The sequence below is a fragment of the Nesoenas mayeri genome (assembly GCF_963082525.1).
Source record: "Nesoenas mayeri genome assembly, chromosome: 4".
NCBI classification, from domain to species: domain Eukaryota; kingdom Metazoa; phylum Chordata; class Aves; order Columbiformes; family Columbidae; genus Nesoenas; species Nesoenas mayeri.
Window position 1 is genome coordinate 21,020,447 of NC_137540.1, and position 259,178 is coordinate 21,279,624.

At 39.6% G+C, this 259,178-nt stretch overlaps 3 protein-coding genes across 3 annotated transcripts; 2 read left to right on the forward strand and 1 right to left on the reverse strand.

The window, feature by feature from the left end:
• The first annotated feature begins 58,540 nt into the window (after positions 1–58,540).
• Positions 58,541–64,435, forward strand: LSM6 (LSM6 homolog, U6 small nuclear RNA and mRNA degradation associated). The gene is made up of 4 exons (XM_080344007.1): positions 58,541–58,607; positions 59,642–59,754; positions 63,209–63,322; positions 64,272–64,435. Exons 2-4 carry the CDS (start codon positions 59,661–59,663, stop codon positions 64,304–64,306), a joined length of 243 nt encoding a protein of 80 aa, XP_080200133.1. The 5' UTR covers positions 58,541–58,607; positions 59,642–59,660; the 3' UTR covers positions 64,307–64,435.
• Positions 64,436–72,917: 8,482 nt separating this feature from the next.
• On the forward strand, positions 72,918–79,613 carry REELD1 (reeler domain containing 1; the record flags this gene model as incomplete). Its single annotated transcript, XM_080343824.1, has 6 exons — positions 72,918–73,137; positions 73,682–73,904; positions 75,509–75,666; positions 76,302–76,590; positions 77,306–77,369; positions 79,020–79,613. The coding sequence occupies 6 exons, from the start codon at positions 72,918–72,920 to the stop codon at positions 79,611–79,613; spliced, it is 1,548 nt and encodes a 515-aa protein (XP_080199950.1).
• A 13,234-nt stretch (positions 79,614–92,847) lies between these two features.
• Positions 92,848–239,453, reverse strand: SLC10A7 (solute carrier family 10 member 7). The gene is made up of 12 exons (XM_080344320.1): positions 239,294–239,453; positions 235,598–235,680; positions 229,966–230,102; positions 225,833–225,908; positions 188,229–188,267; positions 140,826–140,861; positions 128,237–128,320; positions 117,265–117,430; positions 114,312–114,363; positions 112,685–112,758; positions 96,068–96,213; positions 92,848–92,943 (listed from the first exon to the last, which is right to left on the reverse strand). The coding sequence occupies exons 1-12, from the start codon at positions 239,391–239,393 to the stop codon at positions 92,899–92,901; spliced, it is 1,038 nt and encodes a 345-aa protein (XP_080200446.1). The 5' UTR covers positions 239,394–239,453; the 3' UTR covers positions 92,848–92,898.
• Between the last annotated feature and the right edge of the window lie 19,725 nt (positions 239,454–259,178).

The following is a 259,178-nucleotide window of genomic DNA, read 5'->3' on the forward strand; positions in this document are numbered from 1 at the left end:
GCGGGCGCCGGGTGCCGTGGCGGGGCGAGGGCTGGCGCGGCGGTGCCGAGGGCTGCGCCTTGCGCGTCTCCCGGCCCCTAACTAACACTAACGCCGGGATCAAAGGGCAGCGGCGGCGGCGGCGCTCACGGCTCGCCCGCGGGCGGGCAGGCAGCGAGAGGCAGGCAGGGACACACACACACACACACACACACACACACACACACACACCCCGGCGGGCGGGCACACGCACGCACACACACACACACGCCCGGGCAGAGCAAAGGGGAAGGTGCCCCCGCTGCGCTCCGGGCGCGGCGCGGCGCTGCGCGCCAGCGGGGCTCAGGGAGAGGATGCGCTGCCCCAGACCCGTATCCGCTCCCAATTCGCTCTTAAAAAAGAAAAAAAAAAAAAAGGGCGAGGGGTGTGTGTGTGTAAATTTGTGGGTCTCGACCATTCGCACTGTAATTCCCTCATTTCTGGGGAGAAAAAAAATAACAACCGTAAAAAAAATTAAGACGTTTTGTCTTCCTGTGTTAGTAAAGAAAAAGCATACGAGCGCAAAGCTAACCTCATAGGTGTGTTCAGCTATTGCTGCACAGGGGCTGGAGGGGCTTGTTTGAACTCAACTTCAGTATGGGGGGGGGAGGGGGAGAGGGTGACTAGATACAGCTTCCTTCATGCCCTGTCAAAAGTACAAAATAAACATGAAAGGGAGGTGGGCAAGTTAGCATGTGGCTACACTGTTCTAGCACCAGGTTCTGACAATCTCCAGTACAGGTTTCAAAAAGTGGGAAGAATGCAAGCAGCATGAAAAATCACAACTCCTTGAGAAGTTTGTGTATATGGGGAGGGGGGAAGAAATCAAGATTAGGTCACCCCTAATGGTTCATTTAACTGCTACATGATACTCCTACAGTGCACACAGCAATCTGAGCTTCTGAAATTTACTTTTTTTTCCCTGCTATAATGCAGGTATATGAAGCTTTATCCTGAAGCAATTCCAGCATGTGTTATGAAGTCAGGATAGCAGTTTTCATTAACTGATACATACATTCATTACTTCACAAATCATACATCTCTCTCCAAAGACAGACATGAAGGTGGGGGGAAAAATAAAACAGGGGATTGGGTCTCACTAAAGCACAAAAGGTACTTCATGAAAGAGAAGTGCTTTCTTTATGACTTGCAGTCATTTGGATAAAAGTTCATACAGAGGTTGTTAATGATTTAAACTCTAAAACCTGTTACTGCAATTGAAGTGAAATTGTTTGAAGCATGCTTGTTTCATATAGCTCTCAGTGTAAGGAAACTTTGAACTTATCAGAATACATAATAAAAATAATGAATCAGATGTTGCAATTTTTTTTTTAAATGTATTGTGGCATGTGTACCTGTTAGTATTTTTTTTTTCCACTTTTGACAACCTGACTCATCATTTTATCATTTTTTTTATCCTAACTTCAAAATACTTTATTAGAAAACACTGTCTAGGGAAAAAAAAAAAAACCCACAAAAAACATTTGCAACCTAAATCTTTAAACAGCCAACTTATACTCTTAATGATCTCACATTACAATAGTTTCAAATAATATTACACTCATTTTACAGCCACAATTACCTTTTCTACAGGAAAAAAAAAAAACCACAACAACAACAACTAACCAAAATTTAAAAGATTATGAGATGCTCAGGATCACCAGCATGTATGTGCAATTCTGATGTTTAAACACACATGTACAGAGTACACTTTTACTGAGACAAAACAGACCCCTTCTGACTTCAGCTGGTTTATCATCTCACAATACAGCTAAAATACTTTATTTTCATGGAGAGATTTACTTATTTTTAATCCAAAAGTAAAAAACAAAGTGTATAACTGACAGAGACAGAGCTGGAGATGAATCCGAACCTTACACTTATTCATGATCAAGAGTACCAGAGTCAGAAATCCCTCAGAATATTTAGGTCTCGTCTTTGCTCTCAGGTCTCCAGATTATCCTGGCTTTGGAAATCTGTACAGCATTAGTAATGATGACCAAAATTATGAGAGGCATTCCTTGCTTATTGCTCACAAACCTCAATTTTGACATGCACCCTCCTTAATTAATTTTTAAAATACACTCTAATGGCAATTATATTGAGATCAGCCACCTTTGCTAGCAGCAGCTTTCCACCTGTCCGAATGCTCCATTTGTGTAGGAGGCCACAAAGTAGCCATTTCAGAAAGGGCAAGTGTACTGGCTCTGTGCTCTGATCCACCACTGCTGTGGCAGCCCTTCTTCAGGTGCTCTAGGAGAATGGGATATAGGAAAGACTGTATTCCATGTCATTACTCTTTCCACCCTCTATTCCTCATGCATTTCTGGCATTAATTAATGTTGACATTGTCAGCATTAATTTACAATATGCTGTTGTGTTGGTGAGCTTTTTGTGTTTGTTTTTGGTTTTTCCCCTCCATCACTTGAAACCTCCTTTAGGGGAGCTGAGGTGGCTGCAGCAGACACATCACAGGAACACAGCTCTTTGAAAGGGCCATGGAGACTGGCAAGCAATGGAGCAGTACCAAATCTCTCTGAGGGTGACCTTGGCTTCGACAGACATCCCAACAGTTTGCCTAAGAGTTTAGTGGGCCAAGCCTTAAGCCGGTTCTGCAGTGTAAGAAATCCCAATGGTTGAATAAATTATCAGGGAGAAACTTTATATACTCTAGCTTTAAAGAATTTCTAATTCCATGCCTGGAAATACTCTATATGGGAACAACTTGGTTCTTCATATCTATCCTGGCTAATTGCATTACTCTACATATTGCCCTGGTCAAGACAAAGTATCCAGCCATCATACTGAAATCAAAGACGCATCAGTCCTAACTTTGCATTCCTTTATACATTGGTTAAAGGAAGATGACTAAGGGCATAACGCCATTTAAAAAATAATCTTCCATTATATGTTTGGTGGTATAGTAGGAAAAAGAATGAAGTAAGCTGACCATACTTTTGAACATTTCTAGTCCAAACATAAGAAAATAGTTGCAAGTCCTCCACAGATAACATAATATAAATAATGCATTGCTTCTGCAGGTCCTGCTATTAATAAGTAATGATTGTATGGCACCTTCCAAACACCAAACCTAGTTACACATATGAATTAAGTTCAGCCTCAGAAACTACTTTTGAACAAAGTAAATATTTTCTTGACTTACACACAAGAAAAATGAAACAAATAGAGCAAATAAGATTTTACACAGTAATAAATGATGTAACAGTCTTAAAACCTTTGCAGATGTCTAGCATCCAAACTATCTTTATGTAATGTAACAAATACTCAAAAATGTTACTAAATAGAAATCTAACAATCAGCTGACATCCTTGCTTTATTCTTCAAAACTTTTAAGAGTTCTGTTCCCAGGCTCAGATTTCTTTTGAAAATGTACTGAATGGAAAAATTGAACCATTTTAACCAGTTCTTGGGCCTCGAACCAAGCTATGGTATTAGGCCACCTCTGCTTAAAGTACAGCCTAATAAGATGACAGCTGGGTCAGCTGTGTGTCCCCAAGCAGTCAGAGGAGAGCTATTCAGGCTCCACGAGCTCTTTAATGGTACTCCTATCTTTAGATTAATTTCATATTGAATACAGAAGGTATTTGTCTATAGTTTCTCTACCTTCAATGTCCAATATGAGGCACGCTGGTTTTCATTGAAATTATGCTCTCTCCCACACCACTTTTAGGGATACCCTCCGTGGCCTAAACTCTTCCTCTTTTCTATTTTAATTGTTGTCAATGTTTCTACACTCAGCAATAATTATGAATTAATCTGGCACACAAGATTTGATTACAAACTTCTTTGGTCTAAAGCATTTAAAAGGCAAACACAGGGGATGAATAAATCCACAGGATAACAGCTCATGGATGCCACCATCCGTGTTGCAAGTTCTCCATAAACAAATAACATTAAGTAACAGATTTGTAATAATAATAATAATAATAATAATAATAATGACAAGTTACCAACTGGCAAGGACACCAACCAGTTTCACAAAGGTCAGTAAACAAAGATCAGAAGTCATTACTATCTGATGATTATTACCTTGGGACAGATAACCAAGTGGGAGGTGGAGCTGCATAACCAGTGGATCCTAAACAACAGTCAGTTTTTTGCTTTTGTAAAAGACAACCAAGATCTCCTTCCCCAAAGTTTTTAACCTCTTCTTAAAGTGAAAGGAAAATTGAAGTGTCACAATCAGTGAACCATCACAGCAACCTAGACAAGAATTCTTTTTGCAACTCTAAATCACTGGCAGTGCTCTCTCAGCTCTTCAGCTGCCCATGCCATGCTTGTGAACAGCAAGTAGACTGAATCAGGGACATTCTTCAAGACCAAGATTCTCATTAACTCCACTACAATCTTGCAGCCTCAGAGCAGAGAGGCATCAAGAAAAAGGAGTGCAATATATCCTGCATCTCTCAGCTAAACCACAGCTGGCTTCCTCAGAGTATTGTCAAACACAAGATGCTCCTAGCTGCAATGCAAATTCAACATGTTAATACTTCTTCAGAACCACAGTGTTTGTTTTTCGGCTATTAGTATAGCCCACTACCTAGGAAAGGTGATGTAGCTCCTAATTAACAAACAAAAAAACCCACACAACACAAGAAAAAAAAAAAAAAAAAAGAAACTCCAAACAAACAAAAAACCACACCACCAACAATACTTTAAGCTGCTAGCCTTAAACCCATGCTGATAAATAAACCTACATTTTGGAGGCCAGAAATGCTTTGTCTATAGGCCTGGAGAGCGATAACATTAGTGTCCACATCTTTCTGTTGCTGCTCAAATACTACACAATGTTTCTTCAGATTTAACAAGGAGGTCTCATGATTCTTATTTTACCCTAAGTGCAGCTGGATTTTCACTACCATAATTCACTAGTAATACCTCTTCACACCCCTTTTCTGTAAGGATATTTTGCAAAATTCACTTGAGTCTATTTTGAGACTATTAGGCTTAAGACTACAGATGCTTGAAATGCAGAATTTCTCCCCCAAATCTGAACCAGCAACATCTTACCCGGTACAGATTAAATATAGAAAAAACAAATTAATATTTTACAACATAAAATACTACACAACTTCTGAACTGATGAAAAGAATTGGTTTAGTCAACTAGAGACTGGAACACTTAGCTCAGGGCTATTAGGGTTACAAATGTAGAAACAAAAAAGGATAAATACCAGCTCTAATAATGATCTTTTTGCACAGCTTTCCATTCTCCATTACATGCATTCAAACCAATAGCTTCACCCCATCCCAAGAACAGTTTAAGTTAAATCAGAGTGAGACCCAGAGTACTCCCTCTGTCATTTTGCTTCCACTCAACATTTTGTTAGCCACTGGTTAATCAAAGGTTTAGGCACGCACTTACTTGCCAACACCTGCCATGGTTTAAGACGTTACTACCTTCCTGGAGAAGCTTTACTGATTCCACCCCCAAACTGGCAAAACAGAATGTATTTGGCATCCTCATCCGCTTCAGTGTGAAGCCTTGCAGCTTAGTTATGCAGCAAGGCAATAGCATTTCAAGCCACAGCTGTTTGCTAAATGAAAGTGTGTCTAAGTTCCTAAACACCTTGTTACATATATGTTGAAAGGCAGAGTCTCTCCTGCACCAGCAAGGTGGCAATTTCCTCAGGGAAATCAGTTCTGGTTTCTCAACTCACTTGCTAGTTTTCTGTTAAAACACTAGAGTAATACTGAGACTGCTCTGGACTCTGAGAACTGGCAAGATCCCAAGGAGCTCATCTACCATCTAGGACTGTGCATTTACACACAATCTCTTACTAGAAATACAGCAGGAGGAAGGCAGGCACAGAAGTGGACCGTAGTGGTACTGATGCCAACTATGCCTTCTTTGCAATATCTTAATAGCTTAGAGAAGGGCAAGATCGAACAGAAAGGCAACTGGGAGACAAGAAAACATGGTGGTGCTAATGTTAAGCTCACATTAAGGAAAGGGAGAGGAGGACCATGTGGAGATCAAGCTTCTAGCAGACTTCATTCATCTGGTGTAACGAATTTCATATGGCATTCAGCCATGCTTCACCACGCTGCATGTCCCCAGTAATCAGCCCTCACCTAGAGGCAGGCAGAAGGGTTTGGGCTGTCACTGCTACCTGCTGAGCACGAAGTCATGTGGCCAGATCCTCCTGTAGAGAATATATCCTTGCATTGGCACTTCCCCATTGTACACAACAGCACAGAGGAAAAGGTTATTTGTCTTTTGAGACACTAGGAATAAAGTATAATCTTCCCAACCCCTGCTGACCCAGTTTGATAGAAATACTGTTTCTAGTCCCTACTTTCAGCAATGCTAAGGACACTCAGTGTTTTCAAGTTTGTAGTTTACAGTAAGATGCAAATTATTTGTCCATAAGAAGTAGACTAATAATAGTGTGTGTGGGGAGAAATCACACATAGAGTAGCACATGATTTCATGAGTAGAAAGAAGGAAGAGGTAATGCCTGAAGGGAAGCAGCTTACATTTCCACCTAAAAGAGCTGAGGGAGTCACCCCCAATGAGAAAGCTGAGTGAATCCTCAACAGGTTTGCAGATGATATAAAACTGGAAGGAGTAGCTGATACACCAAATAGTTGTGCTACCTTTCAGAAGTACTACTTTGACAGGCTGGAGAAGTGGGCGGAGAGTAATCTCAGGAAGTTCAAAAGGGGGAATGCGAAGTCCTGCATCTAGGGAACACTAATCACAAACACCAGCACATCCTAGGGGCCTACCAGCTGGAAAGTAGCTTTGCCAAGAAGGACTTTGGGATCCCAGTAGACAACAAGCTGAGTATAAGCCAGCAATGTGCCCTCACAGCCGAGAAGGCCAACAGTATGAAGATCATAGCCAGCAGGCCTAGGAAGGTGACCCTTGATCCTGCACCTCTACTCAGTGCCGGTGAGGTTGTATCTGGAGTGCTGTTTCTCATTCAGGACTCCCTGGTACAAGAAAGGTGTAGACTTACTGGAGTGAGTCCAGTACAGGGCCACACAGATGCGACACATGAGGAGAGGCTGCTGAGACTGTATAGCCTAGAGAATAGAAGGCTCAGGGGGATCCTACCCATGTGTACAAATATCTGATGGGCAGGAATTAAGTTGAAGGAGCCAAACTCTTCTCAGCAGTGCGCATAGACAGGATAAAAAGCAATGGGCACAAATTAAGAAAAGCCCAGAAAGCTCAATCTGAACATAAGAAAACTTTTTTTTTTTTTTTTTTTTTTTACTGTGAAGATGGTCAAACATTAGCACAGGTTGCCCAGAGAGGTTGCCTATACAATCCACTCTAACTGACTCTGAACAGTGAGGTTGGACTAGATGATCCTCCCAACGTAAATGCCCATTATACAGTATTTTCACAGGACCATGTACCATTTCCTAACTATGGTCTCCATGTCTGGTCTTACAGGAGTAGTTTGCAGAATACTAAAATTCCACTCTGCTTTTTTAGCTACTAGGAGTTTTCACTGAAATGATATACAGAATTCTTTAATATCCAAATACTTATTTTTAAAATTCTTACTGGCTTATGAGCTACTTCTAGCAGAAAACATTCACTAATCATTCCAAAACCATGGTGAGCGTTTTACCCCCTCACTCTTCTTCCATCAATATGCTTCCTACCTTGAAGATTTTACAAATTAAATGAAGCTACAAGATAACCGTGGAGCAGGTAGATGAGTGACTGTGTTTTTAAACCCTATAAAATGCAGGCACTGGAAGTTTGTTGTCTTTTTTCTTAGGTGTTTCTTAGACATTTGCAAAGCATCACTACCTCCATCTTTCAGTTAGAGACACAGACTCTGCCTCCAACAGCAGCACACAGTAGTTCAATAACAAAGCTAGATGTAGAATTTTAAGGCTGCTACTCCCAGCAAACCATTATTATCAACACATACCTGATGTGTAGATGATGTGGCCACAGGATTTAATTGCTTTTCTTGCTAACCCGCACCCATTTTCCTTTGTGCAATTCTTGTCTTTTACCAATAAGCAGACAGTCTACTCATATATTCCATCATATGTGTGGACAGCTTGCCCTAAAGACTCCTATTTCATGGAAGTAAAATTAATGAGGTACCTATATAATGACTTCTTGTTACTCATATTCTCATTTAGACTTTGGGACAAATAGAGATACTGCTGTACAGTGAAAAACACCCATTGATTCCAGTAGCATTATCTAAGACCTAAGGTGTTCACACAGAGGTCATGGTGGCTCTTGGCAGAGCAGCATGCTCTTGCCTCCTGAGGGAGTGTCAGTCCCATGCAACATGCTCTCCCATACCTTTCTCCCTACCTGGAGCAACAAACAAATGAAGGAGTGGCAGGGCAGGAGCGTTGCCCCTCTGTCTGCTTCCCCTCTCAAAAAGCAACTGTATGAGTTGCTTCAGGGTCTGAAAATGGAAGAATATACTAGAAAGCATTTGAATGAATCTGTTTATCCCTTTGTATATATGCCACAAAACCCCCTACATTTTTGTATTAAAGAAGAAAGTGAGGAAGAGAGAAACAGAAAGTGTTCTTAAGGTAAATGAAAGAGTAATTTTTCTGTATTTCCTACACAGGGAGGATTTTGCATGAGTCAAATCAATGGAAGCTGGCAGGAGCCTGAACAGGAAGTATTCCCTGCCTGGTCAGAAAAGGCACAGATCTCCCACTTAGTCTGTGAAGGTCATCAAGCAGAGGATAAAAGGGAAAAAAAAAAAAAAAATCTCAAAAGTACATTACTATTAAAGAAGAGGTCCAGCAAGGCAGTTGACTTGTGCAAGGCCTATGAGATTTAAGATGTTTTTGCTGGGCTTTCTTGGAAATCTTTGGGAAGTTTTATTAATTCCAGTGTATTGAATGGCAACTAATGAGAAAATAAATAAGCCTTCTTGATCTCAATAACCATTACCTTAGGTGGCCTCTATCCCAAATGCCAAGAACAGTGGTCATCAGGAAACAAAACACTTTGGATGCCTCATGAACCCTACAAGAGCTGTATCAAGTCAACTCAGGAGAAAAGTACTGGAATGCTTTCATTTAAATGGAGGGAAAAAAGTAAAATCAGTGTCTTTTAAATCATCAGCTGAGTAGCGAAACAATTGGGAAAAGGGCTGAGAAAGTATTCAAATGCAGCTTTCCAAGAGAAAACAGCATTGGAGAAGGTACCACATCAAAGCTGAGATTAGGAAGAAACTGTGTGGAACATCTTTCTGATCTTCTAATATATTGGAAAAAAAAAAAAAGGAAGTCTACTCAGTGGAGAAGAGTTCAGGGCTTATCAGGTTTATATGATCCATACAACCCTCCAGTTCCCACAGCTGTGATACCACATCAGACATAATTACTTCTGCTGCTCAACTGGGTATGCTAATCAAGGAAGTTTGGTCAAGTTTGACCCCCCCCTGCTTCCCTCCCTTCCATAGCTTTTCATCAACTTATTAAAAATGTTAAGAGCTCATCACACTCTTCAGTGGAGAATATAAAAATATGAAGACAGTCATCCTCCATTCCTGACAATATTGGAGATCTTCACAAAACATGCTGTTTTACCAAAGGTCCTGCTTGATGCTCTCAGTGCCTACACATTATTAAAAAGAACCAAGTCCAACAGTTTACCTGGAGCAAGATACTCCAGATTCCAAAACATACAAAACCACCCAAATTAAAACATCAGCCACAAAGCACCCAAAATAAACCCCTGAAGATGCTGAAAAGAAGACGACATTTTAGGTTGCAAGGAAAGTCTTAACACTTGACAGCTCATACACTTTAGCTGACCGCAATTGTCACCCCATCATGTAACAGAGAGAATATTTAACTCATAAACCTTTTACACTTAGGGGCACTCTATCTTCCCCAGGTTACCTCTGAACCATTGCCTCATCCAGTTCTTTACTCCTCCTTTTTTCTTCCATTTTATCTTTATGGCTGAAACACAACCCTCCCCTTCATCCTGCCCCAGAACATTCTTCTAACTTACATGAACAGGTAAACTTTACATTATTCTTCTGATCAACCAGCCTATCTAATCCAAAGCTTCTAGCTTAATTGTTACTAAAAATCAACTGCCCTTACCAAACTCCTTCCCATCTCCAAATCGCTGTGCCTTAAACAACTTTCTGTAGTATCAAGACTTCCCTGTCCAGTGTCTTTCAAAATGGGCTCCCTATATTCTTCAAACTGAGCTTCTCTGAAAAATTGCTCAACTCCAGGTCCAATTAACGACTCCCATTATCTCAGTAGTAGGGAAGCCTCACTGGAGACAGCATCACCAAGTGTCTTATTCTTTTTAGCTGCTCCTTGTACAACTAAACCGTGGGTTTTTTTACAGGTGTACTGAAGCCATCTTATATAAGAGGTGGTAATGTGATTTTGCCACCTGGTGTGGGGTGTCTGTGTGTAAGAAGCCTGAAGGGCATTAGCCTTCAGAGTTTTTTTTCTAAGGGACTGTACCTCCTCAAGCCCCAGAGTGAGGCAGCTAGGCTAGCAGATACCTAGAGTGAAGGTGATTCTTTCTTGGACCACATCCAAGACTCAGGCAACTGTTCAGACCTTGCTCACCTGTCCTTCAAGACAGGCAACATCCTAACTCCTGTATTCAAAATCCTGCTTGCAAAAGGGAGAAAGTCTGCTGAGGGAAAAGGCTGTGTCAATATACAGGGGATGACAAAGTCAGAAATGCAGAAAGATCAGGTTACAGGCCAGCACTTATTTCCTAAGGTTAAAAATACTGAAGATAAGATGGTGACTTATTTATGGGTGCATGAATAAAAATCCTGTACGAATTTAAGTGATTTTTACATCTTACTAAGCAACGACAAACTCATCATTCCATCAACCCAAGACACAGCTGCCTTTCCAAACCCACCACGCCTTTTCTATACATTCGAACAGAAGGAAACCGGCATTAGGTGAGAAGAGGCACCTATAGCAGCACGGACTCTTCCAAAGCGCGCTTTTGGCTCTTGGGGTCTCTTTCCCGAGGTTCTAGGGGAACCCTTCTGGCACAGCACCCCTGGCAGCGGCCCGGCCCGGGGAGGGGCCCCTGCCTTTGCCTTTAAGAGCGGGGCGGTGGCGGGCGCCCCTCTCCGCTCCGCTGCCCTGCTGGGGCGGGGGGCCGGCGGGCCGCGCTCTGGGCATGCTCGGCGGGGCCGGCCCGGCCGCCGGGCCGCAGCGGGGCGCTGGTGGCCTCCGCTCCTCTGCCCTCGCCCCGGGGCCCCGCGGAGGGAGAGGGGCCGGTCCCGCTGGGACCTGCGGGCCGCCCGGGGGCACCACTGCGGGCGCTGCCCGGCCGCAGGGGTACGAGCTGCCGTGAAGCGGGCGCCCTGTGTTCCCTGCCGGCGGGGCAGAGCTGCACCGGGGCCGCGTGTGAACAGGGACGTCTAATGGGGCGGTAAAGCATCTCCTGAGAACGCACAATAGGCAGCATTTATAGAAGTGAGATAAGGATGCGGCCCATTATATTGCGATATTAGAGGCTATTGGGGCCATTCCCGGCTCTAACTTTAGCTTTCCTTGCTTCTGTTTTTATCTCTGACTCTTACAGAGAGATGCTTAACGTGGTTTTGATAGAACCACACTCTGCTCACAGGAAGGAGACATCTAATTGCCTTTTTCTGAAAACAAACACCCATCCCTCCCCCGCACCGACCCAACACAAGCAAACAAACCCCTCCCCCTACACAGATCAAAACAACAACCAAACAAACCCACAAAGCAAACAAACAAACCACAACCAAAACCAAATCTCCTGGAAAGGCACACAACAATCACATTACTATTTCTGCCCCTTAAATATGCTGAATCACTACAAATTAGATATTTACAACATTGCAGGCAGGCCTTTAGCTACTGTCTTGTGGAAACAGTAGTTATGTCAGCTTTTGAGTAAACTAACACAAAAATTAGGCGGAGGCGGGGGGGAACAGCTCAGAAGAATTCATCAATGCCATCTTAAAAATAACCCATGCCAGTTGGTAGTTTGTTTGTGTGGCTCAATTTGTGTCTCACTATGTATTCAAAGATGCTCTGTTTAGCAGCCAACTTTTTCCTTTTGCTTAATTAAAACAACATGAGTAGCAATGTTTTAAAGAAAACACGATAGTAGCACAGCATGTTCACGTGCACTTTTGAAGTTTCCCCACACAGTCTACTGGGTTCTCTGTGAACTTAAGGTGTTGTCTGTCCCTTAACACCTTCCCACCTCTCAGGCTTCCCCAATCCAATACCATCTAAGATCTGCCACTGGGCTCAAGCAGTTACTTTCACTTGGGCCATTTTCACCCAGGTTCAGCTGTGGAACTGCTCATTATTAGCACAGAATATGTGAATTAACACAGAAGATGCAAATGAGACTCCAGAGGGGGTATGAATCTTGCCCATTAATCTCAAACCAGTCAAATGTGTAAATGCTAATGCTGTTAACCATTCAACTGCCAAAATTTTTTTCTGGTACTGCAATTCCTATTATCCCAGAGCTTTCTTCACAAGGTGTTTATGAATATTACTGCCCACCAGGAAAGCACAGAGAGCAACGGCTGCTAAAATGCACACACTCCATAGCAGCATCAGAGAAAGAATTAGACACAAAAACTGGGCTATGGATAATCCTGCTGTGGTTTAATAAATTGCTGCTCCTCAGCTGAGCTTCCCTAACTGCTCTTGCACAACCTCTTAGACTATTATAACAGCAAGTACAATGTGTTAGGCTAGAATACCTTTGTTTTACTTCAAATGTGCCAGAGATGAGAGGAGCACACAGTCAGCTACCTCATTATGCCATTGTAACCTGATGGTCTGCCATAGTCAGTACAATCCTAAAGCAGGGAGCTTTTAAAGTTCTGAATGGGAGGACACATACCGGAAATAAAGGAGTGAGTCTGAACGTTACAACTCATCCAGGATTCAAGAGCCAAATTCTCAGTTGCCACCACTAACCTTTCTTAGTTCTACTGTTTTTATTATCTTTCTGATGCATTTTCCTCAACAAGTTTCCCCATTCTATATAGTCAAATATAAGGTAATGTAGGCATACATTATAAAGTAAGTTTAAGTTACAGGTTGGAACCAGTTCCTAAAAGAAAACTGAATTTAGCTCACCTTTATCCTGGAGCTCACTAGTCAGTGGTCTGCAGTATGTCATCAACTTGTCTTTTAGCTTCTTCCTTTCTCCTGCAGCTCCTTTGATCTGGAAGAAAACAGTAGCAAATGTATTTTCTGAGCAGTCCAATCACTTACCACTGCCTTCATCCATGGAGGATGGTGAACATGTTCTTGGTTTAGATCGAGTAAACTACAGTCACTGGTCAAACTATATACTGCAGTATGGTCTCAGCTTGATCTGGAAAAGTTAACAGTGAAAGCTAAGCTTAGGTGCTTCCACACTGAGGCTTTTTTCTCAATTGCAGTTTTAGATGTAGGTAAGGGGAAGGAGGGCTGGGGAGCTTCAGGTTTTTTGAAACAACGATTGAACACTAGCCCCTGAGCATGGTCTGGGCAGACAAAAGCATGAGGCAATTCATTGTATCTTTCCCACCACCATTTTCAATAGTTTAGTTTGTTTCTGTAGAAGAGAAACTGTAATAACCTTCCCTGGATGTTTGATGGAAACTTCCTGTAAAGATTTAGGACAAATGCTGAGGAGTTAAATAATAGAATGGTGGTGTTAGTCTTCAGCTACCTTCCTGTCAGTCTGTCTCAGACTGCATCTTCACTCCACAGAAGTTCTGGTCACCAGTCTCTCTGCCTCTCCATGTGTCAGAGTTCCCTTCATAAGGAAACCAGTCAGACCAGAAGACAATGCATGCCAGCTGTCCTTCCAGTATTCACTCAGGGGGCAATCAGACTGCTTATCCACTGACCGAGACTTACAGGTACAGCTGATCAAAGTATTATTTTTCCTCTCCTTTTGTGGAATACCTCAGCTTTTTTTTTTTTTTCTTTTCTTTCAGGAGCAGGAGTTATGGAAAAAAAACTGAATCAAATCCTGATGTTGAAGTCCTACCAAGTATGTTCCTGTTCTGCTTCAGAGGATGAGGCCACTAGTAAATAAATCAGTTTGGGGTATTCAGCTGGTCAGCTAAGTCAACGCTGCTAGAGAAGATAGATTTCTGATAATATCACCACCTCTCTGCAAACTTTCCCCAGTGTTTATTTCAAATGAAAATCAGCTTTTCCTCAAACTTAATAGGCATGACCCCAAATTTTAAGTTTGTTTTCAATGGTCCTGATGAAGCCACCAGTTCTGTGAACTTGTTTTCTAGGCTTATGTATCTTTCACTGACTATCATAGCTCTCTGGAGACTGGCTAGACTGGAAACAGAAGAGTGCTATTCTGCAAAAAAATCTCCACAAGATCTATAAACAGAAATGGCTCACATGTCAACACGAGATGAGAAAGCCTGTATTAGTACCGACATCTTACCACCATTTTACAGAAACAACCTTTTCTGCTACAAGTCCCTATTTATTTATTTAAAATCAGTTTTTTCTACTGTACCTGAGAGGTAATCCACAAATATTTTATGCTGCTATTTAACGTACTTAGGTCAGCAAGCAGTGCCTGAGGGGCTGAAGAAGAAAGTAACACAGAACTCACCATTCATTTTCTTGAATGTTTCTTCCATGCATCCATCCTCATCAGCCAAATCCTACTTTTTAAGTCATACATTTTAAAAGCAAGGAGCACAGGGATTTATGAGCCACACTTGCCATGCCTGAAAAGCTTGGAGAGTGGAGGAACCAGCTCCTACCAATGGCAAAAAACGTCCCAGAAGCAAACAGTCCAGCTCTAAGTAGCAGCACAACTGTTGCACATCTGCCATAATTAGTAATTATAGTGAAATCACCAATCAATGACAAAATCCTCACCCATCTGCTCCTAGCCAGGGTTTTACTTGTAGAGGCTAATAATTCTAGCTCTCATTCACCAGAGCAAGTTGTTCCAATGCCTGAGCCACTTTACTGCCCCCAAATGCTCTTTTCATCCTTTTTCCAGAAGTCAATTTTCCCACAACAGAGTCAGCAGAATTAATCATATACCTTCAACCTAGCCACTGCATTTTGCAGCCCAGGTGTTAAGACACAGGCAACCTCAGCTAGCTGCTTGTGATCCAGATTAAGTGGTTGCTGACCCATTTCTGATGCCCTGGCACCCCTTCCTCCGACTCCTGTTGATTTCACTTTCTGCCTTACTATTTCCCAGTTCAGATTTGTAATCTTATTGTTTTGGGAGCTTTTTTTTTTTCTTTTCTTCCCCCCCCGCTTTAAGAAACACAAAACATATGGTGATATACTAAGCTTTTGGTGGTGCCTATGCTGTGCAGATAGCAGCCTGTACTAGAGGAACACAGGTAACCTATCAGAAGCAGCATGTCACCTCAGTTCTCTCTCAAACCAATTCTGGGTAATCTAGCCACTTTGTTGTTCACAGAGTTTCAGTCATACAGTTTTGCTTCTGAAATTAATGGAAGATAACAGCCTTGGTGAGTTTTAGACAGTAAATGCAAATTCTGTTAGTCTTCACTGCTATAGAGAGATGTAGTCATTTAACGTAACCTAGATTTCTATGCTACCTGTTGTCAAAAGAGAGAGATAACACTACTGGTTGGCAATTGTTCCCCATCCTGTGGAAGGCAAGATAAATTTCCCTGGAGAAGCCTTGCTCTTTCCATGGACTGCAGAGGGAACTGAAAGACCAGTTCAGCCCAAAACATCAAATTTGTAGGTAGCTAAACCTAGTTTAAAGGCAAACTCAAATTCTTAAAAATCAGTATCGTTCATTTAACTAAAACGAATGCTATTTAAGTAAAAGGAGTGCTGTGTCCTAAACCATCACATATAATCTCACACAACCTAGTAACATGGCATTGTTTTACATTCAGTGCCAGTACAGTTTGAGCAAATGTAAGAAATTGCCACCCACCTTGTCTATCATTCTTCCATTTCTGCACTACACTAGCAAAAGCATTTGTGTAGCACACGGTGAACAAGGTTGGACAACAGATGTTGCTAAAATTAACTCAGAAAAACAAAAAACCAAAGTCACTCATCATTCATATGGGTTTCCAGAGACCCCACAAACTGCACCTCTACAGCAGAAAACAAGGGCTGCCTGCAACTGAATTAAAGCCGTGCTGGGCAAGACCACACACTTTGCTTGTGGTCCCCTAGGCTGTTGTAGACTATTAAGCATTTCATTGTATTCACTTTCTCCATGCAGATCTCTATTTCTTAAGCAAAGACTAACACACCTGCTATGTTGCTAGACTGTTGTTACCCTAATTACATATATTACATATCATAAGTAAGTACATACACATGAAGAGGAACAGTATCAGAAGCCCACCTACTAGTCTCTCCTCCCATACTAAATCTGTCCTTTCCAATTGCTTAGCATACCAGGCAAGTTACACAAAGGTCTATTTACTCACTTGCAGTTTACCAGAATTAACAGTTACTGTATTTGCTAATAATGATTTGGAAGGCTTCTGTCATAGATCAGACTTCTACGAGGAACATATTAGACCCACCACAAACCAGGAGACCAACACTACAGAAACGTCAGTTGCCAGATCCAGTAGATTTTCGGGAGTGAGGAATCCTAGTAAATACTCAGTGAAATAACCAGTTTCCTCAGATAAGAAGAGCAGGAAAGGTTGCAAATATCCTAGCAGAGTGACTTGAACAATTATATTTCCAGGTAAAATATTGATTTCTAGCCTGGCCCTGGAGGTCAGTCCCACTAAGGTTTAGGGTTTCTCAGGCCAGATAAAGAAGATGCCTTTCCCCTCACCCTGCCCTCCTCAAAGATGCAAATAGATAACTTGCAGATTTCTTGATCAGAATAAATCCATCATTAGTTCTTGCTGAAGGATCTTCTTCTCACTGCAGCCGTATTTCCTGCGTTGCTGTACTTACATGCTCCTTCCACCTCTGAAAGAGATCAGTAATATAGCCCCATCTGTGAATTCCCTGATGATAAGTGAGATTGTAGTATAAAAGGGGGAAAAAAAAAACCCACATCAAAAAACAACACCACAACCAAAACAAACAAACAAACCCACAAAACAAAACAACAAGCAAAATGTTTCATAGACTGATGACTGGGACACTCTAGCTATAGCAACCTCCTCCTAGACCCTGACACTTCACAAGCCAAGCCTTAGTTTGGCTGTGATGAGCCTTCTGACTGGAAGGCCCCCGCCAGCATCTCTGCCACTTGCCACCCCAGAAGAAGTTCTGCACTGATCTGTCTCTTGCTGCCTCATCTGCACATCCACAGACCTCACTCTCTGCTGCAACCTGTTACGCCACCTTCTGCTTTAGCAGTTCCATAACACTTACACAAGCTATTCTGCTCAGTCTTGCTGTACTGATGAGAGTGGTTTACTTCTTGCATCAGACTGTTACAAACACAGCTTCTGCTCCTTCATCCCCCTGTGGGGCAGGGGAAAAACTTGGCTCAGCAGTTTCCAAACTGGAAGGTCACAGATCAGCTGAGTGACCTTGGAGGACTAGGAATGTAAAAAGTAGGATGTTCTGCATTCATCATACTGTATCCCCATTTACAGCTTCTGTGAACTGAGTTTGGCACCTGATTAAATACATTCCTGAAAGTTGCATTTGCAACCCTCTCTGCAAATTGAAATTATACCTGTCACTAGCAATGAAACTGAAGACAACAGAAGAGAAAGTAGAGAGGAAAAAACCCCCAGAGTATTTACATACTATAAATAATTTGTCGGTCTGTTTCTCCCTCATTTGTGTCAGTGTGTAAGCTAATAATTGTTTTATGCTGGATTATTTAGCAAAACTTCTAGAGGTATCTACACAACTTCCGTGCTTTGATGAACTGAAACAAGTTGGAGGCCTTAGTGTTCTACTAAGTAACACTCTTTGCACTTCAGTGTAAAGCATATTCAGAGGAAAATTAAATAAGCTAAATAATACTTTATACCTCAGTTAAGTTACCACAAGCCAAAATGTGGTTCTGATTCTCTTTCTCTTTAGTTGCACCCAATTGGTGAGGAAGGTAAGGCAGAGGGGAAAAACCTTTGAGTTTTTTATATCACTGGTTTACATTTTTTAGTCTTCTTTACAGTGAAAGTTTAAAAAATAGAAAGTAGATCTTGAGTTTTGCCACAATCTCTGGATGGTGTTTTGGAATGTTTAATTACCATACTACACAAAACAATGTAAGTCAGACTGACTTTATTTGTTTTTCACTGGTTAATGTAATGAAAAAGAAATGTAATGGTAAAGAAAATGAAGGTTGAGATTAAAGAGGCCTACAGTTAATGACAGGCTGAAGTTCAACTGTCATGTAATTGAAAATGTTTGAGAATGGACAATAATTAAAGTCAAGCAAAGGATGAAGCCCAGATTATTATAATGAGATATGATATGTTCTTCAGACTATCTGGAGGTTAATGTTACTTGGTTTCATATGGTTACGGGTAAGTAAGTACTGTACTACTATATAGTAAAAATAATGTAACTGGATATAGTCTGCTTCACAGTGACCCAAGGTTAATGGTAGTTGCTCTTAGTATATTTAAAAGGTTTAAAAGAGATATAACAACCTCAGCATTACAAATCTAGAGCAATGGCACTAGAAAATGGCAATGGGCAGGCTAGCGTAATACTGGTGTTCTTGGTTCCATGAAAGCAGCTTTCAGTGTAATGTATGTTAGCTTTTATCTGTGTAATTATACTGAATATGTCCATGAATTCTTTCATTCCTGAATGGCACCACCTTTAGAGTAATAGATCATTGGTATGCATCACTCTGATAAGGTATTACACTAATATATCATTAAAGCAACAGATGTATTAGTGTAATACATCACTGGGACAAAGCACTCTGATGATGATGTATTCCTGAAAAGACGGCACCATACAGAGAAGACGAGGCCCAGGAGAAGACTTTTTCTCGGCTTAATAGAATAAAAGGTATGCCTTCCTGGCACAAAAATGTGATGCTCCCTATAAAGATATGGCACCACGATTAATTGTATTCCCATTTGTATTCATAATTTGAGGATCATATGGCTTAGAAAAAAATTACTGTGGTTGAGGAAAAGATATAATTCAAAAACAAAGCCTATCAGACTGTTTCATGGTCTTTTCTCAGAATGTCTGATCTCCTCAGCCCTCCAAATGCCACATCAAAAACCTCACTGTGTTGAAAGCCTCAAGATGCCTATCCTGCTCTTGAGGAGCAATGAGGCTATGCGAACAGTTCACAGAGGCTGGTGATGACATGGCCTTGAAGAGTTTGCCCAAGGAATAGCACTCAGCTAGACAAACAGGCCAGGGAAATCCACGAATATTGGCCTTTGCTATTTTTTGGCCTTTGATGCTGTTGCTGACTCACTGCTTCTGAGAGCAGGAATTGTGCCAGCAAGCACAGGGACTCTACTTAAAATGCTAGAGAGCCACATTCTAACTTCTGTGTATGAGCCTGCCTCAAGGCTTCCCATGGCCAATGAAACGTATTCAAGCCTGTGTAAAACCAAGGTGCTTTCTGAGGTGAGTCCAATAAAAGAATACTTACTCTGAAAAATGGTTCAGAAAGCTATATAATAGCAGTCCAATCAGTAGCATGTCCAAAAAAACACTCTGGATTCCAGAACTCCCAGGTTATCTCACTTACCAGGATATGTATCTGGGCAGGCAGTTCATGGATATACTCTCTGGCCCACGTTATTTCAAAGGAATTTCACATACTTAATTACAAAATGTGTGTGCTGATGTATAAAACAAAGGTAAGGGCTGTGAACAATTAGTCCTCTGAAGCAATCATCCTTCGTGTTTCACCTATTTTCAGTCCATAAATTTTCTCATACAAATTACAATTCAAATGATAAATTAATTAATCTGAAAAAACTCTTTAACAGGATTGTTTAAACTCAAAAGTCCAGATTACAATACCTTTAGTTATGCAGAGTTGCGCTGTGTTCCTTAGACTTGATGACACAAGGGAGTGTTCAGATTAAATGGTGATTATAGTTGGGTCCTAAATGAAATTGATTTGAGACGTAACCGTGAGTATGTTGGTCATTTTCAAAATTACTCCGAACAACTGGAACATTAAGGGGTAAGAACAGTATAGCTATGGAGTAAAAAAAAAAAAGGAAGACAAAAATAAGCATAGAGAATGAAAATAAAAGTAGTGGAAAGAAAGGAAACAAAAAAGATAAGAGTTGGAGTGGCAAGGATAGAAGGAAAAAGCAATTTACAATGTTGACTTCAGTATTCAAAAGTTTTACTATGTCGATTATAGGCATGCACATGCACACACAGATACTTTCCAATGAATAACAGAAGCAGCTGTGCCCATTGGACCTGATTTTACAATCACTAACACTTAAACAAATAAGGTATGTTTTACCAGATTAACATAATAAAATTTTGCAAGGTCAGAAATGACTACAGAAGGGCTGAAGCAGATGAGAATCAGGATCATGAAGTTTTAGAAAGCTTTATTCTAACCATGTGGTATTGTTTCTCTTAAAAAGTTCTAATTACAGAATTATAAAGTGATAAGGCAATGGTATTAAGACAAAAAAAGAGCCTAACTCTTCCTTTCTCTACGAATAGGACTGATATGTGATGGGACTATATGTTAGTACTGTCACAAGTAGGCCTACATGCTTTAGTCAGGGGAAAATGGGTGATATAAAATAATGTGTGGCATATCTTCATATAATTCAGCTTTAGAGTAAAATTATTACCTAATTCTTCTCTTCATTAAATGCTCTCCAGCAATCCTCTATTATTTTATCAGCAATACTTGCATAACTATTAGATAGCAAAAAATACAGTTTTCTTTCTTCTTTTTTTTTTTTTTTTAATAAATCAAGTTCATTTCTATCTCATGTGCAAAATGCAGCACCAAATTCTCACTCCCTGTAAATGAAATTGTCTTTAACGAAACTCTGTTCGTTTATTGTAGCTGAAGATCTGTTTCACAATGTGGCATTTGATTGTTATCAGAGAAAGGAAACAGATGAATTCATTATTTCAGTGCAGTAGCACCTAGGAATCACAAAGAAGGATAACCACAGTTATCCTTATTAGGCTGTGGAGAAACAGGAAGTACAAAACTACTTCCCAATATGTAAGCCTGACTGTCTAGGATTTTGTTTTGGTTTGTGACCCAGTTTCAAAAACGATGACAACCCAGTGCCTTGCAAGTCCAAGCTGAACAGCTGCACCACGTGGGGAGATCATATGTAATGTCTGGAGCTTTCCCTCTGCCTTTCTAAACAGATGAGCATCTGCCTTACAACTTAAGCCCCAAAGTCAGCTGTGCACTGTACAGTTGCTCAGCTCTACAAAAGAAATATTGCTACAGCATGACCATTGCTATAACCTGGTCAGTCTCCATGCAGATTTGCTCTTACTTTGCAGAAAGAATCTAAAAATACAGGCTCACCGGTCAGTCATTTTCAAGATCCAATTTAGAGCCCTTTTGGTAGATGGAAATTGGCATTTTTGTAGACAGCTATCCACCCAACTTCCAGCACAGTGGCTCCTTGTTATTATATTACACATCATGGCCAGCAGTTCTGCAATTCCATATTTGAGTTCCATCCTGAAGTGGATGTAATCCAGTCCTGGTGACTTACAGACAACTGAATTATCTGTGTGGACCAATACATATTTACTTCCATTTGATCTATTTTTTCTGACTTAATTTGCTACAAAGAATGCATCAGAGTTGGAAATCGGCTTCTGCCATAAAAAACAACTGCAAGAGTTCATTGAGCTTCCTTCATCTGCGGCAGCCCCTTCTACATCTTGGCCATTGTGTGGTGCCACTAATCCTCAGCTGGCTTCCTGCTTCTGGTTTTACAGAATTCTCTACTATCAGCTTCAGCATTCTTTGCAAGGTTCTCTTCAAGTTTTAGCTTTCTTAATCTCTTGTTTGAAATTGACCTGCAATTTTTATGGGCTTTCCCGTTCTCATTTGACCAAGATTTCTATTTCTTAAGAGCCTTCCTTTTTCTTTGGTGGACTATGTAATTTCCACACTAAGCCATGCAGGGGATTTTTGGACTGCTTTGTTTGCTTTTGAATTATGACACAATTTTTACCTAGGCTTCTGGCATGGTAACTTTTAACAGCCTTTAGGATTCCTTGCTTTTCAGATTGCTCCTTATAAGGGGGTGGTGTTCTGGTTTTGGGGTTTTGTTTGTTTGGTTGGTTTTTGGGGGAGGTGTTGTTTGCTTTGTTTTTTGGTTTGGTTTGGTTTGGTTTTTTGTTTGTTTGGTTTGGTTTTGGTTTTGTTCTTTTTGAGAATGTGCCTCATTTTTATGTAGTTCTCTGTCCGTAAACTGAAAGTCTGCGTACTGAACTTCTTTAGCTTGCTCTCTCTCACTATAATTTTAAGTTTTATTATATTGTGGCTGCTACTACAGAGCAGCTCTCCCACTATTATTTCTTGAATGAATGTGTTGTGTGTTTTCAAGACCAAACCCAGAACGGCATCTTTTCATTGCTTTCTGTTCTATTATTTTATATTCAGCTTCTTACAACTTGACCAAATGATAAGTGACTGAGCTGAAATTTTCCTTGTCAGATGACTGCCTTGTTCAGCTCCTTCTCAGAGTAAGACTTGCAAAACATATATTATAGCGTATGTTTGAGAATTTTGTTTGGAAATGTTCTGTATACCGAGGCTCTGGAACAGAAAATCATTATTTGCAGAAGAGAACTGTTAGAACTTAAACACACAAAACCTCAGGAAATTCCAACCTCATTGCATGCTTGAACTTAGAGGACTGACCAGACAACGCACTACAGAGCACATGATCACAGTGCAGCCCCAACACCTATGGCAGCTCAAAAGGACATTCTTTATAATGGCCATTCTCAGATTGCCTGGACACCTGGAGTGGAAACAGACTCCTGGTCACATTGGTGACTTATAGGAATACATGCAGTAAAGGAGAGAAATGTGTCTAATTAGAACACAGAACAAAAGGCCATGAATGGAAAAGTGACACGATTGAGACAGGAACAACTCACGGAGGGAGAGACAAACAGGGGCTGAAGTATGTTAAAGGTAGGCAAGAGTACCTGTGTGCACTTTGGTGTGCTGCTGACCACGACCCAGAGTTGAACTTTAGTTTACACCAGTTTCCACTGAAATATCAACGTTCCTTTGCTGCATCCCACTGCAAAAAAATAACAATCATATAATTGAAGATTATCATAATGCTCAAGAGACTGAGATAAGGTTGTATTTCAGCACTGGTACTGGCACTTTGTAAATCCTGAAGGCTTAATTCTGGAATCTAATTGAACATGCTTTTAACACAGCTTTTGTCACGTTACAGAAGTGGAAGCTGAAGAAGGGTGAGGTTGTACTGCTCCACGTACTGAAACAAGCCAGGCCATGCTGGTGATAAAGGACCAGTTGTGCTAAGGTTGCTGTTGAGTACTCTGCCTTCTGAAGAACTGGGCTGCACCTGCCATGGTCACTCCCATTTTGGAAGGGAAGTAAAAATGTTAAGGAACAATTAGGCTTTTTGCCAAAGTTGCAGCATAACTAGTGGACTTCAAGAAGGAGAGAGGAAAATCCTGTAATTATAACATCTTGTTTGTTTGGGTTGTTTTTATCTGTCTTGAGCCACCTGTTTTCTGCATACTCACTTTCATTTACTTATCTTTAATTATTAACTTAATTTAATTTAAAACTAAAACTACATTATAAATATGAATTGCCACCTTTTTTTCCTTCTACTTCCTCCCCTCCCTCCTCCCGCTTTATTTGCCATGACAAGTGAACATCCATGTGGATATGACACCTTACAGAGATCTTAAGTAATATGTTGGAAGGTTTTCTATTCTCTTTTTTTATTTTTGCATCAGAAATGAAGTGAATTGAAGTGAGAAACCTCCAGAGATTAGTTACATAATTTGGAGGATTCATATACATGCACATACTACTACACTTCATGAGTTCTGCTATAAATACAGTGCATAGTTCATTCTAAAGTATGTAATGTTTCAGTGCTTTCTATTTTACTAACACGTATACATTTAAGGCAATGCATATTAAAATAACATGCCTCTTTGGTGAAGACTTGAGAGAAATAAAATAGCAGCAATGGTTTTTTGATGTTTTTTCTTATTTAAAGATTAAATAGGAACTATATTGCTCTTTTGGAAGCCTCTCTACATCTTTCCCACTGGCACAAGAGGTCAGTACAATCACCAAGACCCTGACATCCTTTCCTCTATAATGAAAAATACTTAATAATATGTGTAGTTAATAAAATCTAATTGCATAATTCGGCTGTAATTTCAGTCATGGCACTTGTCAGTGTGTCAAACACATCTTTCATAAAATATGCTTCTATGACATAAGGCCCCCCAAGTCTATTCAGCTTCCTCATGAATAAGAGTATACACTTTCAAATATTCAGTAATTGTAGGTTCTTGTCTAAATCCAGCCAAATTTGGCACACTGTAATAAAGTGAAAGGTCATTTCTCAGTTGCTGCTTCTCTGAAGGTGACATTTCTTTGGTTGAGCTTCCTGACACTGTGCTATTCCTTCTTCTGTTTATTTTACCACTCTGGTACCTCATTAGCCACTGCAGAAATGGGATTTCTTTGATTGTGGTTTGCACAGAGGACAGAACTTATCGATATGCACTTAAAGAGTGTTAAAATGCAGACTATGTAAAAGCCAGTGTTTAGGGACAATCTGTAAATGTAACTTAACGAAGCAACAGACCATAGCAGCTTCAAAGCACTGAAAAAATAAGAACAGAATCAATAATGTGACACAGGATTGTTAGTAGGTTACTTTCATTCTTCTGCACGGAGCACAGTTGCTTTCATTACTTCTAAACTCCTCTTACTAGAGACAAGCCATACTTAAGACAGCCGTTTCTATACTCCCTTGACAACCTCTTCTAGTTCTACATAAATGAAGTGGGGCCAGAGTCAAACTGTACCTGCTAGCTCTGGTGAAAACTGCCTCCCTCTCCTGTGGGTTCAGAAGAAGGAAAACTAGGTAATTAGATTTTGCTGGCTAGGGACAACTTCAGGGTACCAGCCCCAAAACTGCAAGGCATGAGTGCTCCTTTTCTCCTACCTTCCGAAGCTGAACTCCTGGTGCCCTCCTCCATCAGCTTGGTTTGAAAGACAGAAGGTGACTGTTTGCCACCACAAAGTCCTCACCCAACATCCAGATGCCTACCCGGTTTTCTCTGGCACAACCCTCAGACAGAGCTAGCCTTAACACATCAGCTACATTTCATCTAAATCCGCACTTTAGACTGGACTTGTCTTGTTCTTCTTCACTGGTGAGACTGAGCCCTCTTTTCCTTATAACAACCCTTTTTAGTTATTTTTAAAATCATTATGTCTCCCTTCAGCTTTGTTTTTCCTAGCCAGACCATGCAAAAATGTCTTAGCCTTTCTTCACAGGCTTCATTTTTCAACTTTCTGGTATTTTTCTTGCTGTCAACTGAACTCTTTCCAACATACTGAGGTAATTTTCAAACCTGATGCCCACAAGTGAACTAAACCTTGCAAATGAGGCTTGCACAGGACTCTGTCAAATAGAATCATTACTTTTCTTGTCTCTGTATATAATTCATTATCAAAACTTGTACAATACCAGGGTTTTAATGACAATACCTTGTTTTTAATTTATAGACTGTGGCATATGTGCGGCATACAAGACTTATGGTTAAAGTAAAACATTAAAAGCTGAGGAGGTAGAAATAATACTTCCCTTTGAAAATAAGTGAATCTCAAGGTGTTGGAAATCGTGGGCCAGGATTAGACGTCACCATGTGCTTGGGCAATGTTAAGAAAGGAAGATGGTCAAGGAATACGCAAGTTAAGGCAGTATGCTATAGCCAGGCCAAAGCTGTGAAGCTGGAGGTGCCTAAATACTGGGGAGGAGAGAGAAGCAAGCAGACCTGCAGTGAGACCTGGCAGGACCAGAACTACCGCTGCAGTGGGAGACAGCAAGAGCTGCAGCCGAGAGCTTGGCACTCACAAGTGGTGTGAAAGGCCCTGACCCTGCAGGGGGTAGTTGACAGGATCCCTGTACAAACAGCCAGGGAATTAATTCAAATGTTAGGCTCCCTAGTTCCTAATATTTAACTTGCATTAGATGCTCAAGGAACTGGGTACAGCTGGCATGGGACTGGCCAGTGCCTGATGGCCATCTCATAGCTTCCTGCAGGAAAATGCGTAGTTTTTACACTACTAGGTGTCTATTTATCAAATTATTTTTTTTAGCATAATTTTTTATTTAAGTTTGTCCTATATTTTGTCTCAATTTCTTTCCAAGACATGTCAAACAGTAACAAAACAAGTATATCTTTAGCTTTTTTCTCTCAATGATTTTTTTTTCCTTTTTCTGCTCTCATCTCTTGCCCCCTGTTAAGCCTCCCACATGTCTAACACTTCATCTCTACATTAATTTTACCTCCTAACAATGTGCAATGTCACATAGAGTCCTCAGTGAAAAACAGTGAAAAGGGAAGAAAATCACAGTGGATAGAGTGAAAGAAAAATCACTATAATTTCCTGTAAAATTTCTGTAAAACGAAAACTTTCTTTTACATTTCAAAACTGGGTAGGAGGGATTACTGAAGAAAAAAGTGATACTTTCTTTTACTTACACTTGTTTTTATTCAGAGAAGCTGCCTTTTCATACTTTCATACAAAACAAAAACCCAACCAAACACTGCCCGAAAAATCTGCAAACAAACAAAAAAAGCCCCAAACAAACAAAAACTCACCACACCACAGAGCAATGAAGTTAAAAAAACCAAAAACAAAACTAAAACCCTCATGCTTTCATTAGAGGGAAACTTAAAACAAGAAACTAACAACCTCTTATTTTTTTCAAATTTCAAGTTGTACTAAAAAGGAAAAAAAAAAAGAATTTCCTCAAGCACCCCTTTTCCTTTCTAAAAAGGGCAAGGCACAAAAACCCCAAATAAACAGAAAACAAACAGGTCTGTTAAATGTGCAGCTGGCCATTTAAGGAAAAAAAAAAAAAGTTACAAAATTTTAGTATTTCTTAAAAGAGATTAATTCAGCCTTTCTGGAAGGTCTGGAAATAGAAAACTGTAAAAACAAACAAGCAACATTTTGGTGGTAAAAGAGAACAACCACCTGCAGTCTTTTGTTATTTCATAGAAGAGCTTCCAGCGAAATGGAACTACTGAGGAACGGCTGGAGTTTTATCTTGTACTGGTCTGATTCCTACATTGCAGGTCAAAGCTGAAGACTACTGTGTATCATTTCCTTTAAAAGCAAAATGCAGCCTATAAAAATACATTGCAATTAGCAGGCTCAGTTCTACCTCTCTTGGCTTCCAGGACACATCTACCATTGCAGACACCAGTGGAAATCTCAAACGAGGCATGCCGCCTTAGAGACTTTCCCATTGCTTTTTGTGGTTTGTAATAAGTAAAGGTTAATTGTTATCCTTTGTACTTCCCAAGAGAGACCAACGAAACAGAGTTCAGGTGTCTGTAAACACAGAAGTGTTTGGAAACCTGTGGCAAAGGTCGTTATTTTGCTAGCCTTACCCTTCATGTCCTGTAGTTCTTAGAGCTGTCCTCCTGACAACATCCCCTGAAGTATTCATAACATTATTTCACAGGACGACAGTGTGTCACAAAGGCTAATTGACTTGTGCTGCTGCAATGATCCATGGCCGTATACATACAGACAGCATTGTTTTCAGACAAATGTATACAGGCAAGTGGAAACTGGGATTTGAATTCACAACCTTTAGCTGCCAAAATTCAGGACTTTATCCAGAGAGTTGAAAGTGCAGGTATAGTCACATAAAAATACTGCTATTCATGAGCCTGTTTACCCTGTTGAGGTAAAGAGCAGCAGTGCATTTTCACTTTGGCCAAAGTGACATATTTCCTAGGGAAATCTGCTTCTGAGGAAATGCCACAGTTCCTTTATGTTTTTTTGGATATCTGTGCCTGGATACTACTCAACAGTAGATACTGGAGTCAAACTGAACTGTCTCAGTATTTTTGTCTCCATGTCTCAGTTCCTGGTCTCCTGTACATCCTACTCTATTTTCCCCCTCCCTGTGTTTTGTCTGGCTTGTCTACGAGCCAGAAATACAGTTTATGAGTATATTAAAACTGTCCAAATTTAAGTATGAGGTGCAGAACTCCCAGTACCACTACTGACATTTAGTCAATAAAGAGAACATGTTCATAATTGTTGTAATGTCTCAGGTCTTAATAACAATTAATTTCTAAGCTTTCTATCTAGTCTAATACTGCAGTCCAAGGAGATCCTTTAGGATGTAAATATGTATTTAGAAGGATTTTCAATGCTTATCCTTTTAAATTATATAATTAGGAATGTGGAAGATGTGTTTGCAAAAACTTTCTGAAGGATTACATTAACCATACTCCCTGTTAAGACAATACAGCCTCACCTGCCACATTATCTGAGTAAGAAAACCCCTGTGGATACAAGCAGCAACACTTGTAACTTTTTCAGAAACCAGGAGAGCTATTTCTACAGGGCAAAAAAATATGTAAGAAGTGTTTCAAGTGTCCTTTAAAGAACTATTCAAAGCATTTTCTCTGGTTTTAGCAGACCTATTCTATGGTCTTGAGGAAAACAAGATTACCATAAAAACACTTCACAGGACTAAATGGCTGTTGTCCAAGGATCGAGATCTCCAGATCGGGAGCAAACAAGAGGCATCCTTCTTATACATTCTTTCCTTTCAACTCATTTGCACCTCTGTGCACATCCCAAGACCCACACTTGACAACAAGATGTCCCCGTTTGGTCACAGGGAGCCACAGAGACACCTGCTTTTAGTGACCTGAATAACATCTGTTGCAGTGACATGACACAAAGTAAAGCAAAACCCTTCAGCCAGTGCAAGGTGCCATTTCTCTCATGCTTTCCACAATATGGTACTTAGGGCTTAGTGGGAAAGAAAATGACTTAATATATCTTTCTGATGTGGAATACTGCATAGCCAAACAAGAACACCTATTATGACACTATAACATGACACAGAGATGTTAGAAATGACACATGGATCCACAGCTTCCTAACACTGATGGTTTAGCTACAATTGTGAAAGACTACTGACGAACAAGAAAGCAGAAAATGTGAAATGTAAAATCAGCATAAACACAGACCTATCCCAAATAATCAAATCCTTTCAATATAAAAAATGGATTATATACTGATTTTTATATTTTGCAAACATAGAACTATAGTTATTTTAAAGGCACTCAAGGAAATGAGTCAGATTTGTTCAGTGTTGTTATTCCTGTTTTTAATAAAAATGCCACAGTGTGAAGTGCACATATCTTAGTTTTGCTTTCTCATAGTATAAGTGCAGAATAACAATCATGAAATTAAATTGCACTTACTAACTCTTATTGCCTTTCATTTCTAAATAACCCAAAGCATTTTATACATCAGAAGGGTCAGTAAGACCAGGAACTCAGCAACTGTCAGTGCGAAGCTGCATTTAGTGACACTAAGCTGCTCAGGACAGGAAGTGCGAATGCCATAGTGAACTGATATTGAAATTTATAAAGACAGAATTTAATGACCTAAAAAGGCTTTAGAAGGGGTAGGATTGCTAGTCTTACAAAGAACTTTATCTGCCCAAAATGACACCTCTAACAGCACAACCCACTTGACAGGTAAGGCTGCCAGGTATTGGTTAACTCCTGTATATGTTGTGACGATTCACTATTCAAATAAAACTCTTTTCCAGCTTAATGAAAATTAGATTGGCCACAGCACCAAGATGGTACCAGCTTATAGGATATAACCTTGGTTCTTTTTTTTTAATACAGGGTAAAAGGCTCTACTTGCATGTAACACCATTACTGTAACAAGAAGAAATGAAATGAACTGCAACCAGTTAAGGTCATCCATTTAGGACAAAATTGATAAAATATTAAAATGAACGAAATAAATTTTCAAACAGAGATACTAAGCCTTCATATAGATGTAACATTCAGTACTGGATCAATTATTTTACCGAGGTATTTTCTGAATGCAATACCTATCCCCATTGTGTGGTGGTTTTGGTTCTTGACTGTCTGACCACAAGGATCATCTGGTCCAGCCTTTCTTGGCAAAAGCACAGTAAAGGAGGTGACAAACATAGTTAGAAATGGGGAGGGGGATGAAACAGCAAAAAGAAAAAAAAATCAGTTTTAATAATAGCTTGGCAATTACAATTAAATAATCCAAAGCTCAAACTGAGAATTTTTGTTACACACTGCATGAATGATGTTTGTACTTTGGAACCTTTAAAATATTTAAGCAGAGAAGAAATGAAATGAACTGCAACCAGTTAAGGTCATCCATTTAGGACAAAATTGATAAAATATTAAAATGAACGAAATAAATTTTCAAACAGAGATACTAAGCCTTCATATAGATGTATTATTCAAAGCAGAGGAACATGTGTGACCTCTAGGCTATTACATAATGGAGAAAGGACATGACAGTTCAAATGAGCAGAACTACAGGCAGCAGAGACAGAGAGGGAAGATGGATTAACCATTCTGTAAGCCAGTGCTTTGCTCCCAGCATTCAGAGACCGGACCCCTGTAATGAAGCATCACAGTCTCAGAGCCAGCTATTGGACCCCACTATTATACTGGGCTTAAAAAATTTCTGTAAGATCATGGATTTTAACTACAGTTTGATTTTGTGTCCAGCTGAGTCTGTTCCTACTCAGAGGCTGCCATTTAAAGCAGGTGCGGTCCCAGGCTGCTGAGTTCCAGTCCCCTGGCTTCTTCTGAATCCTGACTCTCCCTCCCTACACCTCTTTTGTAGAACAGCCTGAAGTCAAAACAGCACAGGCTGCCCAAGTTATAGTGCATCATATAATACTTCTCTCTTTCTGTGGTCAGTTCGCTGGCTGAGAACCATCCTTCTCATCCATCTCTGCCCTATCAGGTCTTGAAGATGTGCAGTTTATGCTTTGCACATTTTCAAGGAAAGTAAAGGAAAGCAGTCTTAAACTCAGGTAATAAATTATTTTCTCTCTGTCTCTCTCTTTTTTTTTTTTTTTTTTAAGGACAGAGCCAGTATCTATTATACAGAGTTTATTATAAAATGGGGTTTTTCAAGGATCTCAACTCTCTTGTATCTGAGGAATTTGGGATAAATCTCCCCTACACGAAGAAGCAGCTGCCTGAAACAAGAAGCATCTTTAAATCCCATTGAAATCTGTGTAAGAGTAGAGACTTTGCTCCTTTGAAAAAATCGTTTCCATCTAGCAGAGGGGCCTTGCCTCCCAGCTCAGTGTTCTGATGCAGCTTCATTCCTCTCTCATTGGCAGAAGGTATCCAGTATTCACACAGCCAGAAATGCTTTGCCTAACTTAAGGTTTTGAACTACACATCAGAGGCCAGGCATCAAAAAGTTAGGTAACATAATGCCAAAGCATTTCTTGCATATAGATTAGCCTCCCTTGAGGATATACAAAAGTATCTAAAAAATTAGGAAAACAAGTGTCACTGACAGTCATTTGTGACCTTAAATGCTCTGAATGTTTTTGATTGTCTTCCCATTTTTACTCAGTTGCAATGACTCCATGTGAAAAATAAATCTTCCCATTTGCAGAGCAAGCATTTATTTCTAACTCTCAAAGCTGCTTCCAAAACTAAGTATAAACATTATTAGCTTGATTTTATAGCTGTTCTAAGTGGGGAGATAGGGACCGTTTACAAATGAGGTACTATAGAGGATGTAGGCATAATCTACGATACTAGTTTTCTGTTCCCGGCACTGCAGCAGGCTTCTCCAGCAACCTTTGGCAAGATGTTCAGTTACCTCACTGGAAAATGGGGATAATGGAATGGGTCTGACCTCTTGGAAATCGTATGAACAAAGTTCTCGTAAGGTCTACAGAGGATGGAGAATTTCAGTGGAAGAGCTGAGACATGATTCCTCGGCCTGGCCCCATACCTCAGGGACATTTTGGAAGAAAACGGCCATTGATCACATCCTAGAAGTCTCCTTCAGTTTTCAAAGTTATGGATGTTTGTTTGGTTTTTTTGGGGGGGGGTGTTTTTGTTCTAAGGGATCAACGGAACTCGAACCCTCAGTAATAAAACCTACCTTTTTTTCACTGGTTTCACATAAATGAAGAAACACCTACTTGAGAAAATAAATAGCTTTAAAAAAAAAATCACTACCCTTGTCCTTATAGATGTCTTACATTTCAATCTCTAGTAGTAAAACTTTGAGGAATACAAAGAAATAGGAAGTGCTTAGGGGAAAACGTAAACCAGCAATCTCTAGTATTCCTTCTCATCCATGTCATACATCATATAAAGGTGGTAGATCACGAGGGTCTCGCTCTCTTCAACTACGGCCGGCATTTGGGGGAGATCCTGCCTGCCGTCCCTGTGATCTGAGGCCTAGTGACAGACTGAATCCAGTTCCGGTTTGCTGCAAAATCCAAGCCAGGACTTCCAGGTGCCTGCTCCGCTGCTGCCGGAGCCGCCGGTGCTGAGCTGCCGGGAATTTCAAGTTTGGTTTTGTATATTTTGTATTATTTTCTCTATTTTATTAGTACCACTAGAAAAACATTTTAAACTTTTCCCAACTTGCAAGTCCTCTCTCTCTTTGACTCTCTTTGCCCTCCTATTGCCTTTCCTTAATGGGGAGGTGGGGCTGGAAAGGGGGAAAGGGGAGGGGGTTATCAAAGCATCTGCCACAGTTTATTGTCGCCCTGCAACTAAATAGTGAGAACATATTTTACCCCAGAAGCTGAAAATACGACCTTATTCCTTTTCCTTATAATTATCAAAGGGAATCACAGAATTTAAAGAACATAAAAGAACTGCTTTGTGTAACAAACTAAAAAGAAAGACTGAATTTCTAGTGTGATTGATTAAAAAGCTGTTGCTATAGTTCTTAAAAGAATGCTTTTTCCTTTAAGTCAAATTGAGTTTTTTGTTAACATAACTAGGACTGGCCGTATTGAACAAATCAAAGGTCCATACCACCGAGTACCTTTCCTCCAGCAGAAGCCAATAACCAATGCTTAAGAATGTAAACAAGAAGGTGCAAACATACAGTGACACATCCTCAGTGTAGTCCTATAATTTCTAGTGATCTATGATTCAGGGATTTTATTTATTTTTTTTAAGTAGAGTTACTATCTGCCTACTGGAAAGTCCCTCGTAGGATTTCCTCTCATTAAGCTGTTTGATTACATCTTCAACATATAATATATTTTAAAAAGTGAGATTCACCAAATCCTGTAGCAATGAGTAGCACAGTTTAATTACAGATCATGTGACAAAAACTTCTCATGATCTTTCTAGATTTCAGCTAAACAACATGTGCTGGTATTCTTCCTGCTATATCCAGCAGAAAAAAAACTTCTTGTTATTGGAGTGTGGGAGACAGTCTTGGAACTACCTAGAATAACAACAGTAAATATGCTTTAACTGAAGCCAGTCTTCCTCAAAAATCTTATGGAAGACGAGCACCAGCAGGTGCTAAGGGAGCTGGCTTAAGTCATTGCTAGGCCACTCTCCATCATCTTTGCTAAGTCTTGGGAAACAGGAGAGGTCCCTGAGGACTGGAAGAAAGCAAATGTCACTCCAGTCTTCAAAAAGGGCAAGAAGGAGGACCCAGGTAACTAAAGACTGGTCAGCCTCACCTCCATCCCTGGAAAGGTGCCATCTCAAGGCATATCAAGGATAAGAGGGCCATTAGGAGCAGTCAACATGGCTTCACCAAGGGGAAGTCATGCTTGACCAACCTCATAGCCTTTTATGAAGACATAACGAGGTGGATAGATGATGGCAGAGCAGTGGATGTAGTCTACCTTGACTTCAGTAAAGCATTTGACACAATCTCCCACAGCATCTTTACAGCTAAACTGAGGAAGTGTGGTCTGGATGATCAGGCAGTGAGGTGGACTGTGAACTGGCTGAAGGAAAGAAGCCACAGTGTCGTGGTCAATGGGGCAGAGTCCAGTTGGAGGCCTGTATCTAGTGGAGTCCCTCAAGGGTCAGCACTGGTACCAGTACTATTCAATATATTCATCAATGACTTGGATGAGGGAATAGCGTATACTATCAGCAAGTTTGCTGATGACACCAAGCTGGGAGGAGTGGCTGACACGCCAGAAGGTTGTGCTGCCATCCAGCGGGACCTGGACAGGCTGGAGAGTTGGGCGGGGAAAAATTTAATGAAATATAACAAGGGAAAGTGCAGAGTATTGTGTCTGGGTGGAACAACCCCAGGTTCCAGTATAGGTTGGGGAATGATCTATGAGAGAGCAGCGTAGGGGAAAGGGACCTGGGGGTCCTCGTGGACAGCAGGATGACCATGAGCCAGCACTGTGCCCTTGTGGCCAAGAAGGCCAATGGCATCCTGGGGTGTATTAGAAGGGGGGTGGTCAGTAGGTCGAGAGAGGTTCTCCTTCCCCTCTACTCTGCCCTGGTGAGACCACATCTGGAATATTGTGTCCAGTTCTGGGCCCCTCAGTTCAAGAAGGACAGGGAACTGCTGGAGAGAGTCCAGCGGAGGGCAACAAAGATGATTAAGGGAGTGGAGCATCTCCCGTATGAGGAAAGGCTGAGGGAGCTGGGTCTCTTTAGCTTGAAGAAGACGGGACTGAGGGGTGATCTCATTAATGTTTATAAATATGTAAAGGGTGAGTGTCATGAGGATGGAGCCAGGCTCTTCTTGGTGACAACCAACAATAGGACAAGAGGTAACGGGTACAAACTGGAACACAGGAGATTTCACTTAAATATGAGAAGAATCTTCTTCACAGTGAGGGTAACAGACATTGGAACAGGCTGCCCAGAGAGGTTGTGGAGTCTCCTGCTCTGGAGACATTCAAAACCCGCCTGGACACCTTCCTGTGTAACCTCATCTGGGTGTTCCTGCTCCGGCAGGGGGATTGGATTAGGTGATCTTCCGAGGTCCCTTCCAATTCCCAGCATTCAGTGATTCTGTGAAGAGATTTATATGGCAAGACTGAAGAAGTGAACTACCCTTTTCAAGTAACAGAGAAAAAAACCCATAGAATCAGATAACTTGAAAACCACTAACTTCACTAAATTTTGCAGAAACAATCTGCTATGCCTTCAGTGCAGACAAGAGAAATTTTGTAGCCAACATAATTTTTAAAACTGAGATAAGTAAGTGTGTTGGAGGAGGAGATAATAGAGCTTTCTGTTATGGAAAGCAGTCGGGCTGCAGCCTGAACTGTGGTGTCTTCCCTCCCCATAATCATGGCATTAATTACTTCATAGGTCAAATTATGTTTCTATTTGAAAGAGTTTGGCCATCTATGTGAATCAGAGCACGCATATTTAGATCTACTGTAGCCTCTAGCACAGGCTTTTATTCATATTTGATGCATGCGGGCTACTAATTTAGTTTTTCATTGAAGATTGCTCTCTTCTCTCTCCTCCGCAATGGCAGTCTGGTTCCAAAATATATAGAACAAGCACACATTAATTGAATCTGAGGGCAAGTATACTTCCTCCTTCAACCATACAGACAGGATTTTTCTTTAAAATAAAAAGGCCAAGAAGTGACTGGAACAATGCCCAAAGGGGAGAATAAAGACAGACATTTAAAGGTGAGCTCACTAGATTTATAATAGCAGGGCACACTATCATCCTTTCCAGCCAGCTACCCAGTTAGAAGTAATGCTTATATCACAAGAAAGGCCCAGGAGATCCTTCTTTAGAAAATAATGGATCCTGCTATTAATATACTGGGGAAGCTACAGCAGTCTACTTCAGATATTGATAATAAATTACATTTTTCAGATATGATATTACATAATCCAAGCAGGCAATCAGAAAAGCATTTTGTGTGTATCAGTGTTATTTAGAAGAGCTGCTGAGAAAGAGTTTTAAGGAATTGGAGTGCTTCTGTCCAAAAATAATGGCCAAAAGCTTTGAACAAAAATAGTGCTACTCATTTAAGCATATGAAGAGCCTGGATGAGATAGCAGCTCAGGGCTCACAGGGAAGGTGCTGCTTCTTGTATTAATGTGATTCCACTGTTTGCAGGAACAGCTTGTGAAATGATTTTGAATATATTAGAAGAGGCAGAGAACACACCAGCATATTGTAACACATAGCAGGGCTTGTTCAACAAGAGCCCTCTCACAGTAGGCATTAGTATCACCTCTAAGAGGGTCAGTAGTGACCCAGCAGCCTACCCACTAGAAGCAAACTGCATCAAGACAAGCACTCTCAGTCTCAGAACTTCTTAGAGGATTATCTTACTCCTACCTGCAAACAGACTTAGGAATTTTGTTGTCCCAACTTACAATAAGAAGCACAATGGGGAAACAGGAAATAGGCCTGAAAATCCCAGGACTGCCAGCTCTAAACACATTAAAAATACCATGAGCTTGTTTTAAGAATTGCTGTACTTCAGATCCCTGTCATATTTCAGTGGCCTGTCATATCTGCTGGTGTTGAGATAAATGCATTCAATGTTTTTAATTTTTTCTCAGTCACAAAGGTTAGACAATTTTGTTTGTATAATGATAGCAAATATCCTCATATTACCACAGCTACGGGTGCTGAAAGTTGTGGAAACCCTTAAAAATAATGACCTTATGATAAGGTTGTGAGTGTTGCCATGAGTGAACCACAAAGACATTTCTGAACCCTGTACGAACTTCCTCTCTTCTGATTTCCAACTGAGCATATAGCACAAGAATTGCCACTGAAGCCAACAGAAGCTAGAATCCCTTTTACTTGAGGTGTACTTGGTGCTTTGTAGGATCAGAGCAGAAGCAAGGCTTACACATTAATAGAGTCATATTTCTTTTAACTGTATCTTTTTAACAGTATAGGAATCTTTAACACCACCTTAAAAACAAAAAAACCAAACACCACCACCCCCAAAAAACAACAACAACAACCACCAAACAACACTCTGACTCTAAAAAGATAAGCATAATCCAGCAAGTTTGAAAAATTCCCTGACTCCCTGGCATCACAGATTCAAGTCTCAGGGTGACTGAACTCTTCACCTTTCTCAGATAGATAAGATGACTGCTGCAATATTTAATACAAGATAAGCCACACAAGTATTTGACTGGATTTGACCTCTCAAACAGCTTACAAACACAAGAGCTCGTGTAACCTAAACCTCTGCAAGGGAATAGATATTTCTGCCTTCTCTCGTAAGTCCAAGAACTGCGGACTTTGGAAACATCAAATATCATAAAAAGTGTTAAAGCTGATAGCCAACAATACTACTGAAGACTTTTTCTAGCTGTATCCTCTGTTATCAATGGCCAATGCCTCCATCCACCCAGGTACGGACACCAGGCTGAGCTCTAGGTGTCCATACATCTGCAGTGCTCCCATCCAGAAGCAGCTACATAGGAGGTAGCTATGTAAGAACACCAGACAGTTCTACAACATCAGACCAAGGGCCACCTCACCCACTTTCCCATCCATGACAGTGACCAAAGGCAGATGCCCAGAGTAATAACAGAGCTACCTGGTCCTTGTTACGGCGCATGTCCACAGACTGCTCTGGCCTCTGACAGTTCATGGTTCAGCCTCCCTGTGAGCTGAGCATGGCTCCTGCTTGTTTAACAATCACGTACTCTCCCCTCTGAGCTTCCATCACCCACCACTGGCATGTGCACCCTCCTCATGGCAGCCATGATTTTATAGACTACTGATATACCCCTCTCTGCCAGCCCTTTTCCAGCCCAAACTGTAGTAACAACAGGTGTTTATACCCTCGACTGTCACTGCTGGCTCTGGGATAACTCCTCTGGCAGGAGGCGCCACTTGAGGTGCTGGCACGCCGCAGGTAGACACGGTGACCAGTTGGTGTTTGCCAGGTTGTCCCCAGACGCTGTCACGGGGGCTGGCATCAGGACCCTCGTGGATTCCCACACCAGTGGTCGGGAAACAGCCCCAACTGGTTGGAGCCGCAACCAATCCACCCCAGTTGCCCGGGCTGCCGCGATGGCTGTGCTGGAGACGGGGACCAATCCCGCTGCAGGAGGCAGCTGGCCCAGCCAATGGGAAGTGGCGTAATGAACAGGGCTGCGCCAGGGGGTGGCAGGATGGCTGGCCCATGCTGGCAGTTGGTGACTGGGGCTGCCAGGGCTGGAGCCACGGCCGGGACAGCATCGTGAGCGTCAGGTGGGGGAGAAAACCAGCGTCAGGTGGGGGAGAAAACCAGCATGCCGTGAGCAGCCAACACTGGTGACACACGCCTAATTTTCTTGTGGCGTTGGAAATCATGAAGCGCTTGCCCATCATGTACTAGTAAGGGTGACAAGGACCATAGCACGGTATCAAGTTTGCATTTGAAAATTATTTTGCATTCCCCATTTGCATCACATCAGCTTCACCCCTGATATTTCCTTTTCTAAAAACGCCTTATGTGTAATTTGCCTTCTCCTTTTTTTTTAATTTTCTGCTCAGCATTGAGTTGATATTTTAATTAATGACACACCATAAGGCAAAGATCCTGCTCCTAAGTGACAATAGGCGGCTCAGAAACAATCGTTTTGTATGGGAAGTCTGGACGGGTTCTCTCTTAAGTACATCACTTGATTTGCATGTAAGTCAGTGCTTGGCAAACACCCTTCCTGTTTGGTCAGGCAGATACACAAAGTTATTTTCCTCATTAGAAAACACAACCAGAGAGGAAACTCAGATAGCCAAGAACACCCACCTTGCATGACTCTGCTGTCCAAGCATTGTGTCAGTGGTATTTTGGGTACACACAGGCTCTGGGCCACCAGAGAAGGAGGGCAGGAGAAGACAGAAAGCTGGAAGTGGGCAGCAGGACAGCCACACACCCGGCCATGGTCTGCCAGCTCTCCTGTTCTCCCTTCACCAGCTGGCCAAGAGTTCTTAGATTTTCATATGGCTCCTGTACAAGTGCTTCTATTCACATGAAGTGTCTATAGTTTCAGGGACCATTAACCCTGGCTTCCCATGTGACAATGTGGCTATTGTCACAAAAGGAAGCAAGCAACGCCTGAAGACAGTTGCTTATGACTTACCTGCCGGCATAGCTCAGACTATGGTACTTCTGATGTACTGGCAGATGCTATCATTCATATTACTGTGCCATCCAAACCTGCTCTGAAAAAAGTTATTTGCTGGTAAGGACACAAGTGGCTCATCTACAGCTGAGGCTCTTCCAGTGCTAAATGTAGACTGGTAACAGTGGAAAATTCCCAAGCACAATCAAAGACAGCCACAGGAAATAATCCACCAAATTCTAATAAATTTATGCAAAGCATTCCTATTTCAGAAACAGTAATTCCTTATGAAATTATTTCCATTTCTTCATTTGTACTTCACGGTACGCTCCAAATGCCTTTGCAAGTCTAGGACGATTCCTCTTTTATTCTGAGTGTTCTCTAAATAGCAATGGAATTTAGAAATTGCCTGTAAATTGTCAGAAACTTGGGGATTTCCCCCCACTTCTGTTGCAGCATCAACAGAAAATATAAATGACAAATTCAAACTGTATAGCTGGAGCTACCACTCTCATCTTAAGCAAGTTTTAAACAACAAAGATGTAGGTCTTATTTAGCATGACTTATGAAGGCTTCTGGAGAAGCCAGGACTGCTTCAAACCACTTTGACTAAGAAGAGTCACAGAAGCAGGATCACTACTAAAATTTTTGCTGGAAGAGTATTGGATGTAATTCAATGAAGAATTTTGGCATGTTCTTACTTGCTTGATAAAAAGAAAAAAATAATTAGAAAATCTTTCATTTTCACTATTATTGCATTTGTCTATACAAATAAATTAATTCCTGTTCAATTAGGTTCCAACACAAACAGCACTGTTTGTACTAGCAAGTAGCAGAGAAATGTCTGTAACTGTTTGTGACAGAGGCTATCTAATCAAGGACGTATTTTTAGTACTGAAAAATGTACAGCAATAGAGTTTTATCTAGTCCACAATTTTTTTTAAGAATGGAAACTGTGGTACACTGTAGATCATGTCTGGTTATGATGAAGTGGAATAAACTTCTATTTGAATGTTTATCCTTTCGCGCAATGATTGTCAATGTGGGTTATTTTTCCTACTTCTGACTGAAGTTGTATGAACTCTTCCATGTGTTATTGCAAGTTGATTCAAACATTTTTGTCCAAACCACTACACAACTCAACACTTAAAAGATCTGGAATCAAACTGACTTATTGCTTTTGTTATATTAAACTTGATGCTTACCAGCACAGTCCCAAATCTGAAACCCCTTGACTTAAACCGTGAAAATAGTCACAATTACTTCACTAGGTCTACTGACATACTTAGACGTGTGGTTTCAGGTTCAGGAACCAGGCAAGTCTTGAGCAGCTCTTTGCCAATGCATCTTGCAAGTCTATAGTGGCTGCAAAATGCTTCTGCACAGAGTAAGAGATGAAATCCACAGGCTGGAGAAGTGCTTGCAAGATGGATAAATATAATCAACTTGCCAGAGGTACTCTTCTTGTGTCAGATTGCTGCACACAAAATGATTTGACAACCTGTGCCTTCAAAAGCAACGATTCCAGGTGGCTAAGATCCCTTTCCTCAATCTGACATAATCAAGTATTAGGTATTATTTTCATGACAGAGGCAATGAGCTGACCTAGATTCAGATGCAAAGGTTATTTATGTGTAAATGTTACATACATTACTAAAGTTACAGGAAGCTTTTAAAATGAAAATTAATATTGCATAACAATGGTTCCAAATATGTATGTAAGGAACAAGTTGCCCATAAGCTCTGCTGACCCTGACAGCAGTGACAGTAAACTGCTGCTGCTATAGTCCAGGTGGACAGAGGGACAAATATGATACAGCTGGCAGCAAGTCACCCGTGTACTTCTGGTTACCTATAGGGCAGCACCAAAAGGGTGTTACTGCTGAATATGTAAAAGCTGTGTATTTTATAGAAATACGTACATGACTATATATATATATTTCACATGTATAATACACACACAACACATATGACACAAAATATTCTAGATAAGTATTCCTTGGCCTTGTAGAATTTGCAGACCCCTCTTGCCTTCCTGGAAAATGCACAGCTCTGAGTTCACTGCTTTCATTAATTTCACCCAAGCAGAGCTTTCCTTTGACTTGTGCAATTTTTTGAAATGATATTCTAGGTAAGCTTTGTTCTAACCATTGATAAACCAACGGCAGTTTAATATTATACCTTTCTATGAGCTACAATTGTGTAGATTACTTACTGCATTGATCTCAGTGGATGAAGTCTAGTATAGTGACTAAGTTCCTGTGACAGCAAAGACAAAGCATTACTGAGTTAATTTCTACTGCACTTCTCTGTGCAGAGTGGTGAACTAATGTTTGAGTTGGTGGTGGGACAGACTCCAGCTCTTCTCTTGTAAACGTATTCCAAATGGCAAGAGAGAATGTTTCCAACTATTTGTTGCCATGGGCTTCTTACACCAAGGTTTCATTTTGAAATCTTCCATATTAAATCAGTGACTGACAAGCTAGTCTTCTTATTGTGTGGTGCTGGGACTTTATATTCTGTGATGTGCTATATTATTTTTTTCCCTTTGGAGCAAGCAATGTTAACAAGATAACAACACCAGAGGGCTGTGCCTCCTTTTCCCTATATGTCTTAGTTTGCATGCAGCAAATGGTATATATTAAAAATAAAGAAATCCACTTCTAAATATTGCATTAGGATGTTCAGCTAGAACAATGTTTATTTGGAGAAATGGGATTATAATAATTTTAATATGATGGCAAGATCTATTAGTGATCAAGTTAGTGATCATTTGATTTTTACAGTGGATGATAGTAGCTGAATATTTCAATATAGGCATGCTACATTTTAATGTAGACATTAAATAGACATGCTCTCAGTCCTGAGGTCATAAAATGGAGAAGGGAAAGATAACAAGGAGATTTCAAAAGTTCAGAGTGACATTTAGGTGAGCAGCTTTTGTGAATATTGAATATTTTTGTACCTTTGGAAATGGCTCCTTTAATTTTTTTTTTTTTCCAAATATTCAGAAATCTTAATAATGTAAATAAATTTTATTTGGGGTTTGCGTATTGAAAAATTAATGTATTTAGTCCTGATACATTTAATTGTATGCTCTTTGGAGGAAAACGAAGAAAGGGAAATGTATTGGCAAACAGGGTCAAGCAGCATTAAAGTTATCTTGGACAACAGTGTTCTAGTGGAACCAGCTCAAGTAGTCGGGAACACAGGAGAGACAACCTGGTGTAACTTGGCCCATGTTTTCACTCTCAGTCAGTCAGGTTCAAACATGATGGGAATCAGCAAACAGAAGCTTCCAAATATTTACACATATCTAGACAGAGCAAAAAAGTGCACATCCCTAATTAATAGTCACTTAAGAAAAAAAAAAAAATCAGAGCAAAAGCTGAAGCAGATTCTCAAGGCCTAGCTGAATTTATACCAGGGCTGACTATGGCTGTATTTGACAACTGAGTCCAAAATTATGCTTGAACTAAAGCTGAGCCAAATCTGACAGATATCCTCTTTTTGTTACAACTCTGCTGAATCATTTCATTTGGGGAAGAAGCATGAGTCTGGCATCATATCTTAAATTATGAAAATTATGAGATTATTCTTATAATTTAAAATGGTAATATCAGGCTAATTCAATAATCCCCCCAGTTTGCCTAGATATTGTTTGTCCGGGAAATTGTTTGTCCAGGAAACATAGATGTTACAATGCTTAGCACCCTGTAAGACTTACAGTAGTAGCAGTTAGTACAGTTACCTTCTCAAAAACCCCTTGCGGTGTGTGTAACCTTGTTAACTTTCTTGCCCACATTTTACAGAAGGAAAAACCAAGAAGGGTTACACCACTGACCAGCTTGTAAAGTGTTTGAACTTGTCACTGGCATAAATGAGGGGTTCCCAAACTATGATGCACATACAAACAGTTGTATATAAACTACTTATGGGTAGTATACTGTGTAAAGTTCCCACTACCAATGAAGGGGCTCTCAAAGACAGTGGTCTCTGTAGTGGGCTGCACACAAGACAACCCATTATGATGCAGGACAAAATATTCTTTTGCCATTAGTAAATAATTTTTTAAAGGTGTCTATGTCATATTTTAAAAGCTCATCCTTTTTACATTTCTATTTTGCGTATGATTTATAATGTATGTAATGTATTAGTACAGTAGTATATGTATATCATTTATAAATAAATTATTTGACATATACAGGGGGCGCATACTCAAATTTTTTTTGCTGATAGGAGTGCATGATCCAAAACGTTTTGAGATCACCATTATAAGGATCAGTCCCTAAGGGACCAAAGTGGGACTCCCATAATTTGACAGTTATCCTCTAAAAAAATATTAGCAAACATCTCTTGGGACTTCAAGTAAAAATCACTGAAATAGATGGAAACCTTTCCAAAAACTGCAAGTGATAAGGATTAGGGCAGCAGAGGTAAGAGCGGGTATTTGTCATCCCTGAATCCTGTTCATCAAGCTGACACTGCACTTCACAAAGTATTGGATAAACAGGGAAGAAGGAAACCGTGTTTCTGTGTAATTCTGCATAGCACAAGAGTTCACCTTATTATTCCTTAGCCCATGATTTGTCTGTTCAGGAGCACAGCTAACAAGGGACACTTTGCGGCACAAGACAACAATCCTTTTCTGTCGTGGATTTATTATTGATAGCTGTGTTGGGGTGGCATTGATCAGGACTAGTTTCTGACTGACCACAGTGCCACAGCTGTACCAGGATGGCTGCTTAGACTTGAGGCCAGTCCCACTGTCCCTCAAACAGTGCAAAGCCACGGTCTTGACTCAGATCTGAACGATTAAGAAGGGCACCTTAAATACAGCTGTCATTGCCACTGCAGTCTGGAAGCCTGGCAATGTAACGCAACACTTTTATGCACTAGAAATAATTCCAGCACTCTAAAAAACACCCTGTTATTCAAACCTTTAAAATCAACCAGCTACCAGGAATAGATCGTGTCTAAAAAGCTATTGCTTATTCTCCTGAATTTGAATAGTAACTCCACTGTAGGCCTGTCTCTAACTGCATCAGTGAATGGGAGGCTCAGAACAAGGAAGGCTGGAGCATCAGCACATTTTTCTTGCTGTGGAACTCCCTCCACTGATCGAAACTTCTTTCAAGATCTCTCAGCTGACTTTTGAGCTCCACACAGAGCTGCTGCAGCCCTTTCGAAACAAAATTTTGCGTCGTACCAGATGCAAAGAGATGACTGAGGCTTCCAGAACATCTTTAATTGAATAAACCACGTGGTTATTAATAATATTTACTTATAGAGGATATTGCTGAAATTACATTAGCTCTAGAAAAAAATGCACAAATGTAAAACCAGGGCAAGAGTTTAGCACTGACACACTACTCCACTTTCGTCAATATGATCAATAGGACTTTGACTGATGGGCCTGCACTGCACTGTTCTCTAGGTACCAGCACACTTGTGCTATGGCTGCTGCTATAATTCCAATCTATATACAAGGGAGGGACTGAAATGATGTCAGAGGGTGCAGAGGGGCTTGTTCATTAGTCTGGCTTGTAAAAGCTTACTCTGCTCCAAACATGTAACTGGCTACACTTATTTTAACGTAATTAAAATCTGCATAAATCAATATGACAGCAAGTATCCCCCTTTAGATACCCATTAATGATCTTAGCTCTTACAAAAGGGCTTTCCTTTCCTTAGTGTCAGGTCACAACATCTCCTGGGCCTTCCAGTACAGCAGAGGCAGTACAAGCTGGTAGCCTGGACTGGCTACTGGCCCAGCGGCTACAAGAGCTCTCTGGCATCACCAGCCTTTGGCTGCTGCTCTGACTTGCTTGTCTCCACACTCCTGGCAGAGCAGGCAATGCTGATCTACCTGCATCTCCCTGCTGTCCTGCTGCAAAGATCATTGCCGGTGTGGGTGTAGCAAAGGGGCCCTGGCGCTGCCTCCAAGCGCTTTACAATGACAACGTATTTTCTTAGGGTAAGTCCCATTATGCCCTTTTTATAAAAAGGGAAGCTGTGTCACAAAATGTTCAGGTGGTTTATTCCAAGATTACAAAGCAGCATGAAGATGGTAATTCTTATGTAACTCTTGGAGAAAGCAGCATATCTCACTGAATCACGCTGCCTCCCAACCATAAATAATGATACTTGGATTCAGCACGTTCAGATCTATGAGCTATTCTGTGCCTGACTGATGGCTAATGGAATCAACTGCTTTTATCCTCCAAAACTTGAAGAGAAATAGGGTATATTTCAAGCTTATTTTATGAGTAAGCCCATTGTGGAACAGATAACAAGGTGGTGGTTCCCAGGAAACTTTTCATTATAAGCTTAAGTAGGCAATTTTCTGGAGGTATGCATATAATATTTAAAAATAGAAACTCCAAGGGAGCACAGACTGGTAAAAGCACATCATACAGAAAAGGACTAGGTCAAACTCGTATATTCCCATTCACAACCAATAGCTTTCCCCCCTCAAAAAAGCCTTTGGGCTTGCACATTAGGCAGGGCAAGGTTGCTGAGGCTTCTGCAGGTGATCTGCCAGACACAGACAGGTGGACCCCAACACACAGCGCACTCAGTATCCAGGCTCATCCATCACCTGTTCAGCAGCACCCCCTGCTACTGTTCGCAGAGGTGAATGAGTGGAAGAGCACAAAGCCCACTGTACACCTTCCATAAGGTTTATGTTCCTCCGAACACAGTTTCTATTATTGTTATATAGTATGGAGCATGTCAACAGGAGATAAAGAGGAAAGATGGCTGCGGAATTAAATTATCTGTAGTGCTGAGCCAGCCTATTTCAATTCACTGCAGTTTAAATTTGCCACCTGACACGATAAGGTAGAAAAGGTTATGTTACTCAAAATGCACCTGTCTGGGAAGGCCTAACATCTCTCATTAAAAGGGACAGTGCATGACCTAGCACTGAGGTTAATACTAGTATGTTCCCCTGGAGCCATGACTGTGGTCCCTCATTTCCATTATCCTCTGAATTTTGTTCTAAACACTGGCACCCTAATTGATAAACAGACTCAGCCAGTTTCAGGCCCCAGAGACAAGCAGGTAGAATGTGAGACAGCCATCCTTTGAAACAGGCAAAGGAGAGGCATTTTTTTGTTTTTCATTAGGTCTCCGCAGAACTTTAATCCATCTTCATGTGCTGCCAATAGTTCACAGATAGAGCTACCGTGCTGGAGGGAAATAGGTTCACTTTTCCCACTGTGAAGTGCTATTTCTGGGGAGCATTTGATGCGAGTCTGAAGTAACCATGCAATTGGAATTTGAAAGGACTATTAACCAGGAAAAATTAACAAAACCCATAGAAATGGCTAGTTTTCTAGCTGTGACCTTTAATTCACCATAAAGAGAAGGTATTTTAAAAAGTAAAAGATTCTCACCAACCTGGTTATTTAAACAGAATGGTGAATGATGCTACAGGTGTGGAAGGAATCCAAAAGCACTTTGGGTGGAAGAAAAAAGTTGTCCTTATAACCCAGCCTTATTTAAAGAAGAAAAATTAATATTCAAGCACATGGTATATTCTTTAATGAACCTTATACTGTGAGACTAGTGTAAATATGTAATTGCACAAAACATACATATAAATAAAAATATGAAGGAAATCTATTTTTCTAAAAAAAAAAAATGTATCTATCAGCACACTCAGTGTGTAAATACATAAAAAATATTTAGGCAGAAATTCTAAGTGTGCAAACCAGGTCTTAAACAACTCAAATATCAAAAATTCAGCTCAAATACAAGCTTTATTTCAGAGATGCATAGAGTGCAAACTGGTCTGTTCATCTCAGAGTGCCTGCACTAGGTACAGGCGTTCTCACTGACACCTTTCAATACAACATGTGCTCACTGACACTAAACGTTGGCCGGAATCATGGCCAGAGCAAACAGATGAGTTGAACTTCATGCGCCAAATATCAATAAACCAGTACTTACATTCATAGGCAAATAAAATTCACCTCTACAGGAAGCATTCTTTCCCTCCGCTATCTAAATATTATCAAACACAGAGATTGGTTACCCAGCTGAGGGTATGACCTTCATGCTCTAAAAGGCAACATATACCTGCCAAATACATGAACATAACTATCTTATCAGTTTTCTAAGAAAAGACACTAATGACAAGAAAGCAAGTTACTAATCAGATATGGGTTTAAACCCAAGGCTTTTTAAAATAGGTATTTATGGGTTCCTGGTCCAATATGCGTTTATTTGCAAATTGTATCATCACAGCAGCAAGTCACAGGCCATCACTCGCTTGCACTTGGCACTGTATAAGCACACAGAGGAGCAAAGCACATTCCACAGATAGTTTACAATTCAATTATAAACAAAGATACAATAGAGGGATACAGCAGGGAAAGCTCCAGCAAACAATAAGATTGGTTAATGTAATGCAGTAGACTGAAAAATATTCATTTGATGTGGCTTTTCTTCCACATTTTTACCTTCCAAGTGACATTAAAAATAGCTAAAATCCCTTAATTTCTTCCCTAGTAGTACTTTCCCTGGTGACCATATGCCAGAGGGATGCCATGTGATCACAAATGGGAAAACTGCAAAAGATCCAAAGGGGAGTGAGTCATGAACCAGTGAAACATGTTCTAAAAATACTTATAATTCCTTAGTTAGGAACAAAGGGGCTGTTGCAAGTGACACTTCTTGGGCAACAGGATTCTTTGGGTGGACAAATAGCACCTGTGACTTAACAAATGGCAACCTCTTCATGTGACACCAATTTGCAAAGTACTTATGAATGTCTCTCTCCCGAATTTCTTCTTCAACTCTTGCTTAAACTATCCTGAGTCTTACATATGGAAAAAGAACAAGCTTAATCAAGGCAACTGTAAGCCTTTCATCAATTCAGTTATCTGTTTAAGGACTCACTCATTAAACTTTGCTGTAAAATGTTAGAGTTGCAGTGCTGCTCCTGTCTATCAGGCTTGTATCCCTGAATTCTTTGTACCCCTAGGGATGTTTTATCTTTGGAGAAATGTGATACTCTGCCATCTTTTGAGACTGGCCTGGGCAGAGCTCCATAACCAATATACTGACAGATACAAGGTAGCTTGGAAAGTGAAGCAGTTCACAACTTGTGCCTGTCCAGCTGCTTTTGTCTCCAGACACACGATCTTTTAAAAATATTACAGGAACTTCCAAAGCGTTAACTTACATTAATGGCATCTGATAACCTACCAACCCCCCCACCACAAGATCTATGGATCTACAGCAGTATTACATCATACCTCATTTCCCAGTATTTTTGCTTTTTGGAAAATATCATTATCATACCTCCAACCATACACAGGGCTGATCCTTGGAATGTCCCTTTGCTGTCAGAAGATCAGGCTCAGAATAGGGAAAACAATTTACTGATGCTACCAGTATTTCTGACATTTTCTACTGAAATGTGAGCTGATTATTTCTATATGTAAACTTGAATTTGCAGTTCCTCTTCAATTTTGAAGAGGGATGAAGACAGACGGCTGTTTCAAAGTAAAGTGAAACCAAATATGTCACCTGTAAGCCCATACTCATTTATAAAAATTAAATTCAAAACAATGCAGGACTAGGTGTGGAATATTACAAGTATCTTCATGAGGTCAACCATCATTTCTGATTTTGCAGGATGTACAGATATGCAGCTGTATTGACATCAATGCTGCCTTTTGGGGATCAGACTATACAGATTGGCCAATACTGTGAGTTCCTCCTGCAAAGATAATAGAAAACAACAGATTTGCTTCTTACGTTGTTCATTTTGTCTCTTAATATGTTCTTCAAGATCAAACTGCCAAAATACCAAAATATGATATTCAGAGCTGATTGTCTTGGATTTTAGAGGAAGTGGATCTCTTGAAGATATAAATAGATATATGTGCCCACATACTTCAATTTCCTGTCTTTAACCAAAGTCACCAGCCTAATGCTAACACAAGATACTCATTGGGCCTTGAGATTTCCTGTCATTTTATGGCCTTTTCAGCTAATGCTCTTGTGTACAAGGTTTAAAAACGGTGCAGCTTCAGAATTACGTGATAAAGTCTTTCAGTCAGGAGCGGCAAACACATTTAAGAAGGGACTTAATAAATGCATGTTTTAAATTGGCCTTTAAAATCACTGGCAAATATTTCCTAGACAAAGTAGTAAATTCATTGGTCTAATGTAGAACGAAAGACCTGAGGTTTGGTACTGGGTTGCTCTCCTTTCAGTGAAATAATTGTGTGTCCAGCTAATGGCAGCCTATATTGCTGTCAATATCACTTCCAAGTTATTAGGTCCAATCAATGCTGGATGAAAGGAAAAAAGGTGGTCAACAGGCAATCCAGCTTTCCGTTTAACACTCCCTTGAGGATTTCCATTACCCTTTCCTTCTCTCTCTCAAGGTTAGCTCTAGCTCCACTATTTCTAGCTTCAACTTCCTGGCGATAATGCACACCCACAATAGCCCTGCTCCTCCACCCTCAGCGTGCCCTTCCACCTGAGCAAGCAGCGTCCCCTCTTTTTTTCCTCTTATTTGTGACCTTTTCCTGGGTTAAAAGGTTGCTCCCGAAGCAGACAGGTTTCACTTCTTATGGTGATTGCAGTGCAAAAAGCAGGCTTCTTGCCTTGTTAGAAGTGACATCACTGTACATTAAAGACATCATATCGCCTTTCATATTAAAACGCCTGTCAGTTCTGCCACTCGCAGGCCGTAAATCTGCCACAGTGTCTGTGCTTGGGAGCTTTCATTATGAAAATATGGAAGATAAGCACTCCGCTTTGCTCTGAAATGGAAAAAGTAGTCTGGCAGTAACGAGGTTACTTTAAAAATAAATACACAATTTCTTAAACATGGGCTATTTAATGTGGGACAATTTTTGAAAGTGATGCTTTTTCTTTCAATTTCTTAAAAATTTCAAGCTTAAAAAACAGTAGGAGTAAAGCACGAATATACAGTCCTGTAGAATTTATTAATGCATAGATTTTGCACTTGCTCGTGCAGTAAATCATTAGATTTTCACTTTGACTTTGGCACTCCAGCCTTGAGAGAAATGTCATACCAGAATTTAACCTGTTTTTCATCTTTATATCATATAGATACAAAAAGACTCGTCTGTTCTGCAAGAAACCAACAACGTTCTGCTGTTATGCATATGACTTTAGAAAATATAGACAGCAGAAAAACACCTCCTAAACAGCAAAGAAAAATAGAAATCATTATTGATCATTTTCTGTCATGGTATCATTAGGATATTAATAATACCTTGCTATTATGTAAAGTTTTTCATCCTTTGACCTGAAAGCACTTTAGCTTCTTGTTTTACAGAAAGAAAACTGAGACAGAGAGGTGATATGACCTGTCCTAAAATTTGAGAGCAGCTCAGCAACAGAAGTGAGAACAGATCCAACATCTCTAGACAAGCCTGTCCAATACTCGACCTGCTTATTTCAAACTGGAAGTTCGCATTGTTTGCTGGTGTACCCTGAATTGTTCATACAGCCTGTGATTATTCATTTATTATTAATTAATGGGCTAAAATTATCACAGATATTTATTTATTATAAAAAAAACCCTCATCCATTTTGTGTGAAAATACTAATTGATTGCTATTCCCCATTTCCATTAGAATTCCATCCAAATGAGAAAACTTTGGCATGTGAGGACAATATGTGTATTTTCAAATTTCATCTCCCAAATGACATCCTCCATTGTTGATTCTTTGAGGAGCTGAAACGAGTGGCTCAAGAGTTATTTATGGACAATGAGGCCTTTCACCTCCAGGGCATTGATTTTACTGTCTGAACTCTACATCCAGAGACAGAAATATATATTTAGGCTGTGCTGTGTGCTTTATGTGAAATCAATTGGTAGTGTCAGTCCTGAGTAGACAAGCGCCCAGGTGAAAACCATCGGAAAAAAACCATAAATGATGATTTGGATGAGGAAGGTGAATGCATATGAAAAAAATAGCAGCTGAGGAAATGACATGGTTGGATATGGTCTGAAAAGGTGAGACCAGAGGATTCCACACACGGCATGTAGGAAACCACAGTGTGTGTCACTCAGAGAAGCTGGAAGTGGAATGAAACAAGAAACCAAAGAAAAGCAGTACATGGCACAAACAGCACTTCTTGAATGCAGAGGGGATTTTCTCCCTCTTCTTAGCAGAAATTACTCCTCTGATTATGTAGGGCAGAGTGAAGTGGTGAGAACAGTAGCTTTTAATGAGTCAAGTCATAAGGATTTATAACCCATTTCGACATTGCCAACACCTTCCTAGCCACAAAAGCCTGCAAGGACTTTTCTATCACCTTTCTTCTCCTCAGAAGTATATTCTGAGCCTTTTCAGTTTCACAGTCACAAGTCCTGTCTATGCCGAGTGGTTTCTTGGCATTCCCCACTGTTTCCAACACCCATGCAGGTCCACCAGCAGCAGCCAGGGTGCAGTTTTTAATGGCAGGTGGTCTGGATTGCTACAGGCACTTTCCGCTACTGCCCTCTACATTTTCTAGGTAGGATTAGGTGAGTGAGAAAACATGGGTGTTGTTTTTTGCCCTAAAGCTCCTACAACTCCTAGGAGCAGCAGAGCTGCACTGATAGCACAGGTGGCAGTTTTGCCTGGAAGATGAAAAAGCCGAGCCCAGAGCTGCGAGCCGCTTGCCCTGCATCATTCCCCTCTCTTGGAAGATGATATTCGTTTATACCTGTTAGCACAGATCTGGGAGAGTTAGCACATGCCCTTCAATTATATTTTGTACAATTTAAAAATATATACATGGAATATATAAAATAATATTTTCCCAGTAATATATATTTTTTCTTGTAGAAGCAGTCAAGACTGAAGTATATAGGAGTGTTTTCTTGCGTGTATGAACACCAGGGAATCAAATCTGGACATTGTGTTTGAGGTTTTTGCAGGCCCTGGGGGCTCAATCACAGGCAGTGATTGACATATTGACAGACCTATATTTATAGATAGCATCCTTATTTTCTCTAATGAATTATGATTCAGTTAAAAAGACAAGAGAGCTGCATGATGTACTCAGTTAAAAATTAACTTTTGACTCAATACGAATCTTTATGGTTTTGTTTTATTCCTAACAAAACTCTTTGCCTTACATATATACAGTTTCTAGTCCTCCCTTTTAAATCCACCTATTTTTGTTGTTACATTACAGGAATATTGGATATCTTTCTACCTATATCTCTTCCCTATTTTCCCTCCACTTCAAAAATAGTTTACACTAATAAAAATAGCTTGTCCCATCTAATCAAATTTCTGTTAATTGAATGTGGGAACAGAGCCACTGAGGATGTGATTCACCCAAGGTCATCCTGGAAGCCTCTGGCAGAGACATGTAAGAACACAGATACTCTGAGTTACAACGAACACCATGATTTCTGCCTATTTCCAGTATCCTCACAACAGAAATATGTATCAGCAGACAAAATATCAGCTTGGTAGCCTACACATGTGCCTTCCAGTCTAATATCCAGGAAGGTGCTCCTCACATAGACTCATGGAAACATCTTTGTACACTACTTTCTTAACATTTGATTATTATTTCTTTATTTACATTTCAGTACTGTTTAAGAAGGCTCTGCATAGTGTGCAAATATACAACAGCAGCGAAAACAAGAGGCCTGCAAGTCCAGAGATTGAATCATTGATCTCTTTCCTTCATGTCTTCATTTTCCAGTATTTTTTCTTGGTATGTATCAGGGCAAACAGTTTCAATTTCACAGTGTTATCTATACTTTTTTAATATGATGTTGTGGTCTGTGTCAATAAAACTCCATTTGCTACTATTACAGCTATTACTTAAACTGTGCTAGCTGCTCCATACAGTGAAGCAGCACTGCTGGGTTCAGGCTTAAGTCTTACAATTGCTGGAAGACTGAAATGTGTGGATGGAAAAAAAACCAAAGCCTACTCAATTTATTTTAGGCTTGATCACTAATCCCCTGCTTGCTGAAATCCATGGAAAGGCTCTTGGGCTCTTTCCGAGGAGATGCAAACACAATTTTTCCCCATATATAAAATACCTGTGGAGGGTCAGATAAATGGAAAAATTGGGTTGAGAGGCTGGAAAAAGTCAAGTGATGGCAGCTCCAGTCAGTGCCCAAAAAGCGACTTATTCTCTGAATCATAGGACAAATACGAATACTTCTTCCCTAAAGCACCAGCTGGACTCTTAAGTGGAAAGGGTCAGAGAGGGACAGAAAGGTGGCTGAACACTTTCTAATCTTCCTTCTCCAGTGAATCTCAGAACAAAGTATGGATTGTTTTTACCACACCAAAAATTAGAGCGGCTTCATGTTTACTTCATATCCCCAGGTCTGCATCAGAAGCATTTCTGGGAACAAACCTTGCAGATGCTTTACACCAGCAGCTCACTTTAAAGCAACAATTTCAGCCCGTGTCTGTGCTTAAACCTGACAGTAGAGTTTTCGACCTCAAGTACTGAATTAGCATCATCAAACTGGCTATGGAAAAGTTTACATTGAAATGTCATCTGGAATTGATATTCCACACTGGAAAAAATAGAGAACATGTGTTTCTTTGATGTAAATATTTTAGCAAGTCTAAACACAAAAGGCTGTGTCCAAGTCCATCGTATTTTGGATAGAGTCTAGCTGAGTGTTGCAGAAAATAATCAAGTGGAACTTTCAGCCTTTACTTAATGTCACGGAAACCGCAATTTCCATGTGATATGTTAAATTATATTTTAACGTAAAAGAAAGCAGGAGAGACAAACGTGACAAAAGATAATCACGTTCACTTAATCCATATAGGAAGATATGAACAACCCAAGTTGGTGAGCACAAAGTGAAAAGTTGAAGACAGAATTTTATTATGTTCTTCTATCTAAAATCTTTAGCACAAACCCAATATTTTTTTATTAAAGTCCAATTTAAAACTTCATTAACTTTTTAATTGAGAACATGGCTGGGAATCAGCAGTTCTGATGATCTTAACATAGCATGGGAAATAATTTTGGATAACTAATCCCTAATTCCAAAAGGAAATAAAAATCTTTGATCATTTTCTGTATAGGAACAGACAGACTATCATTCAAATGCTGAAAGACTTCCACTCTCCCATCCAAATGCACGCAAAGGGGGATGTCAATCCTCTTACGGCTCAGGAAAAAGTTGTCCCTTGTGGAAGCCAAGGAGAGCACTGCCAGGAACTCAGAGAGAGTTAAGCAAACTGAAAGCTTCTGGGCATCTTCCCTTTCTTTTCTGCAGACCTGAAAGCTGAAGGGATGAAGAGAAAGCCTGGGGGTGAGTTCTCACATTATTCTCCCCAGCTCCTTGTTTCACAGGAAGTTTGGTGAGGAGAAGAAGGAGGGAGGACCTAATACTTTCTTTTTGTTGCTTCTTCCTGCACCCTTCAATTCCTTAATGTCCTGTCCCTCATGCTCAGGACATCAGGAGAAGTCTTCTAAGAAACACAAATGATAGTGAAAGAACACAGCTCCAGAAGGAAAAAGGAAGGGACAGAGAGCACAGAGGTTATGCCAACGTCAAGAGAGTCACAAGGTCCAGCTTCAGGGGTCCTGTGCCAAAGTGTGAACCCAGCACCTATCTATTATATATTCCCTAATATTGCCAGCTCACAGCAGCCTCTGATGATGTCAGGCAAGACAGAGAGCGCTCAGCTAATTGTACCCACCAACTCACTGTCAGAGAATAGCCTGGGGGTCCCCAGCAAGGAGAAGGAAGCTAATCCCCACTCTTCTGGCATAGGAGTTATTTCAGGACTGAAGAGCAGACAAGCCACTCAGGTCATAAAAGCTTTCTTGACATGAGGTTGAGCAGTACAAGATACCAATGTGTGCAGTCCTGCCTTAGGAATCCTATGGGACAGCTGTGGAGGAAGCACACGTGGTGCTCCCTTGATCCAAAGTGGATGGAAAGGATCTGCACTTTAGAGTCTCATCCTGGATCCACCAGAGGAATTTCGGATCAGGCCAGCAGCTAGGATCCATTGCTGGGAAGTTTCTACAAGCAAGCTGAGGCAACTATCAGTCTAACAGGTATCTTCTTGGTACCACTTCATCGAGATGGATTTGTTTTGAGATGTCAGGTAAACTTTCAATAATTTTTAAGAGGCATTCTTAGCACAGAGCAGTAATTAGCAAAGCTTCCACCAGCTTCGGTGGGAGCAGAATCTCATCTTCCCCCTCTCAAGCTCCAGAAACCTAACATCCTGTTTACTTCAGGGCCCTCAGGAAACCCTGCAGTAACAGTGCTGGTCTTGAATTGCAGAGCTTCTGCACTTAAACACTTTTTCAGGGAGAACGACACCTCCTTCTGCCCCCATACTCTCAGAGGCTCTGAACAATAGAAGTTTCCCTGGATTTGGAGCTCCTTGTTCTTGGCCCCTTATTTTATTGCATAACTTTCTTTTTTTTCCCTGTGTTTTTATTTTCTTTCTAATCTAAGAAGGTACCAAAGATGGTTGGTAAAATCATGGGATATGCCGTGATTTTGGTGAGAATGGGTTTGTCCTCTCCAAGACGATTTTCAGGTGAGGACCATTTAATAAGTCATCTTCTTTTCATCCACTGGTTGTAGCCAGGGATTATTTAGGCTGAATTCAAAATCTGACGCAGACATTCTTCTGTCATGTGGATTGTTGTTCTTTTGCATTTAACTTACATAAATGGTGTGCACTTCACAAGAAACAGAAAAATTGGACAGTCCTTTTAACACATTGTGTTACACAGCCATCTCGCGCTATGGAAATGCTTTTATTTCAAGTAGCTGGGAGAGAAAAACCTTTCTAACTTTGAAGTGGTTTTTATTGCATCAAAGAGAGAGAAAGAGAGCTGTTGAATGCCATTTCATTTTTAAAGTTAACTATAAAGTTTTAATTAGGTCCTCTGAACAAGGATTCTATGATGCTTTGTGTTTAAGAGTTAGCAATAGTATATGATCCATCCACATCCACCATTAAGTCTGGTTGACAAAGGCCAACACAACTCTTTTCTTTGTAACTTTGTAACCATTTATGTTTGAGGTGAAGATGTTAATATGGAAATTTTGTGAGCTGGGAACGAGTACCAACTCTATCATTGTAATTTATGACATTTCATCTAAGGCCAAATGTAAAGGTAATTGCAATTGTTCCATATCTCAAGGCCAGCACATACCAAATGTATGAAATTTGGACTGTTAGACATAAACTTTTATTAGAAAATTATAAATAATTTCTCCCACTTACTACGTTCACCTTTCAAGTTCATCTTGATTAAAACGCAAGGGCAGCATCTTGGCTATTTCCATGAGTTATACAGCTGAAAAAGCTCTGTCATAGTACACTAGGAAAGGAGAAATCAATGCAATATTTAAAATAATTTGCTGATATCAAGGGATGTGACATTTTAGATCAAAATCCTTTTTCATCTAGATGACAAACAAACCAAAGAGAATCATTGGCCAATGATATCTTAATTTTATTTTCACTCTTGAATCTTTGAAATCTTTAATGGGTCCACTCTTATGGATATGGATTACTTAAATCCTTCAAATACCACCTTCCTGAGGTCATTGGGTTTTGTCACTCAGGAAATAACACATTCTTTAGGTTGCTTTATAACAGATGTGATTACACAATCTTCCTGAATGTACAAGATGGGAATTGTCTTCCCAGGTGCAAACCACGCAACACCAAAGTGCTCAGCAACGTTACCTTCCTGCACGAAGGTAAATTTACCACTAGGAACAGCATGTGAGATTGCTTTGAGACCGATGGCAAACCAAGCAAAATTACCACAGATTTGGATTCCTCACTTGGTCTCAAACCGTGAAAGAGAGGAACTAAGGATACAAAACTTGCCAGTCTCAATGTCCGTGATTTAAAACAGACATGTTTGTGAGGTGCATAGGCTATGAAGCAGGAAAGTAGAAGGATTTTGCTGACTGGCATCAAACAACCAAAGTAGTGACACACATAGAAACTGTAACTAAATATATGCCTAAGCTGGCTAGAAAGTGACCTATTGAGCAGAAGGCAAAATAGCTCAGCAGATTCTGATGACTAGCAAAATAATGAAATACAAGCCATAAATTCAAACTCCTAGGAAATAAAACAAACAGGAAGGCTCCCAAACCAGTTGTATTTGCAATATTGTCATGACGATTTACCAGGCCAGGCATGAAAAAAGTCTACTTGCTCAGTTTTTATCATAGAGATTGACAACGACGAAAACCAGAATGCTCCCTTATCAAAATATTACATATTGAAGCCAGGCAGCCAAATAAAACTTTGCAAGCCTGCTCCCCAGAGTAACTATTTTATGTTTCTTTTCTGCTTCTAGTACTAGATAGAATCAAGCACAGTTGGATACTCCTGATTAGTATGACGGTTGCCTGGAAACGTGGGGACAGCGTGGCCTGACTTTCCCGGCCGTGCCTGTGCTTGAACTCTAGGACGCTCAGGTGAGCCCAGTTGGGTTTGCAGACCTGTCCTCTTAGCCTAAACTTTTTTTTTTGGGGGGGGGGGGGGAAGTTACTGGATCTGTGTTCAAAAAGAGAAGATAAACAGCTCTGGGAAATAGAATACAAACCTGTGTGCTGAAAAGCCAAAGCACATTTGCTTTGTATCATGAGAATGAGTTTCACCAAGATACTAAATCAATAACGGAAGAATAAAAAAATCCGGTCCAAAAGCTTTCACAGCTGATTAACTCCTGTCATGGTACTAAATCACTGAAAAAACCCACCCAATGAGTTTTCCAGACACTAGGGAAAGAGCTGGGGAAAAGGGGAAAAGATGGGTGATAAGAGGAGGAGGAACAGAAGACAAAAGTTCAGCTTCTTGTTGAGCCATGTTCCTTCCAGGTAACATTTGAAAAAAAATCCCTTGGCTTTTATGTTCACTAATTCATGTGTAAAACGAATGGAGCAACATTCCCCTGTCTAGTTCTGGCAAGGACACCTACACCAAGATCTACAAGACGCTCCCTTATTTCTGCAATAAGGCCCATAGAAGATGTTTTTGAAATGAGCAGAATCTCATTATAGTGGAATACAAATGTATACGGGATGACATCATTTTTCCATAAGAAACTGATGAGGTTATTTGGGGTGTAAGTGTAAGCAAGACGTAACAAAATGCATCTGCGTGAAGAAATCGGAGTTTGCTTAAAGTGTCCGTGGGTGCCAGGGGTGAACCCCTCGCAGCACAGCCTGACGGATTTTTGGGGGAACTATGTGATAAATCAGGAATTATTTTAGGTGGCCACAGACCGAGCGCCCCGCGCCGGGGACCCAAACCCACGGACTCGGGTGGGAAACGCGCCCCCGGAGCCGCGGGGCCGGGACGGCGAGGCCCGGGCTGGGGGCTGGGGGCAGGGGGTGCGGAGGTCGGCCCTTGCCGCCTCGTCCCGCCCGCTGCCGGTGCCGCCCCCAGGCCCCGCCCCACGCGTTCTGGCTGCCGGCGCAGTCTGTCCCCAACGCCGCGCCGTAGCGGGGCGGTGCCGGTCAGGCGGGAGCGCGGGGAAGAGGCGCAGGAGGCGGTGAGCGGTGAGTACGGGGCGGGCCGGGCCCGCAGCGGGGCCCACAGCGGGCACAGCCAGGGGAGCACTGCCCGGTTCTGGGGGGGGGGCTCCTGTGCGGCAGCAGCCGTTGCTTTTCCGTTGCAGCCGTTGCTCGGGCTGTTTTCGTTTGGCGCCGTTGTGGCTGTTTGGGCTCCGAGGAGCGCGTTTCCCGGGGCAGCCCCGAGCTCTGCGGCGCCCGCAGCGCGCGTGGCGCTGAGCGGGGTGCGGTAGGAAACCGCCCATCTGGAAATGCTCGCACTGCCCGAGTAACTTACTGCGGTTTGCCACAGAAAACAAGCAACAAGAAGTTGACGCTGTACTTCGTGTGAGCGTTAGCACTGTTTGCTACCGCCGATATAAATGCAGAACAGCTCTTACTTGGGCAAAATGACTTAAAGTAATAATAAAGCAATATTAAATCAATACTGACCAAACTGGGCATGTGTGCCATGCTATGAATTTTTAAATCACAGCTTCCTTCCAGGTCTCCATACAATTTAATCGCAGGCCTTGATTCTAAGTTTAGTCTAACTTATTGATTCATTTGAAGACATCCTTTCAAATTTATTATTCACTTGTGTTTGAGAGCTGAAACAAACAAACAAACAATCCTTCTCTTGCTGTTCCAGCACAGGCTTCTGTGTGCAGAACATGTACTGGCCTCTCCCTCTACCTCCTAAAGATCTGAACCACATATTACAACTTTACTCTCTAATTTTAGTAAAACCATTTTAGCCAGAAGTGTTACAGAGAAGATGAGGCCTTTGGCTCTGTTGGAAGCTTACAAGATGCACAGCAAGCAAGAATTCTTATTAATCATTTCAGAATTTATAAAACTGCCAAAGTTTAATGTTGTTGCTCTAGGAGTTCTACCTCCAGCCTTAAGGTTTTGCTTTTATCTCCTTTGGTATTTTCTCCTTCTGAAAGTATTAATGGTCAGGGGACTGTCTGTCTGTCCTGAGTGTTTAAAGTCCACATGTCAACGTGTTGCTTATTGAAATGTTTTCTCTCTCTTCCCAGCTTACCAGAGAAGATCAAGATGAGTCTAAGGAAGCAAACCCCTAGTGACTTCCTAAAGCAAATCATTGGAAGGCCAGTTGTGGTAAAATTAAATTCTGGAGTTGATTATCGAGGTAAGTTCTTTATTTATCTCTCACACCAAGTAAAGTTTATGATTCCATTATTTGGGGAGGTTGGAGCAGATGTGTTGCTTTTGAAAAGCAACACGGTGTGATTCAGCGTCTTGGGAGTATGTGGATGCAGATCTCAGAATGGTGACGTTAAAAATAGAAAGTCAGCTCTGGAGAAACCAATGAAAAGGAGACTAACAGGGATTTAGATATTAAAATTACTTATCTAAATCGTTAATGTCCTTAGTCAGAGATGGTTAAACTGGAGACTCAGAATGATTCTGAGTTTCTAAAGTGATATTTATAAAGATTGGCTGGAATGACAATTCCTGAAATGGCCAAGCAGTCCCCTTTTCCGTGCTCTGATGGCATCCCTTATTGGAACTACCCTTGTTCTTCACCTTCCTGTTCTCCAATTCCTAGTGTAGACCTTGGTCCAGAAAAGCTTCAAACTGTAAACTGTGCTATCAGTCCCAAGCCTGCTCTTACACAAGGGCTGACACAGTTATTTACATTCTTGGTTAAACAACTGCCTAAACGTGTGTTGGATGAAGGCTCACAGAGATACAAGAGGAAGGCTAACGAGATTTTGCTGCTGTATGCCCAGTGCATTTTAACACGGTGCAGCAGTTTAATTCCAGAACTCTTCAGCCTATCTGTATATCTTCATGCACTGTATGTAGGATTATAAGGGGTTTTTAAGCAGTAAATGAAACTTCTCTGTTCAGTGAAATGTCCTGGTCCTACTCCTGTTAGGATAAGACTGTCAGCCTGTCCAATTTTTTTAGTAGTATCCAAGCTTATTAAAATTATAATGTATCTCCTGTTGAGCACAATTTAAGCATTCTGTTCTGAAATGACTTGTACATTATGGTCCTGCTTCAGATGGATTTAATTCAACTGGCTCAGCGTAGCACTTGTGAGAGAAAACTTGTTTGTGCCGTGACAAGGAATCTTTGTATTACGACAGTTTTAAATTGTTACTGTTCACTGACAGAGCAAGCAAAGCCTTCTTATCCCTTCCTTTTCTTTAGTGTCTTTCAGCTGACAAAATTCACAATCTGTTTCATTTTTTGAAGAACCACTTTGTCTGAACAATTCAGGTGGGGTTGGTAGCTGAAAAACCTCACTAATTCTTATCCATCTTTGGCCTCTGTAAGTTCTGTCTTGCAGGAGAATGTAGTGACAGCTCAATAAAGTCAATTAGAGCAAGTCATCATTTGCCTAAAGGTACACACAAGGCAGGACCAAAACAGATCTGGGGTTTGGATGCACTTCTTTTTTTGAGAATGTTGGTACTTTCTGCTTGGTAAGGTCTATTTTTAACTGCTGCAGATCAACTACTCAACTTTTCACTCAACGAGGCTAGTTTGACCTGCCCACAATCAGATCTACTGGGAACTGAACCACAGTTCCTTTGAAAACACTTATTTGTTATTGGATTTTTTTCCTCTCCCTTTCTTATTTCTCTGCTTTCTGTCCTTCCCACTTGATGGGATCCTGCAGTTAAAAACCTGTACACTGTTCTCATTTGAAAAATATACATTCAGCTCATTTTCTACAGAAACTTGACCAACATTTGTAAAAGCCAAACATTAAAAAAAGCCACCATCTTGGGCTCTTGTTGCAGATCTGTTTGGATTCTGCCTCTAGGCTGTGTTGCTAATTTTATGTCTGCACCTCCACCCTCTGAGCCACCATATGCACAAATGTGGCCTAATACAAGTGTTGGTGTGTAACTGTAAATGTCTCAATATGCTGCCAAGTGTTGTGCATGTCTAAGGGAGGAAGCTCTGGGAAAGTAATCAGTGATAATATGTATGATTCCTATGGATATGCACATACGGATAGATGAAAACACTAGCCAGGATAGGCAATGACAATATTTAATGCCATTAGTGGCCTAAGAGCAAACACAAAGAAAAGGAGGAAGAGAATGAAGCAAGCATTAATGTACTCTAGGAAAAGAGCGTTTAAAATTACTACATTTATGGCCTACTGAATCGTAGCTTAAGAAACCTCAGAGAGTTCAATTTTAATTTTGGATGAACATTTTTTTTGTTTTCTGTTGTTACATAGAGCACTCATGATTACGGGAGTGAAAAAGAGTTCTGACTTTTGCCTGGGGTTTTTATGCATTTAATAAGACTTTGTGAGTAGTAAGTCAGTTTTTCCATTTTTTTGTGGAAACAGAGAAAAGAAAAACATATAGGAAAATAATAATCCCCAAACAGGTTGGCAGGAGAACTTGAATTCCTAATTATTTAATGGAAGATATTACAGTGACACTTCTGAAAAATGAGAATGTGTCCTAGAGGAGGATTAACAGACTGGATTTTTCTCCCCACATACAACCAATACCCTATATTTCTGTTGTTTTAATGCCAGGCAAATAAACTAGATGTTTTTCAAACAGAGGAAAAAGTTATTTTAGTGGCATCATCTGTGTGTGCAAGGATGAAGTCAGGAAAATGCAGAGGCAAGCGGGAGATAAACATAGCTTGTTATAAGTTGTTTTATGCACACAATTAACAAATCAGCTTGCATTCCCTGAGCAATTCTTTACATCTGTTCATTCCCACATGCAGTTTCCTACAGGTATAGTCTGCTTGTTCATTAGGTAAGTTAATTCTGATCTTAAGAGTGGATGTAGACACCAAGGAGTGACTTTGAATGAAAAAAAATCATCATATTGGCAGCACATAGAAGTGCTGTGGGAACAAGGTACAGCTTCCACAGGGCACTGAGAAGTGAGAACATAAATACTTGTCTGAAACCCTTGCTACTCAAGTGCATGTTTTCCTGATCAAAAGAACATCTAATATTACAAATGGCAGAGATTTTTTACTTGAGTTGCATTAATTAAACAGAGTAATTTTATTTTTGTAGGAAGATTTCAGTGTCTTTTGAAAACCCTTTACCTGTTGAAAACGTAGAATTTTGTTTACATCAAAACAGAGGCTCGCAGCCAATGTTCTTCTAGATCTGCAAGCATAAATATGAAAAAGTGTGTATGGTGTCCTGTATTAAAAGGGCTATTTTTCAGATATATCCTTCACAAGTTTTGATGAAAACTCCATTTACGTAGCCTTGTTATCTAGTTACACTTAATGCCATGGGTTCTTTTCAGATGCGTGGCTTAAAATACAAGTGAGAAGGGACAACTTACACTTTCTAAGTGGAAATTGTCGATGTTTTGACAGTGGTGCCTCAAAGACTTCCTTTTCCACCCCCACTCTTGTCAGCTGATAAAGTTGCTGCTTGAGTGCCTGGGGTTCCTCACTCCCAGCTTCATTCTTCAAAGAATACTCTGATCTACTAACTCATCTGGCCAAGCTTGGGCTTTTAGTTTGTTACACAGATACAGTTTTTTTCAGTACTATTCAAATGCATTGCATTTTTGTTTATTTTAAAAGAAGTTTAAGCTGATTCATTTTTAAACTGTCACTGTCTCCAGGTGTCCTGGCTTGCCTGGATGGGTATATGAATATAGCTCTGGAACAGACTGAAGAATATGTAAATGGACAATTAAAGAACAAGTATGGGGATGCGTTTATCCGAGGAAATAATGGTAACTCCTCCTCCCTGTGTTATTGCTTATGAGAGGATTATGTTTGATATTTATTTCTGAATGTGATGAGTGGCTGAGGTGTAAGCAAGCTGCCTGTGAGAACTTTAGCTTCAGGCTTTCTGAGAAACCTTAATGGATTTACTTATTACAGCACCTCTTTTCAGCATCTGTGCATTTCCTCATTCTTGTGGCTGTTTTTGCCTCTGAACTTGAAATTCATTTACAGAAGCTTGCTCTCTTCTATCCTTCCTTAGAGCTTATTCCCTGTTATTTGACAGCTTTACCCCTTTGCACTTACTGCTTGCTCAGATGGCTCCCGCTCCATAGAAGTTTGCGTTTTGCTAGGCAAAATATTGCATAAATTTCTGATACGCTACAGATACTGATGGCACTATAATATTTTCTTGTGATGTGATTGTCCAGACCTGAATGAATGCTGTTCATTAGTGCTGCAGGCTACTTATATCTTCGGGTGAAGATTTTACTGCCAGTCAAGAAAATAATTTGCACTTTACTGTTGAGCCTTTGAATGTCCTAGTGCAGTAGATGGGTTTTAGTGCACTTCAAGGACAATTAGCATCCTGCCCCACTGCAAGACAGATTTGCTCTTAATCATAGGTTGAGAAGTACCCCAGGTTCCCAAAAATGACTCTGGTATCAGTGTTGGGCTGTAATAGCAGGACATGCCAGGGAGCAGAATATCCAAAACCAGAGAAAATTCACAGGTCAGACATGAAGAGACCTGTAGAGAAGGGAAATGAAGCAGAGTTTGACCAAGTTATTTAAGAAAATGGAGGTTGGGAAGGAGTGAATAAAAGAAATAAGAACCGATTCCCACTTCGCAAAAAGTCAAGGAGAATGTGGCACCAGTGTGAAAGTGTTTTGGGAGGAGAAACAGTAATTGAATTGCATGTTATTTACCATGTGTGCTGCTTTCTCCTTTTCACAGTATTGTACATAAGCACACAGAAGAGGAGGATGTGAAGATGACAGAAGGAGTATGTTTTGTACTTGTGAACCTCATCGAAGTGATGAGCCCTGTTTGATTTGTAGTTAATCTACAGGCAAAATACACAAGTGTTTAAATATTTTTTTTAAATAAATGTAAACCAGTGTAAATTTCCTGAATGTTTTTGTTTCAAAGTATTGCTTTGTTCCACTGTACAGAAAAAAAAAATAAAGCATGTAATAATGCTGCAAGACTAATTCAAAGCAACAGCTCATTTAATTATGCTGACACTTACAGAAATACTGGTTGGAAGGTGAGCAGGCATGGAGTAATTGCAAATCACAGTCTTGGATTGATGGCAAACCAATAGTTTAACTGCTGTTGGGAAGGGAAGACCTAATGTTTTGGTGACAGTGACCTCTCCCTTTTGGAAAACACAGGGTCAGCTTTAAATGCCAGTCTAGTAGAAGTCATCAGGTAAAAAGTTCAGCTGCCTGAAAAAATCTTGACTCGTGGGTTGAATCAAGGGATGTAACAGTGTCTCTTCAACACTTCGAGGTGGGGAAAGACTTGCATCAAATGCAAGAAAAGCCCCAAGGGTGACAAGAAAGCCCTGTGCCAGCTGAGGAGGTCAGTCACAGGTGACAAGCTCTCCATTGGTTTGCCAATACAGCTGGTTGTGGCTTTACCTTGTGCCTTTGTGCCTCCAACCCTACTTCACCTTATGGTTACCTTTTTTCCCTGCATCTTTACCAAACACAAAGGACTTTTTTCAAGAAAAAGCAATTTAAACTAATATCTAAAGCTGCTTCTGAATACAAACTAGAAATCCAAATGCTTTTGTAAACAGGCCATGTGTATCCCATTCAGACAGTTTACTCTTTCTCCCACAAACTTCCCCCCCAGGTAGTACCATCTTTATGTTCTCTTTATGTGCTAGTCAGAAAAGAGAACAAACACATTAAGCTTTAGTATGGGTTGCGTGTTAGGGGAACCTCCGTGCAGGCAACAGTCAGAACTTATTTGTTTGTATTTTGTAACAATGCTCCCAGGTAATTGGAGCCCACTGAGTAAATCCAGCTCCATTTTAGATGGATACTTATACCAATTTATAAATTATGTTTTCTCTTTTTACACGCAGACAGCCAAGAAAAAACAAACTGTGAATGTTCAGATATTTCTTAGTCTGAGTGTTAGGGCAATTAACATCCAGATAATCAGAATGATTGCTTGTTCCTTGGGACAAAGTTATAACTGAGAGTAATGTGCCTCACGGTGAAGTTATTTAGCCAGTTTTTAAAATGAGTGTTCTGAAGCCTTGCTTTAGTCTCTGGGCAGTTTATAATGCCTCCAGGAACAAAAATACTTCTAGTTGTGGATGGATGAACACAAGACAATTGTGTGAACATAACACTGGCCTATTCTTTCCGAGTATCAGTAGCCCTAATGTAAGCAGGGAACAGTTACATTTCAGTTATCCAAGGAAGAGAATGTGTGTTGCAATTTTTTTTTTAAAGCTTAAGAAATAAATCTAAATTATTTTGCAATCAGTAGTTAACCTTTCCACATTCAACACTTCGGAAGCCACTGCAGAACACGGAGATGCTACTTTATGCTTCAATAATTTGACGCTTTCTGACAAGGGTTGAAAAGGGTCCAGGGTGCAAGTACAAATCACCAAGTTGCTCTTCTGTGACTTTTGTAAAAGAAATATGTACCTCCAGATGGAGCATGCAGTTTTTCACTTGTTTTGTCATCTATATACAGCTGACAGGTTATTGTGTTTTTCTTAATGTTAACATGAAGTTAGTTTTTTTCTTCTCCACCTTTTCCCCTCCTCCACCTATGCACCTATAGGAACACATTTTGCACAGACTGGTTTACCCTCAAGAATTTGCATTGCTAACTTTTTAATTGCAGTTCTGTTCCTGCAAGTCTAGTTATAGAATATTTTTCACTTTTGATCTACTACATCAAATGGCCTAATCACATATTAAACTCTGAACTTGGAAAATACTACGTAGTTTAAGTGGCGAGGTTTTTTAATGTATTCTACATCATGAAATCACTGTTTACAATGTAAGATAGATAAGAAATTTTGCATTAAAGAGGAGCTGTTGTAACCCAAATTCAGATTTCAAAAGTAACTAAAGAAATTCAAGACTAAACTCCCACAATTACTGACCTTTATGCACATTTTACAAGACTTCTCTCCTTAATTCAATTTTCAGCCCAAATTTTTAAATCGAGTGAACATTTAAGCTTGACTTAAATCAGGCAGCCCAGTGTTTGTAGCTTGTTTTGAGTTGGATAAAACACTAATCTTGGATGGATTTACTTATCTTTACATCTTGTTTTGACTTACTGTTTTCTGTGTGACAACATGCCACTCACAAGTCAATCAGACACTGGCCAGACAGCTGTCAGAGCAGCACATGGATCACTACCCAAAGTGTAAGGTGAGCCATCCCATCATAGTTGTAGATTAACATCAAAGCAGAACGGTGTATTTCACAAACTCTTGATGCTTAAAAATGACTCAGCCTAGTTTATAACATCCTTATCGCACTGGGGGATACAAATACACTTACAAATGCAGTATATCTTCACACACATCCTTTGTGTTACCTCATTTACCATATCTTAATGCTCTTGCCCCAACACCTGTATATAAAACAGTTTTACTTGTAGATTACACTCACCTGAGTCAGGCCTGACAATGAAACATTCCTTGAGCAACTCACAAGTGCTTGTCCCTCACTTGTCTTAGAAGAAGGCACCCAAAATGAAGTAATTCAAAATCCCAAACTACCAAAGTTTAATTGTATTTCAAAGACTGAAGCTGCACTCACTTCAGGAAACCAAGGCCCTTCAACCACTCTGCTACTCCCACTTCCCTCCATGCTTCCAGTTCACAGGCTCTAGAAAGAGCCATAACTCTGGATTTAAAACATCCCCACTTCCAGGGTAAGTTTCTTGCAGCTGAAAAGCCACATCCCCTTAAACAAAAACCTGGCTGGGAACAACAGCCCAGCTTGTCCTATGGAAAATAGAGAGAGCAAGTCCGGAAGGAGTGAAGTACTCACTGTGCAACAGGGCAGCCAGACACCAGGGAACTGCTGAGCCTGGGGCAGCCTGGAGTGCCCCTGTATGAAGGCAGCAGAGCATGCTGGGAAACACCTGCCTTACCGGTACACACCTGTGATGTCACAGTCGTACACATTGTTGCCACCTGCTTCCTACTTCAAGGGGAATCTAATGCAAACCCACTGAACATTGTTTTATTCGAGTTCTTGCCATCTTTTTCACAACGTTACAGTGACAAAACAGCTACAGAAAGTCCTAGGTATGACTTTGCCATGAAATCCTAAGGCTCATACTGGCTCTGAAAAATCTGGGTTTGGCTGTGTTGTTCACGCTAGTGAGGGAAGTGTGAACCTGTTTGCAAAGTGGTGGCCTTTCAATGTTTGCCTGATGGTCCCAGAGCAATACCTGATCTCTAATATGTCAGCCCACGATCAGCTTCAGCCCTGTGTCGGTTTTGAAAGCAAACTGTGCAGCCAGCAGTTTCAAAGCCTCAGTTCTCTCTGCCAAACTGTTCTCCAAGGCTCGGAAATCAGGCTTTTCCTGAGCTGCTATCAAGGACTCCTGCATGCTGAGGCACCAGTGATCCACAGAGCAGCTTTGGGCTGGGCTGGGCTGCACGCCCAGCGTGGCTTTCAGGTCTACATTGTGCTGCACGCCCAGTGTGGCTTTCAGCCCACAGGACACCTCCAGCAGCTCATCGGATCACAGGCAGCTCCCACTCAGTACGGCAATTGTACCGCCTGTCTGGCCTTGCCTTTATCTACCAGTGCAGCAACAAGTTCTCATGGGAACATCCTTTACAAAGAGGGTTGCTTTCTTGTAATGAAATTATAAAATAGTTCACGTGATGAAAAGGGGGAGCTGCTCTCCATGGATGGGATCAGATGCTGCTCTGCGCAGCATGCCATGGGAAAATCCACCTGGGCTCTGTCCATGCTACACAGACATGGGGTGCCCCGCATCTGAAAGGATTAACAATTTACTTGCTGTCTGCATTTCTCTTCTTTGTCTTAGTAAATCAGTTATCAAAATCTTTGTTGCCAGACCCTTCTTACTGAGATCCAGAGACCCTGCACTGTCTGTCTCCATCTCCTCAACCTCCCCCTCCAGTGCAGAACAGCTGCCCAGGTTGCAGTAGTTACCAAATAAAATAAAGTGGATTTTTTTTTTAGGCTGAATTTATAAGACAAGGAGGCTCAGGAGGCCACATTATACGCTGTGTGTGTGTGTCAATTCCTTCCCAGCAGTAGCATTTGAATCCATTGTTGAACTGCATCTGGTGAGAGAGCAAAAATAATCAAGTGGATAGAAATGGAGGGAGCAGCCAGTACTTCTGCTGACCTTCTGCCTAACTAGACATCACAGAAACATTCTATTTTGCCTGGTCTCCCCAAACACAGAGAAACAGACATGCACAGGTCAACCTTGAGATGCCAAGTTGTAGCCATTATTCTTCATTCTCCCAGTGGGACTACCGTGGGTTTTACCACTCTCCTACAGTTGGGCATTGCTCTTAGTTTTAAAGATGACCCGAAATACTATTTTAAAAGTTGGTGCGTCCAGCTTTGTTGGTTTAACGATCAGTTCCTTGTCATTTAAAGTCAACTGTTGCCACCTTCAAGCTCTCTACTTGATCAGCCTGCCCACTCTTCTCTAACCCCCCAAAACATTGTTCACAGGACTGAGGTGGTTGCTAGCTGGCTGGGAAGGACTTCCAACTCATTATAACCCTGATTATCGTGCAGTAGCGAAGCATTTCCTAACCTGTCAATGAAGCCACCAGAGTGTCAGCTCTAGGTTGCTTACATCTGTGTCCACATTACACACTGATCTCCACTGTACCTGCTCCACATCTGCTGCTCCATGTCTGCTCTGTCTGTTGTACCCTGACAATGTGGAGATGTGGAAGCAATCTGCAAGAATGAGAAAGTTTCTGCATCAAGGAGCCTGGGATGTCCCTGTATTTATAAGCTTTCTAGGCACTAAGTTGATGAAACTTCAAGTTACATGGTTTGTAGTCTATCTTAATTATCAAGCTATTACAGAGCATGCACAATTTTTCCTAGTACTATTTTAAAATCCCAGCTGTGGTTTTCATTGTTCTAGAAATCCGCTACACAAATGCTGCTAAGAAAGTAGGGTGTAAGTTATCTTACATCCCCTTCTCCTTGCCAGCTTCTTATTAACAAAGGAATTTATGACAGGAAAAAGGCAAACTTCTCTCTACTGACAGCAGTGCCATGTGCTCTTTTCATGTCTGTCTGCGCCCCATCATCAGGGTGATACGCAGAGCCTGCCTGTGCTCAAATGACTGCAGCAGGTCAAAGCTCTGGCCAGAGAAGGCTGAGGCAATGCTGTCCTGGTGGGTGATGCAACCAGAGGCTATGGAGAGGGCTGTATTTCTTATGGGAAACATCTGCCTGTCACTTGGCATTCAGACGAGCAGTTTGAGGCTGCTGGTAGGTGCTCATGTCACGTTAATGACTGTGACAGGAGTTTTCCATCTCTAAGGAGGTGACAGTTGTGACATTTGGTTTGAGTGCAGGTTTGAAGCCAATGAGCTCCTCTGCTTGAGAGCAGGCAGTGAGGACAAACTCTGCATAAGGCTGTATTTCAGAACAGCTTAGCAATTAAGGCAGCATTCAGGCAGCACTGGTGCTGCTAAACCTGCATCCAACACACCCATGGCAGCACGTCCTGACCTGCCCAGAGGCCACTGCCTGCTTGGGGAGCCAGTGGAGCCACCTCAGTGCTGAAGTACAACCCATACTCTTACAGATGGGCTGTGTTTGGATCTCTTTGATTGAAGCTCTTCTGCCTTCTCCCCATGGCTTTGCACAAAGGCAGCACCCAACGCCACTGCTTTTGGGTCTGCACTCTCTCTCTGCTGCTTTTCCCGCATTTTCGGGTGAAGCCAGTGGAGAAATGGTCCTCGCTGGAGCTGGCATATGAAAACGTGTGCCCAAGACATGGCAGCAGCTGAAGAAGACTATACAATGCTGTGACACCACGCTGTGACACAAATCCATACCTGCACTACTGTTTTCAGACCTGGGCACTGTGTTGGAAGAGATGTGACATGTTTGGTGTTTTCTCTGCAGCTTGTCAGAGGCCTGGAGCCGCTGCTTTATTTCACTGGAATTACAAACAAGGGATAGGTTAACTTATGAATAAATTAGTAAGGAAAATCCATGAGACCATTTGATTTCAGGAAAGGATTAGGATGAGATTAATATATCATAAAGGTACTCTCTCTTGTATATAATATATAGGCAATTACCAAGAGGAACAGGAGCAATAATGCAAACTCTGCCCCTCTGCCTCTGGTCTACTACGGCTAAAACTCTCTGCTTCCACTGACAAGAAGAAAGAAAACTATAAGATTTGCATTATATCTTGAAATTCAGTAATTAGAAGGCCTCTTTCAAATGCAGAGGAGAGCAGTCTGCTGAGAGCCCAGTAACACCAGTTCCCACACTTTCAAACCAGTTAAACAGATGAAAGCTGGGCTGTCAGCAGCAGTACCTCAGCACCAGCCCAGCATCTTGTTTCACTTATGAGAACAGGCTGTAGAGCAGAGCAGATGACGGGAACAGCACAAATAAGCGGAGTGTCTGCAAGCCTGCCTTCAGTTTTTGGGAGGTGCCCCAGGCACAGGTCACCTTGGTCCCTTTTCCAGATGGGCTCCTGCACTGGTCAGACTCCGAGCAAGATCAGATACAGGCACTGTGGAGATGCAGAACAAACAATGCTGATGAAGGCTCTAATGATGATGAGAGGGGCTGGGAAGCCAAGGGACAGGATCAGCTCCACGGCCAGGCCCCAGCATGGCTGCCTTTGTAGCTCAGTCAAAAAGCAGGGGTGACAACCCGGACACAGCTCCTGTGCCAGGGGACAGTCATGCATATCAGGCGTTTAGTCCTGTGTCCTGGCTCTGGTGGGTTTGTGGGGTGTCGATGTCTCCTCCTGGTGCGTGGGATGCATATTTCCAGCCCTTCTAGCAAAATTCTGCTTTTATTTCCAAAATAACTCCTATGTAAGGCTGAGAGACAGGGCACACTGCTTGGGGGTCACGGACTGGAGGGAGCTGACGTGGCTTTGCTTTGCAAAGCTTCAGCATGGAAGCGGGGGAGGTATGGGGAGAGCAACGGGGCAAGCAAGAGTCCCATCCTCCTGTATCTCTGCAAAGGAGTCCCAGGGTGTCCCACACAAACCCCATGGCTTTCTGCTGCTCCCCCTGCTAGTTGCCTTTGTTTTCATTGTAGAATAAATTAAAACAAAACAAAACAAAACCGTGGGTGGGATACAGAGAGGAAAACTAAGACAATTAAGGCAGGATTTGGGCACTGGCGGGGAGCTGCCGTAGGTGGTGGGTATTAGCAGCAACAGCTGCTGCACTTCCCATTAGAGGAGAAAGCAAAGATCGTCCCTGAAAGGACGGGTCTCAGGCAGGCTGGGAAGGGAGCAGCGGCAGCAAGCCCAGCGGCATACGTGTCCCGAGGTAAGCAAGGGGTGGCACAGCCAGTCCCAGCCTGGGTGGCCCTGGGGACCATGGCCCTGATCCCCACACCTGAGGGGAGAGGAGTGCAAACGGGGGCCTGGTGGGGGGGAATGGAAAACAGCGGCACAGCCTGGGAAACTCCTGAGGAAAAGAGCAGCTGCTCAGAGGCACTTTCATGCACTCCTGAGAGAAATTATATCCAGCAAGCAAGGTCTGGGTGTACCTAAGGGGGCAAGGCTGACTCCAGGAGGAGGAGGGCATCCCATGCAGGGGCTGGGATGTTTGGTGAAGGCTCCTGTGACTCCCACAAGCATCTTCTGGCATATAACTGTTTGGAGTGGGATGATGCTCAGCTGTGGAAGGGTAAACTGCATGTGTCTGCTCCCTGGTTCAGGCTGGGCACAAACTGTTTTGTTTGCAATGGTGGTTTGTTAGAGACAGCTAGCAAGTTCCAGAAGTGTTAGAGATGGAAGTGTAATCTAGACCTCCTTGGTCTCTAGTTTCATCTGATTTATTTACATCTCTTTATTGATAAAACATAATGAAACCTCAGCCAGGAAAAGCTGCACGTTGAAAAGAAGATGTTAGAAAGAGCTACACGAAAAGCAGAACTACCTGCCTTATGGTATGGGCCCTGCAGCAGCTCTGCAGGTCCAAGGGGAAACGTTTGCCCCATGGATCAGGTTTTACATTTGGGCTGGGAAGGGTGGCGGGTGCTGAGTGTGATCACACAGAGTTTTCTCCTCCTGCTAAACACCACACGGCTTTTTAGACCTAATCTTCCCTGACCTCAACTTCACAAGAAATGCAACTCCATGGGCGACTTCACAAGAAAAGCATCCTCTTGTGGGGCCTCCGCTCTTCCAGACTCGACAATTTACTTCAAAATTTGAAATTCTGTGGATTGCTGAAGTGGCTCCATGCACACAGAAATAATTTATTCTCCTTCATTTAAAGGCTGTGGGAAGGGTGGCTCTGTAGCTTGGCTAATTCAAAGGCACCAGGCTGCCGAAGCCACTGCTTTGAAGTGAACCTGCCCGTTGTTTGATGGCCATAAGATGGAGGAGGGAAGGAGAGCCCACATGGCCATCGTCAGCTGGGCATGCACAGCCCTGTGCTTGGTCTCCTGCGCAGCTGCCTTCTCTCAAGGTGCCAGCCCTTCTGCCTGCACCGACATGATGCCCAGGCATCTGAGAGCCCAGCTCCACAGCCCCAGCAACAACTATGTGACTGTCCACACCAACATGTCCTTCTACTCCCCAGGCGACAAGGTTCCAGGTAAGGAACAACTTCTGACTTTGCGTCTTAGCGCAGCAATGGAAAAAGCCCCAAAGCAACTTCTAGTTCTACCTTGTGGCAGTTCCGTGGGCAGATTTTCAAGTTAGGTTCAGCTGAGAGGCAGTGCTCCCCAGCCTGGCCACTCGCCTGCTCATCCCCATGCCAAAGAAAACCCTTCAGAGGGCAGAGCACAGGCTCCTGCATTTGTGCCGGGGCCGGGGTGGGGGGGTGGGGTACCCAAACCTTCTTCCTGAAAAATGGCTGCATGTTGCCTCACGAGTGTGCTTAGCAGCTTATAATCAAGGGGCAAAAAAAGACTCAAGCAAATTACTCTTAATTTTGTGAAACTGCAAAAATAAAGTCTGGCCTCTGGCGTTCAGCACGTCCAAGGCAGGCTGTGACAACAAAGCAAGTTGGATTTTGTGCGTGTGCGTATACAGAGTTTTCTTTTGATTTCAGTGCCACCACCGGAAACCCCACTGCAAACAACTCACCCCATAGCTAGGATACAAATCGCTTCGTGTCTCATGTTTTGTCTTTGCAGTGACGGTGAGGAGCACCCAGGATTTTATGGGCTTTTTGCTTCAAGCTCGCAAAGTCTCTAACGATGAAATTGCCGGCACATTCATCTTCATTCCTCCTGGTTCCAAGCTGTTGACTTGTTTCGAAGATGGTGACACTGTCACCCACTCAGACAAGTCGCTGAAGAGAAACCTGTCCTTTGTATGGAAAGCACCAGACCAACCCATTGGAGACATCAAGTTTTTGTAAGAACATGTTGGCTCCTAGCCAGAATTTGTGTCTTCTCAGTTAAAGACTTGGCTTTATTTTTCCATCATACTTGTCCAGCACAGTAGTTTATGTATCTTGAACCCCATGTAGCTAAATACTTATCAACTGCTGCAACAGTATCCCCAATGGTACATAAATTGCCATTTATATCTGCTGGGTAGTGCTGCTTTTTATTTACATGGTCACTATTTTCTCAGTATAAATACACTGGAAGATGACAGCCTAAGCACTTAGGAAATAGAAATATTAAGGCATAAAGAAAGAATTGTGATCACATTGCCTGTCTTTCTAAATAAGACAGACCATAGGACTTCCCTGCCTACAGGATAATCTTGTATATCATGTCTTAAAAAAAAAAAAAAAAAAAAAATATATATATATATAAAAATATATATATATATAAAAGTGGGCTTTTTTAAAGTGAACTGTAAACAAAATTATTAACAGTAGGAAGACAGAACAAGTGCTAGATCAAAACTTGACATTCCTGTTCTGCGCCAAAGTCCCATACTGTCCAAATAGTTTGGTTCTGATTTGGAATGAAATTACACATTTTCTGACTGGCTGTCTTAGAGGTAGCCTAGAGATTTTTCATTTTGGAAGAAATTGAATTGTTATGTTTTGACTTCACAAAACCACTTAGAAGCTGCTTAGCCAGATCCTTGGCTGCATCCCAAAACATAAGTGTCCTGGTGAGCTCCATGGCTTGTGCATCTCGTCATGATTCAACACAAATTCATTGAAACAAAAATATTAATGCTCAGCATTTCCAATTTTGTCTGTTGTTTTAGATCAGGAAACGTTATTAAAAACAAGTAAAACTCAAGCAACTGAACCAACCCAAACCCAAGAGCATTTATTCCCAGCAACTCACACTGGTGCTTTTGTTGTCCTCTGGCTTTTGACCTTCCAAGCTGACTTCTGATAGCATCTCCCTTTTCTCCTTACCACAGCATCTGGAAAAACTCCTTGTCAGGCTTAAAAATGTCTCATAAGAGTTGGTCTTCCTTAAGCTAATTCTCCAAAGCAGCTGAACAATCTGAGCTGAAAGTCTCCCAAAATTACCAGGTTAAAGATGGCTCTGGATGAATGGTTAAAGCGTGGCCAAGAGCAGCTTTGGCACCTGCTAAAGCAGAGTGTTAGGCAGGCTCAAATATCGGAGGGCTGAGAAGAGAGACTTTTTTCTACCTATTCTGCTGTTTGTACAAGTTAAATTGACTTGTTTTAATTAGTAAATACCACTGTTGTTTCCCTGCCTACAGATTATAAGCAGAGCTATTCCAGGTTTTCCAAATGTACTTCTATCAACACAGCGAATATAATAGCTTTTTTTTTTTAAGTTCCCACACATTTCTTTGACTGACCTTGACTATGAGTGGTGATTCTTCACCCAGTAGCCTTTTAATGGGACTTGATATCTTTTATTTGTAATACAAAACATGTGACAGGCTAATCCTTTAAAATATTTTTGTGCTGCTTCTGCCTTTGGATCAAAGCAGTCCTTGTGATTAGCTAAACAGCTGGATGTTTTATTAATGCTATAGAGCCCGTAAATTCTTGCCTAATTATGTTTTAACAGCATCTCCGTAGTCCAGTCATACTTTGTTTACTGGGCAAAGATTGAATCTGCTATCGTAGCTCAGCGAGGGCAAAACAAAACGCGTGTTGGCAGTGGCGAGAAGCCGAACCCCGAAGCCCCTGCACCCTCGCGAGAACTGGCTGACCCACATCCCACAGGTATGGTGAGCAAAGGCACGGGGTTTTTTACTGACTGTTTATCACAGAGTAGCTTTACAGCTTATTCTGGGCAAACATTGAACACAAGTGACTCAAATAAACTGGAGGGGAGGTCAGGGATGGCTGTGGTGAACTCGAAGTGATGGCACGGGTCAGTGTTTGAGGTGATGGAGCTAGTCCTGAGGAGGGTACCAGAAAAATAAATGGGGTTGCCAGATCTTACAATTTCAATGCAAACCCTAAAATACAATGTTCTTTAACTAAAATCTCAGCTCCTGTGGACAAGCAAGTGCAATTAGCAATGCTGCCTAAATAAAGGAATATATTTGTCTCTAAATGTGACTATTGCCCTTCAGGTATTTACTTAGTTATATTTATGTGGTCTCTGGTCAGTAGAATGTTCCAACAATTTATGTATACTAAAATCAGATGTGTTTCTCAGCATTTTTGGCATGGCATCAAGACCAAGTTTTAATTATTTCACTTGAATGTAATTCAGGCATCAGGCTTTAATGCCCATCATGATCCTTCCTGGCACATGTTAGCACCAAGTGGGATTTGAAACAAACAAACCAAAGACAATTGGCTTCTGATCCTCTCTCCCTGCTTCTTGTTTTGTGTCTGTGTTGGACAAGGTCCCACCTCTCCTGCGGCTGCCACCAGCTCCCCGGTGCCACCTGCCAGCCACACTGGCATCATGACAACACTGGCACCAGAGCCAGGTTTTGGTGTGGGCTCAGCTGCCCATCCCATCACTGAGCTGAAGCAGCCAGCCCGGCCGGAGCGGGCTGTGTCCAGCCAGAGCAGCGGATCCAGCAGCTGGGGGCTGGAGCCGTCCCTCCCCACCCAAGACCTCGGCACAGCAGACACCTTGCGAGGTTTCCTCTCCCCGGATGATGCCTCCAGCTACAGCATCTCTGACGGGTACCGCCCCAAGCCCTGATGTTGAAGCTAGGTGGTGGCAAGAGCTATTTCTCCAACGCTTCTAGGGAAGAAAAATGCAGGGTGTTTCAAAGAGAGGGGAGCCAGTTTCAAAGCAGTATATTTAATGATGGCAACACTTCACAACTACACAAAAATTTACAAATGGTTTAACAAGTTATCAAGCAAGTTATTATTTGAAACTATGCCTTGCCTTTTCAAGTGGTAAGAGTTTCATTCATGGGTGGTTCATGGTTGCAGAGATACAGTGATTTCAAATTGGGTCCCTCTTTTTGAAGCACTCTGTAGTACTGGTTTCCCTGTGGATGAGTGAGGGCCTATTTAGGAAGGTGTTTGCAGCTGGGGGGAAGGCAAAAGGGAGTTTTCTTGCCAGCATTTTTAGAAATAATCCTTTGGAGACTGCACGTGACAGTGACAGGGAGAAAATCCAAGTCTTAGAAGGTTTGGATCATATGAGATTTCATGCAATGTTTTACACTGTGGGTGAAAATGATGGAAATAGGAATAAACGATCAGGTGCTATTAAAATACAGCCCCGTATAGTCTGGGTTGATTGCGTGCATCCCAAGGCTGCACTAGTGAGTGGCACAATTCTCAGAGGATGCAGATCCTGCAGAGCCTGGGGGCTTCCACGTGAGCTGCAGTGACAGGTATCACTATCACTCACTAACCTGCCTTTCCCGTGTCCGTGTTTCAGAGCAGAAAGCGTTGCCAGTGCTGCCTCACCACACTTGTGCTTGATGTGTAACGGAGATGGGCAGGTAAGCAGCAAGGATGTGGAGGGTGTCTTCTCCACAAACAGAAAGGTCTAAGAGAAGATGAGGATAAAACCTCTACTGCAACACAGCACCAAGCAGCCCACGTAGGTCTCATAAAAAACGTGAGCATCTGGCATAGCTGTGGAAAGAAGTGGAGAAACGAAAGCAAAAGAAGAGTTACTGCACAAGGCAAGACCAGAAGAACATAATGAAATAAAAATACTGAGAAATTAGGCAAGAAAGGAGAGTAGTACAAAAAGAAAGGAGTAATGAAGTGAGATAGAGCAAGGACTTCCAAGACAATTCCATTTGCTATCCCGAAGTCCAAGATCCTGCATTATATCTTTACACGATGACTTTTGAGGGCAAGCAATCCATATACATACAATCCTAACTTTGCCAGGAGCAACTTTGCAGTTTGCAGTCCAGCCACTGAAATGCTTTTATTTGCTACTCATATTTTACTAGCAACTTCAGAAACCGTCTCTTCCACAAAGGATGCTCTGACCCTCCCAAACTTTGGTTCACAGCTTGCCAGGGCTCCTACCTCAGCTTTGTGCTCCTGTCACACTGTCTTCCCAGCAAGCTTTAGAGATTGCTAATGATGGTAGAGGGTGAGAGTTTCTCTGGTGTAATTAATGGATGTGTGAAAAAGCCTGCTGGGCTGGACAGGCTGGAGAGGTGCCAGCTACTGAGGGCCAGATCCAAATCTCAGTGGAGCCGAAGAAAAGACTCCAGTACATTTTATAGGTTTTGGATGGGAGCTCAGGTGCACAGTGGGAAGGGAAAAATTCAGTGGGGGCCTCCTAAATTGTACAATTGTTTCACAGTCAGTCTTGGATGATATCTGCAGCAAAACCTGGGCTGCAGAAGTGGCATGGAGTGCCCATCATTTCATGATGGATAAAAGAAGGTGTCTGGCACCGAGCAGAGCCCCTAGGAACAGGAGCAAGCAAGAACAGTCATTCGCACTAAAATGAGCAGTCAAGCAACACTGAGAGGCAGCAGGTTTCAAATGGGCTGTGTAGACTGAGAAAGCAAGAGGGGCTTTGGGAAGATTGTATGTGACTGCTCTAAAACCACTGACATCAAAGGCCACCTCAAGTCTCCCGGGTCCTTCTGCTCCACGATTGAATCCACAGTCTCAGAAGGATGATACTGAATGCCAGTGGGGCTGGTGGGACACTAAAGCTTGGCTGGGAAGATCATGCCTGTCCTTTCAGCATGACTCTGGCATCGCTCAAGGTGAGAATCATTTAATAAGTGATTTTTCCTGTGATAACGATGCCTGTGAAGAATACCACCACCACCATGGGAGTTGCAGACCTTTACCTGTGCAAATCAGTGACCTCCTTCTCTGTCTGTGCCCTATACCTCTGCCCCTTCAACCCACTCTGCCTTGCCCCTGTAGGTCCAGCTCCCAGTGCCTCCTCTTTCCCACGGCAATTCTGATACAGACAGAACTGTGCTGAATCTGGCTCATTTCCTAAAAGCTACTTGAGTAACTAGGTGATGGAGGAGGGTTATTCCAAGGCCAGGAGGGGACATCTGGGTGTCAGAAATACAGAGCTGAACTATACTGTGACATAGGTAGTGGATGAGACCCCTTTCTCTTCCCTCACTGTACATTTTGGTGTGTTTTTGCTTTCAAAGGCAAGTACTGAGAGTGAGGCCATCTTGAAAACCTCCCTGCATGCAACAGCATCTCCTACCCTTCACCTACACACTCACCTGGTTGATGCTGCTGTGACAACAGCCTGGTTTGGTGATGCTTATGCTGCCAGCAATTTGTCATCGGCTTCAAGACAAATGGCAGAAAGAAATGTGGCACTGCAGCCAGATGAGCCAGGCTCCAGGGGTGAGGAGGAGAAGGAGAAGGAGGAGGAAGAAATGAGTGAGAATACCCTGCTGTGGGTGACCAGACCAGCTCCTGAATCTGCTGTTCCAGAGAAGGGGGAAGACCCTCGCAGAGGGACCCAACTCCTAGCAGCCCAGCTCGGCATCCTCCTGGTCTGCACAGCCGTCCTGGGCCTGGCTCTGGCAGCCGCCTTGCGCTGCGTCTGTGCCCAGCATTGCCACAAGCGAACCGAGGTCTCCTTCAGTGAGCCGGACACCAACGTCATCGCTGTCAGAGAAAATGGGGAGGTGATGCACTTCCGAAAGATCCGAGAGAACAGCTTCGTGCTGGTGCAAGCCGAGTACAACTGGGTCAGCCCCTCGAGCAGTGGGAAGAAGACAATCATCTGACCACCTGTGACACTGAAAGCGATGCTGCAGCAGCCGGTGATGGTGAAAATAGCCCAGACTGCACAGCACAGGCTATAGGAAGCAGCAGTAAGGTTCCTGTATGTGCCACTGTATAGGTAAACAAGCTTGAAGCAGTTCAGATAGAGATGTTAGCCAGAAGTATCTAAGCTACAGCTGCTAAGAAGATAGAAGTTGACAGATTGTTCAGTGCATTACACTTACTGCAATTAATATTGTATATCTGCTCATTAGATGTCACTGCAGCCATGACATACACTGCCTCTGTTGCCTTAAGGGTGCAGCCAAAAATAGAAATTCTTCCTCTGCACTGTAGTATTGTCTCCTATTTAATCTAAATATTCAACTGTTATATTTCTTTCTAAGAACTAGAAATTTGGGATATAAACCAAACCATTCTCATTCAAGAGCTTACAGTTTTGATTCTATGTCCTTGGTGTCTCTCAGACAAAATATTTACCAGTAGTTCTTAAATTTCATTTTGAAAATAAAATGCAATAACTCATTAGTGGAGAACATTGATCCAAAGAGTGCTGAATTGATCTATGGGAACAAAACACAGGGTGGCAGATACCAGCTTTTGGGGAAGAAACATGCTTCCTCATCAGGTGCAAATGGAAGAAAACCTTTCCTGTCCATTTGCACCTGATGAGGAAGCTTGTTTAAGCCTAACAGCCAGCATTTACTTGGTCTTCTACTTTGAGTCAGCTCAGTAACACTCCACGCAGGAACTCAGGCTGACAAGTACCCTTCCCAGGTCACTTTGGAGATCCCCAGCAAAGGCTGCGTGGAAAGTTTACAGCATCTTTGTTCTCTGAGTTTGTGCAAACTTCTCTCTGACCATGGGGTTTTCTGCAGGAGGCCACTAAAACTGCCCTTGGAAAACATGAAGATCCTTGACACCTTCTAAGAAGGAGAGGTGATGACAGCAAGGGTAAATGTTGATTTTACTGCAGTTTGGAAAGAGCCAGAAATAGCCCTGATACCAATACTCTTGAGATGAAAATTTTAGAGCCTTTCAGAGAGAAGTCACACCTTCTGGTATCTTTTTCTAGGGTGGAAGGGCTCAGATGGTCCCTAAGCTGTGTAATGGGGTACAGACTTAAACTCTAGTGCTGCATGTTATTTCACAGCCTGCAGCACTGGGCACTGCTGAATTAAGCAGACAACAAGGGGTCCCTGAAGGCTCATGGCATCTTTTCTGGTGACAACTTCCCCCTCTGTCAGAAGGGTTGCTGTGGCTGTCTCCAACTTGCTGGCCATCTTCGAGCCTGACAGTCAGTCAAAACTCTGCCCTCACATCCTCCCTTACCTTGCCATTGAATTCAGAGGAGTCATGTGGGACATAAATTAATTCTGTTCAGCCCCCTGCAGTGTGATGAACATAGTGCTTCTTTTGCTAATAAAGACTTCTATTAGCATCCAGAAAGAGATGGATTCTGACCCTACTACTATACTGTGATTAATGACATGATGTTTTGCACTACACACATGGCCAAATTTCTGTCACATTAACTTCTAGGTCTAGTGACCCTTTTACAAAATAAATGAGTAAGAAAATAAGTGTACTCACATACAGAACTTGCAGAGGTGAGCTTGATGGTCTTAAACATCTTCACTTTCAAGAGAAGGGTGGCCACACCATGGCCCTCCCACTGCAGAGTAACCAAGGGTAGTGCTGGAATTGAAAAGACATTTGTTTCAGGATACAGAAGCATGCTACGTGAATGGTTTTATGTCCAATAAGTTGACCTTAAGAACTACCTACTAAGAAGTCTATAGGTTTTAAAGTACAAGTCTAGACACTTAAAATTGGCATTCCTCTCCTATGTCATGTGCTTTAGAAAGAAATAAAATTTTTGTAACCCAGTGTGGCTGAACTGTGCAGTGACTAAAGCAGACTGCATTCAAGCCATTGTTAATGCAGCCAAAAAAAAAAATCCTAATTAACTGAGAAAATAGGTCAACAAACTCTTAAATATTTAAAGAACTATCACATACTATTTTAAAAATTTTCTTATGATGGCATAGCTGTTTATGAATAAATTACAAATACCTATGTCCTCTTCCACTATCTTTCTAGATTTAATGTTACTAGACTGGTATAGCCTTAAAACCATAACCTTCCTTTCCCTGGGACTTTCCCCATGACCCAGCACCACTTCTTGCCAGACCGACCAGAGCAAGTGAAGACCTCATGGAGATGTTTGATTAGGGCAGCAATACTTCAACACTACTCTGCCTTACTGCCCAATTCTGCCTTCTGTTAAATTTATGCAGCTCCAGTCTTATTAGTAGTAAAACCAGTAATGGTGAGCTCTGAGGGACACAGCTCCTTTGAATTAGTAATGAGTTTTGCTACTTTGTGGACTTGGCTGAGACCTAAAGTGCTGGTGGTTTTATTCTTGACTTCTGAATGATGTTTCGTTTATTGTAGTTGCCACGACAAGAGAGATGGAGGTTTTATCTCATCTTAATACTGTTAAAAACATGAGCACTGATTAATTTATTAAAAGGGAAATCATTCAAACACCCCCTATTCTTAAGTGACTTGCCTTGTATGGAAATTAACCTGTGCTCACGTTTGGAACAGATTTAGGAGAAAAAAAAAGACAGAATTAGGAAAAGAAAGACACAAACCATTCTATTATTTACTGGAGGAACAAGTGAGAGATTCTACTTTTTCCCCTCTCTAGGTGCATGAGTATGTTGGTCATATCTGCTGGAACTGGAAGATCTCGGTTCCTCCAGCACGGGTCAGCCTGCAGCCATCGTTGGCCCACATTAGGCTGCCATCCCTCAGTAAAGTGACAGGGCTTTGGATCAGAATTACTGAGAAAAGGTGTCAAAAGCAGCTCACATTCAGCTCTAATGCACATCTATCCTGAGTCTGTCTCCCCGCCAGACAAACAGGCATCAAATGCAGTTTAGGCAGTAAAAATTCCTACGGCTTAACTACTCTGATGTCTCTACAATACTTGAGCTATCCTAACTTCAAACAAACAAAGATTTAGAAATAACTAACTTGTATACAGACATATTCCTTCATCACACCTTACTTGCATGCTCATTTTCCTATCTCATGTCACCGTGATTCCTACTTTCCCTCTGCTCACAAAAATATAAGCCACTGCCCTTAAACCATCAGTCCTGCTTGTTGGGCATACAACACCATCACTCACTCTTCTGCTTTTCCATGGTATCAGAAATCATTTTGGTTTTGCCCATCATCAAGTTCTTCCATAAATCTGTTCCCCCTCTGCTTTGGAGAGGATGTTGTCTCATGCAATACTGCATGTGCTCTACTAAAGATGACTGACAAAACTGCAGTTAGCAGAGGATGGCAACCTTCCCATATGTTAGTGGTACTAGATGTAACATGGAGACGTTGCGTGAAGCAACATGTTTGGCTCAAAGCTTGGTTAAGTCACCATGGACATTTCCTGCGTTGGTTGCATTGCCACTAGTAAGCAAAGAAACCAAACACGCGCTGATCTTGCCAGCTCCAAAATGGGTGACAAGACTCTGAGGAGAAGCCACAGGGCCCTGGGGGCCCAGTTGTCGTGGTGAATAGGAATGCGCAAGCCCAGGCTCTCAGAAGAGGCAGCCCTCTCTCCAGGCATGATGGAGATCTGGCTGGGTGGCTTGGCCAGCCCTTCTGGCACAGTTTCTTCAACTGCTTAAAGACCACACAAACCAAGGGGGGCAAAGCAGTAAGGCCAGGAACCCAAAGACTGAAACATTCAGCAGAGCTCCCCAGCAAACTGAGCATGGGGAGATGATGCCTGCTCTGCCCTGCTGAGGGGTGAGGGTTCATCCTTTCCCTCACTCCTGATGATTTGTCCCTGCTTCAGCCAGTTCCTTGGCAGAGCACATGCTATTTATGCACTTACTTTTAAAAAACAATGAGAAATGTCTGTAAAAAGATGTGGAGATGCTCTAACAATTCCTGCAATTTTCAGCTGCAAAAAGAGCTGCTTACCAGCAAAACCCAACAACAAAGTAGTGACCTGACCTGCCCAGCTGGCAAGCAACAGAATAGCCCCCTCATTTCTCCTGGCAAGCTGGACTCCTCTGCTGCCCCTGCTGTGGTCTCAAGGCTCAGTGTGAAAGTCATTGCGCATCTGGGCAGCTCTGCAGGGCACCCCTCCTTTCTCTCTGGTCCCTTCTCTCCTGCCAGCTCCTCCAAGGCACCGCATCACCTAGGAGAGGGCAAAGAAGGACCTGGGGAGTCACGGCTGCTCTCAGACCACATGCCACTCAGGGATCTCTCCCAGCTTCCTCCTGCCACCAAATAATTTCCCATTCTCGGATCTTGTCATAGGAACCCTCTTTTCTCATTAGCATATGTGTGATTCTCTCAGTAAAGCATTTTGTTATATGATGTATGAAGGATCATGTCTCAAAACACATTCTACTGTATATTTAAGTGCATGTTTTGCTGATTTACTGCTGTGCTAGAGAATGTCTCCCTTCCTCAGCAAGGCAGGCCCATAAAGGATATATCAGCTCTAACTAATGATTATTAGCCCATCCCAAGGTTATGTACCACAATCAAATAACATGTAGGAGGGAAGAGAGGCTCCAGCTTACTCTGCTAAGGACAAAGATCACAGATAGTCTCTTTGAATCTTCAGATTGCAATATCCATTACAGATTGCCACCTTCTAATGCCAAAGTATAATTTGTTGTTGAGAAAATGTGTCACTAATTCAAAGGTGAGTCAAAGATCAGACTTGCTGTATATCAGAGGATGTTGATGTACATTAGGAAGTGACATCCAGGTACCAAGGACATAAGGCTGTTAGTATAGAGGGAAAGCCAGAAGATGTGACTTGCTGATCTTTATTATGCAAACACATGGTCCAAAGTGGAAAAATATTTAACCCAGTCAAGTAAACTGTCACCAGTAATTCCCAGGACCTAACGCAGCACAAATGCTACGTGTCAGCTGAGTTAACTGCGATCTCGACTCTGGCAACAGATAGTGCAGGCAGACCGACCCTTGCTGCTGCAGTTCGCTGGGGAGGGTTGAGGATATGGCAACAAAGAGAGAAAAACTGTCTCATGGGGAATGCACAGCATCTGCCTTTCGCTCACTGCCTCAGTTAACCGGGCAGGCTGGCAGGCAGAGACTCCCGTGTAATTCCCTACTCTGGGCCGAACCAGAAGAAAATAAAGCTATGATTGCCATCTCAAATACATCTATTTAATTCTAATAAAGAGGTAAACCCGACGCGGGCAAACGCTCCCTCGTTCCCGCCCCCCCCCCGCCAGCCAGCGCCCGGCCCCGCGCCGCCGCCAGGGGGCAGCGTTGTCTCGGCGATGGCGCCGCTCCCCGGCGGGCGGGGGAGTTGGGGGGACAGGTAACGCTCGTCTAATTATAATTATTTATCAATACACACCAGTTACTTCCAATCTCCAGGCTGGCTGAGTTGCAGAATCCCCGTTAAAGTAAAGAATGCAGCCCTAACATAGAGTTGCAGGAACAAGTGAAGAGACCCCTGGAAGGCAGCAATCCACCACGCTCACCGGCTCCCCGTGATTTTCTGAGCTGCAAACAAGAAAAAATAAGGCACAAAACAACCATAAGTCCAAATTCGTCTCTGGAAGTCAAAATACTGATTTGACTTTTGATTTTTAAGGGGAAACTATCATGATTTTTAAGCAATAATATGCAGAAGAGATGAATAGCACACCGGGTGATTTGCATGATTTATTTGGCAAAGCCTATTAGTTCTTTCTGGAGCAAATTAATAATTCTCATATGTTTGCCAGTGTGAATTTAATGTAGGCTAAAAGGTGACTGAGAGTTTTCTTCAGATGGGAGTCCATTCAAAACAGAACAAAAAAGATGGATTTGAGAAAAAAGCTTAATAAAATCTTCTTTAAACGAACACCACTGAAGGCTTGACTGTTAATCAAAAGAACATTACTTACCTTACTCAGCATCATTGGAACCAGAATCTGGCAGCAAGTTTTAAAAAGTAACTCTTTTCTCTTTCTTTACAGTCATAATTTATAACAGCTGAATTATTGGCTATAAACACTCTTTTCCTTCTGAGAATGTATTGTTCTTCTGGGATTGTTCAGAGCAAACATTTTGTTGCTACAACAATAAACTCCTAAATTTGGGCTTCTGAAAAAAAATTCAAGTGCATCCCAAGCACCAGCTATCCAAAGAATACCACTTACTATCTTAACAGACTAAATTTTGTTTTATTTTCACTAGTATTGGAAAAGATTGAAATTTCTCAATAAATTTATTTTTCAAACATAGGAGCTGCTGCTTGCAATACACTGGAACACGTTTATATATAAATCAAAGCAAAAAATCCAAACAGGATGAATTAGCAGGGAGAGTTTGCTATCAAAAGTAAAGAGCTAAAGAGGCAAAATTTATTCCTAAATAACACAGAATATAATGTTTCAATACACATCCTGTTACACGTGGTAAGCAGTTTTTCTACACGTGATATGCACATTTAATAATAATTTAAAAAGCTACCTAAAAATCTTCCAAAAAAATGGTGCCAGCAAGACTTGAGTTTTCTTGCTTTTTAAATGAAGTCCCAATGGATAATTTAAATGAGATTATTTGGGAATATTGACACTGGATAGTATAGCTACATAAAGCTCTTTATGCCTTTCATAATCAGAGAGGTTATACATTAGTGTTACGCTTCACAAATACATGTTTCCTGATCTGAAACACGACAAAGTCAGACTCCACAGACAGCACCTGCTTTCATTCTGCTCCCCCGACTCACACATCCCATGTCTCACAACTCAGTGATGTTTTTAACATTTGGGGTCAGAAAGAGGGGAGTTCGTGAGCACAGGGTGACAAAATTACCGGGGCCTTGGGGGATGCCCGCTGCCACGCTGCTGCTCGTGTGTGGCTGTGGGATTCGGCTCTGGCGTGGGGAGAGATCCGACGAGCTGACAAGAGACAGGCTTCCCACATTAACACTCTGTGAGCTGCATCAAATAGAGTTATCATATTAGCTGGTTGAAATTGTGTCACACTCTTATTTTCAGTATGCTGTTATGCCTCTGGGATACATTTTATTTATCAGGCAGTTGCACCTAAACAGAGACGGTGTAGGGGTTTTCTAAAAGGGGCTTTAAGCAACTCACTGTGAGGTACCTGGAAGACTGTGGGTATGTTTTGGGGAAGAGGTAGAGTGAATAAGTGAGCCAAATACTCTACCTGTATCTTTTTTAGTCCTGAGCCACTGTTTGCAAGTTACGGTTAATTTTTCTTACAAATTGTGATCTGAAATATTTAACTAAATATATATTTTGTCATTTTTATAAATAAAAATATTGAGGTTCTCCTGAAATTTCTCTAATTTAAAGCAATATTATGAAGCAGAATAGGTGAGAATTTGCTGAACAACTTGGTTAAACATATCACGCAATACTACAGGATTGCCCAAAGGAGTATCCAGCGACTACATACTGGATACAGTGGTGAACTGTGGGCCCACGTGTGTGCAGGCACTTTTGTCCAGGGGAGCTGTGAATCCTAACAAAGAACATGAGAATCATAATTTGATGTGTAAAGTTCTTCAGTGTCAGCACAAAAGGCTGATTTCTGCTTCCTCGAGCAGCGTCTTGGAAAGCTGCCCTGGCTTCTCGGTCACAGTTATTCTGTCATGCTGCTATGGGATGAGGTCTCTGAGAGCATCTTCTCAGAGGTGCTCTCCAAGCAGATGAGAGCATTATCTTGGTGATGACACCAACAGGTTCAGTTAGGGACAGCTAACTGGGAGAAGTTAAAAAAAAAAGGCGGGGGATGTGTGTAATTTAGGTTGAAGATAGGGAAAAAAAACATTATATATTTTGTCAAACACCATTGGCAAAGAAGTGGCAAAATTACAGGCAGAATGCACTAGGAAATAAGATACAATTTTGTAACATCTTGGGCATGGGCTGTGCAGCAAAGGAATGGCGAAGGACTGGACTCACAATGCCAAGAAACAGAAGGAGCATAGAATTGCAAAAGCTTTTGTCAATAGAATTTCATACCCGATTATTGTCATGGGACTCTCAAATTTTATTTTCTGCAATTCTTCTGGCAAAAGGCCAGTCCTCACATGACCTCCACAATTTTTTTTAAATCCTATCAATGAAATGGTCTTTCCTTTGAGGCAGCCCATTTTCTTCTAAGAGAGTTGATTCCCCTCAGAATTTGGAACTGTTTAATAAGAAAACTGACCATAAATAGTCATTTTTCTCTTATAGACATGAACTAATATCAGCATACTAACACCTGCAAGCCTTGGACTTTGTTACAATTACACTGGATGCAGCACACCCACAGAGGATGTCATCCAAAAAGGATTTTTTTTCCTTCTGAACTGGGTGAAAAATGGTTGTGCCAGGTGGCAACTTTGAAGACAGGTAAAGAGCAGACAATACGCACCAGCATGGCATCCATGGGAGATGCATGGCCTCTTCTACATGCTGCATCTGTCAGGTCCCAGCTGTCTCTGTGGACAGGGATCACCATCTATTTCTCATCTCATGCCTGCTTCTGGTCTGGGCTAGCAATGCAGAGTCACAGCTGATTGGGACCTACCAGATATCCTAAGAATTAACAGGTTATTTTATTACTTAGCAAATCCAGGTCTTGGGATCAACTCAGTGGGGGTCTTTTCTGCATAATGAAGCCAAAGGCCACATGCCCTCCCTGCCCAAAACTGCAGTCAGTGAAGTACGTGGCAGGGAGCAGAGCCTGATTCAACAGCAGCTATTGCTCATTTTCTTGTCACTCTACAGGTCACTGGCTGGCAGAAATCTCTACAGAAATGCATCTAAAAATATTCTGAAAACTTGGCCTCCATTGATGAGAAAATTAAGTGGTGACTCATGCCCCCATCAGCTCCAGACTTGATTACTGCAATTTGATGGACTGAGAAGCTGATGCTCCACAGAGACGGCAATTTGCTCAGGGGAGCAGGCAAGAGGCCTCATTTGCACCAATTGTTTCCAACACATCCTTTTAAACACTAACAAATTCAATTTCACTTCTCACTGAAGATCTCTCTCTCCACCTGTCTGGCCAGGGGACAATGTAGAGGCAGCTTTCACAACCTCTGCAACAGCTCTAGATGCCAGCACGAAGCAGACCTGCCCGCAGCAATGCCTTGCACTTGCATCTCCTGGTATTGCTTTCTCTGGTCCTGCAAATGTAAAACCATGGGACAGTCCTTGTCAGTGCTACTCCAGATTACTTACCATTCAACAGGGATGTTTAATAAGAATTTTACAGGAACCGCACTCAATAAACTTTGAAGAATTCAAAATGCTTCCTCAAAGAAGTCACAGCCTCGTGATCACAAAAGAGAATGTGGTTTAAGCAAGAAAATGTCAGAGAGGTGACAACCTCCCTCTTCTGACATTGTTCCAATAAGATACTGTAGTTTTGGTCTGAGAGACTGGGGCTACTTGTGGAAATGGGGACAAAAGAGATTTGGTTTATTAGATACTGGAAAGGGCAGGCCATCAAATCTAAAGTAAAATACTCTTCCATTTACTCTCATCATGCAGTACATTATCACTGAGCTTTGTTAGAACAATGGCAGGGCTTTTCAAACAGCTTCCCTGGGGAGAGCACTCTGCAGCGTAACAGCCCTTTTGCTGGAGATGTGCAAGTGTAACCACGGGCGGAATTTAGTCTCTTGTCTATTTAACGTGTTTGCAAGGGACTGTATGTGTTCCTGGCACTTTATAATAATACTAGTAATATAAATGCATTTGGATTATAACAAAATGGAGAAACTATGATTTAGCCTCTTACTATGCTGTAATTCCCAAATGTACCAACATCTATTTAAGTGCAAAACAGTCTACAGTTTACAAATACAATGTTGCGATCATCTGCTGTAAAGGTTCCATATGAGATTATGATTCAATACAAAACACAACTCAGCATCTGAAATCTCATTTTTAATGTCAGAATAACATTAAAAAAGTAGCTCTTTCTCCATATGTAGTCTTGCAAAAAAATGTATACCAGGGACTTGGTCCCTTCTAGTGATTTCTACATACATAACTGCTCATCTCTTATGCACGTAACACATAAATAAATGTGCTTGCAGACAGACAATATTTCATCTTGCCTTCTAACCTCCTGCTGTCAAGATACTTCCACAGAAAACCGTACACAAATAAAACTAACAGCTCCTCTTTCCCTGACTGTCACAGTAACATAAGGGACTACTTCTGTGAAACCAAGGTGCTGGATTACTCTCCTTTTGCTCTGTGAACAAGCACAACTGCGCAGCTTCTGCTGAGATTGCCTTTTCTGTCATATAATCTACTCACACTAACTAAAAGATCTAAAAGAAAAAACACAACCACAATCTTGATTTTACATAAAAAATGATTTATCTTGGACACATCACTGGGGTCATAAAAAGCCTCTCAATTTAGTGCACAAAAAGAGAAGTAAAATGTTTGAGTAACTCAATGCAAAGTGCTAGAATTTCCTGTGACTCCTGAATTGCTCTTCTATTCTTTGGGTGTTTTTTCCTCTGATATCACTAGATTGGATTATAGATACATAAACACTAAGAAACACTGATGATCAAGAAAATCTTATGTTTTAACATGGGCAAAGTTCTTGTTTGCCTGATTATGTTCACTATCAGATATCTCTCAGTTAAATTCAAAGCTAAGATACTGAAAAGATTCAGAACTATTCTAACCCTCTACTGAAAAATTGGTGGAGTTGAATGAATTAATTTTCAGTTGGTTATAATCTGAAGCATTCTGAGAACTTGCTTTAGTTTAGTTAATAAAATATTTCTGTACAGTTCATGGATTATTTTTTTTAAAGGACAAGAAAACAGTTCAAAAGCTTACCCACAAAAGAACAAAATACAGGTAACAGAGATAAAAATTTGACCTAGAAGAAAAATAATTTTATCTTGTTCTCCTATTAACAAAATTAAATTCAACCCAAATCTGTTTATTAGAGACATATAGGCATAACAACATGTCATAAAACAAACTCTTAACAGTCTTTAAACGTAACAGAATTGATATGCATAATTCAGTTTCATTAAGTTTGGATTTAAAATATGTGTTTCAGTTTTGCTTTATATTCCCCTTAGGCCAACACCCCCAACACTCATACACAACATTTAGGCTGCTCCAAGCAATTGACAAGGACTTCATAAAGGCTCTAACAAAACTCCATCTTGAAACAGTTTGAAATATTCTTAAATGTAGAAAACATTTAACAAAGAAAAAAGGGTGTGTTAAGTGGAATTTAAGCAAGTCGTTGGATGTACTGAAAGACAGAGATTCAGTACATGGAGGTAGCTCAGTAAGGGTATTTCAAGTGTTCTGAATATTGAGCATTGACAGAAATGCTTTAGCATTACCCTATGCTTGAACTCTTCCTTCCTATATAGTCAAAAAAAGCCAGCACTTTCTGGGCCTGCTGCTTTGCCATTCAAAACCAAGAGAGTCACTGATTTCAGTGGGATTTGGATTAAGTCCTTATCTACTCTGTAAGTTTGGGTTTATGAAAACAACAAAAAGAAACTGTCCTGAGTCTAGACTCTCCACTGCGAGAAAGAATTCAGCATGTTGCCACCTCACGTACCTTCATTCCCTGGTTGTTTTATTGGTGATGACAGTTCTGAATCAGGTGATGCTGTCAGCTCCCAGTCTTGCACTGGTTGACTGACCATCAGGTAAAGCACCCAGGGTGGGTAAACAGATTCCCTTCCTGTTTTCACAGGAATAAAGGACTAGGAATAACACGCTAGGTAAAGTAAACATGATTTTTTTTTTTTCACTAAGGCAAATGGATATCAATTTCGCATGCCTATTGTCATACAAAAGATCTTTAGCTTGTATAAATGGCTACAGTCTTATCAGAGCTACCATAATTTACATCTGCTAAAGATCTGCTCCTGGGTGCTTGCACTCAGTTGCACCATTAAGTGCAATGTTAACTGTGACACCCACGACACTTCTGCATTTATATTGATCCCAGTTTGACCTATTTCTTTCATTCCTTTTACTGTTTTAATGCACAGCTGCCAGCACAGTTTTTGCACATGGGCATGGACTAGAGTGCTCCTCTGAAATCTTAATCTGGACAAGTGCTGGCTATGTGCTTAAATATATGCCTGTGTTCCTCTTCAAAAGTCCTCTTAGAAATAGTATTTTGTATTTTCTTATATATATAATTTTATTTAAAAGAGTAACATTTTATTTTAAAAAAGTTGCGGCTGATTGTCAAATTAGCTAAAATAGTGTTTCGGTTACTATAAGGATCCTTTTAATTGAAAAAAAAATTGTCAACGTTCTTGTCCTCACAAGCTATTATTCATTACCAATGCAGCAATATAGAAAACATAGCTTGGCTTACTACAATAAAGGCTCTATTTCAATATTAGCATCCTAAATTCTGTCACTGCAGATCTCTGTGCATTGCATCAGGGAAAGGAAAAGAAAAAAGAATAACAAAAAATTGTGTTCTTCAGAGGTAAATTATAAAAGATCTCCCAGCTGCAAACACAAATACTTCACTCATAACCCAAGCACCAGACCATTTCTTTGAAGAAGCTTATGAGGCATTTAAGATATACAATGGCACAATATCATACAATGGAATTGAAAGAATTTTCTTGAGAAACCATTAACTTTGAAGGAATGTCTAGACAACTGTGTCAACAAATGCAAATAATTCATGCTTCTCAGCTTCTATCCAATGGATGGCCCCATGCTGAGTATACACAAACTCAGAAGAAAAAGGCATGTCACAGTCATATGACTGGGAAGTGTAACAGAGTCACACAGAAATTCAAGTCAATCTTGGAAAAAATCTTCAGCAAGCTCTTCCCCACGGTAAGCCAGCAGTGGCATAGGCTTCTGGTCATTGTGGCTAGTTTAAAACAGAGACTTACAGCTGGTATGCCCTGGCTTCAATGCAGGGGCAATGGAAGAAACAGCTGTTAGTCATCACCGTTCACTTGGTTAGAAAAATAAAAACTAAAGGATTCCAAAATACTGTACAACCTCTTGCAGTAACCAACAAAGTGGCTTCTGGAAACAATGTTTTCACCAAAAATGCATCTGTAAGGCACTTAACAGGTATCTTTTTAATATATATATATATGTATATATAAAAATAAAACATCCACTGAAGCAACATTCACAAATACCCCGTTATCTCAATTGTATGTGTGTACAGTATAGTACATATATACATTCACTGCGACACGGGCCATGTCCATCATTATACCTTCACGGGTGCTTTGGGCTGCCTGGTTAACTTCAGTGCCTGTGAACAATAAACAAAATAGTCACTTTTATATTCTTAAAAGATGACCAATAGCACAAGACTTGATTTTTATTTATAACAAGCAACCAAATGCTGCATGTATTTCTGGGATGCTGAGTGAGGTGTCAGCATGCAGCTGACAGGCCACTCTGGGTTTTATGACAATTATTATATCTCTGATAGCCCATCGCAACCTCCTCATATACAGATAAGCCTTAACAGAGGAACCACAGGGAATATGGCTACAGTGGCAGTAAAGGAAGGGGAGGTGGGTCCCAGATGTCTTTCAGAAAGCAACCATTGGGACCCCAACTCAAGAAACCACTTGTGGTACAGATGAAGAGCTTCTGACCTACTTAGAGAAAGACTGTGAAGAAAATATCTGTGAACACCGTTGCGTTTCCTGGTCTCTTTCTATAAGGCTTGAACCCTGCTCAGAGTGTAGTTGCTGCTGCAGTGGTGGATGTCACACACCTCTGATATTTACATGTTCCTTTCTGCGAAAAGGTAAGAAAAAGCCAAAGCCCATCAGTCCAGAGGTGATCTTATGCCAAGGGACACCTGACATCTTTGCAGCTTTAGTCTACTCTTAGTTTACCAGGAGGAGAGAAAACACATGCCTCTATTTGATGGCCAGAGGCTGGCCAACTACAGTAGCTGAACTATTCTCTGTGTGACAGAAATTCAGCTCAAATGACAGGTCACGATGCTTCTAGTGTGGCAGAAAGCAGCCTCTCTGGCTTAGGAGGCAGATGGGACAGGCTTAAAAGGTGCTAAGTTTTCAGCTGTGTCTGTATACTGACATGGTCATGGTGAAGGATGCCTTCTGCGGGTGTGCTCTGCCAAAGCAAAAAAAGCTCGGTGCTTTGTTGTGTGGGACAACTTGACCTGAGAGAGAAATAAGTGAAACTTGCAAATTCCTGAAATTTAGAACCTCTGTTTTCCTTAGCCTTTTGGGTGAAGTATACTGACAGACTGAAATTTGCCTGTCAGGTGAGAGACTTATCATTTCCAGAGGGTTGGCTAAACAAGCAATTCTCAGTCAGAGATGTCTGATGAGTCTTCTTATTGTAGATATTAACCTTTAATATTGTACATTTAAAGCTTGTAAGTACTGCTTGAAAAACACTCCAGCACAAATGTAAACTCTTAAAAAAATCTAAACCTTTAAAAATAAATAGGCTATATTCCCCTCAAACACCAGCTTTCAGAAACACCAGTATTTAACTATTGTTAAATTTAGTCCTTTGAGATTAGTCTTTTGGATATTATTCAGCAAGAGACTTTGGAGAAAGACATCATTCCACATTTTGTTTGGGGAAAGAATTTTTTAACTTTGTAGTTTGGCAGATTCTGCTGCCGTATTTACAAAGTAGAAATACCTTAGTGTAGATGAACCTCTAAATATTTAAATTCAATTTCATACAACCAGATCACATGTACTATCATAATTAAGTAAGAATGTCACTGAAGTTGAGCACTGTGACTGGATAACCGTCTCCCCCTGCAAGAGAGATGCCAAAATGAAGCCAAGGTGTTTATAGAAAATAAACATCAAGGGTGATGATGACATGTTTATTTTCAAAGCAGGAGACCATTATCCAGTCACAACATTCACTTCTATTATACTTATTGCAACTGTACCAGACCCAACCTCATTGATTTTTTTCAAAGAGTAATTAAAATAACATTTGTGAATAATACAGAAGACCAACTGAAGAAACTGCTGCAACAGAACAACAATCCCCCAAAGTGGTTCTACAGTCGCATTACCGTCTGATTAGCACAGGAGGTTTATTTGACGCTTAATGAATAAGAAAGTAGTGCTGGTGAACTGTAAATCTCCCCAGGACTGTGTGACTTTTCTGATGCCCTATTTCAAGGCTGTGTTGACTTGTAGCAACTGACAGCAGTCCCTGAAGGGCCATCACCATCCCTGAGGACCAGGAAGGTCTGGGTGAGCACCAGCCCCACTCCTGGGCTTGGCAGCAGAGAGCAGCAAGATGCTGAAGAGAAACCAGCCTTGCAGAGATTATTCTGTTACCAGTAGTGTCAACTTCAGGCTATTTTTCTGCAGGAATAGTACAGAATTTTCTTTACACAACCTGTAATATCTCCTGATAATTTCTGATTTAAAAAAAAATAAATCATGACTTTCAGATTGATGAAGAAATGACACGTGATTCTCAAATTTCCATTTTCAGGTGCTAAGGTAAGTATATCTTAACAAGGTCTGATTTCTGGACTTTGTTCCTGAAAACTGAGAGTTTTTCTGATTTTACAATGCAGTTTTGCACTGGGTTTCCCCCAATAGATCTCAATCTTCACCTAAAATGGCTGTCAAAGTCTGCTTCAGTTGCCACAGCTTTGTGATCCTCATCATGCCAGAACATTAAAGACAGCACTAAAATCAGTTGCATGGACTAGCTTTCTGTGAGGTGGCTACCACTGTTCTGAGAACCTGACTAAAACCATGGAAGTTATTTCATCTAGATCACAGAACAACTGTCAGACGTCAATATTTTCAGTTTGTACTGAAATAAGCATAATTTGAATCAGTGATTCCAATGCAGAAACCTGTACATTATAGTCTATAATCCTGCAAGCTATCCCATGCCATAATTTTGGCATTAAATATGATGCACTGGACTCCTGTAGACTTCTTGCTATTGTAAAGAATGACTCAAGTAAAAAAGAAAAAAAAATCATCTTGCTTCAATTCAGAAAGTGTCCTCATTCTACCCAATTTCCCCAGCTCCCATGCCAGTGGGCAGATCTTTGTCACTTCTCCATAAGAAAGATCCAAAGCTGTGATTATTTAGCTAAAAGATGGAGCCATTCTTATTCATCGCAATATAAATTTAGAATTTAAATGAATTTATAATTTGAACCAACTGTAGAAGTCAACTTCAGGATTTCAAAATTTTCAGAGCCAAGGTGGATAAATTTTAGCATTTTTAATTTAATAGTAATGTGACTATCAGTGTCTTAAAGGAAGTAATGAAACAGAAAAATCTCTACCATGGGATCTACAAGAAGGAACCGTAGCAGTTTAAGACATGTTTTGGTATTTTTTTCCTTACAGCACACCTTCCATTACAAATAAAAACCCAGCAATTCTTACCTTTTGCCTAGAAACCATCCAAGATTTTATTGTTGGTACCAACAGACTCCCAAGAAGAATCTGAGCAGGATGATAGATGAGTAAGGGGACGGAAATTAAGGACAGGTGTTCATAACCCGCAAATACTATCTTCAGCATTGGAATCCCTGCAGGCAGAAACACCGGAGACAGACTCTTATCTCAGACTTTGAGCTACAGATAAAAGCAAAGCATTTTATGTTGCATTGAAATTACCCAAAAAAACCCAAAAGAAACAAAATGAAGACTCGGAAGTTTTATACTTAAAAAACAAAACCAAAAAACAACAAACAACAAACCAAACTAAACCAGCAAGAACATGAACAAAAAAAAGATGGCAAAGAAAATTCTGTGGTAGAAAGGAAGGAGTAGGGAAATGCCATAAAAGATCTTTTCTGATTATGCTAATAGCTGCCAAACTCCTGCTGAAGACTTTATATAAAAGACGTTCTGCTATAGCATGAACGTTCTGCTGCTGAACATCATCCTGTACCACCTAATTACTCCTTCTTCATACTGTGTTCTATTTCATGTTGTCATAATTGTCGTCCACCCAACCTGCCCAGCTCCTGTGTCTAACCTTTACTCAGTCCTTTTGTCACTGGAGGAGGGTTGCGTTTTCCTGGTGTTTTCCTGCCAGCTGGCGAGTACCCAGGTGACAGCCTTCCCTGCTTTGACCTACTCATGCACTCAAAGTAGAGAGCCAAGGACTCTGCAGGTGAGTGCTCACGTGTTAGAGAACAAAATTCTCTGCTCTATCTGTACATTTCAGAAGAGACACAGCATGAGAGAGAAAAGGTTTAATGAAATGAATGGGCAATATGAAGTGGTCATGCCTAGGAAGAGTTAGGGAGCAACCAGAGTACAGAAGTTGCTAGATGTTGGAAGAAATGAACGTTAAGAGATAGAGATGGGCCATTTTTCCTAAGAGCTTGAATTTGCACTCAACAGTGCTACTGCTATTAGATATCTTCTCACTTGATGACATGATGCGTAAGATTAAATTTGGTTTAGTTTTGCAGTAATGAAACTGACTCTGCTTACTTTCAAAATATCATTGTTCAAAATGATCTGTTTAAATCTTGGAGCTTTTCTACCATGTTCCACAAAGGATAGCTATGGGCAAAACCTGCAACCATCTCTGTCTTGCTTGACCAGACATTTGGATAGTTGCAAACAAGAGTGGTTGTGATTCCTCGGAAGCCCCCTGAGAACACACCTTATTTTCTCCTTCATCTTAAATGTCATTCTAGCAACCTTCCATTGGCATCTACCTTGCAGCAAAGTAGCCTATACACAGTTTTCACAGAGCTCACGCACGTGTCTCCATCCTTAGCAATGACAAAAAGCTGAGCTTTGTGGCACATGCCCTCCATTCCCCCTTAGCAGAAGTTTCAGATCAGCCAAAGCTGCCATGTTTACATAAACTTTTCTCTATGTTTTGGATAAACTCCTGTTCTCAACACCCTTTCAAGTTTCCCTTAGTAAAAGCTGCCTCCTCCCTATTTGAGGAAACAGGTTACTTGTTCAATATTTACCACTCCGCCAATGGTAAATTGCTGACACATTTTCATGATGTTTCCATAGCACAATTTCTTGTAATTGTTTTGATTAGCTTTGTCACATGACACCACTAACAATCGCATCCCCATACTAGTAGCCTTTATTTACGTGAATATGTCCAGGAAAAGATTAAATCAAATAATGAAAGGCTTGCATGCTTACTATCAATGTTATTAAACAACAACCTTCAAAACAACATCACAGGCCTATCACGCAATAGGGTTGCTTATTATTAACACTAATTTCTGTGGCTTGATAATAGGAGATATTTGGATGGAAACTAAATGGGCATTTGCCTTATATTCAGGAGTGTAATTACTTCAAATGCCTATCATGCTGTTTTTGTGAATGGATAATGGTTTTATTGCTTATTTCCAAGTCTCAGCCCTTGTGGGTCATTTTCTGTTCTCTAACTGCAGAAAAATAGAGTCCCAATCTATAAACATGCTATATTTATGTTTGTAAGACAGTACCTGGTGTTTTGGTAGTGCAATTTCATCCATAGATCCAAAAACATTTTAGTAAGCTGAACAGGACTCCTACAGAGAATCAGAGAACACTAAAATGACTAGCCTAAGATCACAGAGGCAACTAACAGAGACAGGAACAGAATGGATCCAGAGTGACTGAGACATCCTTTAAATTACTGAAAATTTTCTGAACTAAAAGAAAATATGAGAAATTCCTGCCTAAAAGGTAAATTCTCCAGGGGAAGGCTGTTTCAGTAAACTAGGAAAAGAAAATTAAAGTTGTCAAATACAAATACAAAATACCATAATTAGTGTGACAATATAATTAGATCACTGGTTGGAAAGAGGTTCTTAATTCACAGCTTGTTTAAATACATGTCACATCAATAGGTTTTTGTAAGCCACTAATGTGCAATTAAATTTCCTGTTATTTACCAGGAAAAACTAATTGGTGAAAGGAAGAAATAATAACAATTTTTGCAGGTAAGCATTAGTTCAATGGAAAGAAAAAAGCTCTGTTGCCTTTTTATGCACTTTCTGATTTTTATAATCCCAACTTTGGCAGCACACAACTCTCAGAAAATATTTCATGACAGACATCCACAGACTACAGTCATAAGTGCTTATGTCAGTAATATTAGCACAAAGCTAAACAAAACAGCATGGGTTTTATTTATTTTTTTAAATGTTGTCTAAACCTTTTCCTAGCAATACATAGTAACTGCAAGCAATGGTATGATTTCTAATGCTTTCCAAATAAATAAAATTCATGGAAATTCCTAATTAGGAAAAACATACTTTAATATTTATTAATACTTGACCCTCTCTTAAAAACAACCAAACAAACCAAAAAAACCAAAACCAACCAAACAAAAAAAAACATAAAAAACCCCAACCCTCCAAAATGTATTTTTAAAATATAAATATATATAAAACACTTGAACAAAAAGCCCGAACAAAATGAATACCAAATCCCAGCCAAAAGAAGAAAAGGGACACTGTAATGCCTGGGCTGATGCTGTATGCAGAAACAGTCCACGAACTAGCATTGAGAGAAGCTATAACAGAAAGACTGACTGAAATAATCGTGATGTGAACAGGTGCTGCTATAACAAAACCAATAAAGCGAGTGAGATGAATTTAAATCTTTCACATAGACAGCAAGGAATGAAGGTGTGAAGCTCAATGGATAAGGTTATGGTTATTTTGGGCTGTCCACTTCTCTTTTCCTCATCTTTTACAGCATATTGCTTCCTCTGCTAATAGGCTGTGATAGCTATGCTAAATCTAAGATAAATAAAATTTTGCAAAGAATGAAATCACATATATTAAAACCACGACCTTAGCCTCAAGTTCCCTTAAAGTACATAGCAGCTCCTCCGTCCTTGCACTCTCCAATATTACTAGAGTATTTATTTGCCACCTGGAGCAATAAGGCTGCATTCGCATGTATAAAGAATAGTACCTGTAAGGATTTTTCACTTCGTTTTCACAGAGCCATTATTCATGCTTATCTGCATTTCAGAGTAATTGGACTGACTTCTATGGGTCTCTATCCTGACTGACATTAGAGGAGGCACACCGGTAGTATCAGTTTATATACAATCTTTTCATTAAGTTTTAAAACTGCTGTCACAGTCTGAGGTCTCATGTCACAAACACCTGTTTATGTTGCTGTGGTTTAGGAAGTTACAGGCTTCCAGCAGATTGGATCAACTCCTCTGCCAAAGACCCTCACTCATTACATATTGCAAGAACAGAAAGACAAAGTGCTCCTCTGGGTCTGGTGCCAACATGGGCAGCTTTGCACAAAGTAGGGGCGTAACATGCTGTTGAGTTGCTAAAACCTTTTAAACAGCCTTATCGCATGAAAGTGTGTCCAACTCCTGGATCAGAAATGACCAAACACTGACAGGAGCAAGTCAGAATTGCAATGTATCCTCCTCCAAAGAAAGAGGTGCAGTGGAAGGGAGGAAGCACTGAGATCAACTCACAGATATCCCTTACAAACAAGATCACTGGTATTGCCAGCTTTTTACCCTGAATTTCCCTCTTCCCCTTTGTTTGGCTGTGTTTCTGCTATCAGTGTTTCTCAACTTCCTCCTTGCTCTTTGGCTCTGGTATTCAGATGCTCTGTTTTTCTCTCGTCCTCCTTTTTCCTCCTCTTCTCCACTCCCATGCTTCTCCCTGCTTGGTTTTGCTTCACAAGACCTTTGATTCTGCTGACTTGCAGCAGTCTAAATTTTGGGTACTTCCACTAAAATCACTAAGCTCCACTGAGTGTGGTGGGCACCAAAATCGCAGTCTCACTGCAACTAAGGGGTGTTCGGCCTGTGATACAGAGTACATTTCATTTTTCTCCCCATCTGTGTCCTCACCCAGCCCATCTCATGCAAGATGGTTGCAAACTTGAGGAAGACCTAGAAAGAGAACAGCTATTTATCCCTGACCTTCAACAACAGCAAGGAAGAGGACAAGGACTGCTCTTACAGTATGGGAAAGCCCTGTTTGTTTTCCATTGCTGCAGGGTGTTCCAGTTTGGCTTCAAGTCTGTGGTGTATCAGCCTTGGTCAAAGGCCACTCTTTCTCTAGCAGTCTGCACAACTATTTATCTTTTCTCCAGCTTTGCACCCGTTACAACATCTCACATCCTCTCTTTTCCCCTTTGCTACTTCCACACTTCATAGTTGCCTTCATAAGAGGCCCATGAGAATATTATGCTGCAGTTCACCACATTTAGTTAACTGAAAAATAATAATAATAAAAAATCCTAAAAGATTTGAAGGTATTTTTAAGAGAATTTAAATATAGGACTCTTTTCATCTAGCTATCACTGCAGTAATATAAATGAAGCAAATTAATTTTAATGCTCCAAGGTACTGATTCTGTGTCACTGTCAGTGACAGGATCCAACTAGACTTTATGAGATGGCATTTGACTTTATGGAAGTGAGCACTATGCACGCATTTACAATTTTACAGGGACTTTAAGCTGTCATGCTGAAAAATGTTTATAAAACATTAATCAAAAAATGCCTCTTTAATACAATGCATTGTCTGAAAGATGTTAGAAGGCACATATTGTAAATGGATTCTTTTTCTGACTAAAGTAATTTCTACCAAAAGCCTTTCCCCACTGCTATACAAGTACACAGTGTGGAGAGATAAAGAGCACTTTCTCAGCACATTACTACCTGATCCAAACACTTGGGAAATCACTAATGTACAGCATGCCATATTTCCATGTCACACATGACACATTTGTCTAAAATTACCCAACAGAGTTTGACATTGCAGCATATTCCATAGCAGAGCTTTCAACTGACATCTGCCAAGTAAGAACTTCAAGTAGGAGCTTTCTTCTTCTAACAAGCAAGTAAGAGTTTTCTTTTATCCTATACCCATGATGGAAGTGATAAAACAATAAGTACTGGAAATCAGGGTGGGGTTTTTTTTCTATTTTAATATGTTTATTTTATGCTCGCTGAATGTGTAAGCTCCCCTCAAAGCACTGTTTCATCATTTGCTGTTTTCTATCCCATTGCAAGGGGTTCAGAAAACTTAATAGAACGCTTTTATTACTAGCAAAACATAGACCATTATCTCTCACACCCAAAGCAGAATTATTGCTAGATGCTCTACTTACATACTTTACTGTATACGTTCTTCGCCTTCAATATCTTCAGAACAAACAATTTATCTTAAAACTTTATTGGTTACATTACTGAAACATGTCCCAAATCACAAAATGCTGCACCATTTCTTCTTAGGAAAGGAGGTTTGTTGCAAAACAAAAAGGTCATCACAGTGGCTATGGAACCACCAGGTATCCAGGAATCAGAAGGCCAAACAACCCTCGCAAAGAGGCGGTGGCAAAACTTTGAAGAAAAGCCTCAGCCTCAGAATTTTCTGTTCTCCCTTCTACTCATCTGTACATTTCAGAACTCTCAATTGCCATAATCTTCAAGTGCAAGATAGAAAATGAATCGAGCATATGATGGTAGCTTCTCTGACACTCTCCATGCTACTCTTCTTCTGAAGAACCCTCTCAGGGTAGATGTGAAGTGAACATCGGTAGGCCAAATAGCTATTTATTTTTTTCAGCTGAGAAAAAGCCTGTAAACAGGGGCATATATTGCATTAAACTTTTCCTAAGCTGCCAGACCAGAGGTGTTCTGAGCTTACTACTACAAAGGCAGTGCCAAATTAGCACCTGAAATTTTATTGCCTAGTTTTAGGATAGTATTGCATATGGCCCAGTGACTGCATGCTAGCAAAAGGCGGTGAGATCCAGGCAAATCCAGTTTAGAGAATTCAAAAAGGTTGTTCATGCAGATACCTACTAGAATGGTAAAATGTTGCTAATCTCTCATTTGCAAAGTTTTTTAAGAGTTTCTCTGTTTGTTCCCAGGCGAATCACATTCCTATGGTTAGCCTTGAGGACACAGAAGTTTATATACTATGCCTATCGTCAGCGTACACTAGGCCAGGGATGTTTCTTGTTCAGACTCTGTTATGACATACTGAGGTCACGATAGGAGAAGCAGCTTTTGACAAAGTAAGTAGTTGAGGATTCTTTTTCCTATATCCATGCCATTCCCAGAATATGCAGAGAACTCAAATGCTCAGGACCAGTTTTTTTTCAGGTATGGGAACAGCTGAATGACATCTGACAACCAATAACAATACAAATATTCACTTGCTACTCAGTATTCCCATTTCAGCTGAAGAAAGCACTTTCCAACATAATATGAAATCACATTAAACTGGAGGGAGAATAGATTACTTACTGAGCCTAAAACAGGCAGCCAAGCTCCTCCCCAGGGGAAAAAGTCCTCAGAGGAGAATTTGAGTGTCCTTTTCCAGCCCCACTCCAGCTGTAACTCTGAGATTTCTTTTTCTCTTAGCCCTACCAAGAGATCCTAGACCTTACATTCATTTTGTACTCTGCAAAGGGACCATAGCTGAGACAAATAATAGACAGCCTTTGCTACTCTCTTGTCCAGAAGGAAGTAACAGTATCAAGGTAAGATTCCATCTGCAGAGGCTAGACAATGGCTTACAACAGTTTGTGGCACTTCTGTTTCAATCACACCTTGGTGACAAAGCCTGGTGTTACTGTGGAAGTCTGACTTTTGCCAGTAGGTGTAAAGAGATGATCCATCAGCACAACCACAACTGCCTCCAGGTGATACGACACTCGGTCTCTGATTGGGAAGGATGTGCAATGTTTGCAGCAGTTGAGACTACCTTCCCCTTGCCTTTTTGCCCACAAGTAAGTATGCTGTATGAAGACTTGTGCTTAAAATATTTTCAGGGAAAAAAGACAATTTTTTTCAGTATGTCTTTATATTTCAGATCAGCAATATGTCTAATGGAAAGCAAAAAAACCAGGCTCACAAAGTGGTAAAAACAAACATCTGAGGAGGATGTTTTACAAGGGACTGGGGAGACTTTAACAGAGTCTGGAAGAGCTGCAGCAGAAAACTGCAAAATGGAGAGCTATCCTAGTTCAGGTTGGAGGTCTGCATGGACCCGAATCTTCAAAGGTTTCCACCTTCATCCCTCTACTTGGGAAAGAACAATGGTTTATTAGAATATTCAACAAGCCTTTGCATTACATTAAATGACTTATCTCTTTCGGAGGACGGGAATTATTGGGAAGGCTCTGTATTGAATCAGAGCAATGTGGTTGAATCATGTTGGCCATATGCTAGGATGCAAGAATTTCACTGAGACCCACGCTACAATGTAAGAGACTGGACTGGTCTAATATTTAAGTAAAGAAGGGGAAGGAGGAAGAGAAATGAATGAGGAATAAGATATCTGTTTTTTCATAACTCTAACAAGAAAAAAAAAAGAAGAAAATTAATATGTTTTGAATGCTCTTACTAATTCTTGTTCTTCAGGTAACTGGCTCACTATACTCATCACAAAAAATCAGTAACTTAAGGGCATCATAAGTGCAGATACTAAGAAACAGCACATCTTCATACTACTAAAGTTTTAAGCAAGTAAAAATGTAAAAGTTTGGAGGGAGGGAGAGAAAGAAAGTACAGTTTGTCTATTTACAGTTTTTCAACGAGTGCATTCAGATTGGAAGTGATGTTTAGTGAACAACATAGGCAATCTCACCAGCTGCTAACATGAAACATTTAACACCAACAACTGAAGACTGGTACCTTAGACTCCAAAACACCTCCACCTGTCTGGCAACATGGTAGTAGTAATTAGTTAACAGGGAATTCAAGAATGAATTGAACCATCATAAGTCATATTTTAAATGTGACTTAGCTTTAATTTGGCACCTCAATATGGGAATACCAATATTGTAAGGTGATCCTCACACTTCAGTGCTTTTTTGTTATTGCTTTGTTATCAGTTCACTCTTCATTCACATATTCAAGACTCAGTGTAAAATCTTCCTTCTAATTCACCAGTAACACCTAAGTTCTGATGTTTTAACAAACAGAATTTGAAAACTTCCTTCCCTTCTTTATAATTCTTGTAGCTAATGCTTTTTGAAGGTTTAACATGTTAGACCTACTAATGAAAGGAATTTTGGACAAAGAGATTGACAAATGTCCTTAAAACAGAAATCTGAGATTTGATTAATTTGATTATTTCCTCGAACATTACTGCCCTTTTCACACATAGCTGAGGCTAGGATTTCTCAGCATTAAAGTTTTGATTATATGGACTTTACTTACACGTAGTATTAAAAAAGTCATTATAAACGTGTTTTACAGTTGTTCTTATTACATTTGTAAACACAAGAAGGAAAGGATTATGCTTCAAACTATTTAATGCTATCTTTTAATTAGAGTTTTTTAAAGCTTTTTTTTTAATTCCCTGAAGACCTGATGCAAAGGAAAACATTGATACACAAATTCATTATAAATGGTAAAACAAGAAAACAGCTCTTTTCATAACAACACCAAAAAAATTCTAGCATAATTCTTCCTTTAATTCTCTCTTTATCTGACTTCTGTGGCCAAGAAAAGAAGACGAGAGGCCAGAAAAGCCTTAGTGCTTCAAACATTTGGGAAGGCACTTTGAGAAAACAGCTCACTACCTACAAATACTGAGGGACACTACTTCGTGTTCTAAACCTCTATGAACTAGGGTTATGTGCTTGCAGTGGTCATAGCAGCTTTGAGAGGAGTGTCCCTTTTCTAGATTCCCAAGACTATCCTGCAATAGGACTGTGAGACTTCTAAATTTTGCTGCTGCTGTTGATTTTTCACATCTTTGCACCCACTGTTTCAGAAGTGTCTGGAAGCCAGCAGCTCAGACCGGCTGCCAGAAGGTGCACTGAGAGCAGCAAATGTAGATGCAACTCTCTCAGGGAGACTCAACATCATCTTCAATACGTGCCAGCTTTAGTATGGGTGACACTCGTAGCCTCTGCCAGCTTGAGGTAAAAAAATATCTTGAGTCATGTCCAAACGTGGATCTTCCCGAGGGTAACCTGTCAGCTGTCTGCTGAATATATTGTAGTTTCTTAAAGCAGATAAATAAAGTTTAACTAGTTTTGGTGGAGAGGGAGGGCTCTTGTGTCATTATCATTTTACAGATAGATATCCACGTTTATTTTTTTGTTTTTATTATAAAGAGGTATGAGCTTGCTGTCATTAAAAACCTGCAGTCTGGTTTTTAGTGTCTGATCCAATTACGTGTACATCTGGGAAGACACACAACCAAATAAATAATTGGAGAGGTGCAACTCTGAAATGACAATTGTTATTCATCGATCTCTTTCTGCAAGTCGAGATTGAGAGACGTAAACTTCAAGTGAATGAGATCTCCTGGGTGAGATTCTTCAGTTCAAACACAGTAAACAACTGTTGTCCTCTGATGCACATTTTAGTACTGCTGGAGGCAAACTTCCTAAATATTAATAAAAAACCTACTACTGGCAGAGTCTACAGATGAAAAGGAAGCCCTGGGAGCTAGTACAGAATTTCTTGCCACATTCTAAGACTAATCAAAGAGACATACGTTTCAGGTCAGAAAAAAAAAAAAAAAGGAGATTCCCTAATTTACTCTAGTATTTCCCCTTCTGGAACCACAGAGAGGTCAAAACTGAGTAAACTGCAATAGATCAGACACGCTATATTGTGACTCTTGTGATTAAAAAACCAAGGGAGAATCAGGTACTCTGTGTCCAAAAGCCACTGTAACTCACAGGATGACGCCATTTCCCACTTTCAGATTGTCCTGCCAGCAGAGTACTCCCTGAAAGTACAGCTCCAAGGTGGGTGATCCACCTGCCCTTAAGTTGGACTACAAAAAAAAATGCTAACATGAGAGAAGTGCAATAGATCCAGGTCCTTCTGCTCTCCCTACTACCATTTCAAGTAACACAAATCACTCAGTTCTTATTTTTCAGGGATCAAGAGAGGACAAAGACAAAGAGAATCACAAAGCAGAGGAAAAAGCCCAGCCAATCACTTGCTGCTGCTTCCAAGCAAATGCTGGGCAAACACTGAAGAGATGAGAAAATCTTTTCATTTTGGCCAAAGGATCATGGTGTCAAAACTCATGAAAGGTTCTAGCAGCAACTAAATGCCCTGGGATCTCATAAGCAGGAATGGGAAACAGTTTCTAACTCTCCAGCAGTAGTGAGGGGCGATTCTTGGCCTAGACGTGGTCTCTACAAGACACTAATTCCTTTAAGTATATTTTTCCTATCAGCTTTTCTTCTGCCCCAAGGGTCAGCACCCACCGGTTCTAGGCAGAGGAGCAGACAGATGATTTTAACTTACGTCACTCTGCTAGACACCTGGGTAAAAAATGGGGCTAAAAGTCTGTTACAGATAAGAAGACGTGCAAATTCAAGCACTAACAACACTAAGAAGTATGATATGATGTCAGCAGTAATGTCTCCTGTTCAACATTCACAGGAAAATTTTGAAAGTAAAAGAGACAGTATCAAAAGTCTTACTCTTGAAAACTTTTAGAGATCAATTAACCAAGATTATTTTCTAGATCTTTATGTAAAAGTCAGAGGAATTATTCACACATTCATAACTACTCACAGTTAGTACCTTGATGAATAAGTACCTTAAAGGACAATTCTCTGCCAGAAGCAAAGAACCACCATAATACTTCAAGAATATCATCGAGTATAGCCTGAAGACTCACTCAGTGCAATGCAACCCAATTTACCATCTATTATAGAACTATTCAGAGATGACTCCTTTTAAAAATCAAAATTATACCTTTTATCTTAACAAAGGTTAGAATATTTGGGCATTTTTTAATCTAAAGGAGAAATGTGATGACCACCATACAATAAGAAGAGCCTATGCTTGATTAGTACAGCCTTTCACACAGTTTGGGTATAGGAAAAAAAAAAAACCAAAACAGATTAAGCCAGCTACTATTAAACAGCAGTGGCTCAGGCTGTGCAAATACATTATTTATCCCTGAAAAACTTGTAAGGAAGTATCTCTAGAAAACATGAGCAAACTATAGATAGCTGTGAGTAGATTGGAGCTATATGTGAGCCCAATGCACTCTGTCACTCTGTGCAGCTGGGCAACTCGGGGAAAGGCATGGGCTGAGTAATCCACAGCCTAGATGAGCTGCTCACAGGCAACTGAGTTGTCTGTGGATCTACTTGTGCACTACACCAGGTTTTTAAGAATTATTCAGGTACAGACTAGCAGTTCTGTACTCAGCAAGAAGCTAAGTATCTAAAAAATAGACTTGGATGAAGTGAAAACAATGCAAAGAAAGTTAGCACTTAGCTTTTATTTGCAAAATAAACTCTATTCTTTCAGGAAAGTTTTGTAGCCTAGAAACTTTGATTGTATTATTTAAGAATTCCATCATTAAAAAAATGCTACATTGATAAATCCAAATGAGGAAAATGCACTCTGCATCACAAACAATACCCTGAGTTTATTAAAAGGTGAGGTAATTTTTGTTGTTTTACTTTTTTTACCAATCTGCTGTTCATCATACCTACAGTACTGACATTTGCTGTGGGTAGCAGTACTCAATTTTTTGCTGATAAAAATAATTTTACATAGCAAACATAAAGAATTAAAGTGAAAATATTTGTTGACAATCCTGCGTTTTACTTGCGGAGTTGTAACTTTTGGCTAGCAATTGACTCTCTGCAAAAATATAAAATAACATTCTGTATTTGGCTGCAACTTTTGTGTAAGTGCACGCAACAACTCTGCAATATTTTTTTAGATGAGCCACACTGATAGCTTTGCACTTCCTTGAGGCCTCTTCTCTTCTCACTGAATGAACTCCAGGGAATGGCATCATGTCGGGCTTTCCAGATGGATTATGCGAGGCCATAGCTCAATGTCATTTTCAATAGCAAGGCTCATAATTAAAGGTCAAATAGTCACTTCATCTGCAATCAATCAATAGAAGAAGTACTAATACTAAGTACTAATCAATCAATGGCAAATGCACTAATAAAAGCCATGCATCAAATGTCTGCATATGTGTGTGCTCACATGTACTGTGCATATATGTGAGTAGGCAGAAGGAGAGAAAGAGAACAAAGTGTAGGTGAATATGCCAGAGCATTGTGAATACTATATTCATCTTCGCTAGTTTTAAGTTTATATCCTGTTTCACTCATTAAGTGAAATACAAATAAACATATTTTTGCTGCATATGTGATGTACTGTATTAAAAAAAACTGCCAAAGCATCCACCTCTATTCAGAAATATCAGCTTGTGTTCCTAACTAAGAAACACAAAGGCACCTACCCTGCGTAATTTGTCCTTACACAAACATGCCCTGCACTCTGATCTTTTAGACAAAAAGTGTGTCAACTGTTCTGTCTACAAAATAAAACCCAGCATATGGGAGCAGCACTGATCTCCGTGCAGAGCAAGCACTTATTCATGGATTCAACAGTGGAAGTGGCAGTTGGCCTCATGAGCATGCACTGCATGGGAATTAGTTGGTTTCATAATATGGTGTGGGAGAAAGTGACTTATAAAAGTCTTCTCATGCCTCTCCTATTACCACTTCTAAAGCTTGAAAGCTGTCAGCTCTTCTTCCACTTTAGTCAGTGCCATTCTAAGCTCCCTGGGGAATGGGCCAGACGTACCTATTCGGAGTTTCACCTGCCAAGCTGAGAGAAATCAGTTTCAAAGTGAAAGAACAAGTGTTGGGGGGGTCATTTATACACCACCACTGGAATCTTGAAGATAAACAAAGAGCTCCACAACAGATATGAAACCAGACCTCAAGCCTAGTTTGTGCTTTCAGGCATTGTAATGACAGAGAGAGAGAGAGAGAGAGAGGGAAAAACTCTCTCTCCTACAAGGGAACAGAAGGTTTCTCATTGAAGGGTTCATAGTAAACACCTCTGGACAAGGAGAAACGTGACAGAACAAAAGAGTAAGGTCCAAAATGCCCATGTCTACTCTTGTTTCTGCTAAGATCAGGGTGGGCAGGACTGCGCTACAAATAGATTTAACTGTCATTCAGAAATGCTTGATCCTTAAATACGAATTAGACCTACTCTGCTTCCATCTACAGTGAAGGAATCAACAGCGGCTTCTCTAGTTAATAGCTCCTGTTTACACCATCAGTCCAGGAGCACGTCTCACTGTGCTACAGCTTCATCAAACCAAATCCTCCCTATTTACACAGAAATACATGTTCAAGCAGCTCTGTCTTATCTGGACCTGGTACTAATACCAAACCAAGTAAAACACCAACCGTCTCAAAGCCAGCCAGCTGGGAACTGATCCACAGCTGGCATTGCCTATACAGTGCACACACTGTGGAGGGGTGCACCCCAAAGTGCCAGGGCCTTCAGGTTTCCCAAAGATGAGCTCCCAGGGACTGCGAGAAAGAACATTTCCCCATTAGGAGTGGTGCTCAATTCAGGACATGCTGCTGCTGGCCCCACACAAGACAAGCCTGGAACCCTCAAAGAAACCATGACAAAGCTGAGTCCCAGAGACGGGAGACAGCAAGGGAAGCAGGTCCCAAACACCCAGCAATCTCACCACAGGCCCTGAGCAGCAAGGAAAGGCAGTGCAAAAGCACAAAGCATTAGAACAAATGGCATCTTATGACTACCCTTCTAGGAGGTAAACTTACTTTCCATGAGAGACCAGCTCTTAATGGATGAAGGTAAAAGCCGTCTGTCCTAAAGCTGACAAATGAAACAGTCTGTAGCCAAGAAACAGTCCTGCAATACTGTGTTCCACCATCTATCTGTTTCATTTAAATTTGCACTTAGCCATGAGTCATCTGTATTAGCAGGGTGAAAGTATCTATGGCTGCAAAGAAGCTGCAGGAGTCCTTGAAGTCAAGGTGGACAAAGAAAGCTGCAAAATACAAAGCCTGACTCATCAGGCTGTGCTAATGAGAGCAGTAACCCAGAATTGGGCAAATGTCAGGCAAGCTAGGAACCTCAAACTAGGTTATTCTAAAGGAGAAAATAAAATACAAAAAGGAGAGAGTGCAGGCGCTGTGCACAGGGCGCAGGTCAAGACAGGGTGCATGAGGATGCTTGGTAGAGTGAGTAACAGAAATTAAGAGTCCTCATTTTTTTCTGGGTAAAGAAAAGCTCCTTTAGGATTGAAATATAAAAAAAAGGCTTTGTGCTTATTTTCTTAATGCCATGGCAAGCTGCAGAAGTATTGACAGAGTGCATATAAAACTATTTTCACTGAGGAGGGGAAGGGAGACCTACACATTTGTGCTGTTAAATACAACAAGTTTCTCTTATGTAGTGTCACACTTGTGTCCTACATTTATATGCACCTCCATATAATAGCAAGTACGGTAGCACGTTATGACTTATGTGTGGGGTTGTCTTCTTCTATAAATACAAGTGTAACTGTCCTCTTGAATACAAGCTCATTTATCAGTTGAAGCTTCAGTTTCACAGAACATTTGGCTGGAAAAGACCTAATGTCATTTAATCTATATTCTGCTCCAAGTCAGGATCAACTCCAGTTATCTAATTCCTGAGGCATGTCTACAATGACAGTAGATTCAAGACATCAATAGGCAACATATTCCAAAGCTAAAGAGATTTACATTAGACAGGTTTCCCTGACTGTTCACTTAAATTTTCATCATTGTAATAAAGACCTTCCCTTCTCAAAGTCCACTGAGAGTTATTTTTTCCTTCTTTGCATCAACATTTACGCATTTGAAGATGACTACTGTATTTCAGTAGTATTGTTTCAGCCTTCCTCCGGGGTCACGATTTTGAGATCTACGATCATTCGTGGCACTCTCCTCTGATCTCTTTCCAGTTGGTCCACATAATTTTTGAATTGTGGAGCCAAAAATACCACGCAAATATCAAAAGCCATAATGCTGTCAATAGCAACTTTTGCTATTTCTCTGCAACCCACAGGAACTTGTGTGAAAGGAAATCAGGTAGGTTTGGTATGATCTGCATTTGACAAATCTACGGGGCTGTTACTCATTTCCTTGTTTCTTCCTACGCTGTTAAAATTATTTATTTATTTGTTTCAGTAGTTTTCTACAAAATGAAGTTAAACTCACTGATCCATAATCCCTCATTCCCTCCTCACTTCCATTGTGAAAAGAGGCATTATGCTTGCCTTTTTCTTGTCTTCCAGGAACTCCTTCACTTCCCAGACTTTCAAGGGCACTTGCTAACAGTTCTGTAGCACAGGCATGGCTGAAGCAAAGAACCCTGAGATGAGTTTTGCTGTATCAAACTGACTTGGAAACATCTCACCTAAGTCCTGACTTTTTCTTCTTCCCTTGTTCCAGGATGTGCTCTTACCTTTGTTATTGTTAGCACCTGTGTTTCCTTTTGACAGATAACATCTTGAAAAGGCATATATTCAGTCACATATGCTTTATCAAGCGCATGTTTTCATATTTTGAAAACCAGTGAGAAAATGTTCAAGTACTAGTCATTTCTCTGACTGAACTTAATGGATTAAGCAGTAGAACGTGGCCTTAAGCATAACTGATTTAGCAGTATTTCGTGAATTTCCGTCAGAACACCTTATTATTACTAGGAGGCTGTAAGTGACAAATATCTCAATGGTGTTTCGATAAATGAATTATAATAAATAAATCTAAAATATCTGCAGACTTAAAATAAACATGTATTTTGTGCTCATCTGAAGCAAAAGACAATATTGTCTATTTGTGATTTCTCAATATACTATATGCTTTAATTTTCATTTAATTTTCATTTACATCCCAGCTTTGAGGTGTAAGATTTTACTGTGAGATGCACAGATATGATATTTTCAGTAAAAAAACTTAAATTTTATCAATATTGGATTAGGTAACATAACAGAATAAGAATAGAAAGAAAAATACAGATTTCCATAAATAAGGTGGTCTTACTGTATAACCACTAAGATCTCGGTGGAGAAGACTACTCTGCAATAAGCATTTATTTTATCTGTGCAAGAATATTATACCACAATTAGTATCACACTGTTAGCCTCACTTGTCACACTAAACCCAAAATCATTTAAGCAGCAAAGCCAGAAACCAACTTTTTCTTCAACACAGCATAATATGAATGTTAATGTTGTATTGCTCAAAAGCTTATCTCCTGACTTACCCAGGGTGAGCGATTTGTGTGTGGAGCAGAAAACAATAGCCACTGTGTCTGCTGGTGTGAAACCAGAGTTATTCCTAGAAAAGAAAGAGTTTTAATAACCACTGATAGAAAAAAATCTTCTTAAAACATCATTGATCAAATATATTACTTTGAGGATTCATATGCAGGTTCACGTCACTTTGATCAGTGATCAGTCTAGTGACAGAAATAATTCTACACACAAATGAACAGTAGTGTGTGATTTTTTTTTTCCTTAAGCAGAATCGTTTCTCTGGTGTGGCAAACTCTTTAATGAATACACTCTCACATGAAGGAGAGGAATTTTGAACACATGGTATGTAGGACATAACTTTGTTCCAACCAAGGTTTCTTTTGCAAACATGCTATATCACAGCAGTGGCCAGCTCGGCTCTGTGAAAAACAAACAAACAAACAAACAAAACCCTAACAACCTACAATTTATTTTCCTAGTATGTAATGTTAGAAAACCACTCAATTTAGATAGTATATTGAGTCTGCAGTAGGAGCACTGCTTAGGCTATGTGGCTGTCTCCCACTTCAGAGAAAAACTGCATCTGTGGGTTTACACACAGAGAGTAAGGCCAGAGAGGGTAGGAAAATTACATACAGAGGTATATGATTAGCCAATGGATCACCCTTTGGTTCAAATCAGGAATCATTTAATGAGATTCTAAATATTTTCCATACTGAGTTGGTTACTACTTATGGCATTTTAGATTTTACAGTTGGGATATATCTGCCCCCTTAGGTTAGGTCTAGCAGTTCAAAAGTTATTTAAAAATGCCTTCTGAGGTCAGAGTATGACCTCGTCAGAGAAATTTTCTTGTGGCATTTAAAAAAAAAGTGCAAGTAGCTCTAAGATATTGTACCTTTCTTTGTGATTCTCCCTCACAGATATTGTATAATTTACATAAAGCATATGTCTGGACTCTGCTGTGTTGTGGCACTTCCCATTCAGCAAAGTGCTGCTGAAGAAAATACTCCAGTAAGTCTAAGTGAGAAGATAATGGTGGATACTTCGACCAGCTCAAGTGATGCACTAAGCCATTGGCTAACATTCTCACGGTATTATTTTTGGAGATGTGAACACACAACTGTTCTTCCTGGTAGATATTTAAAAAGAAAAAAAACAGCTCTACCAAACATCAGTTCAGGACAACTGTCTTTTAAGAATCACCATATAAATGTAACATTTTTGACATATACAGAGAAGAGTGAATTGCCAGCCCAGCAAATGTATCTTGAGATGTAAAAAGTCAAACTGAGTTCTCTCTCTCATATGTCATCAGCATGTCTGCAGGGCAAATTATACCTTCAGTGACATCTGTGCAAATCCATTTTTTTCAGTGGATGAGGTATAGCAGTGATTGATTGAGATTTAACAACTCTGTAATTAACACATAAGAAAGGACAGATTTCAGGTCCTGCTCTCTTAGTCTATGAAACTCTAACAGAGAAAATGCAGTAAGGACAATATGAAATACCAAAATGAGGTCACTCCTATTCAGAAATCTGCCCTTACACATTTGCATAAACTGTATCACTCAAAACAAATATATCACACAAAACAAATATTCAAAGGTTCTGATTCAGCACATTCAATTACCTTGTGGAGAAGAGGAAAGTCAAAAACATGAAGCTCATCTGAATAGAAAATACTGAAAGAGAAACAAGTTAAAATTAGACTTACATCACAGAAATAAAGATCACTTAAATCTCTGTAGCTGCTGTGTACATGCCTTTTGCCCCCACATAGCCCCTCAGAAGCTAGGCTGGACCAAGCCTATCCAGAGAAATCCAATGACAGGCAACCTTTATTAACGATCATGTCTGGAAGAACAATATGTATCATTACACCCTAGAAAGCCAGAGCTAATATCATGGCTACACAAGTTCTTCTTGAGGTAATGCTTCTGAATCAAGTATTTCTTGACAGGATGAATGGCGGGGATGTTCACTGCTGCATGCTACACATCTGTTTGCGCTAGTTTTGCTTACTGGGTTGACAACATAAAATCTCCAAGATATGCTCTCGTTGCCAAGTACTGAAATTTAGCCCCTTTCTGGAAGAAAGTAAAATGTATAAGCATGATCACAATAAATATTCTCACACATTGGGTATATTATTCTCCCAACAAATGATCACTAATAACAGAAGATCATCTCAGACTTAATTCCCTCTGAGACAAAGGCTAGTTCCTGAACTGGGCAACATATATCAGATTAAGCGGCTTTTGTTGAACTTCAGCTTTGTAAGTGTGTGTGGGGGGTTGAGCTTTCTGAGGGCAGCTCTCATAACACCCGCAGGAGTTATGGGATGCTCGGAGCCCACCCTTGGTCCGTGGAAATGCAGGGAGCAAGCTCGGGAAGCAGACGGCTTCCCAGCCATGTGTGAGGAGCTGCAGGGACTGCAGAGGCTGTGCCAGGACGCAGGAACGCCCTGCAGAGCCAGAGGAGAAACCCTGGGAGCTGCAATAGACTTTGCCTGGGGATCTGTGTGTTTTGGGGAAAGGGCTTTTACTTCCAGCAGGATCCGGGGTGGGTCTTCCCCTTTCTCCTCATGAAACTTGTGAATGCAATAAGGCTAATGTGTCTTAAGACAATACATTTGATTTTGACCCCAGTTTACAACTGGGTAACATGACAAAGATATTAGCTATTGCTAGTGACATTTTTCATTCTCTTTCTTACATTTCCTAGGATGTATAAATGTCACCTCAGCATGCACTTAATTCTTCCTTCCTCAACTAAGGAATCAATCCATTGTTCCTGAATTACAGTTTTTCTGCAACTAAGTACATTAATTTAATATGCACAGGAAAAAAACCCTTAATATGTATAATTCTGTAAAGCAATAACGATGCATTACTACCAATTATCCCTTGTGCATATTTTGCTGCAGCTAGAATATTAACATAAAGATTACATTAAAACATTAATCAGCAGAATAATAAATGCAGTTTCATCTCAAACTCCTTGTGCTAATTTCACATTCTGGTATAACATAACACACATGTCCAGCCAACATAGCCAATGGAGGTGCAGAAACTTCTAGAATACGCATGCATATCCATCTCCATAACTCTTTTGTTTTCCATTTTATAAACCAAATGTCTAGTATGTCTCAAGGAGCTTCAATGCTTATGTTAATATTCTTCCTAAGAAATTCCAGTTTTGCACACTGGCAATGAAAGTGTACATATAATGATCTTCAATGTGTTTCACTGCAAGTGGTATATACATGTGGCACAAATGCAGAGTTGTCTTGCAGGGAAATAAAAGAAAGGCAATGGAAGTAACCACTCTACATCAATTGTTTAAAGAACCGTGCCTTTTAAACTGCAGAACTCTTTTTTTTTCTTTCAAAATAGGGGTCATCACTAACATAAAATTACTTCATTCTTAGTTCCACTGCATGTTAAATCGAATTGAAAATTTCCGTATCCCTCTCTTGCTGACAACTCTGTGCTAACTTAAGTGCACTTGGGATGCAGTCCTTCTCAGGTGCCTATGCAAATAAGTATTTCCTCCACTTTGAGAAAAAGCTCCTCAGAATGGCTTCCTTCTTTGCTTTCGGAATAAAGTATTTATATAGTACCAGTTATAATTCCACGTAGTATTTCACACACAGGTTGTGTATCATAATCCAAAAAACTGCCACAATTAGGACAGAATAAGAACTGACCCACTAACGGCAGGGGCACATTTCCTACTGACTTTAGTGTAGGTTGGATTTATAGAGGATATATTATTTTTATTAGACAGAAACACGTGCACGTGCACACACTTCAAGGTAGGTGATGCATTGATTTCTTGAAATCTAATAGGTTTAAAGTATGTGAGATGTGATTTATACTGTAGGATACCGCAGTTACCTCTCCCCCAAGCAAAGTGAAACTCTTGTCTCTGGACAGTCTGAAGCAAGACAGGGATTCTCTACTGGGAAAGGAGACAGTGCCTACATACCGCTGCCTTTCCCTGGGAGGCAGTGATCTGCAAGTCTGTTTTTAACTGACGGCAAGGATACCAGCAGTCTATTCTCATGTGTATGTTATTTCAGGCTGAATGACTAGAGTGCTTCTAAAACTCTGCAAGAAATGTGTTCATCCACAGAAAAATATCAACACGTTCGAACTCCCAGTGAGTTTCTAGGTTTATAATACGGTAAGGAGGAACTATTTAAAACTTATAACAGTGCTTTTGAGTTAACAGCTCAAACGCAAATCTTCCCTCTCTGTTTGTAATCCAATGTCTGTGCGTTTATGGTTGTTTAATAACAAAGAAGCCAATCAGAATGGTCATAAATGCTTGGAAGGTAATACTGTGCCCTTTTTTAGAAAGAGTATTCTCAGGCACACCCAAACAGCAGGGTTCATCCCTCTCTAATTGCTTACTCAATGCCCTAAAAGCATCATCCAGCCCTAAAAAGTCTGGTGACCTGGTTTACTAGACATGTTAAAAAGTACAAGCTCTGGTTCCATTCCAGTGTCCTCCATGCCCCACCCTTTCATTATACACCTGAAACACAGATAAAAGAGATTCTTTAAGACTGAACTTACTTATGAACACTATTATAATCAAGCTAAATTTATCAAGGTCGATATTTGGATTGGCGAAAGTATCACAGAATGTTGTGTAGATGATCATCAGGAGAACGCAGCTGCTGATAGCGCCGAATGGAGGCTTCTTCCTTTCAAGCCAGTCCTTGATGTATCTTCGGACAATCTGAAACACAGAAACCAACAGGTTGCCTCTTTTCAAAGATGCAGGGAGCCAAGTTGGGCATCACAAAGTGAATCTGACAGCAGAAAGACACAAAGAGAAGAGAGTAATTTGGATGACGGCCACAGTGGATTTCAAAGCTTCCCTGCCACACAACTCTTCTTCTGGGGAATTTAACATTTGTAGTGCAACTTCCACTGGGCGTCCATAATGAGAGTATATTTTCAAGTACATTCAAATCCATCCTTAATCATGCCAAATGTTCTTTGCTAGCTGTCACTGAGACATGCCCATTAAGCCTCCCCAAAGTTTATCTCCTCTGCTGATACTAATGGATGTATGTAATTATCACAGTCCCCTTTGCATCAACAGACAATTCCAAGTGCAACTTTGGGAATCTTAAAAATCTGACATCTTCAGGAATTTCAGGACGGTAGATAATCGAAAGTGATCCATGGAACATTTTAATATTTAAATAGCTAGCGATGCACCAGAAGTTTTTAATTAAATTATAACTCAAGCTTGAAAAGCAAAAGTGCATGTGTTGTGGGAGTTTAAATAATTCAAACTCTGAATATCCAGAGTTTTTGTAAATTCAAAGACAAATGCCATTTGCACGCTTTTAGAATATCAGAATTAACACATGAAAATAAGGAAACCTACTGTACTTAGCGGAACTTTTGCACTTTCAGGAAATGGAACCTAAAGTTGTTTTTCAAATTTATTATTTTTTTTTTAGAAATAACTACAGATTTTAAAGTAACTTCAACTTTCGAATTATGCCAAATTATGACTAAGCCTCTGCAGATACAACGTGTCTGTTTTGGCCTTGCCTGGGGAGTCACTTTTATTTTTTCTCTTCACTTTATATGCTTTGAAAGAAACTTTTTAAAGCTTTTATGATACAGCTGTGACTTGTGTTAATTTTTCAGCAATCACATTATCTTGCCTAATTTCTCCTGAGACCTCACAATGTTCTCTGTTACCATGCTCTTTCAGAAATAATACCACAAGATCCTGAAGCACTTCTACCAGAGGCTCTAAAGGTGACTCACTACCTTCCCATAGCAGTGCCATTAACAAACATCACCACTATCAGTTTAATAATACAGAACATTTTAGAGGTATTCAAGATTAATATCAAAACGTCATCACCAATGCTACCACAGGACCTTTTCACACACTAACTGCCAAAGCTGCTGGATTGATCTCACGGCTGTCACTTTGCCTCACTGCCTTCCCAGTTTGGTTGCAAACCTCTCAACGGGGAAGTCCTGGATGCAGGTACCGCAGGCACCACCACAGCCAACAGACATCAGCAACCACATGGTAGGGCACGAACTAAAAATTTGGCACACGGAATGCACACAAAGCTAAGCAGGCTGAAGACCAGCAGTTACCTTCCAGCACTCATAAGCTTCCCGCTGATGAAAAATAACAGATTTACGGAAAACCACGTGAGGGAATGCTAAACACCCCAGTGAAAACACTCAACTTTAAAATTTCACACTTGCCAGATGTTAAAGAGAGAACACAACTCAGAATATACAGTCAAACTTCTGGAAGGGCATTCAGTGGAGCCCCTTCAGCCACCTCCTTACATGCCACTGGGCAGGAATAAACACCACATTGATGAGAAAGGCAAGAAAGCTGTGGGATGACATTTAGTGTGCAGACATTGAATGGGAAAACCAAATAAATCTGATCTGAGCAGGCTTGGGACTCTCTAATTATCAGAAGCAAACAACAAAGTTCTTCACCTCTAAAGTGAGCATTTTCTAAGGAAGTTTAAAACCCCCAGATTCTCCCCTAAATTAAGGTCACATTGGGGAAAAAGAAAGGCCACTGAATATCAACTATTTATTTATGCTACTTCCACATAGACTTACACTGAAGGTAACATGATGTTGAAAAAGAAAAGTGATGGTTAGTTATGCCACAGTACAACTTATAGTGGAGGTATTTATTACGAAAACTACAACCTTGTGTCTCTACAAGGTATAATTAATGAATAATAAAACACACGACAATAATAACTTTATACACATATTTAACATGGACCAACATACAAGAGAAAGGAAAAACATTTTAAAAAAGGAAACTGTAAGCAGTATTTCCTAAAAATTTTCAATTGGCTGATATCTTCTTTAAGTATTCACCTCTATCTAGTCTGGAATTATTCTGACTCAACAACCATAAATACCGGTATGGCTTCTCACTGCACATAGTATTTTTTTAAAATGACATAAGCAAACCCTGAAGAACTAAATTGTGGCTTCAGGAAATCATACAAACAACCCAGTGTCATGCTAAATTCATACTGTAAAAACAGACAAAATATATCTTCTAACACAGAATTCCATACAGTTTGATCAAGGTTGAAGAAGATCTATAATTTCAGAGATTGATTCAGCCTATGACCAATGATTCAAGGTAACCTAAATTCCTGTACAACTTTAGAGGGGAGAAATATAACCCTACAGGTATCTGTAAAAGCTCAACTAGGTTTTTCACAGGGAAGCTCATGTCAGCTGATTAATTTTGACTGAAAAACAATCCATTTGTTACTTATTCATGCCCTGCAGAGTTGTTTCAGGACAAGGATGGTTTGAAAGCCTTTTAATTCTTAACCCAGTTCTATAACTTTTCAGGGTTAAAATAGGACTTAAAAATTGTGAAGATTTGTAGTGAAATAACAATAAATCTCACAAATACAATAAAGATAACACATGATAAAGAACACAGAGCCAGCCAGCGAATGTAGTTGTCCTGTGGTGTTGGCACTTTGACTGGAAGTCTAACAGAGGTTGAAAAGCCATAAGCCATGGAGATTGAAATTATTAAATAAAAGAATCTCATAGGTAATTCAGAGCCTGGACAGAGATACTAAGCTTCATTTGTCTGCAAACACAGCAAAAGCAAACACAATCATTTTTGCGTTCTATGATCTGTACTAAGGATGCCAAACTCCAGGTACCTACTCATGTGGCACTTGGTAGTTAAAATGACAAAGTCCAGTATTTTGAAGTACATACCAGTACAAGTGTGGACATGGGATGGACAAGTACCAGAGAAACAAGCAGTTGAGAAAATGTCTGCACGGATACTTCTGTGAAAAGATGAACTTACAGCCTGGGGTAGAAATGTGAAAGACTGACATCCAAAACAGATGCATCAGACTGGCACACTGAAGGAAAAGAGCAAGAAGGGGAATACTCTTCAGATGCATAGTTCCTAGTGGAAGAGACTTCCTCATATTAAAAATATCATTAAAAAAAATATCTTGGAAGAGGCGTAAGGAAGCTGAAATGTCAGAAGAATAATCATTATGTGAAACATAAAAGCATTTAAAATATTACTTTACATGGGGAAATGCTGCAGGATATTATCATGTTGCACAGAATGCACACACAATTTTTTAAAGGATAAATCTCAAGATACAAAAGCCTTACAACCTGCATTCCTGCTGAGACTCTTGCAGAATCACTTCTGCAAGGAGGGCTCTGGTGTCTCTGGTCCTATTTTAGGGATCACATTAGGCACAATGAACTGTAAAGATTTTTGTGCAGATTTAAATGCCAGCCTCAAAGACCAGGGAATTCCTGATGGTTAACACGGAGGATACACATGAATGAAATGTGCATGGTGAATCTTTCCTTTAAACCATGGTTTAGTGGAAAGAAGAGAGGAAAAAAAGCAAAAATTTGTAGTAGGTGATATTTTATAAATTACCTGCATGATGAAAGATGTTGATAAACTCACAGAAAAGTTAGACAATACAAGAACATAAAAAGTGTCCATCAGGCAACTACCTCCTAGTGATGATGTCCTGGCAATATCCAAAGGTTTTTGGAAAGGCATCAGCTCAAATTTCCTTCAAAATACAGTTGCAGGCTCAAACTTCCCTCTTGCCCGGGATCTTATTTTTAACAACAAAGGAATGTAATTACACATGAATTAACAGTAGTGTCCCCATTTCAGTTTAGTTCTTCTACCAGATTGGTTACATCCACAGCATATTACCTCCAGACTACTCTGTGTCCTGCCTTAACCTCTTTGTCTAAATACCAGCCTCCCAAAGCAAATGCGCCAACTCCTCATACACTTAATTCACTTAACACCGCCTGTGTGAAGAAACATGATCTGCTATTCCAGGAAAGCAGGTAAATAATGCTCATCTGTTATAAGATCATATAATGAAAATAGCAGAAGATATATTATAAAACAACAATTCACTTATTGTTCCTCTGTAACAGTCATACCATATACCCAGAGAAATCTGTCAGTAAAATGCAGTTAGACTGTTTCCACCTGCCTAGTCAAATAGTGGATATACAAGATAAAAAATGCAATAAACAATGTATTTCATTAATGTACATTATTAATTGAACTAAATAGGGCAAGGAGCTCCCTCCCATCTCCATGTATATAGAATGGAGTAATTTGTGACACTGGTAATACCACATATATTTTTAAAATTATTTAGATCTTAAATATAATCTTTTAAAAAATCCATTAAGCAAAAAACAAAACAAAATGGGAAATTGTTAAAAAGGCACTTTTTCTGTTTCTATCATATGCACCAGAGTATCTCCTGGTATTTACACCATTATGCAAAATAGAATTTTTCCTTATTCTATCAACTCCTTGGGACCGATTTAATCTTTAACAGAATTTACAATGGTTTTGCTGCACTTCTGCTCCTCTTGTTTATTATGTACTGGAATGTACTTCAAAATACCTGGAGAAAACACTTGGGCTTTACTATTTCAAAAAAGAAACACAAGTCACTTTTCCTTGTGTTGAAACACACAAGGAAATAAACTGAAATTCTGCTGGATTATCACTATATCTAAATGCAGCAGTTACATTGTTCACTTTGTCTTTTTAGGTAATATTCCTAACTCATTCTTATGTAATATTATTTCTATTTATAGCAACAGACCTTTGGAATGAACTCTGCAATGTAAAATTTTCTTTTGAAAAGCTTAGAGTCAGGCTAGATATTTGCAACAGTTCAGTAACTTCTCAATACCCCTTCTTACATAGTGATGGCAGACCAAGAAAGAAGACTGCATGGAATATTGAGAACTGCTTCAGTGAAGCCTGGAAGACATGAAAGGGGGAACAATGGGAAAAGAAAGTGAACCCTAAATGACAAGGACTGTGAAAATCAGTAGAAAGAATCAGATTCTGGAATTGAGATTATGTGTCTTGTAGAAGTGACGTAAATAAGATGCAAAATCCTTCACAGATTTCTATAACATAGCTACCCTTCATATATCCAAGGTCTGCACCACAATTCAAATGCACAGACCCCTTTCCAAAGCAGAACTCATATCACTTCAGCCAGACCCTGTCCGGATAATTTTTTAGAGACTATACCTGCATCAAGGCATGCATTACCACCTGCTCTAAGGTCCCACACTTTATACTGGTTCACCCACCTTTCTATACTTTCTAGGACATCAACAAATGTCAAATCTGTCCTTACAGGGTGTGCAATCTAAGATGGCTTTTTCTGAAGACAGGATGGAAAAAAAAAACAACAACTCCAAAACATTTTTGCAAGCTGGTAAAACAAAATATCTTTTATACAAGCATTGTGTTTTCTTTCCTTAGCTAACCAAAGTCCTGTAAAAGCTTACTCCATCAGTCAGTTTACTCTCAAGAGATAGCTCCTGACACATATATGCCTTCAAAGCAAGCTTTATAAAAACCACATGAGGCCACTTTGAAAATTAACTTTCACATTTTGGGGTAATTTACAATTGTTGCTTTAAAACATTACAAACAGGTGCAGCAGGGCAAAAATGTAAAGGGAGCCTGTAGCAGCAGTACAGGTTTTCTTCATATTTGGTATTTCTGTGGAGACTAGGCTCTGCTCCCTGTTCTAGTCAAGCGTCAGGAAGGAGCAAATCGTGGTCTGAACGCTGTTTATCTGCCATCTCAGTTTTCCGCAGCAAGCTTCCAGAAGCGCTCCTCTCCCTGGGTACCACTCCTCCTCCCTACAGCTCCCGGAGAGTTTGAAGAGAAAGTAGGACTACTTCTATGTGGATTTAAGTTACAAGAACAAAAGGATTTGACACTGTTCCCTTTTTCTACTAGTATCTTTAACTATTGTTTTCCCCACACACTATAAACAAACACGAGGTTTAGGTGAATAGTATCTTCTGCTCCCCAGCAACTGCCACCTACCTTTCCTTCTCAACTTCTTATTCTTTAAAAATAAATACATTGCTAAGCTTTCTAGTCTCAGTTTCACTGACAACTTGTATTGCAACACAGCATCCTCTTACAATTGTGTTTATAAGCACACCTCCCAGAAGCTGATAGGGTTCCTCTGGAACATTATGGGCAATGATGCAGAAGGCACTTAAAATCCTTTACTTGTAGGACCTCAAGACTTTTATGTGTTAGATTCAGCAAGGATTTCTGTTCAACTGGCTTCACTTTATAGATTTGGGAAGACCTACTTAGAATCATAACATTAATTTTAGCTTTAGTTAAGGTCTGCTTAATGTGAAGTGCCCACTTTACACTGGCAGACAAATTACCAATGGGGCAACTAGAGAATGCATGAATGATAATGTACAGACAAGCTTTTTATTATTTATTCATAGAAAACAGTAGGTTTTGGTGTGCTGCTTTGAAAAATGTTCAAACTAGTAGAATATAATGAAAGCACAGTGAAAATTCTATTTCATTAACATTTAATCATAAATCGCTCTTTAATATAAAACATAAAATAAAAGTCTGTCATAAGCACTCAGGTGCAGAGAATCAAGAAAGTCTGCAAAAGGGGAAGAGAGATATTGCAGTGGTTTTCACTGTTCTTGTTATGTGTCACTTCAGAAGAAAAAAAGAATAAGCAAAGAAAAAACAATCTTCAGCCAAATCTCACAACTGGTCATGAAGAAACTGCTTAGACATTTCTTGAAACTATATTTTACTAGCTAAAAGTATTACCAGCACCCATAGACAAGGAAAGAACTATTTTAGCAAAATCACAACAGCTCAGAAGCAGCAATCTTCACCAGAACACTGCTACCCAGGAATAAAATAATCAGAACTTCAAGCTGACAGAGCAAATTCAAAAATCTTTTCCATGAAATATCTATTACCATATTTCTTGTATAACAAGTATTCTCAAGTTTTCCTTAGAAGTATACAAAAGTGGGAGCACAAACAACAAGCCCTTGCACACTCCAGATCTTCAAGGCTTATGGAACATTAGATCTTTATCAAATACTATAGATTATGTCTCTCTTCGAGACCTCTTGTCAGAGAGTTCTTATTCTTTATAAATACAAATGCAATATTATACTATCCACATCGATTTGAGTAACATTATATTGTCAATGAGCAAAACATATCTGTAGACAGAGAAGATGCAGGGCACTATGTTTTTTTAGGTTTGGACAACCTGCACATTTCTGACAAACAGAACAATTCTCCTTATTGAAGACCAGCAGTAACTGCTATCTGCAAACCTCAGTGCCTTTCTGATAACATCATATCTTGCCCCTCCTTTAACAGTTCTTTGTCTACCTAACAAACGGCAGCCACCACCTGAGCAGAGGCTGTACCTGCAGCCCCTTACACATTTCACTGTCAGCAGCTAGAAAAGCAGGTTTGACTCCTGTCAACGGCAGTCTTGCCACACACTGAGAAATTGTTCGAGAAACAGTAGAAAATAAGCAGCGATTACACTATTGCAACTTTTTTCTCCCAGCCATCATTAAAAATTCCGACAAGTCAGCCAAGCAACCAAAACGCTCTATAGGTTTTGCCATAAAGCAAACAAAACCCCCCAAACAAAACAAATCTAAAAGCACCTTCTCATCTGCTTCGCTTATATCCCAGGGGCTGCTCCAACAGCGAGTTCTGCAGCCTGCTCAGGAAACGAGCATTTAGGCAACACAGGTTTTCCCAGAGGCGAGATTTTTTTAAAGGAAGAGAAACCCCTTGGAGAATGCTTCCTTTGAGCAGCCTCCTCTGTTTCACACTGATGTGGATCAAGTGTAAAGCTGGGTTGATCACAGCTGAGTTAGGATGGCTGAAGAAATGCAATCCTCCAAGCAGGCAGGTTCCAGGCTTATTTATTTATTTTTTTTTTTCTTCCCCAGTCAAGCTCTTTGCTACCAGATAACCTTACCAGGCAACCTTCCACTGAGTTTTCTGCTGAGCAGTATGACGGTGCATGGCAAGGGATTGACACTGTGAGCGTGAAATGATAAATTGGAAGTAATTGCTGAAACAGTCATTCATGAATTGTGGACCATTATTATTCTAATGCATCTGGAATACTAGGGTGAGCGACTTGTGATGCACAAAGTAATATTACTTTGTTGAGGTGCATGTTGTGCAACAGTTCAGTAATGAGTGAGCAGTGGCCTACAAACTAAATACAAAAGTTCCCATTTAATTTGGAGCAAATTCATGCCACCTCCAGATGAAGGACTGTATCTCTTGGTGTCAGTCCTTTTTTTGCTTTTTGTTTTCCCTTGATTACTGCACATTATTTTTGGATATCCACCTTCAAAAAAGGTTTATATTTCTATCTGGGCAGGTTGGTTTGCCTTAGTTCTACCTAACCATTTTTGATCTGTAACTTCTCCTTAGCATTTCCTCTCTTCCGTATCCTCTGAATGTATATAATCAAGTGCAATAACTTTAGAAACAAAGACTTTATGCTTAGAGGAATGTGAGCTATTTCTGTTGATTATTCGTTTCCAGAAACTGCTTCGAACACTTTTAAGGAATCATCCTATTTCTTGTTGAAGCTATTTATAAAAACCGAACCCTTACATAAATTTGTCATTGAGTCACACAGACCTTAAGAGTCTCTATTTTCTTTCTTTCAGTCTTCATCAGAACTCCTAAATCACATCTGTTCTCAGTTAAGCCTCAGCTCAATTCTGATTTTGAACTTAGGATAATTCAGAGCACTTATTTTGTGTGTTTACTGCTCAATTCATGCTACTTAGCCCTACCATTTGGTGCAGCCAAGAAAAAATCCCCAACTCCACCAGCTGGCTGACATAGCAATTTCTTGTAACATCTTTCCAAAATAACATATCATTTATATATAGATGAAAGTCCCCTTGAAATTCTGCAATCACTTTATCCAGCAAACTACCATCATCTTCAGACTTATGATATTGCAGTACAGATTGCTGATACTTCATCTATCACTAAAAGTTACTTTATTCCTACATCTGCTGCTAGGCTATTTGTTTCCCAGAAATTTCACACTAAGGCTTCCAATTAATTGATAGCTTCCAGATTTTGGACTTTTCAGGACCAGAGGATTCAAGGGTTTTGCTTGTCCACTTTTGATAGAGACTTAATTAATTTAGACAAGATAAGAATGTCACACACAGCAACCCTTTGTGATCCTAATTAATAATGAGGTTCTTAGGTGTTTAACTCACAGCACATGAGCAATTCAATAGCCTTCAGTGGTTATGTTCATTCAATGGTTATGTCCATTTTCCACATGGTTTGGTTAAATCCAGGCTACAGAGGTACTGATGCTGGTGGCAACTGTCATGTTTATCATGCTCATCTTCCTATTAGACTTTAATGAAGTTTTTTGACCATATAAGTAACAAACTTCACTCAGAGTTGATAAATTACAGGAAATGCTAATTTTGAATCGTGCAATTATAGTTCGATACAGGACTGATTCACTGTTCTACGCAGCAGCAGCAATGACAGATACTCTTAACCTTGTCGAGGGTGCTCCTATCTCCGCTTTTGTTTGCCTACATTTTAACCATGCTTTCCACTTTAAAGTCAGCTTTAGGGTGACAAAATTCAGAAAGTTCCAGCTGAACCCAGAATTAGACTAGATGCTAGAATCAGCAGCAGTTCTTGGGAATGAACTGTAAATCCCACTGATGTTCCCCCCTTAGTGCATTCTGAATGCCTGAGAACAACAAATACTTGCAAATATGTAAGGATTGGGCTTTGCGTGTTTTGGTTTGGTGTCCAAGAATAGTGGAGACTTCTGAGAACTTTTGTTCTTAAAATACCGATTTCCTACCATCGCATGGAAGAAAAATTAATTCATACTAATACGTGTCAAAAACATATTACAGAGCCAAGTGTCACAGAAAATCTTATATTGCAATGAGAATCCTTACATTCAGTGAAAGACTTCAATCATATGCCATGAAAACTAAGGCCTTGTGTTTCAATTTGAACAATGAGCATAAAATGAAATATTGAACAGCTGCGCATTCCATGATTACCCTCTATCCAGTGTAACAGGAGTCATGCAGAAATAGTTTGCAATTATCCAATTAAAATCCTTATTATAAAGCATAAGCAAAATGGCTCCAGGAGCCTTACTTTTATTATTTCTTAAATTCTGACTGCTTAGCCCTTAATTTTTTTTTTTAACGTAGAGATTTTTTTATTCCTGTAATTAGAAGCAGACACTATGCAGGGAGAACTTCCTTCATCATCCAAGCAAAGGGCATGTGACAAAAGATCCATATAGTAATCTCAAAGCTCATTTGTATGGGACTGGAATTTCTCACAGTCTGGACTGCCATTTTCCCCACTTTACGTTCACAAACTCCCTTCTCGATATGCAGTAGCGTGTGTTTGTGGTAGTGAGGGACAGATGCTCAATCTCAACAAAGATCAATGTGGCTCCAGGGAGTACTGCAGCATCTTTTCTCTGATATTAGATTTCACTATCCTAAGGCTGTTCCTGTGTGGCAGCTTACCAGTCTGTCTTTAAGATAGCTCTTTATCTTGTTTTTTGAAATAAGAATGTATATTTAAAAGACATACCTGTCCAATAATAAGGGGGACTACAACAGTCATAAACAGCTGTGAGAATATAGATGTAAAAGGCACAGAGGAGGATGATCCAAGCTACAAAATAAAAATATACCATTAATATTGAATTTTCTTAGTATCTGCAAATGTTATACGTAGATTCCACACATTAATAAACATCTTATTTTATGCATAAAAACTTAAAAGTATGCACACACATGTTTAATTGTTAAGTCTCAATAAAGCATTTGATATTGCACAATAACAAAACTAGATCTCTTGTTGATTAGTTTATAACCTAAGGAAATAGTTTCATCAATATTCATTTAACTAAAAACCTGCTACATGTATATGCAAAGTAAATCATACAAGCATTTAAGGATTTATAGGATGATAGCCTAAAAGACAGTGACTTCCTAACTAAGCAGTCAACTCAACTAACGTTACTGTTTATACAAATATCAAGCAACAAAAATTGGTGAAGTTATTTCAATAAATAAATAATAAAATAGTGAAGACATTCACATCTATAATAAACTATTCTTTCATTTAAGACAACTAAACAGTGACAGGCTTAGTTTTCAATTAGGTGATCTCTTAATTATGACTGTAAATGCTATAAGTATTATTTTTCAAAGACATAGGTAGAAAAGGTGAATCAAACACAGTGGGATCTTTCAACCTACTTCAGAATGCTCAGAAAAATAATCACTATTTTTACATTCTGATTTGTTTTGTTTTATGCTATGGCATTGAAAAGTTTCATTTAATGTAATTTAGCATATCTTAAACAGCAATACAAATTAATGCATTAAGAATATGGATAGTATTAAGAAATATAGAGAAATATATATATTGCATTAAGAAATATTCAGTAAGAAGACAGAAATAGCTTTGTCAGAGTTTCCGCAGACAACCATTTGCTTCATGATGAGGGTAAATGACATAACACTGAGGATTTCACAGATCTACATTATTTTATATTTTGCACTTCACTTTAAAGATCCTCAAAACGATGACAGAATTCAGAACCTTTTCAGCTCCATTTAAACGACACCAATTTCCTAAAACATTCTCACACATGTCATTCTCATGAATTACACCCAGACTGCATTATACTTTTGACACTTCCTTTCAAAACTACCTGCAGGCACGACAGACAAGGTGATCATACAACCTCATCACTTCCTAAAACTCTGCCTAGAAAAATCAACATATGGCCAAAAAAATGGGTTTGGCATAAAACCAAATTCTTCAGAAATTCAAAGAACAGAAAGATCAGAAATTTCACATACAAAATTATTTATTCAGAAAAATACAACTGCAGCCTTTACCAACAGAAAATAACAGATGAGAAAACACTGGTTACACCACTTTTTTGCAGTGGTTTATGTGTAGATGCACTGCTTTTTGTAAACGCCATTTATATATGCACTGCTTCAGAAAATGGTGTACGTACTGGTGAGGCTGTCTGCATGCATGCTGAGCTTTGGTGCGTGCAGGTGGCATCAGAACTGTGAAACAGCACGAAATTGAATTAACTCCTGACACCAGGAATTCTGGGGACTTTGAGTGCTGCTTGGTCAGAACAGAGTTTGAGTGAGACCAAACCAAGTCTAGGCTTTTTTTAAATGTACTCCACCACTTGCTTTCACATGCCTCTTTCTGAGTACACTCTGATTAGGGAGCCTTGGGCAGAACATATGGGATATGGCTGTTTCCTATGCGTTACCTTAACTGGCAACATCAGGTAAGGCTCAGTTTAGCCATTTAATAAATCAGAGCACCTCATCCATTTTGTATACAACCCCCGCACCTTCAATTTTAACAATGTGGGCAAAGGAGACACTTGGAGGGGAGCTGAAGATGATGTCATCACTGCAACTTTTGATCTGCAAGTAGGTGGCAAGTGAGGGGAAAATTAAGATCACCCCCATGAGTACCTGAATGTCAGGCAGTGCAGCTACTCCATTTCCAAGGGACACAGAGCCCTCTGCACGATTCCTTGCAGAAAGTGGAGCATCCAAACTCCATCACACCACTCACAGTCTCCTTGTTGCTTTAATTCTTATAAGGAGCTTCTTGAAATTTTAAAAGGTTTAGTTTTTCAAACTGTATTTGGACTTATTTTTTGCTATGTGCTGAGGAGTTAAAAGCATTACTTACTATGAATTCAGGGAAGCTTTTTCAAGTGAAAGTGAAGATTTTTAAACTTTAAAATCTGCCTGGGTCACAGAGGAATGAATCTACCCAGGCAATCTGCATGCCAGGACCCTCTGCATAGCTTCACGAAGCTATGACACTCTGGCAGTGGCTCTTGTGCATTTTTATAAAAGCATTGATTGGACTTCTCTCACTACTTCAAAGTTTTATGCTCACTGGATGTATAATCAATTCCTAAGTCAGGAATGAAAAACTGTTTGACAATATAACACAATGCCAAAAAAAAGCAGCCAGTCAAACAGCAATAGTTCTGCCAGCTTTTTAAGCATCACTTCCAAATGTTGGGTCTTCAAGCTGTTGTTGATTCTTAAGCACTTGGTAAACATACAGATATGCTTTGGTTTGGGTGGGTTCTTGGTTTGGGGTTTTTCTGTGTTTGTTTGTTGGTTTTGTGGAGGTTTGGGGGGAGGGGGTGGTGTTTGGTTTTGATTTTTGTGCCTGTGTTTTGTTGGTTTGGTTTAGATTTTTTTTACACAATTAGAAATTGAATTATAAGTACTGTGTTGGAATGCTAGGCCAGTTCACCTAGGACAAGTAAAATTATTTTATTCAAAGAAACAATCTTCTGTATCAGGTTATGGTTCTTCACCTTATCAACTTCACACCTCCCATTCAGGCTCATCTCACTGCCATCTGGGACTACCAAAAGGCTACCACAGACATTTCAGGTAACCATCTCACCCTGACTACATTTTAAACGAAGCAGAAATCCACAGATCACTCCAAAATGTCGAAATGGAAAAATAAATAAGCGATTCATTAACCCCCTGCTTTTTGCCCAGAGGAAGTGAGGTCTTTACCTACATCTGGTTTGTAGGGAAAAAAACTCTCCTTGTAGACAAAGTCAAGTTTTTCTGCTTTTGACTCCTCTACTGCATGATCCTATGGTCACGCTATTTTTGATCCTATTTCAGTTGTGTAATTGAGACTCATATTCTTCTGTCAGTCTCCAGCACCTTCATTTCTTTCTATAGAATAGTGTGGAGCCAGGTTTCCTCTTAGGGCCTTAAGAGGCCCTGAGACTCTGCTGCCCCACACTTGGACACAGAGATTCGGAGCAGGTTGTTTGCTGGGCTCTGCCCCCGCTTCACACACTGCTGTGGTATTAGGCCTCCCCATCCCACCTATGTTACTGATATTTCTTCTTCAAACAGACTTCTGAACTTTGTTTCCCTTCCATATTTTATGACAGTAACTTCAGTGGACCTGTTTTCATCCAAATCTACCTGTTAGACAAGTCTAGAAACTCTTCTATTATCTTAATCTCAAATTTATTCCCGGAGAAAGACAAGGAAGATGAAGGCTGAAGAGAAGGCAGGATCTTCTTAATCACACAGAAGAAAAAGACTTTTAATCTCAGTCTCTTGACATCAGACGCAGCCAATGGATGCATAACTCCACCAGGACTGCCTCAACATTCATAGTTTGCAAACTCATCAGGCTCACAAACATTAAGTGTCCCATGGACTCTCACACATTGCCTGGGCTCTAGACTTCCTTTAAACTTGGTTCTGTTCATCATTTTAAGAAAGAGAAGCGGGAATTGAGGAATACAGGAAAAAAACAGTTTGATGTAACATCTATCAAACTTTCTTACACATTTACAAATGCAAATATTGTGTGAATGAATAAATATGATTTTTCTCAGGTTCTAGTTGGATCAAGCCAAGTTCTGTGTTCCATTTGCTGTCATGAAAAAATTAAATAAACAAACCCCAAGACCTAGATGATGTACACTGCACCAAAATTAGCATTATGCTAGGGTGCCTGATTATATTTCACTGCCCTCCTTGTTACAATAATCTCCATGACCATTTATTAATAAGACAGGCCTGTTTGAATAGACAAATCACAAAAAGACCCTGAAAATTCTTTCTTAGGGAAAGGTACTTTTCTCTTAAATAAACCAATTGATTTCTGATGATCAACTCAGATAAGCAGGAATTGCACCTTCTGCAAGTGTTAGCTGGATACGGCTGTAATAGAAGGCAAATCTTTCCAAACAATTCTGTCACTGTATAGTACTTCAAACCTGACCTGCAGCATTCTTGCTAATTTAGCCCTAGACCTTTCTTCTCAAGAGACTGCCTGTTTTTAAAAACTCTTGACAAATTATTTAGTGGATTTCTTATGAGTTTGTGGTAGAAACATTGGCTTATCCTTAATTGACAGGATATTTTAACTGGCTATGGTAAAAACGACAACAACAACAACAACCTAACAAACAAGAGAAACCTTCCTTGCATAAAACCAAGACAATCCCTTTCCTGGTCTAGACTGCTTCCACAAGCCAGATGCTCCATTCTCATCTTTCTGTTCAACTGGGTAGTTATCACTGCTGGTGTTCCTATGTCCACAACTGCCACTGACTCAGGAGAAACACACCTCCTACCAGTCACACCAAATTATAATCCAGTGTCACATGTATTGCACATACTGAGTCCACTTTGGAGGCAGTTGTCCTTTGAGGCCTTACTCTTCCAGTGTGCTCCTGCAATTAGCAAGTTGCCTCAGGATGTGTCTTCATGCTCTTCATATACCATCAGACAACTTGAGCCTTGCCACTTGTTGAGCACAGCTGAGGAAGCAAGGCAGGGGTGAAAACAACGCACAACCAAAGTGGGGTGGATCACTGGCTGCTCTGTCATGGGAGAAGTTTAATGTGAGCTTTTCTTTTCCACCTTCAGGTCAGGCTACCCTGATAGCAATCTTTTTAAATTTTGTCTTCAATGCTGCATCATCTCTGCTTTCCTGCTTCTGGTTACTCTCATCCAGTCCACATTCAGCTGCCTTAAGGGCTGGTCTGGACAGCTGGACCAGCCAATGCACTAATCCCTTTATGTTCTGTTGTGGATGACAGCCCCATTACAGAAAGGAAATGGAAGATGATGCACTTTTAGAAAAGATCTAGATGGGATCCAGTTCAGTAATGAAGGAAAACAAACAAGTGCAGCCAGTTGAACAAAGCTCTCCATTGCTTTGGACTTCCCAGAACCTCTACCCCACCCCAGTCAATGCAGTAAGCTGCATTGTAGCAGAAGAGTATGCACACCACCCGCAGCAACCTGGGTACTTGGCAAAGGGAAAGTAAGAAGGAGAAGCTGTGTAAAAGATCCCAGAGATTGACCAAGAACGGTCAGTACTGAAATTGTCCACCTCTAATAGGCACTAGCAGCAGGAGAGGGAAGCAAAGGGGAGGCGTATCACTGGGAATGGAGCTTCTATACTAAGAGAAGAAAGTTTTTGGCACTCAAAAGCCAATAGGTTTCTATTTCCTAGCACTAGCAGAATCAGAAGTATCAGAAAGAATGTATTAATATTTAAATTTTAAAATAAGGCTTTTAATTCTGCCTATCAAAACCTGCAAGCTGTCTCTTGCCTTAGAGAAAAAGGCTAAAGGTAAAGGTACGACAGAGATCATACTCAATGGTTTCTCAATTGTGTATTTTAACAAAGAAATCTTTCATTGTTACTCATAAAAATTAAAGGCAGATGTAAGTCTCTGGTTCTGCAAAAGGAAATGAATGTCCTGATCTTATGGTATATTTTGAAAATTCTTGCATTTTCTATATACTTCTATGGCCATGGGAACTGATTTGGCACAAATACAAAAAGAACGTTAGCTCTCTAGATATACCCTCCAGGTGTGCCTTTTTTTTTTTTTTTTTTTTTTTTTTCTTAAGAGGTTAAAAAACCCCACAAGGTTTCATAACCAGAATTGTGGAAAAACGAAGCTTACAACTTGTCAACTCACTCCCTACCCCCTGGCTTCAGCAAGGAGGCTGTATATTTTGAGGTTCCCTTATTAAAGTGATTGCAGATGCATAATCTCATTCTGGGCTCCCCTATGACACATTAAAATCCAAGCCAATCCAAACATACCTGTTGATTTTAAAGCCTTTTATAGAGCTGTAAAAATAACCATAGATATTCTCAATCTGAGATTTACCAGAGCTACTCTTCCATTTTACCATGGAACAATGATCTTGAGGGCTAATGAAAATAAATGAGATGAAGTGTACAACCCAAAGGCATCTAAATGGGAGTTTGATGGTTGAAGCTCCCTTGAGGAGCCGAGATTTAAGGATTAGCATCCAAAAATTCTGCTGCAAACAAAGGGGTGACTAACCGTAAAGAAATAGATTAGTAAACACATGACAATTAAGAATCATGAATACTATGTATCCTTGAAAAGACAGCTGAGAAAAAAATCAATAAAGGTAAGGGATACTTGTAGACATTATAGGAGGCCCGGATAAGCCCTCGTGAAGAACACTGTGTAACTGGGCATGATTCTTATTACCTGGGCTGGAGAAGAAGATAAGCTGGAACAGGCGCACAAAACACCTCAGAATGAAGAATGTGTTTTATGAGTAAAGATTAGAAATGCATGGTCTGTTCATCCAAGCTGACTGAAGTCTGGGAAAGGGGATAAGATTGTACACAACATGTATGATAATATTGGCAACAAAGACAAATGGGTAAAACACCTGTCACAAACACTGGAAATGAGAAGTTCCCTGCTTAACAGAGACACACATTTCGGTATTGCTAGGGTGGGGGGTGAGCAAAAATCTTTAATTATAAATTGGAGCATGTTCAGTTTTGAGGTGAATTGCACAGCATGGAAAACAAGAGGGCTGGGTGAGCTGGGACAGGATCCTCCTGGTATCCTGCTTCAGTGTATGGCTGGCTTCTGCTGTGTAGAAGAAGCATGTGTACCTAAAAGGCTCCTCTAGCATTGCATAGATTAAAATTTCAAGATTAAAACCAATTAAAAAAAAGAAAGTCCTCCATAGAAAAGTTATGGTTTTTAGAATCTTCTACCTAGACAAATTTACAATATTTTGTGTGTGAAGGAGGAACCCTGTTATTCTCTGGTGGTTGTATGCAATTTATGTAACAAAGCCATAAAAGGTGAATTTGAAAAAAGGAAGAAAATTATTAAACAAATATTTAATGGCAGTAATTAAAAAGCTCTTGCTAATTGTAGTTGATTTAGATCAGATCAGAGAACTTTGTCTTCCCAATGATTACAGAAAAAGGAAACGGTGAGGTAAATAACCAGGTAAAAATAATGATGCACTCTACATCTTTCACATGAATGAGTTGAGCTGTTAACAGCTAGTGCACTGTGCTGCTTCGCCCCACCCCCAGCACTGTAATCAGCCTTTTGTCACATACTAGTGAAATCCATTAGCTGCAACTTCCCCATCAACTTCCAAGCCTTTCCAGCTCCTCAAATATTTGCATATTTAACGATTCGTTTGACTGGTATCAACTCTCATTTACCAAATGCTTGAGAGGAAAACCAAGACATAGTGTGCAGGGTTTAAAAAAAAAAAAGTAATGACAGCTCCTTCAAATAAAAAGATTTAACTGAAAAACAGGATTTGAGAAGACTTAGCAAAAATTTGAGCTGAGAAGTATCAACAACTTTTAAAACAATGTTTTAATGTAAGGATTGTGGATATAGAGGAAAGCTTCAGTATTTCAATCAGGTTCTAGCTTCATTCACAGCCTTATTCACCAGTAATTTTATTTCAGTTTTCTCTGTGATAATTGCACAGAATTTCTTTTACTTGTCTACTCCTGAATTTTTTCAGCACTCCTACTTTCTAGTACTTATGGCATCACCACTACAGTGCCACCATAAAAATATCTACTATAAAATTCAGAAAATCGAGAGAGTACCAGAAAAGAAAACATCACTGAATAAATCAAGAAAAGATGCAAGCTGATAAAGCCTTGGAAAGATTCCATTTTGACACAAATGCCACTGTAATTTTCTTTGGTAAAACAGCAAACATGGGAGCAATGCGTGACAGTTACATGGAGTTTTTTGCCAAGTGTATTTTTTAAAAATACACATGAATTTTGTATTGGTTTTTTAACATTCCATGTTAACTGGTTTGCAGGCATGCTTGCGAAGAATGTGAAGTACATAAAAACATAAACCACTTATCTCTAACATTTTCTTTGATGGCTTTCAATAAAGATACTTAGATTTACACACCTTGACTTTTGTTACTTTGATAGCTAACTGGCTGTGCTTCCAACAACTAAAGAGACTATTTCTGTCAGGCAACAAGCTGTGAGGGTAACCCCAAGAAGGTGGGAGAGCTGGGATACTGTGCCATAAAAACCACTGCATCACATTTGGTTCCAACAAGCATGCAGATGACTGTCTTCTTGTCTTTTGATAAAAAATACAATCAACAAAATTATAAGCTTGTGTGGCTTGGTATATTACCAGTCCACATGCTCAATATACTTTAAGGACGGAGAGGGCAACTCCGTCCCAGTGAGGCTGGGAAGGAACAGAACCATGTTCACACAAGAAAGATTACTCTGCATCCTCTGCCATGGTAGAGGCATGGATGCATATAGATACATATACAATATCTACACTCACTCTGCTTCCAGGGCAATTCAAGAGACGTGACCTCACTGAGGCACCAAGTTGGCCTCCAGTTTGCGCAATACAAAGGTGTATGAAACCCCTCAATGAAAATAAACCTGCATGGATATACATTCCTGTTCGTCATTACTAAAGTTACAATCTAGGGACATCTAAGCATGATGATACAGCTACAACTCTTACAGAGTGCAGCACTCCTGAAGTTCTGTCTTTCAAACAAGATGTCATAAAAGGTGCTGACATCTCCACATTATCAAAGAGACCACAGCACTACTATCTTCAGCATATGATGACATCTTTTGTTTAATTATCTTTTAGTAACATAAGTGTGCCTGAATATAGTATACTTATTAATTCAAATCATAAACTGTTATTACAAATCATAAAATGTTATTGCAATTTACCAAAGGAAACTACTAAACTGAATACAGAGAACAAGTCATATGATAAGTAAAAATGGACAGTACTGTTTTCATACCCGAGTGACCAGCTTTCTCAGGCATCACTTATCTTATTAATTGCCATTATTTATTGATAGCAATACAGTTATTTCCAAAAGCAAAATTTTGTCTACGCTGTAATCTCTAGCTGGCGTGGGGTTAGGGTTTTTGTTTGTTTGTTTTTTTCCCCAAGTGTCTTTGAGAAAATAAAAGTTATTTCTACTCTTTAAACTTTTTCATGATCAATCTGTTACTGCTGCTTTCAGCTAAGTATATGACCTGACAAGAGGAAGACAGACAGCAGCCTTCTCTGAATGCTCTGGTACACAACCTCCTAATTATCATTAATGAAACACTACAGAATGTTGCAAAGAAATGTGAACAGTATAACCCCGTGTTAACTTGAAACTGATATATTTTGCAGCACTTTGTTTCAATGCTCCCACTCACCACGTCTAAGAATTCTAATCAATTATATACAGTTTATGAGACATTGCCCATATATAATATCATTGCTGGGAATACAATGTATTAACTTTTAATAATAAGGGTTAACGTGATGATGATGATATTGCAGATTAATGCACCTGGAAGACAAGATTCAATAGCGTTTTATAAGGTAAAATGTTGATCAGGGGTATCCATGGTGAAGACGGCTATTCTTTAAAGTCTAGCCAGGCATCCTCACAAGGATACAGTCTGGTAATCACATGCACAGTTCTTAAAGGTGCATTAAAACAATTAGAACCTCTTAGAACTCTTTTTTGGGGTAAGTTTTACACAAAAAGTTTCACACAAAAAGTTTCATAGTAGGAATAGAGTTTTTAGAAATGTAACTGACAATCTTATGTTCAACACCATTCACTTAAAATGATAAATTATTTGCATTAAATGCATTATTTATTATAAGCTTCAACATGTCTTTAGCAATGTTGTTTAGGCAATTTTTATTTACATTACTAGGCAATGATGAACAGAAGAGGCTGTTCAGAACATTATATTCACTGGTGCACACAGGGCAAAATTTAAATCATAACTGCTATCACAGGTTAGCCTATATAACAAACTAATGGACAACAATTTACTTCTGGCAGCACTAAGGGTATTATATGCACTGTATACAGGGAGACTAATAAACAGGACCACTAATACAATACAGCATTCATACTATCATAGTATGGCTCTGTGGAAGAGCTAATGCTCATGAGTACCAAATTCAGGAATTAAAATTCACTGAAGGTCCCTGAATGATATTCAGAAGCCCAGCGCAAATACTGTTGAGGTAAATGAGAGTTTTATCTTGCAACTTGAAAATTCCACCCTTTATTAACCAAGCACTAAGGCTAAGCTAATGAATAGTCCAGAAAAGATAACTAGGAAATTACTAGTTAGTGTTTCTCACTCCACAGTGACTACATGGTACAGGAACAGTGCAGCAGAGAATGGACAGTTAGTTTGCTATTCTAAATACCTGCCACTGGATAAAATGACCCTTCAGAGAAGGTAGACCTCATCTTGGCAAGGTGCACTGCTGGGCTGACCAGAATGGCTGCTCTTTATGCATCAAGTCCTCAGTAACATCCTCAAGAAGTTTTAAATATTTATATATCCCAAGAGAAGTCCTCAAATTTTGGGCTTTGTGACAAAAAATGCAGCTTTTGTAACTACCCCATTCCCAAGCTAGTTTATCACTCTGATGAAAAAATAATTCGTGTGTGTATTTTCCTCAAGAAGAACAGCTCTGAGTCATGTTACAAACCACAGAACAATTAATGTGCATTTTACACAGTTCTCATACAAGTGCCTCCAGGGCTGGTAGGAAGAACATACACTTTGCCTTCCTGTTGTTGCACATATAAAGTTTTACCACCTCTTTTGAGAAGTAACAGTGAAAACTGCCATTTATGAGACATCTTGTTATCTGTCCGTAAAGTCACCAAAGTAAACATCTTTATGTTGCTTGAAAATGTATGCAGAACATTCTTTAATATTTCCATTTCTACGGAAAGTAACCCCTTCGGCTACACAGAGCACCAAAACTCAGTGAGGAATAGCAGGGTGGAAGTTGCCAGTGAGCAAAAGTAAAAACAGCTGAAGTTTCAGTCACTTAAAAAAAATGCACAGGTCTCTGTATGAATGCCAGTGGAAGAAACATGTTGCATGCAGGAGGGAACATGACAGGAAAATAGAGAAGCAGAATCAACGTATTCAGTGCAAGAATAACAAAAGACCCATTTTTCTTAGAACAGTTGTCTTTTTCAATTTACAGTAAGCCTGTGATCCCAGGTATATCAAGAAAGCTTTGCTGGTGTGCATTGATATATAGGATAAGGTCAGAGCAGCTCTTGTGTAAACATAGGTTAGCTGCATCAGATGAATTACAATTTTCTACAGTAAAATAAAAATACCATAAAATAAAAATCTTCCCACATAGCTTTACTTCAGCAGTAGTTGATAATGTTACAGCCATTCTCACAATACTATTTATGCCAGTTTAGTTTACACTGCTATATTAGTATACTGTATGTATATTGCTTAAGCATCCCTACTATAAACAGGGCACCACTTGCATACTACTTACAAATTGTTTCTGACTAACTTCACTCTCATTCCCTTTCCAGGGTGCTGGCTTATGTACAATGCAAGTAGTAAGATAAACATAAAAGACAACATATACATCTCCTGAAAACCTTTAAGTGCTTCAGCCTGTTTCCCTGATCTTCATAAAGCCACAGTCCTCAGTAACTTGTACCATACCAAACAATTTGTGCCAGCAAATCCTCCACAAGCATCAAGACTTCCCAACCTGATAAAGGACTAACTAAAGCACCATTACCTACCTGTTAAAATCTCTTCATTGCATACTGATTAATATCCATACTTTTATAAAACATGAAGATAAAACTTTGCCTTCTTCCTTTTGTTCTACCATGAACTGTAAGGAACCAAGGCCCTCACTGAAGACTAATGATTGAAAAACAAATCTTGAACTAACTGGAATGAAGCAGCATCACATTTAGTGATACATAGGGGCTCCAGTAATTCGTCTTCCTGCTGCTGATCTCTCACTAACCTCTACAAACAAAATACCCAGGAGCTTAGCTGCCCAGGAATGAAGCTCTGTTTACCTGAACAGTGCTTTCTCAGTTGGTCTGTCATCTATTTTGGATCATTAGGACTTTGTCCAGCTCCTGCATGTGAAAGATCTCCAGGAGATCTCCTAACTGAGTGATCATCTTATTTGGTAAGAGTTTGTATTTTACCCAGCCTGACTAACAGCATATGGTTTTGTGATTCTGCAAGAACAACAGGTTTTGGTCCTCTTCAAATGAAGTGCAGGTAGAGTTTCCATTCATCACATTGGTGGTCTTTCTGGGAGGGAGCTTATTTCAGATACTGACCAGAAAAATCTTCCTCATTATTTAAACACTATTAAATTACTTAAATTTATGCCTTAAATGTACTAACAGGTGCAAGGTTACCCAGTAAGAAGACATCTTAAGATCAAGATACTTACAAAAAGCAGAAGCAGAAGTGGAGTTATAACAATGCCCTGGAAGAAATAAGAATTAAAAAAAAGTCTGTTAGTCAGGGAAACAGAATACTCTTTACTTTCACGTACCTTAGTGCCTGGAAATACACAAACATCATTCAACATCATAGAAATGAAGTGAAAAGAAGTTCAACTTTGGTCTTCACTATGTACATTCTTTAGCACCTGTATATCGACCATTTTATAAACTATACTCAGTACAAAGTATCTTTTTATTTTTTACCTCTAGCTTTCCCCATTCGCACCTAAGTCCCTCTATTCTAGAAGATCTGATATACAGAAATATAGATCAATTATTTAAAAAAAGATCTTAAAGCTTCCCCTCACTGCGCTGCATCATAACTCCACTAAGCTACTCCTTAGGGGAAGGCTTGTGATCAAGTCCCATGCTACCCAGTCCCAGGTCCTCTTCTGAGCAAAAGTCGCATCAACTGTGATGAATGAGGTGTCGTGACTGTGTAATGTAAACTGATATTCCCCAAGGAAATGAGCTGAGATCTCAAAACTCATTTCACTTGATTAGACCTCATGTCTCGCTGGTAGAAGGCAAGTCTTTCATCTAATTTAATCACACAGGACCACCTCAGCTTTCCACATCCTCCAGGCAGACACAAGCAAAAAGATTTGTTGTCTTCACTGACAAGGAACGGGTTTAAAGCTGATGATTGGACAAACAGAAGATTTTAGTTTCATGACAGCAAATCTTAAAATGAGTTGTTTGGGCTGGGACTTAACATGACATCCATCAGTTTCATAGCTGCAAATAGCAATTCCCTATCACCCTTCCATCTGACTTGAACATTTTATTATTGCTCAATAAAATTATTCTATCCTTTAATGCAGGCTAATTCATAACGTTTGCTCAAAACTTCTTTAAGCCAAGTCTATATTCTTCATCCAGCTACTTCTCAAGAATAACTAGTCCTCCAGCTATTCATTAACTTTATTGTTTAAAGGACAAAAGTCCAAAATTACCTTGCATTCATCTGAAGGTATGCTTATTTTTTGTTTGTTTTTAGCTCCAAGTTAAAAATAATTAAACAAAAAAAGTAGTTGTCCCCTGCTTTTCATTCAACCTTGAGTAACATAACTTTACTCCAATCTTTTGGAAACTAATATAAAGAAAAGCCTTATACAACTACTTTTATATTCGTTTTGCTTTCTGAGTTCACAAAAAGCATGGATGCAGACAGCACAGAGTGCCTCTTGCACTGTTAAAACAAAATGCAACAAGTAAATGCCACAAATTACAGCAGACATGAAGGGTCGAGGAGGCAACAGTTAAGCTGTGCAACTTGAAGGCTCTGCAGAATTTAAAACATATTTTGAAATACTCCATATCTGACTGCCCTACAGCCAAGCTATCCATAATCATTTATCTTTTTGCAAATGTCACCACTGAGATAAATCATAAAAGACAAGAAATATAAGAAGTAGAAGCAATAAGAATTCCTTCAGGGAATCACTGTTTACAAGAGGCTGAGACAAAAATGCAGATAACAGTTATGAAGAAATACAGGTGTTCTAGTGTATCAGCTGTAGAGTAAGAAACAAAAGCTGAGGGAGGGAGGAGGAAACGAGCTAAACTGACATTTGTGTACAGGAGCATCTGCAATGCTTAGAATGGAGAACTGGCAATAAGATTCATATAATGTAGATGCAACACAGCCACTTCATCAGAATGATCAAACTCCGTCTTTTACGAACTACCACTAAGAATGAGCCAGAATTACCTCTTTCTCCCCTTTCCCCATTAACAACGACACTGCACAGCTCATCTATTACCAAGTGCCTGACTCTTCCCTAGGCACGTGTGATTTTGTGGGGGGCAGAACACCACTGCAGAATGGTTCCAGCTTTATATCTTCCTTGGCACAAGCAAAGAGGAGCAGGCATAGAGTGGGAGATGATACACCACAAGCGTCCTCTACTCCACATGAGCATTGAGTGTAGGGAGAAGAGAGCACACTGCCAGCTGGTAAGTACAGGCGCCTCACCTCAACACCTGAGGGAACTCAATGATTCAGCACCATTAGTCATTTCTTATGCAGTTCGTGCCTCACTGCATTCTATAGAGTTTCTATACAGTATTAAAAAAAAAAAAAAAAAAAGGCAAGCAAAGGTAAAACCAAAATAACCCTCCCCTTTATCTTGTTGATAAATAAAGATGATGCCCTTCCTCTATAGGATGGGACCTGTGACTTGGTATACATTTGCTTTGGAGGCTTGGTGATATTAACACAATTGGCAATAAGCTGCTAATTCAAAGCACAGAATATCACAAAAGGAAATATTATCTCTGTGACAGTAACACTTCTTCATAATTCTGTAAGTGGAGAAGAAAAGGATCCCAGTGAACATCACAAATAGATTCCTGACTGAGCTTGTTGAAAATACAGCATTCGAAAGGTCAATTCTAGCAATTCTGTACAAAATTTTGCTATTAAACCTAGTGATCTTAATAATTGGAAGCAAGTTTCTCATTGCCTCACCACAGAAAGGATTTATAAGGTTGAATTTTCCCATTTGTGACACATACGCAGTTCCCCAGGAAGCTAAACAATTACCTGACAGAACAGACAAGTCTATATTAAAAAATAAATGTTGTTGCTGAATCAGGGTAATTTGATGTTAATGTTTTATTTCCATAAGGAGTGCCGGTTTGAAAAACCACAGGGATTACATTAAAACCAAGGGGGCTTTTTTTCAGTCAGTAGTGCTGTGGTGAGTGTGATGGTTTACAGGTGCAAGCAAGGCAAGTCTTGTTAGGGGAGGGAACCTCAGTTACCAGACTGACTGATGGAGCTGGAAAAGAACAAAGTTTGGCCAAATAAAGTCCATTTCTATGTTATATGAACACACTGACGTGCTTTTGTGTGCAAAAGCCGTTCTCTTCAGGTTTCTGTTCCAGAGTTGAAGAGGTTTTTATGCGATTAAAGCATATCTGTCTAACATAGGTATCACCTTTCCCTGCACATGCTGCCTCACTTCAACATGTTATCTCTTTCTTAGAAATGTGCTCCTCAATATGCTCATAAGCATTATGTGATGCATCTCAATTCATACCTAGTAAAGAATAATATAAAGATCACACTGAGTCTAAAACCTACTGATAGAAAATACGGACAACGTCTTGGGTTTTAAAGAGAAAACCAAAATCTGATTCACTCAGAATAAAGATAAGACAGAAGAAAACTGTTACTCTGCACGGTCCAGCTCACGCACCAGCAGAGTCTTAACAAAGATGACTGTATTCTGACACTGGCAGTGCGGCTGCTTTCTGAGACTATGACAGGCTGAAAAGCACAAAGGAAGGTAAAAGTTAAAATAAAGGCTATCATTTCTAAGTCCATCAGACATTAACACCACCAGAGAGGAAAAAGTAACTAAATTTGGCTATGCTTTTCCCTGCCTTGCTTTCCAGGCAATTGCTGTCAAATACGCAGTGTATGGAGATAAACAGATTGTAGATTAGCACTTCCAGCAGAAGCTGAGCATGTGCCCTTGAGAATGCAAGGTCATCACACAGTTTTAGCATCTTCAAAGTTTGGTTGGAGTGTTAAGCTTTCCGACTGCTGCCCACAATGGAGTCAAAGTTGTAAAGTGACTGCCGTTTGCTATCAGCAGAAAAACTTTCAAGAAATCCATTTACACCTCTGATGTGAAAGACTGACTGAATATATTTCAATGATTTTTGTGGAAAGGGAAGAAAAACTCCCAGCCTGACCCAAGACACTGATAGAACACATGAGTCTGAATAGTCATACTAGATATCTATAAACACATTCCTTTTTACAGCAAAGATCATGAAGCATGTCTTAATTAAGATAGTATAAATACAGGTTCGTGTGTGTGAGCATATGCATAAACATACACTTTAACAGGAAGGATGCATTTAGAGATCCATTTAATTGGTATTTGCCTTATAGAGATAAAGATGTTTTCCATAGGTTTCAGCCTGCACGGCATTGCCGTAGAGCAGATATTAAAAGGTGTTTATTCTTCAAGAGAATTTGTAGAATCAATACATGTAATTGGTTGCCAAAGCAGACAGCAAAAGGAAGTAACATAATAGATTTGAAACTATGATGACAAATCATTAAGAAAGAAATTATGCAAATAATAAGAGGAAGGTGGGCACAGATCCAGAGGGACACATGGTAGAAGATGAATAAGGATTATTGCAATGAGGCATGAAATACATGTGAACTTTCCTTCGTTTCCTTTACCCACAAATTTCCCATGCAATTTTTCTTCATTCTTACAGGTCAGCAGTAGGACACAAGTGTGGCAATTACTCATGAAAGAAAAAACATTAACCATCTGATTTGTCTTAAGAAGTAGGGCTAGAAAAAAAATAAATCTTTTTGTAATCAGGGTTCTGAACAAATGTGTGTTTTCCAAAATCAATTTCATACATATGTGCTTAAAGCTACAGATGTTCTTGAATGCTTCATCAGAGCAAAAGTGTAAGCAGTGTTAAGTTATAAACTGAATACAGGTTAGTAAAAAGTTAACTGGGCAGCGTTTCCATCACTACCGATAGGGTAAGTTGCAAGAAAAAAGGCTATGAACTCTGGACAATTTTATCAGAAGACAAGCATGAATGACAACAGAAATTCAATCTTCATCTGTGTACTGCAGTACTTTTCACATGCTTTTATTTCAAGAGTCACTGGCACTTTCTGGAAAAGAAAGAACAACCAGAAAAACCCAGCCTGCCCCCCTCACCAAAAAAACACAAACAAACCAACCAACCAACCAACAAAACCCCACAAAACAACAACAAAAAAGCCAAACACAACCAAAAACTGTGCAGTTTTTCTGATTACAACATGAGAAATAGACTTTGAAACACTTATTATTTTTATTTCTTCTTGTGTATTTTGTTTCCTTGCTTCTGTGCTTAGAGATGTTCCGCCTGGACATGTTCCTGTGCGACCTCACCTAGGCGTTCCTGCTCCAGCAGGGGGATTGCACTAGATGATCTTTTGAGGTCCTTTCCAATCCCAAACATACTGTGATACTGTGAAGTGTGGTTTTTAAAAAATATATATTTTTCTTTGTTTTTGACAAATACGCAGACAACTTTATCATGTTTTACATTTCCAAAATAAAACCCAGCCTCTAGAAAAGTACTTCTAGGTCTGAATTAGGTATGTTTGTGAGCAATACAGAACAGTCAAAATTTGGACAGAATATAGATAAACAGATCTGGTACCATCACCGGGGGAAAAAAAAGTAGGCTCTCCTAAAGGTCAAAAAGCTTATTGCTCAGTATGTTCAAGAATGTGATAGTGATTATACAGATGATAACAGTACTCAAAGCCAACTTTCAGTCTACTCAAATGAAGAAGTACAAGTCTTCCCCTCACCCTCACCCCTTAGATTGGTCACCGCTCCACAGTTCCATGTTGTGATACAGCACCTCTGTAAAACTTCACTCATTAGCTGTGATACCACATTATGCGTCCTCTAAATAAACTGACTTAAGTATAGTCCCCTGCCAAACTGCTTTGCAGTAATCTTAATTTCAGGCATCATATAAAGAATTACTCCTACTGTTGAAGCAGGGCACACACCTGGATAACCTGCTAAAAATCCTTCAGAAATGAGTTGCCTTCTCGCCTCCTCCTTTTTTCCACCTGTGCCCACTTACTAGTTTGGAAAGATGTAGCATCTCTTGACAGACACCACAGAACAAGTTAAAAACGCCTACGCTAAACATACTTACTAGGTTCAAAACCCTAAGTGCAAAAAACCACTGAAAGTCAGGATGGCATAGCCTATGCAAGTCCTTGCAAAACCATCGGTGTGTGATGAACAAAGAAGGATCATAACAGAAAACAGCCTGATAACAGGATTGCATATCTCAGTTTTCAAGTACTATACCATTTTAACATGATTTCAAGTCTGTAACTGAAATTATTTGGAAAACATTTCAGTACGTTAGTATTTGGATCAAGTGGTTGCAGGAGCCTATTTGGACAACCTTTTCCTGGCTTCTTTAAACAGTTTTTAATATTTGTGTAAGCATGGCTATACAAACTATACTGTTCATTTGTTCCTGCTTAAAGACAACAATGGAGACAAGAAATTTTTGTTGATTTAGACGTTGAACTAGACTTCCACAATAAAACATATGTTTTACTCCTCTTTCAAACTTCATGTCCATGTAAATGGACAATATTGGAGATTAAATTGGAGCTGCACTTCCTGTTGTGCTTACAATTTCAGTCATTGCCCACGATGCAACTTCAAAGACCCTGGGTTGTTCCCTCATAGACCTCACAGAAGCTCCTGATGCCAAATAATCACTTGCCTTTTGTTTTCCAATGTTATTGTTTTCAAAATAATTTCAGGTGCAAAACATGGGACTTTGAAAGTCTCTTCCCATACATCCCTTTTCTGTCAGCTACTCCAAAGATACCGTTGGTTCTAAGAGGCCTTATACAACTTCAGAATAAAATATGTTGTTTAGCTCTTTATTGTACTGTTTTATATCAAGAACAAAGACTTTATGAAGTGATGATTTTTAGGATGCTAAATACATCCATCCTCCCTATAATAAATAATACAAAAATCTGAATTTAACTTCATGCTCTTTTCAGTATATTTTAACACAATTCATTAAATTCATAAACACTGTACAAAACCAAGGCAATGAACTACAATAAAAAACTGAAAATACAATTCTACATAACTGTAATTCAACTGTAATTATAAATAAGCACCATAACAATACCTGCAATGCATACAATTAGGCCAATATTGGGTTTTAATAACAAAACTCTAAAATTAGAAGTCCTATGTCAAAATGGGTTTTGCTTTATTGGAAGGAATAAAATAAATCAGATTTCATATCAACTATGAGATTATGCGTATTACTTTGTGAATTATTCCAGATGTCGCACCACCTTTGTTCTCCTAGTGGCCTCTACTGTGGGAAGGGTTTGTGGGTTTTGTTTTGTGGTTTTGGTTTTTTGTTTGTTTGTTTTAAAAAAGATAATATTAAAAAGCATGCTAGCATCAGAAAATAGTAGAAACCAAAAGCATTTCCATTGTTTATCAGTAATTACTAACTGCAGATGTCCCCTTCACACATATTTTATTCAAGTATGAAATCAAAATGGAATAAAAAGGAATGCAGGCAGCAAGCTTCGGTTTTTCCAACACAACAGAACACAGGAACTAAGAATAAAGTGATCTGAACTACTGGCAGTAACACTACTACATTTGTCACAGACTGAGTGTAAAGAACAAAATCAAAAGGTGAAAGCATTTTTTTCAGTAAGTTTGAGAGGTGAGTTTCCAGTATTGGGTTGAGAATAAAGCCAAGAGTATGAACAGATTATTTCACAAAGGTAAAACTCCACATAAGCATAGTTTGCCTGGCTTCCCAGCAGATGGCATCTTCAACACATTAGAAATCTTCTTACAAAGCAACAGAATAGTTCAGGACACACTAGTAACTACCCTGAAGTTTTAAAGCAACTATAAAAGCTTTTTGGGGCTTGGCAGGTTATACTGGAATAGCATCTGGAACAATGCACAAAATACCAAAAAAAGTCAGAATCAGAGGTGGAAATAAATGGTCCCATCAAACATCCTAAAATCTCATGCCCTATATTAGCAATGTTGTATGAGTAACTGCAAGAATTTCAGTTACATGGGATCTGCCTGGCAACATGCAGAATAGCTCCTACAGTGGGTGGGAGGATGCTGCTGAGGAAGCTGCTCCTGGCCAGACTTCCCAAGCTGCAAGCTCCTGCTCCTGCAGCTCTGCAGTGCTCTGTCTGACCCAATGCAGTTCTGGTGGGTCTTTTCTCATGTATCTGGAAGGTGATCAAGACTTATTCCCCACTCAAACTTGTAACAACTTCCTGCAACATTTTGTTGTCTCTCTCCTGTGCAACAGGTTCGAGTCAGGTGTCTGGTTAACATCTTCAGTGCATTCAATGATAGTGCTGAGCCTGCGGCTCCAACTGTTGCCCATTTCCTCCTCAGTTGTTTTTGCTGACCGTCATCCCTGGCCTCAAGACTTTCTTCCTTGCCTTTACTTCCCACCTCAATGACAATTTTTTTTAAACTTCACATGCACAATACTTTTGCTAATTCCAGCTCATTAAACCATTGTCTGTTCCTATTCAAATTTATTTCTCGTGTGGTGTCAGCAGAGAACTAGATCACTATAATTGTGTATGTCAGCATAGGAATCAAATTCATACACTGCCATTACGTGGGCCTTCCCTAGAGGAGGCATAAAAGGAAGAAAGGAACTTCACAATCATCCACACCCATGTGTTTTTCAGACTGATCCTCCTGTCTTTGCAAAAATCATTTTGACATAATCCTGTAATTTCTCCAACACAGACAGTTCTACAACACAGTTCTACAACACAGCATATAGCATGACCTCAGTGGGACTGAGGAAGAAAGACAGTTTGTAGGATTAGGGTGTTTGTAGGTATAAGCATGGTCCTTTCTCAATAAAGAGTTTCATGGATAATAACAATATAATAAACTTACATGCTTTGGGGTGTACGGTAAGTACAAGGTATGTTAAGTATCCTAAGTTTAATTACCAGCTGAACATGCCAGTCTCAGTGCCTCTGCTATCACAAAAGCATTTGCTAATAAAAAAGGATGGCACACTAGATGGTGCTGTGGGACCTTCCAGGGAGAAGAAACTCCTCCTAAACCAGAAGTTGTAGTACTGCTAAATTAGCCACATAGTTGATTCTATATTTTGAAACACGTTAAAGAGTACGAATCACAACAGGAGAAATCAGAATCAGAAAAATTGGAGGAATAAACTAAGCAAACATTCTACTTTGACTGATACTGCTTTTTGGAATAGTCATATGCCCCTCTTCCACTGGAATGGTGTCTCACCTCTTCTTCCCAAAACAAGAGAAAGCAGTTTTTATGCTCTAGATCAGCCCTGCTTTACAGAGTTCTACATGTCAAACAGCACTGAAACAGCAATGTCCAAAGCCAGAGATCCCTACAAGACTTCCCTGTCTTTCTTTGTCAGCTGGACATAATCACCCTCTAGCACACAGCATCTTATTCTGTTGTGTGTTTAAAAAACATTTTAACAGAAGAAACTTTGAATTAACTAAACTGTGAGTTAACTTTTCCTGCTGTGATAATAAGCTGTATGAAAGAAAGCAGAAGTGTAAGTGAAAAAGTACAGAAACCTGAGAGAAAAGCTATGGCAAATATTACAGAAATGAGGGGTTATACACAGTTATCAAAATCTATTTAAGTAGAACAGTTTCTGTATAAACACACCATCAATTTTTGAACCAAAGCACATTTTATTTTGTTAACATCTACACTACGTTTAAATAAACTCTGATCTCTCTTGTTTTTCTTAAAGCCAAGAACCTCAAACAATGCAAGTATAAAGCACTGTACAACCCGTCTGACATATGGAAGAAAATAAAAACTTTATATGATGGGCAGAAGTGTTGTGCCAATAAAAACCTATACAGATTAATTACAAATCAGTAGCAGTGAAACACTTTATTTGCATTGTAAAGGTCTCTTGGTGACCTACTATTGAGAAATACCAACTGAAACATATCACTAAAGTGCCGGCATAATTCTCATGCTAACCCAAACTGTGGGTTTGGTATGTGGTAAGCAGGAAATAAGATACCATTCCCTTAAAATCAAACCAACAGCATAGTTTCTCTATATTTATTATTAGAGATAAATTAGCTTACACCAGTTTTGTGAGGAAGACATCAGTGAAGGAGCTAATTACACTCCGTGAGAAATGTCCTTCAAGTTCCCTGGACTAAATGATGCTCAGGACCCTTCAAGACCATTTCCAAGTCTGCCAGAAAGTTAAGCTAATAATAATTAGTTTTAGAGTGAGCTCACTCTAATATTCTTTTTCTCCTTTAGTCTAAGTGCCACAAATTGTTTTATTAAAATGTATCACAAGGCTCATTCAGTTCGTTTCCACTATCATTCCCAGGTATGATTTCCTTTCAGAATTGAATATTTCAAAGGCCGAACCTAACCAAAATGTACACACACACACGTGTGAGCAGGCACACGTAAACACAGCCCCCCCAAACCCAGCCCCCAATATGGTAATCTATATTGCCTGTGTTCTGCGCTGCCTGCCTGGCCCCAAGTCATCAATAATGAATAGAAACGTACAGCTACAGCAGTAGCCTGTGTCATGGGCTTTTCAGGGATTTTTGCAAAGGAACAAAAACACAGGTTTGCCATTTGATTATGTCATCTTTTGCAAACACAGGATGGACAAAAAAAGGGGGTTATTTAAAAAGGGGTAATATGATTAACCCTTTTTGTACTAATTGACAGTTTCTTCCACTATACAGAATGGAAAATATTTGCTTGTAATGCAACCAGTATTCTCCTAGGCCTGGGAATTCAACAATAACGTTAATTTTGAGCACAGGGAATGGAGGTTGTTTCTATTTTAAGATAATGAATACATACTCAAGAGGAGTCAAATACCATAGTTTAAATAGAAGGAGGCAAAAAATGTTTTTGTTTTCCTAGGAAACCAGCAAGTTCAGTCTCATATAAAATTGTTCTTGAAGAAGAAACTTAATGCATGCAAATAGATACAAACATAGCAAACAAAAGCAGCAGCATTATTAAAAAATATGCAGATCCTAATAGATGAGTTAGATAATGTTTAAAAAAGAGGTGGCTCTCATATATATATATATATTTTTTTTTTTCAGTGTTCTCAAATACATTTCTATAGACATTAGGACTGTAGTCTTACAGGAGTGATTATCTCACATTTTACAAACAGAACACATCAGCTGGGATACTACCACTCCACCCTCCAGGGAGGGTGGGTGGCAAACTATAAAACATCTACAGGACATGCACAAACTACAGTGATTGAAAACCCAGTTGTAAACCCAAATCTTTCTTGCTTTCTGCATAAATTCCAGAATAAGTCCTGCATTAATAAAATAAATTAATAAAAACATTAACTTCTGTAGTAACTTCTGTAGTAGATGAGTAAATATTCTCCATTTTGGAAGATGTAACTGAAGATACAGCTGTGTCTTCCAGAAACCTGGAACTGGATAATTTGGATAAGAAATGAAACTATATAAGCATGTACCTTCAACTGGGCACTAAAAGCAAGACTTTTCAATTCAAATTATGTTGACAGGCCATCTTTTCTAGAAGTCAGTAGCAAATAGAAGTACATGGTTCAAACACAACTACGGAAAATCTTCAGAAAGCACCAATCAATAACATGATTTAAAGAGCCTACCCTGTGTTCTGACCTAATGCTATCTTGTGATACCTGTTTTTAATGCTTAGAATGGGATATTATAGCATTCAGCTGAACTGAATTGTGCATAAATCGCTGAATGTTCATGGATTCAATATGATATTAATGACTGTGAATAAGAAACCAGGATCATAAACCATCTTTCTGTGATAGATAATAATTGCCTCAAATTACAAGTACATACACGACAGCACACTAAGGTTAAAAAAATCCACAGAAATAGTAAAACAGAATCATGGAATCATTTTTGTTGGAAAAGACTTTCAAGATCATTGAGTCCAACTGTTAACACTGACAAGTCCACCTCTAAACCATGTCCTCAAGAACCGCATCTACACATCTTGTAAAAACCCCCAGGGATGGTGATTCAACCACTTCCCTGGGCAACCTGTTCCAACACCTGACAACCCTTTCCATGAAGAAATTTTTCCTAATATTCAATGTAAACTTTCCCTGGCACAACTAGAGGCCATTTCCTCTCCTATCACTTGTTACTTGGAAAAGAGACTGACACCCTCCTTACTACAACCTCCTTTCACATAGTTGTAGAGAATGATAAAGTCTCCTCTCAGCCTCCTGTTCTCCAGACTAAACACAAAGAAATGTGGTCCCGTTTAACTGATTAAGATCATTTACTTATGAAGAAACTTCTAGAGAAAAGTTGTTTCTCAGTTCTATTTCCAAACATACTTCAGCATGACCAGCTTGATTATTGCTTATTTCACGAATTCTATACAAGCAGTAAAAACCACTTCTTTTCTCCTACTGGCACTTTTTTGTGGTTTTGCAAGTATTCAGCCACCCTTCTTCTAGCGTACTGTGCAAACACAGTGTTGAAAGCATGAAACTCCTGCATTGTTTTTGATACCTCCACATAGTAGACATTCCACTTAATACACATTTTAATATGCTTAATATGCATATTTGCAACAAGAAAATGTAGGGTTTTGTTTTATATGTAGTATAATGGAACGGGCCAAAACCCCTGTTCTTGTTATCAATGCCATATGAGTCTTGGAATATCTTTTTAGATATATATGAGATTTTTTTTTTTCTTTTTTAAACCATCTGCTTCAAAGATGTTCATTTCTTAAATGTTATTCACTAGCTATAGATGCAGGTCTTGCATTCAAGGCAGAAGAATGGTGCATTTGCTCAACTGTATGCTATTGCTCAAGTCACAGATGACCTACTGGGCTAAGGTATTGCTTATAGCAGCGGGTCCCTCAGCACAGCATCCGAAATTGCTCCTTCCGCCTGCTGAAAAAAACCTGACAATCACTTTGAAGCACACAGGAAACTGGTTGAATCTACAGTGCTGTCACATCAAAAGAGGTCTGTCTATACTGATTTGGAACTGGCAGGTCTGAGGAAAATTCACCTCCCTGAAACTCACCTCCACAAGTCCATACTGCCTGGTCCCACCTGCCCTTGCAAGGAGACAAGAACACTGCCTGGGAAGGCTCTTGAGTTGCCCAGTGCTGCCCACATCACCCCAGGACAGCAAGAGGAAGGGTGCTGCCCTGAGGTTGAGCACAGCAACAAGCACTAAAGTCCACGGCCATTGCGGTCAGCTTTTTGTGGAGCGCCCTCTGAAAAAGATGGCACGGCACGATTCACCTGAGAATAGTAACGTCACCACATTCTGAGTGTATCAGAGTAGGTAAATTGTGGAAAGTTATAAATCCTGGCAGAGGCAGCCTAAAGAACTATATGTATTAAGAAAAAAAAAAAAAAAAGAGAGAGAAGAAAAAAAAAGAAGGGGCAGCAAACAAAACTTGGCTTTGTATTTCAATTTCCTGTAAGGGTTATGCTGTTCAAACTTGCCATCAGAAGGAGCCTGCTTTTCCCCTGTCTGATATGAATACTGCTTTTGCATTTAAATCATCTGCCCTGAAATGTGGATCTTTGATTCAGTAACATAACAGAGTATTTCCAGAGGGGGAAAATTATTTCTGAAAACAAAATAGTCCTGGTCTAGCAGAGACTGCCTAGGCAGGGAGGGAGCTGGCAAGTGAGACTAGAACCAAATGAAGAGAAAATATTGCCCTCACAGCCCCCACAAGAAGGGTGCTTTTTTTTTTTTTTTTATTCGAGCTCCCAAGAGTCCAAATGGCAAGACAGTATTATCTTGGAAGGTGTTTCCTAATGTATAGGAGGTAAAACAGTCTGCTCTGTCTTCAGAGACATCCCAGCTCCCTGGGTAGCTCCTTTCTGACTCCTCCTTAGGCTTTGTCCCAGCTCTCCCCAAAGAACCACTACAAGGCTGGAAGTTCACAGCACGGGATTAGACTGTTTATGTACTTAAATTTCCAAAGGCCCCAGCTCTCCGTATCCAGAATAATTCTCATTCTACAGGAATACATTCCTTTTAAGTGAAATCCCTTGTAATTTCTCCCTTAAATTACATGCCACACACACTCCCAGAACCTCATTAGCTGAAGAGACAAAATGTATCTCTAAGGCCTTTAGTTTTTACTGAGGATGTCTAGGATTTGCTAACCAACAAGAGATTCACTTGTGTCTGTTTTGTGTGCCTAACACCTTTCATAAATTGTTTCATCTGGTGGGTGGCAGACAGAACTTCCCCACAGAAGTTGTAGAATAAGTCAATCACTTGCTATTTCCACCCTGACCATGAGAACTGCAAAGAGAGTAGCAAGATTTAACCCATCCTAAGATTAGCAACTGACCTGATTTTCAAAGTAGTTCTCAGGTACACTATTTGCCTCATTGATCTAACAGAAATGAAGATATGCAACCTAATAACTACTGTTACAAATCCTTGCAATCCATCAGCCATAACCATTTTAAAAATTCCGAACACCAACACACAATCCAACTCGGTATGAGCTGTTAATAACTAACAGTCACCCATTATAGGGCAGTTTTAATATCCATAACATGGAAGGGTTAAATAGCCTTGCCTTGGGGTTTAATACAGATTCTGCTTGCATTCTGCAGAGATACTTTACAAATGAGAAATACAACAGCCCATGGCTGCCGAAGTATGAAAAGTATGTTTCATCATCCTGACCCATTGGTTTACTCACTATCAGTTCATTATCAGCCCTTTTTGTTCTAAATGCAATTTCCATGTGAAAAAGACTCAATTTCTTTTTTTTTCATTTTTTCTTTTTTTTTTTTTTTTCCCCCTGAAGTTTTGCTGCAAACTCTCACATAGGCAATAGGGTCAAAAAATAACTGCTTTGGTTATTTACAATTAAGCATAACTGTTCCTTTAATCTATAAAGCAATTACAGGCAATGCAAATGCACACAATGCAGGTTTGCGTAACACTGCAGTGGCAAATCAAGGCACTAATATTAAAAGGCAAAAATGCCATCAGTCCTCTCGTTTCTGGATCAAAGGGCATCAGCATAGTTCATACACAGAGCAGAAATAATCATCCTGTGGCCTAGAAGTAACAATAACTCAGGATGGTCATTTCCAATATTGGTACTGTAAAGGATCTGCAGGCTACCTAAGTGGTTTTTTTTGTTTGGCTTTGGTTTTTGGTTTCGTTTTTTAACCATACTGTTTTACTAAAAGGTCCATGAACTAAAGGGTTCCAGGAACAGTTTGCCAGATGCCTACTACAACTTTACACACACACGAAAAATATAGAACTGCGTGGCTATTGTTGATACATCTTACATAAGAATTTTTAAAATGTAAATATTATATTTAAATTAGCATTTCTGGTTTGCCTATAATCAAAAGCCTCTGACATCACAAATCATGACAACCAGGTGGCCTAGCAACCTAGACAGACAGACACAGGAAGTTCAGTCAGTCAGTAATAAAAAGCTTTGTTTGGCTTCAAGGAGAAGAAAATTGCTTGGATGATCACTTGAGCACTCTACTAGGTGATGCACTATTTTATTCTTTCTGATAGCTGCAGTTTAAAAGAACTCAGAACAGGAAAATGTACATGTAAAGGCTGAGCAAAGATATGGACTGAAGCTTTATTTTGTTTGGTTTCAGATTCACACTTTTGATAGAGCCTAGGGAGCCAGAGAGAGAAGAAAGGAAACTGTCCCTGAGCGTCTGACAGTATCAACAGCGAAAGCAGCTGCTTAAGTTGCAAGGTACCTGCAGAGTGAGTCTAGGAGCAAGGGACTTTGCTGGGAGCAGGACACAACCTTTGCAACGTTAGCAGGTGTCACTGCAGTATACGTGCCAGAAAACAAATTTTATTTATCACATCACGGCCACAATGAAATTTCTTATAATGATTCACCATAATACAAGAAAATGCACTGTCATTTGACTCGCCAGCAACTTCATGGTAATTTTACACTGCTGCTGATTATGGATCCAAGCCTGAAGGTGCTGAGCATTTTCAGCTCCTCCTGGCAGGTGAGGGGGGAAAGGCATTCTGCACCTTGCAGACTTTTTTTTTTTTTCCCCAAAAAGCAGTGGCGTCAGCACTGAAGATTGTTTCTCCATCCTTCTTCACCCTAGTTGTATCTAGGCAATTGCAGCACTAAACTCTGTGCTATTGAAAAGCTTTACATTCTTCTGTCAACATGACTGGCTTTTCTCTTCCCTAGTCTTCTCCAGGCTTTTTCCCTTCTGTCCCTCCTCAAAATCTTTTCCAAAAAAGACTAAAAGTCTAATCTTCCAAAGAGATGACTTCCAAGTGTACCTAACGTTTAATCCTACATCCAGCAGGACACTGATATGCTCTGCATTTTTTCCTTGCAGATATATATTTTTAAGAACTCTTACTTAATGACAAGACCAAGAAACACCTCCTAACTTAATTACTAGTATCAACATTGAAAAAATTCCAAACATTAGCTTGCCTTCAGTCTCTCAACTACTGACTACTTGCTTTGACTCTGAGCTGCGATGACAATTGGCAAATAAATCTGATTTGGTCATTTATCCAACAAGCACAAAGCATCAAGATGAACATTTCCAGATTTGACAAGTAATTGCTGTATTAAATACCACACATGTACATAACTCAGAAGTTGATGGCCTACCCTTATTACTATCAGCAATAACCATTCTGGATAAGTGACTATTCTCTTGCAAAGGTAATAGCATCTGCTTACATAAAGAGATATTTTTGGCACATTCTCAAGGTCTTCTTTCTTCTGCCCTGTTGTCAGAATTGTAATCAGGTATGAATGGCACCTACAGCAGTCCTGCATACTCCAGGTAATTAGCCTTTCCACTAATCGGAGAGCATGTCTCATCGCTGCAAACATACAGTGTGCTGCTTGTTCCTTAACCCTCAGGTTTCCTTTGCTCATAACTTAAAGAACTGACTGAACGCTGGTTACCTTGAACTATTCTTTCAATGCATACCATTTAGAGCTTTCTAAACAAAATCATTTCTGAGCATTTTGCTGGGAGCTGAATTTAATGGCATGAATTATCGATGTTTCAGCTGAATTGTATCCTTGATCCTTCTCTTCTAATAGTTAAGAAAATAAAATCTCAGAATGTGTTTCCTTATGACCATCTTCACCTGTCTCTCTGCTTGAGCAATTGATCATCTTAGATAAAAAACTAATTTACACCTGCAATTTATTAAGACAAGAAACTCGTGTTTAATGGGGAAAAGGCTGCAGTAAGTGTCTATGCCCTGACAAATGGCAAAAAATACAGCTGATTTAACAAATGAGTGCTCAATCAATGATCCACTGAGGCACATGACAAAGCGAAGTCAAAATCCATTACATTCAAGAGCCTCCTTGAAATTCCACTTCAGTGCACTGACCCTGTTGCTCAATGCTAAAGACTTTACAAGGTTTTCGGAAACATTTAGAAGAGCTTTTGTTTTGGCATTCACTCAGCTGCACCTCACAATTAACACTGCCAGACTCCTTTCTAATCAATTATTCATTAAGATTACTAGCATATCTTTTGAGCCCCTTAACTTCACATCAGAAGTGTGCGAAGGATGACACATGCATGTGTACTTTGCAGAATAAAAGGCAGACTCTAAGCAGGTTTTAACGCTAAATGAGAACAAGGCTAAAAGAAGCGAAATCAACACTTTTAGTCAAAGTTGAGCTTCAGGCGAGCTGCAGGCAGTGCACAGCATGAGAGAATTTGGCTCCAGAAAGTGCCCATGTGTTGACAGCTGAATAAGAGTTTGAAGGCTTAATGGCAAGAAATGTTCCGTCAATGATAATGTTACATATTACTTACTCAGTTAACTACTTATCTTCTGCAGCCCTGACAGCTAATGACGCAAACTCCATTTAACAGAAGTTTTACCATTTGCTATACAAACATGTTTATTGCAGTTACCATGGTTAATATTTTTTCCAGTCAAACAAAAAGTGGGAAATAATTATCAGGAAATAACTATGAAACACAACTGTGCTGAGAAACTAAATACAGAAAAATCTGAAAAGGTGCTCAAACTATTAAAAAAAAATGATTAGAGCTTATTCCCACAGAACTAATAATATATGTGTAAATATAAATCGATAATATTTTATCTATAGTAGAACCTACTCTACTGAACACAGTATATTGGCAGAGAAAGATATTTGTACCCTTTAACATTAAGGTATACAATTTAGACACATCGGTTAGAAGCCTGGACTTTGTATTTAACCTCTATCAGAAATCTAACTTGGGCACTGAAGTTAAGCGGTGTAAATACTTCTCCCCACAGCATACAGAAGACTCCTATTATGAAGCTTTCAGTCCTAGTTTGTCTCCACCTGTTTTACCTGGGTCATAACAGACAACTAGGACCCTAAATACCAGTGAGCCTCACCTCACCAGTGTAAGCCAGCCAGGGCCTGCAGAAGCACTGATTGTGCAAGAGCCAGGTCCAGGGCTGGCTGGGGGTTTTGTGTTCAGCTGTATCCTGGGGAACATTATGCATCGTACATGCATACATAGATCTGAATCTGAAGTTGTATTCAATAAAATCTCATCATGTCTCTAAGTGCCAGAAAGTCTGTAACTGCCAAATAACATGTCGGTAAAGTGACAGAGGTGCCTAATATCTTCTCTTCAGCCTGGAGAAGAGAAGACTGAGAAGGGATCTCATCAATGTTTATAAATATCTCAAGGGAAGGTGTCAAAAGGATGAGACCAGACTGTCTTCAGTGGTGCCCAATGACAGGATGAGGGGCAACAGGCACAAACTGAAGCACAGATTAATTGAATCATTTCAGTTGGAAAAGACCCTCAGGATCATCAAGTCCAACCATAACCTAACTCTACCACTAAACCATGTCCCTAACCTCATCTAAATGCCTTTTAAACACCTCCAGGGATGGTGACTCCACTACTTCCCTGGGCAGTCTGTTCCAATGCCTGACAACCCTTTCCGTGACTAATTCTTTCTAATATCCAATCTAAACCTCCCCTGATGCAATTTGATGCCATTTCCTCTTGTCCTATCACTTGCTACTTGGGAGACCAATACCCTCCATGCTACAACCTCCTTTCAGGTAGTTGTAGACAACTATAAGGTCTCCCATCAGCCTCCCTTTCTCCAGGCTAAACAGCCTCAGCTCCCTCAGCTGCTCCTTATAAGACTTGTGCTCCAGCATAGAAGGTTCCATCTGAATATGAGGAAAAACTCCAGAGGTCACTTCCAACCCCAACCATTCTGTGATTCTATTCTGCATGCTCACAGCTGCTGCCATCTTGAAGAAGAGCACCTCTGTGTTTACTTTCTACACACAGTGATGAGCACTTGTCCCATCAGGTCATTTACCAAAGGATGGATATTGTGTTCTGGTACCTTTTTTTTTATATTACAGAAGCAGTAAAAAAAAAAATTCATCAGCAGTTGGAAGCAAGAACCAGGGAATGTCTTTGAACAGCTCCCACAGATCTACATACTTGAAAACTCAGTGAAATGATACTCATGATGACCACGCCTCCACACCTGGCTTCTTAGATTAACAAAGATCAAGTGGCTTAGATGCATAACCTCATACCAAGTGGATTTTTTGAAGCTACTTATTTCACTAAGGACAGACAGAGGTGCCTAGAAGTACAAAAAAAAAAAAAAAAATTTTTTTTAAAAAAAAGTAAAATAAAGGTCTTAGGGGTTAAACTCCCATTGAAATCGAAGTAGGTACTTAGAAAAGTTTTAGCTACCATTGACTTTGCAGAACATACAGAAAGCTACTAATGCATACTTAAAATGACAACTGTACTCCTGAACTAATAGTCACTATCTCATATGCTGTAAATACCTGTGAAAAGCCTTAGTGTATTAAGAAGCACACTTGAAATCTTGACAGCAAAAGATCTTACTGTAATAAGACCAGCATTATTGTCCCCAAGCCAACAACAAAGAGATTTAAATTGTCCTTGGAAGAACCAACACTTTACAGAATTATTTAACTGTTCAGTTCACTTTGAATGTACTTTAGAAACAGAGGTAAACAATTAGAAGACAAATCCATCCCTGGAATTAATATTTGAGGTTCTCTGAAGTCGGTAGGAACCATTCATATACAGCTGTGTTCAAACAAATGAAAATTTATGTTACACTGTTGTGATGTTCCACCTTCACGCCACTGTAAATACACTGATTCCAATGGATTTAGAATAGGATGGAATCTGAGTCATGGAGTGCTGAAGCTAGATCTGCCACATTATTTTTGGGGAGTGGAGCATCTCCCTTATGAGGAAAGGCTGAGGGAGCTGGGTCTCTTTAACTTGGAGAAGAGGAGACTGAGGGGTGACCTCATTCATGTTTATAAATATATAAAGGATGAGTATCACAAGGATGGAGTCAGGCTCTTCTTGGTGACAACAAATGATAGGACAAGGGGCAATGGGATCAAGCTGGAACACAAGAGGTTCCACTTGAATATGAGAGGAAACTTCTTCTCAGTGAGGGTGACAGAGCACTGGAACAGGCTGCCCAGGGAGGTTGTGGAGTCTCCTACTCTGGAGACATTCAAAACCCACCTGGACACATTCCTGTGTAACCTCATCTAGGTGTTCCTGCTCTGGCAGGGAGATTGGACTAGATCTTTCGAGGTCCCTTCCAATCCCTAACATTCTGTGATTCTGTGATTCTTAGTCACCAACTATACCAGGTCTACCAAAATGTATGAATTCACCATGGTTCCCATGATTTAGACTCTATACAATATTAGTTTTGAAGATATCCCTCGTTCCCTTTAAACTTCCAGTGTTTTCATAGGATTTGGCTGACCAGAAATAACAGTTTCAGGTAGAAATAAAATATGACATCTCTCACCAAATAGACTGGTATCTGGTATCCCAACTGAAGTACAATCTAGATCCTGAGAGGATTTTCTTTACTATCGTGATTTGTTCAAATCATTCAGAGGTAGCGTTTAACAGTAGTATTACACTTGCACAAGTAATCTCTGCCTTTCAAAGAGAAAATAATAATTTAGATTTATACGTACATTCCATGTTTTTTCATGAATCTTCACAGCAATACATGACAGACTGTACAGTATTACGATAGAATATATGGTATCTTAGAGAAAAAGAAAAGGAGAACAAGACAGAAAATCCTCATGAAAGCATTATCAATGTTCTGCTTAGCGTGAGAGGCCTGAACACAAACTAGAGCTCTGCAATGTAAAGTAACCAACCAACAGCCCTTTTGGACTGTTTGGCATTTATTTCTGCTGTAACACAGATTACTGTTGCAATGATCAGTTTTACAAATGTTCATTGTCAAGCTCACCATCATCTGTAAAACAGATCAAGTGGTACCACTAAGCACCCCCCGACTCTGTTTACAACTGTGTATGCAACTCTGCCCTCAGGGTATATATGAACAATGTTTAAAAGAAAGCAATATGCACAGCTGATCAGACCAGCAGCTGATCAGTATTTAATCACCAAATCCAATAAGGAAGCAAATGAGGCAGAGCACAAGGGTGGAGAACAAAGGTAGATGGAAAATGTTAAATGAGCCACCAGTTTATGGAAGATAAAAACACTCTCGGAAACAATTTACAAAACAATTTTCTTTTACACATTTAATAAACATTCTGTCAGAGTAAACGAAATCTCAGAAGCTGGAAGTTTAAAAAAAAAAATCAATTAAAATGAAGTCACAAGGAATGGTGGGGAATTGTTTCTGGCAGTTATTTGATATAGCATGGTTAATATTTCTAGTCAGGCAAATTAACAGTTTTGCTGCTGTAGACTTGCACTCGCACAAGATATAGCCTCTGAGGGTTTGTTCTAAAAGTTAAAGAAATACATGCATAAATAATTTTATATCACTACTTTTTAGATGTACAGTGACAGTCATTTCATCTAAAAACTTTCATACAGAGGAATTCTACACTGCTAAAACCCATTGAAAAGAATGTCTGCATCTAAAAGAGTAACAAAATACACAATTGATTCCATGAGGTCCCATTTCACTCATAAAGAATACTTTGAAAGCTTAGATTAAAGCTTGTTTCTCTAGCCACCTGTATCAATAGATAAAGCTTTTCTTTAATACTACTCTACCATATTTGTATTGTGCCACACATATTGATTGAAGAAAGCTCAAGCAAGGCAGTGTCAGTTTCTGTTGCTACAGGGAAACCACTGAGCTGAACAGCAAAGCACATAAGGTCAAATCAGGATTCAACTTGCTATGTTACTACCTTAAAATTATACATCACTACAGAAGAAAACAATGGTAGGCTTTGCAGACACTTTAAATACCAGCAATTCAACTTTTTCATTATCCTATTCATGTACCCTGAACAACAAAGTTAATTAAGGTTTTTACTTTCCATGCTGTTTTCATGCATAAAGTCATTTAAATCTGCAAGCAGAAGCTATATTTCTTTAATATGCTTCAAGCCAAACTTTGCTTTCTTTTCTGTTTTGTCAAGTGTGGCCACAGAAATAAGTTCAAGTTTGTTTAGTTATTTCAACAGCAGCTTCTCCTAAGCTGAATGTTCCTCAGCTCTGTAGCTCATGTTTGCATTAGACATTTACCCACCTGGACTTCAGGTGCAGGAAGGGAGAAAGCAGCTTATCTTTATCACAGTGCACTTTGCAAGGTGATGCAACCTCTGCTTGTTCAGAGGAATGGAAAGGTAAAGAAACACAAGTGTCTCACACCAGAGCTCACTTTCATTTATGTTTGACCTTTACAAGGCAAACAACTTATTCTGGGCTGGCATGGGCCCCTGCAGATACCAGAAAGTGGAATAGAGAGTAACCCCAGCCTGCATGTTCAGACACCCGAGTCAGCAAGAAATAGGAGTTTTAGTTCTGCCCTGTTTTCAGAACATACACTCCCCCTATGTTGAACCTTGGGCACCCCTTCAGCCCAGTTCTTAAATTGACTGCATACTCACTAGTTCTCACTCTTCTGGATCAAAACGCTGCACTAATATTATACTATGGGGTTTGCCCATGTTTCCTGAGCCTGGCACTGCCTGTTAGCAATACACCTTCCTTAACCTGTAGATATCTCAGAATCACATAAAAGTTTTTCAACATGTAACTCAGAGCCAACCAAACCCACCAAACAATCAAACAGCTTCCTTCCTCAATGCAGTACAACATCATATGTTTGTTACACACATTCAGGCTTTCAAGCTCCAACATAATGTTATGAAAACTGAATTGACAATACAGTGATACAACAAGGGAAACATCGATTAAAAAAGTTGTATTTGAACTAAAGGAAATTTATGCTGTCATGAGGCATTTCATATAAGCCATCTGCCTTTTCCCTTCTACAGATCACACAAGATATTTATGCAAATCCTGTAAGATCATAAGCATACACTGAAAGGACCAGCAATGGTATTTAACAAGTTCTGTGCTTAATTATTTCCATTTTTTTGAGTGACTGCTAAATGGAAAAAACAAACACACACAACACACTGCTATGTCAGCTTGCTTATAGCATCCTAGAAAGACTAAATGAGCATGGAACTGAAAGGCATCTCCCAGCCCAACAACAGTGAGAACATCAGAAGTAATGCAATTAAGAAAAGATCCCGCTATTGAATTAGATCCATCTCTGAACTAGTTAATTTCGATTTAAAAGGCCAAAATAATTTAGTAGAGAACAATGCACACTTGCTAACCTTTCATACCATGTTAACAGGTGGCAGTGAATTTTTCTTTGATGTTTGTTGTAAAGTGAGATTCAAAGAGCTTGTTTAGTTATTCTTTGTTACATTTGTATATTTGTATTGTTCTTCTATCAATAGCTACATTAAAAAATGAAAGAAAATCTACACATTTTTAACCTTATAGACCTGTCAAGCAGTGTGCACAGTCATTCTGTAAGCACACACAGGCATCTTTTGACTTTTTTTTAAGGTATAATTGAAATTACATGCTTTTGACTTCTGAAAGATGCCATTTTGCACAAAAGTTTTGTTTGCAAAATCAAGATATGTAGCCGATATTATCAGAAGGGATACATTCAAAGCAACAAAGGCAAAAAGCAGAGGAGGAACAGGTTGCCTATACAGGCCTTTGCCCAAACAGTTCCAGTTTGTTCCTTGTCCCAAAACCAAAACTTTGGACCAGTCTCCTGAAGAGAATGATCTCTGCAGTGAATGACAGTCCTAACCAAGCAGCAAATAAACACAAGTTTTTCCAACACCCATCTCAAACCAGGTGTTATACTAAAGCTGCGCTTTGTTCCTGCAGGTAGTATTTTTTATTTTTGAAGACTTGCATTATCTGTTTTCCATTTGGCGTGTGAACCACTGAGATACCAGTATCAATAAAATACTATTTCAATAAAATACCCAAAGCAGTAGCTAGTAAGCACAGTCAACACATGGAGAAATAGCAAAACCTTCTGGTTAAACCTAATAGAACACTCATCCCAGACATTGCTTTCCTTAACATTATTTATCTTTTACAACTGGATGCATGCACACAGGTTTAAGGGTAAACAGAAGGTCACAGAAGATAAACCTGTTGAATTTTATTACATATGCAGAAACTATAATTAGCTAAGGAAATAAAGAGGTACAAAGTGTGAAAACTTTAAGGAAAAGTGTCATAAATGAATACAGTCTTCCCTAAGTATCTGCTCTCAGCCACTGATAGAGAGAGAATACTTGGCCAGATAAACCTTTGGTCAGCCCCAGTATGGCAGTTTTTACATTTGACCCAATACAATCTCAACCATCCATGTATAAAATTATTTTCATCAAAAGAATACATTCTTTGTTTCCACCCAGACTCATAATACAACCAAGTAGCCACAGAATCTCTCTCTCTTATTACATACACACTAGGAGAATTTTAGAAACTAAGACTACAGATTAATTACACTGTGCGATTTAATTAAGTCTTTGAAGAATAATGGATCCAACAGAAAGCTCCCTAAGAATTTGTAGATAGAGCTATGAAAGAACATTGAGTTCAAAAAATAGGCTAAAAGGCTAAAGTAGGACAAAAACTCCCTTTCCACTGAAGTTATCTTCTGAGTAACTCAGGCAAAGAATGTAGAAATAAATACCTCTACAGTACAAGCCTCAGTGAACACATCTGCAGCTACAACCTCCAAGACTGCTCGGTCAGTCTGAATATTATTTGAGATACGTTATCTCTGTGAGCAATTAGATGCTTTCTGCTGATTCGCTGCCTCAGCAGAATACATCATCTTCTCACCCAGACAGCTAAGACACCATCCGGACCCTGCTCTCTCTCTGACTGAACATTTCCAGGCTACACAGAAAACAAAGCCTACCCATTCACTCTTTTCTAATGAATCAAGATGTACTGCTGGTGACTGAGGGATGTAAAATGTCCAACATCTAGGAGAATAGCCCCAAGCTCTTGCCAAATTATGCACTTCAGTTTTACAGATCTGCTAGCAAAATGGATCAGATTTTCCTCCAACATGATATTTATTCTTTTGGACAAAGAGGACAGATAAAAATAAATTGTTGAACAAAATCTGATACCCAATGGAATAAGATATTCAACAGTAGAAGGTCTTAAAGCACAGCAATATATTAGAGAATCTCACCAAGACACATACACAGTAAATGCAAATGCATTCACTGACATAAAGAAGTATGGAAAACTTAGAAATAACATTCATTAATGTTAACATAAAATTTTATTCCATTATTGAGTTTGCCTGAAAAATTAACTACCCAGGCTAATGGACATATACAGCACAAAAAAACATGAACTGCCATAGTTTTCAAAAATGGCATTGTGAATCAGACACGATAAAATGTGCATTTCTTTAATGAACCTGTATGACTATCTGTGGTCAACAAGATACATAGAACACAACCATCTGTATATTTTGTTTATCCCCATCTTGGGACACGCTCAGTCTCCAAATTAAGGACAGTAATAACTTGGGGTTTTTTTAAAAAAAAAAAATAAAAAAATCAACAAACAAACAAAACAAAGCCCCCCCCCAAACAACAAAACCCCACAGTACATGAATTACAGTACCAATTAATTCTACTTTAGTGCATCTGGATTAGAAGACATTCTGCAGATAGATGTATGTGCACCTACTGACATCAATGCAATCCCTTCCAAAAGCATTAAAAAGGTTTGATCAAATCTTCTTTATGCAATATACGTCACATTTGGTGAATACAAATTGATGACCTTGCCCTTTGCCCTGGCAAACTCTCTTTGTCTTTTCTCTATGAAATAGCATATTTGAACATAGTATTTTTTTAAATCTTGCCCTGATTGTATATAGAGAGAACACAGCCAGATAAATGTCAGTTAAAAGAATGAAAAGGGTTTCTTAAATGCTCTTGTCCACAATTTTAACACTCTCTCTCACACCTCAAATATTATGTGTATAATGAAATGACAGAACGGAATATTATCCAAGTAGGTTAAAAAGAAATGGCACAACCTCAAATTATTTAATGGTACAGTGAAAACATAAATCTTGCTTATTGCACCAAAGCACCAACAGGTTATCTTTAAAGGGAATACAACAAACTCTTTTAAAAAGACAAAGCACAAATTATGTTTAATAACTTCTATAGCTATAGACAATTCATTAGGCTGCTGTGACCTAAGCAGACTAAAGAGAACTTCTTTTTGTTCAATTTACTACGCAAATAGTTGTCGAACACGGGACTCAGCACTAGAATCAAGTTTTTTGCATTATTTGTTTTACAGTAGTACTAAATGGTTACACAACCCAATGTGCAGCAAACTGTGCATCAGGCAGTCTCTTCCTCTTCCTCCAAAAGTCTACAAGCCAGCTTATGAGACTTATATTAAAAAATCCAAGAGACAGGCAGATACATGAGGGGGGTTGTCTGTTTCGGTTGTCCTTTTTTTTTTTTTTTTTGGTAGCGGTGGGGTTTTTTAGTGTTGATTTACTAGATTTTTAACAGAAATCCCCAAAGAGTCGCACAGAAGTTAACAGCAATGACATGAAGCACACCTATCTGTTCATGTGTTCCAGAACAGAATGGCTTCAGTAGACAGATACTGAGTTTATATACAAGGTATTGAGATCTATTACAAGATTAGATTTTGCAAAGTGCATACCCAGAGCATTCAAAGCATTTAACATAAAATTCTGTGTAACAGGTTGGCAAAGACAATGGATTAGGAGGAAGTGTTAAATATGCATTATTTTCGTGCCGTCATTGTTTGAGTACTAGAAGGTAAGAGCTGGCATTTTATAAAGGACTGGTTACTAGAAGGAGAAACAACACTGTCTGTGTTACATGCATGTCACAATTTGTATTAACAATGAATAATACAGAAAAGACTATTTCTTTATTCATATTTTGGGGGATAAAAAGAACCTGTCCATAAATAAATGAGGACAGAAGATTTCCCCCACTTTGCTTCATCAAGCAGCAGATAAGAAGAGGTAATACGTCCCCTCTGGAGCAGTGTATCCCACACTTCAGTGATAACAACACTGGTATTCACAAAGGGCATTTCTCCTCTCATTTCTTGCACAAAAGGCAAAAGAGTTCAGGCTCCATCTGATTTTTGTACTCTAGCAGGCTTTTTTCAGACCCTTTCCTGCAATATCCATGGCCCCTCAGAAGCATTACAAAGTTATGTTTAAAATATTTGCAAATGTTCCATTCAAGCAAAAGGGATTTGAAAGCAGTAACACTTCTCCAGCTGGGAAGGCATTCATCCTAGTTACGGAAAGAAATAATACTGTGTACACAATTTGTCATTTGGCCCAGGGAAGGAATCCAGTAGAGCCATGAGAAGGACATTATCAGAAAGACTATGTAAGAGCTTATAGCTTTTCTACTTTTCTAATCACACTCAGATCTCAAGATTGGAATGAAATATGAAGCATGCTTGGTTGCTTTTTCCTGGTTATGGCTTGGAGTATGTAAATTCTTGACAAGACAAACTTCAAAATACACTACAATAAAAAAAAAAATATATATTTTTTTTTTTAAAAAAAAAAAGAAAAAAAAAGAAAAAAGGCAACTTCTCCTTCTAACACTTTTATTTTGTAGCAAAACATTAATTAAAGAAACCTTGCACTTCGGCAGCACAAAAGCATCTTCCATCGATTTTCATCAGGGCAGAAAGTCTGCCTTCTAAGTTCACACAAGGCACAACTTCACTTCAGTCTTCTCTAGCAAAACTGACTGATAAATTGTTATCCTTAGTGTCTTCTCTTTTGACCACAGTTAACCATCTCCTCTTCTTCAGGTGTACATGAGACCACTTCTAAAATGGATCGCAGACATTATTCAAGTGAGAGAAATAAAATCCGGGTTTTTGTTTTTAAACTCAGCTCATTGCACTGTACTAGTCTAAAACATGGCCCAAGAAACCAATGTGTTGCCACGTTTTTTGCAGCGTGGAAGAAGCAGAAAAGCAGGGTTGTCACCTCTTCAACTGGCTTTGTTTCCAGAGAAGTCAGTGAGGAATTGCACCTCAGATTGAAGAAAAAATCTGGATCACACTTCACTTTGAGTGCTGTTTACAAAAAGTGGCTGTAAAGGAACATTTATCATTCTGAGCACCCTGCCTCTACCAAAAGAACCCTCGAAAACAGGGAAGTGAAATGAATCAGTAAACACATTTAGGAAAAGTTCTCTCTTATTTGAAAAGTGGAGTATAATCCCACACAACTGCAGCATTTGAAGCACATTGCTTCTTCTGCTGCTTTGATAAAGCCAGCAAAGAAAGAACTTCAGTGTTCTTCAACATTGAGAGGCATCAGCAACCAACTGAACAGCTGGGATGTCACTGAAACACAGAGAACTGCCTAGTACCTATTTTGTCACTCTGGAACCCATTTTCCTGCTCTCTCCTGCCTCCCCCCTCCCCACGGCCCCAACAAGATTAGGTCCCAACTCATAACATTTGTTTTTAAAGTTCAAGGTCATTTTTTGACCTATTCAATGTTTTTTTGTAGTTCCATTCACTTAACCTAGCAAAATGAACCTAAATTCCTGGTAAATTGACTCTGACTTAATACAGAAACTCTATCCAAAGCATCCCACAAAATACCCCTCTCCCAGCCATTTCATCATTATTCAGGCCTGTACAAAATAAAACGTGCACGACTCAAGTCTCCTGCAGGACCCCACAGAAAGATCTTACTGTGGCGGGCACCACAAAACCCAACAGTCTTTGACCTAACAGCCTATAGTTACAATGACAAGCCTGCTAAAAGGATATAACCTCAAGCCTACACACCAACTTGTTTCCTGAAAAGGCTACTATATCTTTGTTAGACAGAAACAACTTTTTATCACTCCACAGTTACAGTAAAAGGCTTGACAGTTCCCTAGAGAAGACATAAGACATCTAAGATGTCATTTCTAGCAGGTAAGTTTACTAACTACAGGTGTGACATATTTGGAAGTGCTCCTCTCTGTTTACATAGTAAACCCCTGCATGCTTTTCACGTCCAGTTTTATCCTTTCAGACACGTTTTCAGTCCTTCTTAAGACACAAAACTTATATTAACCAAGAAAAAAACAAAAATCAGAAGTTTTGAACATAAATTTTCTTCCAAATATTATCTTGTCCTACACAACTCTCCCAGTGGTTCTGTAGTCCTTGTGATCCACTTTTTTGCCTGTGTATGAGGGGTGATCACAAAGAGAGCTTTATTTCACGATTCACAGTGCTACATCACAGTTCTGCTGACCATCACTGCTTTCTGTCCACACAACCAGAAACCAGCCTCTGCTACAGAAGCCTGACACCAAGGGAATGGTGTGGCCACAGAACAAATAGGACACACCAGTGCAGAAGGACTCCTCTCCAGCCCAACAGCTTATTTTCCACTAATTGTGGCACAGACTTTGAATTACGTAGAGGTGAAAGGCTTACAAAGAGAATTCTGGAAGGAAAGACATGAGCTAGGATCTGAAACCACCACCCAATCTGGAGCACATAGAGAAACTTAAGAAGCAGCCAGTTTTGAAAGGGCTGGTTCTTTTATAAGTAAGAGAAGTCAAAAAATGCCAAAAAATATGCCCACTGAGCCAAGAAGGCAGAAAAAACTACTTGGTACCAATGCAAGACTCCCAGAAGCAGCGATGGAAGAATGAGGGAACTGCAGCCTGTGGTTTTTCAAGGGTAACTCTCATTGCATAAGACTTGTGAATAGGAAAATAATTTTCTGAATGATTGCTTTCCTGACAAGTGGTTCCTGCTAGTAATCAGCAAATCAAAGCCTCAACTCATCACTAGAAAAGGGGAGGGGTTGTGTGAGATAGACTAAAGGTAATCAGCAGAGAGAAGAGGCTGGCTAAGGCTGAGCCAAAACCCTTGTAAGGGTGTTCTCTCAGGCTGCATTTCACTTTTGAAATCAGAGGCTAAGCCTGCTCCCAGAGATGCAAGTCTATTCAGAAACTCAGCAGCCCAGACCTGCTCCTTTTCAAGAAGAAGATGCTGACAATCCTATTTTTGTCTGAGGTTCTTTCCATTTCTACTAATTACGAGTTTTACTGGGTAACAGAAACTGGTAGCTGTCACTTTTCACAGACAGCTCTTAAGATGCTGTGCCTCCCGGCACTTGACCTTGTGCATGCCACTGACATTCTTTAGCATCCGTGTCGTGTCTTGTTGATCTCTGGACTAACATCCTGGTTCCATGGCCTGGGGTCCAGGCTTCCTCTACTCAAGAAGGAGATCAAGCATAACCTGACATGTAACTGAGAGGTCCTCTGCTTGGAAGCAAACCTAATCACAGTCAACATCCAGGGGTAGGTAAGCCTGTGAGATTCAGAGACTAGATCCAGTCGTGGCAGGCTGGTGTCTGCCTGTGGTGATTGCAACCCAGACCTGTTGCAGGCACAGGTCAATCAGTGTAGACAGCAAAACACAACACACATTGTTTGCCAGTCACATAAGTGTTTATGAACCAATGCCAGAATGTAGAGAAGTCAGATTCTTGCTTTCTATCACTGGACCTAGGAAATGATTGTTGGTTTATGTTTAACTAGGCTGTCTGTATTTGCTATTACCTGTGCAATTTTGGTTGTTCAAGTATGTCCAAAGCTATCAACTCAAATAACAGACATCAGCTTCTGCAACGCTTCTGTATTTGCATACACTCAATACATTAAGAAGGCAATAACACATCAAGCTATTATAACAGAGTGATAAATTAAGCCTCTAATTTCACAAGCTCCTTCTGAAAACTATGCCACACAGTAGAAGAGTTGGCTTCTTCTACTGGAGACATGAAATGACTTCATGAAGGCCTTTAGTTATCACATTAACAGAATGAACAAATAAATATGAAGTACACATAAACATCAGTAAAATACTAAGATCAAACTTGAGGCCTCAGGGTTTGTAGACCACAGAAATAAAGTAGTATACTGACTATCTTGTTCATGGTGTGATTACCTAAGCATTGTCTTCAGCTATAAATGAGTTCCAGAAGCTGCCATTCTCTTTCCCCTTCCACAACAAACATAGAAAGGGCTATTTTAATATCCAGAATAGGTCTGTCTTCCAGCCCAATCCCGCTTCACTGCTCATTGCGTTAGGACAAGGGAAGGCATGGCAATCTGCAGGGATGCGTGGGAACAAACAGCCTTGAGTGCTGGTAAAGAGAACAGGCAACTCTGTGTTTTCTTTTGCTTCCCTGGAATTACAAGAAGGCTTTACTTCCCATAGCAATACAAGACTGCAAGAAGCAGGAACTAAAGCAAAGATATCCCTAGCCCCTAAAAAACATAGTAAATGAAAGGGAGAGGGAAAAAAAAAAAAAAAAATCTTTTAAACTGTCTCTCCTCAGAAGTGTTAAACTGATCTTTCAATTATTGATAGCTCACTTTCTCAAGTGACCACTAAACTGGAAGCTGCTCAAATCTGCATTTATATTTAAAACAACCAGTCAATGATATGTACAGTCACAGCCTTACTAAAAACATGAGAGCAGGCCCTATGTAAAGCAACTTCACAAGCTGGAACCACAAGTGGACTCTTTGTTTTCCACTATAATTAATCTAATTGATAACTGGAACAAAGAATAAAGCTACTCCTATATAAAATTGACAGCCTCATATTAAAATGTCATTTATACCAGTACATTAAGAGAAAAATGAAGCTTTTGTAAATGTTTTTGCTTAATATGGCAGCGACATATTCAGTGTGAATCTGTGAAGTGTGAGTTCTACCTTGTTACATAAAACAAATGCAACTTGTATAACATCACTCCAAATACTAAATTACTACGAAAAAGAAGAACGTGAACATGCAGATTTGAATTCAGAAATACAAAACAATGAAAGATGATATCTCCTGAAGTTAAACTAACTGAACAATAATTCTCTGTGGCTATACTTTAGCAGTTTCACCAGTCAGCCTATCAGTTGTGAAGGCTGTGGTGGAGGAATGAGAGATATTGCATAAAGTGAAAATAAAAGTCTTTTTCTTGTAAAAGTCAATACATCATCCTAAGCTAGAAAAAATGGTCCCTAAACATCAGTAACTACAATCAGTAATTGTCATTAAAAGCTCTCATTATATAGTAAGTGTAATTAGAGCATCTTGCCCGCACAGGGTGCAGCACACAGAGAATGCTAGAAGGATTCATAAATTAGTGCCAAATCAGTCTCATTCCTATCTACCGCACAATCTGCTGTAAAGAGAAAAATTGTATTTACACACATTAAGGCAAAGCCCACTGGCCTCTACAAAATTAGCCTAAACACAAAATGCAGTTATTTGAGGGACTCCCTGTTTCATTATGTGTCTTAGGAATAAAGGGATAAAGTTTGCCATCAATAACGCTGAACATATCTGCTGAACCCCGCAGATTCCAGGCATTAATAATTTAAGCTCTTATGGGAATTTTGTCGTGGTGGAGATAGGACTTGTCTGCAAACGGAGCTCAGGGGATGTTCAATATGATCTATTCTAGTATACACACACAATTGCTACATTTGTCATGATGCAGAGGAAAAGAATGGCTTGCTCTTAAGGATTTCAGGAATGTTTCTTCTTTAATTCACACAATAAAACCTCTGAGTATTTCTACTAAAAAAATCCCAGGTTCTAAAAAGATACTGTCATAAGAATTGTACTGAAAAGGTTTCTTCTCTGAATCTTTATTACTCATGCACATACAGTGTTCTACACTTTATAAAATAGGATGGGAAGTCAGCAATCCAGCTCCCAGTAGTAGTGTTGTCTAAACAAGATGCTACTATAAGCACAGATACTGTATAAGATTATGGCCTAGGCAGAAAAATCTGTGTGCTTCACTCAAATATTCGTACTTCTAGGTGAAAATCTAATAGCTCTGTATGTAAAAGTCAGTTATATGCACAACTACAAGATCTCACTGCAAAAATCCCCTTTAGCATGTGCCAATGATAAGCACAGAAGGTACATAACCTTTTGAGACGCTTGTGGTATTTATGTAATACAGACTAAATTCAGGCATTTGTGCAATAGCTAATCTAGGGTAACTCTGGGTATGGATACATTTATGCTGTAACAAGTGTATCTGTGTTCTAATTTAGTCTAACCATTTTTCATACCTTTGTTCTAGAATGGAAGTAAACTCAGACTTCAAAACAATTAGGCAAGGAAAACCTTCCTTTCATAACCAAGCCCGAATTCTTAGAATACAATTTTCAGAATAAAAAAAATGTCTGCATGCTTTTGATACACCCACATTGGACCTTCACCATGTCACGCACACACAACTCAATGTGCCTCACAGTTCCTGAGTGGATCAATGCTCCATTACAAAGCTCAGGCACTGGGGAAACTAATGCAGTAGTTATAAACCCGGGAAAGTGCCTCAATATTTCTTTAAATTGGCTACATTTCCATTGAAATAATATTTCAGTCAATGAACTTATAGGTGATCAGAAAAAGAATCTTAACAGCACACGGCATGTCTCAGCACCTTTGTCTTGCTGATCAGCTTTTCACTGTGATTTAAAACATTCCCTGTAAAACCTGGAGGATAGTGTCCAATGGCTCTACAAGATCCCTGACTGATTATCCATGAAAACTGAACTCCCTATGAATTCAGTTCAAGAGCTTTATCATATAATGCCATAAAACAATTATTTTTATATTGGGATATTTGTAACTGAATCAGTTTGGAAAATATAATTCAAAAGCGTATCACTGTAGCAGCTTCTACTTCATGTTATCCCTGAAGAGTTATGTTCCCATCTCTGCTTGAACACGTTATGTTACAGCTGGCTCTCAAATTATTGCTTTAGAGCTCCCGTTCTCCAGGGCTCTCCTGTCCTTTCTCCTGTCACTAACCTCTCTTTCATCTGCTTGGACATGTCAGTGCTCAACTGAACTCTGACAACTGCTGGATCTCTTGCTCATTCTCCAAAGAGGAAGAAACTCCTTACTCTGACAGGGCTTTAAGAAATCCATGCACCAAAAATTTACCTGGACAGTCTAGAAACAATGATTACCACTGCAGCAAAACACATGCCTAGAAATCTTCAACTATATCACACCAATCTAGGGTGCTTGAACAGCTTTTTGAAACAGATTGATAAGGACATAGTGTTGTTTTTCTACCAGTGTGATTGCCTCTTCTGCCCCTAAAAGAAAGCGCATTAATTACCTGGAAGAGACCATAGAGGGATTTAAATAGCCTTCAAAATAATTCCAACAGCAAATAAAACAAATTATACCACCTCTCATATAGTACAGACAAAGTAATTTTCTATATATTATTTCATAACACTGTCTTGAGATATTGTCAATGCAAGTTCAGTTGGCAATGGACTGTATGAATCAGCATAACAATTTCAATGCCAAGAGTTAAGAGAAATCAAACTGAAAAATAAAAAAGCAGCCAGCATAATCCTTTGAAAGCTTTTATGGTGCAATAATTATGCTACAGCTTGATGTAGTAAGGCTCTGATTATATATTTTTCCAAATGTCTCTGGAGTGACGTATCCCATTTTGACAGATGTTTAAGAATGACAGGAGAATCAGACCCACATTAACTCTGCTTCAGGGTAAGCACACTGAGATAGTAATAATGGAATTCTATTTTAGTTCTCCGACTTGAATACATATACACATTGATCAGATTTTGGAACTGGAAGACAAAATGGCTATGGCCCAAGGCAGATGAGCCAGCTTTGCTGGGAAGCCTGCATTGTAACTAGGAGGAGACAAAAACCAAAAAACCAAACAACAAACACCACCAACAACCAAACAAAAAAAAAGTGCAGCAAAACAGTACTTGTACTTTTCCTGACTAAGTAAACTAAGCAATAAGGCAGTGCTCTAGAAATATTAGGCTTCATCCACATTTTATTATTTTGCAAGCTGCTTGTGTTACAATCATGTTCTTAGCCTGTCTTTTAACTGTCTACTAAAATATGGAAAGCAATAGTAATAAATACATTTTACACATTGCTTCATGTAACAGTTCTTTGTTGGGGACACTACACAGCCTATAAAGTGAACTATCTATACTCTTTTGCTCTGCTTTAATTGGTCTGCAAAATAAGACAGATAGAAGCTATTTCTCAAAGTCAATGACCAGAAAAATCTTACCAAAATGCTATATACCAGTTAAGACTAGAGTAAAATTTACATTGCAGTTTTGCTAACTACTTCATTATACTGTATTATCTTTATTATGAATGTACCAAGGGGTCTTTTTTGGAGATGTTATACAACTCCATATGATTTTGCACCCACGGCAGGGACCTCAGTTCTGTAGCACAGAGAAAGATACAATGACCATCACTGAAGGAACAAACACACATCTCTCTAAGCACCAGTTATGAGAAATGAGAGAAAAATAGAATTTAGCCTAGGTGCTTCTGGGTAGAGGTACATGGAAAACAATGAAGCATGGGATTTATTTGTTCTTCTTATGGAAAAAAAAAAATAAAGTAGATACAAGCAAAATACTTACAGCCATTTATAGCCCTTTCAAATGACTGGTTTGCAGGTGCATGCCACCTATCTCTGAGGAAGCACTGGACAGACACTTGAATATCTGTTTCCCTCGTTACAACAAAGTTTTTTCCATCATATACCAGATACTTACAGACTGGACTAGCTCCTCCAGTCAGAGCAGAACCTCTGCCAATGCAAATACCACACCTCATGAGCTGATGGGCAAAACAATATTGTCTATTAAAAGGAAAAAACCAAAACCAAACCAAACAAAACAAACAAAAAAAACCCCAAAAAACAACTAGCAGATCCAGGGACTACTTACTAAGAAAAAAATCCTGTAGAAGCTGTCCTTTTCTTGGAGTCATTCAAGGTGATGAAAGACCGTGCCATGTTCCTGTTACGGTCACCTCCTCGAGCTAGATTTTAGGCTATTGACAGATGATAGGCTATTGCAGGGATCCAACACCACCCTTTTCTCACAAAAGTCCAGAGTGAGAAGAAAATGGTCTGTCCCTCATGCTGAGCAAGGGCCTCAGCACTGCTTCTCACTTTCTATACCAGATTCTATCTCCCAATCCACTTCCAATTCTAATTTATCCGAGTATTAGACCTCCTAAAGATTGATTACTAGCTCTAGGCACCTGACAAGTCACGACAAAATTAAATTCACAGGCTAGTGTAGTTTATTAGCAAGTTACTGAGTTGCTGGAAGAAAACACGGTCACTCCTCTCCCAGTGCCCTCCTACCAAAACTCTATAACAAGCTTCACACCACCCACACCAGTAATGCACCTGTATATCATGAAGTGTAACACCCATGCAAATCCTATGGAGTCCAGGAAAGAATGAACTGTAAATTAACACCTTACACCACTTCCACAGGAGCGTGCTGAAGGATCAGCCACAAATTTCCCAGTGTCTGCGGATTTGTACAGCAACACTAAAAACATCCAGTCCCCTTCATTAATAGAAATGGTAATTACCCACAATTGTGTGTTTGCACTTCATGTTCCTGTAAAACACCTAACTGGCAACTAAACTCACTTTATTGATATATCAAGCTGCATTCCACAGCAAAACTTACACAGTGAAGCAAATTCTGTTAGCTGCTCATCACATACTGTTAAAAAGATTACATGGAAAAAAAAACCCATCATAAATGCAAAAGGACCTTCTCCCTAACCACTACACTACCTCACACAATAAAATTAATAATTTAACTATCTGAAACTTCACATGTGCTGGGCACTGCAAGTAGACCAGTGGCATTTTCACTTCAAATTTATATAGTCTTTAGTCAGTATACTTAATCTGCATTTCTAACACCTGCTTCAGTCAGCTGTGAAATGCAATGTTATCTATAAAATTTTCTTTCATCTTTGTACTGTCCATCTAACAAAAAATTATATGATGGTGGATAATTATTTGACTTTAAAAAAGATATGAAACTTTTCACATGTTTTTTTTATCATTTCTTGAAAGACATGCTCATATATTTGACATTCCATTTTATTAAAAGGTTTGAGTTCTTTAAAAACCCCAGCTTTCACATTATTAATGTTATCTAATCCTATGTAATATATTTCTCCTTCAAATAGTTAACATTCACTTTCCATACAGTAGCAAAAACGTGGGAAAGAAACCAGACCACAATTAAGCAACGGCCACAATGAGGTGTGCATTTTCAGGCCATTAGAACATGCTTCAAATGCAGCAGGAAGAATCTAGAATGACTTTTCCACTCACTCAGGTGGGCATCAATGCCACCACCTGTATCATACCACAGGTATACCATGGTATGCAAAGAGTATGCAGAGGGGGTGAAACCACATGCAGCTATCACCCAATAGGCAAAAAAGCTGTTCCCAGCCATGTGTGGATTCAGATAAGTTAAACACTAGGAGAATGAAGGTATCCAATGAAAGTATGCATTGTTGAGCTTTCAAGATGTGGGTTAAAAACCAGAAGATAATATGAAGCATGGTTTATAAATGTAGAAACAACATTCCATCTTCATATATTAACGTACAAAATTTTCTGTTTGACACAGGGTGGTCACCATGTTTAGATACAATTTTAAAAAATGGTTTTATTGGGAAGTAAAAAGCAGCAAATTTTCAAATGCTTCACCTTGTCAGAGCTCACGTACAGCCTTTTCAGGGTGTGACCATACTTTGTACAGCATACTGAGTTTTTCATAGATAAAGTCAGATGATCATCTAGTCTGACCTTCCACCAACTAGGAGGGAAAGGACCTGGTGTAACTACTCTTGCAACAAACCCTTACAATGGAGTTGACCTAGAAGGTACCTTCAGAAAATATTTTAGAAAAGGGATTTTGTGATACAATCTTTTAAAAAAAGTAGAAGCAACAAACAAACAATTTATTATTACAGGAATTATTAAGGATAGTTATCATTACAAGAAAGTAACCAGGAGTAGGTGGGTAGAGAACTCAAATGAAGGAGGAGGAAAGAAGGTGCTGGGAGTGAAAAGGAGCTGAATTTGCTCACATGTCATGCCAGAAAGGTGATAAACTGAATCTCACGACAGGTGAAGGAATGGTCTTCAAGATTGTTTGAGTTTTGTTGGGGTGGGTTTTTTTGATTTTACGTAATGTCAAAATGCAAAATCTATACCACTGACAGAACAGTGTTAGAGGACACAGGTAATGACAGACCATTAATTAAAATACTTCTCCCCCTCCTTCACAATAACCAGTATTTCCAGATACATGCTATTAAGGATGAAAGCTGTAGGTTGTTTTGATACTTTGAAAGAAGCTAAGGAAAAATAATAATTAGAGGAGCCTCTCAGCAACAACACAAACACAGACATTAACTACTGCTGCCTCATGCTGAAGGGTCATGACGGTTTACCAAAACTGCCTTTCAACAATAAATAATAAACAAACACAAATTTCCAAAGAAAGTTCCGGTTTTATGATAACCGTGCCTTCCTTGCTAGTTGAGCTAGAGGACCTCATGGAAACTTTTGACCTAACCTCTGGCACTTCCATTTAGACAGTATTTGTCACCCTGACAGCATGGGGAATGGTTTCCAGTCATTCAGCTTACAGTAATAATGACGTGCCTCTTGTTTTTACCCCAAGAGACTGAGGACTGCTGATTCACAGACTGATGAGTTTTGAACAGACACTGCTAGGTCAGATAAAGAAGAACCACAGAAGAAAAGCATCCATATCCAGGCAGAGCCTTAACCTGTTTTGAATCAAAATCAAGAAGCTTAATAAATTAATGTGTTTGGGATATTTTTCCTGCCCTGAAGAGTCAACATAAGGTTTGCAGAGAACAATACAGCACTGACAAGGGAATGTCACAAAACAGGCATACTGCTTTCCAGAATCCAGCTTTTGCTGGCTGCTGAATCCACATTTGGTGGACACAGAAGATGAGCTCCAGGCTCCACTACAGATCAGTGCATCCATGTAGGTGACTTCTCAGCATACCAGGTTGTATTTTATAACAAACACAGATGCCACGTGAAATGACTCTTTGAAGCAGCACTAGTTCAAAGTACTGATGAAGTAGCAGAAAACAGGGGTCTAACTACCCCTGTACAAATTAATGGATGATTTCTCTCCACTTACTCTTGCCCCGCCACACACATTTCTCATACAGGAGACTAAGAGTTGCAGGACTGAGGAAAGATCATTGCTCCATTTCAGTCAGAACCTAAAACTTTGGAGGAGAACATTAACAGTAGGTTCTAAAATAATTTTAATTTCCTTTTGATTAATATTTTAAAATGGAGGCAAAAACTTATATATTTGGTGCATTTCCAAATATTTCTGCAGGGAACATTTACCCTTATATCAGGTCAAATGACTACATGTTTGTGTACAACCATAGCCTTAGAAGAATGCAGTTTTGTTTCTCTAATATTAAAAGACGTTACAGAGAGGGCAAAATGAAAACCAAATTGTCTTTCATACTGCCTCTGTTCTCAATTTCTCATTCGTGCACCAATCTACCTAATGTAAAGAACCAATAAATTCAAGCATTTGGTTCCCAGAGACACAACTTATTATTTGCAAGAATTTTAAATCTCTTGTTGTAAAAATAATTCATTCAAAGTTTTGTGGTGTAAACTTTCACCTTTCTAAACAAAGCATGCAAATATTTCTCCAAGTGTTTGTCAGAAACTAATACAATAGCTTTTCAGTGCAATCGGTTTTAAAAATCGTTTCAAATAAGTGATATGACATTGTGCCATGGCTTAACTAGAAGTTGGACATCTTAATCTTACTTCCTAACAGAACCAGTGATATTTCTTGCTGTTAATTTAACTTTCTTTGTCTTGGAGTAAAAAGACGGGAAACCATTGCAAAACAGAAACCAAGAAAACATCACAAACTAGTACCAGGACCTTTTCAACGTTATGATCTGCACACAAGTTCCACCCTAGTGCAATTGTTTTTTTCCAAGTCCTGACCATTAACAAAAAGTAAGCAGAAAAAATAGCCCAAACCAAGTATATCCTATTAAAAAAATGCTGTATTTTTAGAGTAAAGATGAATTTTAAGACTTATGACAAAAGCAATTTTTGACAACAAACTGATTTTATGCTAAAACTATGTATCAGCACAGATATGATTTAGACATTAATTCAATAAATTGCCCGATTATATAATTTTACGAACATACATTTTCTCTTTTAGAAGTTCTCCAAATTATAGTTATGAAAAACACATACTCTTATGACTCTGCTATTCATTAGCATTCATTTAAAAAGCAATAAAGCTTTCTACACATTTCCAGTATTCAATTCCATTAACAAGAGAGATGACTGTACCATAGTCAGTCTGAGGGCACTTTCACCTCCAGTTTTCCCACCCTATGTGATCTGAGAAAATACGCCAGACCATAAAATTTAAGGTACTTTGAATGTCCAGTTTTAGCTCCTGAAACTTCACTCCCTTCTACTTCACAATTCATAAATGAAAATTGGACTGGAAGAATAAAGCTGCCTGAAGTCTCATGCTACCTTTCCAATTTGCAACAAAACCTCTGAATTTTCTCCATCAACTTCCACTTCTGCTGGTTTTACTAACTCAAGAAATGCTACTGCACACATATCCCCAACTATTTCTTTCCTTGAGAGCCTGTTAATCCATAAAAACAGTAACAATGAAAGAGGTGGGGACACAATGTACTGCCTCAAAAGCAGTCACCAAGTACCAGGCCAAGCAAGTTGCTGATCAAAAAAGTAGGTGAAATTTAAAAATCCTACTTACTGTTAGATGTCATATGAAGAAGTGGAAACAAGTAGAATACTCAAATATATTTATCTTTAAAAATACAGTAGTTCATTATTTGGGGGCTGCAAAGAGACTACAAAGAGATGCATTTAATGGTCTACTTATTGCTACTTTAGAATAAACTTTTCTTTTGGAAGAACTGGCTGCTTGAGTTCCAAGGGAGATGAATTAAATGTTCAGAAGCAAATGATAACGAGAAAACTAAGAAAGCACTGAGACCAGCTACAGCCCACATGATTTATAAACACTTGACAGCCAGTATTTTTATTTTTTTGTTATTATGTAGATTTCAATGCATTTTCCTCTTAGCAGTTGAAACAAAACACAAGCTTTTCTAAGAACTTAATAGCACATCTTATTTCCTTTTGGTTACTGTTACCTACCCTCCTTCTCCCTAAGTTTTCAAAGATAACCCAGCTGACCATTGGTCTTTTCAAATCAACTGCATCAAACAGACCACATATCATTTAAGTTCTATAATACTCGGATGTCCAGTTACCACCCACCTGATTTCTCTCAGTCCCTTGGCAGCATAATCTTGTTTACTTCTTTTTAATTTTCTGACCATCGTACGTTTATACTTACTCCTTTTTTATTTTAAAGGAGTTCAGCACCATTCATAGACAACCAGACTTCTTTGTTTTTATAAAAAATTCTGCATCTGTTTCCAAGTGACACCCACTCTGTCAGTTCAGTTTTTGGAGATAAAGAGTGAGGATATACTGGGACAGCTGCACATCCCCAGCCATCCCTGAAAACAGTATCAAGGGCTCATTTCTTAAGCCTGTGCTAACAGGTCTCTGTTACAGCAAGCTTTGTTACTCTGCCTTGCTTGTATCAACATAGTACAAGACAAACTTAACTTTGGGTATTAAATTCAGAATGCTATACACTGAAAGCACAAATACACAATAAGAGTGAAAGCCTGCACATTTTAAAATGTTACTTGGCAGATTTGGAAACAGCTGATGATGCCCAAACTCACACTGAGATTTCAGATCAAGCCAGCAGAAATCAAAATGGGGATGTTAGCTAACAATGGGAGAACTAGCCACGAAATAAGAAAAAGTTACAGCAAGTCAACATAAGTGGTTCCTAAGATTATTTAAATTCCAGAGAATCCAAACTCTTCCTGCCACCTACATAATACCTGGTCCAAAGACTTGCTGCTGCCAAGGATCTGCCAACCCCTTCCACTCATGCAAAAACCCATCCTTCAGGGCTGAGGTGGCTTCCCAAGTGGCAGATTAACAGGATTTTTAAGAACTACCTGAATCCAGTTTGGAGCACAGACCAGCAGCACCCCTGTGCTCCTTCAGAGAGGGAGAGGCGGCCATGTCCAAGAGTGCGGTGGCACACCATAAAGCAGCTCGGCTTTGAAAGTAAACCAGACTGAATCTAGAATTCAGCAACTGTTGTGAACAGACTTCCTGGCAAGATTTCCTTGTAAACAGCTAGCAGAGTAAAAAGGGAATCCCAGATGACTGTTCTGCCCCTTTTCATGCTGCAAAGACACAATTAAGAGGGAACAAAGGGGTATACAAACATTTGCCTGATTGTAGAAGAGTATTTACAATGTTTGTGCTAGAAATATTTAAGGCAGATAAAGATATTTATCCTAGAAATAACTAAGATTTAAAAATTATAATAAAAACTCGAAATAAACCTAAACCATTCAACACCCATTAAGGCAAAAGAAAGTAAATAAATTCAGTCAATTGGTTATTTCCATACCAGTGGATTTCTTTAAATAGTAATGAAATCATTGCCAAAAAATCCATTGTTATTAAAACAAAAAAGTTGGCTCAGCCTACCAAAATTAGATTTGTAAGTTGCTGGTCATTCCATAATTAAATCTATGTCACAAATTTGCAAGAAAAATGGACACTGTGCCTAATGCATTTACTTGCTGCACTAGTGCTGTCAGGCTGTGTAAATCATTATGCCTGCTAAAGCAGAGTAGATAAGGACTCCATACATTTTCATTAACCAACTAGGCTTTGTGTGTATGTGAGAAGATAACTTTCATATTCCCTTCTAGCTTTAGCTTTCATTTGGAAGATAACGTAAATAAAAACACTAGCCTTGATTTGATTAGCCAAGTGGCTGCTCCAAAAATTATTCGAGTTTTTGAACAATATGAACCAGCTCTGTCACCTTAGAAAGACAGTCAAGTAGAGGAAAAAAACCATACATACTTAATTTGGACAAAGAAGATAAGTGAAATGAAACATGGAATAGGTTCCTTCCTTCAGACTGACTTGTGTAGCCTGGACATATGCCTTATTTTATCCCATAGCTTTCAACAGAGGAAGTGAAGCTAATCCAAGACAGCATTGCAAGAAGTCTCAACCAACACCTGCATTTTCAGCTGCCCTTTGCTCTTTTTTTTCAGGAGTGCAGTGGTCACAGAGCAGAGCCCTCTGAATTCTCACTTTTACGCTTGATTTCCTGTCACCACAGAACTTTAGATTTTGGTTACAGTGCTTTGTCTAAGGTGAAGTTGATGGCTGTTCCTTTCATATTTACTGTTCATAACCCCAAGGCATCAAATAATCTGACAATGTTCCCTCAAATCACAAGCTGGATACTCTCATGAGTTTCCAAGCCCACTGTCTCAAGAGGAAAGGAGATTAATGAGAGGTAGAAAGAGATTAGACAAGGCTCTTTCTAGCCTAGTAGTGCAGAGCATTTTGTGAGAATATAATCTTCTAGACTTTAGGCCTTCTCCTTCTCACATGAACATGGCATTGTATTGTCACTCCAAATTGAGTTTAGCTCTCAACCAAGCATGTGTCTCCACTTCAGTGCAAGAACAGCCCCAATGACAGGCTATGCCTTGGTGAACGTAAAGCCAAAGGAGCTGAGCCATGCAGGCAAACACCGTAGGATAATCATTAGCACAGCATGTTTTGCAGCATCCTGCCTATTGCTCTGCACTTTGGATGTTAACAAGCATTATTTTTCTGTTGCAGCACAACTTTTAGAAGCAGAATAGAAATGCTGAGGAAGCACAATAATGTATACAATGCTAAGGATCTCAGCAGACTCATACTTAACATCCCAGAGAATTTCTTTAGCCTTTAGGTGCAAAAGTATCTTCTCCTACAAGTAGAAACAGCTACCTCAGTGCTCCCTAACTCAGCAGATCTTAGCATGCATTTACATGCTTTACAGCAGCAACCTTGCTGATAACCATCCCCTCACTATTAGTAAAATGCTATCAGATTTTATTAAAACCCTATTAAGAGGAAAAACTGAAATCACTTATTACATTCCACAATTATTGTAAACCAAACTGTTTAAGCGAGGGGAGGAGATAATGATATTAACTACCCAACCCAAAGCATATTAATACCCAACCCAAAGCAATCCTCTGTGGTATGATTCTAAATATTCTCTTGGCTGAAATTTATGTAAATTGAATTCATCTACCGTTAGTTATTACCAATCTAGCTGCATAAAAACACTTTTCTGTAACAATTAGTTCTTTAAAACACCGTATTTTAATTAGACCTGAGACATTATTAAATTAAGTGTAAATATGTACAGTATCATTCCACACATTGTTTCATCTGCATATTTAAATGAATATGGGGCTTTGCTGGAGTTTAAAAGGAATTACTCTGCAGCTGGTTGGTAAGTTTTTGGAAATTTCCTTACCACCCAAAACACCTCCAAATGCTTAATCTAAGCATATTTCTGCTCATCAAGACCTATTTAGCACTTCTACATTTAGCATTTCACAATGTGTTCCTTTTCATCTGAATAAGCCCATCTCAGTATTATTCTAACATGATACTGAGTCTTTTCCTGCAGACATTTTATTTCACAGTTCATTTCAATTTAACTTCTCAAGGACCATTTCCTAGTCTTAAAAAAGGAAAGAGGGCGGGGGGTGGGAGGGGGAAGAGTTAAAAGCATAGCACATCTTTCAGCCCTTTTAAATCAGCTTGCTTCACAGTGTCATACACAGACACTGGCCCCACAGGGCATAGTCTGAGAACAGACAACATCCTGTCCTCCTGGCTTTGTCAGGACTATAGACAAGTGCAGCAACCTGCCCACATTCTGCACATGGCAAGACAGGGAAGGACTGTAAGAAGGACTGCAGCCTTGCCTTCCAAATTATCTCCAGGACACGTATATGGTTATGGTCATAAAGGTACATAACTACATTTAAGCCTATCCGCAGACAGTACATCATCAGACACTAATAGCAAAAATGTAAATTTGATTTAGATTCGTTCTGAAGAAATAGGAAATAGGATCTCCACCTATAGCTGCCACAGCCATAAATTAGGCACCAATACAAACCAGTGAATTTCCAAAAACACCACAACTTTCCATTATCTTCTCAGAAACAGGCCAATTATTTTCATATTTCACAGAACAGTTTTGACTTCAAACAAGTCTTTTTTTTAATGCTTCACCAGTTCTTCACAGAAGGCTTACAAAGTGATCGCACATGAGTGACACACAGGAGCCACTCAAAGGCCAGGTAGACCTACAGCCCTGTGAAACTAGTGAACAGCTCTGGCTACTTACTACACTCCCTGCCCTGCCCTACCATCACTCCACTGCATTTTCAGCCACAAAGTTCACTCTACCAACTTCATAACTTGAAAAGTTTGTAAGAGCAAAACTTTCAGTAAACACATTTGTTGTTTCTCTTCTGTCCTACATACATTTTCCCTACATAATCATGATTTCAAACTAGGATACTACAATAAGTGTTTAAGTGTTCGTATATATTTGTGACTTAATAGTGGCCACTTCCTTTGATTTTATTAAAAAAACCAAAAACTGTGGCTTGATTCAGGCTGATATTTCATATATTTGAAAAGTGTTTCCTGGAATATTTTTTTAAGACAAATGTTTAGCACAATACTGCTCCACGATTCAAAAAAATCTGAAATAAATAAAATGTGAAATTAGGTAACTATATGTAAATAGAACTTTCCAATGTTCAGTCCATGGAACTAAGAATAAAACCAAAACCAGGAGTATTATATGAGCACACAAACTAGCTCAGCTTCCTTAACTGAGATTTCTTCACAGAGCTACAGATATGCTCTAGAAATTAAAATATGTATACGTTGCTTTACTGGGATCCAGCATTGTAGTCAGATGCTCCAGGGCCTGAATTCTTATTTGAAGTCAAAAGACATTCTCCAAATGACAACTGAGCTGAGGCCTTTGGGTATTTGAGGAAACCTCCTGAACTGAAAGCTGGGGACAGCAGAGAAACCGAAGCTTGTGCCAAGCAACAAGAGAAAATGCCATGCAAACACACAGAAAGTACCTTCTTCCAATTGGGAGAGGACATGATAGGTGACAAAAAGGAGCAAGTATTGGGGAATTGCTATTTGAAAAATATGAATGGTCATCTATACCCATAAAACCTACACTCAGCCTCCTAACCTTAACCTAGTCCCTCAAAAAAGCAGCAGCATAATGCACAACTTCAAAATGCCATGCACATTTCTCTCTTGGCAGCACAGCTTTACATACTTGAACTCTCAAACTCCAGCTTTTCATAACACAAATATGCATTAAGTCAGGTATTTTTTTACTTGCAGTTTTGATTTTAATTTTCTAATGTGAATTATTTTGTCATTCATTCCTTTTTTACATCATAGTCCTCTTTCTGGGGACAAAAGACAGGAATTACAAATGCACACTTCTAAACTTGCACAGATTTTAGTAAAGACGACCAAATTCAATTATTAGCTACTTAAATAAACAAAACAGTCACTTCTAGCTTGCATACATATAAAATAATTTTTATTTAATAATCATTAATGTCTCTCCAAACAACATATCAATAAAAGAAATCTACTCTTCCTTTCTTCATAAATATATTTATTTAGTGTTCTTTACAGTGTACTTTCTGAATCTTTGTAGACCACTAGGCCCACAAATACTGTTCTAACTGTTCACAGAAATGGTTATATTTCCAGCTGGATTGATTGCTTTCCCATATCTAGCTATTTTAGTGTGTTCCTCAGAGACACTGAGTGGCTTCACTGACAGTGAAATATGCTAAACAAATGACATGTCACTGAGTAAATTAGCATCTCCTCTCTGATCAGCTGGGTCATGTTTTCTTTTCAAAATCTATGGCCTTTTGATAGAAAATAATGAGTATTTGATAGGCCTTATTAGAAAAATCAATATATTGATGCCCTCGTCTGAATCATCTGCATAATAATAGATTCTGTTAACCCATTAAGGAGAAAATTAAGATGTGTTTACACTTTATTAATTTACCATGAGCGGAGACAATTTATTCACTACTTTTCTCAAGAGTTTAGCAAAAAGAGAAGAAATATCTGTATGTAATGGTACAGCAAAATAAATGGAAAGATGATCCATTTTTTCCAGCTAAATGGCACAATTCCACCAACACTAATGTGAAAAATACAAGCACACCAATGATACTGTTAAAAATAAGACTACTAAAGCACTTGTTATAAATTTTGCATTACTTACCAAAAAACTTCCAAAAGCGGAATTAAATATAGCAGCTGCCTGAAGAGAGAAAAAGATAAATATCACCAATGGTAAAATAGCTATAGTACAAAAATAAAATGTTATTCCTCCGCCCAAAAACCTATTAGATCCTCCAGATACAGACATACACAGAGACCATTAGGCAGTTAGCCACTGCTTGAAAAATTTCCAGTGGCCTGTAACTTATGAAGACTGATAGGTTCTAGTTTATGCATTCCTAAATAATGTGCTGAAATGGACAAAAGCAGGAGGAGAAGAAAATCCTTGCTAGCAGACTTAAGAGTAGTAGCCACAAGAACTAGGAATATTACACAGAAGCTTGGTCTCAGTGCTTTTGCTCTAATCTGCCAGAAATTAAAAATTGATCTATTAATCAAAATTAATATAATCTAAACTAAAATACTGTATTTTCATAGACTTTTAAGAATTTTAATGGAATATTAACCAGGCAAACTAATTTAATTGTTCATCATAATAAAGTAGTGACAAATTTAGAAGTTTCTGTAGTTTGACCAGGAAATCTAAAATAGGAACAAAAAAAAAACCCCACAAAAAACAACAAAACCCACCCAAAAAAGCCACTACACCACCAAAACAACCACCCCACACTTCAGAGTCCAAAATGTCTAATTACTACTTTTAACTCCACGTTTTTTTTAAATCAGAAAACAAACAAGTTCGATAATTATTACAGAAGTGTCTGTGCTTACCTAAATATCCAGCAAATACAAGTAGCAGTATTCTTTCTTAACATTAACTAATTAAATTCCAAGAAGTTAAAACTCGAGTCTTGAATAGCTTTCCCCAATCACCAAGAAAGAACAGAAACTCTTGTCAGGCAGCCAGTCTGATGATGAAAAGCCACACAGCAAAGGTAAGAGGAAAAGGAGGAGGGAAATCTACCGTTTACATGAAGATTAAGAGCTAAGTCAAATTAATCACCCCGGACACTTCCACCCACAGATTAATAATAAGTGGATGCTAGCGAGTTCAGCAAGTTTGAATAAAGTCCAAAATCAGGGTAGGAGCTGTAGCTGAACCTGCCTTCTGCTCCATAAGAGGATGCAATGAAAATGAATGGCTAATGAGATCCTTGGCTCTAGAGAGCTTAGCTTTCTTATTCAAGTTCATAATTAATTCAAAGCTTTGATAATTTCATTAGATTCCTCCTCTGCTGGCCCTATCAATAAAAGATGGCACTGGACCGCAGCTCCTTAGCGGCCCAAATACAAAAACAAATGCAGACTGGGAAACCTTTGCTGACTTGCCTACTAAGAGGGACAATGGCATATGGCACTCCATGTTGCTGAGGGAGCAGCTGGATACATACAGCTAAATAAAACATTATAGTTGACAGTTGTAAACTACAGTAACATATTTTAACACCTCTTCCTCATCAACATGCCTTTTTGAACATAAAAAAGAGGCGCAAGTCCAAACAGCTTCTCTTGCCAGAGATCACAGTTGAAGGCAAGAGTGAGTGCAACTTAAAACAATTCTTCAACAAGTGAGAGTCAAATCAGGATTTTCTAGTTGCGTTTGCAGATACACAGCTGATACTTTGATACCGCAAGAGAGAGACACATTATACCGATGCACACAAACCTACTGCAAGGGATCAGTTTCAATACAGGAGATGTCCTTGCATGTATCTTTTGTTAATATATTCCTCATAAGGTTTCCATTATTATTATAATAAAAAACTGATCCGGTTTATCAAGTCTCTTTGGTAATTGTTGGACATGTGCCATTCTCTTATACAGATATTGTATTTGACCACTTCAATCTGGTTAATATGTAGAAAGGTTGCTTTTATTACATCCTGCCTCTGAACCCATGAAGGAGGATCTAGAGTTCCATTTTTAAGCACACTTGAAGATGTCTTCCTTGCAAAATAGTCTTTGCTATATAAACCAATATAAATTAACTGTTAAGAACTGAAAGACAGAAGCATCTGCGCTTCACTTCTGCACCAGAAGGCTGGGAGGACTTAATAGTCCCCTCCTCCCCATGCAGATTTTGCATGCAGAGTGAGAGCTACATTTCTGTCTCCTACAGAGAACTGTATCACTTATCCTCTTCAGGAAAGCTGGTGAAGTCCACATAAAATGGGTAGCAAGCATAAAAAGTAGCTCTTTCCTCCCTAACATGCTAAATTGAACTCCATGTGTCAAAAAGCTCCATAATCCTACCAGACCAGGCTCTGTTTACAGTGCAGGTGAGCCTGCCAGACCAAGTCCACTGACACAAGAGAAATAACTTCAGTGCTGGACAGACCTCAACCATTTTTCTGCTCATTCCAACAATGCACACAGAACAAAGCACTAGCAGGTATACTTTAAAACGGATACCCTTAGTAGGTACCTGTGCATCTAGTTTTAGCCACATCAGTAGCTGCCAATCCTGATTTTGAGTATCACTTAAAGACATGAAATTTGTTACTTAAAATATACTCCAATTCCACTGCCAGGAGAAATTCTGTACCTGGAAAGGTATTAAGGAGAGATACTAGATTGTTCTGGTGGCACATATATTGGCCATCAACAAACTTATTTTCTTTCTTCCTTCCTGACCCACCAGGAACATTTTGGGATTTTTTTTGTATTCTCAAGTACATAACAGGTACTAATACAACAATCTCAGACAAATCGTATGCTTTAGGTATTCAGCCAGTCATGTGCAAAAGTCTAATTCGGACTGGTCCAGGGGTACACTAGTTTTTGATTTTTATTTCCCTTTCCCCACAGTGTCAGAAATCATCCGTGGCAAATGGTAAATGGTCATTACAGACAAAAGAAAAGAAAGCCCATACATTAATCTGTAGTCAGATTATTTGCCTCCATGAGGGAGGACTTCCACATGTCAATTACTGTATTATATTTGCAGTTTTCTTCATAAACATTTCTCCTGCAAAATAAACTTAGAAGTAAATTTCTCTCATACCCACAAACCTGGGGTTTATATTTGTGAGTGTTATTCAGCTTAAACAGGCTGGTAGTAAACCAAATCAACTGCTTCAATTTGTAATTAAATATACCTAGAATTTAAACACTGTGCTTCCAACTCCTTTCTATCAAGAGGGATAACATTGCCTGCATACCTCACAGGGCATCGTCAAAATTAATTCATTGCTTAAAAAGCACTCCAAGATCCTTAGGGGGATGATACAAATAAACATTAGTGCTGACACACAATATAGCTAATCTCTTCATTTTCTATTTGAAACATTTATTAGTCACTATTATTTTATAACTTTTTTAGCATTTGCTCCTTTTGTGCCTCAACAGATAGACTATCTGCAGTCAGCTTAAATGAAACAATAAAAGATGGAAACAGTTAGATGTCCTCATAATACTCCAAGTTCAGATTTACATGTATTTGCAAACCATTCATTCCACGCACCATTAATATGAGGAGAGAGTTCTCTATAAAAATCAATGGTAAGATCGTCTCAAAAGCCAATGCATAGCCATGTAATGAAATGCAAGGTCAGACCACATTCAAAAGCAACAGTTGTAACAACCAGACCTATTATTTAAGTTTACATCAACTCAGAAATAATGAAGACTGAAAGTCACTGCCAGTAGTCTTAAAACACGGCTAGTACAGAGAGCATGGACATCTCCACTTGAGTTCAAGTGGTGCCCACTAGCTTCTCTTAGCAGGTACAATTTCAGTGAACTCAGTATGGTGCTGGGATTGAGGGAATCTCTCGCTAGTCTGCATTTCAAGAGAGCATTGCCTGGCCTGTAGCACTGCCAAGTGAGAAGTAACCAGCCTACCTCTGAAGGAAACCCATCTGGCAGCACTTGGCAGAAACTTTCCTCTTCCCATACCTGAGCCTAGTGCAAAGCTTCAGCCCTTCAACTCCCACCTTATCGTAAAACACATGCATGGAAAACACTGCTAAGATTTGCAATGGTAGCAGCAAGAAGATTCAAGACAGTCCTCATAGCAACAAAGACCAGTAACAAAGAGAAGAAAGTCACAACCAAGAGGCTGAACACCTCCCCATGAACAGGTACCCAAAAGGAGTCTGGCAACATATGGAGCACCTGGGTCAAAACACAACATTTTATCATTATCAGCAAGAGTTGAATGAAACGGTTATGCATAGCTCAACTGAACTACAACTTCCTTTACTGCAGAGTCACAGAGGAACAATTATGCCTTATAGCTTTACATGTGGACCACACAAAAAAAATAAAAGGCTTTTTCCCTAGCAGGTATACTTTAAAACAAACAAACAAAACAAAACCAACAACAACTACAACAAACAACAAAACAAAACAACCAAGCCAAACACACCACATTGAGTGTTTGATTCTTGAGTGTCATTTGGTAGCCTTTAGGGAGGTAACATTCCTAACTGTACTTAACCCTAAGCTTTCATGGGACATGGGTCCCACCGGCACCCCACAACTGCGAGAGCACATGCTGTGCACCCTAGGATCTGTTTGGTCCCAAGCTGTCCCCTCTGCAGAAAGGCTGTTCCAGGGCCAAGGCCATAGATGCAGAGCAATGAAATGAAACAGCCTCAAAACATCTCAGAGGGAAGCAGCCTGGGCATCACTCAAAGCTGCTCTTTGGGTGCCCACAAGTATTTGCGGTTAAAACCTTATAATTTTCAAACATGCACCAGTAAGACATACATTACCATGTGGAAGACTAAATATCCTATTTAACACATGACACAACGAAGGACACAAAAATGCAGAAGAGTAGAAAAGAGCTGGAGAATGACAACTCTAGCAGTACCACTACAGGATTACACAGTAGAGGGCTGAGAACACAATGTGGTAGTACAACATTTTACAGTGTCCATGTTATTAATGCAAAATTTAATAAATCAGTGTCTCGTATTTGAAAGAGAGAAAAAAAAATACTAAAGGAAGTGATGGAAATGGTTTGACCAAACAGGACAGAAAAGGAAATTTTATCTACACAGAGAGATCGGTGTAGTTCAAGAAGGTGGAGGAAGAAGGCAGGACATCAGAAGTAGCTTGAATGAGTCAGCAGAGTCCCTTTAAACAACTCTTTCAATCTCCTATTTAAAAATAAAATCTCATGTGAGTGTTACTGCAGCTCATGTCTTAACTGCTGTTTCCATTAATAAGATGTTACAGCTCTGTAGAAAGCTATTTGCCACAGTACTGTTACTGCAAACAGAATATAAATATACCTAATAAGGTTTAATCTGTGTTGCTGTTCATAACTATTCATCTGAGTTCAGACAGGAAAAAAAAATATATATATATATTCAAGTTCCTGGTTTTGAGCACTAAATTGAATCAGGTGTCCTCTTCTCTTAAGAAAATTAAGTTGCTTTTGTGCAAGAGTGTTTTAATGAGAACAGAGCCTGCCGACATTGATAAATGGGAATGACACCAGAGAGAGCATGTAAGCAGGACAATATGTGCATGTTACAGTCTTACAGGCTATTTTTCACTGACTATCCTGAATGACTTCGCTGTTTCTTTAGGGGCCTATTAATCTCAAATTTAGTTATTACACAACGTTTATTTGAACATATATTCTGTGGATGATGACAGTTAATAAAGGAAATCTTTTACAAGCTGTATTTTTACATATTGTTCCAACTGCAGCTCCCAGTCATTCTACTGTATTGATGAAATAACCTAGTTATGATGCAGGTCTAAAAAAGGCACATATATTCAGATTCTTTTTTAAGCATACAGGGACTCTTAAATAACTGTTAAAATGCATATAAAAATCCTGCTACAGCACGGCAAAAATAAAAGAGGTAGTGTTAACTGCTCAACAAAATCTCTGGCTGCACAATTGCCCCCTCAAAGGCAAAAAATATGCCTTTTTAAGGCTCCATCATCATCTTTGGGAAACAAATTAGGGCCTGGATTTGACCCTTGGAGGTGTGTATGTACTCCATATTGAATTCAACAGAAGCAGCAGTATGCATCTTACACATGAGTTTGATCCCAAGTGTTCTATACATAATAGGGCACCTGAACAGTAGTATTTCCTTTAATATCAAACACAAAACAAACAAAAACACAACAACAAAAACAGACTTTGATAACAATGAAATTTTGAGTCCAGAGAAATCTTATAAAAAAATGTAAACTGATGAACTGATCTCTGAAAAGTCTCTTAAAATAGCAGATTACTCTAATTTTTAACGGAGTGGAACTGTACACATAACCTTAACCTCTTAAAAAAGGAAAAAAAAAAAAAAAGAGATAAAAGAAAAAAAAAAAGAAAAAACCACCAAACAAAAAAACCCACAATGCCAAAAAAAAACACACAGCACACCCACCAACCAAACAAACCCAAGAACGGCAATGGAAAACCCCACCAATATATGGAGGCAATTATATTTTTATCTACTGCCATGTTCTGCCATGTTCCCCTGTAGTCCAACACAATTTGACAACTGTGAAAAAGCTATCACCTAAGCCCCAACCCACTTCTAAAGCCTTGCTGACAATATGAAAACATTACTTTTTTTCAACAATGTTCAATAAGCACCAGTTTTAGGGAAATAATGCTGAAAATGCACTAGAAAATGAAACAGTATAACAAATATACTGTGTGTTCACATTTCAGCGAGGGAACATCATCCAGAGAACAATGTCCTCTAAAACACCTCATTGAACCGTGGATCTGAAGCTGCGCACACGCGCCAGGTCTGTTTTAGGCTGGCAGAGGTTGCCATCACCCCAGTACAAACAAGTTTGTGCTGCTTCAGCCAGGCTCAGCACTCTGCCACCAGCAGTGCACGGAAACAAGCTGGGGGCTCTGCTGGCAGAGAGTTATTGCCTCCGACCTCCTACAGCCAAGTTCTTTCTGTTGAAAATCAGTCTGTCACTCTCCCATTTTTTTAGTTCCTCATAACCATCACAGCCTGTTGGTAATAATATTTACAAGTACAAAACCATCCATCAAAAGGATGTCAAAAGGCAGGTGTTTTAGGCGCACTTATTTAGTGTATCTGGTGCTCTCCACTGAAGGATTTCTGTTTCACCAACAGTTTCAGCAATACTGAGACAGAGAAAGAAAATTATCCTGCTTTCTTCTCTTTTGTTAAAAACGGTAATTTCCCTGTATTGTGAGCAACTGGCATGACTCAAGGGAGTTCTGGAGGCGCAGCATGGTATTTCTGCTCCAGAGGCCGTAGGAGATGAAGACTGAAGACCAGGAAGGTATCTACGTTACATTTTTTTTTTTCCAGAAAGTAAAACCAGAACATAAACATCTGCTAACAATTCAAATAGCAAACATTAAGCATTCAGAACTCAGGAACATTTATGTGTCTGTCCACAAATGTCCATCAATACTAATGTATAGATTAGTGACAGGAAATCCATGTTGAGCAAAGGCTGGAAAGCAACACTGTCCTGTATGGCTGGATCATTTTTCTTCAGATTATTTGTACAGCCAAGCAGAATGCAAGCAAAAGCCTTCACCAGCAGTATCAGAAAGATCACATGAAAGAAGCCAGGAGGGGGAAACCTCTGTCATGAGGTGACTTGCTCTCCTCTCAGGTACAGAAGAGATGAGATGCTTCATGAGACATAGCACACAGTGCCTGACTAGCCCAGGCTATCAGCTGTACAACACTGAGTCGCTTTGCCCGCAGTTTCTTTGCTTTATTCTAAACAGCATAGATCCACCAATATCAGACGTTTCTGTGGCTGTGTAGCATACAAAACTGGTGTAATGCTCACAAGGCGTACCAGGAGAAAGGGCTATCCACAAACACAAACGTAAGCAACACACATCTTTTGCAACCTCATGTCTATCCCTTCCAGATGCCAAGGTGAAGATTCGGAGAATGAGAAAGGGTGTCAGAGACAGCCACCAATACTCTCACCTCATCTTTGCATGAGATAGTCCTTGACCAGCAATACTCCAAGCCCAGTGGTACCTTGAAGCTGTAGCTTAACCTTCCTGACTTCCCATCACTGCAGTACAAAACACAAAATCATACAAGACACAGTGCCTTCCAGTGTTGGTTCCTACATCATGCGCCCCAATAGGGCAGTAACCTGAACATCTATATTGGGCATTTGAATACTAGCATGAATAAACAGAGGCAGTTTTCTCTTTTTCTCTCCCCTCTACTTAAAAATTGTAAATGCAAACACTAAGCTCACTGCCCAGTGCCAGTGTAAACATTTGAGCAAGCAGTGATTTAAAGCTGACAAACTCTTAACAACACACACCTTCTCAGGCTGAGTACATATGTCCATAACTATCTGAAAACTCTATGCTCTGGCATCTTGCCTGCTCCTCCACAAACTCCATACAGCTCTCCCATGCCAGAAATCTCTGGGTTACTGGGAAGGCACATAGCCTAGTATTTTATATGTATTTTTCCCCAAATGGAAAGTCTATTTCCATAATTCTCCTATACACAAGGAAACAAGATAACTTCCCCCTTCTACCCATATACTGTAAAGTATCAGACTTAGGAGCCATACATTTGACCTGTGAAACAGACAGTGCTACACAATTAGAGAGCAAAAAGGAAACCATCTAACCAGCCACTGACACTTTGGTATAAAGCCTATTCAGAAACTTTAGGCACATCATGTATTTGTTAGTTACTCAAGGCTTACTACTTTAGCAGCGAAGATACTGGCTCTTGCACCAGAACAAATGGACTGCTGAACAATGATTTAATAAAGGAGGCTCAGCTGAACAGTTGTATACAAGTAACTCTACCAACTTGATCTTCTCTTATGGTCAAACACCTCATAACTGTAAGTGACTTTCTCGCTAAAAAAAACAAACAAAAAAAACAAAACAAAAAAAACCCCACCACATATCTATATATATTACTGTAGAAGGTATCCTCAAAGGGATACAGAGCAATAACAACCTCCCAAACATACTTTTATTTAAGTTCACATTTTCTGAGATCTTAAGTTGTGATAAAAACACTTAAAGGTCTTGTCCCCTGATTCTCCTGGAGACACATCATCCATAACATGATTAGAGGTCTAGTTAAACAATGCATCCCACAACTCCAAAGAGTATTACTTCCCTGCTGAAGTGAAATGAAAGCACAAGGCCACTTTTTAAAAGGTGCCCTTTGCATTAACTGTAAGGCTGTGCCTGCACCAGTATTTTTCTATAAATATCTCACTGTCATATTGCTTTCAGGGCAGTTAGTAGCAGAACCAGACATTTTAACTGCTATGTCATACAAACCAGCTCAGAATGGCATCATTATTAAAGTCTCTGTCACTACTGCCACTGGGAACAGCTTCACTATTAGTAGCACAATGCCAGGAGATGGGAAACAAAACACTAGTGTAAGGAAGGCCACAGTATGGGGAGGATGGCTGAAGCACCAGCTTTGTAAAATATTATAAAAGGAAAGCTGCCCACTGCAGAGGTCCATGAACCGAAATCTCTGGAACTCATGTCAGAATGTGTCACAAGTCATAGTTAAAAGATATGGAGATTTTAATCTCATCAACAAATGTCTGTCTGTATCTCAAAGTAGCACAGTTACTTCTCCCCCAACCTAGCCCAAAGGTTAAGCTTTACTGTAAACCAGTATTGCATGGCACTGGAAATTCCCTTTTTACAACCCCAGCCAAAGCTCTGCACACTGCAATGTTGTGACAGAAACCAAAAGCAAAAGAAAAGAAGAGACCAGCACCACAGTTGCTGCCTGAAGGTAAAAAAGGAACAACCCTGATACATGCAACTGCATTCTTTTAAATGCTGCTCAGATACTTCTGTCATCTAAAGTAACAATTCATGTAAGTATAGCTAGAAGTAGTTTACACATACACAGAGTGAGGAAGTGTGTAAATGTCCATCTTTACATACTATACATCCCCAAAATTTGCCCAAGGAGTTCAGCAGTAGATCTGTAACAACTGAAGTTCCAAATTTGTTTTCAGAGAAAAAAAACCAAAACAAAACAACTAACTAAAACATTGGTATTTACCACCATCCTTCTTTTAAAGTATGTCCAAAAATTTTTAAATACCAATCAGTTAGTTGCCTCTATTTTCCAAGAGACTTGCTATATCCTCTAATCCAAAAGGGGCAGAGGGACTAGTCTTCATTAAAGTACAAGGATTAATACTCAAATACCAATCAAGTCTAGGTTAGGGACTTGATTTCACAACTACTTGGGTAGCAGTAGGACTACATCGTGAACAAAGAGGCTGAAACAGTTATTTGGAATATTTATTCATATATACATATATACATATATATATATATTACTTAAACATAAAATACATAGTGACTCAACTAAATTAAAGGTAATTTATTACTTTTTTAAAGTAATTTAATTTATTCTCTGATGGGACAGAATACTGCATAACCACTACTTCTCTGAAGAAAAGGTTGAGGGAAAACATTAAAACCTACAGGTTTCATGTACAGAATTCTATCCAGGTTCTGTGAAGAGCAGAGGCTCACCAAACACGGAGCTGGGTGCCAGCCTAAGAAATGCACAAGCTTGTTCTGTTGCAAAGGTCACGAAGTTGCTACTTGTGTTGAACATGTTCTTTGTGGCAGCATTCACCGAGCTTCTACAGTTTCCATTTACGTCCAGAGTTGGCTGAAAACTGGAATATCCAGCATTAGGGATATTCCAGTATTTAAACATTTGCTTTAAAACTAAGTTCCCTCCCTCTAGGATCATGACTTCTCATACAATTATTGAAATTGACTTTTTTTTACCATTTCATTTAACATTTTGCTTCTTCCAGCTGAATTGCTCTGTTGCCTCAAGGAAGATGGCCTCTGTCCACGTTTGTCACTGCACAAAGCTTTTCAGCTGGTCCACAATGCATCACTGTTATTAAATTCTTATGATGCATTGAGAAGGTACAGCCAGGGAGATCCATTTATCGAGAGAAATAAAAGCACAGAGTCCCTAAGTTACAGCAAAAAACGTGGAAGATATCAAAATTATTTGTTTGCAAAACTGACCCAGGTTAACCTAACCTGAAACAAAATATTTACATACAGATTTTCCTGAAAGAAAGTGGAAACATTCCTACAAAATCTAAATTGCATACAGGGCAAAGGAAAAAAATGGAATGGAAAAGTTCCCAACTCAACACGGTTTGTATCCAACTTCCCTATTTCTAAAGCAATTACTAAAGAACTAGGTGCGTATACAATATGGAAGACAAATAAAAATGCAATTATTGGAAAAAAAAAGATCCTTCAACTGGAAAACACTTCTTTTGCAACATGTGTCTATTTTCCATCAATCTGTGGTTAAAACTACCTTCTAACCTTACTGATAAGCTGTAGAGAAGGCCAATGCATTCTGACTTTCCCACAAAGGACTTGATAAATTAATAATTTTGTCTTAAGTACAAAGGCTCTAGCAGAACACAGATACTTACCTATTTAGTGACAGTTACTTATCATGGGCATCCAATGAGGAAAGGAGTATGGAAGCAAAATTGTTCTTTATTGTGCCATTTAAGCCCAGAACATCATGTATCTACACAGTTAGACCAAACTAAGTCTGCAGAAGCAATCTAGACCCAGAATTCTTATCCAGCTTAAAGTACTTCAGTAACATAAGATGCCCTATGATACATAAGTGGACAAGACTGCATAAGAAGTACATTCACAACTGCCAGGTCAAACGTGTGAGAACTGCCAACTTCCCTGAACAACAGGAGGTCCCGATTCCAAGACAGACATATCTTCTTAATAGTAATGCAGAGTAGCAATAAATATGAATACAGAACTAAAATACCAAAATTGGAATAAGCAAAAAAATGTGTGAAGAGTAGGAAAAGTCTCCTTATACACTAGAAGCAATCAGAAATCGCATCTTACACAAACATCAAGTACCAGATGTACAAGAAAGGCGCTTTGCTTATCAAATTACTCTATATCTGTCACATTAGCTGTACTTCATTAGAACACCTCTCACTTTTAAAAGTTTAACTTAGGTTAACAGCTATTTATTTGAGTAGCCTGTGATCAGCACTTCGACGGTAAAACAGACAAATAAGGATGTTAGAAAACACATCTAGTTGTTATTTTGAGTCAAGATTTGCCATTGAGAGAAGCTTGATAGAAGATGGAGAAGGACCCTGAATACCAGGCTATATCATCATCACAGGGGAAAATAATAAATAATCCGTTTACAGAATGGATTTTCATCTCTCTCACATACATTCGTTCTAAAAGCAAGCCGCTGTTTAGTCAACTCTATTGCAGAAAAGACCTCAGAAAAATACCACAACATAGTCATCATGTCATCAAATCCAAGTTCCATTTGCTCTAACACCATAACAAATATATTTCTATAATCAGTATGTATCTCTGACTCTTGTGGAAGTATCAACAAAATTCAGAGTGATATACTTATCTACAATATATAAAACAATCATATCACTGCTATAAGCTGTAGTGTAGCAATATAGCAGCAGAGCATGAAACAGTAATCAAAGTCCTGAAAAATACACCATTGTCAGCATTGTACACTGGTACCAGTGTATTATAGCACCTTGGTTTAAAATAAATCAACCTAAGTGCCTGCTTGGTAAGCACTTTGAATTCACTGTACATCAGCATTAGGAGGGGTAATGCACAAAGAAACAAATCTGGAAATGGGACTTGTAAATAATAACTCAATTAGCAGATTTACTCATTTCCTAATAAACTTTCTATCTGCACCTATGTGCAAACTCTCCTACAGCCTTCCCCCCTTCATTTACATATCTGTGCAGGCCTGCTCTTTTTTCTTGCGAGCCCCTTTGCCCTTTCAATCATGAAGTATATTACTCCACTGTCAGAGCAAAGCAGTTCCTAACAACAGGGAGCCCAGCTGGGATAGGAAGAGGGCAGCAGGCTCAGGCATTAACATAATAATCCAACTGTGTTCCCCCAGGCCCTTAGGGCAGACAGCATATTAGGCAGGCCTCCTGCGCCAGCACGGGTGGAAGCTGCTGGATCACCTGCCCATCAACCTGTGGCAGTCGCCCCCGCCTTGGCCGCGCCAGCACCCGCCGAGCCCCCGTGCCCAATTACCTTTCCACAAAAGACACAAATCCATTTTTCCACGTCTGCTTAACATACCTGCTGCACGTCCCTTATTTATTATTTGAATGTACCTTTCTATATCATTTCCAGCAGACTTGCTCCTTGCCTTTTAACTTCTGGAAAGTCTTGGGTTTGTGAGAGAACCTACCACTGCTGCCAGCAGGAACCAGACCTTGAAATAAAATTTCAGATACAAAAGCACTGCTCTGCAGATGGAACTTTCAGTCTCACCTATCCTATGGATTTCTCCCTGAAAGAAAGAGCAAAGAAAAAAAAAAAAAAGCCGACATGTGCGTTTGCTATTTCTGTGCCATGCCAACCACGGAAATTGGCTTGCTCATTCTTTCTGGGCTTTGCAACACTGGAGGACTTTCAGTAGCAAAACTACTTGACAGTGTGGTACGAGGTCTGCCACCATGCAGGTCACAGCTACTGATTAGGGAACAGAGCACATGACAAGGTTTCAACTGTACAAACACACATATAAGAAACTTCCTAGAATCATCATATAGTGCTGATTTCAGATGCAAGACCCATGAAACCATACGATTTAAAGGTGGCTTATAATGGTACTACTCTTCCCAACCAACATTTCTTAATATCCAAGAAATATTCCTCCATTTCAAATGCTTTGGGTAGCAAACTACAACTTGGAATACTAATTTGCACGTCCCTTTTATTGACCCCAGTAAATAAAGAAAGTGTTTAGATTTACTATGCAGTGTATTTCAATGCAGTTCTCTTATAAACCCTTTTATCTACAGTATATATGCTGCTTGTAAAGAGTACAAGCTCAAGTACTTCAGAAGAAAGAAGAAAAAACAAATACATTAGCAAATAAAAGATACTGTTTTGTTCATATCATACAAGACAATCCCAAAGACTACTATGAAAAAAGACTTTGGTTCTAATATAACTTTTAATTTCATTTTAAAAATGCAGATTCTCTAATTCCCCTTAACAATGGAAGGCACAACAGACATAATAGAGTCTTATTAAAATCATGTTTTGTAGACTGTGCAAAGCCAGATTTTCTTGATCACTTGTGAAGCATAATTTCCCTAACCTCATTAGTTTTCATTTATCTAGCTCTTTCAAAGAAAGAAATATTCAGAAGCAGTATCATATTTTATTTTAAATGCTTGGTTATTATATTATCAGTACAAAGAAGTGTAACGCATAGCAATCTATGTCACAATAGTCTGTCAGAAAAAGACGATGTAAAATGATGCTAGCTATATAATTTAAATATTTTAGAAAGCAATTGTTAGGGAAGTTCTGCCTATTACTATTCCTTAACTACATAATTGTAACAACAACTATAATATTATGAAAAATGTGACACGTTTTTAAAAAGAAATTGCTTACAAGCAATTAATTTTCACAATGTAGGCATTCCCTTCTGCCACCACAGTCGTGATAACTTGTTAGCTGCATGCCCCTCTGAACTGGGAAGGGAAGCACAGTTCAAAATAGCTCCATGCACTGAATTTATTCTTGGTCACAAGGGTCATTGATGAAACACTAGGATAACCTAGGGGTTTGCAAAATATTTTAATATAGTCAAGAGCCTTCTTACACAGCTACAAGCTCATACATGTACTCTGACTTGATTTAGACTTTTAGAACCTGCAATTTAGGGAGAAAAAGCTTTGTCAACTATCTTGTGATCCTTCCAACCATCTCCTTTGCCCCACAATGCTATTACCATCACATTGGTGATATAAAACTGAATAGTGCTTAAAACATTAACTACAGCTTTTCTCCTTCAACTCCTCTAAATACAAACTACTTTGGTTAGCCATAAACCAGGAAAAGGAGCTGACATTTTTAATTATGAGAGATTAGACAAAAAATCCTTTGAACACTCATAGTTTTTTAATTAACTTCTTTCCTTCTCCAAATTATAGGTCAAAAACTCCACAAATTGAAGTAACAGCAAGTTGTATCAGACAGGCCAGAAAATCAGGAATTCAACAAGAATTCTCTACAAAGAATAATCAAGTAATCAAGTAGCTTTTGCTGTTGGTGGTGAATCCTTTGTGCTGACAGACACACTGCCAGCTGATGACAACAGAAAGCTACAACATCAGTTACTTTCATAATTTTTCTTGGGAATTCAACTGTTGTGAATGGAACAGGTGAATAGAAATAAACTTGTGAATGGAAATACAGATTTTTCTGTTTCTTTCATGGTGTGACCTTTAGATCAGACTGATGTCTCAATGAAGTCAATAAGAGATTTTTTTTTTTTAATTTGATTTTACACAGCCCAAGATCAGAATATTGCAATGGCTCAGATAAGTAAATAGCTGTAGCTTAAGCTCCTGATACAGGATGTGCTCAGGCTGTGATGGGCTGTTTAAAACGGTGAACGTTCCTGAAATTACTAAATGTAAAAGTTGCAGTATGGACAAAAACACATACATATTGTTTAAAATATAATTCATATGCCAACATCACCATAAAAAAATGTATTTCCTTGAAGTAACAAATTATTAGGTCCATGCTGATGACATATTTTAATTTCCTGCACTATTTATCCTTCAATTCAACCACTTTTTTTTCCATTTGCAAGACTTGCTCTTCCTGACTACTGGTACACCCCCTGCTCTTTGATAACACAGTTCCCATGGCTTTAGTCTTAAATACCAGAGAGAAGTACATTAACACAACAGACAATTGTTACCTACCATACATAGCTGTACCAGCAGAACAAATACCATCCTGTAACCTCCAGATGCCTGTCAACACTAGCTGGAGAACACTGTTTCCAGGGACTTGTAGGGGACAGTTTCTTTAGTTCCTATGTTTTTCCTTTACAAAAGTTATTTCAAATTCATAAAGACTCTCTTGTAATGGAAGTACCTAGAATTAAGCTGTATTTGTTAATACGCAATATGACACCTTAATGTACTGAAATTTATGCAGGTTGTATAACGTATTTACACCTACTTCTGAGTCCAGTAAAGCACCTAAATTGCTTTAAAGTCTGTTTTTCCTCAAGTCCAAATAAAGTATTATTTTATTGGCCCCTAAGACACTTCTTGGTACAGAACAGAAATATGCTACATGAACAAGAAACTGAGTGACAATCTAATGGCAGAAGATATCAATAATTTAACCAGTTCCAAACTCCAATTACTGGTTTAATAATGACTAGCATCTCATAACTGCATCCTTCAACATAAAGTACCTGGCATCTGCCAGGGGAAAGTAGTTCTGCAGTGCTTTTCTTCGCTCCTGCACTGCCTTTGAGTCCCTTGCGTCATCTCAGATCCAGTCACTTTTCTAAACAGGAGAGGTGGCACTACTGATCAAAAGTTATAGGAGTTTCACGCACTTGAAAACAAAGGAAGAGATGGTAGTGCTTCTGCTTCTATACACTAATCTAGTATTTGCTATGTCACATTCTTACTTATCCACAGTAGCTGTGGCATGGTTCCCGAGAACTCTAAGCAGATAACAAGAGAGAATGAAGTGAAATGCATTTCTGTCTCAGGTATGTTGCAAATCCATCTAGTAGTGCTCTCCCAAAACCTCAGCTGCAGATTCAACACATTAACGGGAAGCACCTTGCCGCCTGTGTGAGGTTTTGGAAAGAAGGTCATGCTGGCCACTGCAGACACGACTTCATGGATACTTGGATGTTACCTATTTCAGTTCTGACTGTGACCTTCAACAGAGCAGTGCAGACAACCAAAACTGCTGCAATACCTCCCAAAGAACACCTAAGAAGGAAGTGGGGAGGAGGGGGGAACAAAAACAAAACAACGACTAAAAGCAACCAAACCAAAAACAAACCAAAAAAACACAACACCAAACCACAAAAAACCAACACACATCGCAAAGGTTGTGCAGAGCAGAATCCGAATGTCATGAAAAGCTGTTTCCTCCATGTTAGAATAGCCTGCCAGAATCTTTTGAGCAGTATGTGGCTGCCAAGCAGTTACAATGAGGTCCATGTGCCTGGATTATGGCACATGAATAGTAACAAATTATGCAAAATCTGGAGTGCCAACATCCATAAGGGAACAGCTATTTCCTGCTGTGAACCCCTTCTACAGCTCCCCGTTCCCTCACATCTCTCAGAATCACAGTACCTGTCTCTATCCTATGAAGATTTTACTGCAAGGCTACAACTCCTGAAAGCGATAGGGCCTGAAGGATTAAATATCCCTGCATCACCAGAAAACCTTTCCCTCACATTTCTTCAAATGCCGGATCTGGAAAAAACAAACAAACAAACAAAACCAAAAACAAACAAACAAAAAAACCCACAAAAACAAAACACCCACACTTCAGGTGTAGAGCAAGACTGACAAGGTATGGAACTGCACAGGAGTGGGGGCAACAGAGCAGCTGCTATGGTCATGTCGGAAGATGCAGACAGCAGGTGTACTCATGTCAAAAGTGAAAATGTAAAAGCACAATAATAGACTTTCAGACAGGTCAGCTTTTGGGGTTTCTTGCTCAAGTAACATATTTCGAAGAGAGACTGTCAAGACTGAAACAGATAAATCAATTCAGTCCTTTAAGTCACTCCAGGGATCTTTTCCTCACTCATTTTTCACTCAAAAATGTCTCTTAGAACTGTTAAACACACATAATATATGCAATAAACTGCAAGCACATTCACTGTGACCAGAGACTCACATCCTCCCACTCAAACATACACATGCAGTATTTATCACACATTAACATTACACCATGCTAAAGAAAGCAAAATTGTAGCAGTCATAACAAACAACAGGTATCTCTGATAACTACAGTTTATTGCTTAAAAGCTAGCAAAAAAATGTTCTGAGTCTTCAGTTCTGCAACAGCAGACAGTATTATCATTTAGTAAAGCAAACATTCCACTCAGAACCTGGATATTTTTACCTGGAAGATAAACACAGAAGGCTGCAATCAGGTTTTTCTCCCTTCTAGAGCCACTCATTCTAAAAGCATTACAAGAATTCAGAGGCACTATTTACAATCTTAGGTTATTTCAGAGTATATAACATGAAAAAGTGTTGTTCACTAAAAATATTAATTAGTATTTCATTAGAAATATCATTATCGGAAAAAAGCAGTGACGTGCATGGGCCCTGGCTCTGGGATTAGATTCTAATTCAATTTTAGATTAGGAAGCAATGAACTAAAACCACTACTCTGACAAGTTAAATGTTGTTGTTGATACAGTTCTGGATAGGAATAACACCAACCATAAGGATGGCACAGTAAAAAAAAAAAAGAAATCATGCTAACTTCTGACATTTACTAGTGACCATGATAAAAAGGATCAGGATGGGTTACATAAACTTGCTACGAGAGTATCGCATATTTTTTTTAACTAACATCTACTTATGTAACAGTACCAAAAAGAACAAATAGTTATTACAGACAGGACTGCACTGGCAAGAAAATTTAACCAACAAAAGGGTTAATTAGGGATACAAATTTTCTCAGACTGTTAATAATGGGAACAACACATAGTATGTGCCCATAAGTAATTCTCAGGTAACTTTGATCTTCAGCCCCAAGCGATTACTGTTGCTTACCATACCCTGGCCTCTGGGACTCTCTCAGAACCAGACATCTGGCTACTTTGTTGTTTTAGACTAATCTCATCCCAGGAGAGCTCAAGAAATGACACCAGGCAAGGAGGGTCCTGGCAAGGGAAAAAACATTACAGTATCAGCAGATTTTTGAGTGGACTAGAGTATCAAAATTGTCTTCAAATTTCTATAGGGATCCTGCAGCTTCTCCGCTCTCCAGCTCCGCTTTCACGCAGAACACCAGAATGAACATGATCCTGTTTTAAGGAACTGTTAATCTCTTCAGAGAAGCTAATGAATGATAATTCAGGAAAGAACAAGTGACAAAGGCAAACAGAAGGAAAAAAAAGTGACACAGAATGGGTGGATTTATAGAAGATTTTATTGAAAGGTCAACACACTGCATGATCAGGTCATGTTTTTAAAAGCCTACAAAAAAATGACTCAAATATCCAAACACTCTATTTTTGACTAATTCACTGACATAGGTTTTAGCTGCCAGCAGTGTTATCCCTGAGGTACAAGCCTCTGACAACTGCAACAGACTCAGCCAAGTGCCCGAGTGGCTGCTCTGGGCATAGAAATGGGGCAGCTCACAAAGCACTGAGCCCACAGGGGTAAAGCAAGCGGCTAACACAGAGAAAGGAAGGTTTAATTCTAAGGCCAGGGTCTCCCACCACCAGAGGCTACCCCGGTTTTGCCACGAACTCTGATCTGTCAGATTCCCATCCTCCCCAAACCACTACAGGTTATATCAGATGTGACACTGGCAGCTGGACGAGAACTGTTGCAGGCAGCCCTATGGCAGAAAGCCCTTTTCCTACACCGATACTCCTATGTCCTTGCTGCGTCGATGCTCCTACACCCCAGGTGTTCCAAGCACATGCTTTTACTGCCTGCACTTGGCAACAGAAAGAACCAAGACATTTAGACCTGGAAGAAATAAAAATCTCAGGTGTATTTTTTGAGGGTAGTAAGCATGCCCATTCTATGAACATTATGCCAGCCATGTACTTTCAAGCAGCATCATTTTTAAAATCCAGGGTTGACAGATAACAATAGCAATAAGGAAGAGATACTTCTGTACTTCTGTGTGGGTGTCCTTTTTCTTTCAAGACAACCACCACACCTTTTCTTCCTTCCCACTGGCATAAGCGAGTTTTTATAAAAAGAATGGACACTGAGTAAACTCAGATTCCAATCTTTTCCTAAGGGCAGGGCCCTATGATTTAACCGTGCCTTATTTAAGGATGTTTTTTAAGTACTCAGAACAGAGCTTTGGAGAAACCTCAAAAAAAAAAAAAGTGCTGTATCAGATCAGCTCCCAAAGAAACCAAATACCTGACAAAACCTTTAAAAAGTGCTACAGACAGAAGCAGTTTGAAAATTGTGTGCTAAACTTTACTAGGGATCACGCTGTTACAGAGCATCCTACTTTCTTCTTCTTCATTTCTCACACAACAGCTATCCTGCTTTCTTCCAGCCATAATATTCCACTGTCAGTGGGAATGATACTAAAAAGTTACCCCAATGTATTCATATTTCAGCAGTTTCATAATGGACAGTAACAGTGGGATCAAGAAGAAAAGAACCCATGCTCAACTAGATTTAGTTACATAATAGCAACAGTGAAAAACTTCATAACAACTCATCATACTTCTGAGATATTCAGAAATATATTCTGTTTTGGTTTTTTTTTCTGAATGATTGAAGCAAGTTCCTTTGCTTTCTCACCAAGCAGGTATGTTGTTAGAGTGAATGAAGATTTGTCTAAATAATTAGATTTTTAAATACCAGCAGCATCAGGACATCAAACTGTTTTGTATGCTCTCTATACACAATACTTGCTCAGCAAAGGTTTCTCTGAACAGCTTTGCTATGCTATCTGTTACAGTTTGATGAGTTCTGTGACTGCTGCAGCTCGCAAACAGCTACGCAGCTTTACACAAGAGGAATAAGAAAGTCACAAAATATTTCATGCCTCCACACTAAAAAACGAATGTATTTATTAATACATACTCTACTGCAGAAAAATTAACTGCAGTGTAATAAGAAAAGCATTCTAAAGTAAAACAGGTCAGACTAATGTGTTTAAAAAATAGCACATGATTCTATGAGTGGAGATGACATTAACACAAGTAATACAAAACAAAGAGGTAGAGGCTAGGCAGAATTTTAATTTCAGTATTTTATGCATTGTAGATGCTTAATTATATACCCACTGCCTTCAGGTACCATAGAATTTGAACTGTGCATCCCACACTTACGTTCCCCTCTACTCCTTTTAAATTGACAACAAACAATACTCCACATATGAATATGTAAGATCTACTTCAGAATATACACAGGAAATAATCAGTGAATAAAGCAGACAAACCCCATGCTAATTCTACATAGTAAAGATAGAAAATACAGAGGATATAGATATAGCTTCTAACAAACATTTCTCTCAGTGTCTAAAAGCACATTTTTGTGGGATTGCCTTAAATACTACAGTTACAGCTTAGACATACATATTAGAGACTTATTTTCAAAGCCATATGCCATCACCAGAACTCCAACGGCAAATAGGCACGTGCTACAGAACATAAATACTCCTTTGTTTAATTTAAGTATTGTTTTATGGGTACTCTAAAACTGGTAGCTAATGCTGCCTTGCACTATTACAAAATTACTGCTACTCACTGAAGTTTTCTAACAATAAATAAAACTCCCCACAGTCATTCTCCAAAAATTCAACAACTGGAAGAAGTGAGCACTGTAGCATGACAGGAATGCCAACATACCATACTAAGATAAATCAAATATGAAAACAAACTCCAGAGAAAAAAGGTCTTCGAACAACACCCACAATAACACTGCTCCCAGTTTGGAAATGGAATAGAGTATCTCTCATCTGTCATTACAGTGGAACAGAGAGAGAAAAAGCCATTTCAGACATTAGTAACAACATCCTGAACAACATCTGGAACTCCTCCAAGAACCTAGTCAATCTATACCAAAGAGAGTTAATGAACAATATCTTAAATGAGATATAGTTCAAGCATTGATCTCACTGCAAAACCATTAAACCTACCAAAGTACTAAATTTTAACTAGGACTTCTAATTTGAACATATATACGAAAGGCTGTACATATAGCTATTACATCTTCTTTGTTGTTTCTTATCAGGACATTTAACACTATAGCTCTATAGTTCACTGATGACTATATGTATAATATGCAGTTCTTCATTATCTAGATATTTCATTTCTATATGTATGAACACACCATAAGCTACTTTATCTTGGGTTTTGGAGGCTGCCTTTACCTCAAGTGAAAGTTGGAGGAAATAGGCTTCTGAATGGAGATGGACAAACTCCACATTTCCTCCCACAAGCAAAACTCTATCTCTTATCTTGTAATTATACAGCTTGTCAATTAATAAAATGATTTGTACTCCTGTAATAACTGCATAAGGAGATAGAGGGAAAGCTTAGTGAAGTTTCCTGATGAACACACTTCCTAAAGAAAGATAAGTACGATTAACTTCAAGATGACATACACTTAATCCACAAATAAAACTCGCACCTTTAGAAGCATTTACAGCATGAACAATACTGATACTTGTCTTCATTTTTTAATTTTAAGCTTATAGGCACAGTTTAATTTATTTGAAACAAATACCATATTTGCAATAAGATAGTAATTAACATATGAGAATACAGTGGACAAAAGTGCAGTACCATACTTATTTATATATCTACTTAGCATTTTATGTCAACTGCACACTTTCGCATAAAGAGACCAGCTAAGACCAGCTACTGCTTCTGCAATCCACCTACTACAAATCATATAGACCACATTTTCATTTGTGACTCTTACATTCACTTCCCCAGTTCTATTGCTTGGATTTCAACAAAAGAATAGCTGATTTACATCAGGATAGAGAAGAATCACGCCAAAGTTTCCAGGTACCCTCACTAACAGCACAGGTGTTCTTTTGCTGTTAGCAGCTGGCATGTGCTAATTAACAGCAAAATCAAATTCTACTATTTAAAGTTTTGTAAAAATATCTAAGGAGAGAGAGAGCTCAGAATAAAGTCTCAGCATATTACAATTTATTCTACAAGGGGAAATAACCTGACAAAATGAAATTTTCCACTGCTTTGCATCACACAATTTGAAGCTTGAAAGACAGGAAATCTTAAATTCTGCCTGTATGGCAGATCTGCATTAGCTTGCAAAAAATCATTAAAGAGTATGAAAAGACACTCTTGTCTCCTACCATTCACAAAACAAAACACCCCACAAAAACTCGTAAAGAAGCCATGAACATAGCCTGCTGTGTTGCTAAATGAGCTATCTACCTCACAAGACACTACTGTATGATAAATTAGCATAACGAGTGATTCGCCCAAGTAAAATAATCTCTTCAAAGTCAGAAGCACTGACTGCCACTCCAACAGGGCAGTGTGGGAAACAGACTACTGCAGATTTCAGTGTGGTTTTGTATCAGCAATCAACAAGACAAACATGCTAGAAGTGGATGGTGATTTGAAAGAGGAGGGAAATTAAAATCAGTGTGATCACTTAGAGACATGACGGGATGCTTACACAGTGGGCACAGTGACTTACAACATGCAAAAGTAATGGGGTTGGGGCAAGAACTGGGAGGGTGCTAAGCATAACTATATTGCTAAAACAATTAGAAAAATTTTACTCGCTCTGAAGACAAAAATGCACAGCTGAATTCTGTTGACAACTAAGAAGGAGCTCAGCTCTCAGACTGACAAAAGTACCTGGGTTACAAAGCATCATTACATTCTAGGATTTCATATTTACATAGAACAAAGTAAATCAAAACTAGTGAAAACGCTATTATTTTGAATTAATATATGTCTAAAAAGAAATTAAATTGTTACCTCCAAAAATGAACTAATTTCAATGTAATACACTAGATTTAAATAAAATTGAAAAAAGGAAATGCTAAGAATTTAACTAAAACTAAGAAATCAAGGGTACAAGTCAGGTATTTTGTTGTTTTTTGCAGACAAAGACGACTATTCTGAGTTTTATCTGCTGAGAGTCAGAGGAAGGTTCAAAAAACCAAATGTAGCAACATAGGCATTTGTTACTCAAAGGGTCATGACAGCAGACCCCTTATGAAGCAGAGATGCCTTGAAGTGACTAATTTTCCTAATGGATTTGAGGACAGCACTTTACAATATTGCATATTTTTCTGGCTATTCCATACTTAGAAATAACATCGGTTGTTCTCAGTTTCGCAGGTCATAAATTCCACAGAATCGAGCCATGCAGCATTGACATGGGTAGTATCAATAGAAAAAATGTCCTAGTATCAATAGGTCGCAGAAGTTTGACACTATGTTTAGAAACAGAAATGCCTCACAACTGCACAAAAGAGGCTGCACTGCTGGTTGAAGAGAAAACATATAAGAGAGGCCATTGGCTAAATTATTAAAATACATACCTCAGAGAACATAACCTATATAGAAAGTCTCACTCTGTACAGATATTGCTCCAGATATGAATCATTTGGATAATGAAAGTACAGTAAGTATTTTTGAGATAACACATATGACATTAACATTACAGAAAAAAATGTTATAGGATATATTTTCTAACTTGCATGATTACATGCCATTTTAAAACAGGAGCATAAAATACATTCATAGAACAGAACTCAGATTTTATGTCCAACTTTAATATTGTCATTTATTGAATTACAAGTACCCTATCGACACAGCTTATGCTTCCTCTTCTCAAAGAGCTTTTAAGAAATCACATATTGAATATGCAAAAAGTTTATCTAAAAACACATTCATTTTGAAACAAAGTATTTTGCTTAAGTAGAATAAAACCTGAGATTACTGAATTACACTTCACAAAATCACAAAATGTTAGGGATTGGAAGGGACCTCAAAAGATCATCTAGTCCAATCCCCCTGCCAGAGCAGGAACACTTAGATGAGGCTACACAGGAATGTGTCCAGGCGAGTTTTGAATGTCTCCAGAGTAGGAGACTCCACAACCGCCCTGGGCAGCCTGTTCCAGTGTTCTGTCACCCTCACTGAGAAGAAGTTTCCCAAGACTTGGCAAAGATGATGGAGAGCGGTCCAACAATGACCTCAGCCAGCTCCCTCAGCACCCATGGGTGCATCCCCTCCGGACCCATGGATTTATGGATGCCCAGATTGCTTAATTGCTCCCTAACCCAGTCCTCATCAACCAAGGCAAACTCCTCCATTGTCCTGACTTCCTCTGGGGCCTCAGGGGTACAGGGCTCCCCAGGACAGCCTCTGGCCAAGTAGACAGAGACAAAGAAGGCATTCAGTAACACTGTCTTCTCTGTATCTTCTGTCACCAGGGCACCCATCCCAGGCATCAGTGGGCCTACATTGTCTCTGGTGTTAGTTTTATCTGCCACATATTTGAAAAAGCTCTTTCTGTTGTCCTTGACCCCTCTCGCCAGGTTTAATTCTAAGGAGGCCTAAGCTTTCCTAGTTGCCTCCCTACATCCTCTGACAACAGCCTTATATTCTCCCCAAAGTGGCCAGCCCGTCCTTCCGTGATCTGTAAACTCTCCTCTTCCACCAGAGCTTACCCAGAAGTTTCCTGTTTAACCACGCAGGTCTCCTGGCTCCCTTCCTTGACTTCCTACGTGTTGGGATGCTCTGATCTTGAGCCTGGTAGAAGCAGCCCCTGAAAGCTAACCAACTATCTTGGGCCCCTTTACCTTCAAGCAGCCTTGCCCATGGGATTTCCCCCAGCAATTGTTTGAAAAGGCCAAAGTTTGCCCTGCTGAAGTCCAGGGTTGCTTCTATAGAAGCAACATTTTTACTAACTAAGGAAGATATCACCTCTATGCTATGACAGAAACTGACACAGCTGCAAAACTAGGAAAATTTTCTAAAAGCCTTTACAATATTACAGAAAAGGTGTGGTGTGTTTTGGGTTTTTTTGTTTGTTTGTTGAGGGGGCGCAGGGGTTTCTTTGTTTTAGTGGTTTGTGTTGTTTTTTTTTTTTTTTAATTTCTTGGGGGGTGTCTTGTTTTCTTGTTTGTTTGGTTTGTTTAATTTGTGTGTGTTTTTTAGGTTTTTAGTTGTTTGTTTTTGTCGAAAAAGATTGAAATAAAGGCACAATAGATGGCAATAATTACAATGATTCTGATCTTCAGCGTGCAGATTAGAGGCTTTAAACTCCCCATCAATAATGTGAAAACCTCAGTGAATGTTTCATGCCCTAGTACTATGTCTGAGAAAGAACTTTTCAGACTCCATTATGTCCGCCATGAACTTGATCTTTCACCTCTAGTGAAAATCCTTCTATAACTATAATTCTAAAGTTAATGATGAGAGACTTCATTTGCTTTCCAAGCACAGATAAAACCTTTTTGAAATACACTCTCACTGCCATGACCTTGGTCTATGACTTAAGAGTTCACCACATGTAATAATTTACTCTGCCCCATGGGGCTCATTGAGATTTCCTTTTAAAAGGTTTTGGATATGCAGTTGGAGCTGAAACACACAGTATGTATCAAAGTACACACCCACTTATACGTGATGGACATGTTGCAACAATAGCAACAAGCAAAATGAATTTAGATCACTACAAAATATAACAACAAAAAGGTCTAGCTAAGCAAAGTCATCCACACACTAGAAATTCAACATTCGGGGAAATCTGCTGCAAAAATCCACATGACCTGCTAGAACAGGAGTTTCAAAATTTCATGGAAGAAGTAATAGATGTAAATTGGCAAATTAATTCAGGAAATAGACTGTTGCTCCAGACTTAACAGCTCAAACACAGTTCAGTTCAAGCACAGTAATATCATCTTAAGTTTATGTGCTACATAATTACCAGAATGGCTGCATTAAACTATGTAGTTAGTTTATAGCTGTTGGCTTCTTTGTCGATAAGTAGTGCACTGGCTTCTGCTCATGTATTTCTTACTAAACATCCTGTTATTATTAAAAACAAATAGATTAAGCCAGAACTACTGCATCCACCTCAACATAAAGAAGATCTTTCTTCCCATGTATCCTGGGCAAAATTCCTTTGGAAACGTTATTTACCTTAAATTCAAGAGCTGGTTTGTGGCCCTAGTCACAAAGCACATAGCTACTGCCTCACAGCATTCAGTGCACATCAGTGGATGGTAACATACTGCCAAGTGCAACCGTGGCTCCTACTGCTTCCCACTTCATAGAATCATAGAATCCTTTTGGTTGGAAAAGATCTTTAAGATCATGGAGTCAAACCATTAACCTAACACTGTCAAGTCTACCTCTAAATCACGTCCTTAAGAGCCTCATCTACAATACACATCTTTTAAACCTCTCCAGTTTTTACACATCTTTTAAACCCCTCCAGATGGTGATGCCACCACTTCCCCGGGTAGCCTGTTCCAATGCCCAACAACACTTTCTGGGAAGAAATTTTTCCCAATATCCTATCTGAACCTCCCCTGGTGCACCTTGAGGCCATTTCCTCATCTTACAGCTTCCTATTTGGAGAAGATACCAACACTTGGCCTCCGCCTCACACGGTCCTACATCCCTGGGGATGTGCAGGAGGATCTCAAGCAGGGCGGATTCAGGGGAAGACAGTACAGACCTTGAGAGCTCAGGCTGAAGGTGGCAAGGGGACATAATGCCAGAGAAATAAACGGTCTAGAAACATGGCTTGTGATGGGGATATACACCATGAGGTACCGAACGGTTTGGCAAAGTTTGTATTTAATGGTAAAACATCCTCTCCTCCATCACACAGATGAATAATCCAGGGGCTGTTGTGCCTTCAGGGCACCTATGTTAGAGTGAATGCACTAATGCTCCTTTGTCAGTCTCCTGCCCCTCAAAATTTCCTAAACACTACCATCTTCTCACAGGGGCTTCCCATGTGAGTACAAGAGTTCAAGCCTCTGCTACTGGTACTCGAATGGTGCTTGTTTCCATCCATCCTTTTTAATTGACAAGTGTCAGCAGAAGTAGTGGATTTCAGACAGAAAAGGCCACATCCACAAGGGAACACCTGCAAAAATCCTAGCTGAGCGAGAAGACAAACGGCTGTGGGGACTGCTTGTCTGAAAAAGGCTTCCCAGGAGGCATGTGGCTTTTCTTCAGCATGTCCAGAAACAGTTTACCAGCAGCTTGCTGTTTTCAGACTTCATAACAGGGCCAATATTTTCCACAAACTGGAGTGTAAACAATGCTTTGCAATAAGAGAAAGTGCACTGCTGTACTGCTCTCCACATTTTCTCTCAAATGATCTAACAAATGAAAAAAATCAGTTTAACTGAAAAATACAAACTGGAAACACTCCTAAAATACTCTGTCTTCTCATAAGAGTTCTATAAAAACATTTTAAACAAATTTGAGCATGTTTCTTTTTATATAAATAAAGGAATCTAAAAGTATGTTCTCTCTCTTCACACAGATGAAGTTTTCCTCATAGAAGGAAAGATACTTCGTTAACATGTATCGAATATAAGCATTTGACAATTTAGAAGACAGACAAAAACATTCATTATGTTCTTTCATCATCATAATGATGAAAAACGGATAGTAAAATAAAGTTCATTTCCTTGAAAAGTTGTGAAATATAAAGATATAGTAATTTAACTGAAAAACCTGCTTCATGTTTTACAGCTATGATTTCTACAAGTCAAGAATTAAGCTTGCACACACAAAAAGGGAGTTAAAGAAAACTACTTGTAAAAATATTGATTTTGCAAGCTTGATTACTTTCTTTCCTCTATATCACTATTAGCCATTAAGCAAAGATATGTATATTAAAAAAAAAAATGTGCTTGGACAGAAATAAAAACTTTCCCAAGTGAACTACTCTGAAACTTTGATTTTAACAAACAAAAAGGAGAAACAATGTAACATTATCTCTTTACACGCCAGTGTTCAGAATTCGCACATTTCAGGAACAGTAATGCTATCCTTGACTAAATCCATTGAAGATATTCCTAAAGGGCATTTTGTCTTCTCAACAGACATGTTTAATTTCAATTTATCTGCAATGAGCTGCAAATGTTAAAGGTATATCATATGTAAAAGGTATTTTTCAGATTTCACAATGTTAGTCACACTCTATATATTATCACTCCATATGTTCTTTTTATAAAGAAATACTGAATTAATGCCATTTTTAACAATCAATATTGCTGCATATTAGCTTTTGTTAGTTTTATAAATACATGTTTTAATTCCCAGTCACCACACTGGGGCTACCAACAGCCATGCTAAACCATTTACAGTAGTATCTTTTCATGCAATAGGGTCCAGGTCCACAGAGACAGGTGAATGCACGAAGAGACATCAAAGGAACCATCTTTATTGTTCATGGTAGAAAATAAACCACCTACAAGCAGACAAAGCTGAATAGTTTCTGCTCTGCTGTTATCAGTGATTTGACATCAATCCTAACACATGCAATGATTAAACACTTCACTTACTATTAAAATTACTATTAAATGAGTGTTTACTTTGTAAACCAACAGGTAAGGGACAGCAGAACCAGAACCCAGCATGGGACTGGGTGTCAGTGCCAGGAAACAACTGCACTGCTGTGCCAAAAGAAAGTCATTAGAAAAAGATGCTTCCATTGTGAATGCTGGCATCGTACAGGCATTCAGTAGAATTAAGTCTGCATGAAACATTCCACTGCAAACAAATCAGCTGTAACTTTTTGAAGCTGTCACCATCAGAATAATATTTCCAGTCTTCACTGCTCTCCAAAAGATAGCCTTTCCTTTCAAAGACCAGGGGAGAACAAGTAACGTACCTCCCTTGCTAGTAAAATATCTTCAGTCTCTCTTTCAAACAGCCTTAAGAATTAAACAACAGAGTGTACAGAAATTGTAGAGCCCACTCTCTGCAAATATTTTAACAGAAGTATTTCTGATACATTAAAACAATTTAAAAATGCTTGCTTTGCATAGGCAATGCATATAGTACTCCCCGCTAAATAAAGGAAGCTCTTGCACAATATAATTTTGCACTGAATTAACCTGCAGACCAGGACGAATACAAAACCACCTTGCTTTAAAAGGCCATTTTTGTCAAGCATGAAAGCAAGACAACTTGACTGTCCTGGCTTCTTCATGCCACAAACAGCTTTCAGGGTCACTGAATGTCTCATAGCAGACAAAAATACACATCTCCCCAGTCAAGCACTGTAGAACAGTGACAGCAAAGCCTCTGAAAATACTTACAAAGTCTCATGAAGGACAGTCAGACAAACATAGTTGGAAAAGCACACTGCTATGATGATTCCAGGTACTTTCCAGCCACAACCCAAGCAGCTTAGCAGAATTAAAACAGGCGATTTTACAACTTCCTAGATTATGGCAGAGCTGCTACAAGCACCCCTGATTTGGGAAGGCTGAAAATGCACAGGCTGCAAGTTCAGTGTCATACATCTTACAGTACATCAAAAGTTGTGCAGTTAAGAGATTCGATATATTTTTTGCATTTCCCTAATCTCTTCCACACAGTCTTTGCCTATCATCTCACCCTTAATTTATCAGCTCAGTGGGACAGAGGGTATTTTTTTCAAACTTGCACAGGGACAGAGACAGGGCCCTCACAGTGACTGGTGAGGAGAGGGGAGAATGGAGATCTATTGGGTTTATACCCACAGTCCGGAGGCATAAAACACAATCCCAGAAAAACATGACAATGTGAAAAAAAAAAAATCTCTCAGGCTCCCAGGAGTGTAGGAAAGGGGCTTTTTCCACTGGACGCTATATAAGCCACATGAAAGAACCAGAGTTATAGGTATTGGAACTCAGGGCCAAAACCAGATCTTTTATGGCAAGTCTCACTCAACCACTGACACCTTAGGGTAGTAAATCAACTGCTTTGCAAAGGCTTCAGGAAAATCTGAAACTTTGTATAAGCTGAAGTCAGGAGTTTTGAGATTAGATGCCTGAATATGGGAATTTCAGAAGCCTCACTGCTAACCTGAATTTGCTTCCAGTGAATAAAGAGTAGAGCTGAATGCTTTTGAAAATCCCTTCCATTCTGAACAGTTTTCATAGTAGATCTGTATTAGACCTACTAGTGCTAAATTAAAGGAGAACAGTGAGAGCAGGGAAAAACCCAGAAGATTCCACAATTGCTTTGGGTTATAGAAGACTTCAGAAGATGATGAGGAACTCTAGAGATATCTAATGGACCTGTGTGACTGAGACACATTATAGTGATGAAATTCATATTGTAAGTAATAATTTGGGCTACTCCTATGTATTGATGGATATAAAAATGCACTCACCACTCCGAGAAGGAAAAAACCCTAAGTGTCAATAAATAGTTCAATAAAAACCATCTGCTCAAAGCACAGTAATGATAAAAGAAAACTCTTAGGATACATTAAAAATTAGACTGTAATACTAGAATATAGCGGGTGAATTTAATAGCACAACAGCTTCTATGTACATACAAGGCTTATACTGACACAGTTAATTCTTTATATTTGTACATGTGAAGTACAGACATTTTCCCTAAATTTGTCCTTTGACACCCACATACATTTCCCAGAGAGTTCAGTGTAGTATCTAATGGTAGAATTACATTTTCATCTAGAACTATTTAATCTGTGTGGACAGAAAAATTTATTACTTAGGAAATAATTTTTTAAAAATAATCATTATAGGTTTTTTCATTTTACAGTATCATATTTTAAAACAATAGAACAAAATTACTTACCCTTTCATAAACAAAACCTAAAAAATATTAAGTGCAATTTGGAAATCAAATTTTAGATAACACTACTGTAAATTCTGACTTATATGTATAGAAGAAAACACTATATCATACAAGACAACTATACATCATGACACATACAGTTTATTTGAAGACGATAAACTATTTTGTTTCATAACATTCATGTGTTACTTTCCAAGGGCAAACACTCCTGATACACTAGTGTAGCAGTGTATGAATCACGAACCATTAGACCTTGTACTTCTTTTTATTCATTGTATTTTTTAAGGTTAATGTACATGTATACACAGTTCAAAGAACTTCAGATATTTTTAGAGAAATCAATATTTTCCTGTGATTTCACAGTAGTGTTAGGGTTCACTTTTCTGTTTTTACTTAAAAAAAAACACCACTCACAAACAAAGGAATTTTCCAGTGTTTATTTCTCAGTAAGAACTCATAAGCTCTTTATTTTAAAAAACAAACAAACAAACAAACAAACAAACAAAATCACTTAAAACTTTTGCATATAATTTGTTGGCAAAATGTTACTATGCTCTCTTGATTCTTTTCCAGAAATGATAGCTATTTTTCTTGTAAATTTATATTTGGGTTTATGTTCTACCTCCACTTCAAAAAGCAAATCTAAGAGTCAATACTAGAACTCTTGCCTTACTTTGTCTAATTTCATAAATAGCTTTCTAGCTTTCTTCATTATAGTCTATTATTTTATATTTCAAAATCTTGTCTTGCATATGCAACACTTTGTTTTACAAAAGACATAGCAGATCCATATGAAACTTGCAAAAAAATAAAACATCACCTTGATTAAGACATTTTGTACAAGCTACAGCTTAACTGAAAAACAAACCAACCAACCAACTCTCAATGGTTTTGTTGTGTATGAGACAGCACAATAGCCAAAGTGTTGTTCAATAAAATGAACTGTCTGCCACGATTTATCGGTACAATTCCATCACAGCCATTGCCTGTTATGTTTCACTTTTAAAAAATGTGTCATTAAGCTGCCGTAAAAGTCATCACAAATTGTTTTTTCTCCCAAACTGATAATAGACTTATAGATGTAATTTTCAACCTCTTTTCTTCATCACTTTGATTCTTAAGGAAAGTATTATATTTGCTGTCTGAATACTTTGTAGTAATATCTAGCATCTCTACAGCATTTCTGTCTGAAGATCTCCAAGCTTTGAATAAGTTTGTCTTTATACTACCCTGAAATGCTGACATTTGTCTCTCTTGTAGAAATATATAGTTAGAAGCAGACTTTTAAAGAAATAAGGTTTTATAATTTCATCAAAAAACTACAAGACTTTTTCACACAAGTGACACAAAAAGCTTTCAGTGCTGTCAGATGCTACAACGTCATTAAAATTGTGACTTTTCGTAGCTCAACAAGAGTAAAGAGCAAAAGCGAGGCCTTCTGGTTTTCATTCTGATTTTTTAACTAAATGAAGTGTCCTCTTCACAAACCAAAATACTCCCTAAGTCTTACTGATGACAGAAACAACTAAGTAATTGAGAAAATATCACCAAATAAATTAGATTTTGATTTCTCATGGTGTTCCCTCCTTATTTTTTGCCAGTATACATATGAACATTTCTTTGTCCATACAGGGCCTCATAAGCATCAAACTAAATTCAGTGCTTGAAACCGGCTTGGCTAACAAACTAAATGTATTTGCAACAAAAGCTAGGAATAGGCTTAGAAAGTTATTTGCAGAATTAATTAATCATATAGGAAGGGCTCACAAGAGGAATGATGGAAAAAACAGGGTGAAGAAGGAGAAACAGAGACAAGAACCAAGAGTTGAAAGAGCTGAGAGAACAAACCACACATCATACAGAAACCAGGGAGAAGAGCTGAAACAACCTAAAAACAGGTCCAAGAGTCAACAGGTGTAAATTTGTAGCCCTACGCTCATCACAGCAAGAACAGCTACTTCCACCAGAACAAAACAAAGAATAGCCATTAATCATCCTCCTCTCCTCCAAAAGCCAAGATTTTCAGAAATCAGAGAGAGTTTCCCTCCTCAACACTTACACCCCTCAATTACCAACATTTCTCTTCATAGAATGATACTAGCACCCCAATAGTCTGGATTACACAGGCAGATCTTCAGACAAAATTTTTATCTCAACCATGTATTTTTCCAACAATCACAAGCAAACATCTTACAATTCTGTATATCAGACATTTTCAAAATGTGGTACCAATATCACTAGCTGTACACAAGTTACTCTGAAGTGCTACAGAAACACTGCCTTGAACAACTAAACTTCCCTGCTGCTGCCTTTGCTATGAATGGTGATATGCAAGGAAATGAGATTTGAAAAGTCTGTCTTAAGTCCCATGTAACAAGCAGTACTGAATGTAAACTAGTCACTCCATTATTTTCTTTGCAGCTAGATTCTTTTGTTCTTCCACTCTGCTAATAGCAACTCTGGATTTCTTGTCCATTGATTATAGAAAAAATTCCAGTACACCTATAAAATCTGCTACTGGTTTTCAGTCTGATGATCTCTTCACTATCTTTCCATTTCTTTCTTATAAAGCTATGAAGATCTTTTCCCCCCTAAAATCCCTATGACTTCTGAAATAGGCTCTTTCCAGTTCCCTAAAACAAGCCACTTAATCAGTCACACATCAGAGCAAACTGAAGATGTTAATTTTCACCCTCAAACAACAACAGGCCTTTTGGTTTCCAAATATAATGTTTCTCCCCATGGTAACGCCCCAGCTACAGCAGGCAAAGGTGCTAACTGGCTTGATTGTTTTCCCTTATTACTGGAAGGCTACTGCTGACAAAGGGCTTTTTGATAAAGATTTATTTCCTCTGGAATGCACCAACCACCAAAATCAGCTCCTGCCTGCTGATCTACTAGGCATACTGCAAAGTAATACAAATGGCTAAGGTGGCAGAGTTTGGAAAGCATGCCTACCAGCTGCTAAGACCAGAGATTTGAAAGCAGTATAGATCACAGGGTTGGTGATCAAATCACGTATAGGAAGAAGAAAGACTTATTTTTCCTTCGGACAATTTTACATTTGCGCATTTGAATAACTGTTCTGCTGTTGTGTTCTTATACACATATCAAGAGGACTTAAAGATTAGATATATTGGTTTTTTTTTTTATACACCATGTGTTTGAAACATCAGGAAAACAAACACTAGTAGATTGCGTAGTTGCTATTAAACCCTGACAGTTTATTATTTGTCATTTTAGATTCTTAGTTTGTACTTACAATCCCACAACATTAACTTTTTCAATGATGAACACAGTTTAATTGGAATTCTTAGATAGCTTTAGTGACCCTATCTTCCTTAGACAACAAAATCAGAACATTTTATTTTGTGCCCTCAGGCATGTATCAAAAACAAAAATCCTTTTAAGATTAACAAAAATATCTTCCTTTTATCATCTCACAATCAAATTTTCTGTTTGATAGGCAGCAAAATCCTCCATCCAAGCAGCTTTTAAAGACATAGACTCTCTTTCTAAGCACTTGACCAAATACTTAACCACCACGTCACAGAATAGCAAAATCTAGCTCTTACACAAGGCTTTTCAGCACTGATGATCAAACACTTCACGAAGTAGCCATTATCCATTACTGCTAACCCCAGTGACATGACACCCCACTCTGTTTTTACCCAAGAGGTTAATGATAGTGCTAAAAATAGAAGCCACGTCTCCTCAGCCCCACTTGAGTATTACTTCTACCATAGTGCCCAGCATTTCTTTGAGAATAACCCAAGTTCAATTTGACATTAAATAGTCACTTCTACTTCGATAAAGAAAACCTAAACCACTCTACACTGTCATAACACAGTCAACTCCCATGGCTCTCATGTGCTGTGTTTCAAGAAATCCAAAGAGGCCTTCAGACCACTCATTCAGGGTGTGCCTATACCATACAGCAGCAGGCCACTTCTCAGAATAATTAGTTCATGGGGAGCTCCTTCACTATATTGCTTCTGAGCAAGCCCATTTATCTTCATATTGCATTATGCAGTGCAGATACACCCTCAGACAAATCAATTTCTGTAGGTAAGGGATACATGCTTGATGAGGAAAAAGCAGTTTAAGCAGCACTATTATGAACAAATGCTCTCACAGTACAATCTCTTATATTTCCATTTGACTCCCAGGTTTAAATTCTTCTTCACGTACCAGATTTAAAGTTAAAATGGGGAAAAGTACATTGTTCTGCTCATAACAGAAAGCGAAATATATTAATGACAGCTTAGATGAAATTTCACGAGGAGAGATGAGAGGGTATTCTACTCTGGCATGAGTGATGTGATTTGCTATTCTTCAGGAGAAAAAATAGCAATAGTGTGAATGACAGAGAAGCATCAGATTCCAAAAATATGTTTGCATTGAAAACTTGCTCAAGTTTGACAATAAACTTGCCACACACTTCTACACTGAGCATGTTTAAAGAGTGTTCCTCTTTTGCATACCTTCCTAGAGCCTGACTGAGAACACTCAGTTCCCAAGACCCAATTCTCGATTCACTCCATCTCTGCTATCAGCCACTATCTGTAAAAAACACTATCAAGGTATGGATTTTTACATTACCTCAACACCAGTTTGGTACAGAAGACCTAGAGGTTCAAGCTTACTTTGTCAGTCACTTATACAATTATTTACACAAGCCTCACACGATAGAAAATTTCCATTTTTCAGCTGGTCTGAAACACACACACCTCCACTACTCCAGAAGAACACTACCATATAAAAGTGAACTTTAACAGTCAGGAAGCTAAAACCTCTCTCTCTCTCTCTCCTGCACACAAATGCTCTATGGTATTTGCCTTCAACAAACCAATCACATCTCCATTTTTTCCAGAGGATTTTTTTGCTTGTTCTAAGGATAGGACAGATAGTGCTGACACTGGATGAATGCTCATTCAGTACTTCATTTCATCCTCACTGTTCACTATGTGGCACCTTTGTAGAATTTACAGCACCTACATCTAGAATCCTAACTAAAAAACTTTTCATTTCTCTGTTGCTCACTATTATGTACCCAAATTATTTCCTTATACTAATTACTCCACAGCATGTCCATCGGACAATTTTATGATCCTTGTTTTCAGGTAGCAAACTGAGAGACAGCAGTGTGCATCAGGATTGCCCGTAATTGGAGATGCCTGACTTGAGATGCTTTGAGTCTCTCTTCAAAGGATACAGCAATTAAACAGCACTTTGTCAGTACCAAGTACAACTTCAATCTATTTCAGTGCTATCATGTGTTTTCAAAGCTGACGTTAATCGGTCCCAAGAGTCTGAACTCATAAAATGAGAAGTACACAACTAATGGCCATATTTTAAAAACGTGGTTGGAGTGATTTACCCAATCTCACACAGAAGCTCTATGGCTGAATCAAGATTTGGCTCTAACCCTCCAGAACAGCCCTAGCTTTAAAACCCATCTCTTTTTATTGTTATTGTCTTCCTTCCTCACCTGTTGGGTCTCACCCACCTTCGGCAGTTATGAGGAAGCAGATCTAAAGGAAACAACCTCATTAACTAGCACTCCTGAATTAATTTCCCCCCAAATGCTGTCTACTTGGTCTTCCTGAAGATAGCAAGTGTTCTGTGGATAAAGAAAGAGTATGAAATATCACCAGAACATGCCATTTTAAGGTAGAAGTATAACATGACCAGAGTTTGCATAAAAAACTTCAATTCTGCCATTTCCTGTCTGAAGAGAACTTTATACTACATCAGCAGCAGCAAACTCCATGTTCCTGAAATTTTCATTTCATGCAGCCTCATATAAGATTTAAATTTATTTTTGTGTCATCATCATCTCACTTGCTATGTTTGCAGCTTCAGGCTTCAGGGACTCATACTATAGCGCTTTTCAATACTAAACACCAGCCAAACAACTGCTGCAAGGGTAGTTTTTCACCACAAAGCTAATGGTCTATGCAATAACTAGTATACAGCATACAAACATCATACAGTTAAGAATTCCAGTGCAGCAACAAGCAGAAATTTCCTAACAAAATTCTATCAGAAACCTTTAGATCACCTCAGAAAACTGAGCTTCTTTCAGTTTGAGCAATGCCAGCAGACTATATCCCTTGTTTGAAACCAATACAAAACCCAAGTTTTAATCCTAGAAGTTTTTACAAACCACAATAGCATCACATTGTAGTTACATTATAGTTGTTTTGCCACAACTTCATCATAAATAAATATTTGTTTGAACTTCTGTTTAAAAAAAGCATTCAAGAACAAAATGAAAACTCACCTCATTTCCACCAACAGCTTTGGTTAAAATTACTGCAGAAGACACAGGAGGAGGCATGCAGCCTACTGTCTGCAAGCTAAAAACAACAGAAAGCAATGTTAGGTTCTTCAGATGATACAAACTCTATGCAACCTAAAACCTTAAAATACCAAATAGCTGAGTAGAAACAATCATCTTATCACCTGTGCAACCCAATGAGTTTGTATTAGTTACAGTCCTGTACCAGCTGGCAGGATTTCTGTGCTATCTCTTACCAACCACCACAGTGAAGAGTTGTGTCACCATCTAAAAACCTGAGCACTTAATCTCTCCGTGACTCCATTTCCCCAGATGTAGTACTGCATCTACCACTCACAAAGACATCTACACATCTATCACTAAGACAACTGCATCACGTGTCCTGATGTAGTAAAGTTTGTACTGGGTTTTGAGATAACTGTAAATATTTGGGGGAAAAAAAAAAAAAAAAAAAGAAAAGGATGTAAACCCCTATTTTCTTGAAAAAGCTGTTCAGTGTTTACTGTGAAGTGGAAGAGCAAGAAGAATCGTGCTGTTCCAGATTCCCACTATACATCGTTTTTCATCAAGCCCTACTCCCCCCCAAAAAAAAACAACAAAAAAGCTCACAATTAAGCTTTTTGTTTCCTGAACATTAAAAGGCCATCAGATGTTTCATTATTATGCATGTTTTCACTTCCTGTTAAAATTATCAAAAGCTTTCTCCTGCCTTTTAGAAGTCTATAAACATTATTGTTATCTGTCATTTTTTCCTTTATCTATGCAGCGATTATCATTGTATAAAGTAAATGCTGTTGCAAAGTATGAAAAAAACTACAAGCTTTCTCTTTTTTTTTAAAGACAGTCCACAAAAAGTGGTTATTACAATAAATTAGTTGTATTAAATGTGTATTTAAAACCAACAAGAGCATACCATAACAGATTACAATTAAACTTGTGAAACTAAACTAAGTAAAATAGGCCTTCTGAATAAAAGCTGTGTTGACTCGGAACAGTAAGGCATGAAATAAAATAGTCTGAGAGACCCCCAAAAGCACGGAATCGACATATTTTTTCAAGCATTAGAGTTTGAGACAGTATTTTTATTCAGAACAATTAACTACTAGTGGTGAACTACTTCATACTCATAAATCTGTTAGTCCGTCCCTGAGAAACGCAGCATCAAAAAGCTATAGCAAACAGAAATATTACAGCCAAACAACAGGGAGCAGATTGTAGCACAATCGATATGCTGCAAGTATACAAAAAGCTTCAATAAAAGAAACAAAAAGAAGTAAGTGACAAAAGTATCCAGTTTGTCAGTGACAGACACTGTGGAAAAAGGAAAGAGGCAACCGGTGTAAGCATTATATAAATCCAATCACAAAGCAGCAAGCATCACCTTGGAAGTATATAGTACCTTCAGCTTATAGTGAAGTAAGCTATGGAAGCAGAGAGTTGTCAGCACATAGAAGGATAGGCTCATATTGAAAAGAAATACAGGAAAAAGAAATGGCATGGAAAGTTTGGAAATATATATGAAAATACACAGCAGACAAACACATGGCAATTCTGATGGCCATCCCCCACATCAGTTTTGATATTGTTTTCTCTCTTCTATGTAGTCTCTTCACAGTGAGCTCCTGGAACTTCTCACCTGCACTAATAAGGGGTAGGTTAAGTTCAAAGTTATCCAGAGAGGTATGAAATGTGTGCAAGTGCATTCATCTCATCTGGCAGGGATTTTCCATACTATAAGAGAAAGGCTGAATAACAGAAACTCTGTGAACCCTCTCAAATTTAAAATAATAAATTTGAAATTCAAAAAAATAAAAATCATTATCCAGTTATGGTTTTAAATACATAGGAAAAATAGTCATCTACAAAACAAGCCTGGCACACGCACTAAATGCAAATACTTTTAATCAGGTGTATTGAAACACACACTTGTCAACTTTTATTTCTTGCTTTGTATCAACTACACATAACACTACCAATATACAAACAAATTCCTCTAATAACCAACAGATCACTACAGATAACAACCACCTGAAACGTTCTACCAGTTCAGGCCATGCTATAACCACGAACATCAGGGGTTCAAACACTTGCTGAATGCCGATAAGAATAATACCTGTTCTACTGATACATTACAGGCAACTGAAGTAGGGTCAGAAGTCATATTTTTCCAGGTCTTTGTTAGGACTATCAAACAGTTCCCACTACAAGCTGTGCTAAACATGTATGATGAGGAAGTAGCTTTGCCAAAGCCTGTTTCATTCCCCCCTGCTTTCATTAGGGTACTTCACTGTTTCCAGGATATAAAAACTACAGCTGTGCGGCATTAGGATGAATCTCTGATTACACAGAACATTAAAGGAACAGGCAGTTTCTCACATCTGCTCCTCACTCTCCTTTCACATACCCATATAGGGACAAGCAAGTACCTGCTTTAAAATGTATGATCCTAGAACTGGGATGGAGCTCAGTCTCTTCTGCATCTGCACAGCATTGAAGGAACAGCTCCCATCAGGCTCCCTTTGGAGTGGATGCCTACAGAGCCACACAATGGCTGCTGCTCTGAGAGTGTCCTGAACAGCAGTATTTATCAAGAAATCACTCTTTCAAATAAATATGATAACCCTCATTAAACTCCCCAAAATGACCATTCTTTGAATGAAGTCTCAATAAAGCAGAGTTATGCACTGAAAGTTAAAACATGGCCAAAACAAATAGTACTCAAGGAGCAAGTGCTTGCAAGGCAATTTGAAACGTGCAGAAAGATATTAGCAGACTAGTAATAAGCAGACATGCCTTCATGAAAAATGAGGCTGGTTTAGGGTGATACACATACATGTGTATCTTTTTAAAAAATACATACATACGTAGTTTTACACTCAGTTTCACAGGTGTGCATGTATATACATTTGCATGTAACAGATTATGTCCCTTAAATACTAAGAACCAAAGCAGCATAAGAGGCATAGGAAAGAAAGGACAAGAAGTGCTGCAAGGAACAAAAAGCACAAAAGTCTCTTGCACCCTCCACTTCAGCAACTGAGATTCCCATGGATTAGGAGGGAGTTTTGGCTTACTGTGGAAAATAACCTTTACTGTGAATAGCCAAATGCAAGTGGACATTTTAACACAAGCTTGTTATTTCCTTGATGTACTAATACTGTTAAGCAAAACAGTGCTAACTTTTAAATTATATCTCAATTTCACCTTCTCAGTATCATTTGGAGCACTTCACACTTGGTGGAACACCTGGAGAAGCCTCTTAAAAACAAAACAAAATGTTCTTTTAGGTTTAGGCCGTGTAAAAATGTATACATGAGCAGCTTTATCATTACACTTTTAATACAGAGAACTCTCCCCAAGCAATGTTCCACCAAGCAGTAAGAAACAATGGGGATTCTTTGAGCAGTTTTCTAAAATAATTCATTTTTTGTATTCAAACATTCCAGTAGAGCTGCACGGTGCTAGGTATTTATCTTTGATTCTAAAAAAAGCTTTTTATTTTTTTCATAACATCTATCACTACTGCACCATCAATAGAGCTTTGGAATCACACCTTGGCAGAGTAAACTAAAGATTTAAAACACATTGTTTTCATGGTAACATAGCTTCTGCTCATCTCAAAGATCTCTTCCTACAAAAATTTCACTCTTTTTAATTTTTTTTTCCAAAATTTAGCTAGGAGAAGATCCTGAACCCAAATCCAGCCACATGCAAGAGATGCTCAGTACAGACCATTTAAAAACAAAATGGAACACCAGTATGTTGCATACACTGTATTTATTCACCAACTTATGTTTTTCCTTCAGCATTCCCTTTCTTTCCTCCCTCTTGAGACTCAGCATAGCACTTCAGCTGTGTTTTGTGATATAAAGCAAGCTAACCTGTTGCAAACTCCCTACATATGAAATTAATTGACCCAACTTTCTAAAAATGAGACCAGGTTCCTGAAAGGATAATCTTGTGTGTGTACTGTGTTTTCAACAGGAAAATGCTGAAGCACAAAAACAACTGGCAAAATTGTTCACAATATAAGTCTTAAAACACTCATTGCAGGATGAGCAGCCCTTTAAGAAGGCAGCCACAAATATAATTCACTTCATTATGCTTAAACATACCCTTTTAAAAGCCATTCATTTATAGGTGTGATTGATAATAGCTGAAGAAAAAGCCATATCGCTGTTGGGAAGAACACAAGTGTAAAAATCTGGACAAAAAGGTGTAGTTTCACATGCATCAAAGCACTTGTCAGCTCCTGCAAAAGAAAAAGAAGAGAGGAAGTTGCAGTCATACCAGCTGAAGTAAGATCACGTTTGTGCTTTTAAAACTAGGATCATCTTTATAATACAAAGAGAGTGCAAGTCAAAAAGGCATCTTTAGGGATCATCTGATCTCCTCGTTAATAATGAAGTACATCCAGACAACATAAAAGCTGTGTCTGCTCCTGGGCATTTTTCCAAAAGAATTGTCCACCACTTCAATGATAGCGTAGCTCTCCTAATGGCAGCTTTTCAGCAGGCAGCTGTAACACCTTGTCACTGCTTCAAAACCTGTGTTAACTATGCTGACGGCCTATTTACTTTATTGACTGTTGATATCAAGAGGAAGGGAAACTTGTAGTGTCCCTGTGATTTCTGTTTCCTCTAGTCTAAAGAGAGCAACAAACTGTGCTTCTTATTTATGCCATGAAAAAAGGATGCTTACATTACAAACTGTCAACATCTGTGGAGAGTTTTTTTAAAGAAAGACTAACAAACATAAAAAGCAAGGTAATCTGTAGCAGATTTTGTTCATTTATTGTATCAACAGATAGGAAATGCACTGAAAAAAATTGGGCTGATGAAGAATAGTAAAGAAAGAATACCAAGACCATAACAAGCTAACAACAATGACGCCACAAAATTCAGAGAAATAAGGTACAAAACACCACGGGAGACTGAGAAAAAAAGATAATTATTTTAGTGTCTTTCCTCAAAGGCCATAAGAGCACTCCAGAGAGGTGATCAAGTATATGCACAATATACTCTTCAGTTAGCTAAGTGATTCTCTGTGTCTTTTTGGACACTCCATGGATCTTCCACATAGTTTTTAAGTACAAGAAAAGCACCTTATACATTTCAGCTCATTTCAACTCTCACAGGTTAGGAAGAAAAAAATCCTCTCCCTCTGTCTCAAAATAACTTGCACTCTTTTGAAGTAAACAATGCAATAGGAAAAGTAGTGATGGTACTTTTAGTCAAAATGTAATTTGCTAGGATTCTCCAGCTATCTGACATGCTAGATGCATTAAAATAAAATAAATAAAAATGTATATTTCCATGTACAGTAATGCAGCAGCTAATCTTCAAAACAGTTGAACTTTTATGAAACACAATCAAATACTGCATTTTCAACTATCCAAATGTACACTAATGTAATTATACATCTGAAAATACTAGCAATTGAGCATCGTGTCCTTGTTTATATTACTAAAAGAAGTAAAGTATCACCCAAATTTGAGTTAGGGAAAAAAACTTCCACAAAAAATACACATCTGTTCTTAACCTATTCTTAAAGTTGTAGAAAACATGGACTTCAAATGTACCAAGAAAGTACCATTGCATTCAGTGCTTGGTTAACTGAATGAAGCAACTTTTTGTTGTAGATTTCTCAGTTTCTGTGTGTGTTTTTCTTGTTTTTGTTTGGGTTTGTTTGTTTTTTGTTTGTTTGGGCAGGGGGTTTTGTTGTGTTTATTTTGTTTTGTTTTTAAAGAAAGTTCTCAAGCAGGCTAGTTTCACTTTGCATGAAAAAACAGGCTTTCTTCACATATAACCCATCACAGTACCTACAGCATTAGGAATAGCTTCACTGTAGTGTTACTTCATCTTATCCCAAAAAGAAAGCAAAAATAAAAAGGCTAGTAATAGAAACACAGCCTGTGTGAGAAAAGATATCTGAAAATTCCTCTATAAAAGGGTATGATCTAAAAGTAAATAATACAATTGAGAAAAATCAAAGCCAGTGGCTTCTTTCAGCCCCAGATTTCCTAGCACACCAATCTCTGAAGGCACACCAACCTAGACACCATCACACATACAGAATTGTGGACAGTGGAACGAATGGCATCATACAAAACATGGCATTCTTTCAGTATCTTACAGTTATTGCCCATTTTCCCTTTTAAATTAATATTTTCCCAATTGTAAAGTGTCTTAAAAACAGATGATCTGAAGAAAACTGTGTGACTCTTTGAAAAGCAAAATCCAAGACAAAAACTTGGGAAAGGCCAGTTACAGCTTCCAGAGAACAAGGAAGGCGCTTACAACACAGCCAACCTATCACATGAAGGAATGCCGTACTAGAGGAACAGGTCTTTGTGGATCTAAATTACCAGTCGTTAAAATGTCTCCAGTGATTGTCTTTTAAAATTGTTATTCCATAGATGGTATTATCATAGAACAAACACTGAAGCAAGCAGTCTTCACCCTGCCAAGCAATATACAAGGGCTTGTTCAAAAATACGTCCTGTCACGATAGCCCTCAAAAAAGCAGAAATCTCAGAAATGTTACTGGAAGCTGCTAGTTATGACTAAGTTTCTGCACGCAAAGTAGAACAGGTTACCTTGTCTTTCCCAGTATTTCAGACCCTTCAGAGAGCTTATCCAAGCCCCTCACTGGTCAGTGTGGGTCTCTGTTGCCATCCAGTCATGCTGAGATGGTCACAGCTGGACTCCTCTGGGCAAATACCCACACAGAGCAAACAGTGTTTTCAGTGGCTTGCCGAATTCCTCATTGAAATGGGTAACTCAAACACGTGATTTAATTTCTGGGGCCCTACAGGAGGTATTTCCTTTAAAAGAGCAAGTTATCCAGTCACTGAAAACTGAAAGAGCATTATATGAAGGTGCAATCAAATGTTCTTGTCATTCCTGGATCCAGACTATTTCTACAAATGTAAGAGGACCTCAGTCACCTCTAGATTTGAGAAGGTAACGAGGCCAGGCACAGACAGGCTGTCCCTGAATGCTGCCAATTATTTTGTGAAATGCTTTCTGAATGCATGTTAGCGGTTTTTTTGAGCACGCATTTTCACAGCAGGCAAAACCAGAAGTGTAACCTCAAAAGAGCATCAGTTTCTTCTAATCTTGTCACACTTATCAGAAGCCCTCCATTAATACATTAATAGGTAGAACAGCTGACACACAGGTCAACAACTAAGAAAGATAAAAGCAGAAACAACTTACTTTGCAATCCAATAAAAATATATATTTACTGACTAATAATACCAACCTTTGGTTGTGCCTTAAACAACTAAAATGTGCCCCAAAGAATTTTAATAATGTCATGACCTGGTTTCCTAACACATTTAAGGATGGTTTTTCACATACATTTGAGAAAGTAATAGCATAAGGTACAATGAGTTAAATGTTTTTCTTCTCTTCATCTTCTACTCCCATGGCAGAAATTCAGAAAAGCATTAGCTTCCTGATGGAACATAAAGCTAGATGTACAGCACCAGTCCTAACTGACACTTCCAAAACAGATAGCTAACTGGCATAAGCATCAGGTCCTGTAAAAACTTCATTTACATCAATACATTGCTTTTAGAACCACAGATGAAAGAAAGTTATGCAAGCACCAAGTGGGACATGACACATTGCTGAAGAATCTGTCAGTCTAGTCACCTTACCTGGAAGAGGTTAGATGTCCACTACCATTGAAAGTCTAACCAAGACTTTGATAATGCTGCTTATTTCACTCTCACTCACAGCAGCTTTGAAATTATAAAGCTTCAAGGACGCAAAATAGTGAAAGGAGAAGTTTTACATTTTTTCCCTCTGCATGCAGAAGTTTCTAACCCTGAAAGCAGAAAACTCCACTCCATCAGTAATACTCAGGCTTTGTGTTTCAGGTCCTCTTCTCTGTGGAAGAAAGTGCCTCTCTGCAGTCTCTTTCCATTAGGATGAATTACTGTCCCAGGCAAATAGATAACATGTTTTTTCCTGCTTTCCTGTAAGACCATAAGACTCTAAATAGCTGCTACAGATTTGACTGAAGTTATTCACTTCATTTATACCCTGTCTCAGCAGAACTAGAGGCCCTAGTGCCAGAATCACCTGCAGACACAGAAAGAGAGGGCTGCCATCAATTCAGACACCACCTCCATTTGGAACTTTATCACCATGATACAGGTACAGAAACTTTGTTTCGTTGAATGCATGCTGTTCATCCAAATCCCAGTCTGCCAAGAAAATAATGTATTACTGGACAATACAAGCACTATTTTAAGCATTAGTGTCATGCAACATATGAGTTACATCACCTCTTAGCACAGCTAATAGCGTAGAAGGAATCAAGAAACTAGACCAGCAGAGACATGCAGTGTATTCCTTCAGTTCTGGTTGCTCCTTCTCCTCTTGGCCTGTAGCCATAATTTCCTTTCTCCAAGCCTCCTCCACACATCACTAAGAGGTTTTCCCCTTCATCTCTTCTTACTCCTAGATTGTTCCTCTTTGAAAAGTGTGCAACACAATATGTGTAACAAGTTTCAATGTCTGTAATATGCGAAGTGTAAGCACTTCAAGTCCATTCGTCCACAATAAAATCCTATAGGAAAAGACTGCCAAGACTCAGTACCTGTATATTGGCCTCGCATCTGCAGAGGAACCCTTTTGTGTTGCTACCATCTGCTCTCCTGTGTGTACCAATGTGGTAACTTACAAGTCACCGGACCTTTGCTTGCTTAAATCCTGTAGTGACTAAACAGTTTCACTTACAGAGGAAATCAGCAGGTGAGATGAAGAAGGGAAGCACAGAGAGCTCATATCTCTCTGTAAAAGGTAAAGGGCCTGGAGAACAAATCTTATGAGGAGCAGCTGAGGGAACTGGGACTGTTTAGCCTGGAGAAAAGAACGTTTAGAGGAGACCTTATTGCTCTCTGCAACTACCTGAAAGGAAGTTGGAGCAAGGTGGGTGTCGGTCTCTTCTCCCAAGTAATAAGTGATAGGACAAGAGGAAATGGCCTCAAGTTGTGCCCAGGGAGGTTTACATTGGATACGAGGAAAAGCTGTTTCACTGAAAGAGTTGTCAGGCATTGGAACAGGCTGCCCAAGGAAGTGGTTGAGTCATCATTCCTGGAGGTGTAGATGAGGTTCTTAGGGACGTGGTTAGTGGTGGACTTGGCAGTGTTAGGTTTAGAGTTGGACTCAATGATCTTAATGTTTTTTTTCAACCTAAATAAGTCCATGATTCTATGACCTTCTCTTCGTGTCCTACAGAAGCATGAAGATTCCACACAGCCTCTCTCTGCCTAGTTCCCTACAAAGTTCTACTTTAGAATTCACACAGTTTTCTGGCTTGTGTCTCAATTAAAGCAGTGTAGAAGCCAAGGATAGCAGAAGGCAGGTGTTAGCATTCTCCTGAGTCTTACCCTGATTTAGGTTTGGAACATATCCAGGGTATAGATCCAGTCTCAAAATTGTGCGTTTAGTCAAAGTCCTGCAAACTCAAGCAACCCACCCTCAATAGATGGGTGAAATTTATTCACACTCTCCTTCTTATCATGTTCACTACTCTGTGAAGAATTTTCTGAAATCAAGGAGAGGTTATTTCATAAATATATAATATTTATCTTCTCTTGTTAACCATAGTTAAACCAGTATGAACCACAACAACATAGTAATTAAATATTCTAATTACATTTAATTTGATCAAAAACAACACAAGATTTTTAAAGTGAAAAAATAATTAAGCAAAGAAAAATTACAGTACCTCAGTTTTTAAGGAGAGTCCACTGTTAAAGAATATAGCTGAAACAGCAATGTAAGTTATGGTAATTTCTGGTTTCAAGGGTCCTAGAAAATACAGACAGAAAACAAAGTCAACTACAGTCATGGTGTTAGTGATATGCATATATTACATCAAAGTAAATGAGAATATTTAGAAGAATACCTGGATAAAATCTAATTAAAGTAGCTTTATTTAAAAGAGTGGAGTTCTATTAAGTTACAGAAAGCATGCTATTCATTTTTAAATAAAAGCAAACCAGTGAATGAAGAGCAAGGTACATTGTCACACAGATTTGCCTTCTGTGATTACAGGCCATTGGAAGCTAATAAGTAAATTCTGGAAATGTGAAAAAAGGCAAGTTTCCAGAGCTCTTCTCTGTCATCACAGTACCCGCATAGTGTCAGCAAACTCAAACAAAACTAATAGCTGCCTGCCCTACAGGGCCATTGACATCATTCACTTATCTACCTCTCACCTCTTCCCCCACAACACACACATCTGTCTAGCAGCCTCCACAGAGGAAACAAAATCATACCTTACAATTAGTTCCTTGGGACAATACAATTCTGCATCATTCCCCCACAACAGGGCTGTGGCAAAATGGTTCATTCCAGCCCTACAATAATACATTTCAGACACACTGCTCCAGTGAGATCAGAGAGAGCAGATGCCTGCACCTCCACGTGTTCCACTGTGTTAAAGGCTTACATTAGTATTTATTTATATACCTTTTTTTCAGGGAGAATAAAATAAAATACTTTTACACCCCTATAAAAATGATAAATTCTCTTAATACACTTTGCCTTCAAAGACCACCAAATGCAAAATGTATATACTCATTTTTTTCACAAGCATTCAGCCAGTTATTTTATTAGAAAGAAAAGACTAGCAGTTTGCTTAGGAGCAAAGTAATACCCTAACTCTGCAAGTGACAGTAAGTTGTCATGGGCAAAACTGCAGCAGCAAACAAGTGAGCCTTTACTCAACACTCCAGAAGAGAAGATCCTTTCTGCTCTCTCAGATGAATGATACATTGATGGTCAGTGATCCTTAAATGAGAGGGATTTGATCATATACCAAGTCTACTCGAGTTTGCATCTTAAGTCATTTAAACCCAAATCCCACTTTCAGAGAAGACTCTGATGAGACATTAAAACTGTGTGTGTTAAATACAAAAACAAAACCAAACAACCCATATGAAGCATAAAGTAAAAATAAGCCAGGAAGTGCAAGAGTTAAAGTTGCAACAAAGCACATGGCTAGTTGCAAAATTATGGCGTGCTAACTGAATAGCCAGGAGGAAAAAAAAAAAAAAAAAAAAGAGAACTATGTATTTTTTCTGATCTCTTAGAAGATTAAGGCATATATGTACATGCATATACACACTGGGCACATAGGCAGTTGGTTAGTCTGGCTAAGATAGGGGTTCTTCCAGGACTCGGTTTTTCTCTCTTAGGGCTTTTCACTGAGCTACCTGAACTCCTTCACACAGGAGAAGCCTCTACCCCTAGAGCAGTCAGGTTCATGCAGCACAGGGAACTCTGGGCAGAACAGAGCCTCTCCATCTCTTGTGCAAAGAGATGATCAGGAAAGCTCTTTTCACAAAGGAACTAAATAGGCTCATTCATCAAATAGGAAAACACACAAAAAGGGCTTGGCTTATGCCCTGAAGGTGGCAACAGCACAAATCTCTGCAAGCTGTGTCACAATATTCCACTGGTATAGATATTGGACCATACGTACCATTCAGTAAAGCCCTGCAAATTACAATGCATGGTTTTGTCAGCTGGAAGATGACTTTTTTTTTTTTTTTCATATGCTGATATTTCCCATCCTCCACCTTTTTTTTCCCAGGTTTTAAAATGAGCACTGAGATCACATAGCTACAGAAGAGGGATAATGCTTTGGAGAACACACACTCATGAATTTCCATCAATGCTCATGAGATTTTTTTCAGGCTAGTTGTCCCAGGTACAATACTATGTCGAAGTTTGGCATATCTTTGCAGTAGAATAATTAAATGAAGCTCTCCATCATAAAATGCAGGAAGTAAGCTGAGGAAAAAATTCTCTCTTATTCTTGTAAAAAGGATGTCCCAGATTGCTGCTAACAACTAGCATGATAATCAAAACAAAAGGGGATAAACCACTCGATATTATCCATTCAAAGTTGTTTTTAAGGTCTGCACAATCTTTCAAGAAGCTCCTTGTAGGTCCTGTTCACCTATGCAAAACAGCACACGGATGTTAGAAGGGATCCTTGCACAGCAGGTATTTGCCTACCCTGAGCTCCATGAAGCACTGCAGCCTTAGTTGCCACAGAAGGTACTCACAGACACTTTTAATTCACTTTTTTTGCCCCAGAACCTAAGGGAGGGGAAAAAAAAAAAAAAAATGTTGGCTACTCAGTGAGAAGCTGTCTATCCTTAAAATTCAGCTCTGTTATGAAAAAAAAAAAGAAATCTATGCACATAAAAGCACAACTAGATTCTTCTTCGCATATTATCCTACATCCTTTTCCTTAAACCTTCAGAGATCAATCAGAAAAAAATACATATGATTTAATTTGTTTTTGAAAATGGGGAACATCTGGAACTGACCTTACAACGGAAACTAACCAGAAGACACTACCAGCACATACACTTAAAGATACACTGTTTATGCTGTTTATTTCAAAGTAACACCTGGTATTTCATCAGCTAGTGTTAGAAAAAACTTATCAGACTTCACTACACAGAAAAGGACAGATCTGTCTTCTGATTTGTTTACTGTGAGCACTTAGCACTGTTTTGCACAGAATAATTTTCGCTGTTTTCCCTCATCTTTCATGAGGAGGTAAAAGAGGACCAAAAAGAAAACTAGCTTTAAAATACAAGTATGTTATTATAAAGTAAAAAACAAACAAACAAAAAAAAACACACAAAACCCACATCTGATTCAAATATAGCCCCTGAGATTTTGATATACTATACATTAGGCTACAACTCTCGAGAAGCTTGCAGATGGCAGACACTGAACTGAAATAACTTTATGTTCTTCTTAGAGTTCTTAAAGTTATCACTTACTTAACAGCAGTACATTCAAAGCAAGTTGCTACTCAGTTTTCATTACTACTAATCCAAAAAGAGCAGGATATCATTCGAGCAACTGGTGCAGTGTCTAGCAAAGCTACACACGGGAACCCACCTCGAAATATTTATTGGGTACCTAAGAAACAGCGACTGACTAACAAGCCGAGGCGAGGAGCTGCACCCTGCCGCTCGCCCTCCCGAACCCCTCGGCAACTCCGGTTTCAAAGTTCCTGAGCGGACGCCCCTCATGGCCGAGGGGCACCCGAGCGAGCCTCGGCATCCCCAGCGGCAAAGCCACCAGCACCCTCCGCCCAGGGTGCCTGCGGAAAGGTCCACAGAATCTCCCCTGTATCCAGCCGCGGGGCGGCTCGCTCCCCGCCCTGCCGCCGGCACCCGGCCCAACCCCGGGCAGCTCCGGGCCCGGCCCACACAATCGAACCCCGCCGTGGGGTCAGCGCTGGCCAGCAGCAGTTGACAAAGTACCGCCGGGTCCCACAGAGCGCCCGGACTTTCGGGCGGCGGCTTCGGAGACCCCCGCAGGCGCCCCCCGCACCGCCCGCCCAGCTGCCGGGGCAAAGCGGCCCCCGCGGGGCACCGGCCGGACTCACCCGCTTTGACGCCGACGGCGGGCTCCAGCCGAGCCACCGCGATGACCAGTACGATCCCGAGGATGAACCACTCCTTCCGCAGGCGCTCCAGCAGCCCCATGGCGTGACCCGCCGCCCGGCCCGGTGCGGCGCAGCACGGCGCAGCGCCGGGGCGGGGTGCAGCCCCACCGCCCGCCGGCAGGACCAGCCCGATCCGCTGACAGGAAAAGTCTCACCCACGGCCGCCATCACTACCACGCACCTCCTAATAGACACGCAGTCGCCGCCCGCGCCACTGCCCACAGCGCCGGTCCCCCTGCCGGCGCCGGTCGCCCCCGCCGCGGCCTCGCGCCGCATCCCCGCGCCGATGAGGGGGCGCCCGTGGCCACCGCGAGTGGCGGTGACACAGGAGCGGGGCGGGGCGGATGGGAGAGGCGACGACGCCTTTGCTGCCGTCGACTGCCTTGCGGGTCGGGGAGCGCAGCTGCAGAGCTGGTCGCGGCGGGCGGCGCGGCCCCTGCGAGCGCGGAGCTCGGCGGGCGCGGTGGGGCGGCAGGCAGCTGCCGGCGTGCGCGCTGTTTTGGTACATTACAACATTTGGTACATTGCGTGGCGCCCGGCGTTTGACGCGAGGGAGGGCGGTCGCGAGCTGGCGGTTACGGCCGTTGGGCGCGTGGCGCGGGCCGGCCGAGCTGGAGGTGTGCGCTCGTCGGCGCGTGGGCACCCCCGCACTCCCCATCCGCTGTCCAGCCGCCTCCTTCCGCCACTCGCGTCCGCGACCCTGTCCGTGGCGGCGGTCTGCTGCGAGGGCGGGCACGGGCCGGGGCTGCCAGGAGCCCGTTTTCAGCGAAAATATTGACAGATAAGACGCTGGAACCGGTACCACGGAAGCGAGGAGCTCCGGGCAGGCGGTGACGGCCGCGTCACGCGCGTAGCGCGTCTGTACACGCGCGCCGTGCCCCGTTCCCGCGCCCAGGCGGCGGATGTTCCACCATCGCCTCGGAGTTCACCCGTGTCGCTTTGCTGCCGTGAGAAGGCGCCTGCCTGTGCGGCCTGAGACGGTGCAGGAAAAGAAGCGCCTATCGCGACTTGCCGACAGCTCCCCCCGCACCCCCCGCCGTGTGCCCCGTGCGCCCGCCGGACGAGCCGCCTCCCGAAACGCAGTGCCGGGATCGGTCGGTTTGCTCCGGTGTTAAATCCGCCTCCATTGAAACTGACTATCCTAAAAACCTCATTCTGGCGCCCGACCTGTGCTTTCTATTCCCCATTCCCCTCTTGGCTCCGCTCCCCTGATGGATTCATTAGCCCGGCTCTGCCCGGCCACGACTCCCTCGCTCTAAATCACATTAACAGGGAAATGATAGAGCTCGGAAAGCTCTGTCACCGGGCTGCTCGCACCAGCGCTGCCACGACTGCCTTATTGCAGCAGGTTTCAAACACACAACGCTTCTGCTCCGCGATTTCTGAATATTTAGGTAAAGTTTAGGTAAAGTTTATACTTTTCCTGTGAATATATTCAGGCTTCAAAGAATAGCCCTGCCACACACTCTCTGCTACCAAGTAAATAAATGTTTATAGCTCAAAGCTCAACTGTGATCTCAGCTACTTCAGGAAGCATATATTGCTGTGTGTCCTGTGAGGCTCGCTTGTGTAAACATGTATACAGCATGTACACATCCCCCACAAGGGGATCCAAAATGTGCAGTTTCACTACTACTGCATTTCACTACTACAGTTTACTGAAGTTTATATTGGTCCTTGCTCTCTTCTCAGATACAAATGCAAAATTGCGAAACCACACTGCATTTGCCAGTGCAACTGCTACAGGTCAAAAGTTTTTGGAGAAAATAAATGCGTAACACCGGTTCTTCTAGAGCAAGCTGTGATTATAACAAGCATGAGATTTCATTGCTGCACAGAAAAGATAAGATGAATCAACTAAAGGTGTAAAGTTAATGTTTATCATATTAAACCTTTGTGCGGATACTCATTCACAGGTGAGGTGGCTGTAGTTGTACAACATGGTTTTCATCTGCACTGCTCATAGATCAGAGTGCTTAGATCTTTTCCTATGTGGCCCTGAAAGGACACTAGCAAGAGCCCTCTGATCTGGACACAACAGGACCCCAGGCGGATGTGAATGCACACGCAGCCCTGGAGGTCCTAACAGAGATGGACAGGAGCCTTTGCATCCCCTGCCTGGCAGTTTTGGCTGGAGAGGTTCATAACATGATGCAAAGGCCTCACTCTGCACCAGCAGGGCTAGAAAGCACAAACAGCTTCAGCACAATTCAGGAAAGCACTCATTGCAGGTGGATACTGATTATGAATTTCTAATCTTGCCCAGTTCCCAAGTTAATTCTAGGTTCATTTTACCAACAAGTTTCAGATGCTTGCTCACAGCAAATCCAATTGGCCAAAGTTACAAACTTCGGGTTCAGTCCCAGGCTCTGGAAGATCCTTCTCATTTTCTCCTCCATAAGTCACTCCTTGTGCACAGTCCTAAGCCTGTTTCTCCTGTAAAGAATGAGCAATTTTGCTGTGTATTAGAAGACAGATATATGTAAAAGCTAAAGCCTTGCTGATGGTCATCAGATATCATGGGAAAAGGCTAACTTTTGTCTATAAGCAAAAAATATAAGCTTTAACAAGACTCTGTTGCTTTGAGTGGATGTTTTACCTGGAAATCTGTTTCCAAGAGATCTGAACTTCATTGTAAATGTCTTTTGCCTATGAGTTACAAAATACATGTATTCTTGTGGTCTTGTCTTCTGTAATCTTCAGGATCAAATGCAGATATTCTAAGCTCTGTATTGAAAGACTGGTGCAAAGATACGGGGTATTTCAAAATATGGACCCAGTTGAGACGCATTTCTGACGAACTCAACTGTTGTCTTGGTGTTGTCCATACAGCAGGTGGAGGGAACATAGAACATTCATAAAAAAGGTTACTAAAACTTGATAACTCATTAAACTGTTTGTAAATTTTTGTGTAATTTTATGTTGCCCTCATGAAATTTGGTCCATCTTTTTGAAGCACCCTGTATTTTAACTAGGTTTGTTTTAAAGCTGTTCTTCAATTATTGTGGTAAACATATAGGTCTCTTAGCCAAAATAGATTAAATTGTTACTGCTTTTCAACAAGAGAGTACTCTCTAAGCCTTGCCCCACAGTGCAGAACAGGAAGGAAGAAAACACAAGTATGTTGTATAATTGGCAGGGCTCTCACCTGTCTGAAGTCTATTTGCAAGACAGCATCACTGTTGCTATAAGGCAATTTGTCATCCATATTGATGCATTTGGTCAGTATGAGAGAGGAATAATTCAGTATCTCTAATCCAAAAACTATATCCTGTAACATTTCACTTTCCTCTTTAAGCTCCCACACAGATACTATACATATTCTAATTAACCACAGGGGACTCCACCAGACCCCAGAATAGTCTGGCACACATGTACATGTATTCTGTACCGTTACACGACACAAAACCATTTTGGGATATATTTAGCTGTGGCTTAGACACAGCGCAGGAATGAGAATTTAGCTTGTCTCTGACTTCACATGACCAAATTTTCATTTTTGTTCAACTGCAAACATAGCTCGGGGCTTCCAGATGCTTTCCTGCCTCTAAAGGCCCTCACGCTTCCTTCTGCATAATATAAAAGCTTAATGACATGCGTAGCTACATGATACCAAATCTTTGTTGCTCACAGGTAATCTGTTGAAATCAACAGGACTATCTATGTGACCAGCAACCAGTTTTCATGTCTACAAAGATGCAGGAGTGGTCTGGATGTTTCCAGGAGTCACGTTATGAACAATCAGTCTTATGTGGTTTGTAACTGATGCCGAGACATTGGGTTCCCTTTGTGCCATATGGAGCCTATTTCTTTTGTGTACCCAGCCTCTTACCTGCACAAGATACCTCACTGTCTAATAACTGCACAGTTAAGTTATTTTAGGGAATGTGCTGGGATTTTTAAGTTCCATAGTAGCAGATGTCATCTGATTATGCATTTAGACAGGAGAGATTTCAATATAAAGGAGAGGGGATCACAAGATAAAGGGAGCTTAAATGAGAGGAAGAGATAGTATTAAATAATTTAACTTGAAAAGAACAAAGATATTCAGAATGAATAAGATAAAGAGAGGTGTTAATTATAAATAGGAAAGTTGAGAAGAAAAAGTGGAAATATATGGGAGACAGTTTACAACACATTTATATTTCTCACAAGCACTTAGTGGCATGATCTCAGATTTTCTCAGCAGCTTCAAGATTGCTATACTGATCCCATCAGCTGGTTTTCCTCATGGAAATGGAGTTCACAACTTTTATTCTGTCCTAGCCTATGTGCTCATCATCTTTCAGGCATCTGCAAGGGATCTTTTGGTTGTTTCTACTAGATATTATTAAATGCCTGTGAGCGCTTAGGTATTGCCAACTGCAGGGCTTACTACCATTAGTGTAATGCAGTAGTAGGAATTATGTATAAGTTCAATTTAGAACAGCACTTAATGGGTACGAAACGTGTACAGGTATGCTTTTCTGTGATGATGCTTTTCTATGAGATGATGAAAGGTTTTGTGAATCTTTAGCTTTATTTCTATTATGGTATGATTTTCTGACCCCCAGAGACTTTAAATGCATAATTATTTTTTTAAACTTTTAATAAAGAGTCCTCTTATGTATTTAGGTGTTGAATAAGTGAGCCATTTTTCTTTTACTTAAGAGCCCAGTGTGAAATTTCCAGGCACTAATCTTAGGTATTAGGAAGGAAACTTAAAACACAACAAACAGGGCTTTGCTGAACCCTTTCCTAGAACCTGCTTGTTCTTACAAAGAAACAGAACCTCGTTTAGTGCTGCTCCACTCGTGATGTTCTCTTGTCTTCTCCTCCTAGACCTCCAAGAGAACACATAGATTGTAGAAATTTTCACAGAAAATGTGGTTTCCCAGTAGACAGCAAGACTCTAATGCATTCAGAAGTTTGGATTTTTTAAAAAAAAGGCATTATAAGGATGTACTGGAAACAAATTACAGTCTTCTTTAACTGCAAAAAATGTGAAATCACTTCTCTGGATGATTTCACAGTGAACAGCAACTGGATTTAACCTGTTAAGTAAGACACTTCAAAGATAACATGGTAATACTTTTATATCTTGTTCTCCTTAGACTTATAAAAATAACCTTCTAATATTACCATAATCATATCAAAATACAAGTCTCAGTATATAAAAAAAAATCAACCTGGCTCTATTTGTGTAGGGTATAAGCAGAAGATTTGTTCCTTGGTGTATGTGTACACGTAAGTGCAGATGCAAATGTTTTACAACAGTTGCAGAGTAATTAGCCACTCATAATGGGAAGAGCATGCAACTTACAGAAAGCAGAAAGAGGAGAGTAATCACCCCAGCTGTGATACTTCTCACGAAAGTCAAGTTTGGAAGAAGCAGCCACGTGCGAAACTGGAAATACATGAGTGCATGTAGGCTTGAGAAAGAGGCAGCTGCTAGAAGAAGGGTTTATCTTCAAATTGCTGGAAGCTGGCTTTTAGAAGCTTAAGCTTTATTTTCTAGAAGAAGGAATAGCAGGGCTTGTCCAAGAGGAGAGAGAGCCCATGCTCCAAACTTTGTACTCACTCAGCTGCATGGAAGGTGGGGCCTGATTTCTCATGTCCATCACTTGTGGTTTTAACATTACTGAAGAATTTAAAAGTTCAGAGAAATGGGGCAAATTCACTAGCTTACCTAAGGGAGAGTGCCAGGGAAGTTGTCCTTAGACTTTTTTAGTTCTGACTTCATCATACTATGGCACCTATTGCTTCACTCCTCTCAGATCTTTGCATGTCATCACCATGTCCTGCCTTCACCATAGGCCAGGTCCCAGATCTCCATCACTGGGAGAAAAGCCAAGTGCATTCCCCAGACAGAGCTGTGATAAATTCTAACCTTGGCCAGTTTGGACTTTAGGGGACTACAGTCTCAAGATCAACATGATGTGCAGTAGAAAGATCCAAGTGCAGGCACATCCTTAGTGCGTAGCTTGGCACATTGGTTTCTGCTGACTATTTTGAATATCAAACCATGTTCATAACTTACAGCTTGACCATTTAGGCCTCACCAGCCACCACAGTTTCGCCCCTGAAGAATGGAAACCAAGCATCTTGTTATACATACAAGGGTACAGACTCACACAGGAAGGTTTGCCTGTCTTCCCTCAATAAACTAGCCCTTTAGAAGTGCCAGGAATTAGGGAGCTTACAGTCATGTAGCTTGACAGCACCGTCGTTTACCTGAATTGAAGTAAATTCCACATTATTTGTGAATCAAGTTCTTTGATCCCAACTATATCTGGCCTTTTGATTGAAAATGGAGTAAGAAGAGCCCATGCAGGAACACAAGTGCTTCTGTGCACTGCATACATCAGTCCTGAGAGGAAGGTGCATGTTCCCACCCACCCATGTGGCACTAGGACCCCTTTGCAACGCTGGAATAGTTTGGGTTGGTTTTGTTTGTATGGTTGGTTTTGGTTTTCTTTCCTAAATTGTTGTTTATACAAGGGCAGAATTCAGAGATTTTCATCAGACTGCAAGGCTTCTTTGCACCAGGTGCAAGCATAAACCCAGGCATGTTTACACTTCAGTCAAGTAACTGTAGTGTAGATACACATAACCTCACTTTAATGTAGTGAGTACATTAGTACCAGCTGGAGTGATTAATACCATTTGTGATTCAGTACAAATGGGGACCATCAACTGTCAGGAGATCTCCATTGACAGTCAAAATTCAAACTAGTCCTTTACCTTCTGCAGGCATTCTCACAAGCCCTCTTCTAGAGTGGCATGAGAGCATGTTAGACATATCAGACCTCTATCAGTGTTGACCATATTCACTTCTCTCTTTGCCCTCAAAGTTTCAAGTTTAAGTGGAAAACGTATCTGAATTTTGAAAGCACATGCGAAAAAACAAGTAGAGTCAGGAAGGCTGATAAGCTATTGGGAAACAGACTAAATAATGAGGAAAATAATATAACCAGAGAGGAAGAGATCCTTTAAAAGCTATTTAATAACAAATCAGCTTCTGTATAGCTATTATATCTATCAATATAGAAAAATAATGAGGAGGCTGACAACTCTTCATCCCACGATCTGCAACATTAATAAGTTATAAGGTATTAAAAAAAAAAAAAAAACTGGGACACTTTGTGCCTATAACGATATCACATGAGGACAAGGGAATAAAGCTGAACTAAAACAAAGGACATGATTGTGTATTGCTGGCAAATAGTGACATAAATGAAAAACAAAACCTCAGAAACAAGTACAGCCCCCTCCAACCATCAAATATAAGGAAAACATTACTGTCTCTGGTTTTGGCAGTAATCAGATACAAATCATCAAGTCAGCACTGTCTGATGAAAGTTTTGGATGCAGTCGTTATTCCAGAAGTGTCCAGCCCAAACTGGTTATTTAAACAAAGAGAGAGAAGAGGGGATAGGACCTGAGGATTAAAGTGAAGCTAAGGTAAGAGTTTTGGGGTACATACCATCCAAAGTAAACAGCACCATGAAAGACATGGCCTGAAGGGAAAACCTGTTATATCTAAGCCACTGTCATTCTGCTCTCCTTCCACCACGAATTTGTTTCCCCTACTATGGTTTCACTAACCAAGAGGCAAGACTTTTGCATTTCTGTCACATCCACTGCCTATTTCTTTGGCACAACCAATGCAGTTGCTAAACCCTCTCATTCCTGCCTTCTCTCATCTCAGCATCTGCCCCACACTCTTACTGGGACATCGCTGAAGAGCTCTACTCCAGGACATTCTGCCCTCTCCTTCCTATTCCCAAGGAAAGGAAGAGTTTTTCTTTTGTGAACTTGAAATATTCCTACAACATAATCGGGTTTCATGAAGATTTCCAAGCAGCACTGTCCGCTGCCCGCGACCTATACAGCTTGTGCCACACAAGTCATCATGGGTCAATTTTGTATTGTTCATTTCACAACTCTCATCCAGTCTCCCCAGTTTTGTTCCACATGAGCAACTGTAATGTCAAAACCTTGTGCTGCAGTAAATGAGGGAAGGAACTAATTTTTTTTTGTAGGCAAACCTGAGTCAGAAAGTTCAGTAGGGAAGCTAGAAACAAAAGCTGCAGGGATTAAAAAACACGAGGAGGGATCATCTAGTTATTTAGGTTCTGCTGAAAAATAAAAGTCTAAGGAGGCTGCATTAGGGTAGAGCCTTATATTTCCTTTATAGGACATGCATTAAGCAGAGTAACTCAATCCCTTTAGGAAGTGGGAGAGTTACGATGGTGCCTTTTCCCCAAGAGCATTTCTAAGCTTTCCTCATAGGAAGCTTTCCTTGTGGTGCATTCTTAAGTAGATCAAATGTAAAGGAAAATCCCAATTCAGAATTAATTGGCATACATTTCTTCAGGAGCTGGAGGGATTTTGAATTTCTTCCTTCTAGATGAACTTACAAGACTCCTGCAGTCCCGCATTTGAAGTTGTACCTGTCTGCATAAGCATGCAAGCACAAGGCCTGCAGCAAAATACATCTTTCTGATTTTACCACTCTACCCTGTTACTCAAACAGACATTTTCCCTTGTGGTGTCCATGCCCTATGTTTACTCCAGCTTGTTCTTGCAGTCTTTGCTTCTTTCAGCAGTGTTCTTGCTGTGGACACAGTAGCACAGAAAGCAAGCCGTGTTTGGAATTTATCATTTCCAGCATTCCTGCACACTCAGCAACTGAAGCAGCTGCTGCAGTGTTGTAAAAAGACCCCCTGTTTAAAGGGATCCAAAACAATACTTCACTTGGAAACACTTAGTACCTTTAGCTCCAGGATCATTCATACAACGTGCTCACTTTCCATTATTTTATGAAAGTAAAGGTTTTTCTACCATGACAGACCACTGTCCCCTTAAGTCATGATTCTGCCCTGAAAAAAGTAGCTTACTTTTTAACATAGCCGACCCAAATGGCACATCCACTGCCCAAGTACCACCACTATTTATCCAGACAGGTATTCGCTTCAATCTCCCATCCAGCAGCTATGTGTGTATACAGCAAGCTTCATCTGAGTCACACAGTAATAATCACTGCTTATATACTAGATCCCTTGTGTACTGTATATTAATGTCTGGCTGGTAATTTAATGGCACCTCTAGGCATAAACAAAAGTTTATTAAAACAGTAAGTAAAATGTTCCTGAAGACTGCCCTGCATTTTTAATTTTCTATTCAGCATTCCAAAATACAGAACCAGCCTTCTTATGCAAAAAGCAAGCTACAGAGTTAACAACAAGCAACATAGTTTTTCACAAGTAAGACATAGCACGGCCAAGAGCAGCAGGGTGCTTCGTTTATACTCACAAATCCCTTATTTTCTGACCATCTTTAAAAATGATAGCCAAACAAAAATTTCAATTGATTGTTACAAAATGTGTGGAACTCCAGGAAGCTGCAGCATATTGATTACTACTCAAATTACTTGTCAATTCTTAGATAGTAAGCACAGATATCTTGTTTCTTTTACCTATCAGAAGTTGGTGGCACTGCTCACATGAGAAAAAGCAGAAGAGGTAGAGATCAGGCAACAATACCAGTGTGACTGTGGTGCACACTTTGTGGTATTTCCCAGTTCCAGATAAAACATAAGAGCTGATACATTATCTGTCATAAAATGCTGTCCTCAAATATTCAGGCATAATGGAGTACATATGCAAAAAAGAGCTTCCAGGATCTGGCCCAAGACTTAAAATTAGGTAAATTAACACTGATGTTGGAGCCTTCAGACCTGATGTGGCAGTAAGCCACCAAAATTCTCATAGAGGACAAGGGGTCTTCCACATGGGAGAGGAATTCTTATTCAAACCATTCCCTCACATGAGACCTTCATTACAAGGCTCTCCTTTCTACTTTTTTTTTTTTTCTTCTATAGATGAGGATGAGTGTTTAGGACCCTCCCCATTCAAGGCAAGAGTTCCTTCTCATTTCAATATTTTAATCTCCATAGCTGTGGTTTAATAAATTTTTAATATTGCGCAAGGTCCACTTTTCATTTCCCTGCATAACAGCTGTGAAGATACAATAGCTGAAATTTTAACCCCAGTTCAACAGAGCACTTGCACACATATTTAAGGTGCTGCAGCTGGTGAAGAGGCTGATGTACTTAAATGCTCTGCTGAGTTAGAGACCTATGACCTGATATCATATGCAACTTTAAACTGAGTTAATAATATGCAGTGACATAAGCCACTGACTTTTTCATTCCAGCAATAGAAAAGAATAAGAAAAATGTTGGTCAGAGTCTGGAAGCTTTGCATATTCATACTTCTTAGAGTTGTTAAGTGTTTGAAAATTCAGGTAATGAGCATACAATACTCTGGCTGCCTTTGTATTGCTTGGGGGTTTGCTATTCTAGTAATATCTCTACAGAAACCATTCTATTAAGTCAGGTTTTTTGCCCTCAAATTGAATTAGCACTTGTACATTGAAGTTTTCAACATCACCCATAAGATTTTTCAACTTGTCAAAAGAATCTGCATGGTCTCTAACCATGAATAAAAATGATTTCAGATATCATCTTTATTTAAAGTTTTATTTCCTGGGATTAATTTAATTGATTGTGCTGTTGGCTTGTTAAGCAGCTGCTGAAATAAACAGACCATTTGTCTTTCTATGTAAACATATGGGTACCTGGTTTAATTATACTTTATATCAGTGCTGAGGAGAGGAAAAAAAAAACAATAATCTATATTTTCCAGACTGACATCATACACCTGAAACTGTAAGAACGAACTCGTAGAAAGAGAACTTGGCTCATTTTCCTCTTGCTGATTTCAATAAATCTTTTATTATATAGAAGAAAAATATTAAAGTTCAATAGATTATATACAACCTCATAACTTTTTTTTCCATATATCCACGTGCTTACACAAGACATCCATGATTTTCTCCTTGCTTGATGTAACTAGGAGTAGTCTCATAAATCTTTGCTTCAATATAGTTCTCATTTTATGCTTAGCAGACCTAATCCTGATTTGTGTCTATTATTACAGCCACATTAACCCTGTTTTATGGCTGTGTGACGGATCAGGGTCTAAACCAAAAACTGTAGATAAAATACAGTGGAATACACCCCTTTGACTTTCACACACATTTTTACTTCCCCCAGACAGCTCTAGTAAAGAAAATAACATTGCCAATAGGAAATAAAAGGATCATTCAAAATAATTTTTCTTAAACGATTTTGCAAGAATTACTTAGTTCCTTTAAAATCTTAAGATGTCTTGTTTTTCTTAGCTATTCTCATTGTATAATAAAAAGATCATGGACTTACACAGAGATAAAGTAAGCAGAAGTAAGTGGAGCCTCCAGCACTGGAGTGAAAGTGGGCAAAAAGATCATTTCTGTAATGAGATTCTAGTAACTCATAGGTACATAGAGGATCACTTATTAACGTTCTTTTATGTCTAGGTAAGCACCATTCTTAGCAGTGTGCACGTGCACTATGAATGAAACATTAATAAGCAGCACATGATCGTGTACAAACAGAAGGAAAGCTGCATAGATAAGATGTGTTCCATTATAGAGAGTCTCAGCTTTTCCCTCTCTGCTATCCTCCTCCAACCAGGCCACTTCGCCAGTTTCCCATCCCAAGGTTTCAATCAAATGAAGCACACGTACACATGATACACTACGAATCAAGGAGGGGAGCGAAGCTGAGATGGCTGCCACGTAATGCCCAACAAGAGTCGGGGAGAGCAAATGACAAACCAAATATTTTATGACCAGCTCAAGCTTTGAGGCTGTCAGAAGACCTTGGAAAGAGAACATCGTCCAGGTAACTAGGATGGGCCAGGTGTGAAGAACCATTGGGAGCCAGACCAGATGAAAAGTAATAGTTGTCCTCACACCACCAAATGGACAGGTATTTCAGAGCCAGGAAACCAAGGTCCGGAGGCATCTGTGCACAGCCATTGCACATTAAATAATGCTTACTTTTTTTTTTAATAGGTTTATTTAATAACATCGTTTACTTGTGGGAAAGAAGAGGGTCTTCAGCAATGCAACCCAGTCTTGCAGTTGCTCTCAAAGGGAGAAGAAAGAAAGAAAATTAAAAAAGGAAGAGCAGCAGGAGCCTTACAATTTCATTACACAGGAAATATCTGGCCAACCACAACCACCCTGGTCCTACAGTATTTTGGTCCGTCATTGTTTTAAAAAACAAAGCCGTGCCATAGAGGCTGCACATATGTGTTATCTACCCAGACACATTCACACAGTCAAACCTCAGCCGAGGAACCTCGCTGAGTTCAAGCTTTGGTCCTTAGCAGATCTGCTGAGTAAATGAGGATAGCCACATATGCAATCTCTCTGCTGTTCTCAGTCACAGACTAGATTTAGAAGGCAAACCAAAGATTTGCTTTGAAATGACAGGTGGATGAATATTCTACTTCAAGCAAATAGAATCTGGATTAGTAAAGTTATCACTAAACCACTAAAAAATTGAGAAAGACAACAGCCTCAGAAGGGGTTGCAACCATGTCACTTGCACTGGTTGCTGAAAGTGGCTATTCAATTAACAACTAAAGTGAACTATTCCCATTTTGTCAGATCATTATATAATTTGGGGGTTTCTCTATCTTGGGATAACCTATTTTTACCCTTGATGGAGGAACGTTAAAATTCTAATCAGTTTTCAGATCTCAGGAATCCAAAGAGAATTTGCATTCCTGCATAAGGGAGGACTTGGTACAGAAGAATAAAATCGGATTATTTGGTTTATATGAACTAAAGTAGGATGCTCCTGTGGTCAGTTCCTCAACAGGATTTAGCACAGCTGGTAAGACCTACTTTTTTTCAACCCCTCCTCTGGAATGATGCCAGCTGTAATTGTACATTATAATGAGCGAGAATCTGGAATTCACAGTAGAGCAGCGAACTTGTTTCTCTTCACCTTCAGTAATGTATATCTGCCCTCCTTCCTCATCTTTCCTGTGTTGTTTGTAGTTTATGTCAAACAAGTCTCATTTTTCTCATTACAGACAAAAATCTCTGCTCGTTGAAGTGCTGAGAGCACCAGTTCTTGTTGTTCTCAACTTGTTACAGAAAACCTCCTGCCAAACGAACCATTTGGCTTAAAATATTGTAAACAACCTCTTCTCCTTTCCCCCCTGCCACAGCTTGCTTTTAAGAAGACTGTTTTCATAAACAGTACATCTTGTCTGTTCAAAACAGCATAACTAGGAGTTGCCATATCAAATACATTTATGGGAGATAGCAGTAAAGAAATACCTTGACAGACTAATGATGACCTCCTGCAAGCCAGGCACTTAAAAGGCTCACTTTCCTGCTTAGCAGATTAAAAAGTAATAGCTGAGTAGCACAGTTTCCACTCACTTGTCAAGTATAATACCTGCCCTATGGGCTACCGTGAAAATAAAAAAATCAGACACACCATAGAGATGGCTACCAACCAACTCCATCTAATTCTGTGGGACATTAAATAGCCAGGTTTTTGTCAGCTTCCAGTGGACACTGGAAGAGACTGAAGGTACAAAGAAAATACTAACCTTTTTCTATTGCTTGTGTTGCTGAAGCCTATGCATTTCTATAGCATTTATTCCAGTTTCAAACCTGTCTGGGAAGAACCAGCTTTATTGAGGGGTGGGCTTTACATCTGGCTGGGTATTTTGTCTGGTGCCTAAACATTACTTTCTCGCACGCAGCTTCCCATTTAAATAGCAGAGCCAGGTTTAGAGACAGAAATGTGAAAATGAGAGAGTAGTACACTCAGCAAGAGCAGAAGTGAAAATGCCAGTAGTAAGAAAGGCTGACTTGGGTAGCGCTTTGCAGAGGGGCAGCATCTGTACTGGCTGTGGAATTACAGTTGGGACTTTGTCACCAAGTTGACTGGGATTGTTACAAACTGTCAGCAAGTTCTGCAGAGTTGTTTGGATGGGCAAATACCAGCCTGCTCACGTCAGTCTCTCTGGCAGAAGGGAGCAGCAGTACACTGGCTGCACGGCCGGAACCACAGGCTGTTCCCACAGGCACCCATCGGGTCTGGTTTTGCCTTGTGGTATTTCTTTAGGAGTTCACATGCTGCCAAGCTACGCCTGGGAGGATTAGGGGTGATGCTACCTCCTTTCACATATCAGCTGTAACTTCTCATTTCACGGTGTGTTATATTCTATAGAGATCCCATTACATTTCACATCACCAAACACATAACTAGAGAACACCCTTCTTTAATAACATAGTGTATTCCTTTAAAATTATTTGACTATGACAGTGAACAAATGCAACTAAAAGCTAGCCAAGTACTAGCCTCTTCAAATACACAAGCATAAAAGTATCAAAAAAACCCTGTAATCATTATTTAAACAGGTCTGTGTAAGTTCTGCCATGAGTAGAAGGGACAGAAAATACCTCATGCCCACGACTTAGAAATCCACCGGCCTGTGGTCTTGCACTAGGATTACCATTGCTCAGCCCAAACATGGAAACTGGAAGCAAAATGAAGTTCACTCTTTGAATTTGATTTATTCTTCCAGACTCCAAAGCTGGGCAGAAAGCCTTTGTGAAGGGTGAAATCTTCATTCTGTTCAGGTTAATAGAGAAAGTGCTCATAAAGTCCTGCCCTTGCTGAAGTCCCATTTGCGTTTCTGAAAACAGCAGAGACTGACGCATTTGTGCTAAAATAACCTCTGCATTTGGGTGTGTGGGTTTATCATAAGGGTCCCACACTCACTCACTGATGCCAGGTTATGTCGAGGCCCAAAGGAATCCTTAGTTGGGCAAAACTCGTTGTGACACCCACTGAGCTCCTCCTCCAGGTAGGAATGCACAAAGCAATCCACAACAGGTTGAGCTGGGGCTTTTCCCCAGAGATCAGGATTAGGGCTTGAAAATGGGACAGCAGAAGTCCTGCCCTAAAAAGCAAGCAGTTTTATCACATAAACAGGAAAAGAAAACAACACAAAAACTAACTGGGATAACGGTAAATCAAATGGTGATTAAAACAGTGTTGTGCTTGGTATCTGACACTTGCAATGCCAATAGCTTCCAGATGCATACATTTTGTTAGGAGGATTTCTATTTGTTGTTTAATAGTAAGAGTAAACTTTATGCCACTTTTTTTTTTTTAAAATTTTTTTTTTAAGTGAGATACATGTGTATTTCCTAGAGGTTTTTTCCCCATTGGAGCATTTTGAGAAGTTCCCACCTTCGTTCTCTATTTTCCCTGCTATATTTCCCTCCACCTTCTGAAGTTGCATAGGCTACTATTTATTCATCGCTTTGCTTTATTAAGATGCAGTTCAGGTTTTCACTTGTGTTGTATGTTTTGCAGCCATGAAATATGGATCTAAGATTCAAAAGACACAGGAGCATAAAGAACCTTTCATACACTTTCTGCTTTCTGAAGAAACCACATCGGATACAAGAGCAGTTCAGCAGTGCAGAACTGTTACCTGAGACCTAAGATAGCTTCTAGTTATTCTAGATATCAGTGTTGTTATGCTGGAATAAATATAGAGCTCTTCCTATGTTTTCATCATGTTCTGATAAAATCCCAGGTCTGACAGTCTATCTTGACAAAATAGTCCACATGAAATATGTTGCTAATTATTTATACACCTCTTCAAAGGCTCAGTGCTTCTACTTGTACTTCTCGCTACTTTTACCTACACCCAGGCCCTAAAGCTGTGTTTCAATCACTGAACTGAAACCCCTTAGAGTAACAAGTTTATAATAGAGGTTCATAAACCTGGCAGTGATTAACAGCATGGGTTAATCAAATGAGTGTAGAACAGGCTTTTCCCCCCTTTCCTTTAAAGGAAACTGGCCCCAAGTGTTTTTCCCTTATTGCTACTTGGAAATAAATTTGCAATTAACTTTTACTTATTGGTGTCGTAGCAGCCTCTGAAGACCCCAGTCAGACGCAAGCACCATTGCACTTTACAGCACACGTAAGCACATACCAGAAGACAGCAGTCGCTCTCAAGAGCCACCAGCACAGCATTGTCCCACAGCCAAGCCCCAGCCATGCCCAAGGATAAGGCGCAGGCAGAGCCCAGCTCTGCCAAGACTCACCCCTGCCTGAAAAAGACTAGGCAGCCTCATGCTCATGTGCAATCAATCCCACTTACGAAACAAGCTACCTGATGATTTAGAAGAATTAAGAGGAATTATCCTCCACTGACATCAGTTAATCAGCTTCTTATGAAAATAAAAAGCAGCAAGTCCACCTAGCGCCAAACCTACTGTAATTTACTCCAAGAGCAATACAACGTAAGTCTCCAGCATACTCTACACAGGGGACAACACCACCACAACAAAACAGAAACACATAAAAAAAAAACACCACCAAAAAAAACCCCAACACACACACGCACACCACGCAAGACTGCAAATTTAATTTGGTAGTTTCTTCATTTTAACAATATTTGTACAGCCTAAGTCTCTCCTTTAGATTCAGATTAAACTCTTATTTGATGTCTGGTCTTTGACTTGGCAGGAGCTTTGCCATAATGAAGAATGAACCACCCCAGCTTTTGTTTATCATTTCCATGGCTTTTGCTCTGCACCTAAAGTGCACAAAGTTCCTGAGCAAGGGGAAAACCAGCCACTGTTCATACAGATAAAGAGATCTGTTGATTTCCACCACTTCATGTGTAACAGCTTGGTTTGTGCAAAAATTTATCATGATTACAATAAAATGAACAGGTACGGCAATATTGAGCAGAATCACAGAGTGAATGCAGGCTGGTTTAGAACCAGCTGTAACATTGGACTGCCTCTTTAGAACACGCAGTCTTGCCAAACAGCAATACAGGACATGGCATATCTCAGCTCTGAGAAAAAAGCTACCCAGATATTCTCAGATCTGGTCTAGTTTCATAAGAACACCAAAACACTTGGAGCATTCACATGTGTATTAATGCAGCAAAGATGCTTCCAGTTCACTTGGTTATTTCTGACTTAAAGTGGAATAAATAAAAGCAGAATCTAGTCATGTAGCTTTGCATGAGTGTTTCTTCCCTCCCTTTTTGTCCAACTTGACTGCTTCATTCATGCATAGCAGTCTTGATAAGGCCAGAGTTAACACAGCAGCTCCTACCATTGCCACTATCACCACCTCTCACACCACTATAGCGCACACATAATATCCTTATCAAAACATTACCTAAAAAGACATTGTGTAAGTACGGGAATAAGTCTGCTATCCCCTCAAAGACCATCCATTTTCATTATGCCACATTATAAATTAAATTTTTCATCACATATCTCAGGCAGAGAAAATAAATGCATCAACCCTCTAAAAAATAAGATCCCTCACTAAAACCCTCTATGGAAGATACCAGTGCAGAGCACACATTTAGAGTTACATCATAAATCTTTGGTAAAAATGGAGTTTATAAAGGCGGTGCTGACACAGCTTTTCTACAATGACAGCTGCATGTAGAGAGCTCACCCCTGCTAAAACATGTCTATATGAATATTGAACATTAAACCCTACGCAAGTCTTCTGACTTTTGCATCAGGCTCTAAAATGGCAGGATTGCAAACCAGTGCTGCCTCCTTCCCTGCCCCAGCCAGGGCTCACCCCACCCAGAGACCACATGTTACCACTCACAGCTGGAGCAAAATTTTAATCAAGTGAACCAAAAATCTTCTTCTCCTTACTTCCCTGCAAGAAGATATTCTTTCTACCATCCTGTTTTGTTTTCCTCACCTTTTAGTAACCAAAGCAGCTAGGCCTTGCTAATTGATGGACTTAAGTTGCTTTGGCCTCTAAGCATGTAACCTTTAGAGATAGATAGATATATATATATATATACACACACATTATATTATAATATATATATATATATAGATAAAATAGCATGCCCACTACTATATAAAAATCACAGTATAGCATGTTGCCACGTATCATGACACCACATGAGATATTGTGCTGGGGACATGGAAGAACATCAAGTGTAACAGAGAGACAAAGTAAGAACTAAACCGCGTTTCATTCCAACAGGTACCTCTCACATGATCCCCTCAGTGAGTGGGTCACAGCGCTCCGCTACGAATCTCAAGGAGGTTTTGCTTTGATTCCAATTGAGAAGAAAGAGAAATTTTCCCTGTTCCCTGAAAACTGGCAGTGGGGAGACACCTGCCCCGGGACACCCCCACCCTACCCCAGCCTTTGGGATGCACCTCCCGGGGTCATCCCTCCCACAGCAAACTTTCGGTGGCCCCACAGGGCCTGACCCCTCTTTTACCCATGGAAACATGGACAAGCTCTGGCTGTCGTCAGCCCCCGCTGCCCTAAAGCATCACCAGGGCCGCTGCACACTGGAGCTGGGTGCAGGGGGAGAATCCCGGTCCTGAGCCCAGTGTCTGGGCTCCCCCGGCCTCCCAGGCAGCCCCTGCAAAAAGTCAACAGAGCAACGCCCTGCAGCCACACGCTGCCCTTACATTTCTCTTGTCCCTGCCCAGGGTGCCCCAGTTTTATTTGTACGGATGGGGTGGCAGTAATGCAGCCCCCTGTTCGCTTCCCACCCTGCGGTGGGGACACTCTCGGGGCCCCACCGGCCAATGCTGCCACCACCGGTCATCACTGAGGGACCATGATTGACGGACCATGGGAAGAGCACTACTGAGTGCATCCTTCTTAATTAACAGCCATTCCACAGCTGTCAGCACTTAAAGCAAACAAGTTTTAATGCTTGTAAAAGTTTTATGAGATCAAACCCCTTCATTTAAAAATATTCACAAACATGGGTCTCTTTAGCTTGGAGAAGACTGAGGGGTGACCTCATTAATGTTTATAAGTATGTAAAGGCTGAGTGTCAGGAGGATGGAGCCAGGCTCTTCTCAGAGACAACCAATGATAAGACAAGTGGCAATGGGTGCAAACTGAAACATAGGAGGTTCCACTTAAATATGAGGAGAAACTTCTCAGTAAGGGTGACAGAGCACTGCAAGAGGCTTCCCAGGGGCGTTGTGGAGTCTCCTTCTCCGGAGACATTCAAAACCTGCCTGGACACATTCCTGTGTAACCTCATCTAGGTGTTCCTGCTCCGGCAGGGGGATTGGACTAGGTATCTTTTGAGGTCCCTTCCAATCCCTAACATTCTGTGATTCTGTGATTACTAAAAACTATGTCCAGCTGAGGAAAAGAGGAAAAAACAAACAAACAAACAAACAAAAACCACACAAAACAACACACATCATTTTTGCCTACTTTGGGCTAGAGTGTCTGGATCCAGCTGGAATATTTTCAGAGGCAGGTGAGTATGCTGGGAGCCCAAATCCATGGGAAAGACAGGGATGCTGAGATCTATGAAAAAGTTTTACCTCCATCTTACTGGTGTGCAGCAACAAATTCACATGCTCCAAGGAAATGTGCTGGCCTAAATATGGAAAAAAATTCTGCATTTTACTCAAATAAGCTAAGTGTGTCAGGGTACTCACCAGGCAACATAACCGCTAAGGGGTTAACAAGTAAAAATATACTTTGATGCTATATTATTTATTACATATACGTAGTAACTGATACATATGCAAACATACGTAGCTTGACAACAATATCTGGAAGTTTTAAAATGTCAGCCTGTTTGTGTTGTCTCAGGTCTCCCCCATCAACACAAACAGTTAAGGGCAAGTTTAGTTCATCCCAATTCAGCAAAATATTTAAAGTGGGATACGTGGATGAGAGTTCTGAGTACATGTCGCTACAGAAATTTTTGTTACAGGCAGTAAACCAAGCTGTCTGTGTTTTAGACCCGATATTGGGTTGGCTATATATGCCAGTGAATTACTAATCACCAATGTGGTTTTTTGTTTGTTTGTGTTGGGTTTTGTGTGTGTGTGTGTGGTATTTGTTTTGGGTTTGTTT

Bases quoted from the DNA above. Each gene is read 5' to 3' on its own strand.
- LSM6 (XM_080344007.1), top strand. From the start codon at position 59,661: ATGAGTCTAAGGAAGCAAACCCCTAGTGACTTCCTAAAGCAAATCATT. The intron at 59,755-63,208 runs GTAAGTTCTTTA...CACTGTCTCCAG, and splicing joins TTCTGGAGTTGATTATCGAG to GTGTCCTGGCTTGCCTGGAT. The intron at 63,323-64,271 runs GTAACTCCTCCT...TCCTTTTCACAG, and splicing joins GTTTATCCGAGGAAATAATG to TATTGTACATAAGCACACAG.
- SLC10A7 (XM_080344320.1), bottom strand. From the start codon at position 239,393: ATGGGGCTGCTGGAGCGCCTGCGGAAGGAGTGGTTCATCCTCGGGATC. The intron at 230,103-235,597 runs GTACTGTAATTT...TTTCTTTTGCAG, and splicing joins GACTCTCCTTAAAAACTGAG to GAGCTGACAAGTGCTTTGAT. The intron at 112,759-114,311 runs GTAATTGAATGT...TTTCTTTTCTAG, and splicing joins ACTTTCCTCTTCTCCACAAG to GAATAACTCTGGTTTCACAC.